Genomic DNA, 288,358 nt, shown 5'->3' with positions numbered 1-288,358 from the left:
CTGTGGGTTTGGGGTCTCTGCCCCTCTTACTGGTCTCCATGTGGCCTCTTCTTTATATCCTTAATTAGAAGGGTTCTGTTCACCTAGACTTCAGATGATTTTTGAGGTTGATTGTTCTATAATTTAGTTGTAATTTTGGTGTGATCCTGGAAGGCAGTAGGCATAGCATTTACCTAATCTGCCATCTTGGACCTTCATGGACTGCTGCAGTTATCTCTAATGTGTTTGCATAGGTCTTTTCTTTCCCCTAGGAAAAAAGCTGAATTTGTACTTATACTGCTTAACTTATGGTTCTTTCCCACCTTGTTAAAATAAAATGATGAACAAGTACTCAATAAAGTTCTCCAACACAATACATACAAACTACTTATTTTCATCCTTATTAAAGCCAAAGGTAGGTGAGACAACAACATGTAAAATTTTATTTGTTCATTTTCACTCTAATGTGAGTGCTTGAAGCCTTCAAATAATATTGATTTAATATGAAATTTTAGTTAGAGTGACTTTAGGAAGAATTTCAGTCAAAAGGAGGAGTTAGTGATAGGCTTTTTGTCTGGCATTGCTAAAGTAATTCCAAAACATCCCTATGTTATTTTGATTGTGTTGATCTAGCTTGCAAATCTTGTATGCTAAATCTGTATCTGTATGACAATGGTCTAATTGTATTGGAGCTTTTAAATGCTGAACCAAATTACCAGTGTTTGACATACAGCTTTGTGCTTCAATATCCTGCAGGGCAAGTTATGGAATTGAAATGGACCAATTGGAATTTTGAGATTCATTTTCTAGCTACTTTATTGTATGGCTCTGGAACTAAATGAAGGATTAGGGAGTATAAACACTGTTGAAAGAGGTGCAGGTGCAGCTATAAATCAGGAAACAAGCAGAAGTGAACAATATTATACAGACTAAAAAGTGAGAAAAATTAAAAGGTAGCTAGAAAGAGACTCAGTGGGAAGCCAATAAGTGCATAAAATAAAATAAAATGAAATAAAATAACAGGAAAAGGACGGCATAAAACAAATCAACCAAACATTGTAACATTGTTAATTAGGTAACTGATTATTGCCAAATAATATTTGAAGTATTTTTTTAATTAAACAATGCATATTCAGAACAAAATGTCATTTGATGTGTGATGATTATTGACGACTGATCTCATACAAGCTGTTTCTCAGAAGCAACATAATTTTGGTCTTTGAAAGACTACTAAAAAAAAAAAAAGGAAAGACTACTGCAATCTATTCTCTGTGTACTCATTTTCTTCATGAAGCTATGCTTTAATTGGTATTTTTTTTTTACTAATGACTTTTATAATGTCTACATTTTCTCTCTAAAATAAAGAGAGCTTTTCTTTTAAGTATATTTTACTTAAAAACATGTTTATGATGTCCTATATCAAGCTGTTTTACATTTTATACGTAGTGAATTAATTCATTATTAATGAAAATACTTTGCTAATTTCAGTCTTGATATGAAGCCTCTCTTTAAATAGCTAGGCTTGCTTTCATAATTTCTGTACAGTAAGCCTACTGACATTATACTGGACCAAAAATAAAGCAACTCATAATAGGAAGATACCTGGTTCAGGAAAAAAAAAAAAAAAAGATGACTTTTTTCCACAATGACTGCTACAAAGATTGAGCAATGAAGGGATTGCATTAGTGTTCATTATTACATCTGTTTTAGCCCTCTGAGTTCCTATACTCCCACCTCAGTGTAGGAAGAGACAGCACTTTGTGAGGCCCCATTTCATTTACATTTGGTTTTGCTTAGTTTTCCTTTGTTAAAAACCATCCAAAGATCCATCCAGGCCAGTTTGCCTGTGTGAGTTTATCTTTAAACCTTGAATACAAGGGGACTCCTTTCTCTTTCTGTCCCTACTAACTCCTCTCCATTAACCCTATTTCTCTCTGAATGACACGTAAACCTTTTCATCTGGGATCATGGGTATGTCCTGATTATTCAATAATTACATCACTCTTCTTTTTTTATCTTTGTTATATTTCCACAGTTCTTTTTGGATTAGTTTCTTTAATCCTTAGGTTATGCATTTAACAGAGACCGCATACTATCTCATGCCTTATTCTTAGCACTTTGCAAATATTAACTCTTGTGCCATATTTTGAAGGACCCTGACTGACTCTGCATTTCATTCTCATTCTGGTATTGACACTGCCTGGTTCCAGCAGTAGCTTCTGTGGTAGACCCCTGACTGTTTACCAAAGAAATTATCAGACACATAAGGAAGAGAGGCAGAACATGAAATAGAAAATAATAGGGTTGTTTCCTATTTGTTCAGTAGATAATTTCTACTTCTATTTTGCCTGTGGGCACTAAGGAAGACAATATTGATAATATCGATGTTCATAATTTATACAGTGCTTCACGTTTTAAGCATTTCACACGTATCATCTTTGATTCTGGCAACAAGGTCATGCAAATTAGTTATTATCTCCAGTTACAAGAGAGACAACTGAGGCTCAAAGAGGTTAAGTAACTGGATCTGGGATTTTAATCCTGTTGGCCAGTCTCCAAAGCCCTTGCTCCTTTCCATTTGTACTAGGATGCATTTCACAGATATAAAAACTAAGCTACAGAGAAAACCCAGCATTAATTGAGTGCCAACCCTAAACATTTTCTTTTCTTTTTTTTTAATTTATTGAGGTAACAATTGTTAGTAAAATTACATAGATTTCAGGTGTACAATTCTGTATTACATCATCTATAAATCCCATTGTGTGTTCACCACCAAGAGTCAGTTCTCCTTCCATCACCATATATTTGATCCCCCTTACCCTCATCTACACCCCCAACTCCTTAGCCTCTGGTAACCACTAAACTATTGTCTGTGTCTATGAGTTTTTGTTTCTCATGTGTTTGTCTTATTCTTTTATTGTTTTTGGTTTATATATCACATATCAGTGAAATTATCTCTGCTTTTTCTGTCTGACTTATTTCACTTACCATTACAATTTCAAGATCCATCCATGTTGTCAAAAATGTTCCTATATCATCTTTTCTTACCGCCGAATAGTATTCCATAGTGTATATATACCACAACTTCTTTATCCATTCATCTATCGAAGGACATTTTGGTTGTTTCCAAGTCTTGGCCACCGTAAACAAAGCTGCAATAAACATTGGAGCAACGTGTCTTTATGTATAAAAGTTTTCAGATTTTTTGGGTAGATACCCAGGAGAGGGATTGCTGGGTCATATGGTAATTCTATTCGTAATTTTTTGAGGAACATCCACACTGCCTTCCATAACCCCGGCACCAGTGTGCATTCCCACCAACAGTGTATGAGGGTTCCTTTTTCTCCACAGCCTCTCCAACACTTGTTGCTATTTGTCTTGTTGATGATAGCCATTCTGACTGGGGTGAGGTGATATCTCATTGTGGTTTTTATTTGCATTTCTCTGATGATTAGTGATGTTGAGCATTTTTTCATGTCTATTTGCCACTTGTATGTCCTCTTTGGAGAAATGTCTCTTCAGGTAGTCTGACCATTTTTCAGTTGTGTTGCTTGTTTTTTGTTCTTGAGTTTCATGAGTTCCTTGTATATTTTGGATATTAGCCCCTTATCGAACGCAGTGTTTGCAAAAACATTCTCCCATTCAGTTGGTTGCCTCTTTAAAATGTTGATGGTTTCTTTTGCTGTGCAGAAGCTTTTAAGTTTCATATAGTCCTATTCGTTTATTTTAGCTTTAACTTTCATTGCCTTTGGAGTCATTCCTAAAATGCTCTTTGAACCCAAGGTCCATAAGTTTAGTACCTATGTTTTCTTCTATGCAGCTTATTGTGTCAGGTCTTATGTTTCAGTCTTTGATCCATTTTGAATTAATTTTGGTACATGGTGACAGAGAGCAGTCCAGTTTCATTCTTTTGCACGTAGCTATCCAATTCTGCCAGCACCATTTATTGAAGAGGCTGTCTTTCCTCCATTGTATGTTTTTCGCTTTTTGTCAAAAATTATCTGTCCATATTTATGTGGTTTTATTTCTGTGTTCTCAATTCTATTCCATTGGTCTATGTGTCTGTTTTTCTGCCAACACCATGCTGTTTTGATTATTGTAGCCCTGTAGTACAAGCTAAAGTCAGGGAGTGTGATACCTCCAGTATGGTTGTTTTTTCTTAAGAGTGCTTTGGTTATTTGGGGGCTTTTGTGGTTCCAAACAAATCTGATGATTTTTTGTTCTATTTCTTTAAAAAATGCCATTGGGATTTTGAAGGGGATTGCATTAAATCTGTGTATTGCTTTGGGTAATATGGCCATTTTAATTATGTTGATTCTTCCAATCCTTGAGCATAGAATGTCTTTCCATTTCTTTGTGTCTTCTTTAATTTCCTTCAAAAATGTCTTATAGTTTTCAGCATATAGCTCCTTCCATCCTTGGTTAAGTTTATTCCTAGGAATATTGTTCTTTTTGCTGGAATTGCAAAGGGAATTTTTTTTCGTATTTCTTTTTCTGAGATTTCATTGTTAGTATATAGGAATGCAATGGACTTTTGTACATTGATTTTGTAACCAGCAACATTACTATATTTGTTGATTGTTTCTTATAGCTTTTTGGTGGAGTCTTTAGGGTTTTCTGTATATAGCATTATGTCATCTGCATAGAGTGATAATTTTACATCTTCATTCCCAATTTGGATGCCTTTTAATTCTTTCTCTTGCCTGATTGCTCTGGAAAGGACATGCAACACTATGTTGAAAAGCAGAGGCGGTAGGGGACAGCCTTGTCGTTGTCTTGAACGTAAAGCAAAGGGCTTCCGTTTTTCACCATTAATTATGAGATTAGCTCAGGCCTTGTCATCGATGGCATTTATTATGTTAAGGTATTTTCCTTCTGTACCAATTTATCAAGTGTTTTAATCATAAATGGATGTTGTATCTTGTCAAATGCTTTTTCTGCATCAATTGATATAATCATATGATTTTTGTTTTTTATTTTGTTTATGTGATGTAGCACATTGATGGATTTGTGGATGTTGAACCATCCTTGTGCCCCTGTGATAAACCCCACTTGGTCGTGATGAATAATCTTTTTAATGCATTGTTGTATTCGATTTGATAGAATTTTGTTTAGGATTTTTGCATCTGTATTCATCAGAGATATTGGTCTGTAGTTTTCTTTTTTTGTGTTGTTTTTACCAGGTTTGGTATCAGGTTAATGTTGACCTCATAAAATGAGTTAGGGAGTACTGTCTCTTCTTCAATTTTTTGGAAGAGTTTGACCAGGATTGGTATTAGATCCTCTTTGAAGGTTTGGTAGAATTCACTACTGAAGTAATCTGGTCCTGGACTTTTGCTTTTGGGAAGGTTTTTGATGACTGATTCAATTTCGTTACTGGTGATCGGTCTGTTTAGATTTTCCAGTTCTTCATGGTTCAGCCTTGGAAGTCTGTATGTTTCTAAGAACTGTCCTTTTCTTCTAGGTTATTGAATTTGGTGGCATATAGTCCTTCACAGTATTCTTGGATGATCCTTTGTATTTCTGTGTTGTCCGCGATAACTTCCCCTTTTTCATTTCTGATTTTGTTAATTAGTGTCTTCTCTCTTTTCATCTTAGTGAGTCTAGCCAAGGGTTTGTTGATTTTGTTAATCTTTTCAAAGAATCCGCTCTTTGTCACATTAATTTTTTCTATTGTCGTTTTGTTCTTTATTTCATTTAGTTCTGCTCTGATTTTTGTTATTTCCTTTCTTCTGATGACCTTGGGTTTCAACTGTTCTTCTTTTTTTCAGTTCTTTAAGGTGTACCATGAGGTTATTTATTTGGGATTTTCTTGTTTCTTGAGATAGGCCTGTAATGATGTAAATTTCCCTCTTAAAACTGTTTTCCGAAAACAGCAGCATCTCCAAAAATTTGGTAGGATGTATTTTCATTGTCATTTGTTTCTATGTATCTTTTGATCTCTCCTCTAATTTCTTCTTTGACCTTGTCGCTCTTTAAAAGTCTGTTGTTTGATATCCATGTATTTGTGTTTTTTCCTGCTTTCTTTTTGCAGTTGAAATTCAATTTCACAGACTTGTGGTCAGAGAATATGCTTGGTATGATTTCAATCTTCTTAAATTTGCTGAGGCTGATTTTATATCCCAATATGTGGTCTGTCCTTGAGAATGTTCCATGTACACTAGAAAAGAATGTATAGTCTGATGTTTTAGGATGAAGTGGCCTATATATGTAAATTATGTCCATTTCATCTAATGTGTCATTTAGAGCTGCCATTTTGTTATTTATTTTAGGTTTGGATGATCTATCCATAGCTGTCAATGATGTATTTAAGTCCCCTAGTATAACTGTGTTTTTGTCAATTTCTCCATTTAGTTCTGTTACTAGTTGCTTGGTTTGTTTTGGTGCTTCCTTTTCGGGGGCATAAATATTAATGACTGTTATATCTTCTTGTTGTATAGTCCCCTTTACCATTATGAAATGTCCATCTTTGTCTCTTGTTATCTTTTTCACCCTGAAGTCTGTTTCATCTGATATCATTATGGCTACACCTGATTTTCTCTGGGTACCATTTGCTTGGAGTGTCAATTTCCACCCTTTCACTTTGAGTCTATGCTTGTCCTTGTAGCTGGGATGTGTCTCTTGTAGACAGCATATGATTGGGTTTAGATTTTTGATCCAATCTGCTACTCTGTGCCTTTTTATTGATGAGTTCAATCCATTTACATTTAGGGTGATTATTGGTATGTGAGGATTTCCTGTCATTCTATCTTTAGTTTCTGGTAAGGCTGTGTCTCCATTGTTTCTTTGCCTTTTTGTTGTTGTGTACTATTTCTGTGTGGTGGTATTCTATGATGTTTCCCTCTGTTTCTTCTTTTATTATAGGATATTTTTCAGTTCTGGATTTTTTTTTTTTTTGAGTTATTAACCTTAAGTTTATGTTAAAGAATTTTGGATATTTAGATTATTCTGATTTTTTCAGCACGCTTACTCTCTCCATTCCCATATTCCTGTTCACGCCTTTACTCTCCCCCTTTTTATGTTTTGGTTGCCACAATTTGTCCCTGTTGATGGTGGTCAAATAGCCTCCTTTAGTGTTTCTTGTAGTGCAGGTCGTGTGTTAGAAAATTCCCTCAGCTTCTGTTTGTCAGGAAAGGTCTTTATTCCTGCTTCATATCTAAAGATTATCTTTGCTGGATATATTATTCTTGGCTCATAATTTCTCTCTTTCAATAGTTTTAATATTTGGTTCCACTCCCTCCTGGCTTGTAGAGTTTCTGCTGAAAAATCTGATGATAATCTAATAGGCTTTCCTTTGTAGGTTACCGTCTTCTTTTCCCTGGCTGCCTTGAGTATTCTTTCTTTGTCGTTGATTTTGGACAGCTTCAATACAATGTGCCTTGCAGAAAACCCGTTGGGATTAAGGTAATGAGGTGTTTTATTTGCTTCTTGGATTCGAGGATCCAGTTCTTCCCACAAGTTTGGGAAGTTCTCATCAACAATTTGTTTGAATATGTTTTCTGTTCCCTTCTGTCTTTCTTCACCTTCTGGTATGCTCATTATTCTTATATTGTTGTTTCTGATGGAGTCAGAAAGTTCTTGTAGAGTTCTTTCATTTTTTAAGTCTCAATTCTCTTTCTTCTTCCATCTGTGTTTTTTCCAGGTTTCTATCTTAGATGTCACTGATTCTTTCCTCCTTCTGGTCAACTCTACTACCTAAGCTGGTGATTTCATTCTTTATTTCTTCTACTGAGTTCTTAATCTCCAGGAATTCTATTTGGTTCTATTTAAAAATTTTAATTTCTTTGGTAAAATGCTCATGTTGTTCTTTGATTGTGTTTTTGAGTTCTTAAAACTGCCTTTCTGTGTTTTCTTGCATCTTGTTGAGTTTTTTCAGAACTGCATCTTGAATTCTCTGTCGTTTAAGTAACATATTTCCATATCTTTAAGTTCCTTTTCTGGAGACTTTTCATTTTCTTTCTGAGCTGTCTTGTTGCCTTGGTTATTCATGGCAATTACTGATTTATTATTTCTCTTCCTAGACATCTACAGGAGTGTCTTCTGCAACATTTTGATAGAAAGTTGTCTTTCTTTTGTTTTCCAGTACTTGTTGATAGAATGTTTTATTTTCTCTGAGTGCAGCCTTTTTTTTCCTCTCTCACACGGTAGTGCTGTTTTCTCTGCACTATTCCAGCTTTTCACACATTAGGGGGATTCCCCGGGAAACGGGCTTCTCCTCTGTTAATAGTTCGCTTTGGTCACAGCGCACAGTGTCCGTGTGGGTATGCGGATAGCTTTTGAAGTTCCAAAGCTCTTCCAGCAGCAGATTCAGAGCCTGTATGTTTCAGCAGTTCTGTTTACTCCTGCAGGGATCCACCCAGATAGCTGGGGCATGGGGTGAATTTTGAGAGTTGGCCCAGAGCAATGTCTGGGACCACCACCATAGCCTTTGTAGGTTACCTACAAAGGTAACCTGCTTCCACAGCTCCCCCCCTTTGCCGGAACTAGTTAATCTGCGAATTTGTGTCTGTGGTCCACAGTTCTCAGAACAGCAAATATTATGTTCTTTTGATCTGACACTGCTACTTTTCAGCTCCTAGCACGGGGCAGGTGGTGGCGTAGTGAGTTCTGGGAGGGTAGGGAGGTCCGGCCAGTCTCAGTGCCTACGGCTTCCATTCTGTGCTCAGCAGTGTGAGCTTAAACCACCATTTTCAGCCTTCTTCTCTCAATATTTTTTCCGAGGTCTCTGTGGTGAGCATTGGGTTCAGCTGTGTTATATGCTGTCCCCTCAGCCCTGTGGGCCATAAGCGGAGCCCTAGCAGCGCAAGTTCTTCCCTTTCCCACATCTGCGGTAGTTCTGTTATGCAGCGATCTCAGAGCACTGAGCTAGGTCTGCGTCCTGAACCTGCATGGCTGTCTCCAAACTCTACCTTCCCTCCTCTCCCTCTCGTGCAATTCTTCTATCTTTAGGTGAATTCAGTAGTGGGCCTCTTCGTCTTGACTGTCTGCTATGCAGGGAGTCTTTTGTGGAGTTATTGTTGTTCGATTAGTTGTAAATTCCAGGGGAGCTTTATAGAGGCTCACCTCACACGGCCATTTTGCAAGGGTCAAACATTTTCTTAACCTCTTTAACAGCTTACACGGTTACTTGCCAAGATCACATATTAGGGGCCAAAGACAGTTTTCTAAATCAGAAACTTTGTCTGATTTCAAATCTTCATAGCTTTTCAACCATATAAGTGTCTCACAAAGGATGGTGGTAATAATATGAGCTTTTATGATAAATGGAAACTTTATTTTAAAAGTTATACATTTACTTTAAAGTATATTGTAGTGTTATAGCTAGCATATCACATGTAACAATTTATTTATTAATTTTCAAATAGGGTAAGTGTGAGGTTTTATAAGTTAGTCTTTTTAAATAAAAATATTAATAAAATAATTATATGGTGTGTGAGATAAGATACAATATGTAAGAGGGCAATAAGATAGTGTAGAACTATGGCAGAAATTATGAAGATGCTATTCACATGACTGGAATCTGTAAATCACTAAAGAACATTGGGTCACATTTTATAGATGAATAAATGGAAATATGGTTAATGAGTTGCCCAAGGTTATGAAGGTGACTTACAAAGAGACTAAAAGGTTTACACCTAGGCAATTTCTGAAATGGACACAGAGAAAAGGAGCAGCATAACTATATTCACAGCTATTTTCAAAGTGTAGAAAATGGGGTCACCTCTTGCTGGAGCCTGAACTGGATGTTGTGGAGGTGAGCGAACAATCTTGCTGCAGTGACTGGCACCAAAGCAAGATTGTTTCCCTTTCAGGGGGAGGCAATGGCAGTTATGAAAGCTGTTTAAAAACAAAATTAAACTGAGTAAATTTGAAGATCTAATTGCCTTTACTCAGTGATTCATGAATTAGGCAGCATTCCATCTAGCAAAGGAGCTAGGGTTATTGAAGAAAAACCCAAGTTCGACTGCTCACCACTGGAAAGCCAATACTCAAGAGTCAAATGTTGGGTGGAAAAGAAAGGGTGCTTTATTAAGCAAGGTGGCTGCCTGGGATGATGGCAGACTAATTTCTAAAGTCTATTTCTGAAGTTCCAGACCAAGCAGAAGAGTTCTAAAGGGGAGGAAGGGGAGGGAGAGTTTCAGGGAACTAAGAGATAAGTCTGTGTTTCTTTAGTCATAGATAATGGTTTTTCACATCAGACTTTTGGGTCCCGGCAACTCCTTGGAGACATTCTTTCCATCTGCAAAACAAACTCATAAATTCTCCCGGAAACCCTGAAGTTATCTCCTCCTGCTTGACAGAGAAACAGCACATAAGCAACACAAAATTATATTGTGAGAACAAGGGCTGCTGGGATGAAGAACCAAGGTTCTGCAAAATATCTCATAATTATGTGTCAGCGACGTTATCTTTAAAGCAAAAACAGAAATTGGACATCTTGTGACTATCGCTATTGTTTAAGCTATCATTGTTTTGTGTTTACTAGCTATATTTTTCTGTTATCTCAGAGTGTAGTTTTAAACATTTCTCCTGGAACTTGCTTTAAAGATAGTTCTTCAAAACATAAGTAACGTACTTTGTTAGTCTTTGCCTATAAGCTCTGTGACAATCAAAACAACTGAAACATTTGTTAATGTAAATGTTAAGCATTAGGTTGGTGCAAAAGTAATTGTGGTTTTTGCAATTATTTTTAACCTTTTAAACCGCAATTACTTTTGCACCACCTAATAGTTAAAGCCTATAGTTATATCCTAATTAAAAATTAAATTATTTAATTCTAGCTGCCATAAAATACCAGGGGCATTAAAATCACAAGGGGCTCAGATACACTAGTAAGGAGCTCTGAAGAGTTGTAGAAATGGAAGATTTTAAGGGCAGAAGTGGGGAGGGACTAATAAAGAACAGATTGTTTCAGGCAAGGTCCCCTTCCTTTAGGGCAAGGCAGAGGGTTTCTCAGGCAGATCACCTCACTAACGCTGACCAGGAAATTTCAGATTGACTGGTTAAGAGTACATTCTTAGGAGATGCTGAAGCTGCACTAAAGCTGGATATTAAGTCTTGGTTTGGTGACGTGGGTTTAACACAAATGACTCCATTTTGGGCCTACATGTCGGCTCTTTTTAAACAAATTTCTCCCATTCCTCCTTCTCCCTTTCTTTTTCCCTTTCCTCCTTTCCCCCACAACTGGCATTGTTGTCTTCTTTAGACTGTTCTTGACATTCAGGGTGACATGATTTCATCTGTCTAAAAATGTTGGCCAAAATCATGAGAGACATGATGCACAAAGTGTCAGTTGTCTTGGGGCTATATACACCCTCTTTCTTCTTCCCTTTGGCCATCCTCAATAACGCCTTTTCAGATGATAATTTCTGTACTATGGGAGAAAGCTACTGAAGTTTTAGTGTGCTTAGGCTGAGGCAAAAACAAAGTAACCTCACTTAAAAATGACAGGTTACCTATCCAAGAAACATTTAGAATAAATGGGTTTGTGAAGAGACTTATTGCAATTTAAAAAGCAAATGCCAGTTCAGAATTAAAGCTGGAAACTGCTATGCAAGTTAAAGATGCCTCTGAGCACTGTCTTGGCAGATAACAAAATGTCTGGGTGCTTTTTGGCAAAAGAGGAAGGCTAATCTTTATGTAAGGATGAACCATTCTTTTTTTTTTTTTTTCATAAATTTATTTATTTATTAGTTTCAGGTGTACAAAACAAGGTAATACTTAGACGTTCATCATCCATATCCCTCACACTGTGAACCCCCCTCCCCCCATCCACCATCCCTCCGACCCCACACCGAACCATCACATTATATATATAAAATTATAGTTGGCATTCATTAATGTCCAGCCTCTGGTGTCCAATGCCATGATCAGGTATCCACAGCATCCCTGAGGTGGTCTCCCAAACAGGACGCATGCCCATCGGATACCCAACAAAATCTCCACAACATTATAGAATACCTTCCCCAAATTAATTTTCAAAAACAAACAAACAAAAAAAAAAAACAAAAAAAAAAACAAACAAACAAACAAAAAAAACCCCCGAGGCCATCTTGTGGTCACCAGCTGCCTCCAAATCCCTTCACCTTTCCCCTTATCCCCAACCCCCTCCCACACACCCATCTAACCACTCTCGGTTTTTTCTCCGCGTCCCCAAAACTGTCTCTGATTAGTTCATTCGCATAGTCTTTTCTTTAGATTCCATATATAAGTGAGATCATATGGTACTTGTCTTTCTCTTTCTGACTTATTTCACTTAACATAATGTTCTCTAGATCCATCCATGTTGCTGCAAATGATAAGATTTCTTTCTTCTTTATGGCTGCGTAATACTCCATTGTATAAATGTACCACAGCTTCTTAATCCAGTCATCTACCGATGGGCATTTCGGTTGTTTCCATATCTTGGCTATTGTGTAAAGTGCTGCAATAAACATAGGAGTGCATACAGATTTTTGAATTGGAGTTTTGGATTAGGATGAACCATTCTTGATAAAGTTCTCAATCAGTTTTGTTCAAACAGACTTTCCAGAAACATCAAGTATAGTTTTGCAAATCTATTTTTTCTTCTTGGGTGCATCTGGAAAAAAAAAAAAAAAACAACCTAATAAACACAACTTTTGCAAGGGCATTTTTTCATCTGAAAAAATAGCAGGATGTGTCAAGGCCAGTCAGCCCTTGGCAAAATTATGAAACAGCAATGTTTATCTTCTGAGAGGGTGACCTCCCATTAGATATCTAGGAGCCCCATTCAGCACGCTCTTTCTTAGTCCATGAAAACAAAAACTGACAAATTCAGTCACATTACAGTGTGAATCACTTAATGTGATTAATTTTATTAATTAATTAACTTAGTGTGTTAATTCTCCTTGGGGAATTTGCATTTTAATAGTAAACCTCCTACTAAAAAGAGCAGTGTTTAACACAAAAATTTGACTGTAGTCAGGATCTCAGGTGTTATAGGGAAAAGAGTGTGTGTGTGTGTGTGCATTGGAGGGGTGGTAGAGGTGATAAAGGGGTATTTTTGAGAGAGAAGTCCCTATAGTTCCCCGGCAATTGTTACCTTGGAAGTGGTTTGCTCTCCAACGGTTATTGAGGATAAACACAATGTTGAATGATTGTGGTTAATTTACAGAGTACCCACACTATTCAAGACCCATTTTAGAAATATACCAGACAGAAAAAATGTCCCAGGCTTCGTAGAATTGGTAGAGTAGGCAGAAAGATAGAAATGAGCAGGAAGAGTAGGAACTAGTTCTGGCTCAAACTGCCCTTAAGGACATCCCCAAGAACCCTTACCATTGCCCCAACTTATGGTCACCAACACCGTGCTTATCTCGATGCCCAGGACCCCAGGGACTTTGCCAACCTTGGAGCATGCATACAAACCCAGAGACCCGACCTTCAAGTGATCCCAGGTCATTATAATGCCATTATGATCTCATTTGCATTGCAGTTATGCCCCCATTAGTGGGCTTTTCAAGTGAATCATGGGAAATTGGTGGGCTTACGCTTGCACCCTGAAGAACAGGAAAGGAGGACAGGACAGGACAGCAGAAAAACGGGAGGTACTAGAAAGGGAGGACGCAATCCTATCCATGAAGATAAAAGGCCTCACACAATACAGGAAGTGGCTGCTACCCACCTTTGGGTCAGCAGCGAAGTACGATGGTACAACTGCTGCAAGTACCAGAAACCCTGATACCAACCAGGAAGTAATAGGAAGTGCCATATGGAGAGTGTAATTGGTACTGGACAGTTTTGAAGGCTAAAGAGTTTACATGAAAATAGAAGATAAAGGACATTTTCATGAAATAGATGACTTAAGCTGGTGGACTATGTGACCAGATCCCACTTCACTTTAGGTATCTTAAGTGAAAACCAGTGTGTAAGATATGATAGAGCTTGGAGAGCGGAAGAAAAGTGGAGAGACCAGTTCTGAAGCTATCAGAGTAGCACATACATGAGGTAATCAGGGACAGTGGGAATAGAAGAGGTGACAGGGTGGACAGATGCAGGAGAGGACATAAACTATCATTAGTTGGCAAGTGTCTGCCCATAGGGATTGTGGAGAAGTTGGGAGCAAAAATTAATCCTAGATTTTAAACCTGATTGACCATTACCAGAAAAATCAGGAGGAAAAGGTAATTTGGAATAGGAAAATATGAGCCCAGTCAATAGTGCAGACAAGACATATGGGGGCTGTCGAGTGGGGGTGTGTGTGGGAAGTCCATATAGAGATGAAAAGCTAGTACCCAGGGGAAAAGGTAGAGTTGGCCATAGAGATTTGGGGACGTATTCATGGGAGTGGATGGGATTTCCAAGATGAGGGCAGGGACTGGACTTAGGTGGGAGGAGAGGAAGAGTGTCAGAGGAAGAACAAGTGCAACTGTTACTGGAGAGTGGGGCCCTTCTCAATGTGGTGTCCAGGTTCTTGGTGTCTTGGGCAAAGAATTGAACGAGACACAGAGGTAAAGTGGTGAAAAAAGTTTACTAGAAGAGATAGTACACTCCAAAGAATTAGGAGCAGGCTGAGCACTAAGAAAAGTGGCTGAAGGCTCAAGGTGACATTATTAGAAGAAGTACACTCCAAAGGGTTTGGAGAGGGCCAACCAAAAGCAAGGATCAAGATACTCAAAGGTGGTATTATTATTAGGAAAGTACACTCCAAAAGGTATGGAGCGGGCTGAGCAAAAGAAGCTGCTCAAAAGGCTCAAGGCTCAATGGCTCAAGGTGGCATTATTATTCAGAGCGAAAGCACACTCCAAAGAGTTTGGAGCGGGCCCCAAGCAAAGGCAAGGCTCAAAAGAGGGGCTCAAGGCTCAGTGCTCAAGGGGCAGCGGCTCAGAGAAGCCTGGGGGTTTTATCTTTTTTTGGGGGGGATGGGCTGTTCCCCTCTGGATATGACTGTTTGATTGACACCTGTGATTGATAAGGGGCCATTATCTCACCCTCTTAGACTACACATGTCCCTTCCCAGAGTTTAGTTTGTTATAATGATATTAATGAACTACCAGGCATATGCATGCTATTATAATGATGGTATAATGAGGCTAGGGTGAGGTGAAGGTCGTGGTGACCTTCTATCGTGCAGGTGTGAGTGAACAGTCCAATTTAGTTAGATCCTTATGGTGGTTAATGGCTAGGGTACATAAGGAACAATTTGGGAGGCCTCCAGGCAGTGCTCCCTGTAGATTGTGTTGGACATGCTGGAATGCAGAGATCCAATTTCTAACTGCCTGCCTTGCTTTCCCTGAGAGATGTTGTGGGGACAGAATCCCAGAGAGCAGTTTCCAGGCTCTTGGCCTCATGTAGAAATGTGCTGGCTCAGTTATTAGATGGCCATCAGCTGTAATCAGATGGCCATCCACTGTGGCTGGGTGGCCATCAGCTGTTACCTGTTAGCCACTAGCCACTAATATAACTGCTGTGGCTACGCTGGCAGCGGGGGGTGGCTGGTTGGCAGAGAGGCAGCTGGCGGATTGCAGCTAGAAAGTGGGGTTAGCATGCATGGATGGCGGATTGCAGATCATGAGGTTACTGCTTCCTGTATCTCCAACCCAGCCACCAGCGAGAGTATAGTGGTATGACTCCCCTATCCATGGCTCCATTGGTGTTCCTTTTTGGCCTCACCATATCCTGAATTCTTGTACGGGTAGCGGGTGCTGAGACCCTGCATTACAGATGTGATCCCCATAAATATCTGTGGGGAGTTGAGGGACAGGAAGTCTCTTCTTTCATATCTGCTTCCAGCTGAGAAGGGGGTAGAGCTGTCCGTACGTAATAGGGATTTGAAAAACTCTCACCCTGTCTGACTTAAATAAAGAAGAGGGGGGTCTCATATTTGCCTTGGTCGGGGTGCACTGGGAGCCTCGCTGGGACATAACTCATGTCCTGACAGCCCCTAGATGAGGACAGACAGATGTTAGTTAGTAAATTAAAAGAGCTGGTTCCGGAAGTAGGACTTGAAGCCCAATTATCTTAACTTTACCCAGGGGTTAGGTATGTACTGGCCTGGAGGAGCGTTAAAACCCATTTGGTTTCTGGGATGGTATTTATTTATTTGAGTTCGGTCTGGAGTGGTCTGGGGGAATGTTGGGCTACAATGATTACAGTTAACAAGTTTTTAGTAGTTATCTGAAGCAGGAATGAGAAACATTCTGTAATTTAGGCTAGCAACAATCTTTAGGACTAAGAAACTGATTAGAAGAGTGATTGAGACCAGGGACTAGGGAGCTAAGAAAGTAGGGGAAAGGAGACAAAATTTCTATAGTGAGGGAGGCTTAAAACTTTTATAGTGAGGGAGCTCTTCCATATCACAACCATAACCAAACCTTGGCAAACATGATAATGCTATTTTTGATAATAAACCTAACAGGTTCCTAATGTTTTACACTTTACAAATCTATCGCATGCATGACCTTATGTACTCCCAGAACTCCCTTCTGATGCAATATTGCCTGAATTTTGCAGGTGCAGCTACTAAGGGAGTCTGTGACTCCCAAGCCTCAATTGAATCATTTCACTGCTCAACACTACCAACTAGCTGCTTTTTATATCACGACAACCTTGATATAGTGCTTCTTCTTCAATTTGACTGCAGTTTAGCATGGGAACCCATCAGTATGGCCCTTTGAATGAGGGCATTAGCCGAAGACAAAACACCTATCATGTTTCCCCGAAAATAAGACCTAGCTGGACAATCAGCTGTAATGCGTCTTTTGGAGCAACAATTGATGTAAGACCTGATATTGTATTGTATTGTATTGTATTATATTGTATTGTATTGTAATGTTACATTATGTTATATTAAAGACCCGGTCTTATAGTAAAGTAAGACCGGGTCTTATATTAATTTTTGCTCAAAAAGACACATTAGAGCTGATTGTCCGGCTAGGTCTTATTCTCAGGGAAACACAGTAGGTATTATTCCCAGCTCAGTCATACATATAACATCATTTATGTATTCAAGAATTATTTATGGAAAACAAATTAAGGGCCAAAACTTAGATTCAAAGCAAAGAGATATGGACTTTTAAATTTTGCTTTCTGGGTTTTAATGTAATGCAGAATTATAACCTCAGAGTTAAGCATTTGGAGTTAAAGGAGTCACATCTCTTCTACCCCATCAAGAGAAGTGGACCCTGTGCTTCGGTTACCTCTGCAAAGAAACAGTCACTTTGCATCTTACACAGTAGAATCAGAGTCAGCCTTTGGCACTGATGTAACATATAAGTGGCTTTGCAGCGCTCTCCTCTTTTTCAGTAGACTTCTTTTTATCCTATGTTCTTAGTGCTTGTTTGCACAGTATCCCATATTGCAGCCCTTGAAAGTGTCGCCTCATCCTGAACTATGAAGGAAATGGAGGCATGTATTTCTTTGCTGTGTAAATTAGAAACAGAATAGGATACTTGAAGGTTATCTGTTCTATGGGATTTAAAGGACATTTTGTTTAGTTTTTAGTTAAACTTGAGTTTTTGAAAGAGACCGATTATCACTTGAGGATATGTTATATCTAATAGGAAAGAGAGTTTAATTTGGTAAGCAGTTCCTAGTTGATGTGGAAGAAATGAACCAATAAAGAAGACAAAGGAAGCAAGATAAATTAGTTTGAAAATGCCAGTATCCTAATGAAAACAAAAACCATTCAGCTATCCGATATACAGTAAAATTGCCTATTTATTTGGTGATTATATTGGTCATTCTTCTAGTTACATAAATTGTCATTGATATGTGGCCTCAGTATATATTGACTGTATGATTTGTGATAGATGTTTGTATGACCAAATTTAGCCTTTTGGTAATTAATGAAATCCTAGTTGGGCTTTATATGTGAGGCATGAATTTTCTCAGAGAAACCAAAGTAACTATATGCTAGTTGAATACTGAGATTAAAGAATTCTATACTTGATATGTTTCTTAAAGTAATTTGTAAGATGATTAAAGTATCTTAAATATCATTTTAAATGTGAAACAAGAAACATAAAATATTTATTTGCTATGTTAACATAAAATGGTCTCATGCCCAGATTAGAAAGACATTTATTTGGTATGGAAAAGGGTATGTAAAATATGAATTGTGAATATAAATAGCAACATTATGGTAAGATTAAGGGTGAATTAAAAGAATAACTTTTCAATTTATGAAATGCATCTATTTTGATTTTAAATCACATTATAATTTCATTATCTTACCAGTAACATACCAAAAGTATAAATTATTTTCATTTTTCTACAATTATTCACAAACTTAATGTGAAATATTAAACACATTATGTTTGAACATTTAACATTACATAGTGGATAGGGTAAAATGGTATACTTCAGCCAAAGAATGAATTATATATAATTACTTGTGTTCATCAGCTCATGAAATTTGACTTTACCTGTTGGGAGTGGGGGTAGGAAAATGGTGACCAAAAGGAAAATCTGTTAATATATGACAGCAATGGACACTTAATTTCTATATTTCTTTCTTCTTTATGTTTTGTTTAAAAAGCATGCCACCTGGTAAGCATTCAATAAATGTTTCTTGAATGAACAAATAAATGGCAATTTATTTGTCATTTGGTTTGCAATACTTTTCCCACCCCAAATCCTGGAATGATATTGCAAACTCCCATCAGGAACCGTGAGTTGAAAAGAGATTCTCAAATTTGAAATTCTGGAACCATCTGTCTCTCAGGTTGTGGAAGAAAAAGCCCATGCTTACAGGAATTGTTGAGAGCCATGGAGGAAGGAGAGTATGTCCATATTGCCACTACTATAGAGGTGCTAAATGAAATCATCTTTATTCTTTGCATTTCCAATTAAACATACAAATGAATCCACTTTAAAAAAAAAAAAAAGAAAGAGATTCTCAAATTAGAGAGTGGGGTATGTCCTAAGAGAGGGAAGTCAGAATTTAGGTTGGGACATGGGGGGAGTTAGGCAATGTGCAATTTGAGAGGACTCCAGGGTGATTCTGATACATGGACCGACCTGGATCGAAAATCCCTGGTTTAGACAATTCTCTAGGACAAATTACAAGGAAGCTAATGTTTCCTGTGTTTTTAGAATCCGTATTCTTTTAAAATAAGGAAATAGATAGAAATCAATTATCATAATGATTTGAATTACTCTGGGATTATAATTTGATATCCATCTAGCATGGATGCTAGTAGAGGGTTGACAGCATATGCAGTGAGTTTAGATAACTTAGACAACTAATCCAATAATTCATTTAAAACCCTACTTATTCTCAATTTTTTTGATAATTCATACAAAGCATATGGAAGTTTGAGAGAGAGAGAGACAGAGAGAAACAGAGACAGAGAGACAGAGACAGAGAGAGAGAGAGAGAGAGAGAGAGAGAGAGAGAGAGAGAGAGAGAGAATTCACCTGAATTCTCTTGATATTCTCAGAAGTTTGCAAGTCAGCCTCAAAGCTGTGATCGAGGACTTAATCAGTATGCTGGGAACAATAAAAATATGAATAAGTAATCAGTTGGGAGGTGGGATCTAGGAAAAAGTGAGCAAAGAAAGCCCGGGGTCACCTCAGCACAGCAACCCAGAAGATTGACCCCTGTTTCTTTGTCAGAATTTGAGAGTCTGAGCAATCTAGGCGTGATGAAAAAGTGGTCAGAAGACGGGTGAATGATGTCCAGTTAATGAAACTTTATTAGTTGATGCTGATTATTATGGTTATAGTCTTTAATTGTTCAATAAAAATAAAAGCCTTTTTCCTTTTTGTTTTATTCATTGAATTTTCGATCCTAAGGCATTATCCAAGTAAGAATCCAAGATTGGCTTCTTCAACATTAAGAGTGGGGGCAGAAAGAAGTAAGAATGTGCTGGAAATATCCATAACCTTAATTCAAAGGCAGAAGATCGCCCCCGTCTGCCACAATTTTGAGTAAGCAGCTGTGTACTACTTGGCTACTGCTGCTCCCTGGTGCTAGGTTTATGCAATTCAATCACCTGTAAATGTTTTCTCCATTTCCCTCCAGGTTTTGTTTTGTTTTGTATGGATTTTCACAAATGACAACACCTTAAGCAAACATGGATTTTGCACATATTCATAGAGGGCCTGTTTCTATAGATCACTCTAAAGAATCAGAACATTTTAGAACTTTCTCATTAATGAGAAAATTGATCCATCTTGTTTGCAGATGGATAAATTGACCGACCATTAGATAGGAGGATGGAGGACCAAGAAGTCATACTGTTTGTCCAATTTTTGTGAGCAATAACCTCCTTGTTTGAGGGAAGAAATGACCAGTCGCCTCTGCAATGAGTCAGGAAATAGCCGAGGGGGGCAAAGATGGTTTGGACATTGCAGAAACTGTTTTCAAGCTGTTGGGGATAAGCTACCTGGTTTAGGGCATCATGACCTATGAAGAGGAGTCACGGACCATATTGCTTAATGTTGTATGAAAAAAAAGAACTGCTAAAAAATAGCTAATATTTTTGAGCACTTGTATTATTTCATTTTATCATTGCAATATAGGTTATTATCATTTCCATTTTCCAGACTAAGAAAGCGAACCTTAGAATAAGATAAAATAACTTGTTCTCATTATGGAGCTATCTAGTAACAAAGCCAGATTTTTCAATTTGAGTTTGTCCAACTCCAAATTCAGCATTATTATCCATTACACTGTAGTTATTTTTATGCACCAAAAGAAGTGAGGCCAGGGTCACCTTGACATAATAGAGATGAGTTAGCTGGCCTTCCATGGCTTTCTGATATCCATTGTTGGTTAGATGAGTCATAGGGAACAAAAGAAGGTGGTAAAGACTTTCACACCAAGAACAAAGGGCTGTACCATCAATGAGATGATTGAATCCTGAATACTGCATGAGGATCTATTTTCTAAGCTTTTGCCTTTGTCCTGAACAGCAATGACTACCAGGAAAGCTTTTGCATTTTCAGCATGTGACAGTACTGATGAATCAGTGTTGTTGATGTATTTCCAAATACCTTCTGTGATAGACTTATACATTTTTTTGTATGCAGCCAGTGTCCAATCAATCAATGAATCCATGATGAATCATGAAACACATTTGTTGACAAATAAAATCTTGTGTTCAGTGCCAATCAATCCAAATGCACCACCACTGTTCCAATCCCCAGCTATGAAATATTTCTCTGAAACATGGAATTTATTGTTGGAAAGAACCAGTATCAATCTAGTTATCCTGCTGCCTTTCAGCAGGTGCATCTTGCTATTCAGCAAGCATATCCAACTGTATTGATTCCAAGTGTATATCCATCTTCGCCTTAAAATCATTTATACTGCCTACTCTGACTGTATTATGCACTATGCCGTTCCCAATTCCAATATCTTTCTTGGAGAGGGAATCTTTTCTAAACTTAAATATAGTCTACACTTTTCCTATCATGACACCCAGACCTATTATTTCCATATTTTTTTTAAAAAAGAGAATAATCACAGAATCAGGTACTAAACCTTTGTATCGACTTCAACTTAGTAAAGGGAGGGATTTTAGCTAGAAGAATGAAAACATCACATGCTCAAAAGAAAGCTCTGAATGAAAGAGCTATTTGAACTTACAACTTTGATAGCAATGATTAAATTGAGGAAGAACTAATCACTTCCATATTTACAACTCGATCAAATGAATAGGTTTTGAAAATAGTTGATTATCTATAAAAGTATAAATATGTCCCTGTATGTGAGAAAACTCATTGTGTTTCTTTTGCCTCCTTTGTAAAATATTAGTTCAATTAACAGTTGTATCGGACAAGGATGGGTAGTAGATGAGTGGTTTATGCTCTATGACCAAGAATATTTGGGTGCAATTTCAGATGATAGGATGGTGTCACATATAACATGCATGGATTTAACTCTATAAATGGGACTATAAATGAGTTCACAGAATGTGTTAATAATTTCATCTTTTTGTAGAGGCTTCAGAAAGCGTAAGACATCTTACAGTGACTCTAGAGCATTATTCTGCACTCCAGTGACTATTGTGGCAGGTAAATAAAGAGGTTTTTTTCCCTTTAAATCGTTTTGCTTCTGCTGTGCAGTGAATGTCACTAATTTTTGCAGACACGTTGTTTACAAAACTAATCCAGCATTAGACTAATGTGAAATATTTGATAGGTTAGTTTTCTTGAGAATCACAAAGGACAGACACTAATTTTTATTAGTGTTATCTGTTATCTGTTTCTCTTAGAGCTGTAGTAGATAGGCCGTAGAGATGCATATTTGCCACATAGACTTAGCTTTTGATGATGGATATTATTTTACATTGCAAAATTTGCTTGAATGTTTTACATCTGGAGATTATTCAAATACCAGGCTTACATGAAAGATGCAAATAAGTGTTCCATTGGTATGGTACCTACAAACCATGAGTTCAATAAATAGTGAAATAATTTGGTGAATTGAAATAGCTGATTTGGCACACAAAGAGGTATGATGAGTTGTTGATACACTATTGTATTCACACAACTTCTAAATCCAGCCCTGATTGTCTGCCCATGCCTCTTTCCTGTATTTTCATTTTCAGACAGAATTTTGCCACCATTTCAAATAAAGAACAGTCTACAAGAAACCCATTATTCTCTCCCAAGCAGCACCTATTTAAAATGTGCTAGTCCTGTTGATTGCACAGATTTTTTGGTCCTCTAGGTTGAAAGTCTTGGAGCCATCATTTAACATCAAACTTTATTGCTCATTTCTATTCTCTAAAGCCATCTTCCATTCTTCAATATGTATCCTCTTCTATTCTAATTTGCCAGGTGAATCTCCAAATGTTCTTCATTGCTCAGATCAAACTTTACTTCTCTGGAGTCTTTTCTGATGTTCTCCATGTCCATCTCAGTTGGAGGTCTCTTCCTTTTTCTCTCATAGTACTTTGAGGATACCTGGATCATAGGACTGCAGTCACTGTGACATCCCAGCAGTGGATCTGGTAAAAATTGTTGCTCATAAAAGACTTGTTCAAAAAAAAAAATGCAAGGGGATTTATAGATGATGTAATACAGAATTGTACACCTGAAATCTATGTAACTTTACTAATAATTGTCACCCCAATAAACTTTAATTAGAAAAAGAAAAGAAAAAAAATGCTTGTTCAATGACGAAGTGCATTAGCTTTTTCCCTTTAACTACATTATAAGGTCAGGAAAAGCCTTATTCTCGTCAATATTTCTCATAGCACCGGGCACAAGGTAGATGCTCACTAAATATTTTATTGTTTAAAAGGCCATAATTGTAATAATGCCTTTACCTAGAATCAAGACTTCTATGTATGCAATTATATGTGTTAAAAAATGTAACCTAATGAAAAGGCTAAGCACAGTGGAAAAATAGATGTTTTGTAGCCAGTGTTTTCCTTTATTTTGTCAAGAGTATTGATTGGATAAGTGACAGTAGGAAATTGATAAAAGTGTTGAAAAAATTTTAATTATTGTTAGACAAAGGTCATATCCCCTGTATTCTGTGGAAAATAACCTTAATAATAAATGACTGGATCTACAAGAATGGTGGTGGTGAAATTTCTAACAGACAGCGCATATAATGCCAGAAAGGCAAATCATCCTGTATACTTACAGACATCTGGCATTGTGTATATGCACTGAATCACTATCAACAATACTGTGGATGAAAATCTTCACAGTTCATTATCAGTGTTATTGCTTTGGGGCAACAGATATGTATATACTTTCATCATTCAATCAAAGCCAAAGAGCATCTCAGACATTTTCAGTCTATAACAATTATGCTCGGTGTTGTCCAATACAGGATGTTTCTATGTAACATTTTGTTTCACTTGTTTGTGAAGAATGTGCCTCTTCATGCTATATTTATTGAACTGACATTGGTAGTATCCAGTCTTCTAAGCAATGAACCACTAGAAAGATAGTATTAAGTTTATTAAGGTAGTTTGAAATGGCAGTCCAGAGGCTTAATGTTGAATAAGTATCATAAACACAGGTCAGTCCAATGAGGTATGCTGTCTTCCTTTATGTGAAAAGCAACTGTTCAAGATAAAATGCTAAAGAGAACTTATATTCAGTATCTCATTGTGGAATTAGTGAACTTCATAAACAATGGATCAACAATTTGTCATGAAATGAAGTATTTTCCTACCTGTTATATCAACAGGGAAATATTCCTTTTAAACAAAAGACAAATAAAAGCAATGTAGGAATTAACTTCCCCTGGCTCCCAGTTGGGAGCAGAGGCCTAACATTTATTTTTGGTGACATGGAATTAATGTGTTATGTTTGCATATTTTTCTGATGGGCAGAATACCTCAGTAAGCTATATGTGTAAGCTATACGTGTTTTTACAGCCCCGATGCATGAGGGCCGGGTAGCCCTAATGGTTAGCGCCACTTATTAGAGCAATTACATAGTTACATTGGACACTTTTTTTTTCTAGTTTCTGATATAAATATTTCTGATATAAATATTTCTCTGTGATTTTTGCCTTTAAAGACACACACAAGTACACATGTGTTTGTGTGGACATTCACATGTATATTAACATTATATGTGTTCAAAAGGGAGAAATGCCTGGAAACAAACTTATGAAGGTCCTATGCACTGTACAGGAACTTCAATATTGTCTGTATACACACACAAACACAAATGTACTGCACAGCAAGGCATAAGATGAATATAATCGTAACCTATTTTGCCATGAAAATAGCACATATGTGGGAACCTTCAATTATGATTAAATATTCAGGACAATTGGTTCAGTGAAGAATTATGCTTTCACGTTTTCCTCCACAGTCCAAAAAATGTAGTTTCAAACACTTTCCAGGTAAATAAAACTTGACATCAGGACACCTTGTCTGGATCTCTGGAAACAAAGGTAGTCTGTAGCTTGAATATTGTCCTTGTTCTAAATTATTATAGTTTTATTCTACAGAATGATCACTAGATACCAGGCCCTGCACTAAGGGCTTAATATATGATGTCTAATTTAGTTTTTATCACGCCCTGGTATTAGGAATGATAACTTCATTTCACAGATGAATAAGCTGAGCCAAAGTCCATGCTTTTAACTATTACACTATGCTTTCCATTTTTTAGAAAATTTATTTGAATAATTTCCGTTTCTGTGTTCTGATATGTTCTTATCTTAAGTAATCACTTTTAAATTATTGAAACAAAGCATTTGGGACTTTAATTTTTTTCTTACTTTACTCTATTTCGGTCTTAGTTCTATAGACATGGTTTGTAAGGCCTGTGTTTTCATGTACTTTCATTATACGCCACTGCCACTGCCACTGTAGATAAATGAGTTGTCCTTGTTGATGTTCCTGCCTGTCACAGGGAATTGAAAGCCCAGCTGAGAGGAATTACAAGCATTATTACTACCTTGGCAGGAACTCTGAAGACTCACATTCCTGGTTTGATGCTGGATATGTGTATGCTGAATGACAGTCACAGAAACAGGACATTTCAAATCATTTTTAGAAAAGGGAGAAAGTCATGAAATTCTAAAATCCTTTGTTTTCATGAAATCTACACAGTACAAATAAAATATAGTTTTGTTTGTGCATGTGTATGTATATATGTAGTATGTGTGGGTATGTATGTGCATAATCTCCTTGTATCCCTGAATAATGCTATCCTTAAGCTCCAAGAGAATATAATAGATCCATGCATTTTAAGCCCAATATGGTAAAATTCCATTTACCCAGAATCTGCTATACCAAAATGGTGAAATAACGTGAATTAATTTATAAGCATGTAGAACAATTGGGGCTATTTATAACAATACCATTTTAGGTATTCAAATACATTCTAAAATAAAACAAACAAGTATGCCCATTCTAGTTTTAGTGATAAATATGCTTTATGATATTAAAATTCTTATATTTTTATATTTATTATTCACTAATTGTATTTAAAGAAACTCAGTTAAACACGAGAGTTAACTACAGTTGACTGTTGAATTATACAGGTTAGGATTGCACCGGTCCACTTATTATATGCAGGTTTTTCAATGAATATACAGTTGGCTCTCCTGATCCCTGGGTATTACATCTGTGGATTCAACCAACCATGAATTGAAACCATTATTTTCGATTTGAGGTTGGAATCTGTGGATGGGAAGGGCTGACTGTATGCATTTTTTTATACCATTTTATATAAGGGTTCTTGAACATCCCCAGAATTTGGTATCTACAGGGGGCCTGAAACCAATCCCCCACAGATACCGAGGGATGACTGTAGTGAAGTTTTGAGGAAGTCAAAAGTTATACATGGATTTTTGATTTTGCAATGTTGACGCTCCTAACTCTCATGTTGTTCAAGGGTCAACTGTAATTAGAATATTCCATTACTCATTATTTTCTATAAACTCCATTTGTTGATTCCAAAGTAATATATTTATTTGATTTCTTTGATACTGGCGTGTTTAATAAGCGTCCAGCACCAAAAAAGTAAATTGGGGGCAATTGTCTGGTGAATTAAAATTCTCTCATGAGTGAACACAAATAAAAATGTTAATTTAAGCAAAATGAATGTTTTATTTTTATATAAGTATAGCATAGATCACAAAGTCCAATTTATCACCAAAAACAGGACATCAGTACCTGACAGGTTAGAATTTGAGCCTGAGTGGTAAGCTCGGATCAGCAGGACAATCTGTTGGGGGTTTCAGGTAGACTGGCTAATATAAAAGTATGAATGACTTGGATCCTAATTAGGAGTGAGGACATGTTAACTCTTTCCAAAGAGATTCTTGAGCTATTTCCCAATGGGATTTTCTTATGAAGGAGCTGTACTGCATGGTCATAGCACATCTTTCAGACATGTCAATTGTGTGATCATTATGATGTGGAGGAATGCATGGTGACCTCAATAACTTTGGGAAAGGATGTAATAGGAGTGTGCACAAATTGTCATTACCTACAGTCACTTTGCATAAATCCAACTACGGAACAAAAATAATAACATGAAAGTGTTTCCTCTAGAGTCATCTTTTAATTGCTGCTTCAAGAATATTGGTATTACCCTCTGCATAGAAGATGTTCCTTGCTTTCTTTCAAATGTTAATAGACATCATATTCCTTGCCCAACTAAATCCTTCTCTTTTAAAACACCATATGTCCTTTGACAATTCCTCAATTTCTTTATTTTTAAACATCTGCTTGGACTTCCTCTGGATTTTCTTGTCATTAAATGGATGTTCAGAGTTGGACACAATTCTAATACACAATTTGACCAAACTATTGTACATTCATCACTTGATCTGTATGCTATATTTTTACCTAAATAAACTTAGGATATTTTATTAACTATCTGGCCTCTCTTGGTCTGTGGCTGGTTCAAAGGGGAAATCTTAACAGATTTTTTTAATCCCAATATTACAGTATCTTCTCCAGTCTCCATAAAAGTTCAATCTGTTTCATCACCTAACAAAAGACAGAGGAAAGATGATTCACAGGCTTGTCTCTTCCTTTAACTTTCCATAGTTTATAGCAACATCAAAGACAACAGTTCTGGGAGTTAAAGATTATTGAAAACGTACCTGTTTTCACACTGGGTCCTTATCTAAAACAACAACCAAAAAAAAAAAATAGCATGAATCTTCTTAAGCAAATATTTGCATTAAAAAAAAAAACGGGAAAGATTTTATACAGATGTCTAAGCAAATCAACTGTATTACACCTTGGAGTGAAATAGATGGATCTCTGGTTTTCAACCCCATGTACATATTAGAACCATCTGAGTGACTGTTAAAATAATGACGGTGATCTTTTAAAAATAATTAACAGCTATATTGAGGTGTATTTGACATACAATATGAGGTCAGACAATTAAGTTCATGAGCTACATACCTCATTGCTGAATATCACTATGGTCACTTTTGAACTACTCCCCTTGGAAAGCTATGCACTGACGCCAGTGCCTAGTCCACCCTTCAAAGCAATTTTGGAACTCTTTTTCTGGAATGGCCATTAGAGTTGTCATCATATTACCCTTGATGTCCTGAATGTCAAAAAAATACCTTCCTTTCAATATTTCCTTTCTCTTCGGGTAAAGAAAGAAGTCATTGGGGGCCAGGTCAGGTGAGTAGGGAGGGTGTTCCAATACAGTTATTTGTTTACTGGCTAAAAACTCCCTCATAGACAGTGCCCTGTGAGTTGGTTCATTGTCGTGATGCAAGAGCTATGAATTGTTGGTGAAAAGTTCAGGTCGTCTTACTTTTTCATGCAGCCCTTGCAGCACTTCCAAATAGTAAACTTGTTAGTTGTTTGTCCAGTTGGTACAAATTCATAATGAGTAATCCCTCTGATACAAAAAAAATGAGCAACATTGTTGCAAAAAGTTCGCGAATGTGTTAGACCTGGTAAATTGCACATGTTTAAAATATACAATTTGACAGTCTTAACAGATATTTACAATGGTGAAACTATCACCAAAATCAAAATAAATAATATATCCAACTACCCAAAAAGGTTTCCTAGTGCCCCTTTGTAGTCCTCGTCCTTCAAACTTCACAGGCAACCACTGACCTGTTTTCTGCCATTACAGAATATTTTACATTTTCTAGAGCTTTAAATAAATGGAATCGTGCATTATTTATTCTTTTTTTGACTTCTTTCACTAATCATAATTATTTTGAGATTCATTTTGTAACTTGCATTTGTAGATCATTAATTTTTATTGCTGAGCATTACCCCATTGCGTGTATTCCACAGGTTGTTTATCTACTCACTGCATATTTGAGTTCTTTCTACTTTTTGGATTACAAATAAAGCTGTATGAATATTTGTGTAAAAGTCTTCATATAAACATGTGCTCTTATTACTCTTAGATAAAAACCAAAGAGTGGACTAGCCAAACCATACAGAAAGAATACGTTTATTTTTTTATGTATGCATATATACTTGTTCCTGCACCATTTACTGAGAAAACCATTTTTCTCTACTGAATTGACAAAGCATGTCAAAATTAAGTTGTATGTGTGTGTGTGTGTGTGTGTGTGTGTGTGTGTGTGTGTTTATATCTGGACTCTATTATGTTCTATGAACCTAGTTTTATATCGCTAGAACACTGTCTTGATTACAGTAGCCTTATAAGACTTAAAATAAAGTAGTGGTAGAAATCCAACGTTGTTCTTTTTCCAAGTTGTTTGACTATTACGGATTTTTATCATTTCTGTATGAATTTCAAAATTAGTTGGTCAATTTCTACAAAAAGCCAGCTGGGATTTTAATTGGAATTACATTGACTCTATAGAACTACTTGGGGAAAATATCAACAATCTTATCATTAAGCATTGTTAATGGTATTAACAATCTTAACAGTACTGAGTCTTTCAACCCATAATCACGATGTACCTACCTCTCTGTTTATTTAGTTCTTTAATTTCTCTCAAGGATGTACTGATGTTTTCAGTATACCAGTCTATTGTTTTTCTGTTTTCCATTATATTGATTTCCATGCCGATCTTAATATATTCTTATACGTGCTTTGGCGTGAATTCAGCCTTCTTTTTCTAGTTTCTAAAGGTGTAAGAAGAGGTCCTTCAATAGAGACCTTTCTTCTTTTCTAAACTGAGCATTTAGTGCTATAAATTGTTCCCTAAGTACTGACTCAGTGGTATCCCACAAATACCAAAATGTTTGTTGTATTTTCATTTTTATTTAATTTTAATTCACAATCCTTCTTAATGTAACTTTTGAAATTAGTATTTGCCCATGGGTTATATTTAAGTGTGGTGTTTAGTTTTGATAGAGTTCAGGACACATTACCCCAAAATATGTCATCTTGGCATATTGAATATCTTAAGCTGAAGGATTCTGAGAAAAGGGCAGATGTAAAAAGTCACTCTGACCTCACTCCCACACCTTGCCCTTCTTTCCTAGAAGCAGGAGACACATCTCCCATGTGAAGGAAGGAAGACATTCCTATAATCAGAGAAAGAGAATTTAGGGCCAAAAAATTCTATATAAACAAATCTTGTTAGTTTAATACTTATCTTCTTAGTTATTTCTTCACCATTTACTACCCCTAGCCCAAACCCCTTTGTCTTGTCATTCCTCACAAATTTGCTGTTTCCTTGTCTAAAAGGTGTGAAACTTCCTATGCTGGTGTTCATTCTATTGTGAAGACTCCCATGTACATGTAAAAATTTAATAATATATATATGATTTTCTCTTGTTAATCTTTCTTTGTCAGTTTAATTTTCTGACCCAGCCAAGGGTCCTAAGTGAGTTGAGGAAAACTTTTTCCAACCCTACAGTTTATAAATACTTCAGGATTTTCTAGATAATTTTTCTGTTATTGATTTCTAATGTAATCCCATGCGGTCATAAAGCCTCTTTGATATGACTTGAATTCTTTTAAATTCATTGAGACTTGTTTTGTGGCCCAGAATATGGTCTATCTTGGCCAGCATTCATGTGTATTTGAAAAGAATATGTATTCTGCTGCTGTTGGGTGGAGAATATTATAAATGTCAATAGCGTCATTGGTTGATAGTGTTGTTCATCTGCTATATCCTTGTTAATTTCTGTCTACTTGTTCTATCAATGACCAGGAGAGGAACTGAAATATCTGACTATAATCATGGATCTATTTATCCCTCCTGTTCTATCAGTTTTTGCTTCATGTATTTGGTACCTAATATTAGGTATATAAATGTTTAGAATTTTTATGTTCTCTTTATGGATTGATGACTTTAATATTATAAAATTACCTTCTTTGTCCTTGATAATGTTCTGAAATCTAATTTGGCTGGTTTTAAGATAGCCATTTCAGTGTTTGTTTGATTAATGTTAGTATGGTGTATCTTTTTCCATATGTTATGGGTTGAATTGTGTCCTTTCCTAAAGATAGGTTGAACTCACAAACCCCAGACCACCAGAGTGTGACTTTATTTTGGAAACAGGATCTTTGCAGAGTTAAAATGAGGCCCTGACAGAGAGTCCTGTTCCAATATGACCAGTATCCCCATTAAAAAAAAAAAAGAAATTTGGATATAGGCACAGATATGTACAGAGGGAAGATGATGTGAAGACACAGACACAGGGAGAATGCCATGTTAAGACGGAAACAGAGATTGGTTGGGTGCATCAGTAAGCCAAGGAATTTTGAGGATTTCTAGCCACTGCAAGAAGCTAGGAAGAGGTAAGGAAGGATTTTTCCCAGTCTCAGAAGAAGCATAACCCTGTTAACACCTTGTTTACAGACTTCATGTCTCCAAAACTATGAGATAATACATTGCTGTTGTTTTAAGCCACCTAAATTTTGGTACTTTGTTTCAGCAACTTCAGCAACTAATATACATTCTGTTACTTTTAATGTGTGTGTATATTTATATTTACAGTGGGTTCCAATTAGGCAGCATATAGTTTCGCTTTATTTACCCAATATTTAAATCTCTGACTTTTAATTAGGGCATTTAGACCATTGCATTTCAGGAGATTATTGATTTATATGTTTAGGGTTAAATCCATCCCGTTAATGTTTGTTTTTCATTTGTCTCATGTGTTCTTTGTTCCTATTTTCCACCTTTTCTGATTTATTTTTTGGATTAATTTAATATTTTAATGATTCCACTTTTTCTTTTCTTGTCTTACTAAATGTAACTCTTTGTTTCATTATTTCAGTGGTTGTTTTAGATTATATATTAGCCTTTTATTTTTAAACATCTGCAGTACAATCTTAGACCAACTAAGCATTGTATAACTAAAGAACAGAACAGAGGTGATTTTTAGGGCAATATTATTTGTGTTAGTGAAATTAAGACTTTGGCTTAAAATTGTTATTGTTGAACGATAGTTATAGGTAAGGGATACTTATATTGTGTTTATCTAATGCCTTTATAAGTAGGCGATACTTCTATTAACCAGTTGGTTTTGGTTTAGTGATGTTGAACAGATAATGGACCAAATCCTTTTTTTTGAGTGTGCGTGTGTGTGTGTGTGTGAGTGCATGCATGCATACATGCGTGTGTGTGTGTTTTCCCATTGTCAGTTGGTGTGGCATGGACCAGGGACACAAAGGTGTTTATATTTCATGTAGAATTGTCAACTTTTCATTTTTCCTAGTAATGATATTTTTAAAATGTCATTTACTATCACAAATTTCACAAGGAAGGGATGTGTGAGTACCAAAAACATACAAAGGACATTGCTACAGAAAAAACCACATTTCTTTAAATCGAATACACTTCGCTTTATGTTGATAGTCTCTATAGTTTCCTTATTTTCTCATTTTGCTCTGTATAACTATATAAATTAAAATGTAATCATGTGAGCCTTGAAGTTGTCATTTAGAGGACAAATCATATAATTGAATTCCATCTTCCATATTTTAAGAAACATATTTATTCAGCTTGGTGGGATATCCTGGGAGCAAAAGCCTTATATTTCAGAGAGATTATTATTAATTAATTAATTAATTAATTTATTTATTTATTTATTTTTATATTGGAAAACGGTATATTTCTCCAAGGCCGATCAGGTCCAAGTCATTGTCCTTAAATCTAGTTGTGGAGGACGCAGCTCACTGGACCATGTGGGAATCTAACAGAGCTCACGCTCCAATCAACTGAGCCATCCAGCCACCCCCAGAGAGATCATTATTGTGTCCTTGAACATGTCTTTGGCAGAACCAGAAAAGTGAAATCATGTTTTTCTCTCTGGTTATTTCCAGTGTAGCTATCTTTCCATCTTCATTCAGCCCACTGCCTAGTGTGAAAGAAGGCAGTCTTGTATCTATGTGGTAAAGTTTCAAAGCCAATGGAGAGTCCTAAATACGGATAGGTGCTGGAAAGAGATATTGGACATGCATGGATGAAGAAGTATTCCAAATAGAGATGAGGTAGAATATAAATTTGACTTGATTTTAATGTTGATTAGATTGTGCTTTGCTGCCTATCCTCAAGTATGATTTAGAAACTCCTTAATATAATTGAATCAAATGCAAAGTATTTTGTGTCCTCAATATCTGCATTAATTATTTAAAACTTTTATGAGTTTCAAGGGTAAAAAACTAAACTAGTTAGCTTTTTGTTTTTTCATTTTCACAGTTGGTTGTCATTGCTAGATTCAAAGCAATATTCCAAGACATTTGAGATAGACACTCAGAGGTTTTTTTTGTTTGTTTGTTTGTTTTATGGGATAGGCTAGTAATTCTAAGAATTTGAGACACAAAATCACAAGTCTATATAAATGACTTCCAGGCTCAAATGGAGATTTTATCCTTTTTTTTCTGAAATATGGGCAACATTTACATTTAGCTTTTCACAGCAGAAGTTATTATTTTATGGCCTTTCCAAAGAGCATGGCGTTTTAAGGCTTGCTATTGTGCTAAAAATACATAACAAAGCAGTTAATGAATGTCAGGAATACAAAATGTTGCGAACTACAAAAGCAGTTAAAATAAGTTCTGAGTTTTCAGCTGTCAAAAAATACATAACGTCTGAAGCAGAATTTTGACAATCACTTGGCAGCAGTCTATTCCATGTGTAAACATTGATCTCTTTCAAAATTGAAAAATGGCATTTTCCATAGCATTTAGGCAGATCACTAGAAACATTTTATATGCACATACGTGCACACTCACTCACATATACACAAGGATCATCTTTGATCAGTTAATTTGACTTTGTGTTTGTATTTAACAGATATGTTCGCAGTCTGGAAGAATTGGTAGATAAGTAGTATATTATTTTAAACTGCATCAGGAATAAACATCAGTGACTGTTAAATTAGCCTGTGGCATTTCCATTGCTGAGACATAAAGACAAGCCCGTAGAGAACTTCAAAAATATACAAGGGCCACTGAAATTAAAGTCAGAAAAATAAATGCATCTAAAGGAAAAGATATCCAGTGGAATTTGCACTGGATATTTAGGACAAGAGTTGACAAGGGACAACAGCTTTGCACTAAACTTGAAATATTTCTTTTTGAGTAGGTCACTGCTTCGTATAATGCTATTTCTATGTATGGGCTATTGAGCCACATTCTCATATTGCTTGAGGCAAGAAGGAGTCATTTAGTGCACTGAAGTAGGGATATGTTTTTCCAATGGCCTGAAAGATTTCTGCACTGTGTAAAAACAGTTTAGTCTGCAAAACTACACCCAATATTAATACTCACAATATTAATATAACATAATGCAGTGCTAAGTGTTTTGTACATGTTGTTTTCTTTATTTCTAGCAATAACCTTTAGAAATATAGTTGATTCTCATTATTCATAGAAGTCAGTTCTATAAAGTCACTGCAAACACTGAATTAGTGAATACTGAACTACTGTTTCTAGGCAAAATATAAGGTTAGATTCCTAGTTACAAAATTTTCATCAGCTGATTAATACATAATTTTGTTTTATGTGTGTTTCTGTTTAAAGATACCATATTTAATATATATAATATATATTATACATATACATATATATAATATATATTATACTTGATTTATTAACATTGATCTTGTGGCCAATAGCACTACAACTCATGTCTGAAAAAAGCTTATCTAACACAGTATTTTCTCCCTAATTATTACATATTACAGGCTTCTTGTGCTTAAGAATAATAGGCATCACTTCAATACCACATGTGGGGGCCATTTTAAATAACAAAATCACCAACAAAAAGCACACAGATGTGAAAAGTGTGGCATTAAATAGACCACGGAAAAGACACTTGTTTACATGATGAGAGCTGAAACAAAAAAGCACATTGTCCCCTTGCTCAACTTCAGCTGGGTACATGCACATCAAGAGAGTCAAATTTTCACCACTTTTCACATGTTCACAAATGAATAGGGAAGCACAAGTCTTGATTTGGGATTACCAATAAATTTTAGTGAGTAGGTGAATTAGAAAATATAGAATTTCTGAATAATGTGGATCAGTTGTAGATACAAGTTATTTTCATGAGGAAGCAAAGGCTCAGAGAGGATTAACAACTTTCCTATGGTCAATAGCTAGTCAATGATAGGTCTGAAATAACTCCAGAGCCTGTGCTTATAAACACGTAATATAAATTATTCATATCAGTCAAAAATCAATATACCAGTAGTGTGTATAAAAGGGCTTCCAGAGATTGCTTCCTGAACTGTGTGTGGGATATAGTTAACATGCTTGCAAACTTCTTCATGGATTCCATTATTCTAGGAACTAGAGCTCATGGCATTATAAGGAGAGTATATTTGTGACTGTTATAATGTAAAATATAAGAGGGTAACAAGTAGTATGGCAGAAAACTGTACAGATAGGCAAGGGTCAGATAGAAGCATATGTCTTTGGAAACATGCATCTAGGAGTGGTTAGCAATTTTTAAGTCACATCAAGAATCACTATTTTAAAGTATTGATGTCCACGCTTTAGTCCTAGAGAATGTGGTTCAGTTGATCTGGAGTGAAAAGCTCCACAAACTTTCTGATGTATAACCCAGGATTGATTTAGAGTGGTCTAAGTCTTTGGTTGACTACAAGTCCAATTGAGAGCAATACTTGTACTGCTCAATGGTCGTCTTTGTCGTATCCTAAACCATGTTCTCTTTGATGTATGTTATTTACTTCTGGGATCATTCCCATAAAGCTTTATATCGTTTTCTGACTTTCCTGATGATTTCAGACACTTGGAGGTAGCTATTTAGAGTTCTTCATATTCACGTAGCTATTTGAACTTTTATTTCGAACTCACCAGTCCTACAGTGTGCACAGGACACCAAAGAGCAAAACAGCAAACTCACAGTGGTGCTGCCGAATATTTTAAATTTTCAAGAGAAATACAGCAAAAGTCAACACCAGTCTGACACTGTGTGAACTACCTGCTTGAAGTAGTTTACCATTTCAACTTTATATCCTACTGCATTCCTTCCTATGATATCATATCATCTGAAAGCTGAGTCTTCTGTGCTTGCTCTGATAAATAGCACGTACCACACAAAAATTAATGTGGGACAGAAAATGAAGGTGGCAGTGATCAATCCAATTTCAAGATTTGAGAAGTTGTTCTGTGCCTAACAGGAACACACATCCCATTAGTAAGTAATTGTAGTTATTTCCGAATTAAACAATATTATTTTTTTCTTTTCAAATTATGTGTATTGTTTTATCAAATGGACAATAAGCTTGTAGAATAAACATACTAACTACTTGATATACTTAATGTATTATATTATATTCTGATTTCATATTGTTTCATATTAATATATATATATATATATATATATATATATATATATATATATAAGAATTATGAGATATTTCTTTTTGACTAAAGGACTTGCCAAAATTACTGAGCTGCTGAGGGCTAAAGGAACCAAGAATGTTTGAGAACCGCTTAGAAACTACTAAAGGTTCCTTTTCTCATTTGGGCCAATTAATTTCTTAGGGAAACTATTCAATAAACACAGACCCTGTCATAAATTCCATTCTTCTCACTAATGTGTCCTATTGGGGACAAAAAGGAACAGAAGAAATTATAAATATTTTTGGTATAACTCATTGATTCTATTTGAAATTCAACTAATTGAAAATGAACTAGTGAGTTGGTACCTTGATATGTGAAGGTAAAGTCAGGAAGAGGTCATTTATTTTCACTATGTGTCACTAAAGTATCAAAATCCCTCTTTAGTAGCTACTTATTCCATCATGGTCATTTTAACTTACCTGAGATGAGGAATAAAATATTTTATGATGAAATATTTCAAATATCATAAATGTACGGAGACTAAAATACCCATAACCCACAAATAATTGTCATGTTTGTTTCAGATCACTGAAACTTTCTGGAATAATTCCTTTTAGAAATTCAATAAACAATTTTGGTTCCAGAAATTTTAATCAGGCAACTGTTAAATAGTTTATTATTTATAGAACATTGTGGCTATTTACTCTTCTCAACATTTAGTTCACTCTAAAACCAAGATTATTACCAATGTTTTCTATTAAACTACAAACTTTCATTGGAGACTGTAGCTTTATTTGTTTAGAGCAAGACATCAAGAACAACTAAGGTAGTTGTGTTGCTATTTGATTAATATTTTCTGAAATAGAAGTTAACACCATTTTTGTATCAATTTGTGGAATGCAGCTTCTTTTTTTATTTATTGGGGTGATATTTGTTACTAAAATTACATAGCTTTCAGGTGTATAATTCTGTATTACATCATCTATAAATCCCATTGTGTGTTCACCACACAAAATCAGTTCTCTTTCCATCACCAGATATTTGATCCCTCTTACCCTCTTCTTCCACCCCTCACCCCCCCCCCTTACCCTCTGGTAACCAGGAAACTATTGTCTGTGTCTGTCAGTTTTTGTTTCTCATTTGTTTGTCTTGTTCTTTTGTTGTTTTTGGTTTATATACCACATATCAGTGAAGTCATATGGTTCCCTGCTTTTTCTGTCTGACTTATTTCACTTAGCATTAAACTCTCAAGATCCATCCATGTTGCCACAAATGTTCCTATATCATCTTTTCTTACCACCAAATAGTGTTCCATTGTGTATGTATACCAAAACTTCTTTATCCATTCATCTATCGAAGGACATTTTAGTTGTTTCTAGGTCTTGGCCACCGTAAACAAAGCTGCAATGAACATTAGAGCACACGTGTCTTTATGTATAAATGTTTTCAGATTTTTTGGGCAGATACCCCGGGGAGGGATTTCTGGCTCATATGGTAATTCTATTCGTAATTTTTTGAGGAACCTCCACACTGTCTTCCATAGCGGCTGCAACAGTCTGCATTCCCACCAACAATGTATGAGGGTTCCTTTTTCTCCACAGCCTCTCCAACACTTGTTACTATTTGTCTTGTTGATGATAGTCATTCTGACTGGGGTGAGGTGATATCTCATTGTGGTTTTTATTTGCATTTCTCTGGTGATTATTGATGTTGAGCATTTTTTCATATGTCTATTTGCCATTTGTATGTCCTCTTTGGAGAAATGTCCCTTCATGTCATCTGCCCATTTTTCAATTGGGTTGTTTGTTTTTTTCTTGTTGAGTTTCATGAGTTCCTTGTATATTTTGGATATTAACCCCTGATCGGAGGCACTGTTTGCAAAAAATCTTCTCCCATTCAGTTGGTTGGCTCTTTATTTTGTCGAAGACTTCTTTTGCTGTGCTGGCTTTTAAGTTTCATATAGTCCCATTTATTTGTTTTAGCTTTTACTTCCCTTGCCTTTGGAGTCAAATTCATAAAATGCTCTTTGAACCTAAGGTCCATAAGTTTAGTACCTATGTTTTCTTCTGTGCAGTTGATTGTGTCAGGTCTTATGCTTAAGTCTTTGATCCATTTTGAATTAATTTTGGTACATGGTGACAGATAGCAGTCCAGTTTCATGAATTTGCACGTGACTAACCAATTCTCTCAGCACCATTTATTTTTATTTTATTTTATTTTTTTTTTTTTTGGATTTTTTTATTTATTTTTTTTTATTTTTTTATTTATTTATTTTTTAAATTTATTTATTAGTTTCAGGTGTACAAGACAAGGTAATACTTAGACGTTCATCATGTATACCCCTCACACTGTGAACCCCCCTCCCCCCATCCACTATCCCTCCGACCTCACACTGAGCCATCACATTATATATATAAAATTATAGTTGGCATTCATTAATGTTTAGTTTCTGGTGTACCATGCCATGATCAGGTATCCACAGTATCCCTGAGGTGGTCTCCCAAATAGGACGCGTGTCCATCGGATACCCAACAAAATCTTTACAGCATTATTGAATACTTTCCCCAAATTAATTTTCAAAAAAACCCTGAGGCCATCTTGTGGTTACCAGCTGCTTCCAAATCCCTTCACCTTTGCCCTTATCCCCAACCCCCCCCCCCACACCCATCTAACAACTCTCGGTTTTTTCTTTGTGTCCCCAAAACTGTTTCTGATTAGTTCATTCACATAGTCTTTTCTTTAGATTCCACATGTAAGTGAGATCATATGGTACTTGTCTTTCTCTTTCTGACTTATTTCACTTAACATAATGTTCTCTAGATCCATCCATGTTGCTGCAAATGATAAGATTTCTTTCTTCTTTATGGCTGCGTAATACTCCATTGTATAAATGTACCACAGCTTCTTAATCCAGTCGTCTACCGATGGGCATTTCGGTTGTTTCCATATCTTGGCTATTGTGTAAAGTGCTGCAATAAACATAGGAGTGCATACAGATTTTTGAATTGGAGTATTGGATTTTTCCGGGTAGATGCCTAGGAGTGGAATTACTGGATCAAAGGGTAGTTCCATTTTCAGATTCCTGAGATACCTCCATACTGTTTTCCATAGTGGCTGCACTAATCTGCAATCCCACCAACAGTGCACTAGCGTTCCCTTTTCTCCACATCCACGCCAGCATTTGTTGTTTGTTGATTTATTGATGATAGCCATTTTGACTGGAGTGAGGTGGTATCTCATTGTGGTTTTTATTTGCATTTCTCTGATGGTTAGTGAGGTTGAGCATTTCTTCATATGTCTTCTTGCCTTCTGTATGTCCTTTTTAGAAAAATGTCTCCTCAAGTCCTCTGCCCATTTTTTAATTGGGTTGTTTGTTTTTTTGGAGTTGAGTTGAGTAAGTTTTTTATAGATTTGTGATATTAATCCCTTATCAGATATATCATTGGCAAATATCTTTTCCCATACAGTAGGATCCCTTTTTGTTTTATTGATGGTTTCCTTTGCTGTGAAAAAACTTTTTAGTTTGATGTAATCCCACATGTTTATTTTTTCTCTTACTTCCCTCGCGCGAGGGGATATATCAGTGAAAATCTTACTCCGGGTAATGTCCATGAAGTTTCTTCCTATATTTTCTTCTAGATATTTTATGGTTTCAGATCTTACATTTAAGTCTTTAAGCCATTTTGAATTTGTTTTTGTATATGGTGTAAGGAGGTGGTCCAGCTTCATTTTTTTGCATGTGTCTGTCCAGGTTTCCCAACACCACTTATTGAAAAGACTGTCTTTACCCCATCGTACATTCTTGCTTCCATTGTCGTAGATTAGATGGACATATAGGCATGGATTTACGTCTGGACTCTCTATTCTGTTCCATTGATCTATGTGTCTATTTTTATGCCAGTACCATGCTGTTTTGATTACTGAAGCCTTGTAGTATAGTTTGAAATCAGGTGTCGTTATACCTCCCACTTTGTTTTTATTTCTCAAGATTGCTGAGGCTATCCGGGGTCTTTTATGGTCCCATATAAATTTTAGGATTATATGTTCTATTTCTGTGAAAAACGTCGTTGGTAGTTTGATAGGAATTGCGTTGAATATGTATATTGCCTTAGGCAGTATGGACATTTTAACTATATTAATTCTTCCTATCCATGAACATGGAATGTGTTTCCATCTATTTATGTCTTCTTTCATTTCTTTCTTCAGTGTTGTATAATTTTCTGAGTACAGATCTTTTACATCTTTGGTTAGATTTATTCCCAGATATTGTGTAGTCTTTGGAGCAATTGTAAATGGAATTGTTTTTTTAATTTCTCCTTCTGCTATTTTATCATTGGTATATACAAATGCAACTGATTTCCGAATATTAATTTTATATCCTGCTACTTTACTAAATTCATCTATCAGTTCTAATAGTTTCTTGGTGGAGTCTTTAGGGTTCTCTATATATAGTATCATATCATCTGCATATAATGATAATTTTACTTCCTCCTTACCAATTTGGATGCCTTTTATTTCTTTCTCTTGTCTGATTGCTGTGGCTAGAACTTCCAGCACTATGTTGAATAGAAGTGGAGAAAGTGGGCAACCTTGTCTTGTTTCTGATCTTAGGGGGAATGGTTTTAGCTTTTCCCCATTGAGTATGATGTTAGCTGTGGGTTTGTCATATATCAGCACCATTTATTGAAGAGGCTGTGTTTTCTCCATTGTATGTTTTTAGCTTCTTTGTCAAAAATTATCTGTCCATATTTATGTGGTTTTATTTCTGGGTTCTCAATTCTATTCCATTGGTCTATGTGTCTCTTTTTCTGCCAATACCATGCTGTTTTGATTATTGTAGCCCTGTAGCACAAGCTACAGTCAGGGAGTGTGATACCTAGAGTATTGTTCTTTTTTCTTAAGATTGCTTTGGCTATTCGGGGTCTTTTGTGGTTCCAAACAAATCTGATGATTTTTTGTTCTACTTTTTCTTTTAAATGCCATTGTTATTTTGATGGTGATTGCATTAAATCTGTACATTGCTTTGTGTAATATGGCCATTTTAACTATGTTGATTCTTCCAATCCATGAGCACGGAATGTCTTCCATTACTTTGTCTTCTTCAATTTCTTTCAAAAATGTCTTATAGTTTTCAGCATATAGGTCCTTCACATCCTTGGTTAAGTTCATTCCTAGGTATTTTATTCTTTTTGCTGTAATTGCAAAAGGAATTGTTTTTTTTTTCCCCTCTTTTTCTGAGATTTCATTGTTAGTATATAGGAATGCAATGGACTTTTGTATGTTGATTTTGTAGCCAGCAACTTTACTGTATTCGTTATTTGTTTCTAAAAGCTTTTTGGTGGAGTCTTCAGGGTTTTCTATATAAAGCATCGTGTCATCTGCAAAGAGTGACAATTTAACTTCTTCATTCCCAATTTGCATGCCTTTTATTTCTTTCTCTTGCCTGATTGCTTTGGCAAGGCCTTCCAACACTATGTTGAAAAGCAGAGGTGATAGGGTCAACCTTGTCGTGTTCCTGAACTTAGAGCAAAGGGCTTCAGCTTTTCACCATTAATTATGAGATTAGCTGAGGGCTTGTCGTATATGGCCTTTATTATGTTGAGGTATTTTCCTTCTATATGAATTTTATTAAGTGTTTTAATCATAAATGGATGTTGTATCTTATCAAATGCTTTTTCTGCATCAATTGATTGATAGAATCATATGATTTTTGTCCTTTATTTTGTTTATGTGATGTATCACATTGATGGATTTGCGAATGTGGAACCATCCTTGTGCCCCGGGGATGAACCCCACTTGGTCGTGATGAATAATCTTTTTAATGCATTGTTGTATTCGATTTGCTAGAATTTTGTTTAGGATTTTAGCATCTGTATTCATCAGAGATATTGGTCTGTAGTTTTCTTTTTTTGTGTTGTCCTTACCAGGTTTTGGTATCAGAGTAATGTTGGCCTCATAAAATGAGTTAGGGAGTACTGACTCTTCCTCAATTTTTTGGAAGAGTTTGAGCAGGATTGGTATTAGATCCTGTTTGAAGGTTGATAGAATTCACTAGTGAAACCATCTGGTCCAGGACTTTTGATTTTGGGAAGGTTTTGATGACTGATTCAATTTCGTTAGTGGTGAACGGCCTGTTTAGATTTTCCAGTTCTTCCTGATTCAGCCTTGGAAGGCTATATGTTTCTGAGAACTTGTCCATGTCTTCTGAGTTATTGAATTTGGTGGCATATATTCCTTAATAGTATTCTTGGATAATCCTTTGTATTTCTGTGGTGTCCGTGATAACTTTCCCTTTTTCATTCCTGATTTTGTTAATTAGTGTCTTCTCTCTTTTTATCTTAGTGAGTCTAGCCAAGGGTTTGTCAATTTTGTTAATCTTTTCAAAAAACCAGCTCTTTGTCACATTAATTTTTTCTATTGTCTTTTTGTTCTCTATTTCATTTAGTTCTGCTCTGATTTTTGTTATCTCCTTTCTTCTGCTGAACTTGGGTTTTGCTTTTTCTTCTTTTTCTGGTTCTTCAAGGTGTAACATGAGGTTATTTATTTGCGATTTTTCTTGTTTCTTGAGATAGGCCTGTAATGATATAAATTTCCCTCTTAAAACTGCTTTCGCGGCATCCCAAAAATTTTGGTAGGATGTATTTTCGATGTCGTTTGTTTCCATGTATCTTTTGATCTCTCCTCTAATTTCTTCTTTGACCCAGTCAATCTTTAAAAGTATGTTGTTTAATCTCCATGTATTTGTGTTTTTTCCTGCATTCTTTTTGCAGTTGATATTCAATTTCAAAGCCTTGTGATCAGAGAATATGCTTGGTATGATTTCAATATTCTTAAATTTGCTGCAGCTGATTTTATGTTCCAATATATGGTCTATCCTTGAGAATGTTCTTTGTACACTAGAAAAGTATGTATAGTCTGATGTTTTAGGGTGAAGTGCTCTATACATGTCAATTATGTCCATTTCATCTAATGTGTCAATTAGGGCTGCTATTTCGTTATTTATCTTCTGTTTGGATGATCTATCCATAGCTGTCAATGATGTATTTAAGTCCCGTAGTATAATTGTGTTTTGGTTAATTTTCCCTTTAGTTCTCTTAGTAGTTGCTTGGTATATTTCGGTGTCCCTGACTGGGGGCGTAAATATTGATGACTGTTATGTCTTCTTGTTGTATAGTCCCCTTTACCATTATGAAATGTCCATCTTTGTCTCTTGTTATTTTTTTCACCCTGAAGTACTGTTTCATCGGAAATCATTATGGCTACACCTGATTTTCTCTGGGTACCATTTGCTTGGAGTGTCAATTTCCACCCTTTCACTATGAGTCTATGCTTGTCCTTGTAGCTGAGATGTGTCTCTTGTAGACAGCATGTAGTTGGGTTTAGTTTTTTGATCCAATCTGCTACTCTGTGTCTCTTTATTGGTGAGTTCCTTCCATTTACATTTAGGGTCATTATTGATATGTGATTATTTCCTGTCATTCTATCTTTAGTTTTCTGGTAAGGCTGTGTCTCCCTTGTTACTTTGCCTTTTTGTTGCTGTCTATTATTTCTGTGTGGTGGTATTCTATGATGTTTCCCTCTGTTTTTTCATTTATTACAGTATATATTTCAGTTCTGGATGTTTTTTGAGTGGTTACCCTTAAGTTTATGTAAAAGAAAGTTTGATATTTAGAGTATTCCATTTTCTTCAGCATTGTTACATTCTCTATTCCCATATTCCAGTTCAGGCCTTTACTCTCCCCCTTTTTATGTTTTGGATGCCACTCGTTGTTTCTGTTGATGGTGGTCTAATAGCCTCCTTTAGTATTTTTTGTAGTGCAGGTCGTGTATTAGAAAATTCCTTCAGCTTCTGGATCTGGAAAGGTCTTTATTCTTCCTTCATATCTAAAGGAGATCTTTGCTGGATATATTATTCTTGGCTCATAATTTTTCTTTTTCAATAGTTTGAATATTTGGTTCCATTCCCTCCTAGCTTGTAGAGTTTCTGCTGAAAAATCTGATGATAATCTAATGGGCTTTCCTTTGTAAGTTACCGTCTTCTTTTCCCTGGCTGCCTTGAGGATTCTTTCTTTGTCATTGATTTTAGACAGCTTCAATACAATGTGCCTTGCAGAAGGTCTGCGGGATTGAGGTAATTAGGTGTTCTATTTGCTTCTTGGATTCGAGGATCCAGTTCTTTCCACAAGTTTGGGAAGTTCTCATCGGCGATTTTTTTGAATATATTCTCTGTTCCCTTCTCTCTTTCTTCTCCTTCTGGTATGCCCATTATTCTTATATTGCTCTTTCTTATGGAGTCAGGAATTTCTTGTGGAGTTCTTTCATTTCTTTTAAGTCTCCAGTCTCTTTCTTCTTCCATCTGTGTAAATTCCAGGTTTCTATCTTCAATGTCACTGATTCTACCTCCATCTGGTCAACTCTACTACCTAAGCTGGATATTTTATTGTTAATTTCTCCTGTTGAGTTCTTAATCTCCAGAAATTCTATTTGGTTCTTTTTTAAAATTTCAATCTCTTTAGTAAAATGCTCATGGTTTTCTTTGATTTTGTTTCTGAGTTCATTAAACTGCCTTTCTGTGTTTTCTTGCATCTCGTTCAGGTTTTTCAGAATTGCAATCTTGAATTCTCTGTCATTTAAATCCCATATTTCCATATCTCTAAATTCCTTTTCTGGAGACTTTTCACTTTCTTTCTGAGCTATCTTGTTGCCTTAGTTATTCATGGCAATCACTGATTTACTATTTCTCTTCCTAGACATCTACAGGAGTGGCTTCTGCAACAGGTTGATAGGTATGCGAAGAGCTTTTGAAGTTCCAATGCTCTTTATGCACCAGATTCAGAGCCAGTATGTTTCAGCAGTTCTGTTACTCCTGCAGGGATCCGCCCAGATAGGTGGGGCCAGGGGCGGGGTGAGTTGTGAGAGGTGGCCCAGAGCAATGGCAGCGACCACCACCACAGCCAGTCCTGCTTCCACAGCTCCCTCCCCTTTGCTGGAACTAGTTGAGCTGCAAATCTGTGTCTGCAGTCCACAGTTCTCAGAGCAGCAAATATTCTGTCCTTTGATCTGACACTGCTACTTTATCACTTCTAGTACCGGTCAGGTGGGTGCGGGGCGAGCTCTGAGAGGTTAGGTAGGGTGCGGCTCGTCTCCGTGCCTAAGCCTTCCATTCTCTGCTCGCCAGTGAGGGCTTAAACCACCGATTTCAGCCCTCTTCCCTCAGTCTGTGCTGCCATGAGCGTTGGGTTCTGCCGTGTTATATGCTGCCCCCTCAGCCCTGTGGGCCGTAAGCGGAGCCCTAGCAGTCCGAGTCCTTCCCTCTCCTGCAGCTGCGGAAGATCCGGGAGCAGCGGGCTCGGAGCACTGAGCTAGGTCTGCATCCTGTGCCCGCGGGGCTCCGTCTCCACACTTCTCCTCTCCCTCCTCCCCCGCTTGCGAGATTCACCCAACTGGAGGTGAATTCAGTAGTGGTCGCCTTCGTCTTGCCTGTCTGCTGTGCAGGGAGTCTTTTGTGGGGTTATTGTTGTCCGATTCGTTGTAAATTCCAGGGGAGCGCTACAGTGGCTCACCTCACGCCGCCATTTTTCCCCTCCTCAATTTTTAAACTTTTGAACTTTTTAAAGCGCAATTACTTTTGCACCGACATAATAGTGTATTTTAAACTCAAGTCCTTTATCAGACATGAATTGTAAATATTTTCTCTCAGTTTGTGGACTGTCTTTGCATTCTTTAACAGTGTTGTTTGAACAGTAGAAGTTCTTAGTTCTGATGAAGTCCAATAAAAAGTTTCCCTCCATTGGTTATTTTTTCGGTGCTATCTATAAGAAGTCTTTGCCTAACTCAAGGTCAAAAACTTTATAACCTGTTTTCTTTTTGAAGTTTAATAGTTTTAGATTTTGAATTTTATTTTATGATCCATTTTGTATGCAGTGCAAGGTATGGATTAAAATTATTGTGTTTGTTTTTAATATTGTTATGGGATTGTCCAAGTACCATTTAATAAAAAAGATTGTCATTTTCTCCCATGAATTCTTTTTGCACTTTGAAAAAAAAATTTTTCTACATATATAGGCATCTATTTCCGGACTTTATTTGATTCCATTGATCTAGTTGTCTATCTTTATTCTGAACACACACTGTCTTGTTTAACATATAGCTTTATTTTATATATATATATAATAAATTATATATTATATATATTATATATAAATATATATATATATATATATATATATATATATATATATATATATATATATTTAATTTGGTAGTATTTGTATTCCAACTTTATTGTTTTTCAAAATTGATTTGACTATTATATATCCTTTGCATTTCCATATAGCTTTTAAAACCATTTTGTAAATTTTTATGAGAAAAGCCTGCTGAAATTTTTGGAGGAATTGCCTTGAACTCTATAAATTGATTTGGGAAGGATTGACATCTTGAATAGTGGGTATTCCCATCCATGAAGAAGGTATATCTTTCCATTTATTTAGTTAGGTCTCCTGTAATCTCGCTTTGTATGTTTTCTAGTTTGTATAGTGTACAGATTTCTTTTTCTTTTTTTCCAACAGATTCATCCATAAGCACTTTATATTTTTGGATGCTATTTTCAAATGGTATTAATTTTAATATCAATTCCCAATTGTTTGTTGCTAGTATATAAAGGTAGAGTTGAGGTTTGTATACTGATCTTGTATTCTATTACTGTTTGTTAAACTCATTTATTAGTTGTAGTAGCTTCTCTGTAGTTTCTACCTGGTTTTCTATATACGCATTCTATCAGTTATTGAGAGAGATATTGAAATCTCTGACTATAATTTCAGATTTTATTAATTCTCTTGCAAGTTCTATAAATTTTGCTTCACATCTTTTGAAACTCTTTTATTAGGTGCATAAATGTTAGGATTATGTGCTCATGGATTATTTGACTCTTTTATCATTTCACATGACATTTTTTTTCTTATAATGCTCATTGTGTTTCTGTTTTTAAATGGAAAATAACAAGCTGATTCTAAATTACTTGGAAATGCAAATGACCTGCAAGAGCCAAAACAACTTTGAAAATTAATAACAAAGTTGAAAAGATAATACTACCTGATTTCAAAAATTTTCATATAGCTAACATTATCAAATCTGCTTTGTTTGTTGTTAATCTAGCCATTACAGTGTTTTTTTGATTACTGTTAGCATGACTTATCTATTCCCCTCCATTTATTTTAACCACTTTGTGTCTTTTAATTGAAAGTGGGTTTCTTATAGATAGCATATAGTCAGGTCTTTTAGTTTTATCTCTCACTTTCATTTGGGGTATTTTTTTTGACTGTTATTTAATGAGATTAAATCTGATTGGATTTAAATCTCCTGTCTTGCTGTTTATTTTGTACTTTCTTACTAGTTTTTTTGTTCCTCCCACACTTTTCCTATTTCTTATTCAGATCGAGTATTATAATGATTGTTTTTCTCTTATTTTGACTTATTACAGAACTTCAGATACATTATTATGCTACTTTTTGTCATATATTTTGCTTTTACCCAGTTTATAAACTCATATTACATTGCTATAATTTTGTTGAAAGAGTGTATTATCTCTTGAATAGAGTTTAATAATAAAAAAAGTCTATATAGTCACCCATGTAGTTACCATTTCCAGTGCTCTTCGCGTTCTTGTGTATGTGTACATCCATATTTTCTTGTGGTGTTTTCCTTCTACACAAAGGCCTTCCTTCTACTTATAGTGTGGAACTACTCATTATAAATTTGTTCACCTTTTTTTATGTCTGAAAAAGTAATTATTTTACCTTCGTTTTTGAAAGGTATTTTCTTTTGTCATAGCATTGTATGCTGACAGCTTTTTTTTTTTTTAGTAGTAGTTTAATGATCTTGCTAAGGAATCGGACAATTAAGTTTGTGAACACATCCTAGAAAAAGTGCTACCAAAAAAAAAAAGTGCTACATACCTCATTGCTGATTATCACTATGGTCACCTTCAAAGTTCTCCCCTTGAGAAGCTATGCACTGATGCCAATGCCTAGTCCACTCTTCAAAGCGATTTTGGAACTCTTTTTCTGGAATGCCCATATGAGCTGTCATCGTGTTATCCTTAATGTCCTGAATGTCATCAGTATGTCTTCCTTTCAATATTTCCTTTATCTTTAGGTAAAGAAAGAAGTCACTGGGCACGAGATCAGGTGAGTAGGGAGAGTATTCCAATATAGTTATTTGTTTACTGGCTAAAAACTCCCTCACAGACAGTGCCGTGTGAGTTGGTGCATTGTCGTGGTGCAAGAACCATGAATTGTTGGTGAAAAATTCTGGTTGTCTAACTTTTTTACACAGCCTTTCCAGCACTTCCAAATAGTAAACTTGGTTAACTCTTTGTCCAGTTCATGCAAATTCATAATGAATAATCCCTCTGATATCAAAAAAGGTTAGTAACATTGTTGCAACAATTTCATGAACTTAACTCTCAGACCTCACACATATAGTTTTCTTTTCATTGTTTTCAAAAATAAATTTGCCACCACCCTTCCCTTTTTCCCCTCTTTCTGTAACATTTTCCTTGTCAGTCATTGCTTTGACAATTGTCTCTTTACCACTAGTTTTCAGAAATATAATTATTTTTTTCCCTTGGTGTGGTTTTCTCGATGTCTTTTGTGCTTGTTGTTCATTGAACTTAGATCTGAGTGTTTGTAGTTGTTATGCGCTGACTTGTGTTCCCCAAAATCATATGTTGAAACCCTATCCACGGGAATGCATTTGGAAATAGGGCCTTTAAAGAGGTGGCCAAGTAAACATGAGGCTGTTAGAGTGGGCATAATCCAATCTGACTGCTGTGATTTTAAGTAGAGGAAATTTGGAGACACAAAGAGACACCAGGGATTTGTGCCCACAGGAGAAAGACCATGTGAGGACAGAATGAGAAAGTTGTCATCTGCAGGCAAAGGAGAGAGGCCTCAGGAGAAACCAAGCCTGATCTTGAGCTTCTAGCATCCATATTTGTCAGAAAATAAATTTCTGTTTTTTAAACCACCGTATCTTTGATATTTCATAATGGAAGCTTACGTTGGTTAATGTTATGTGTCCTCTTGAGTAGCCAGAGTAAACTTTATTTCTAGGTGTATCTGTGGGGGTGTTTCTGGATGAGATTAGCTTTTAAATTGTTAGAGTCAGCAGAGTACATTGCCTTGCCCAATGTGGGTGGGCATCACCAATCTATTGAGAGCCTGAATAGAATGAAAAATGGATGAGGAGAAATTCAGCCCTTTTGTCCTGCTTCACTTCATGAACTGGGCCATCTCATCTGATCTTCTACTGCCCTTGGACTGAGATTTACACCACTGATTCCCTTAATTCTCAGGCCTTCAGGTTCAGACTGAATTGTACCACAAGCTTTGTTGGATCTCCAGCTTGCAGACAGCAGATCATGGGACTTCTTGGCATCAATAATTGTGTGATATTCCCCATAATCTCTCTCTCTCTCTCTCTCTCTCTCTCTCTCTCTCTCTCTCTCTCTCTCTCTCTTTATGTATCTTATTGGTTCTGTTTCTCTAGAGAACTCTGACACTAGGAGCAGAAAATTATGGGCTGAATGTTTGTTTCCCCCTAAAATTCATATGTTGAAATCCTAACTCAAAATGTGGTGGTATTAGGAGGTGGGACTTTGGGGAGGTGATTAGATCATGAGGGTAGAGCCCTCATGAATGCGATTAATACCATTATAAAAGATACCCCAGAGAGCTGTTTCATCCCTTCCATCATGTGAGGACACAACAAAGAGAGCCATCTGTGAACAGGAAGTGAGCCTCTGTCAGACACCAAAACTGCTGGTGATTTCGTCTTGGCCTTCCAACCTCTAGAGCTATGAGAAATAAATATTTGTTGTTTAAGCCACTCAGTCTATAGTATTTTTGTTATAGCAGCCTGAACAGACTAAGTCAGCCCTAGCGAACTAACCTGAAACAACAAGAAAGTTGGACAAAATATATGAAACAACAATTTTCAAGACACTGGACATCAAGCAACAAAGAATAATGATCCTTAAGAGACCTGAAACAAATGAGATGAGATCTATAATTGTCTCAGCTTATTTCTTTGAGAGAGAATCGAGGCCATGATATAAAGAGGAGGAACCCAGATTAAGTGCAGTGGACATCCTGATTTGTGGAGATATTGAGAGCAACTAAGACCAATGTGGCAAAGGTTCATGGGACAGACCAGAGAGAAGAGACTGGTACACCGGAAAAACTCTGGAGATACTCTAGGTCCCCCTCAAGAATTCAGCAGATATGTATATAGTGGTTAGTACATATGTGTGAGGAAACTACTTATGTCCAGAGAAAGACTTATCAGAAAGGATTAGAAGTAATGATGGCTGGCACTCACATACGGCTGACAATAGTGACTATTCCTATCAGCCAAACTGGAAAATGCCTTCATTGAAGGAGCACTGGATAGAGTACCCAGAATGATATTGTCTCAATAGTGGAAAATAATTAGACTTAGCCTAAATTCTATTCTGGTCAAAAATTATGAAATGCAAGACCCAAAATAATCAAACTGTTCCCAAGTTACTTAATTGTGACCAAGAACAAACTTTTGGAAGATTTACAGGAACACAAAAATCTAGCATCCAGCAAGGTATTACAACATCTGGAATCCAATAAAAAATTACAAGGCAAGCAAATAGTAGAAAAATATAACCCAAAAAGAAGACAAAAAATATTCTGACCATAGACTGACACAGATGCTGGAATTAGGTTAAAAGTACATTTAAATAGTTATTATATCTATTCCATATGTTCAAAAGTAAAATTGAGATGAAGAAGATTTAAAAAAAAAAGACCAAAATCAAATGTGTAAGGATGAAAATTACCCTATGTGAGATGAATAATACACAGATAGGATTAATAACAGTTTAGACACTGCAGAAGAAAGTTTAGTGAATTTGCAAGCATAGCAATAAAATTATCCAAGATGAAACATAAAAAGTAAAGAGAATTTAAAAAAATAAACAGGGTATCAGTGAGCTATGGGACAACATCAAGGATTATCTGAAAGAAAGAAGAGAAATTAGGGGCAGAAAAAATACTGAAAACATAAAAATTAAAAATTCTGTAAATGTAATGGTAACTCTTATGTTAGTACTCTAGGGCTGACTTAGTCTGTTCAGGTTGCTATAACAAAAATACCATAGACTGAGTGGCTTAAACAACAAATATTTATTTCTCATAGCTCTAGAGGTTGGAAGGCCAAGACGAAATCACCAGCAGTTTTGGTGTCTGACAGAGGCTCACTTCCTGTTCACAGATGGCTCTCTTTGTTGTGTCCTCACATGATGGAAGGGATGAAACAGCTCTCTGGGGTATCTTTTATAATGGTATTAATCGCATTCATGAGGGCTCTACCCTCATGATCTAATCACCTCCCCAAAGTCCCACCTCCTAATACCACCACATTTTGAGTTAGGATTTCAACATATGAATTTTAGGGGGAAACAAACATTCAGCCCATAATTTTCTGCTCCTAGTGTCAGAGTTCTCTAGAGAAACAGAACCAATAAGATACATAAAGAGAGAGAGAGAGAGAGAGAGAGAGAGAGAGAGAGAGAGAGAGAGAGAGAGAGAGAGAGATTATGGGGAATATCACACAATTATTGATGCCAAGAAGTCCCATGATCTGCTGTCTGCAAGCTGGAGATCCAACAAAGCTTGTGGTACAATTCAGTCTGAACCTGAAGGCCTGAGAATTAAGGGAATCAGTGGTGTAAATCTCAGTCCAAGGGCAGTAGAAGATCAGATGAGATGGCCCAGTTCATGAAGTGAAGCAGGACAAAAGGGCTGAATTTCTCCTCATCCATTTTTCTTTCTATTCAGGCTCTCAATAGATTGGTGATGCCCACCCACATTGGGCAAGGCAATGTACTCTGCTGACTCTAACAATTTAAAAGCTAATCTCATCCCCAACAAATAGAAGCAGCTAATGCAGGGATGAAGAAGAGAAGTGTATGAAAACAAGAGGGCAAACTTTCTTTTGTTAAGATGACTCAGATAATAATAACAATGCTATCATGTACTATTAATGGTACTTACTAAAATACTATTTATCTAAAATCGATATTCCCCTTAGGAACTGCAGTAGCATAAATGTGTTAATCAGCTTTATGGTACACTTCAGCTATTGTGAATAAAAATAACATATTGTTACACTTTTGAAGATTTTGACACTTTCAAGTATTTACTGTGTGCCAGGCGTATTGCTATTTTAAATGACAAATCATTTACTCCTCACAATAATGATTTGTGATAAATATAATTATGCTGATGAAACTAATGCACAGAAAAGGGTCACACAAAGCTACTAAAGGAACATCCAAGATTGCAATCCAGGTAGCCTAGCTCTACAGCACACACTCTTAACCACTTAGCGAAGCCATCCTACAATTGTATCTACTAAGAAATAAAAGTTAATGATAAAAAGAAATCACTTAAAGCTTAGTCTTTGAATGTTTAAGTTGTCATCCTAAAAACCTGTTTTACTATAGTAACAACAATAATAACAGTATCAAAAATATCACCTTCCATTTATGGAGCACTTACCATGTGTCAGACACTGTTAGGTGCCCGTATAGATGTACTTCATTTAATTAACACAACTCTACAAGATGGCTATTATTAACTTTATTTTATAGATGACAATGCAGAGAGACAAAATGACTAGCTCAAGATTTTAACCATAAGTGGAGGCAGGGTTGGGCTTCAAATTTAGATCTGTGCGTAATTCATGTAGGCTAATTTTGTGTTCTCTTCATTTTGAATGATTGAGTATTGGCAATATAACAGTACGTTATTTTATTCAGAATAGTATAGCATATCATAAATCTGATTCACATACTTTTATGCTATAATTATTCCTCAAGAGAATAATGTTTTTAGGTAAGAATGTATCATTAATACTGAAAAATAGTGTTATAACCCAAGGAATGCAGATTTAATATTTGTGCTTATGTTGTTTTAAACATTTACACCAGTAATATGTGCACATAGGTTGACATTGATAATACCCTTTTAAGGTATTAGGAGACAATACAGTGAAACTAACTGCCCTAGTTGAATTAAGTTTTGATTCTACGTTTTAAAATGTGTATGATTATTTAAATGTTAAATTTACTAAAAATGTTTTGAATAATCTAATTTTATCCTTCACATTTTATAGGGAACTTGGCTAGAAATAGAGCTTTTAATAAGGGAAGCAAGAGCTTACTATTTTATCACCAATGTTATTTTTCTCTTTTAATTTTTGTGAGGAGGACAGCCTACCCAAAGAGTCCCTGAAAGTCATCCACAAATGTGGCTAACAATCTGTTTTCCTGAGTATCTACAGAGGGAGTCAAAATAAGGAATATACAGCTGTCTTTGCTATTAGCTGAGCAGAGACTCTTACTCATTGCAGGCAGGTATCAATTTCAAAGGTTGGAAAAAGGGATGTTTTTATAAGAATGGTGTTCGCTAATTAAAAAATCAGCTTTGCAGGGCTTTCCAATAGAAAATGTCCTGAAAACAGCAACTTTGCCATCACCTAACACCTTTCAGATAGTATTCTCAGTCACCTTGTTCTGAAGGGAAAAATGAAAGGAGTCTACTGTGAAAGAAGTTGAATATCCCATTATATACTATCTCTTAAGCTATTCATTTCTAACTCATGCCATTTAGAGATTTTATTTAACAAGAAGAACAAAAATCACTTAGATCTCATTTACCTTTAAGGTAGCAGCATATCTGCGTAGTAAAATTAAGTAATTGTTCACATTTCCCACAAACTAAAGTTTAAAAAGAAGTGCAGATGAGTTTGCTATTAACTCCCTGAGAGTGAACTGGTAGTATTTGCCAATTTTACAGACATTTCATGACATCACACTAGTCTGTTATTTCACTTACAAAAGCTACTATTTGCAATGATTGCTCTTTCAACTGAAAATGTTTATATACCACTAACTTTTTAACAGCTTGCCCTCTTCTGTAATGTAGGAGTACCCTACCACAATGTTATGGTAGTACCCTTTGTACTCCTGGATATGCTATTTTAGAACAGATATAGACAAAAGTTTATCTATTTTATTAAAAACTACAAGCTTCTAGTGCCTTATAAATCTTGGGAAAATAAAAATTGCACTAAAGGAAAAGGAGAATGAACCCAGCTCTTGAATGAGGGCACATAAAATTAGACACATAAACTCTCTTAAGTATAGGAAAATGAATAATTTTGTGCAGGATGAACTTTCAACCTAAATAATATTTTTATTGTGGAGAATATTGGAGCCATATTAGAGCATGACTCATCACTGAGGACTTAGTATCCAAAATTTACTTTGGTCCCTGTCTAAAGGAGTTTAATTTCAAAGGTGTGTTGATAAATATTTAACAACCAGTTCTCTCTTCAAAAAAGTAAAAGCCCTAATCTGTAATATTTGCTGATTTCCATGGTGTAAATATTTCTATTATGGTTGATTTCAAACTACCAACATACTGCCACAGAAAACAAGAGTTGGGAAGACATGTGAGCAACTGGGCTCTCACAAGATGATGTGACACCTCCCATGCACTACTGGCACAATTTTTCTTTCTTTTTTAAGTGGAAGCATCAAAAAGATCTTGCCAGAACACAGTCTTGTCAGGATACAATGGGTCCTGAGGATAGCACTGGAATGAGTCCGACTGCCAATGCTTTCATTCAAGCCTCATCATTCCTTGCTTAGACGACTGCACTAATCTTACTGAGATTGTTTCCAGTCTCTGTCCCCTAATTTATCCTCCACTCTGCTGCTGCTAGAATGATATTTCTGAAACACAGATTTGTTCATACCACGCACTTATTTAAAAATCTCTTTTAGTTCCTCAGAGCCTACAGGATTAAGTTCAAAGAATGTCTGGCAATCAAATCCCTTCATGAAAGGCAAAACGAATGTTTTCCAAATGTTGTTTTGTAGATTAGCTGCATCAGAATCCATCAACGAAGCTTTGTAAAAGGCAGATTCTAGCTACAGCCCTTCCACATATCGATTGAATTACTGCATCAGACCCGAGGGGCAGGGCTTAGAAACTAGCATTTGCATAGTCCAACAGATGAATCTGTTGCCGTAACCAGATTTGGGAATCCATCAAAAAGGGAAATGTTTTTGGATTGTTATACAAGTGTTTAAAACCTGCTTAACTTTTAGCAACATGCCGAGTGGCCTTTGGTAAGTTATCTGACCATTATATGACCAGGTTTTCTTATCTCTACAATGGTGATAATAATATTTAATTTATAATGCTGTTGGAATGACTAAATTTTATAACTCCTGGCACCTAATAGGCACTCCATACACACTAATCTACCTTTTCCCCATATGTGCTCATTTATGCACCAAGTCAGTCATGCCTTTCCAGTCTTATTTCCAATTATTCTGCTCTACCATCTTTATTAAGCCACTTTCTCCCACTAGACCAGTGGTGGGAAACTCAAATGCTTATAGAGGCCAGGAATCTAACAGGGATTAATAAATTGAAATGAATTACCCTAGCCAAATATTGCTACTTGGGAAGATGTACTCACTGTTATATTCTTCTATTTTTCAAGAGAAGTGAGGCATTAATTTTTAAATTGAAACCTATCATTAAAAATATTGTCAATGACTTCAGAAAAAAATCTCTTCTGGACCAAGAAAAACACATCTCTAAGCTGACTTGATCTCCTGGGCTTCTAGTTGGTGACATTAAGTTTAAACCCACTGTGTAGTAGCATTCCCCATATGGTGTATCTGACCATATTATTGCATCAAAAAGAATGATCTGGCTAGTAAGGTTTCTGTAAAACTCTGACTTTACCCCCCTTTATTAGGAAATTGAGCCATAGCCATTCCTAGTGAATTGCCTGACATTTTTCTTTATTTAATTCTTGCTTTCCTTTCCCTCTCTTTCCAGTCAGAATGCTGCTTGAGGTTTGACTTGGGTGTTAGTGGTTCTGCATTTCACTGTTTTTTTTTTGTTTTTTTTTCCCTGTTCAGTCAATAGATAGGCTTTTATTATTGCTAGTATTAGCACAATTAAATGAACATGCAGAGTTTCTGTCTGGGACAGCTGTCACTTCACTGATTTCATGCTTGATTGAGCTGATCAGGGTTTTTAGTCAGATGACCCTGCCTTCTCCAATGGTTTTATGAGCAGCCTTCCAAGATCCCCATATTACACCGAAAGGAACACATTTTTTAGAGGCAGAATCTGCTCTGATCAACAATGGACCTTCTGGGAATCCCTGCTTTCAAAGAAGCGCCCAGTGTCTTTTTGTTTGACCATTATTAGATTTTGAAAACATCACTTGCACCTCAAGCTAGAGGCCAAACCACATTTTCACTGTGTTTTGTTTGTTTGTTTTTGTTTTTGGTAACAGCCAAATAATTATTGCCAGAGGTTTTGTTGTTATCATTATCATGGACATTCTTTTTTTTTAAATTAAATTTATTGGGGTGACAATTGTTAGTAAATTTACATAGATTTCAGGTGTACAATTATGTATTAGATCATCTATAAATCCCATTGTGTGTTCACCACCCAGAGTCAGTTCTCCTTCCATCACCATATATTTGATCCCCCTTACCCTCATCACCCACCCCCCACCCCCCTTACCCTCTGGTAACCACTAAATTATTGTCTGTGTCTATGAGTTTTTCTTTCTCATTTGTTTGTCTTGTTCTTTTGTTGTTTTTGGTTTATATACCACATATCAGTGAAATCATAGTGTTCTCTGATTTTTCTGTCTGACTTATTTCACTTAGCATTATACTCTCAAGATCCATCCATGTTGTCACAAATGCTCCTATATCATCTTTCCTTAACACCGAATAGTATTCCATTGTGTATATATACCACAACTTCTTTATCCATTCGTCTATCGAAGGACATTTTGGTTGTTACCATGTCTTGGCCACCGTAAACAAAGCTGCAATGAACATTGGAGTACACGCCCCCAAATCTTAATATGTTGTCATGCAGCTGCCTGCCCATCTGTCCCCTCCTGCCTACCCCTTAAAAGAAAGAAGAGTCTGTGAGACTGTTCCCTTCAGGGAGTTTGCTTCACCTTTGTGCTTACACCTCATGTCTCTCTGTTTGGCCCCCAAAAGATGGCTGGTTAGCTAATGACGGGTAAGATTCCTCAAGAGAGGAATGACCTAAGACAGGCACAATCACGTGGGAACCACGAGAAGAACTCACGGGGTTGTTAGAGATGGGCACAGACCCCTACCTTCTCCCATCTAAGGAGAGCATCTGCCTCGGTGGCTGTATTCATTCCCACAACCTGCTTGGGAAGTGATTCTAGATGTGATAACATCAGTTCTTCATCTCACCAAGTTTCAGCATAAAGGCTTTGTCCCCTGGGGAGGTACAAGCAATAATTACTAATACATCATGGGACGTTCGGCAGGCAAGGGTGATTGGTTTGAACCAGTTTCCTGGTGTGGTTTATGAGACTCACAGACCCTAGAAAAAACAATGCTACTTTCTTGTATGTGCATCAATAAAATCCACAAGGGGCCCGATCCGGGGCTCCCAGTCCTTTGAGGCTGTGAGACCCTTGGCCCCTGTTTCAAAATTTTCTTGATTTCTATTTCTTTCTTAACCCTTCGCCGCCCCTTCTCGTTCTCTCACTGCCCGTGTTGCACTGGACGCAACATGAATACATTTGTCCATAAAGATATTTACACTCTTATGTTCATTGCGGTATTATTCACAGTGGCGAAGACATAGAAACAACTAAAGTTTCCTTTGATAGATGATTGGATAAAGAAGATGTGGTACATATACACAATGGAATATTACTCAGCCATAAGGAAAGATGAAATACTGCCATCTGCAATAACATGGGTGGATCTTGAGATTATCAGTCTAAGTGAAATCAGTCACACAGAAAAAGTCGAAAACCATATGACTTAACTCGTATGTGGAATATAAAACTGAAAGAAACAAAGAAAAAAATATACAAACAAGGAAATACAAACTCATAGACACAGACAATAGTTTAGTGGTTACCAGGGTGTAAGTGGTTGAAGAGGGTAAAGGGGGTCAAATATAATATATGGTAATGGAAGGAGAACTGACTCTGGGTGGTGAGCACACAATGCAATATACAGATGATGTATTATAGAAATATACACTTGAAACCTACATAATTTTACTAACCAATATCACTCCAATAAATTTAATAAATGAACAAATAAAAGGTAGAAAAAAAAGAACTTCTGTTTTTTGAAAGACAAATGTAAGAGAATGAAAATACAAGCTGTGGACTTGGAGAAAGTATTTGCAAATCCTGTAGCTAATAAAGGACTTGTATCCAGAATATATAAAGTAATCTAAAACATAATAGAAAACTACCAAAGTATTTTTAAATGGGCAAAAGATTTAAAAATATTTCATCAAAGAATTATACAGGTGATAATATGCATGTGAAAAGAAGCTCAATATCATTATTCTTTAGAGAAATGGAATTTAAATCCACAATATGATATTATTACACACATTCTAACGTGGCTAAAATTATAAGGAGTGACATGCCAAATGGTGGTGAGAATGTAGGACAACTAGAACTCTCATACTGTGATAGTTGGGATATAAAATTCTGTCACTACCTTAGAAAATATTTTGGCAGTTTCTTAAATGTTAAACATATACCTATATTATGATTCTTCCATTTCACTTTTAGATATTTATCCAAAGAAATGAGAGCATATACACTTTACAGATTTCTCTGTAATAACCTAAACTGGAAACAACCCAAATATGCATCAACAGGTGAACGGATAATCAATTATTTCACATTCATACAATGGAATAAAACTGAACAATACAAAGGGACAAACTATTGCTATGCACAACTTTGATGAATCTAAAAATAATTGGGATGAGTGGAAGTATCTAGGCCAAAAAATAAAGTATATGTTGAATGTTTTTGTTTATATAAAATTCCAGAAATAAAAATTAATCTATAGTGACAGAAAATATATAGTTGCATTCCTGGGAATGGAAGGTGAAGGGACAGGAAGAACAGATTACCGAGGGTCACTTGGAAACTTTTATGGATATGTTTACTATTTTTATTGTGGTGATGGTTTCACAGGTGTGTACATATTTAAAAACTTATCAAAGTGTATACTTTTTAAATGTGCATTATATTATAGGTAATTTATACCTCAATAAAGCTGTTAAAATAAAATAAAGAGTACTAGAAGTACATATAGGCATTTTTCTTTTTAATTTGGCTTAAGGAATGATAGCATCAGGTTCAGAAGCCATAAATAAAATATTATAAAATTGACTAATAAAAATTAAAAATTTATTTAATTGAAAAATTCCATTGAAGTGTCAAATGACAAACTGAAAAATGGTGTAGCTTCAAGTAAATTTTCCTGAATGAGAAAAGATCTCTTATAAAACAAAAAATAACAATATGAATAATACAATAGAAAAACGGGGCAAAGGATATGTTCAAAGAGTTATAGAAGACTAAATACCAACTAACAATAAATATTTGAAAATTTACTTACCATCAATCATTAATCAATAAAATCAAATTAAAACCAATGATGAGATACCATTTTAATTTCAAAGTGATAAAATAAAAAAAGCTTAATAATGCCTAAATTTGTTGAGGATGTATGAAATAAGTCACATATATTCTTTGTAGAATTACATATTGGTTCAAGCTTAAAGGGTAATTTGTCAATATATTTCAATTTAAATTAAAATATTTCCTATCATTTTCACCACTACAAAATTGCTCTGGTTTATCATTGTGAGATAAACTGACAAATGTACATCAATATACCTGTGCAAGAATGGTTCCATTGCTTGTAATAATAAAAACTGTAAATAACTTATCTGTAAATGGGTAATTGATTACATAAATCGTAGTATAGCCATAAAAATGAATGCTAATAGCCTTTGACAAGAATTAGTGTGATCTATATATACTGGTGCAGAAATATGTCTAAAATGCATTATGTGAAAAAATCAGTTTATATAATAATCTGGATGAGATAGTCCTTGTTTGTAATATAGATATAGATACAGATATAAATATGGATATAGATATAAACATATATAATAGACATATATAGGCATATATAGGTATAGATATACACATATATGTATATGCATATATAAAGTCTGTGTATCTAGCTTATAAATTTGCATGTGATATGTATATATTTATATCTATGTTTGTAATATCCATATATTATTTAACATGATACACACACAACATGATACACACACAAACTGTTTACAGTAGATCTCTCTGGGGAGAGACAGGGAAAAGAGTAGAGGTTGTTTTTTACTTTAAATTTTGTTTATTGTTTGTATTTTCTTCCATAAACATTATTATTTTTATTACAAATTTGTTAATATTTTCAGATTTATTTTAGTAAAGCTTTTTTTCCAGTTTTATTTTATTTTTTAACCACTTTATTAATGTATGGTTGACATGTAAAAGGCAATGCATATTTATTGTATACAATTAGATGAGTTTGCTCATATGTATATACCCATGAAAACATCACCATCATCAAGACTACAGACATATCCATCACCTCCCAAAGTTTCCTCCCACCATCTTTATTATTGTGTGTGTGTGAGACTATTAACATTTAACATAAAATCTACCCTCTTGCAACTTTTAAGTATACAGTACAGTATCCTTAGCTATAGGCACTACGTTTGCTGTATAGTAGATCTCCAGAACATATCTTGCATGACTGAAACTTTGTATCCTTTGACCATCACCTTTCCAATTTCCCTTCCCTCAGCCCCTGGCAAACACCATTCTACTCTCTGCTTCTATGAGTTTAACTATTTTAGATTCCACATATAACTGAGAACATACAGTACTTGTTATTCTTTGTCTGGTTTATTTCATGTAGCTTCATTCCCTCCAGGTACATCCATGTTGTTACAATTGGCAGGATGGTGTGCTGTTTCACAGTTCTGAAAAGCACGGTTGGGTGCTGAGAGCCTCTACTTATTTTAACAAATAGGGTGTTGTTCTCTTCAGGGCACTGCCCAAGTGTTTAAGGTTGTGCATATTCTCCGAATCCAACAAAGTCGACATGGCTGCTGACATTAGTGTGATGTCTGGTGGGGTCACGTGGGTTGTCAATAATGGGAGGAAAATTAGAAAATTCACAAATATGTGGAAATTAAATAGTACACCCCTGCACAACCAATGGGTCAATGAGAACTCATAAAAACAAATAAAAAATATCTTGAAACAAAGAAAAATAGGAACACATAATACAAAAATTTAAGGGATGCACCAAAGCAGTTCTAAGACGGAAGTTTATACTGATAAGCACCTTCATTAAGAAAAAATAAATCATTTTTTTCTTCTTTTCCTTTTTTAAAAATTTATTCGGGTGACAATTGTTAGTAAAATTACATAGATTTCAGGTGTACAATTCTGTATTACATCATCTATAAATCCCATTGTGTGTTCATCACCCAGAGTCAGTTCTCCCTCCATCACCATATATTTGATCCCCCTTTACTGTCATCTCCCAACCCCCACCCCCCTTACACTCTGGTAACCACTAAACTATTGTCTGTCTATGAGATTTTGTTTCTCACTTGTTTGTCTTGTTCTTTTGTTATTTCTGGTTTATATTCCAGATATCAGTGAAATCATAGGGTTCTCTGCTTTTCTTGTCTGACTTATTTCGCTTAGCATTATACTCTCAAGATCCATCCATGTTGTCACAAATCTTCCTATATCATCTTTTCTTACTGCCGAATAGTGTTCCATTGTGTATGTATACCACAACTTCTTTATCCATTCATCTATTGAAGGACAATTTGGTTGTTTCCATGTCTTGGCTACCATAAACAAAGCTGCAATGAACATTGGAGCCCACGTGTCTTTATGTATAAATGTTTTCAAATTTTTTAGGTAGATACCCAGGAGAGGGAATGCTGGGTCATATGGTAATTCTATTCGTAATTTTTTGAGGAAACTCCACAATGCCTTCCATAGTGGCTGCACCAGTCTGCATTCCCACCAACAGTGTATGAGGGTTCCATATTCTCCACAGCCTCTCCAACACTTCTTACTATTTCTCTTGTCAATCATAGCCATTCTGAATCGCTGAGGTGATATCTCATTGCGGTTTTTATTTGCATTTCTCTGATGATTAGTGATGTTGAGCATTTTTTCATATGTCTATTTGCCATTTGTATGTCCTCTTTGGAAAAATGTCTCTTCAAGTCCTCTGCCCATTTTTGAATTGGGTTGTATGCTTTTTTGTTGTTGAGTTGCATGTGTTCCTTTTATATTTTGGATATTAGCCCCTTATCGGAGGTACTGTTTGCAAAAATCTTCTCCCATTCAGTTGGTGGCCTCTTTATTTTGTCAATGGTTTCTTTTGCTGTGCAGAAGCTTTTAAGTTTCATGTAGCCCCATTCATTTATTTTAGCTTATATTTCCCTTGCCTTTGGGGTCAAATTCATAAAATGCTCTTTGAACCTAAGGTCCATAAGTTTAGTACCTATGTTTTCTTCTATGCAGTTTATTGTGTCAGGTCTTATGCTTAAGTCTTTGATCCATTTTGAATTAACTTTGGTACATGGTGAGGGATAGCAGTCCAGTTTCATTTTTTTGCACGTGGCTATCCAATTCTCCCAGCACCATTTATTGAAGAGGCTGTCTTTTCTCCATTATATGCTTTTTGCTTCTTTGTCAAAAATTATCTGTCCATATTTATGTGGTTTTATTTCTGGGTTCTCAATTCTATTCCATTGGTCCATGTGTCTGTTTTTCTGCCAATACCATGCTGTTTTGACTATTGGAGCCCTGTAGTACAAGCTAAAGTCAGGTAGTGTGATACCTCCAGTATTTTTCTTTTTTCTTAAGATTGTTTTGGCTATTCGGGGTCTTTTGTGGTTCCAAGCAAATCTGATGATATTTTGTTCTATTTCTTTAAAAAATGCCCTTGGGATTTTGATGAGGATTGCATTAAATCTATATATTGCTTTGGGTAATATGGCCATTTTAACTATGTTGATTCTTTCAATCCATGAGCATGGAATGTCTTTCCATTTCTTTTTGTCTTCTTCAATTTCTTTTAAAAATGTCTTATATTTTTCAGCATATAGGTCTTTCACATCCTTGGTTAAGTTTATTCCTAGGAATTTTATTCTTTTTGCTGCAATTGCAAAAGGAATTGTTTTTTGTATTTTTTTCTGAGATTTCATTGTTAGTATATAGGAATGCAATGGACATTTGTACATTGATTTTGTAGCTGGCAACTTTACTGTATTCGTTGATTGTTTCTAATAGCTTTTTGGTGGATTCTTTAGGTTTTCCTATATACAGCATCATGTCATCTGCAAAGAGTGACAATTTAACTTCTTCATTCCCAATTTGGATGCCTTTTATTTCTTTCTCTTGTCTGATTGCTCTGGTAAGGACTTCCAACACTACGTTGAAACACAGAGGTGATAGGGGACAGCCCTATCGTGTTCCTGAACATACAGCAAATAGCTTCAGTTTCTCACCATTAATTATGAGATTAGCAGAGGGTTTGTCATATATGGCCTTTATTATGTTAAGGTATTTTCCTTCTGTACCTATTTTATTAAGTGTTTTAATCATAAATGGATGTTGTATGTTGTCAAATGCTTTTTATGCATCAATTGATATAATCATATGATTTGTGTTCTTTATTCTGATTATGTGATGTATCACATTGATGGATTTGCGAATGTTGAACCATCCTTGTGTCCCGGGTATGAAACCCACTTGGTTGTGATGAATAATCCTTTTAACGCATTGTGATGTTTGATTTGCTATAATTTTGTTTAGGATTTTTGCATCTGTATTTATCACAGATATTTGTCTGTAGTTTTTTTGTGTGTGTGTGTTGTCCTTTCTAGGTTTTGGTATCAGGGTAATGTTGGCCTCATAAAATGAATTAGGGAGTACTGTGTCTTCTTCAATTTTTTAGAAGAGTTTGAGCAGGATTGGTATTAGATCCTCTCTGAAGGTTTGGTAGAATTCACAAGTGAAGCCCTCTGGTTCCAGACTTTTGTTTTTGGGAATGTTTTGGATGACTGATTCAATTTCGTTACTGGTGATCGATCTCTTTAGATTTTCCAGTTCTTCATGGTTCAGCCTAGGAAGCCTATATGTTTCTAAGGACTTGTCCATTTCTTCTAGGTTATTGAATTTGGTGGCATATAGTCCTTCATAGTATTCTTGGATGATCCTTTGTATTTCTGTGGCATCTGTGATAACTTCCCCTTTTTCATTTCTGATTTTATTAATTAGTGTCTTCTCTCTTTTTATTTTAGTGAGTCTAGCCAAGGGTTTGTCAATTTTGTTAATCTTTTCAAAGAACCAGCTCTTTGTCAGATTAATTTTTTCTATTGTTTTTTTGTTTTCTATTTCATTTAGTTCTGCTCTGATTTTTGTTATTTCCTTTCTTCTGCTGACCTTGGGTTTCACTTGTTCTTCTTTTTCTGGTTCTTTAAGGTGTAACATGTGGTTATTTATTTGGGATTTTTCTTGTTTCTTGAGATAGGCCTGTAATGATATAAATTTCCCTTTAAAACTGCTTTCGCTGCATCCCCAAAATTTTGGTAGGTTGTGTTTTCATTGTCGTTTGTTTCATTGTCGTATGTATCTTTTGATATCTCCTCTAATTTCTTCTTTCACCAAGTCGTTCTTTAAAAGTATGTTGTTTAATCTCCGTGTGTTTGTATTTTTTCCTGCTTTCTTTTTTCCGTTGATATCCAATATCAAAGTCTTCTCTGCACTTCTCCCTTCCTTCCTCCCCTGCTCGCGCGATTTGCCCACCTTCAGGTGAATTCAGTAGTGGGCTTCTTCGTCTTGCCTGTCTGCTGTACAGCGAGTCCTTTGTGGAGTTATAGGTGTTCGATCAGTTGTAAATTCTAGGGGATATTTACAGAGGCTCACCTTACGCCACCTTTTTGATGAGACACAAAAAAATTCTTAAATAAACAACCAAACTCAGTACCTTACAGAACTAGAAAGAGAAGAATAAACTAAGGTTAAACTTAGCTAAGGTAAGAAAATAGCAGAAATAAATGAAACAAGGGACTAGAAAGATAATAAAAAAATAAATAAAGCTGAGATATTTTTGTAAAGATGAACAAAATTGACAATCCTTAGCCAGACTAAGATAAAAGTGAGAAGATGTAAGTCAAATTATGTTGGATAACTTAGAAGAAATGGATAAATTCAATAAAATGTTAGATGTGTTACTTGAACATAATAGCAAAACTACAGAGCTTTCTCACAAATATGACAGCCAACAATTTTAATGTACACTTGTGCACTTATTTGACATTTGGAGGGATGCTTAACTTTGCTTTTTGTTTGTTTTATTTGGCTTTATGTGGTATCTATGTCTTCATGGTCTTGTGTGTCTTAGGTTTATATTTAAGTAAATAATGGACAATATCATCAGGCATAAACCAATCAATGTCTTATTGATTATAAAAAGTATTTATCTGCACTGTTCTGTTATAATGAGCTACATATCAATCCTAAATTAGTTTTCAAATGAATCAATAAAAAATACAAAATGTTAAATGTATTATGTATTCTACCCATGTGTCCAGTAGGAAAGTGTCAAAACACACACGGCACCTCAGTTACATTACTGTGATGAATATACTGGGTAAGCCTCCTAAAAAGAACTACAATTGACCGCAAAAGAACTTGATTATTATTGAACCTAACTTGGTAGAACAAGGGGATCATGGCCAGGTGAATGGATCATTTTGATGACTTATAAAATAGACTTTATTAATTGAAATGAATCAATGCATTGTTTCTGCCTAGCTGAAGAACCAGCCAGAAGAACTTGAAAGAGAACCTGAAAGTGTGGAAAGAATATAGGCAGTTATCCAGATAATATTAGAAAGATACTTAGATAGCTATCTCAGTCCTCCACTGAACCTACTTGTTTAGTAGACAGCCTGCATAAAAAACGTCATTACATCATCAGAGGCACACATCTGTTTCATGGATCATGGAAAAAGAATATGGAACAGAACCCTATGGTACAGAATGGAAACAGAATCCTTAGAGTAAAAGCAAGAAGATAATATATACACAGTTTTGACAGACTACTAGAGATGCTTTTCTGTCAACCTTAGTAATGAGTCAAAAGTTGGAAATTACATGAACCAAAATGGATGCTCCAGGGAAAAGGAAATAAATTAGTGGATTAAATATAGAGCTACTTAAATGGTGATCTTAAATTTTAATCACTGCTTCAACTGTTGATTATTGATTTTAACTCTAAAGTTCTGAGGTACTGGAAAATTTTAGATTCATTTCTGTTTATACTGTTTTTATATTAGCCTTTCAAAAACTTTAAAAACACAATGTTATTGTGTGAATGTGTTCATTTTAAAAGTGTAATCTGTGAATAATATATTAATGATCTCTATATGGTGGAAAAATGCATTGGAACACAAATATTAATTCACTATAATTTTGCAATAATAGACATGTGATTCTTCAGATAATATTTATATAGTTATATTGAAATTCTGGTTGATCTGGATAACATTTCCTTTGATTTCAATTGGAATTTTTTTCATAATAACCAACCCAAAAAAGATGGCTAAATTTTTATTCAAGTCTTTTGTAATAATTTAAGATTTAGTTATTAAAAAGGATCATTCTATAGGAAAAAAATAAAAGATGATATATTGAATATATAGTTACTTGTAATTTAATTTAGAAACAGCTTGTGGTCACCTCTCTGTTAGGTACAAAATGCTCATAACAGTCATTGGAATCTGCTATGCAACTGTTTATTTGAAAAGAATGTGAAGTTTCACAGGTAACTATCATCACACATTGTAGGATTTTATTGTACGTGTGCCATTTGTCCTAAGAAATGGAAGAGGTTAAGGAATGGAAGAGGTTATATTTAAGAGTAAAGTTTTCACTGATATGCTTCCAAATGTTATTGCCTACTCTGATAAATAACATTTGTTTTCTAGTTCTTGGTAAATAATTTCTATGAAGTATTGGGAATAATTTTTCCTTTCCTTTTTTATTTTTATTTGAGTTTTCCCCGTGGCATTACAGAGAAGGCAAAGTGTCACTGTGGCTAAAACGCATTACATGTTTATGTTGAAACTTTGTCACATCTCACCCTTTGGTCCAGTGATTCTGGGACCTGATGATAGTTGGACCCACTATTTGTCATTAATGTATTGCCAGAGGTTTTCTAAGCAGACAAGAAACAGCTATACAAAGGAGAAGTAGAAGAACACTAATTAACTTATTGAAAATTATGGTTTAATGAAAAATTAAGGCAAATATAGTTTCAGGAAAAATATGTCATATCTATGTGTGCTAGCCCTGACAATACAGGTATTGTGTTGATTCCCAAGCCCATTTCTTACAGTTTCTTTGTTTGCCTGGTCTGAGTCATTAATATGAATCCATCTTCTTATTTTCTATTTAATGGACTATATTTTTCATTTTTGATCCTGGTTTCTATTTTTATGTCACGTCCCTGAGGACTTGATTGAGATTTCTCCCGATAATACTGAGAACAGCCTTGAACATAACTTGTGAATCCAAACGAGGAAAATTTTGGATTTCTCCCCCTTCTTCTTTTGCCTCACGTCCACCTTACAAGTTGTCAAGTCTGGCAGGATTTACCTTAACAAAGTCTGTCTTAACTTTCTTGAACTTTTTATTCCACTATCAATTTTGTTTCTCAGACCCTTGTATCCTGTCTGTAATAGACCATTGCAATAGCTTTTACATGATTTCTTACTTTTTATCTACCTCAGTAATTTCTATATTGATTATAGGACTCCCTTGGTCAGCACTCTTCTGTAGCTTCCCCATTGCATATCATATGAAGCCTAGATGCCTGTCTATTCAATTGAAGCCACTGCTCAATATTGACTCATTCTACCTCTTCTGCCTTGTCTTTTCCTTCTCTCATTACTAACCAGGAATCCAAGCAAAACGTATATGACTTCCCACTTACACTATGTATATTTCACTTCTGAACTCTGCTCATTCCTCTTCTCTCTACCTAGAAATGGCCATAAACCTTTTTATTACCATCTGTCAGACTCCTCTCCATCCCTAATGGATTATATGGAATTTAAATATGAATTGCATATATTAAAAATATGAAAAACTGCTTTCTTTTAATCCTACAACTGGTCACAACTCTTTTTCCTTTGAATCCCCTAGAACACTGTACATTTTTTTGGCAGTACTCATCATATTCTACTTTGTGTTATTTTACTAATGAGCAATTATATGACAATCACTGTACTGAGAGAGCTTTGTATGGATTAATTTACTTAACTTCACCAAATTTCTCTTAGGTAGGCCTTATTATTCTCACCTTTATTACAAATGAGAAAAGTGAGGCTGAAAGATATTTTGTAATTTACCCAAGTTCAGTCACCTGGTAAGTAGCAATGTCAGGATTGCAACTAAGGCATTCTAATTCCAGAGTCCTCTCCAAAGGACTGCATTTTCCTTTTCTTTTTGTAGAGTAATGTGTTGCCTATATTAGATTCTAAGTAGATGTTTATTGAAATAAACCTGGATGATTATTTCATTTATCTGGTGTGGGGACAGAGCCAGGAGTGCAGTTTCCAAGCTCTTGCCCTCATGTGGAAAGGTGCTCACTCGGGTAGTAAATGGCCATCAACTCTGATTAGCTGGCCATCAGCTGTGGGTAGTTGGCCGTCAGCTGTAACCTGTGAGCCATTGGCCACAAATATAACTGCTGTGGCTACGCTAGCAGCAAATAGGGGTGAGAAAGAAGATGGTGGCTGAGCTAGCAAGAGCAGATTACAGTACGGCGGGTTGCAGCTAACAAGTGAGGTTGGTTGGCAGAGAGAAGTGGACGGCAGGTTGCGGATAGTGTGGCACCTGCGTCCTGTGTCTGCAACCCAGCCACCAGAGAGAATATAGTGGTATGACTCCCCTACCTATGGCTCCCTGGGTGTTCCTTTTTGGCCTCAACATTTCCTGCATTCTTATGTGGGGTGCGGGAGTTGAGACCCCACATGACACCCTGCATGACACCTGGCATATATAATAATTGATGTTAATCTATTTCCTATCATTATGATACTACTAGAATGAATAAACTGATGGAAACATTAGGTATGTTGGTAAATATATTTGTATTTTCTTACAGAGAAATTTTGAGGTGGAAATTCCCATTGTGATTGTGGGGACAGAGTCCCAGAGAGCAATTTCCAGGCTCTCAGCCTCACATGGAAAGGTGCTGGCTCAGGTAGTAGATGGCCATCAGCTGTGACTAGTTGGCCATCAGCTGTTACTGATTAGCTATTAGCCACTAATATCACTGCCGTGGCTAAACTAGCAAGCCACAGAGTGCGGATTGCGGATTGCAGCTAGGTGCATTGCTGTTAGCAAGTGAGGTGGTTTGGCAGAGACAAGTGGACGGCGGGTTGGGGATCGTGTGGCTCCTGCTTCCTGTGTCTCCAACCTAGCCGCCAGCGAGACTATAGAGGTATGACTCCCCTATCTATGGCTCCGTGGGTGTTCCTTTTTGGCCTCACCGTATCCTGGGTTCTTATGATGGGAGTGGGACCAGAGACGTCGCATGACACCCCGTGTGACAACAACCTATTCAAGTCAAAAGGAGATGAATATCTCTGAATGAAAATCAACTTAAAATCAACCCTTCAGTATGTATATTACGTTTCATTTTTAACATTTCTCTATATTCTACCTTTATTCTGTTCTTGTTACTTGATGAGGTGAAATACCTGTTATTTATAAGTGAACATCTTTTGTAATGAGGCTATATCCTGAAATTCTGATGATTATTCCACATTACAATTCAAAACAAACAGTATAAAATAATAAATTTTAAAACATTGCAACTTAAATAAGATCAAATTAAATGGGATATTTGACCCTAGGTCGTAGTGCGAAGAACAATACTCTTAATATTATAACTTTTGCACTTATTTTGTCAAACAATCTGGATGTCAACGCACTGCATTCAAACAAAATAATCATGAAAATGTATAAAAATGTATATTGTCAGTGCTAAACATGTTTTAATAGAAAGGTATCATCTTTGGTAATTTTGCCTCCCTACTGAAAAATTGACCATTAATACACATTTACAGCTAACCAAAATAAGATGTTCATGTTTTCTTAGTATTTTTCTAGGATCTGTGTTACATTTTCGACAGCATGAGAAATTTTAAGCTGTTAGAATATTAGAGTTATTGGGAAAATTGTAAAATGATGATACAGGCGTTGGAATGGAAAGATTTGGAGGCATATTTTTTCTTTCTTTATTCAGTTTGCTGAATACTTCTGAAAGCCATATTTTACAAATGGGAGAATAGGGACCTCTAGAGGTACAGTGGGAGGTCCAATGGGGGAGGGATTAGTTGGAGTGGGTGTCCTTTGAAGCAACTGTTGGAAATTTCAATTTTTCATCGTTGATAGTGAAAAGTTTCATGACCATAAATAAAGCTGACCTACTTGTTAGGTCCCTGAATGTTAGATCTCAGAGACTTTGACTTAGAGCCATGTCTGCAAGAAAACAAAATGTCTGTTGGCCTGCACCTGCCGACAGAGCCAAAGTTGGGCTAACAGAAAATGCCACAAAACAGCTATTGGCTTACAGGCAGTCAACATTTTCTGTTCAAACAATGTTACCCTGTCAGCACAGCCCCTATAAAACCCTCCTTACCCCTTCCCTCAGGGCTGCAAGTCTCCTTTAGGCACGCAGCCGAGCTGTAGCTGTCTTTGCTCAGTCCTATATACTTTTCTCTCTTACAATAAAAACTTTCTTAACTTGCCTGACCATGCACATTCCTTTACTGGCTGACCTATCACTACTGTGTCACCTAAGTCTATATTTGACTTTGTCTCTGCTTTTAAAATCATTTTGACAATTTCAATAATTTTGGAGGCTTTCATGTTTTCATAGAAATTCATAGAAATTCTCAAGGGTCTTGAATACACAAAATTCAAGAAAGACATTTCTTATATTAAATGAGTAAATTTGCTTAATTCGAATAAATGTTCCACTAGAATACATTTTTTTCTTATATTAACAAAAATAATTATTTCCATTTTCTTGGTGTTTCATCTGTGCTTTGGTTTACCAGTAAAATGGGATTAACATAATGCCTACCTCACAGGATTGTTTTGAGGATCATTACAGACAAACCTTTATTGAAGTGCTTGGTGCATAACAAAGTACTTATTATTGTGCTTTTTATAATAATAATAAAATAATAACAATAAGAAAAATTTCAGTGGATGCTTTAGTTTGTGGTTATTTGACAATTCAGTAGTATTTACTTTTTTCCCCCTTAATTGAAAATCTGCTTTCCTTTGAATCTCTCAGTCCCTTAGACCAATGTACTGTCCTTTACACTCATTCTTAAATACAGAACCTGTTCTAGGTACCATATACCTACATATTAGCTGAAAACTCCCACCACTTGGTCTCCCTGGAGTTGGTTGTTCTCCAAAAGCAACTCATTTCTCAATTGTCTCCACCTGGGATTATTTGGCTGCAGATCTGTGTAATTATCAACCCTCGGTTCTGATACTGTGATAAGGTCCAGCTGCCTGCTGCTTGAAAGTTAAAAATCGAGAGACATGGTTGGTGGCAAGTAAAGCATGTTTATTCAGAATGCCCTATCTGGAACGATGGTGGACTCTTGTCCAAAGGCCATCTCCCCATTCCTAGACTGGTGTGGGGACAGAATCCCAGAGAGCACTTTCCAGGCTCTTGGCCTCACATGGAAAGGTGCTGGCTCAGTTATTAGATGGCCATCAGCTGTAATCAGATGGCCATCCGCTGCGGCTGGGTGGCCATCAGCTGTTACCGGTTAACCATTAGCCACTAATATAACTGCCATGGCTACACTAGGGGGTTGGTTGGTTGGCAGAGAAGCAGATGGCAGATTGCAGATCGCAGATCATGTGGCTCCTGTTTCCTGTGTCTCCAACCCAGCTGCCGGCAAGAAATAGTGGTATGAATCCCCTATCCATGGCTCCATTGGTGTTCCTTTTTGGCCTCACCATATCCTGAGTTCTTGTGTGGGGAGCGGGAGCTGAGACCCAGCATGATACCAGTCAGAAGGTTTTATAGGTACACAAGAACAAAGGAAAGGTGGAGTTGGTCAGGCAGGCCTGAGGGCTGACATCCTTCCTGGGGTCTGGTCTGTTTTAGGATAATGTGATCTCTGGACTCAGGACTTAGACTGGCCACCACAGCCTGGGTCTTTATGTGTATTCTGGTGTCTGGGCCCCTGAGGGTTAAAAATATTGCCCTTTCCAGGTTACGATATTGTTACTTAAATGGATTAACGAGTTATGGGTAGTCTTGAGAAAGGGAACAAAACAGGGTTCTTTAGTTAAACAGTAGGGGGAAAAACAAAGAAAAAATAGGTGACTATCAGGGTGAATCTAGATGCAATCTAGCGAAGTTTCGAGCTTTGCGGTGAGTCAAACTGGGAACTTAGCTAAATCTAATTCCGTAATTGATTACCGAATTTCACCCTTACAGTTCAAGATGAATTTTAGTTATTTGCTGAACATCTTTCTAACTTCTCAGGATTCCTTTGAGATACTCTCTTGGATGATTGTAAACTGCTTTGATTTAAGCTCATGTGTGGATTTCATACATACTCTCCTAGCGTTTTCCAAATTTAAAATGAATTTGTTCATCAGGACTGAACATTTTACAGGGGCTGGTTAGCTCACTTGCTTTGAGTTTTTTTTAGCGAAACAGAAGTTGGGGATCCAGTCCCCAGGAGGGCTACTTAGCTTCTCTGTGCTCCTGGACAAAGTCTGACTTTCCAGCCCCTGGAGGCAGACTTAGTTATAAAATTGATCACTGACTTAGCACGAGACCTTGGTCATTGACAGAACTCTGAAATATTTAGATTGAAGCTTTCTGTTTCTTTCTTTTTAGCTACATATACTATGCTTGAGCCATCAAGAAGTGCAGGAGAAGGCCTGATATCAATTTGAAGTAGTTGAAACCATTACCACCAACTAGACTTCAGCACATACCCACCTCCCTCAATAAGGAAGAAACCAATTTTTGATACGATATTTTATTTAGTTAAAAAAAATCCCATGTTAAAACATGAATGCATGTATCAGTATCTACCTGTTAATTCCTTTACAATACATGTTTTACTTCTGTGCAGATATCACTTTAACCCTAACTGAGTATGTAAGTTATGACGTACCCTATATCAGCTTTAATAATTGGTACATGTAGTAATAATTAGGTTTTTGTCATTCTTTTAATTTTTTTAGTTCAGCTATTGCTTCAACCTTGTTCAAATTAATCTTGGACTTTTGTAGTGTTTTACTTAAATACAATGCTTGTAATGATGTAGTGTAATTACCAGAATCAGGGTAGTAGTTATAAATGTTAATGATTAATGACACATTAAAGATTTGAAGTTTTAAGCTTTTTTTGGAGAGGAGATTTATTTTTATAGTATTGCATGTATTTTTGTATCACATATTTATTTATATTTTTTTAATATTTTGGGGTGACAATTGTCAGTAAAATTATATAGATATCAGGTGTATAATTCTGTATTACATCATCTATAAATCCAATTGTGTGTTCAACACCCAGAGTCAGTTCTCCTTCCATAACCATATATTTGATACCCCTTACCCTCATCTCACCCTCCCCACCCCTCATACACTCTGGTAACCACTAAACTATTGTCTGTGTCTATGAGTTTTTGTTTCTCATTTGTTTGCCTTGTTCTTTTGTTGTTTTCGGTTTATATACCACATATCAGTGAAATCATATGGTTCTCTGCTTTTTCTGTCTGACTTATTTCGCTTAGCATTATACTCTCAAGATCCATCCATGTTGTCACAAATGTTCCTATATCATCTTTTCTTACCCCTGAATAGTATTTCATTGTGTATATATACACAACTTCTTTATCCATTCATCTATCAAAGGACATTTTGGTTGTTTCCATGTCTTGGCCACTGTAAACAAAGCTGCAATGAACATTGGAGCACACATTTCTTTATGTATAAATGTTTTCAGATTTGGTTTGGGTAGATACCCAGGAGAGGGATTGCTGAGTCACATGGTAATTCTATTCGTAATTTTTTGAGGACCCTCCACACTGCCTTCCATAATGGCTACACCAGTCTGCATTCTCAACAAAGTGTACGAGGGTTCCTTTTTCTCCACAGGCTCTCCAACACTTGATACTATTTGTCTTGTTTATGATAGGCATTCTGACTGAGTTGAGGTGATATTGTGGTTTTTATTTGCATTTCTCTGATGATTATTGATGTGGAGCATTTTTTTATATGTCTATTTGCCAATTGTATGTCCTCTTTGGAGAAATGTCTCTTCAGGTCCTCTGCCCATTTTTCAATTGGGTTGTTTGTGTTTTTGTTGTTGAGTTTCATGACTTCCTTGTATATTTTGGATATGAGCCCCATATCGGAGGCATTGTTTGCAAAAATCTTCTCCCATTCAGTTGGTTGCCTCTTAATTTTGTCAATGGTTTGTTTTGCTGTGCAGAAGCTTTTAAGTTTCATATAGTCCCATTCATTTATTTTAGCTTTTACTTCCATTGCCTTTGGAGTCAAATTCATAAAATGCTCATTGACCGAAGGTCCATAAGTTTAGTACCTATGTTTTCTTCTATGCAGTTTATTGTGTCAGGTCTTATGCTTAAGTCTTTGATCCATTATGAATTAATTTTGGTATATGGTGACAGATAGCAGTCCAGTTTCATTTTGCACGTGGCTATCCAATTCTCCCAGCACCATTTATTGAAGAGGCTGTCTTTCCTCCATTGTATGTTTTTAGCTTCAGTGTCAAAAATTATCTGTCCATATTTATGTGGTTTTATTTCTGGGTTCTCAATTCTATTCCATTGCTCTATGTGTCTGTTTATATGACAATACCATGCTGTTTTGATTATTGGAGCCCTGTAGTAGAAGCTAAAGTCAGGGAGTATGATACCGCCAGTTTTGTTCTTTTTTGTTAAGATTGCTTTGGCTATTCAGAGTCTTTTGTGGTTCCAAACAAATATGATGATTTTCTGTTCTATTTCTTGAAAAAATGCCATTGAGATTTTTATGAGGATTGCATTAAATCAGTATATTGCTTTGGGTAATATGGCCATTTTAACTATGTTGATTCTTTCAATCCATGAGCACAGAATGTCTTTCCATTTCTTTGTGTCTTCAATTTCTTTCAAAAATGTCTTATACTTTTCAGGATATAGGTCCTTCACATCCTTGGATAAGTGTATTCCAAAGTATTTTATTCTTTTTGCTGCAATTGCAGAAGGAATTGTTGTTTGTAGTTTTCTGAGATTTCATTGTTAGAGTATAGGAATGCAATGGAATTTTGTACGTTCATTTTGTAGCGAGCCAGTTTACTGTATTCCTAGATTGTTTCTAATAGCTTTTTCGTGGAGTCTTCAGGGTTTTCTATACATAGCATCATGTCATCTGCAAAGAGTGATAATTTAACTTCTTCATTCCCAATTTGGATGTTTTTTATTTCTTTCTCTTGTCTGATTGCTCTGGTAAGGACTTCCAACACTACTTTGAAAACCAGAGGTGATAGGGGACAGCCCTGTCGTGTTACTGAACTTAGATCAAAGGGCTTCAGTTTCTCACATGGCCTTTAGCATGTTAAGATGTTTTCCTTCTATACCTATTTTTTTAAGTGTTTTGATCATAAATGGATGTTGTATGTTGCCAAATGCTTTTTATGCATCAATTGATAGAATCATATAATTTTTGTCCTTTATTTTGTTTATGTGATGTATCACATTGATGGATTTGCGAATGTTGAACCATCCTTGTGCCTCGGAGATGAACCCCATTTGGTCATGATGAATACTCTTTTTAATGCATTGTTGTATTCGATTTCCTAGAATTTTGTTTAGGATTTTTGCATCTGTGTTCATCAGATATATTGGTTTGTAGTTTCCTTTTTTTGTGTTGTCTTTACCAGGTTTTGGTATCAGGGTAATGTTGGCCTCATAAAATGAGTTAGGGAGTACAGTCTCTTCTTCAATTTTTTGGAAGAGTTTGAGCAGGATTGGTATTAGATCCTCTTTAAATGTTTGGTAGAATTCACCAGTGAAGCCATCCGGTCCCGTACTTTTGCTTTTGGGTAGGTTTTGGATGACTGACTCAATTTCCTTACTGGTGATCGGTCTGTTTAGATTTTCCAGTTCTTCATGGTTCAGCCTTGGAAGGCTATATGTTTCTAAGAACGTGTCCATTTCTTCTAGGTTATTGAATTTGGTGTCATATAGTCCTTCATAGTATTCTTGGATGATCCTTTGTATTTCTGTGGTGTCCGTGATAACTTCCCCTTTTTCATTTCTGATTTTGTTAATTAGCGTCTTCTCTCTTTTTATCTTAGTGAGTCTAGCCAAGTGTTTGTCAATTTTGTTAATCTTTTCAAAGAACCAGCTCTTTGTCACATGAATATTTTTTGTTGTCTTTTTGTTTTCTATTTAATTTAGTTCTGCTCTGATTTTTTTTTTTTAATTTCCTTTTTTTTGCTGACCTTGGGTTTCACTTGTTCTTCTTTTTCTAGTTTTTTAAGGTGTAACATGCAGTTATTTATTTGGGATTTTTCTTGTTTTTTGAGATAGGCCTGTAATGATAATAATTTCCCTCTTAAAACTGCTTTTTTTGCATCACAAAATTTCAGTAGGATGTATTTTCATTGCCATTTGTTTCTATGTATCTTTTGATCTCTCCTCTAATTTCTTCTTTGACCTGGTAGTTCTTTAACAGTACGTTGCTTAATCTCCATGTATTTGCGGTTTTTCCTGCTTTGTTTTTGCACTTGATATCCAATTTCAAAGGCTTGTGATCAGAGAATGTGTTTGGTATGATTTCAATGTTCCTAAATTTGCTGAGACTGATTTTGTGTCCCAATGTATAGTCTATCCTTGAGAATGTTCCTTGTACACTAGAAAAGAATGCATAGTCTGATGTTTTAGGATAAAGTGCTCTGTATATGTCAATTATGTCCATTTCACCTAATGTGTTATTTAGGGCTGCCATTTCCTTATTTATTTTCTGTTTGGATGATCTGTCCATAGCTGTCAACAAGGTGCTTAAGTTTCCTAGTATAATAGTGTTTTGGTCAATTCCTCCCTTTAGTTCTGTTAGTAGTTGCTTGGTATATTTTGGTTCTCCCTGATTAATAGCATAAATATTGATTACTCTTATGTCTTCTTGTTGTATAGTCCCTTTACCATTATGAAATGTCCGTCTTTGTCTCTTGTTATCTTTTGCACCCTGAAGTCTGTTTCATTTGGTATCATTATGGCTACACCTGATTTTCTCTGGGTACCATTTACTTGGAGTGTCAATTTCCCCACTTTCACTTTGAGTCTATGCTTGTCCTTATAGCTGAGATGTGTCTCTTGGAGATAGCATGTGGTTGTGTTTAGTTTTTTGATCCAATCTGCTACTTTATGCCTTTTGATTGGTGAGTTCAGTTCATTTACATTTAGGGTGACTATTGATATGTGAGGATTTCCGGTCATTCTATCTTCTTTTTCTGGCAAGGTTGTTTCTCCATGGATTCTTTGCCTTTTTGTTTTTGTCATTATTTCTGTGTGGTGATATTCTATGATGTTTCCCTCTGTTTCTTCTTTTATTACAGTACATATTTCAGTTCTGGATTTTTTTTGAGTATTTACCCTTAAATTTATGTAAAAGAAAGTGTGATATTTAGAGTATTCCATTTTCTTCAGCACACTTACTTTGTCCATTCCAATATTCCGGTTCAGGCCATTAATCTCACCCTTTTTTATGTTTGGGTTGCTACAAATTGTCCCTGTTGATGGTGGTCAAATAGCCTCGTTTAGTATTTCTTGTAGTGCAGGTCATATATTAGAAAATTCCATCAGCTTCTGTATGTCTGGAGAGGTATTTATTCCTTCTTCATATCTAAAGGATATCTTTCCTGGATATGTTATTCTTGGCTCATAATTTCTCTCTTTCAATAGTTTGAATATTTGGGTCCACTCCCTCCTGGCTTGTAGAGTTTCTGGTGAAAAATATGATGATAATCTAATGGGGTTTCCTTTGTAGGTTACCGTCTTCTTTTCCTTGGCTGCCTTTAGGATTCTTTCTTTGTCGTTGATTTTAGACAGCTTTAATACAATATGCCTTGGAGAAGGCCTGTTGGGATTGAGGTAATTAGGTGTTCTATTTGCTTCATGGATTCGAGGATCCAGTTCTGTCCACAAGTTTGGGAAGTTCTCATCAACAATTTGTTTTAATATGTTCTCTTTTCCCTTCTCTCTTTCTTCTCTTTCTGTAACGCCCATTATTTTTATATTGCTCTTTCTGATGGAGTGAGAAAGTTTTTGTAGAGTTCTTTCATTTCTTTTAAGTTTCAAGTCTCTTTTTTCTTCCATTTGTGTAATTTCCAGGTTTCTATCTTCGATGTCACTGATTTGTTCCTCCATCTGGTCAAGTCTATTACCTAAGCTGGCTATTTCATTCTTAATTTCTTCTATTGAGTTCTTAATCTCTAGAAATTCCTTTGTTTCTTTTTAAAAATTTTAATGTCTTTCGTAAAATGCTCATGTTTTTCTTTCATTGCATTTCTGAGTTCATTAAGTTGCCTTTCTGTGTTTTCTTGCATCTCGTTGAGTTTTTCCAGAACTGCAATCTTGAATACTCTGTCATTTAGGTCACATGTTTGCATATCTTTAAGTGTCTTTTCTGGAGACTTTTCACTTTCTTAGCTGTCTTGTTGCCTTGGTTTTTCATGGCAATTACTGATTTATTATTTCTCTTCCTAGACATCTACAGGAGTGGCTTCTTCAACAGGTTGATAGGAAGAGGTCTTTCTTTTGTTTTCCAGTACTTGTTGGTAGAATGTTTTATTTTCTCTCCGACTGCATCCTTTTTTCTCTCTCTCTCACAGAAGTGCTATGTTTTCTCTGCCTTATTCCAGCTTCTCACACAGTGGGGGGATTCCCAGGTGATGGCCTTCTTCTCCGTTAATAGTTCACCTGGGTCACAGGGCACAGTGTCCATGTGGGTATGCGGAGAGCTTTTGAAGTTCCAAAGCTCTTGTTGCACCAGATTCGTATCTCGTATGTTCAGCAGTTCTGTTTACTCCTGCAGATATCCGCCCAGATAGGTGGGGCCAGGGATGGGGTGAATTGTTAGAGGTGGCCCAGAGCAATTGCAGATACAACCACCGCAGCTGGTCCTGCTTCCAAACTCCCACCCCTTTGCCGGAACTAGTTGGTTTGCGAATCTGTGTCCGTGGTGTCCGAACAGCAAACATTCTGTTGTTTTGATCTGATTCTTCTACTGTTCTGCTTCTAGTACTGGGCAGGTGGGGGCGGGGCGAGCTCTGGGAGTGTAGGGAGGGGACAGCTCGTCTCAGTGTCTAAGTCTTCTGTTCTCTGCTCAGCAGTGAGGGCTTAAACCACCATTTTCAGCCTTCTTCCCTCAGTCTTTTCTCTGAGGTCTCTGCTGTGAGTATTCAGTTCAGCCCTGTTATATGCTGCCCCCTCAGCCCTGTGGGCCATAGGCGGAGCCCTAGCAGTCCAAGTTCTTCTCTCTCCCACAGCTGCAGTAGTTGTGAGATGCAGCGAGCTCAGAGCACTGAGCTAGGTCTCCGTCCTGCAACTGTGTGGCTCCGTCTCCACACTTCTTTCTTCCCACCTCCCCTGCTCACTCGATTCGCCCACCTTTAAGTGAATTCAGTAGTGGGCCTCTTCGTCTTCCCTGTCTGCTCTGTAGGGATTCCTTTGTGGAGTTATTGTTGTTCGATTAGTTGTAAATTCCAGGGGAGTTTTACAGAGGCTCACCTCACGCAGCAATTTTGATTATGTCTCTATATATTTACATTTTTTGAAAGCCAGAATCTTTTTTCTAATATATGTATTTTTATTTTTTAATAATTGTTGTATTTTTCAATTACAATTGACATACAATATTATATTAGTTTCAGGTATACAACATAGTGATTAGACATTTATATAACTTATAAAGTAATCACCTAATTAATCTATTATACATCTGACACCATATATAATTATATTATTAACTGTATTTCTTATGTTATACTTTATACCCCCGTAGCTATTTCGTAGTTACCAGTTTGTGCTTCTTAACCCCTTCCCCTTTTTCACTCCCAGCTGGAGTTTTCTTTATCTATGCATTTGTTTTTGTTTTGTTTGTTTGTTTATTTGGTTCTTTAGATTCCACCTGTAAGTGAAATCTATTGCATTTGTCTTTCTCTGTCTGACTTACTCCACTAGGCAAAATGCCTTTTAGGTCCATCCATGTTGTTGCAGATGGCAAGATTTCATTCTTTTTTATGGTTGACTAATATTCCATTGTGTATATGTACTATGTCTTCTTTATCCTTGCATCCATTGTTGCATACTCAGGCTGCCTCCACATCTTGGCCATTGTAAACAATGCTGCATTGAACGTATGGATGTGCGTGTTTCTTTGAAGTAGTATTTTGTGTTTTTTTTGGATAAATACCCAGGAGTGGGATTACTGGGTCCTTCTTTGTCTCATGTTATAGCCTTGTTTTAACATATATTTTGTCTAGTATAAGTATTGCTACCCCAGTATTTTTTTTCTTCCACTTTCATGAAATATCTTTTTTCATCCCTTCATTTTCAGTCTGTGTTTGTCTTTCAATCTGAAGTGAGACTCTTGTAAGCAGGATATGTAAGGGTCTTGTTTTCTTATCCATTCACCCACACTGTCTTTTGATTGGAACATTTAATCCATTTACCTTTAAAGTAATTGTTGATAGATATGTAGTTAATCCCATGTCATTATTCATATTTTTTATCCTTTTTCTTCTTCTTCTTCTCCTCGTCCTTCTCTGCCTCTTCCTCCTTAAAGAAGTCCCTTTAATGTTACTTGAGATACTGGTTTGGTATTGAACTCCTTTAGCTTTTACTTGTCTGGGAAGCTCTTTATATGTCCTTTAATTCTAAATGTTAACTTTGTTGGGTAGAGTAATCTTGGTTGTAGGTCCTTGCTTTTCATCACTTTGAATATCTCATGCCAATCCTTTCTGGCCTGCAAAGTTTCTGTTCAGAAATCAGCTGACAGTCTTCTGGGAACTCCCTTGTAGGTAACTAACTGTTTTTTTCTTGATGCTTTTAAGATTTTATCTTTGTCTTTGTCCTTTGGCATTTTAATTATGATGGTCTTGGTGTGGGCCTCTTTGGGTTCATTTTGTTGGGACTCTTGGCACATCTTGGCCTGTTTGTCTATTTCCTTCACCAGGGTAAGAAAGTTTTCTGTTATTATTTTTCAAATAGGTTTTCAACCTCTTGCTCTCTCCCTTCTTCTAATACCCCAGTGATACAAATGTTGGCACACTTGATGTTTTCCCAGAAGCCAGAATCTTTTATAGTGTATCACAGAATCACTATGTCTGCTTATAATTTTCTTACAAAAAAAGTGATATGACATTTTGATACTTTAATAAAAAGTGGAAAAATTATTTGTGAAAACTTTAAAATAAATATCAACTTTTGGTTTATTTTTTTTCAGTATTAAAATTGAGTTTGTCCATCTAGAAGATTATATAGATTCTCCACACATGTAATGCTCTACTTTCAATACTGACCTACTAAAGTATATTGTCTCTTCAGAAGAAAATCAAAAGCAATGTATTTGCTGTGCTTTCCTTGCTATTCATGAATGGAAATGAATAGTTCTATTTCCTACCTTATAGTCCTGTTGAGCTGGTTGGAAAAACCTAGAGGAAACACTGATGTCACAACTTATTTATCTTCATGAGTTGAAAGCATAAAGAAAGTGGTGACTAAGCAACTTCCTATTTTCTCCTTGTCTGAATTGCACCCTATCTCCTCTAGGACTTCGAGTCTAAGGTATGAGATTTAAAGGCCCTTTATTTCCCAATTCCCTAAAGCAATGTCTTGTTTTTCTAGGACTCTGCTTTTATTATTCTTTCATTTTTCTGCCAAAAGTTTAAGCCTCAATCTACAACTCTCCCTGGTGCCATGGGAACCTGGTGCGAGGTAGAGTTGATGAGTGCTAGCAGTGAGGAAACATAGACGCTGTAGATTGTTTATTTTTCCACGCAAAAATCTTGTTCATTTTTCCTCTACAAAATGCAGATGACCAAAGCAGGTATCATTTTGGTGAGCATTTTCAGTAATATTTTATGGCTTAGTTAAACTTATTATTTCTTTAATTTAAATGTTTGTTTTATTTTGTTACTATATTTTTATATGTAACTTCCCCTCAGGGAAAACAGAAGCAAAAACAGGATTTCTCTAAGGAATGGGAGAATAAAATATCTTCTTGTAATAGCTTTTCATTATGATGGTCATTCAAGGCAGAAGGAGTGATTTCTTTTCTTGCCTTGCCTGGAGAGCCCCTCCTGCACATAAATGAAAGTGTATGGAATCTTAGTGTGGGGAATCTTGGATTTCTTAGATTGGGTCTATACTGATAAACACAAAATACCAACTATTTTTTTCATAACTTCCAAAGATATAAAACAAAATATACCATATCTTCTTTATCTAATCATCTATCAAAGTGCGCTTCAGTTGTTTCAATGTCTTAGCCACTGTGAATAATGCTTCAATGAACATAGGGGTACTTGTAGCTTTATGGATAAATGTTTTCAGATTTTCTGGGTAAATATCCAAAAAAGAGATTGCCGGGTCATATGGTAATTCTATTCTTAGTTTTTTGAGGTGTCTCCATACTGTTTTCCATAGTGGCTGCACTAATTTACATTCCCACCAGCCATGTATTAGGGTTTCTTTTTCTCCACAGCCTCTCCAACATTGTTATTACTTGTCTTGTTGATAATAGACATTCTAACAGGTGTGAGGTGGTATGTCTTTGTGGTTTTGATTTTTATTTCCCTAATAACTAGTGAAGTTGGACATCTTTTCATACATCTTTTGGCTGTTTGTATGTCTTCCTGGGAGATATGTCTGTTCAGGTCCTCTGCCCATTTTTTAATTGGATTGTTTGTTTGTTTTTTGTTGTTGTTGAGTTGTATGAGTACTTTATGTATTTTGGATATTAGCCCCTTATGGGAGGTGTTGTTTGCAAATATTTCCTTCCATTCGGTTGGTTGCCTCTTTGTTTTGTTGATGTTTTCTTTTGCTTGGATAAAGAAGATATGGTACATAAGTACAATGGAATATTACTTGGCCATAAGAAAACATGAAATACTGCCATTTGTCACAACATGGATGAGTCTTGAGATTTTCATGCTAAGCGAAATAAGTCAGACAGAAAAAGTCGAGAACCATATGATTTCACTCATATGTGGGCTATAAAATAGACAAGACAAACAAATGAATAAAAACTCATAGACACAGACAACAGTTTAGTGGTTACCAGAGGGTAAGTGGGGAGAAGGGGTGACAGAAGATGGTAAAAGGCATCAAATATATGGTGACAGAAGGCATGTTGACTTTGGGTGGTTAACATATAATGCAATATATAGATGATGTATGGTAGCACTGTACACTTAAAACCAATATTATTTTACTAATCAATGTAACCCCAATAAATTTAATAAAAAATGTATAAACAGTGGAAACAATAACAAAAATATGAGATTAAACAATTTAAATGCACATTGGATTTAACCATGGCCTACTCTATATTTTCCCATATTAAAAAAAAAAAAAAGATCTTTGAAGCTATGTGTATTTCTAGTTACCTTGCCTTCCCCTCAAACCAGTGAACTAAGAAGGGTAGTATACAATCTTTGGTCTGTACTTGTTTTTTGTTGTTGTTGTTTATTTTTTTTGTTTTGTTTTGTTTTTTACAGACGAAAGTGGCATTTGAATTGGACCTTAATAAGAAGAAGGAAACCTCATATGATAAAATCATCCGGCATCGCATTTCAGGCAGAAGTAACAGCAACTGCAAAGGCTGTATGGCGGAAACACACTAAAGAACATGAAGAGATACGGTTAGAGATGTGTGCACTAAGGGACAAATGGAAGAAGCTAAGATTGAAGAGGTAGGTTGAGACAAGGTCATACGATATAATGAAAAGTCATTAGAGGGGTTTCAATAGAAAGGGCATGATCTATTTTGCATTTTGAGAGACGACTCTGAGTACTAATGGAGAATGAATTGGAGAAGGATAAGGACTGGGATCAAGGAGACCAGATGGGAGATGCTACAGCAACCCAGGTGAGACATGATAACACTGTGTACTAGGCTCGTAGTGGTGGCAGTGGAGAGAAGGGGACGGAATTGGGTTACATTTTAGAAGTCAGGTTGATGGCATTGTTGGTGTATTGGATATGAGGCAAAAAGACAGGTATAAGGAAAAAAGGGAAATTAAGAGACATCTTGTAGTGTGGCTTGAATCAGGTGGATGGGGGAACAATTTACTGAGATGGAGAACACTGGGAGAGTTCTGTGTTTAGGCCTGGATTAAATACATGTATAATATTTAGTACATTGGCTCGTACAGAATGTGTGCTCAATTCTGTGCATCCTTGGCTTTCTTCTCTGAATCTTTTATTCATTATTTGAGAAATACCAATCTCTACCATGCTTTCAAATACAACTTGCATACAGTATTATAAATGTCTATTTAGATATTTTTTACCATTCTGGACTGTGAGTTACAGGACAGCAGAGGCCTTCAAAGTTATTCTCTTTTGTAGTTCTGGTACCTGTCACAGTGTCTGGGATATAGCTGGAAAAGAAGGAAAGGGAGAAGAAACAAAGGAAGTAAGATTGGGTGGAAGGAAATGAAAAACAGAGGAAGGAGAAACAAAATTTTGCCTGGACATTAAATGTTTCTAACTGTTAATAATAGTTGTGGGTACACAAAAAACACTCCAATTAGGTTAGTCATCAAAATGGTGGCGTGAGGTGAGCTTCTGTAAAGCTCCCCTGGAATTTACAACTAATCGAACAACAATAACTCCACAAAAGACTCCCTGCACAGCAGATAGACAGAAGAACAGGCCCACTACTGAATTCACCTAAAGGTGGAAAAATCACTCGAGCGGGGGAGGAGGGAAAGGAGAAGTCAGAGACGAGGCTGCGCGGGCGCAGGACACAGACCTAGCTCAGTGCTCTGAGCTCGCTGCATCCCGGAACTACCACAGCTGCGGGAGAGGGAAGGACTCGGGCTGCTAGGGCTCCACTTACGGCCCACAGGGCTGAGGGGGCAGCATATAACACAGCTGAAACCAATGCTCATGGCAGAGACCTCGGAGAAAAGACTGAGGGAAGAAGGCTGAGAACGATGGCTTAAGCACTCACTGCCCAGTAGACAACAGAAGCCTTAGGCACTGAGACTAGCCGCCCCCTCCCTACCCTCCCAGAGCTCGCCCCACCCCAACCTGCAGGGTGCTAGAAGTGGAACAGTAGCAGTGTCAGATCAAAGGACAGGATATTTGCTGTTCTGAGAACTGTAGACCGCAGACATAGATTCGCAGCCCAACTAGTTCCGGCAAAGGGGAAGGAGCTGTGGAAGCGGGAGCAGATGTGGTGGTGGTTGCCGCCATTGCTCTGGGCCACCTCTCACACTCTCACCCCACCCCTGGCCCACCTATCGGGGCGGATCCCTGCAGGAGTAAACAGAACAGCTGAAACATACAGGCTCTGAGTCTGGCGCAGAAAGAGCTTTGGAACTTCAGAAGCTCTCCGCATCCCCGCAGAGACGTGGCGCCCTATGACTCATGTGAACTCTTAACAGAGGAGAAGCCTGTTTCCCAGGGAATACCCCATTGTGTGAGAAGCTGGAATAGTGCAGAGAAAACATAGCACTACTGTGTGAGAGAGGAAAAAAAGGCTGCAGTCGGAGAGAAAATAAAACATTATACCAACAAGTATTGGCAAACAAAAGAAAGACTTCTTCCTATCAACCTGTTGCAGAAGCCACTCCTGTAGATGTCTAGGAAGAGAAATAATAAATCAGTAATTGCCATGAATAACCAAGGCAACAAGACAGCTCAGAAAGAAAGTGAAAAGTCTCCACAAAAGGAACTTAAAGATATGGAAACATGTGACTTAAATGAGAGAGAATTCAAGATTGCAGTTCTGAAAAAACTCAATGGGTTACAAGAAAACACAGAAAGGCAATTTAATGAACTCAGAAACACAATCAAAGAACAACAGGATCATTTTACAAAAGAGATTGAATTTTAAAAAAGAACCAAAGAGAATTTCTGGAGATTAAGAACTCAATAGAAGAAATTAAGAATGAAATAACCACCTTATGTCGTAGAGTTGACCAGATGGAGGAAAGAATCAGTGACAGCGAAGATAGAAACCTGGAAATTACACAGATGGAACAAGAAAGAGACGTGAGACTTAAAAGAAATGAAAGAACTCTACAAGAACTTTCTGACTCCATCAGAAAGAGCAATATAAAAATAATGGGCATACCAGAAGGAGAAGAAAGAGAATATATTAAAAAAAAATGTTGATGAGAAGTTCCCAAACTTGTGGACAGAACTGGATCCTCGAATCCAAGAAGCAAATAGAATACTTAATTACCTCAATCCCAGCAGGCCTTCTCCAAGGAACATTGTATTGAAGCTGTCTAACATCAACGACAATGAAAGGATACTCAAGGCATCCAGGGAAAAGAAGAGCGTAACCTACAAAGGAAAGCCCATTAGATTATCATCGGATTTTTCAGCAGAAACTCTACAAGCCAGGAGGGAGTGGACCCAAATATTCAAACAATTGAAAGAGAGAAATTATGAGCCAAGAATAATATATCCAGCAAAGGTATCCTTTAGATATGAAGGAGGAATAAAGACCTTTCCAGACATACAGAAGCTGAGGGAATTTTCTAATACACGACCTGCACTACAAGAAATACTAAGGGAGGCTATTCGACCACCATGAACTGCGACAATTTGTGGCAACATAAAAAGGGTGAGAGTAAAGGCCTGAACCGAAATATGGGAATGGAGAAAGTAAGCGTGCTGAAGAAAATGGAATACTCTAAATATCACACTTTCTTTTACATAAAATTAACGGTAACAACTCAAAAAAAAATCCAGAACTGTAATATATACTGTAATAAAAGAAGAAACAGAGGGAAACATCATAGAATACCACTACACAGAAATAACAAACAACAACAAAATGGCAAGGAAACAAAGGAGACACAACCATACCAGAAAACTAAAGATAGAATGACAAAAAATCCTCACATATCAATAATCACCCTAAATGTAAATGGATTGAACTCACCAATCAAAAGGCACAGAGTAACAGATTGGATCAAAAAACTAAACACAACCATATGCTGTCTCCAAGAGACACATCTCAGCTACAAGGACAAGCATAGACTCAAAGTGAAAGGGTGGAAATTGGCACTCAAGGCAAATGGTACCCAGGGAAAATCAGGTGTAGCCGTAATGATATCAGATGAAACAGACTTCAGGGTGAAAAAGATAACAAGAGACAAAGACGGACATTTCATAATGGTAAAGGGGACTATACAACAAGAAGACATAACAGTCATCAATATATATACCCCCAATCAGGGAGCACCAAAATTTACCAAGCAACTACTAACAGAACTAAAGGGAGAAATGGACCAAAACACTATTATACTAGGGGACTTAAACACCTCTTTTACAGCTATGGACAGATCATCCAAACAGAAAATAAATAAGGAAATGGCAGCCCTAAATAGCACATTAGATGAAATGGATATAATTGACATATATAGAACACTTCATCCTAAATCATCAGGCTTTACATTCTTTTCGAGTGTACATGGAACATTCTCAAGGATAGGCCATATATTGGGACATAAAATCAGCCTCAGAAAATTTAAGAAGATTGAAATCATACCAAGCATAGGCTCTGATCACAAGGCTTTGAAATTGGATATCAACTGCAAAAAGAAAGCAGGAAAAAACACAAATACATGGAGATTAAACAACATACTTTTAAAGAACGACTGGGTCAAAGAAGAAATGAGAGGAGAGATAAAAAGATACATAGAAACAAATGTCAATGAAAATACATCCTACCAAAATTTTGGGATGCAGCGAAAGCAGGTTTAAGAAGGAAATTTATATCATTACAGGCCTATCTCAAAAAACAAGAAAAATCCCAAATAAATAATCGCATGTTGCAACTAAAAGAACTAGAAAAAGACGAACAAGTGAAACCCAAGGTCAGCAGAACAAAGGAAATAACAAAACTCAGAGCAGAACTAAATGAAATAGAGAACAAAAAGACAATAGAAAAAATTAATGTGACAAAGAGCTGGTTCTTTGAAAAGATTAACCAAATCGACAAACCCTTGGCTAGACTCACTATGATAAAAAGGGAGAAGACACTAATTAACAGATTCAGAAATGAAAACAGGGAAGTTATCATGGACACGACAGAAATACAAAGGATCATCCAAAAATACTATGAAGGACTATATGCCACCAAATTCAATAACCTATAAGAAATAGACAACTTCTTAGAAACATATAGCCTTCCAAGGCTGAACCATGAAGAACTGGAAAATCTAAACGGAACGTTCACCAATAACGAAATTGAATCAGTCATCCAAAACCTTCCCAAAAGCAAAAGTCTGGGACCAAATGACTTCAATAGTGAATTCTACCAAACCTTCGAAAGGATCTAATACCAATATTGCTCAAACTCTTCCAAAAAAGTAAAGAAGAGACAGTGATCCCTAACTCATTTTATGAGACCAACATTACCCTGATACCAAAATCTGGTAAGGACAACACACAAAAAACAGAAAACTACAGACCAGTATCTATGATGAATACAGATGCAAAAATCCTAAACAAAATTCAAGCAAATCGAATACACCAATGCATTAAAAATATTATTCATCACTACCAAGCGGGTTTCATCCCCTAAGCACAAGGATGGTTCAACATCCGCAAATCCATGAATGTGCTACATCACATAAACAAAATAAAGCACAAAAATCATGTGAGTATGTCAATTGATGCAGAAAAAGCATGTGACAAGATAGAAAAAATCCATTTATGATTTAAACACTTAATAAAATAGGTATAGAAGGAAAATACAATAGGTATAGAAGGAAAATACCTTAACATAATAAAGGCCATATATGACAAGCCCTCATAATTAATGGTGAAAAACTGAAGCCCTTTGCTCTATGTTCCGGAACACGACAGGGCTGTCCCCTATCACCTTTTCTTTTGCAACTGCAGCATAAAGAATAAAATACCTAGGATTAAACTTAACCAAGGATGTAAAAAATTTATATGCTGAAAACTATAAGACATTTTTGAAAGAAATTGAAGAAGACACAAAGAAATGGAAAGACATTCCGTGCTCATGGATTGGAAGAATCAACATGGTTAAAATGGCCATATTTCTCAAAGCAATATACAGATTTAATGCAATCCTCATCAAAATCCCAATGGCATTTTTTAAAGAAATAGAACAAAAAATCATCAGATTTGTTTGAAACCACAAAAGACCCCGAATAGCCAAAGCAATCTTTAGAAAAAAGAACAATACTGGAGGTATCACACTTCCTGACTTTAGCTTGTACTACAGGGCTACAATAATCAAAACAGCATGGTATTGTCATAAAAACAGACACATAGAGCAATGGAATAGAATTGAGAACCCAGAAATAAAACCTCATAAATATGGACAGATAATTTTTAACAAGGAAGCTAAAAACATACAATGGAGGAAAGACAGCTTCTTCAATAAATGATGCTGGGAGAACTGGATAGCCATGTGCAAAAGAATGAAACTGGACTGCTATCTGTCACCATGTACCAAAATTAATTCAAAATGGATCAAAGACTTAAGCATAAGACCTGACACAATAAACTGTGTTGAAGAAAATATAGGTACTAAACTGATGGACCTTGGGTTCAAAGAGCATTTTATGAATTTGACTCCAAAGGCAATGGAAGTAAAAGCTAAAATAAACGAATGGGACTATATGAAACTTAAAAGGTTCTGCACAGCAAAAGAAACCATGGACAAAATAAAGAGGCAACCAACAGAATGGGATAAGATTTTAGCAAACAGTGCCTCCGTTATGGGGCTAATATCCAAAATATACAAGGAGCTCATGCAACTCAACAGCAAAAACACAAACAACCCAATTGAAAAATGGACAGAGGACCTGAAGAGACATTTCTTCAAAGAGGATATACAAATGGCAAATAGACGTATGAAAAAATGCTCCACATCGCTTATCATCAGAGAAATGAAAATGAAAACCACAATGAGATATCACCTCACCCCAGTCAGAATGGCTATCATCAACAAGACAAATAGTATCAAGTGTTGGAGAGGCTGTGGAGAAAAAGGAACACTCATGCACTGTTGGTGGGAATGCAGACTGGTGCAGCAGTTATGGAAAGCAGTGTGGAGATTTCTGAAAAAATTACGAATAGAATTACCATATGACCCAGCAATCTCTCTCCTGTGTGTCTACCCAAAAAATCTGAAAACATTTATCCATAAAGACACGTGTGCTCCAATGTTCATTGCAGCTTTGTTTACAGTGACCAAGACATGGAAACAACCAAAATGTCCTTTGATAGATGAATGGATAAAGAAGTTGTGGTATATATACACAATGGAATACTATTCGGCGGTAAGAAAAGGTGATATAGGAACATTTGTGACAACATGGATGGATCTTGAGAGTATGATGCTAAGCGAAATAAGTCAGACAGAAAAAGCAGAGAACCATATGATTTCCCTGATATGTGGTATAAAAACCAAAAACAAGAAAAGAACATGACAAACATGAGAAACAAGAACTCACAAACACAAACAACAGTTTAGTGGTTATCAGAGGGTAAGGGGTGTGAGAGTGGGAAATGAGGGTAAGGGATATCAAATATATGGTGGTGGAAGGAGAACTGAATCTGGGTGTTGAACACACAATGGGATTTATAGATGATGTAATACAGAATTGTACACCTGAAATCTATGTAATTTCACTAACAATTGTCACCCCAGTAAATTTTAAAAAAATAAATAAAGAAAGAAAAACAGAAAGAAATTCTAAAATAAAACAAAAGCACTCCAATTTAAACCTGTAGAATAAAAGCAGACTGCACTGAGAGAAAGGGCATTCATTCAAAAGATTATAAAGTTCCCATAAACATTTTTGTTCCTTTTTAAAATAACCATTTAAAATTATAGAAACATTACATGAACATTGTAGAAAATGACACACAAATAAAAACCTTAAGATGAAAATAAAAATAACTTAGAATCCCAACTTCCATGTAAAACCAATATTAACATTTTGATACAGGTTTATACAATCTTTAGCCTAGGCATATATAATTTTGATTACAAAATTGGGCTAGAATTATGTAGATTATAACCTACCTTTTATAATAAAATATGTTATGTTTTTCTATTTTTAAACATATTTCTAATTTGTTATTCTAAGCAAGAAAAATATGTGTAAATATGCATCTGTATAAAGCTATGTAGAACTCTGATTATTTTGAAGATTTATCTTAAAGAAATATGCAACACCTAAAATCTATGTAACTTTACTAACAATTGTCACCGCAATAATCTTTAAAAAAATAAAAATAAAAATAAAAGAAATATCCAATATTGGAATTACTAAGTAAAATTTCATGCCCATTTTTTTTTAATTGAGACAGATATTGCCAAAATGAATTATTGTAAGTTGTACTAATTTACACTCTATCAGTAGTATAGGAACATATCTATTTCCTTACACCTCACTAACCTTAGATATTTAAATTAAAAACTACATTTCTTTTATAAAATTCAAAGAGATTTGATTAAAATAGCCTCATGGCTGTTGTAATAAGCATTATAAGCATTTTCATAATCCTAGTGAGGGTTAAATATATTATATACTTAGTTATCATTTTTGCTTTTTCTTCAATGAGTTGCCTGTTCATGCCCTTTTCTAATTAAAAAAATGGATAATTATAATTTTAGTGATATATAAAAGCTTTTTATCTACTAAATGTATTTACCTCTTTGTCTATTACACACAAATCCTCCTAATCTGTTAATTGGGTTTTAACTCTTATTGTGTTAATTTTTGATATACACTTTTTTAAATCTAATGTAGTCATAGGCACATGCATATAACTTTATGCATTCTTCAGTGTTTTAACAGGGTACATTCTCATTATGAGATAAAATTCAAATATCAAGGTATATTTCCATTAAGTTATTTTTATGGGTTAATGCTCTTTATATATACATTGTTAATCTTTGTGTACGCTAGTTCATCTCTCTGCCTTCAGGAAAGTTCTATGTTCAAACCGTGTGAAGCAAAATAAAGCACTTCAGGAAGGTTTTCATCTTTTCTTTCCAACATTTGATGCTTATTTTTCCTGACAAACCTATTCTCTCTCTGTAGTATAACATAATATAACATAGTATATAATATATAATATCTGGGAATGCATCACATTCACACACAGACCAATCAATTTTTGTCCAATGCAACCATACTAAATGTGAACAAGTATTTAAAGAACTGATAAAGACTAATTTAATACTGTCCATTTTTATGGCACTTTAAGACTCACAAAGCAGTTTTAACACTATTATCTCAGTTATGAAATAGACAGGGCAAGCATTATCATCCTTGTTTTAGAGATGAGAAATCTGAGGTTCAGAAAGGCTAAGTGACTTCCCCAATATTCCACAACTAATTGGTGGTCAAACTGAAATTGGAGCCAAGGGCCATTTAGTTTCTAATCCTAGGGTTTTGTTTTTTTTTTATTTACAAAACCACATAATTTATTAATCATTACTCCTTATTTAATTCAAAACATTTGCAATTTGATTTTTCCGATGATTTTAGGGCTTAGGTTTTTTTGTCATTTATGCCAGAAATTTACAGTTCACCCTTTCACCTCCTTGAAGTTATTAAAAACTTTCCTTCTACTTCAATTCTAACTTTATTTCTTACAGTAAGGTGATTTCATGGTTTAAGGGGAACTTAAATAGCAGGTAGACTATTCTTTTATTTTGGGGGAAAGGACACCCAAGCTAGTGCGTGCCCCCAAAACATACAGCTTGATAATGTTATTTGAGTAAGACTTCCTTAATTTTTATTCAGGTATTCTCTCTACTCTACCGTACCTTTTTAAAAAAACTGATAGACAATTTTTTAGATTAGTTTTAGGTTTACAGAAAAATTGGGAAGCACAGAGAGTTCCCACATGCCCCTCCCCCAGGTTTCCCTATTATTTATATCTTGTATTAGTGTGGTAAATCATTACCAATTTGATATCATTATTGATCCAACCGAATAATGATGCATTATTATTAACTAAAATCCGTAGTTTACATTAGGGCTCACTCTTTGTGTGGCACATTCTATGTGATTTGACAAATATACAATGACATGTGTCTCCCATAACTCTGTCATACAGAATAGTTTCACTGACCTAAATATCCCCTGTGCTCCTCCTATTCATCCCTCCCTCCCCTGCAACTTTGGCCACCACTGATCTTTTTACTGTCTCCATAGTTTTGTTTTTTTCCAGAATGTCATATAGTTGGAATCATACAGTATGTTGCCTTTTCATAATAGCTCCTTTCACCTAGCAATATGCTTTGACTGTTTCTCCTGGTCTTTTTGTGGCTTGATAGCTCATTTCTTTTTGTTTTTATCAAAACAATATTTAATTATATGCACGTACTGATAAACACCTCGTTTATCCATTCAAAGATTTAAGGACATCTTGGTTGCTTCCAAGTTTTGGCAATTATGAAGAAAGCTTTTATAAACATCTGTGTGCAGGTGTGTTTTTTTTCTGGACAGAACTTTTCAACTCATTTGGGGAAATACCAACTCATTTGAGATTGTGGATCATATGGTTAAGAGTATGTTTAGTTTTGTAAGAAACTGCTCAACTATCTTCTGAGATAGTTGTACCATTTTGCCTTCCCACCAGCAATACATGCGTGTGTTCCTGTTTTACATTCTCACCGGTATTTATCCGTTCTTTGAATTTTAGCCACTCTAGTGGAGAGTGACAGCACACCGTTGTTTTAATTTTCAGTTCTCTAATTCCATGTGATATGGAACATCTTTTCAGGTTCTCATTTGACACCTGTATATCTTTTCTGGTGAGATTTCCAGATCTTTTGTCCATTTATTTATTGGGTTCATTGTTTTCTTATTGTTGAATTTTAAGAGTTCTTTGTATATTTTGATATGAGTTCTATGTGGTTTTGATATACATTCCCCTAATGACTAAATTAGGTTTTGAATTTTAGGCATATGCACTTCCTTTTTATGTCCACACCTTCTATATATTCTCACAAAAGAGAAGTGGGAGTCAGTTGCCAAAGCAAGCATTGTTAAATATCACCATCCTTAACAATCAACACCAAGAAAACAATCATTTTATTAGTCATAACTCAGAATCTGTAGTGATGGTTCTTATTGTTCCTCTAGTATTTAATCTAGTCTTTTTTTAAAAAAAAAGCATTTTTTATTAGTTTCAGGTGCACAAAACAATGTAATCGTTAGACATTTATCATTTATATCCCTCACACAGTGACAACCCTCTTCCTCCATCTACTACCCCTCTGACATCACACAGAGCCATTATATTTCCACTGTCTCTATTCCTAATGCTGTATTCCTCTTCTTGTAACTGTGTGTGTGTGTATATATATACATATATGTATATATATACATATATATGTATGTATATATATACATATATGTATATATATATATATATATATATATATATATATATATATATATATAATTGTAGTTGGCATTCATTATTCTTTAGCTTCAGCTTCAGGTATATAGGGCACTGATCAGGCATCTACATCAGCCTTGACTATTTAAGTTTTACATGTGTGAGGTGTCTTTATTAATAAATGTCAATTTAAAATGCTTGGAGTAAAGGTCACAATGTCAGATGTTTATGGTATTTTTACTGGTGAAAATCATTGAAATTGAATCATGTAGTACTGTATTTTTAAAGACTATGACCGTGGTCTCAAGGATGCTACCATGAAATAATTATAATAAAAAGATTTTGACCACCAAGTAGCATTTAAGAACTAGTTACATTGTTGTGGATTTGGAATGATGGATCTAAAAAATTATATTTAAAAGTGTTCTGAGTGAGAGAACACAAAACCACTGACATTTGCAAACCTGCTATTTCATGCTTTTTATTCTTCAGAGACTAAAGATGAATTGAAAATGTATGGTTATCACCATAGCAATTTTAATGTTCATAACAATGGACTTACCAAGGACTTCACAGTGACTACATTATGTCTGATGACAAAAGCTCCAGTTTTCTATGGTGATCCGTTACATTGGTATTCAAAAAAACAAATCCAAAACAACAAAAGGCACTTCTTCAGGATAACATTATGTTGGGTGGATCCTCTTTATTTCTGTGCACTCAACTACCCAAGATTATACCAATAGAACCGACCTGCATGACCGATGAACACAGCTTCAAAAGTATGAGGAGCCCCAGAAAAAGATAACAGAAAACATGTTTTAGAACACATTGTTTTTGGATGGCTAGCTCTCAAAATTTGTTTTTCATTGGACTCTTTAAATCAGATGTTATTGAGCAAAAATCAGTTCATATTTCTATATTCAATGTGGGCCAGAGAAAGACATATAATAAACATTGAAATTCAAGAGTACTCACACACATAGATATGATGATTTACTTAGGATTTGAGTCATGGGATTATTATTCACTTGGTTTTAAGTTGACTTTCCTTTACTGAGGAAATTGTAGAACTATCCCACATAGTTTCTGAAAGATACTACATTAAAAAGGTAATTCAGGGGGCCGGCCTGGTGGCTCAGGTGGTTAGAGCTCCATGCTCCTAACTTCAAAGGCTGCTGGTTCGATTCCCACATGGGCCAGTGGGCTGTCAATCACAAGGTTGCCAGTTCAACTCCTCGAGTCCCACAAGGGATGGTGGGCTCTGCCCCCTGCAACTAAGATTGAACGCAACACCTTGAGCTGAGCTGCTGCTGAGCTCCTGGATGGCTCAGTTGGTTGGAGCGCATCCTCTCAACCACAAGGCTGCTGGTTCGACTCCCACAAGGGATGGTGGGCTGCAACCCCTGCAACTAGCAATGGCAATTGGCCTGGAGCTGAGCTGCACCCTCCACAACTAAGATTGAAAGGACAACAACTTGACTTGGAAAAAAGTACTGGAAGTACACATTGTTTCCCAATAAAGTCCTGTTTCCCTTCCCCAATAAAATTTAAAAAAAAAGATAATTCAGGATAATTCATTATGCTTTTTAATCCTGAAAACTGTAAAGCCATTAAAATATCTTAGGATAGTACTTTATTATAAGAAAGGACAAACAAAGAATGTTGGCATTTGTACCAAAATTTGAAGAAGTATGTATAAATAAGATAAATAGCACACATTTTAGAAAATTATGAATTTAAAATACCTCAGTAAATTAAACTATTTTTCTTCTTCTAGCTTCTCTTTCCTGACTTAGATGATCTTATTATATATATATATATATTTTATAATATGATTTCAGTACTGGATATTACATTGCAGTTTTTATTGGGTTATAACATCTTTTATTCTTGCCTGTTATATTCAGTGTTCTGAGGGAACACATTTCAAACTATTTTCTTCAGTAATGTATGCCCTGCTAGATTTGGAAAAGTTTAGAGGGTACCTTTCTATCTTTATTTTACCATCTGACATACTGCTATGAAAAATTTGGCATCCCAATGCCTGGCTCATGATAAGTGATCATAGATTTTTTTGATCATAGATCTTTTGGAATGCATAAATAAATAACTGAATGGATTCATGAATAAATCACTACAGGTTAGGTCATAAAAGAAACTGAAGGGCTATTTTTGGAAATGATTCTTTGGGAAACCATTTAAGCATATGAGATAGTCTTGAAATGAGGCAAAGGCAATATTTATATTTCAATATGAGTATGAAGTATACCAGTATAAAGTTAATGTTTTCATGAGTCACACAGATATGAGAAATTTTTTCTTGATCATATTTGAGTGAAACAGCCACTTGAAGCAGTGCTGTTTATTTCTTTCACATCTTCTGAAAGTATTCTTTCTTCCTTTAAGTGACCTTGACCACTAGTTAAAGTGTGCAAGCTTTGGAGACAAAGAGGCCTGACTTAAAATCCCAGCTTTTTTCTAGTTGTGTGATCTTGCTATAGAACTTTTAGGAAGTTCTGTTTCACCATTTCTTAATTAAGGATAAGATTAACAACCACATAGGATTGTTGTAAGGAACAAAATGCAATAATGTATGCATACATGATAAGCACTTAATGCATATTAGCTGCTCTTATTTTTGGGGTGCTTATTTATTTTCCTATAATTTCCCCCCCTTTTCCTTCTTACTCACAAGACTATTCTATTCTATACCCCAGTCTGTCTCCATGTGTTTGATGTTTTCCTATGAATCACTAGTTAGCCCTTGACCCCTTTCTCATCTGAGGATCAAGTCCTAAATCTTTCATATATTATTCCCATGTAATTCCATGGAAACTTTGAAGACGTGATCTGTTTGCGTATATCTGATTTTTTAGCTTCTTGTATTAGGTTACTTCCTGGGCTGAAGTGGAAGCACTGTTGGTGCAGATATGAATGTTTCCTAGGTAATTATGATTTTGAAATGACCTATTCCAACTGTTCTCAACTAGTGGTGCTGAGAAGGCTGTACCAAGATCAATTGAAGCTTGTTATAAATAAATTATTGGGCTGCACCTTCAGATATTTTAATTCAGTAGATCTACAGCACGGGTAGGAAATCCTGATTTAAAAGAAAGAGAAAGAAAAATACCACTCCAGGTGATTTTGATGCATAGCAAGGTTTGGAAACTAAGTGTCTATTCTGCTCATGCAGCACAGATATATGCATCCAATAAATATCCTGCATTGTAGGTGCTCCCTGCTCCTCACAATACTTCTGAACAACTGGATTAATGTTTTTGGTGCCATTACAGTTTTTTTGCATTATAAAGGTAGCACGGTAGAGTGAAAAACACATGTGGGCTTTGGCATCAGACAGACCAGGATTCAAATCCTAGCATGAAGTGAATATACGACGTCAGACAATTACATTCGCAAAGTCATCCTAGGAAAAGTGCTACATACCTCATTGTTGAATATCACTTCGGTCAACTTTAAAGCTCTCCCCTTGGCAAGATACGCACTGACACCAGGGCCCAGTCCACCCTTCAAAGCAATTTGGGAATTCTTTTTCTGGAATGGCCATCAGAGCTGTCGTCGTATTACCCTTCATGTCCTGAATGTCATCAACATGTCTTCCTTTCAATATTTCCTTTCTCTTTGGGTAAAGGAAGAAGTCATTGGGGGCCAGATCAGGTGAGTAGGGAGGGTGTTCCAATACAGCTATTTGTTTACTGGATAAAAACTCCCTCACAGACAGTGCCGTGTGAGCTGGTGCATTGTCGTGATGCAAGAGCCATGAGTTGTTGGCGAAAAGTTCAGGTCGTTTTCATCTTATTCATGCAGCCTTTTCAATAGTAAACTTGTTAACTGTCCAGTTGGTACAAATTAATAATGAATCTCTCCAATATCAAACAAAACCGAGAGTTGTTAGATGGGCGGGGGCGGGGGGGAGTGGTTGGGGATAAGGGGAAAGGTGAAGGGATTGGGAGGCGGCTGGTGGCCGCAAGATGGCCTCAGGGTTTTCTGGAAATTAATTTGGGGAACTTAATCAATAATGTTGTAGGGGTTTTGTTGGGTATCCGATGGGCATGCGTCCTATTTGGGAGACCACCTCAGGGATGGTGTGGATGCCTGATCGTGGCGTTGTGCACCAGAGGCTAAACATTAATGAATGCCAACTATAATTTTATGTGTGTGATGTGATTGCTGGGTGTGAGGTCGAAGGGATGGTGGGTGGGGGGAGGGGGGTTCACGGTGTGAGGGATGTAGATGGTGGGCGTCTAAGTATTACCTTGTCTTGTACACCTGAAACTAATAAAAAATAAATAAATAAAACAAGGTTGCTGGTTCGGTCCCCACATAGGCCACTGTGAGCTGCACCCTCCACAACTAGATTGAAACAACTACTTGACTTGGAGCTGATGGGTCCTGGAAAAACACACTTAACTAAAATCAAAGTTAAAAGAAAAAAAAATAAGCAACATCATTGCAACAATTCACAAACCTAATTGTCAGACCTCCTACTATTGTCTACCTTGCATGATTCTTGCATGAGTTAAATTAGATCATTTGTGTAATGTATTTGATACGTCAGATATTCTAGAACTGGTTGCTATTATGTATTATTCTTTGTTTGTAACCCACCTTTTAACTTGCGAGATATGGGATGCTGTGATATATTGACTTGTTGGAGTAAGTTTTTCACCTGTCCCTGCATCTACATATTGGCCATCACTTTATTTTGCTTTCAATGTGTTTCCCTGCCTCTTGACTTTGGGCTTGGCCTTGTGATTTGCTTTGATGTTCGGATGCATGATGTGAGCAAGAGTTTGTATTGTGTTTATATGAACCAGTATATATTCATGTGCCTTCTCAACACCATGAAGATGATATGCCCCACTGACCTACTGATCCAAGGAAGACTAGGGACACATGGGTCAGAGTTACACAATGGATCTGGTGAAGTGCAGCTTAAATAAGGGCCGTCTGGCTGAGCTCAAGCAATACCAGGCTAAACCAACTAACTCCCAGCTGACCCACAGACATGGAGAGCCTGGGTGACATCAGCAATGCTGTCTCAGCCTGAAACAAAAGCCACCTAAGATGACTTGCAAATTTATGAGAACAAAATATTTTTTTTTTTTAAATAATGAGTTTGGGGATTGTTTGTTAAGCAGACTACTTAGGGTAAATAGCTAGCCTCTCTATGAGAGGCTGCTCGTGAAAACAGTATACAAGAAGCAGTGCATAGGGTCAAGAGGATATTATCCAGGATTGGTTGCAAGAAATTAGCAGCAAAAGAAAAATAAAAACATAATTATTAATTGTCCATTAATAATTCAGTTGTTGCTAACTCTTTGTAATTACAAGCAGTGCTATGATGAATATCCTCACTGATGCCTCTCTCTACAAACCTTTATGTAAGACTTTCTCATGGATATATGCCCAGGAATGCTTAACTTCCCTAAATACATAAAGATTGCTCCCTTGAATGACTGAATGAGTTTATACCCTCACCATCAGTGCATAAAGATGACTGTTCCCCACATTTTCACCAATAATTGATAGTGCCCAAATGTTCTACTGTTCTATGAAGAGTATAGAGTGTTCTCTTGTTATTTTAAGTTGCATTTCTTCATTTGTGAAATTTAGTGAATACTCTTCTTTATCAGCTATTTAGGTTTCTCCTTTAGGGAATTGCCTATTCAGAGTGCTTGCCCATTTTTATTGGGGTTCTGCTTTTGTTCTTGCTGATTTTTTCCTTGTGTGTTTTAAAGGTTATGTTTTCGTTTGTCAAAGTTTTTTTTTTTTTAATTAAAGTCTATTGGGGTGACAAAAGTTAGTAAAGTTACATAGATTTCAGGTGTACAATTCTGTATTACTTCATCTATAAATCCCATTGTGTGCTGACCACCCAGAGTCAGTTCTCCTTCCATCACCACCTATTTGATCCCCTTTACCTTCATCTACTAGTCCGATCCCCCCTTACCCTCTGGTAACTACTGAACTATTGTCTGAGTCTATGAGTTTTTGTTTCTCACTTGTCTTCTAGTTTTGTTGTTTCTGGTTTATATACCACATATCAGTGAAATCATATGGTTCTCTGCTTTTTCTGTCTGACTTATTTCGCTTAGCATTATACTCTCAAGATCCTTCCATGTTGTCACAAATGTTCCTATATCATCTTTTCTTACCGCTGAATAGTATTCCATTGTGTATATATACCACAACTTCTTTATCCATTCATCTATCAAAGGACATTTTGGTTGTTTCTGTGTCTTGGCCACTGTAAACAAAGCTGCAATGAACATTGGAGCACACGGGTCTTTATGGATAAATGTTTTCAGAGTTTTGGGGTAGATACACAGGAGAGGGATTGCTGAGTCATATGGTAATTCTATTCGTAATTTTTTTCAGGAACCTCCACACTGCCTTCCATAATGGCTGCACCAGTCTGCATTCCCACCAACAGTGTATGAGGGTTCCTTTTTCTCCACAGCCTCTCCAACACTTGTTACTATTTGTCTTGTTGATGATAGCCATTCTGACTGGGATGAGGTGATATCTCATTGTGGTTTTTATTTGCATTTCTCTGATGATTAGTGATGTTGAGCATTTTTTCATATGTTTATTTGCCATTTGTAAGTCCTCTTTGGAGAAATGTCTCTTCAGGTCCTCTGCACATTTTTCAATTGGGTTGTTTGTTTTTTTGTTATTGAGTTGTATGAGTTCCTTGTATATTTTGGATATTAGCCGCTTATCGGAGGCACTGTTTGCAAAAATCTCCCATTCACTACGTAGCCTCCTTATTTTGTTGATGGTTAGTTTTGTGGTGCAGAAGCTTTTAAGTTTGATATAGTCCCATTATTAATTTTGGCTTTTACTTCCCTTGCTTTGGAGTCAAATTCATAAAATGCTCTTTAAACCCAAGGTCCATAAATTTCGTACCTATGTATTCTTCTATGAAGTTTATTGTTTCAGACTAAAGTCTTTGATCCCTTTTGCATTAATTTTGGTACATGGTGACAGATAGCACTCCAGTTTCATTCTTTTGCACGTGACTTTCCAATTCTCCAGGCACCATTTATCGAAGAGGCTGTCTTTTCCAAATGTATGCTTTTGATTCTTTGTCAAAAATTATCTGTCCATGTTTATGTGGCTTTATTTCTGAGTTCTTGATTCTATTCTATTGGTCTACGTGTCTGTTTTTCTGCCAAAACCATGCTGTTTTGATTATTGTAGCACTGTAATACAAGCTAAAGTCAGGCAGTGTGATACCTCCAGCATTGTTCATTTTCTTAAGATTGCTTTGGCTATTCGGGGTCTTTTGTGGTTCCAAACAAATCTGATGATTTTTTTGTTCCATTTCTTTAAAAAATGCCATTGGAATTTTGATGGGGATTGCATTAAATCTGTATATTGCTTTAGGTAATAGGCCATTTTAACTATGTTGATTCTTCCAATCCATGAGCATGGAATATTTTTCCATTTCTCTGTGTCTTCTTCAATTTCTCTTTAAAAGGTGTTGTAGTTTTCAGCGTATAGGTCCTTCACATCCTTGGTTAAATTTATTCCTAGGTATCTTATTCTTTTTGCTGCAATTACAAAAAAGAATTGTTCTTTTTTTATTTCTTTTTCTGCGATTTCATTGTAAGTATATAGGAATGCAATGGACTTTTTTACGTTGGTTTTGTAGCCAGCCACATTACTGTATTTGTTAATTGTTTCCAATAGCTTTTTGGTGGAGTCTGTAAGGTTTTCTATATATAGCATCATGTCATCTGCAAAGAGTGACAATTTAACTTCTTCATTCCCAATTTGGATGCCTTTATTTCTTTCTTTTGCCTGATTGCTCTGGGGAGGATTTCCAACACTATGCTGAAAAGCAGAGGTGATAAGGGACAATCCTGTCGTGTTCCTGAACATAGAGCAAAGGGCTTCAGTTTTTCATCATTAATTATGAGACTAGCTGAGGGTTTGTCATATATGGCCTGTATTATGTTAAGGTATTTTCCTTCTATACCCATTTTATTAAGTGTTTTAATCATTAATGGATGTTGTATCTTGTCAAATGTATTTTCTGCATCAATTGATATAATCATATGTTTTTGTCCTTTATTTTGTTTATGTGATGTATCACGTTAATGGATTTGTGGATGTTGAACCATGCTTGTGCCCCTGGGATGAACCCTACTTGGTCTTGATGAATACTCTTTTTAGTGCATTGTTGTATTCGATTTGCTAGAATTTTGTTGAGTATTTTTGCATCTGTATTCATCAGAGTTATTGGTCAGTAGTTTTCTTGTTTTGTGTTGTCCTTACCAGGTATTGTTATCAGGGTAATATTGGCCTCATAAAATGAGTTAGGGAGTACTGTCCCTTCTTCAATTTTTGTAAGAATTTGAGCAGGATTGGTATTAGATTCTCTTTGAAGGTTTGATAGAATTAACTAATGAAGCCATCTGGTCCCAGACTTTCGATTTTGGCAAGGTTTTGAATGACTGATTCAGTTTTCTTACTGGTGATCAGTCTGTTTAGATTTTGCAGTTCTTCATGGTTCAGCCTTGGAAGGCTATATGTTTCTAAGAAGTTGTCCATTTCTTCTAGGTTATTGAATTTGGTGGCATATAGTCCTTCATAGTATTCTTGAATGATCTTTTGTATTTCTGTGGTGTCCGTGATAACTTCCCCTCTTTCATTTTTGATTTTGTTAATTAGTGTCTTTTCTCTTTTTATTTTAGTAAGCCTAGTCAAGGGTTTGTCAATTTTGTCACTTAACATTATGTTCACTAGGTCCATCCAGGTTGTTGCAAATGGTAACATTTCTTTCTTCTTTATGGCTGCGTAATACTCCATTGTATAAATGTACCACAGTTTCTTAATCCAGTCATCTACAAATGGGTTTAGTTTTTTGATCCAATCTGCTACGCTGTGCCTTTTTATTGGTGAGTTCAGTCCATTTACATTTAGAATGATTATTGATATATGAGGATTTCCTATCATTCTGTCTTTAGTTTTGTTGTAAAACTGTGTCTCCATTGTTTCTTTGCCTTTTTGTTGTTGTCTATTATTTCTGTGTGGTGGTATTCTATGATGTTTCCCTCTGTTTCTTCTTTTATTACAGTATATATTTCAGTTCTCAATTTTTTTTTATTATGATTAAGATTATATAAAGAGAAAGTTTGATATTTAGAGTATTCCATTTTCATCAGCATGCTTACTTTCTCCATTCCCATATTCTGGTTCAGGCCATTACTCTCCCCCTTTTTCTGTTTTGGTTGCCACAAATTGTCCCTGTTGATGGTGGTCGAATAGCCTCTTCTAGTGTTTCTTTTAGTGCAGGTCGTGTATTACAAAATTTCCTCAGCTTCTATATGTCTGGAATCGTCTTTGTTCCTCCGTCATATCTAAAGGATATCTTTGCTGGGTATATTATTCTTGGCTCATAATTTCTCTCTTTCAATAGTTTGAATATTTTGTTCCACTCTCTCCTGGCTTGTACAGTTTCTGCTGAGAAATCTGATTATAATCTAATGGGCTTTCATTTGTAGGTTACCATCTTCTTTTCCATGGCTGCCCTGAGGATTCTTTTTTGTTGTTGATTTTAGACAGCTTCAATACTATGTGCCTTGGAGAAGGCCTGTTGGGGTTGAGGTAATTAGGTGTTCTGTTTTCTTCTTGGATTTGTGGATCCAGTTCTTTCCACAAGTTTGGGAAGTTCTCATCGACTATTTGTTTGAATATACTCTCTGTTTACTTCTGTCTTTCTTCACTTCTGGAATGCTGATAATTCTTTTATATTCTCTTTCTGATGGAGTCAGAAAGTTCTTGTAGAGTTCTTTCATTTCTTTTAAGTCTCAAGTATCTTTCTTTTTCCATCCGTGTCATTTCCAGGTTTCTATCTTCGATGTCACTGAATCTTTCCTCCATCTGGTCAATTCTACTTCCTAAACTGGCTATCTAATTCTTATTTTCCTCTATTGAGTTCCTAATCTCCAGAAAGTCTATTTAGTTCTCTTTTCAAATTTCAATTTCTTTGGTAAAATGTTTATGTTGTTCTTTGATGTGTTTCTGAGTTCATTGTACTGCCTTTCTGTGTTTTCTTGCATCTCGTTGAGATTTTTTCAGAACTGCAATCTTGACTTCTCTGTCATGTAACTCACATATTTCCATATCTTTAAGTTCCTTTTCTGGAGACTTCACTTTCTTTCTGAGCTGTCTTGTTGCCTTTGTTATTCATGGCAATTACTGATTTATTATTTCTCTTCCTAGACATCTACAGGAGTGGCTTCTGCAACAGGTTGATAGGAAGAGGTCTTCCTTTTGTTTTCCAGTATGTGTTGGTAGAACGTTTTATTTTCTTTCTGAATGCAGCCCTTTTTCTCTCACACACTGTAGTGTTATGTTTTCTCTGCACTATTCTAGCTTCTCACACAATGGGGGGATTCCCTGGAAGGTGGGCTTCTCCTCTTTTAACAGTTCACCTGGGTCTTAGGTGCCGCATCCCTTTAGGTGAATTTATTAGTTAGCCTCTTCGTCTTGATTTTCTGCTATGCAGGGAGTTGTTTGGGGTGTTATAGTTGTTTTGTTGTAAATTCTAGGGGAGATTTCCATAGGTTCACCTCATGTCGCTGTTTTGATCACGACTCTAAAGATTTTAACAGTGTATTTTTTCACTCTTTTTTATATCCTATTAAGCTTAATTTATGGTGTTTGGCATTGAGCAAAAATATTTTATTTTGAAAAGGTTAAAGCAGTCAAGTCTCCCCTTGAAGGTCTGCACTTTGTACATCTCATTTACGAAATGATTTTCAATGCCAATGTTACAAATAAATCATCTATTCTATTTTAATAATTTCAGTGTTGCCTTTCATAGGGTACTCCTTTCTCCATCTGGATTTTATTTTGTATATGATAAAAGGTATGTATCTTAGTTTGTTTTTCTCTGTTGTAAGGCAGTTATACTGACAGCATGTATTACTTAATTTCCCCACTGATGTAAACCAATATGCTAATTTCTCATTTATCATAAGGGTGTATTTCTGTATTCCCAAATCAGATTCATTCAGTTTCTGTGTCAGTACCACAGTCTTTCATTTAAAAAAAAAATATTTTTGAGGATCTAATACCCTGTTTTATTCAGGAAACATAAAATGACTCAACATCCCTATCCTAGACGATCTTACTTTTTTTTGACATTCAATATTATTTTATGATAATTTTAGGTGTACAGCATAGTGGTTAGACATTTGTATAATTTAGGAAGCGATCCCCCTGAGTAGTGTAGTACCCACCTGGCAGTTATTATCATATTATTGACAATGTTCCCTATGCTTTACTTTTCATCCCCATGACTATTTTTCACTACCTATTTGTACTTCTTAATCCCTTCACCTTTTTTGTTTGTTTGTTTATTTATTTTTCCAAAATTAGTTTCAGGTGTACAAAGCAATGTAATATTTAGGTATTTATACACCTCAAAAAGTTATTACCCCCAGTCTACTACCCCTCTGACATCACATACAGCTGTTACATTTCCATTGTCTCTATTTCAAATGCTTTACTCCACTTCTTGTCTCTCTATATATTAAATTATAGTTAGCATTCATTATTATTCAGCTTTAGGTGTACAATGCACCTGATCAAGCATACAAAGCAATGATCAAGCATCTACACCCTCCCTGAAGTGGTCTTCCTAATAAGACAAGTATCCGTTACATGCCCTACAAAATCTTGACAACATTGTTGATTATATTCCCCAAATTGACTCGTATCCCCGTGTCTATCTTGTGGTTACCGATTGTGCTTTCTAATCCCCTCACCTTCTGCCTCATCCTCACCCCCCTTTCCCATCTAGCAAACCTCAGTTTTCCCTCTATATCTCCAAGACTGTTTCTGATTTTTCTGTTCATTTATTCTATTCTTTAGATTCCACATATAAGTGAGATCATATGGTATTTGTCTTTCTCCATCTGACTTATTTCACTTAGCATAATGTTCTCTAGGTCCATCCATATCGTTGCAAATGGTAATATTTCATTCTTCTTTATGGCTGAGCAATACTCCATTGTATAAATGTACCACAGTTTCTTGATCCAGTCATCTACAGATGGGCATTTCAGTTTTTTCCATGTCTCAGCTATTGTGAATAGTGCTGCAATCAACATACAGGTGCATATTTTTTTTCAAATTACTGTTTTGGATTTCTCTGGATAGATACCTAGGAGTGGAATTGCTGGGTCATAAGGTAATTCCATTTCCAGTTTTTTGACATACCTCCATACTGATTTTCATAGTGGCTGCACCAATCTGCAATTCCACCAGCAGTGCAAGAGGGATCCCTTTTCTCCACATCCTTGCCAGCATTTATTGTTTGTTGATTTATTGATGATACCATTTTGACTGGGGTTAGGTGGGATCTTATTGTGGTTTTTATTTGCATTTCTCTGATGATTAGTGAGGTTGAGCATTTTTCATGTCTATTTGCCTTCTGTATGTCCTCTTTAGAAAAATGTTCAAGTCATCTGCCCATTTTTTAATTGGATTGTTTATTTTGGGGGTGTTGAGTTGAATGAGTTTTTTATAAATTTTGGATATTACCCATTATCAGATATATCATTTACAAATATATTCTCCCATTTAGTAGGATGCCTTTTTGTTTTATTGATGGTTTCCTTTGCTGTGAAAAACACTTTTTAGTTTGATGTAATCTCATATGTTTATTTTTTTCTTTTCATCCCGTGCCAGAGGGGCTATATCAGTAAAAATATTACTCAGGGTAATGTCTGCAAACTTTCTTCCTATATTTTCTTCTAGGAGTTTTATGTTTTCAGCTTTTGAATTTAAGTCTTTAATCCATTTTGAATTTATTCTTGTATGTGGTATAAGGAGGTGGTCCAGCTTAATATTTTTGCATGTGTCTGTCTAGGTTTTCCAGCACCATTTATTCCATAGGCTGTCTTTACCCCAACTTAAATTCTTGCTTCCATTGTTGTAGATTAAATGATCTTATAGGCATGGATTTATTACTGGGCTCTCAATTCTGTTCCATTTATCGATGAGTCTGTTTTTATGTCAATATTATCCTGTTTTGATTACTATACCCTTGTAGTATAATTTGATGTCAAGTATTGTGATACCTCCCACTTTGTTCTTGTTTCTCAAGATTGCCGAGGCTATCCAGTGTGTTTTATGGTACCATATAAATTTTAGGATTATATGTTCTATTTTTGTGAAAAATGTCCTTGGTTGTTTGATAGGAATTGGGTTGAATATGTATATTGCCTTAGGCAATATGGGCATTTTAACTATATTAATTCTTCCTATCCATGAGCATGGTGTGTGTTTCCATCTATTTGTATCTTCTTTACTTTCCCTCTTTAGTGTCATAATTTTCTGAGTACAGGTCTTTTACTTCTTTAATTAAATTTATTTCTAGGTATTTTATAGTCTTTGAAGCAATTATCAATGGGACTATTTTCTTAATTTCTCCTTCTGATAGTTTATTATTGGTACATACAGATGCAACTGATTTCTGAATATTAATTTTGTATCCTGTTACTTTCCTAAGTTCCTTTATCAGTTCTAATAGTTTTTTGGTGGAGTCTTTGGGGTTCTCTAGATACAGTATCATGTCATCTGCATGTAATAAGAATATTACTTTCTCCTTACCAGTTTGGATGCCTTTTATTTCTTTGTCTTGTCTGATTGCTGTGGCGAGAATTTCCAGCATTATGTAGAAGTGGAGAAAGTGGGCAACTTTGCCTTGCTCCTGATCTTAAGGGGAATGGTTATAGCTTTTCCTCATTGAGTATGGTGTTAGCTGTGGGTTTATCATATATGGCCTTTATTATGTTGAGATATGGTCCCTCTATCTCTACTTTCTTTCTTTTTTAATTTATTGGGGTAACAATTGTGAGTGAAATTAAATAGATTTCAGGTGTACAATTCTGTATTACATTATCTATAAATCCCATTGTGTGTTCACCATCCAGAGTCAGTTCTTCCATCAACATATATTTGATCCCTCTTACCCTCATATCCCTCCCCGAACCCCCATACCTTCTGGTAACCACTAAACTGTTGTCTGTGTCTATGAGTTTTTTGTTTCCCATTTGTTTGTCTTGTTCTTTTGTTGTTTTTGGTTTATATACCACATATCAGTGAAATCATAGGGTTCTCTGCTTTTTCTGTCTGACTTATTTCGCTTAGCATCATACCCCCAAGATCCATCCATGTTGTCACTAATGTTCCTATATCATCTTTTCTTACCACCAAATAGTATTGCATTGTGTATATATACCCCAACTTCTTTATCCATTCATCTATTGAAGGACATTTTGGTTGTTTCCATGTCTTGGCCACTGTAAACAAAGCTGCAATGAATATTGGAGCACATGTGTCTTTATGTACTAATGTTTTACAATTTTTTGGGTAGATACCCAGGAGAGGGATTGTTGGGTCATATGGTAATTGTATTTGTAATTTTTTGAGGAACATCCACACTGCCTTCCATAGCGGCTGACCAGTCTGCATTCCCATCAACAGTGTATGAGGGTTCCTTTTTCTCCACAGCCTCTCCAACACTTGTTACTGTTTGTCTTGTTGATGATAGCCATTCTGACTGGGGTGAGGTGATATCTCATTGTGCTTTTTATTTGCTTTTCTCTGATGATTAGCGATGTGGAGCATTTTTTCATATGTCTATTTGCCATTTGTATGTCCTTTTGGAGAAATGTCTCTTCAGGTCCTCTGCCCATTTTTCAATTGGGTTGTCTGTTTTTTTGTTGTTGAATTTCATGTGTTCCTTGTATATTTTGGATATTAGCCCCTTATCGGAGGCACTGTTTGCAAAAATCTTCTCCCATTCACTTGGTTGCCTCTTTATTTTGTCAATGTTTTCTTTTGCTGTGCAGAAGCTTTTAAGTTTCATATAGTCCCATTCATTTATTTTAGCTTTAACTTCCATTACCTTTGAAGTCAAATTTATAAAATGCTCTTTGAACCCAAGGTCCATAAGTTTAGTACCGATGTTTTCTTCTTTGCAATTTATTGTGTCAGGTCTTATGCTTATGTTTTTGATCCATTTTGAATTAATTTTGGTAAATGGTGAAAGATGGCAGTCCAGTTTCATTCTTTTGCACGTGGCTATCCAGTTCTCCTAGCACCATTTACTGAAGAGGCTGTCTTTCCTCCATTATATGTTTTTAGTTTCTTTGTCAAAAATTATCTGTCCATATTTATGTGGTTTTATTTCTGCGTTCTCAATTCTATTCCATTGGTCTGTGTGTCTGTTTTCAGCAAATACCATGCTGTTTTGATTATTGTAGCCCTGTAGTACAAGCTAAAGTCAGGGAGTGCGATACCTCCAGTATTGTTCTTTTTTCTTAAGATTGCTTTGGCTCTTCGGGGTCTTTTGTGGTTCCAAACAAATCTGATGATTTTTTGTTCTATTTCTTTAAAAAATGCTATTGGGATTTTGATGGGGATTGCATTAAATCTGTATATTGCTTTGGGTAATAGGACATTTTAACTACGTTGATTCTTCCAATCCACGAGCACAGAATGTCTTTCCATTTGTTTGTGTCTTCTTCAATTTCTTTCAAAAATGTCTTATAGTTTTCAGCATATAGGTCCTTCACATCCTTGGATAAGTTTATTCCTAGGTATTTTATTATTTTTGCTGCAATTGCATAAGGAAATGTTTTTTATATTTCTCTTTCTGAGATTTCATTGTTAGTGTGTAGGAATGCAGTGGACTTTTGTACATTGATTTTGTAGCCAGGAACTTTACTGTATTCGTTGATTATTTCTAACAGTTTTTTGGTGGAGTCTTTAGGGTTTTCTATATGTAACATCATGTCATCTGCAAAGAGTGATAGTTTAACTTCTTCATTCCCAATTTGGAAGCCTTTTATTTCTTTCTCTTGCCTGATGGCTCTGGCAAGGACTTCCAACACTATGTTGAAAAGCAGAGGTGATACGGGGCAACCCTGTCGTGTTCCTGACCGTAGAGCAAAGGGCTTCAGCTTTTCACCATTAATTATGAGATTAGCTGAGGGCTTGTCATATATGGCCTTTATTATGTTGAGGTACGGTCCCTCTATTTCTACTTTCTTACGTGTTTTTTTTTTTTATCATAAATGGCTGCTGGATTTTGTCAAATTCTTTTTTTTGCATCTGTTAATATGATCGTATGATTTTTGTTTTTTATTTTGTTAATGTGGTGTATCACATTAATTGATTTGTGAATGTTCAACCTTGTCGAGGATTTTTGCACCTATGATCATTAGGGATATTGGCCTGTATTTTCTATTTTTGTAATGTCTTTGTCTGATTTTGGGATCAGAGTGATAGTGGCCCATAAAAAGAGTGTGGGATACTTCTGTCCTTCTGAATTTTTTTGGAATAGTTTGAGGAGAATAGGTGATAGTTCTTTTTTGAGTGTTTTGTAAAATTCACCTGTAAAGCCATCTGGTCCAGGGCTTTTGTTTGTTAGTAGCTTGTTGATTACTGATTCAATTTCCCTGGTAGTAATCAGTCTATTCCAGTTTTCCATTTCTTCTTGAGGTAGCCTTGGAAGCTTGTATGCTTCTAGAAAATTATCCGTTTCTTCCAGATTGTCTACTTTTTTGGCATATAGTTGCTCATAGTAATTTCTTACTATTTTTTGGTATTTCTGTAGTGTCTGTTGTCACTTCTCTTTCATTTCTGATTTTATTAATTTGGGTTGTCTCTCTCTCTCTCTCTCTCTCTCTCTCTCTCTCTCTCTCTCTCTCTCTCTGTTTCTCTCTCTTTTTTAATGAGTCTGGCTGAAGCTTTGTTGATTTTGTTTATCTTCTCAAAAAAACAACTCTTGGTTTCATTGATCTTTTGTATTGTTTCTTTTGGTCTCTATTTAATTTATTCCCGCTCTGATCTTTATTAACTCCTTCCGTGTATTCCCTTTGGGCTTAGTTTTCTGTTCTTTTTTCAGATCCCTTAAGTGTAACGATAAACTGTTGTGTGATTTTTCCTGTGTCTTTAGGTATTCCTGCGTTGCTATGAATTTCCTTCTTATGACTGCTTTCGCTACATTCCATAAATTTTGGGTGATTGTGTTTTCATTTTCGTTTGTCTGGAGATATCTTTTGATTTCTTCCTCGATTTCATTGTTGACCCATTCATTATTTAGTAACCTGCTATTCAGCTTCCATGTATTTGTGTGTCTTCCAGTTTTTTTTCTTATAATTGATTTCTAATTTTATAACACTGTAGTTGGAGAATGCACTTGATATGATTTCAATTATTTTTTGATTTATTCAGATTTGTTTTGTGGCCTAACATGTGGTCTGTCAAGGAAAATGTTCCATGTGTGCTTGAGAAGAATGTGTATTCTGCAGCATTGTGGTGAAATAATCTGAAAATATAGTTTAAATCGAACTGGTCCAATGTGTCATTTAAGGCTGCTGTTTCCATATTGATTTTCCGTGTGGAGACCTGTCCCTTGTTGTCACTGGTGTTTTGAAGTCCCCTACTATGATAGTGCTACTGTTGATCTCTGCCTTTATGTGAATCAATACCTATCTTATATATTTTGGTGCTCCTATGTTGGGTGCATAAATGTTTACTAGGAATATGTCCTCTTGTTTGACTGATCCCTTTACTCTTCTGTAGTGTCCCTTTGTCTTTTAATATATTCTTCATTTTAAAATCTATTTTGTCAGATACAAGTATTGCAACTCCATATTTTTCTTTATTTCCATTTGCATGAAATATCTTACTCCAACCCTTCTGTTTCAGCCTGTGTGTCCTTTGATTTGAGGTGAGTCTCTTGTATACAGCATATGCAAGGGTCTTGTTTTCTTATGCACTCTGCCACCATATGTCTTTTGATTGGAACATTTAATCCATTTACATTGAAAGTGATTATTGATAGGTACATAGTTATTGCCATTTTGTTTTTTGTATTTCTGGTCTTCATTAGTTTGATTGTTTTCATCTGTCTTCTGTTTACAGACGCCCTTTTAACATTTCCTGCATTGCTCGTTCAGTGGTATTGAATTCATTTAGCTTACTCTTTTCTGAAAAGCTCTTTATCTCTCCTTCAATTTTAAATGGTAGCCTTGCTGGATAAAGCAATCTAGGTTGTAGGCCTTTGTTTTTCATCACTTTGAATACTTCCTGCCACTGCTTTCAGGCCTTCAAAGTTTCTGTAGAAAAGTCATTTGATAGTCTTATAGGAGTTCCCTTGTATGTAACCCACTGTCTTTCTCTTGCTGCTTTTTTTTTTTTAATTAATTTTATTGGGGTGACAATTGTTAGTAAATTTACATAGATTTCAGGTGTACAATCTCTTGCTGCTTTTAGGATTCTCTCTTTGCCTTTAACCTTTGCCATTTTGACTATAATGTGTCTTTCTGTGGGCCTATTTGGGTTCATTTTGCTTGTAACTCTCTGCACTTTCTGGGCTTATATGACAATTTCCTTTACCAGGTTAGGGAAGTTTTCAGTCATTATTACTTTAAATATGTTCTGGATCTCTTGCTCAGTCTCTTCTCCTTGTGGTATTCCTATGATGCGAATGTTGTGCTTGATGTTATCCCACAGGTCTCTTAAACCAATTTCATTGTTTTTTACTCATTTTTCTTTTTATTGTTCCACTCGGGTGATCTCTGCTAACTTGTTTTCTAAGTCTCTGATTCTATCCTCTGCCTCATCTAAGCTGCTGGTAATTCCTTCAAGTGTGTTCTTTATTTCAGTTATTCTATTCTTTAGTTCTAACTGGTTGTTCTTTATGATTTCTCTATCCTTCTTTATGTCGTCTCTAATCTCCTTAAACATTCTTATCATCAGTGTTATGAACTCTGTCTCTGATAGGTTGCTTACCTCTATTTCATTTGGTTCCTATTCTGGAGGTTTCTTCTGTTCTTTTATTTGAGACATGTTTCTTTGTTTCCCAATTCTGGCTGACTTTCTGTGTGTGCTTTGATGTGTTAGGTAGATCCCCTAGAGTTCTTAGTTCTTGCTGGGTTACCTTATGTAGTATGTGTCCTTTATATTTGACTTGCACTGCTTCCTTATTCTCCTGTGCGTGTGCTCCAGAGGTGACCCTTGTGTTGTGTGTATTCTCCTGTTAAAGTTGAGCTTTAATTGCTTTTGGCTTGTACTCAACACAGACAAAAATATCAAAAATACAAAAAAACTAAAACAAAACAAAAAATAACAACACCAAAAAGAAAAAAGAAAAATCAATACAGGAAAATGGAAAGAAGGAGGAAAAGTAGGGCAAGGGAAATAAAATAGATAAGAAGAGAGACAGAAAGGGGAAAATGTGTGTGTGTGTGTGTGTATATATATATATATATATATATATATATATATACACACACACATATGTGCTAAAACTGGTAGTAACACTAAAAAAAAAAAAAAAGAAAGAAAAGAAAAAGCAGCGCCAGTCTTGGCTTAAGCCCACCAAGTTACCTCCAGGTTGTCCAATGATGTACAAAGACTCCATCTGCATCTTGTGTATGCAGAGCCGGCCATTTGGAGCCCAGTGTGACCCTGGCACTACAGTTCTAGATGAGTAGGGCTATGGGGTATGAGTGGTAGTTTTTTACAAATTCAGTGCAGTTTCTGCTCTTACTTGCACATATGAGTGCTGAGAGCACCACAGCCAGCCACCGGGAGGTGGGCTTATTCCCTGTGCCCAGGTTGTTCCATTGGGGTGTGTGGAGGGCGGGAAATTTCTGAACTGCTGAAAACCCAGAGCTGCCTTTGCTGCCTGCTGTTGTCCCTTGTGTGTGTCTCTGCACCTGTAATTACTCTGCCATAAGCAACCCAGAAAAGGTGGGGGCTGGGAAGGGAGGTGCCTTCTCTCTCCCTGCCTGGTCTCTTCTCTAGTTCACAGCTACAAACCAATTTTTTCCACATCCTGAGCACTACAGCTCCTCTGCAATCTGACACTAGTCCTCAGTTCAGGGACCCGCTTGAGACTCTGGAAGGGCGCGTGTAGGATTGCTATGGGAGAGTAGGGGCCCGGGTATAGAATTTGCTTTTTGTCTGACCTAGGGCCCAGCTGGAGGTCTCAGCTGAGGTTACTGCCTCAAAAGCTGGATACGCTGACCTCTTGGCAGGAGAGATCAGTTGTGGGATGAAGGGAAAGAGGGTTGGCAACTGTTTTTTTTTTTTTTATTGTCTTAAGTTGAAAAATTGAAATAAAGCTGTTAATGAGTAACATTCGCAGTGCTTATGACGTAAAGGCTGCTTTATGATTTATCATAATGCATATGAGATGTGGGAGCATATGTTATGTGTTCAGGTTGTCCATAGGGCTATAATAAGCCACCTGAAACTTAATACTCAAACTGTTTACTTTATCAGTCAGAATTGAAACTGCTAAGAAAATATTTGTTCAGCTATATTTATGTACAACATCCAGATGTAGGTTATCAAAATCATAGTTATATATTCTCTTTAGAGACTTAAGGTCCTATATTCAACTAAATCAGATAGCAGGTGATAATCAGAATTCAGATCAGATAGCATCTGCTCAACAAGTTTCTTAAAATTCTATTTATCCAGTCCAATTTTGATCCTTCTTGTTGTCACCAGCCTAATATTCCTGCACAGTTAGGATAGTGCCGACAGTATGGTGAGTGCAAATCCTTGAAATCTTGTCCTCTTTATGTTAACATTGAAAGTTCAAATACAAATAGCTCTATGGTTTGAATACTGTAGTCAGTGAATCTGTGACTATCAAGGCTGGCTGCACATTCTCCAACCGTCTCTCCTGCCCATGAAAGCTTATGACAAACTGCTGGATTTGGGGAAGAGACATACAATACTGCCACTAATGAACAGGGTGCAGTGCTGCAGCCACAGCCCCTGTCTGTGTGTATCTACACACACACACAAACACATTTTTAGTCTCATAAAAGAATATAAATACCCCAAAATATTAAAGTTTAATAAATATCCTTATTGACCAGCAGTTATTCAATCTGTTGAATAATAAAATAAATTGCATACACTTAATCAACTATTAATTAATCAACTATTACCATACTTCCTAAAACTGATTTATATGTTAATGTAGTGCTTTATCTCCATTTGTGCTCACTCCAAAAAAAATAAAAAGGTAATACTAAATCATTGTGGAGCCTATCAAAATCAATGACATGGTAGAATTCAGGAAATACGGTATAAGTAGAGGGTGTCCTGCATTTAGGGCACCTAGAAATATAAGCAAAAAAAAAAAAAAGTATAAGACATGTTTTTGTCCTCAAGGAACTTTAAATCTAGATGAACAGACAAATAATGAACATAAGAAAAAAATAAATGGCTAAATTGTGTCATAAATTGCTGATGTTTAATTACCAACAAAATGATAAGGTCAGTGTTTTATTTATTTGTTTGTTTCTTTGTTTATTTAATTATTTATGATCAATATATATTCTGGTCCTAAAAACTAGTAACCAGTTTGCAATATCCTAATTTATTTCTTCAAAATATGTTGGGACTACCAATTTGTACTTCTTAATGCCTTCACCATTTTCTCTTAGCCTCCTAGTCCCCCTCCAACCTGGCAACCATCAAAATGGTCTCTGTACCTATGAGTTTGTTTCTGTTTTGTGTGTTCATTCACTCTGTTCTTTAGATTCCACATATAAGTGAGATCATATGGTATTTGTCTCTCTCTGTCTGACTTATTTCACTTAGCATAATACCCTCGAGGTCCATCCATATTGTTGTCAATAATAATGTAATAACTATGTATGGTGCCGGGTGGGTTCCAGACTTATAGGGGAAAGTCACTGAATAAATTATATAAATGTCTAATCACTATGTGGTACACCTGAAACTAATATAAACTAAACTTTAAATAAAAAGATAACAATTATATGGAATGTCAAGTATAATTGGAAAAAAAAGAAACTAGGTGCTCAGTGGCATTCATCATCCATTGAATCACCCCACCCATGTATCTAAAGTACTTCTGGATTTTCCATGAATATGAACCAATAAATCCTCTTTATTATTTAACAAATAGATTTTGGGGTACATACTCTGTGCTAGGTACTATTGAGGGTAATGGGGTTATAACAGTAAACATAACAAATAAAAACCCTGCCTTCATTGAACCTATTTCTGGAGGAGAGGAAGCAATAAATAATTGCATGATACAATGTCAGATAGCAACAAGTGCTATGAAGGAAAATAAAGTTGGGTAAGGGATAGAGAGGGAGAGGAGTGCCCTTCTAGATAGAATAGTCACGGAAGACCTCTCTGAGCAGCCAGTATTTGAGCAGAGACCTAAATGAGTTAAGGGAGCTAACCAAGGGTCTCTCTGGCCAGAGTTTTCCAAACACAGAGATAAGCAAGTACAAAGGCCCTGAGGCAGGATCTTGCTTGCAGGTTCCAAACAGCAAAGAAGGCTAGTATGGCCGAACCAGTGAGCAGTAGGGAAGAGTGGAGAGAAGTGAGTTCAGAGAGGTAGGTACCCAGGAACTTGTTGGTTATGACAAGGATCTGGGGTGTTATTCTAAAGGTGATAATAAATATTTGGAGATTTTAAAGCAGGAGGTGGCATGATAAAACTGAGGCTGTAGCTTCTGTGTCTACTTTAGCTACTGTGAAGAAACCAGATTATAGGAGACAAAAGTAGAAGAAGATATATTGCCTAAATATAGGCAAGAGCTGATAGTAATAGTGAACATGGTGAGAAGTGATCAGATTCAGGATACACTTTAAATTCAGAGCTAACAGGAATTGTTGATGAGTATGGGGTGAGAGAGAATTAAATCAAGGATATTATTTAAGGTTTCAAGCCTGAGCAACTGAGTTAATTATGGTGGCATTTACTAACATGGGGCAAGACTAGAAGAGTAGCAGATTTTGGAGGGGAGCAAGCAAAGGGCAGAAAATAAAAGTTTAACTTTGGAGATTATGTTTTAGGAAGCTATTGGAGATCCAAGTGGCCATATTGATTAAGCAGTTGGTTATATAAATCTGGAGTTCAGAAATTAAATATGGGCCAAAACATACATCTGTGAGTCACTCGCATATACATGGTATTTAGAGCCACAGGTTTGGATGAGGTCTTCTGGAATGGAATACAGTTAGAGAAGAGAAGAGGCCCAGGACTGAGCATTGAGGTACTTCATTATTTTTACTTTGGGAAGAGGAGAAACCATCACAGTTGCCTGATTAGTAGTCGCTAGTGCAATAGTTATTAGTGAAGTACTATAAGGATAGTGTCTTGTAAGCCATGTAAAGAAAATGTTCTAAGAAAGAAGAAATGAGGAATGGGAAAAAGCTGCTGAGAGGTCAATTAGAATAGGACAGAAAGCTGACCATCACATTTAACAGTTGTAGTGCTTTGACTTTTTATTTCGTTGTTAATTTCCCTAGCCATGCTTCTTGATTCATACATACATATATATATATATATATATATACATATGTGTATATATATATATATATATATATATATATATATATTTATATATATCTCCATTACTGTATTCTCTGACTTCACCTGGTGAGCTATTTCAAGTCTTTACTAAAATGAAGGAGAGCGTAAATAAATGCACTTTGGTGATCAAAGTGCTTGCTCTTAGAACTTGCAAATTCATTCAACAGTCATTTGCTGACTTATGTGCCCCACATTTTATAGGGATTCCAAAAAAATTATATGCTTCACACAGAACTGATTAAAGGCATGTAACTACATGCCAATCATACTCTGGATCTCCATATAACCTATGGAAATAATTTCACATTATCTTGACAGACAACCTTCCATATTGTCTCCTTATGTTCTAGGGAATTATTGTTCCTGTATACAGAAAATAGAACTTCCACTAACCCTTTAACCTCTCTTCTCCAACAGAGCTCTCCTTATTCCCCCGAGGTGACAGTGGCTTAACCTAAAGGAAGGAAACCTGTTTTCCCAAATTATAAAATAATTACCAGGAAGAATTCAAAAGTTATGATATACCTAAGATAGAAATCCAGTTTAAGCAGACTAGTCAGCTGTTTATTAAATAAACCAATCTATAACCAATCAACCATTTTGAACTTTGCACCCAGCAAAGGAGGTAAATCTCAAATGTAGACTTATGGGCTGAAAAAATTGTGAAATGGTGTTGGCTTGAATTGCATGGCACATCATAACACATTTCCAATTTTACTGGATTTAATCAGTATATGAATATAAAATATATATACACGTGTATATGTATATAGTACATATATACATGTGTATTATATAGTACATACATATATACACATATATATTTAATCAGTATACACACACATGTATGTATTTTAAAAAGCTTTATTGAGACATACCATACAATTTACATACCATACAATTCAGCTATTTAAAGTATATAATTCAATGGCTTTTCATTTATTCACAGATTTGTACCACCATGATCACAATCAATTTTAGAATATTTCCCTCACCTCAAAAGGAAATTGAGGGCTCCTTGGCCATCAACCCTTGAACTTCTTACACCCTGCAGGCTCTAGACAATTACTAATATACTTTCTGTCTCTATATATTTCATATAAATGGAAATATACAATACGTTGCCCTTTGTGTCTGGCTTTTTTCATTCAGCATAGTGCTTACATGATTCATCCATGTTGTAAGTATATATGTGTTTAATTCATTTTTATTGACTCATAATATCATATTGTATGGATATATTTTGTGTATCTGCTCATCAGTTGATCAACTTTTGGGTCGTTTCCAAAATTGTCTATTATGCATAATGATGCTATGAATATTCACATACAAGTTTTTGTGTTCAGACATAAGTATCATTTTTCTTGCATATAAATCTAATGCATGTGTGTATTTATATGTTTTTTTCCCTGAGAAAGTGAGAGAGAGACACGCAGAAAAAATACAATTTTAAAGGATTTGAGAAAAGTATATAACCAAAACAGCATTGATTCCAGAGGCAATGGTGCACTGGGTGGTTGTAGTAATGTGCATTATGGATGGGAGAGTGGTCAAAATGAATGGTGGCGGTTAAGAAGCTAAAAAAGTAATGAGCTGGTAATTGCTATCTCTGTTATGAAAGCCTTTGTTTACACAATGCCATCCTTTCAAACCCAGCTAAAAACATTGAAAAAAATTGTATTCTCAAACCTCGGGTCAAGTCATTTAAGTTACATGGGCCGGGATGCAGGCTAGGTTTTTAAATTTTCCATACTTCACTCTTCCCAGCTCCCCATTTGTTACCAAAAATTTTAAAAGAATTACTAGCCTGTTATTCCAAAACAGCCAGCTCAGACTATAACTGAAAAAAAAGTGTTTTTTAATCTAATAGAATATTAAAATTATTCCATATCAATAGATTTTACTTATTTATTTTTTATTTTTAATACTTTTTGTTTGGTCTGTATATAGGTGGCCAATCATATCTCTTTTAAATGACACAGTTGAAATTTAAACAGTCTATGTGACTTTTCACCTTTTTATTTTTCATTTGTTTATTTTTAAATTTTTGTTAAATATATTGGGGTGACATTGGTTAGTAAAATTATATAGGTTTCAAGAGTACATTTCTGTAATACATCATCTATATATTGCATTGTGTGTTCAATACCCAGAGTCAGTTCTCCTTCCCTTACCATCTATTTGACTCCTTTTACCCTCTTCTAATATATCCCCACTCTGCTTATTCTTTGGTAACTGCTAATGTGTTATGTCTATATGAGTTTTTGTTTGTTTGTTCGTCTTATTTGTTTGTTGCTTTCACTTTTATATCACACATATTAGTGAAGTCATATGGTTCTTGACTTTTTCTATCTGACTGATTTCACTTAGCATGATAATCTCAATATCCATCCATGTCATCACAAATGGCAGTATTTCATTTTTTTTCTTATGGCCAGGTAATATTCCAATGAGTATCTGTACCACATCTTTTTTATCTAATCACCTATTGAAGGACACTTTAGTTGCTTCCGTGTGTTGGCGACCGTGAATAGTGCTGCAATGAAAATAGAAGTACCTATATCTTTACAGATGTTTTCTGATTTTTTGCAGATGAGAAGAAGAATTTTTGGGTCATATGGTAATCCTAGTCTTAATTTTTTGAAGAACCTCTGTATTGCTTTTCTTAGTGGTTGTATCAATTTACATTCCCACCAGCAGTGTTTGTGGGTTCCTTTTTCTCCACAGCCTCTTCAGCACTTACTGTGTTTCCCTGAAAATACGACTGGGTCTTATATTAAGTTTTGCTCCAAAAGATGCATCAGTGCTTATGTTCAGGGATGTCATCCTGAAAAACCATGCTAGGGTTTATTTTCCAGTTAGGTCTTATTTTCGGGGAAACACGGTATTATCACTTGTCATGTTGGTAATAGTCATTCTAACAGGTGTGAGGTGATATCTCTTTATAGTTTTGATTTGCATTTCCCTAAGAGCTAGTGAAGTTGAGCATTTTTTTATATGTTGGCTGTTTGTATATCTTCTTGGGAGAAGTGTCTGTTCAGGTCTTCTATCCATTTTTTAATTGGATTGTTTTTTGGTTGTTGAGTTGTACAAGTTCTTTATGTATTTTGGATATTAGCCTCTTATGGGAGGTGTTGTTTGGAAATATCTTCTCCCATTCTGTTAGCTGCCTCTTTATTTTGTTGATGGTTTCTTTTGCTCTGCATGAACTTAGTTTGATATAGTCCCATTCATTTATTTTTGCTTTTACTCCCATTGCCTCATAGGTCAAATTCATAAAATCCTCCCCAAACCCAAAGTCCACAAGTTTAGTACCTATGCTTTCTTCTATGCACTTTATTGTTTCAGGTCTTAGGCTTAGGTCTTTGATCCATTTTGAGTTAATTTTGTTATTAATTATGGTGACAACATTCTAGTTTCATTATTTTGCACCTGGCTTTCCAATTCTCCCAGCACCATTTATTGAAGAGGCTTTCTTTTCTTCATTGTATGTTTTTGGCTCCTTTGTTTGAGCCATATATACGTAGGTTTATTTCTGAGTTTTCAGTTCTCTTCCATTGGTCTGTGTGTCTGTTTTTCTGCCAATACCATGCTGTTTTGATTTCAATAGCTTTTTTTTTAACTTTCCTTAAATACCCAAGATGTACTGTCACATTATATTGTTGTTGTTTGGTATAATAGTTTTAACTTAAAAAAATGCCAAAATTCATAAATAACACAAGAAATCATTATTAACTAAGGTTCTTATTTACGACATGGAAATGTCTTTTCTTCGAGCATACTTGTCGAAACTATATTACAAAAGTAATGGATGTGTTTTCTTGTTCCTTACCTGTTTGACTTAATTTACATACTGACTAGGCATGTTAACCCTAAGAGAGGGGCATTTTACTTTAAAAGAGAAAGACAAAATTTACTTATGAGATTAAATTCATAAACTTGGTGTTGGAGAATGGGTTTGGCAGGGGTCAGATGTTGCATAATTTATTAATTTCAAGGGAGAGCCCAATGTTTGAACAGATGATGTATATTCTGTATTCTTATTTTTATTTGTAGATGGTATGATAAAGTATGAATATTTTATTCTTGTAGTGCCCTAAAATATACATAAAAAAGAGAGGTTTTATACAGAGGGTGCCAAAAAATGCATACACATTTTAAGAAAGAAAAAAAAACTTTAAAAATTGTAATACTCAGTATATATTGATAACAAAAGATGAATACAAGTCACGTTTGACTTCTGCAGTTACAAGAGGTGCTCAAAGTAGATACCTTGAGCATATTTTGGCTACATATACATATATATATATACATACATATATATATATACATATGGTATATATATATACATACATATATATATATACATATATATATGTATGTATATATATATACCATCAGCTCTACCAGACCATCAGCTCTAATGCGTCTTTTGGAGCAAAAATTAATATAAGACCCGGTCTTATATTGTGTAAGACCAGGTCTTACATTAAAATGAGACTGGATCTTATATTAATTTTTGCTCCAAAAGACGCATTATAGCTGATGGTCCGGCTAGGTCTTATTTTCGGGGAAACACAGAATATATATGTATATATATATATATATATATATATATATATATATATATATATATATATATATGATGGGGACTGTAATCACCCAACACATATTTCACCAACAAAGGCTATTTTTACAGAACCCAGAGGGTTAAAAATAGTCACTTAGAAAAATGAGATGGATAGTTAGTAATCCACATTTATCTCTAATCATATAGGAAGATAAACAGTTCCTTTATTCCTGCTCAAAAATCTGTCTTCTCTGTTCTCACCAACCCTGCCAATTCCATTTAAAATGTAGCAATTCCTTGAAATTAACACATTTCTGACTCATCCCCTTAAATGTGGTTGCTTTTACATAATCAACATCTGCTCCCAATGCCTTTAGTTGAATTAGAAAAAAAAAAGGAGGGGGAGGGGGAGGAGGAGGAGGAGGAAGATGAAGAGGAGGACGAGGAGGAGGGGAAGGAGAAGGAGAAGAAGAAGAAAGAGGAAAAAAGACAGAGAAGGACAAAGATGCAAATCACCAGTTAGAGTAGTTTACTTTCCCAGGACCTTCCTCACCTCTTGGCCCCTTCCAGCTCTTCCACTTTAATCATAATAGGTTTTACTTTATAATCTGTTGCCAAAAAAGTCAAAGGTTTGCCCTCATTTTTATTGAACTTCTTTCATTATCATCCTCTGTCCATCTTCTCAGAAGCAGTTTAAGAATTTCTGAATTAAAGTTTTACCCAGTTGCACTACCAATTATTCTGATTCAACAAACAGGCTAATTTCTGTTGAAAGAAAAAGAGTGCAGAGGACTTCAAACATAAAGTGCATCCAAATCACCTGGAAAGCTTGTTAAATTCAGATTCTCAGTCTTCACCCAAAGAGATTTCCTACCTGTAATGGAGACAAGGAATCTGATTTATGATGCAAATTGTTCTTGGACCGCATTTTGTAATACACTGATATAAAGCATGTAGGGCTGGAAAGAAGTTGGCAGGTTTTCTCTGGGAAAATATGAGAATTGGAACAGAAGAAACTACACAGGTAGACCTATTGTGACCTTGTTCCAATAGTCTAGACAACAGATAACTAATTTAAGATTGTCTGATGACTCTGGAGTTTCAGGGAAGAGAATGTATACAAGAGCTATTATATAGGTAGAATAGGAGAGATGATGGTTTAGTCAACATGCAGAGCAAGTAGGGTAAGGCGTCACGGATTACTCTAGGTAACATGGAAAATGAGGGTTCTATGAACAAGAAAGAGGAGGAGGTAAGGAAGAGTAGCTTCTGAAAATAATAAAGAAGAAACAGAAATTAAAAAGGGAGAAAGTAAGTAACTCTGATTAGCTTTCCAGTTTCTGGTTGTTTGGGTTTTGTTTTTTAAACCGTATACAAGGAATACACAATTTTAGACTGAAAGAGCAAGAACATTGTGTCAGTGCTCTGAATTTTCATCTTGATGGTAAAATGAAAAGACATTGGCTTGCAGAAGATATGTAAGGAAGGTTTGCGTTTCTTGAAGTGGGGATCTTGGTGTTTTAGTACTTGGATTCTACAAATCTTAATGGGTTTTCCTCACTGCCATAAAGGAATCAGTTGGTAATTTATTTGGTGCTTTCGTGGCAAAGGATTTGATAAGTGAATAAGCATTCTTAAACTAAAGCAAAATCAAATAGGGAAAACTAAAGAAGATATATGATATTCAGAAATAATAAAACCCCACTTGAAATATAAAAAAAAAAAAAGGGAGAAAAAACTAGTGTCTTAGAGGCCAAGTGAAGGAGGAATAGTTAAACTTGTCAAATGCTGTAATAAAGGCAAAGAGAATAAAGACTGAGACAGACCCAATGGGAAAATTTAGAGATACCAAAATCAAGATTACTTAGACTCAAAAATATCCATTTCCAAAGCATGTATTCTGTAGCATAAGCCTATGAGATATATACATTTCATCTTATAAAAAAGGTGGTTTATCTATTTTTTTTTCTTCAGATTGCTTCTCCAAGTTACTGTACACATGTAGACTGAGTTCTGGTTTGTGAGATTTTTAAAAGTGACAGCCTATGTCTTTTCTGCAGCTATAGAAATAAAGATCTCACTCTTTATTTCTCTTCATTGGGAAATGAAAACTGAATACACAGCTTCTCTTGTCTTTGTAGAGGACATTGCTGATCTACAAGCTCCAATAGTCCAAGTTGGAGACTTTGTACATTTAGCACCAATCTGTTGCTTATGTTGCTTCTGTGTAGCATATAAGAAGCAAATACAGATTTAATTTCCTAAAAGATATCTGATCTATTAGCTTTGTCCCACTTGGTTAAAACATAAAACTAAAATAATTAGTTTGTAACAACAGAACACTAAGTTGTTTGATTCTCAATCTTGGCTGTTCAATATGGTAGCCATTAGACTTGTGTGGCTATTTAAATTAAAATTGCATTAATTAAAATTTCAATATTTTGTTCCTTAGTCATATTAGCCACATTTCAAGTGCTCATAAGAGACATGTGTCTAGTGGTTACCTGGTTGAACAGCACAGATATAAAACATTTACATCAAGGCAAGAATTTCTATTGGACAATGTGCTCCAAATGTTTGTTTCTGTCTTTATTATTATTTGTTTAGAAGGATGATGATAAACACTGTACTTAGTGCACAGGAGCCTAGCAAATTCAGAATGTATGGGCATCTCTGACATGGGAGTTATTTAATCATTTTTGAACGATATCCAAGGATTACAAAGTGTTAGATTTTTTTTTTTTTTTACTAAAGGCTGAACCAAAACTTAATCATTAGAATGTTCTCTTTCTGTTGTAAATACTACTAAAAAACTTTATATAGGCTTTCATGAGTTACAGGAGTTTGCATTAAGATCTGTTTATTAGCTGATCCAACTCATTTTTATTAATTTTTGAATAATTTTTTAGAAGTTTATGGTAGCTAAAATGCACTTAGTTATTGTGAAATTTTGATGATGGTAATGTCCAATTTATCCATTATTTATTTCCAAGCAAATTAAAAATGTCCCACAAATACTTCTAGGTGGAGAATGAGATCATTTTAAATATCCAAGTGGAATGTAAAAAATTTTAATGACCGAGGATTGCCAGGAACAGACAATTTGACAAGATCAACAATTCTCAAGTGTCTTTAATCTCTGAGACAAACACTTCACAGCAGCTCTAGTTATAGTTGTGTGCGTGTGTGTGTGAGATCACGTGCATATGTCAGACTTATGCAGCTTTATTCTTTTCTCCTAAAGATATTCTAATACTGTTCTTTGTGTCAGTATTTTGAGTATTTTATCGAATAGATTATTTTGGAGATGTTTTAGAGAGACTAATCAAGTAATCAGTTGAGTTTAGCAGGGATTTCGGCCTTGGATATAACCTTCCTAATTTCAAACCTCAGAATTTGTATTTCTCATTGAAGAAATCAGTACCCATCGATATATCTAAAATGAGAGTTATTTTATATATTTACAAAACAAATCTTAAGATTGCCCATTGAGTCATTTACCAGTAATGACTTGCTGGACAGCAAATCTGTTATTTCAAGTGATCATGTGTATTGCAAATCTCCAAATTAGATTGGGCTAGAAGCATCTCACAGGATTAATGTGCCACAGAATACCGTTGGAGAAATTTTAGTGCCTGGCCTGAAATGATGACAAAAGAAAGAGATAAGCATACTCATGTGCATTCATTGTGTCTAACTTTGATGTTATATTTTGAAATCGAAATTTTTTAAAAACAACAAAAATATGTGAGAAATTAGTAGCAACCTCAAAAAGATGGATGGAAATAAAGATGGAAGGAAGGAAGGAAGGAAGGAAGGAAGGAAGGAAGGAAGGAAGGAAAGAAAGAAGAAGCTAACTACATACTACCACACCAGATTATTTTCTGCTAATAGCAAACTAAGAAAAAAAGAATGATAATTTATTCTTTATCTTGCAGTACTTCCATGTCAATAGCTTTATTAATGGCTCCCAATAGTCTAAATAAGAGAAGCTACTATACAAGACATAACAATAATTAGAGGCCAAGGAGCCCAGAGCCAAAAAGAAATCAGGGCAGGCCTAGTGAAATTGGAAGCAGGTCTAGAATAAACTGTAATATTTACGTTTTCATTTAATTTTCCAAATACATTGTGCTAATCTTCCCTCCAGGTATCTAATGTTATCTATTGTTTCATCTGTGGATTATAGTTATAAATTCTCTGTGAATCATCAGAACACTTTCTGGAAATACCACTAGTAGAAAGAAACTCCCTTTGTTTAGTAAAAATAAATAAAATAAAATAAAACTGTCATATTTTAAACCAAAATGAAGGGATTGTTTGAAAAGATATGTCAAATAGATGCAGTCAAGCTACATTTACTGTAGACAGGGACTTGACTCATTAGCCAAGTACCGTGTTTCCCAAAGTATGTCCCGTAGAAGTTAATTCTAAGGACCACCGATTTTATTTTTTAAAGAAAGAGGTGGTACTGAAGAATAAAGTTTGGGAACTACTGTTTAAACAGTGTCAAACATGTTTCATTGCTGCATGACATCTGAGAACCTTTAAAATGCAGTGGTTAATAATCACCTAGTGATCTGGAGAATGATTTAATCTGACAAAGGTGATTTGTGGGTAGTCTTGTCAATGTGGGGACAAAACTAGTCCTTCATATTATTTGCAAAATAGAGTATATTAATTTCTCATATATTCAATAAAATACACACATTTAAAAATAATTGAATGTGAGAAACGAAGGCTCTTTTGGAAAATATGCTTTCTTTCAGTCCAACATATCTTATCATTGAGAATGTGATGACCTTGTGAGTGAATTCCAGGAGGATATGTTGGTACTTTCTCTACTTCAGTATTATCATATCCCCCTCTTTTAAATAATAGCAGTTAAATTTGTTTTCTCCAGAGAGAACTTATGTTGAACCTGAAAGTCTTTTTTTTTTTTTGCTCGTGTGTTTACTTTCCCAAAATCTCAGTGTGATATCTGTGTATTATATGATATTTGGAAAAGACAGCAAAGTATGAATCAGAAAAAAAAGAACATGTTTTTCTTTCCTATGACTGATAACATTACTATGAACATCTTTTGTCCTACATGTTTTAGATAATCTCTCATTACTTCTTCAAATTTACCACAAGAAAGTGTATTGGATTAGCGGGTATAAATATTTTTAAGACAATATATTTTGATAAATTGCTTTTGTGGACCCTGAGAAAGAGGATACCTACTAAGAAGGGATCCTGGTGATCCTGGTGGCTAACTAGGCTAAAAATATATACATACATAAATAAATAAAATAACAGACCCTACAGCCATTTCTACAAGGGGTCTCTCACGCAAACCACACTTCAGGGAGAAGCCTGCACTAAGCTGCCTGCCTCACACACTGAAATGCCTGCCTGCACTGTGTTCTTGCCATCTGAGCCAGTCCTCATAAAGGAGTTCTTGGAACAATATTTCAACTAATAGGACTGAAGCGTTCCCTGTCCAATCCGAGCAGTGCAGCTACATTCCCATCAGGGTATTCATCAACCAATCAGAGCAGTTCCATTCTGTCCAGCCAGGACATTGTCTTTTGGACCAATCAAACTGTAAGGATTTGGAGTCCTCATTTGCATGAGGATAGAACAATCATGGACCAGAAGCAGAGACTTCTGTTTATATGAGTTAGTTCTTCTCTGGTTTAAAGAGGGTATTTTCCTTTTCCATAGAAGACTGAAGCCTGCATTTCCCTGGCTGGAGCTGAAACATCAAAGATGTCTCCCTGGAGCCCAACAGAGAAGACTGGCACAGGACAGTGTGTACTAGACCATAGCAGGTGGAGCAGACCATAGCAGAACAGAGTTGTCTAGCCAGAGAGGGGCCTGGCCCCAGGGCTGCCTGTCGCCAGGGCCATCTCACGGCCATGCTGCTCCATACTTGATCTATAACACTATTGAGCTGTTCCACTGCCGAGCTGTTCTCACAGCCATGCTGTACCACAATTGAGCTGTTTTCACTGAATAATTTCCCTCTTCACTGCACCCCAAATTGGGGATTCCTGTTAGGATTGAGTTGGTACAAAAAACGATTAGTTGACATTTTCAAGAAAGGTTGTCTAATTTTCCATTCTTACCAGCGATAAATTGGAGTGACTGCCTCTTCACATACTTATCAGCACTAGGTTGTTTTTATTTTAAAAGCATGTTACTTTGACAGATGTGGTATCTATTTTTAGTTCAGTAGACATTTCTTTGATTACGTGTAAAAGTGCACATTTTTCTTATTATTTAAAAAATAATGATTTCTGAATTAGAAGAACATTACTACCATGGAAGTGGATAATTTAAGGGTCAAGCTTTGGCTTTCTGCATCACTTCTAACCATCTCAGGGACACTAAAGCTATACCAAGCAGTAAAAACCAGTCAATCAGCCACCTACTATTTGAGGACTCTTTTCAGAGTTAGCAGATGAATATAGAAACCAAATAATGTTAAAACCTGGGTATAGTTAAAACTCATGCCCAAATGGAAAATGATTTCAATTTTATATTTATTAAAAAATAAATACTTTATAAAGGATATCTACTGAATCTTCACTTAGGAGATTAGAACGCTTGGACTCTTGGCGAGAAACAACACTAAGACCATAACCCAAGGTCTGAATTATTTACTGCTTCCCTCACTTTGAGGGCTCATTTAATACTTACCTTTTGACATCTCACAAAACTAGTGTAAGCCTATATTGGACAACCAATCATTCATAGACAATGATGCAGAATTTTGAATTCCTTGGGAGCCTAAAGAAGACAACCAGATATCATTATTAGTGACTTAACATCGATGGTACATTTTACTCCATCTGATGTGCCTAATTCTACTTCTAATTTCCCAAATCATTAACCTCTTTTTTCATGTGTTATCATCAAATGCTGAAATTATTCCATCCTGTGAAAATAATGCTGCTCCTAACCATTGCTGAAGCGTAATTAAAGAGAGCCAGTTATTATTGACAATTTGCATCCAGGTTTTTTTCAATGACATTGAAAACATGAATTGTTAGTATAGAGTATAAAACTGCTTATTTAATGCAATAACTTCTACTAAACATTTGCACAATATTAGGTTGGTGCAAAAGTTATTGCGGTTTTTGCAATTTTTTTTTAACCCTTTAAACTGCAATAACTTTTGTACCAACCTAATATTTATTGAACAAAAGTGATTGATTGCCTGAGTGGAAGAAAATAATACTTACGGTGTTCAGTTTGATGGTTTTAGAATGTGGCAAAACTGAAGCAACATTGACATTGTCAATTAATTTCCATTCATTAATGCAGTGTATTTGTCCCCAGAGGCCCACAGGGATTTCTAAGAGAGGACTCAGCCTGGAGCAGCAATGACCAGGTCCTTGTCTCTACACAAGAAAGAATTCAAGAGCGAGACAGATGCAGGAAATTGAAAGTGATTTACTGAAAATGAAAGGATACACATCAAAGGAAAGTGGGGGCCCAACTCAGAGAATGAGTGGCACCAAGGAAATCTGGAGTAGATATATTTATCTCACCTAGGGCGGGAATTGGTGGTGTCCCATAGACGTGGTTCATTCATTTCCTCCCCCTGGGCAGAACCCTCCGTTTTCTGCTTTTTCTTCCTTATTTGGTTCCTCTAGAACTGTCATGGTCTCAGATGCAGGATGGGAGTAATAGTAACTGCAATGCATATGACATTATAATGACATTAAAATTAGCTAAAGGTCTGGTTCCCGGTTATAGGGATTAACCTTGCTAGATGAAACTTGTTCTTCTTGATCTCCAGCTGCAGGTGCTAGATACAGTCACTTGTTACATGTGTAACCAGTGAGGTACTTCCCGTTTGACCCTGGAGGCCTTTGTCAATTTCCCAGGCTATCTATCCTGCCTCATATTTAGGTTTAATTTTCCAAGGTTAGTAAATAATGTAGGATGATACTTTAAAAGCAGCTGTGCTTTTTCTGTACATTTCAACTGGTTAAAACTCATGCCAAAAGCTGGATCTGGGAATTAGATTTTGTTTGAGATGCTGAAAAACAACTAATCATAAAAAAACAACTGTTAGTTTCTTTCTACTTTTCTCTTCAAAGTGAGTAGAACAAGTATTAGCAAAAGAATTTTGATCCACATAGCCTCTGAAATTAAGTGGCATCTTACTGAACAAATTTTGTTTTAAGGAATATATTAACAAAGCCCCTTTAATTTCAGCTGTTGTAAGTTACTTTAGTCATATATTAGATTATTTCTTTTCATGTATTTTTGTAATATATTGCTACAGAAAACCTTAATATTGAACAACTGCATCTATGATTTGAAAATACTTTTTTGAAAAAATTAGTATTTGCTGTAATTAAAGGATATTCATTGAAAAGTTTCTCACCCCTAATGCCCAGTTATCTAGGTCCTTCCCCTAGAAGCAAGTGCAGTCATGGTTTCTTCCAAACATGATCTGCAAATAGATTTATGTTTGTTTGTTTGTTTTTCATGTGTCAATAGTTTATTTCTTTTTATTGCTGAGTAGTATTTCATGGTATGAATACCTAACCACTGAAGGACATCTAGGTTGTTTCCAGTATTGGGCTATAGCAAATAAAGTTGCTATGAACATTTGTGTATAGGTTTTTGTGTGTATGCCTAAGTCTTCATTTCCCTGAAGGTCCAGTTGCTGGGTCCTACCATAGTTACAGGTTTAAGAACCTCCAAATTATTTTCCAGAGTGACTGTATCATTTTACATTTCCACCAGCAATGAGTGAGTGATCCAGCTTCTCTTCATTTGGTGTTGTCACTAGCTTTTTTGTTTGTTTGTTTTTGTTTTGTTGTTGTTGTTTTGTTTTGTTTTGTTTAATTTATTAGTTTCAGGTGTACAAGACAAGGTAATACTTAGACATTCATCATTTATATCCCTCACACTGTGCACCCCCCTTCCCCAATCCACTATCCCTCCGACATCGCACCGAGCCATCACATTATATATATAAAATTATAGTTGGCATTCATTATTGTTCAGCTTCAGGTGTACAGTACATTGATCAAGCATCTACAGTATCCCTGAGGTGGTCTCCCCAATGGGACACGTATCCATCAGAAACCCTACAAAATCTTTACAACATTATTGATTACGTTCCCCAAATTAATTTTCAAAAACCCCATGGTCATCTTGTGGTTACCGACTGTTTTCTAATCCCATCACCTTCCCCCTTATCCCCACCCCCCCACCCATCTAACAACTCTCAGTTTTTCCTTTTTGTCCCCCAATCTGTTTCTGATTAGTTCATTCACTTATGCTTTTCTTTAGATTCCGCATATAAGTGAGATCATATGGTCCTTGTCTTTCTCTTTCTGACTTATTTCACTTAACATGATTTGTGTTTGTTTTCAAAGGAGAATCAGAATTATGCTGTAACTATATGTTGCACATATGCAATATAATTATTTGCTTACTTCTCTGTCTCTTTAGTTATTTCCTAGCTCCTTGAGAGCAAGAACTATATTTATATTTTCAACAAATCTATATTGAGTGACTCCTGTGTCCCATGTACTATTGTAGGTACTAGAGATATATGAGGGGACAAAACAAACCGAAAGTTCTACCGCCATGGAACTTGTATTTTTATTTAGCATCACTACATCCCAAGTGTATAGCACAGTATCTGGAACATAGTTACATTCAGAAAAGTTTTGTTTTTTAAATCAAATTATATTAAGATCCTCTATTAGTCAGGGTTCTCTCTCTGTCTCTAATTAATATATTATATAAAAATTAATATTAATGTTATATTGATTAAAATATAAACATTATACATAATATATATTAATATATTATAGATGAGTCTATATATATGCAGACATACACACACAAACTACACACACACACACACACACACACATATATATATACATATATATATGTATATATATATATATATATATATATATATATAGAGAGAGAGAGAGAGAGAGAGAGAGAGAGAGAGAGAGAGAGAGAGATTTTAAGGAATTGCTTAAAGTAAATGCAGGGGCTGGCATGTTTGAAGGCTGCAGGGTAAGCCAACAGGCTGGAAATTCAGGTAGAAGCTGATATGATAATCTTGAGTTAAAAGGCTGAAAACTCAGGCAGAATTTCTATGTTGCAATCTGGAGGCTGAGTTTCTTCTTAAGGAAACCTTTGCTTTTAAGTCTGTCAATTGATTGGATGAGGCCCACTCACATTATGGATGATCATCTACTTAAAGTCAATTGATTATAAATATTAATTACATCTAAAACATACATTTGCAGCAACATTTAGACTAGTGTTTGACCAAACAACTGCTCACAAAAGGCTAGCCAAGTTGACAAATAAAATTAACCATTACAGATGTCTCCCTGTTACAATAATATTCCACATTGGCTGGATAATATGGCTAATTCAGTAAAGGCTCTATTTCAAAATAGATTCATTCCAAAACATTAACTGCACTGCTCACAGATATGCTCTCTAAATAAACATGATAATTTGCCTCTACCTCTATTTTCATTGTCTCCATGCATACAGTAAGTTACTTAGGTGTTATGTTCAAATTTTCAGCAGTATAAAAAAACTACAAATTACATTTTTCTTGTTTAAGATGTTAAGTGGCTTATCAATCTCCATCATATGGTTTGCTTTGCCCAGATTACATCATTAAAATTTTGTTACTGTTTTGCTTTCATCTGCTCATTCTGGTTTGAACCAGATAATACTTTTTACCAGTTTATAATTCTTTACTGCCATACAGTTGAATTCAGTGCAATTTGGAAGAAAATGATAAAATGCAAACTAGATAAAACCACATAAATAGATTATTTAATTATCCTAATTATTTGCAAATGATAATTTGCAAGTAATTGGACTCATAAAATATGTTTTTCTTTTAATTAGCCCTTTGTGTTTCCAGATTAACTTTATAACATGATATCAGTGCCACATATGCCTTCTCCATGCTCCACTAAAATACTGAAGTAAATATGCAAAAAGACCAAAACATGAAACATTTCATGTAAATAATGATAGGAAAAAAGTATGGGGAGGGGGTTAACATGGTAAATGGGGTTGAATTGGAACAAAAAACAAAAGGCTTCTCCACATTTGGAAGCAGAATAACCTATTAAGGCAAAAAAAAAAAAGAAAAAGAAAATAGGCTTTGCCTTTCTCCCATTGTTGATATAGACCCATGGCTGCTCCATTGGCCAGAAAACTAGGCAAACACTTCTCAGTGACACAATGACCATTTCTGAAATGGACAGACTCTTACTTATCATTCCTTCCTCCCTAGTGTCATTCAGGTTCCTGTCTTTCTACATCCATTGGAACAATGGTTCCCATACCTACCTAATGTGGGAATAAATATCCAAAAATTTACTAAGCACTTACTATAGCTAGGTAATATTCTAGGTGTTGAGGATATAGCATTGAAAAAATTCCTTCATGGTGCTTACATACTAGTAGGAGGAGATAGATAATAATAATAAAAAAGAATAAACTACATGGTATGTGTCTTAGCCAGCTTGGGTTGCTATAACAAAAATATCATAGATAGAGGGCTTAAATGATAGAAATTGATTTGATTTCTCACAGTCCTGGGGGCTGTAAGTCTGAGATCAGGGTGCCAGTAAGGTCAGGTTCTTGGTGAGGGCACCTCTGCTTGTTTACAGATATTTGTCTTCTCATTGTATTCTCACATGGCAGAGAAAGAGAGAGACACGAACATCCCAGCCATAGCAGTATGTTAGAAAGTGATAAGTTCTATGTTAAAAATGAAAAGAAGAAAGATGCAAGAGCAATGTAGATGTGACATCTATCAACTTATTAATATTTAGGGTTGATTTAGCTAATCTGGCTGGCTAGGTGGGTGTGCTCTTCCTCATCAACCCTGTGCACCCTTCCCAAAGCTGCATGCTGGGTTGAAGAGGACCACCTTCCCCAATAGAAGAGGGCTGTTCTTCCTGCAAGGGTATGCAAGTAGCTAAGCTCCCCTGCTGGAACCTCCAAACAAGTTCTCAAGGTTCATTTGTAAGAGTACATAGGGTAGTGAAACTTCCAAGACTCCAGACACATCCAAATGAGCTGCTGAATGTGGCAGTCTGCCTTTATTAAGAAATAAAATAAAGAAGAAGAAGAAAGGAAAAGCAAAGGACAAGATGGGTTGAGAGTGGGGGGGATGAGCAATAAATATAGTCGTGGTAGGACTTTCAAGTCAACAGATCATGCATGAGCTGTGATAAAAAATACGTGAATATTTAAATTTAAAAAACGTATTACTGTAAGACACATTGCCATTAATCCCCCTCAGAATACTCCCCCTCGCTTACAACACACTTATCCCATTGTTCTTGCCACTTTCTGAAACAGTTCTGGAAGTCCTTTTTCCTGAGTGTCTTTAGTTGTGCTGTTGTGGCTGCCTCCATGTCATGAAATGATTCAAAATGTTTTCCTTTCATGGTCATTTTGACTTTGGGGAAGAACCAGAAGTCACATGGTGCCAGATCTGGTGAATAAGGTGGATGAGGACACACCGTAATGTTTTTATTTGACAGAAATTGCCATCCCAGAAGCAATGTGCGACATGGAGCCTTGTCATGATGGAGGATGAAGTAAAGACACAAAAGAGGACTTCCAGAACTGCTTCAGAGAGTGGCAAGAGTGATGGCATAAGTGTGTTCGAAGAGAGGGGGAGTATTTTGAGGGGAAGTTATGGCAATGTGTCTTTTACTGTAATAATTTTTTTAAACATTCACTGTGTCTTTTAGTCACACCTCGTATATGAATTGTGTGGACCTCTCTTCAGAATTTCAAATATAGTATATCTGAGTGAGGCTAGGAATCTGTACCTCTGTCCATTGATTTACTCATTCTGGCTTATAAATTTATGTATGTATCCAATCTTAAAATAACAATCAAACAAAAATTAAATAAATCATAATCCTTGTAATATCCATATCCCCATCCCTAAAACCCTATGTCTTTTTCCTTTCCTTGCTAGAGTTCTAGAAATAATAGTCTATACTTAAGATCTCCATTAAGCATGATTTTTATTTATCAAACACACACATAGTACTTATTAAATGTGAGGGATTTTTCTAAATACAAGGTAGGTACAATTATTGTAATCCTTATTTTACCTCTACACTCTACTGCCTCAGCCATTTGAGTCATCCAGCTCTTCCCCTTTCCCTTATCTGCTAGGCTGATTTAATACGGAGACAGTTTGCCTGGCAGAACCTGAGGATATTTTGTTGGCATTGGGCCAATCATAAGCCATGGTAATCCAGCAATATTCTGGTTCATGTCAGCCAGAGAAAAAGAAACTTTCATAACCATTATACAAAGCTCTCTGTATATAATAACTTCCTAAATTTTCTCCTATTTCCTCCCATTCACACAGTACTACATTTTAACCACCTGAAGAGGAGGCAGTAAGGGGACATTTAGGAAGAGAGATAAGATAAAGGAGCTTGTTGCTCCAACCTACACCCTTTATCCTGGGAGGTTCCAGGTCCTACATCTTCTTAGTCTTAACTCATTCTTGGATTTTTCAGATTGTTCATCACCAGACTTTGGTGTCTTGGCCAAATCTCAAAATTCTTATATACTCTGTGCTCGTGTGTGTGTGTGTGTGTGTGTGTGCGTGTGTTGGGGGATATGGATGGGGGTTATAATGGATCCTAAGCAAATGTTTCCCCTTTCTCCAGAACTGAACACAAGTAACTTTTTTTACTGTACAAGAAAGGAATAATGGACATCTATTATACAGATGTCAGCTATTCAAAGCCATTCTGCCATAAATGAGTAGGGTTTCGGATAAATTGGCGGCCTTCTCAAAAATGTATATAATTATTATGAAGCCTCTACATATTGGTAATATCTTTACTTCAACCTCTTCAATTCTCACATTGCCTGTGTTTCCTCATGTAAGATGCTCTTCTTTTCCTCTCCTTTAATAACAGGTGGTCTTTACATTGAAATCCACCGACATTCCTCTGCTAGTTATCCTCCATCCCTACTTGATGCTTCAGTGAGGAGAACCCCATCATTGAAATTTATTTCCTTCCCCTACGTATTTTTTCCTGATTTTCATTGTTAATTTCACGGCAATTCCTGTGCTGTACCTCGCTTGTTACAGGGAATCCAATTTACAATTCCACAGATACTCCTGTCTCCATGCTTTTATAATTCATTCTCAGTCAACTTTGGTTTAGTTCCAGTTTTTCTGAATAAAAGTAACACTGGAAATTCAAACAGTTGCAGTTATTTCAGTTTCAGTTCAAATATCTGAACTTTGATGGATTAACAAATATGCCAAAGATTGACACTTTGCTACCTTTATTGATTTTAACCCTATCATCTAAAAATACCAGTAATTAAAATAACCTCAATACAAGTTTCTTCCTGTTCTAATTAAGATTGTCAGGTTAATGAAAAGCAAAAACAAATTAAAAAAATCTCCCAGGACTGAAAAATATTAAATGTCTCATTATACTACATATTCATCTTCACTTTTTCTATGAGGTGACAAATCAGAAATTTAACTCAGAGCTTCCAAAATGTCAGCCAAATCTTTTCAGCACTTTAATTTTCACTTAAAATCTAAACACTGCTCTTCTTGTCCTGATCTTCAGGCAGCGTGTGTGTGTGTGTGTGTGTGTGTGTGTGTGTGTGAGTGTGTGTGTGTGAGAGTGTGTGTGTGTGTGAGTGTGTGTGTGTGTGTGAGTGTGTGTGTGTGTGTGTGTGTGTGTGTGTTTCCATCCCTTTTAATCAATAGGTTATGAACTGACAGCTGGAGTGGTAAATATGGTCATTTAGTTTGGACTTCAGATTGTTTTACCAATTAAATTAATAACCAAGGTTTAAAAATTGGGCAATGACACATGCAAAAAATATCCATATTTGGTATTAGGCTCTCCACTCCTCTATAGTGCCCCTTAGATCAGCTGCATTTATTTTCCCATTTTATTGAGATAGAATTGACATATAACATTTTATTACTTTAAGGTGTACAATATAATGATTTATATTGTATATATTGTGAAGTGATTACCATTAATTTAGTGAACATTCATCACCTCACATACATTTTTCTTCTGATGAGAACTTTGAAGATCTGCTCTCTTATCAAATTTCCAACATACAATACAGCATGGTTAACTGTAGTCACCATATTGTACACTACATCTCAGAATCATTAATCTTATAACTGCCAGTTTGTACATTTCAACCACCTTTACCACCAATCTGTTCTGTTTCTATTACTTTGTTTTTATTTCAGATTCCACATATAAGTGACACCATATAGTATCTGTTTTTCTCTTATTTCACTTAGCAAAATGCCCTCAAGGTCCATTATTATCGTTGCAAGTGGCAGGATTTTATTCTTTTTATGGGTAAGAAATATTCCATTTTATATACAGAGGGTGCCAAAACTGTATACACATTTAAAGAAAGAAAAAAAACTGTATTAAATTGTAATACTCAATATATATCAAAAACAAAAGATGAATACAAGTCACATTTGACTTCTGCAATTACAAGAAGTACTCAAAGTGGTTATGAGCAGCATAATTTTAATACAGTTTTTTCCTTTCTTAAAATGTGTATACTTTTTTTGCACCCTCTGCATATATTATTTTATATATATAAAATATATTACCCATCCATCCTCCAATGGACACTTAGGTCGCTTCCATGTCTTGGCTAGTGTAAATAACGCTGCAGTGAACATGGGGGTGCTGATATCTTTTGAAAATAGTGATTTTTTTTCCTTTGGCTATATACCCGGAAGTGGTATTGCTGAAATATACAGTATTTCTGTTTTTAATTTATTGATGATTTGCCAGTGTTTTTCATAACAGCTGCACATTTTTAGATTATCTCCAACAGTGTGTAAGGATTCCAGTTTCTCCACATCCTCACCACTTATCTTTTGTTTCTTTGATAACAGCCATCCTAACAGGTGTGAAGTGATATCTCATTGTAGTTTTGATTAGCATTTCCCTGATTAGTGATGTATAGCATCTTTTCACATTCTGTTGGCCATTTCTATTTCTTCAGAGAAATGTAGCTTCTGCAGAGTAAAGGAAACAATCAACAGAGTAAAAAAGAAACCTACAGAATGGGAGAAAATACTTACAAACCATATATCTGATAAAAGGTTATCCAAAATATATAAAGACTCTTACAACTCAATCACAACAAATACATACATACATACATACATACATACATACATACATGACAATGGACTTGCATAAAATGAATTTTAAAAGTGACAATATTCCTATAAAAATAATTTAATGCAAACCTGTACATGATTCAACATCACCCATTCAAGTCTTGAGTCCCTTTTACTCACCTGTATGACATTAAAAATTGTAGTAATAACCTTTCATCTTAATAAGGACCTACTTCACAGTATTCAAATGGCACATATTATAACCAACTCAAATTACAAAACTAGCTACTGATGAAAGAATATTTTATAATCATTTTCACCTTTGAAGTGTACATTTCCACATTTTTCTTAAGATTTACAAAAGTAAAGCAGCTTTTTCCAATTCGAAGATATAATTATTTAAGGCAAGGGTTAATTCTACAAATAAGCCATTTTAAATGCCCAAGGATTGAATATAGCTTTACCTTTCAACCAAATACAAATTTTCAAATTTAGCCTACCCTCTTCTCCACATACACACAACTCTTGGGAAGATTTTTCTAGGTTCCTCTATAACTCATCCAGGAAACAAGTTTGACACATGTATGCAGACTCAGTTGAGCCCAATTCACAATGCCCTGACCCAGGGCATTATTTCTACTCTCAAGTGATCCCAGAAGTTTTTTTTTTTTTTCTTTTAAATCAGACCCATTAATAATACTCACCTTAGTGTTCTTTCCTCTGAAACAACTTGCCAGCCTTTCAACTAAACTGAAGTTCCCCAAAAACCCAAAGCCACTGTCTCTTTAACTAATTCATGCATGTGTAAACACAGAATCTGTTTCCTTTTATTCCTAAGGGTTAGAGACTGCCATAGTCACTTATTTCTGGTGAGAACACAGTTGGTGAAATTGTCTCACAAACTATTCTGTCCACCTATTGTGCTTGGCGTGGATCCCCTCCTCCACACTAGAATTAAAAGACAATTCATAAGATGTCCTGAACACCAGTTCTCCAACACAAACACTTTCACACATTCACAGGTGCTATCACACACACACACACACACACACACACACACTTCTACACCTCTAGGCCGGCCCTGACTTACTTAAAGGCTTTTGGGCTATGAGCATTTGGAGTTCAGAGTCACACTCCCTCAAATCCTTCCTATCCATCCTGGGAAACCTGGCAGGATCCTTCCCCTAGCAACTGAAATCACTTTTCAGTAAGTGATTTCAAAGAGAAAATTAGCAGGTCCCATCTGTGGAAGCTCAAGGCATATCACTGACCCTACAGATTCAGCCAGCTTCCCAGCCCATTCTCTAGTACTGGGGCGGTACTGCCTACCCACTCACCTATGTCTTATTTTGACAGCTCCTAGGATTCATTCCCATTTCTACACATGATTCCTAGAGGCCTGAAGTAATGTATATTAAAGAAGATACTATTTGGCAGGTAGAATTTTATATTTTATTGCACATATGGCATAGCCATATGCTGTAGAAGTCAGGGAATGTACTGGCCCAGACCTGACTCAGAGAGAAGGTTTTTTTTTTTATATATAGATTATATATGCTCCAATAACTTTAGAAAATCTCTTTCCAAATATCACCCCTCTACACTACCTCTTAGATCACCAATGAGGAGAAAGAGACAGAGGGAGAAAGCTTTTAGACAGACAATAAATTGGGTCCTTGCTGCAAACAATCTCTGCCTTTAGTCTTGAGGGATCTCTGCCTTACCTCATCCGTTGGCAACACAAGTAGGCTGTAACCAGATTCCTTAGTGTCCCAGGCCAAAACAAACCGTCACCACCACCACCACGATATTATGTACCAGACAGGTGAAACTTCTTTTCTTTTTTAAATTTTCTGTTTTTTTTTGTAATTAAAGTTTATTGGGGTGACAATGGTTAGTAAAGATACATAGGTTTCAGGTGTACAATTCTGTAATACATCATATGTATATCGCATTGTATGTTCACCATCCAGAGTCAGTTTTCAATCTGTCACCATATATTTGATCCCATTTACCCTCATCTACCACCGCCCTCCCCCCTTACCCTCTGGTAACCATTAAACTATTGTCTATGTCTATGAGTTTTTGTTTCTTTATTTGTTTGTCTTGTTCCTTTGTTGTTTTCAATTTTATATCCCACATATCAGGGAAATCATATGGTTCTTGACTTTTCCTGTCTGACTTATTTCGCTTAGTATAATAATCACAAAATCCACTGATATTGTCACAAATTGCATTATTTCATATTTTCTTATGGTAGAGTAGTATTCCATTGTGTATATATACCACATCTTCATCCAATCATCTATCAAAGGGCATTTTGGTTGTTTTCATGTCTTGGTCACTGTAAATAAAGCTGCAATGAATATCCGAAGCACATATATCTTTATGGATAAATGTTTTCAGATTTTTTGAGTAGATTCCCAGGAGAGGAATTGCTGGGTCATATGGTAATTTTATTCTTAATTTTTTGAGGAACCTCCACACTGCCTTCCATAGTTGCACTATACTTTCAGAGATCATTTCTATAATCTGTTACTAGGTGAAAATTCTTATTCTTCACTTTCTCCAATTAGTGTGTGTGTGTGTGTGTGTGTTGTGTTGGTGCAGTTGTAGGTGCTATAACTTGCTCTAAGCAAATGTTTTTCCAGCCCCTACTGTAGACATGTTACCTTAATTGATATGAGCAAAAGAAAAACATGAATCCGTTATGAAACTATCAAGCAGTTAAAATGTCAAATAGTAGGGAGTGGGAGAAAATTTATCAAAGTTCCCAGTACCCCTAATTTCCTATCAGATCCCTATAGAGTGATTAATATTAGGACTCACCTGTCTCCACTTCTTCTAGTCCTTTCAAAACAGTACAATGCAGCTTCTATCTTTCTCACTCCACTAAAACTACTCTTACTACAGTTACATATGATTCCTGGATTCTGAACCCAAAACAAGCACTTTTTAACTCCTTAATTTGCCTGAATTGCTTTTGACCTGCATGACTATTCCCTGCTCCTTGAAACTCTCTCTTAATCAGTTGATTTTCATGACTTTGCTCTCTTCTGGTTCTTCTTCTGCCTCTCCACATGCCCCCTTTTAGGCTCTTCTACCCTACCTGTAAATGTTGGCATTCCCTAGGCAACCACCAAATACAGAGAAATTTCTTCTGGTTCAATTGTGAACAAACAATAACTAGTCATCTTCTACTTACTGATTTGTGTTTATTGGAATAAACCAGAATAGACGCATTAAATTATGTCAAATTAGGTTAAACCAGCCATATCCGATCAAACTAAATCAAATAATTACTACAATATTACAAGATTATAAGCAGTCATCCACCTAGAAACTTGAGGATTATCCCTAAATCCTTTCTCTTCCTCTTTGCCACATCCATTGGGATATGACATCCTTTTAAATCTACCTTCCAAATATTTCTCAAATTCATTTCCTGCTCTCCATTCCCACTACTAATATTTTAGATGTGGCCTTCTACATCTCTTTCCTGTACTATTATGAGGCATCTTAATTAATTTATCAGCCATTAATCTTTTTTCTCTTTAATGTGTCTTCTCTACTGTTCATCTTTGTAAAAAAAAGTCTAAGCATGTCTCTGACCTAGTTGATATTCTTTACTCACTCTCTACTACTTCTGGAAGAAAAAGTCCAACTCTTGAGCAACTCTTGGATTGATTGCTAGACTAAATCTTTAGCCCTATTACCACTGCTTCTCTATACTGTATACTTTAGCTCTTGATATTTCTTTATATCTGCTTGTTCTGCAATGTCCTTACTCACTAGTTCATCAGAAAAGTTCTATTCATCCAATGGTCTACAAGAGTTGGATTGTTCTGGCTCACCAGAGGCGGGTATGTGTGTCTCCTCTCAGTGACTTCACAGTGGTAGTTTGAAATCAGCCACGGTGGTAGTATTTATACAACAGAAATTAGCAAATGATACAAGTCATATTTGTTTGGTTTTGTTTTGTCCCTAGGCAACATCTAATCATTCAGACCACCAGTATTTTTTGAGAACCTACTATGTGCCAGGCATTGTTTTGGAGTCATTTCCATATATTTGCTATTACAAATAGTGCTATAATAAACAACCTTCACATGGAAACTCAATTTCAGGGATTTCTGTAATCAACAACAACAACAACAAAAAACCAGCCAGCTAATCAACCAATGAATAATAACAAAGAATTTTTGCATGTGTATTTGACCAAATGATACTCAGACATTTTGGCAAATATTTATCAATTGCTTAACACAACTAAAATAATTATTTTACTAAGTAGTTAATTTGGTTATCCTATGCCTAAATTGAAAGGCTGGAAGATCTTTCTAAACCTGAACTAATGTGGAATGAGTATTTCTTTAAAATGTTTACATGAAAAGAATTTTCTTAAAATACCTAAATATAGGGTTCTTTACCCAAGACACCACATTTTCATACAAACACATTGAATGGGAGAAATCTAAAAGAAGTTAAAACAAGCTTTAGCTATATAAACCAAAGAAAATGAGCTACTTGATTACCTAAAGATCTGGAAAAATGTTCAGCTTAACAGAAATATAGCAGTCCCACCAGGAAAATGAGTCAATAGGCATATTTCCAGTTGTAGGGAAAAAAATTGTAAGAGTATATCAGTAAAAAAGACCTAAGAAATGCTAATATTTGGCCCAAGTAGCTATAAAATTTCTCCATACTAATTGGCCTATGTATTTGACGGGGTGTCCTCTTCTGACAGGATAGCTCCTGTCTCAGTATTACAAATGTTCTGAGTGTTGTAAGATTAGGGCAGAAGAGGTTAAGCCAAAAACGGAGCAGTAATAAATGTATTTGAGAGCTAAGGAATTAAAAAGAAAAGCTTTCTTTGAAAAAGCTGGGAAGGGAGAAGTAACAAGTGATCTAGTATGTTTAGATTTACTTGATAAATCTTGGTAAATCACTAAATTTATAGCTAAATATTTGCCTTAGTGGGAATAATTGTTATCACTCTAATATTCTAGTTTATTACTGTTTCTGAACTTTTAGCTATTTTACTGCTTATCAGCCCTTCCACTGAAAACCTTAGTTTGTCTTTTTTTTTTTTTTCTTAATATTACCCCGTACAATGCTTCATGGGGAAGAAAAAAAATCGCTGAAAGAATGTTTTTGAATTATCATACTTTTTGATAACAGCCAGGAAAGGAAAGGAGAGCTTAGCAGGGGTGTCCAAACTGCGGCCCACGGGTCAACTGCGGCCTGCAATCCATTTTTAATTGGCCCTCAGCAAATTCCATAAATATATTTGGTTTACTTAAATAAACCAGGTGAGGCAATACGTACTTCACCTCGAGTGAGTGGCCCGGCTGTTTGTGTATTTTACCGCATATGGCCCTTGGTAAAAAATGTTGAAAACAGTTTGGACACTCCTGGCTCAGAGGAATCAAGAGTAGCAAAAGAAAAGTGAAGAAATAAGAGGAAGTTCAAAGGTAATTATGACATAAAATTGAATTATAGGCTATGCGCTATTTAACGACAGGGATATTTTCTGAGAAATGCATCTTTTTTCTTTTTCCTTTTTTTTTTTAATTGACGACTAAAGATACAACAAGGCAATTTACTACTCACACAGACAACGAAAGAAGACTGGTCAAAGGTTCGAGCTCCCTTTGACCCTGTTCCCACAACAAAAAGGGCAACACCGATACAATAGGGACTGATGACGGCAACACGCATTTTGAGGTACCCCATTGCTGAGTAGTCAGTGCAAGACTGTAGCTAAGTGTTGTTGTTTTTTAATGGCTAGAAATGTTTTATTTGATTTTATATGTGTGCATTTGATAAATTTGCATTTTTTGAGACCATGTTCCTCAAGCACCTCATGTATTTTTTTACATTTATTGGGGTGACATTGGTTAATACAATTATATAGGTTTCAGGTGTACAATTCTATAATACATCACCTATATATTGTATTATGTGTTCACCACCCAGAGTCAGTTCTCCTTATGTCACCATATATTTGACCCCCTTTGCCCTCTTCTACCACCCCCCTCCCCACTTGCCCTCTGGTAACCACTAAACTGTTGTCTGGGCCTATGAGTTTTTTCTTTGTTTGTTTGTTTTATTAATTCGTTGCTTTCAGTTTTATATCCCAGATATGAGTAACATCATATGGTTCTCAACTTTTCTGTCCATGTAGTCACAAATAGCAGTATTTCATCTTTTTAATTATTAAATTTTTTCATTTGTTGCTTTCTGTTCCATATCCCGTATATAAGTGAAATTATATGGTTCTTGTCCTTTTTCCACCTTATTTTACTTAGCATGATACCTGAGAAATCCATCTTTAGGTGATTCTGTCACTGTGCTAACATCACGGAGTGCACTTACACAAACCTAGATAGTATCGCCTACCACACACCTCAGCTATATAGTATGGCCTATTGCTCCTAGGCTATAAACCTGTGCAGCGTGTTACTGTACTGAATACTGCAGGCAATTGTAACACAATGTTCATTATTTGTGTATCTAAACATAGAAAGGTACAGTAAAAATATGGTATAAAAATAAAAAATAGTACAACTGTACAGGGCACTTATCATGAATGGAGGTTGCAGGATTAGAAGTTGCTCTAGGTGAGTCAGTGAGTGAGTGGTGAGTACATGTGAAGGCCTGGGGCCTGACTGAACACTACTGTACATTTTATAAACACTATACTTACGCTACACTAAATTTATAAAACAAAAGGGTTTAAATCAAACATAAGAGAAAATGCAATCAAGAGATGCAGTAAAGATATATGAGGCTGCTGGTGGTGTAACAAGGCATACTGTTACACAGCAAACTTTTTTTTTATATAAGTAGAAAGAATACTCTCTAAAATAATGATAAAAAATATAGTGTAGTAAAAACATAAACCCATAATGTATGTATTATCCTTATCAAGTATGATGTACTATATGTACTTCTATGTGCTATACGTTTATGACTGGCAGTGCAGTAGGCTTGTACATACTAGCACCACCACAAACATGTGGGTCATGTGTTGCACTATGATATTATAGTGGCTACACGTCACTAGGTGCTAGGAATTTTTCAGCTCCATTATAATCTCTGGGACCACCATTGTATATGTGGTCTGTTGTAAACTGAAACGTCATTATTTGGTTCATGACTGTAGTCAAACTGTCAGACTAGGACAAAAAGTGCTATGTGGACCTTTGTTAAACACTGAACACTTAAAAATAATGTTGATGTTGTTCAATGTCTCTTTCCTCCACCAACGAGCATGAAGATGTTTGTGGCTTTCATTAAAAATACAGCAGTTCCGCTATGGTGACCTATTAGAAAGCTTACTTCTTCCGAATCAGGTGCTCAGTAAAAGGAATGTTATTTATAGCCTCTTTGCATTAAATGTGGCGTTGCTTTAATGCTCTTTCAATAATGGGATGTGTGAATATTATCTAAGTAATGTGAAGACTACATCTGGGGGAAAAATCCACACCTAGTTGACAATAAGATTGATAAAAAAGGCTCAGTATTCAGCTATCCATAAAACTACTCTTCACTCTCTACCACAGCTACACCGACCTTGCTTTTTGTCCAATATGCCAAGTTCCTTCCTTCCCAAAGGCCTTTTGCATTCCTCTTCATACTGGATGGACACCCTATCCCAAGGTCACCCATGGGTTGCTCAAATATCCACCACATCGAAGATCCCTTTCCTGACTACTCTTTCTTTTTTCCCCCACTTTTCCCCTCCGCCCCCTCCAGTACAAGCCATTTGTCATGCACGGTCTCTGGTCCTGCTCCCCGCACAAGAATTCAGGACATGTTGAGGCCAAAAAGGAACACCCACGGAGCCATAGATAGGGGAGTCATACCACTATATTCTCACTGGTCGCTGGGTTGGAGACACAGGAAGCAGGAGCCACAAGATCCTCAATCTGCCATCCGCTTCTCTGCCAACAAACCAACCTCCTTGCCAGCGTAGCCACGGCAGTTATATTAGTGGCTAATGGCTCACTGGTTACAGCTGACGGCCACCCAGCCACAGCAGATGGCCATCTGATTATAGCTGATGGCCATCTAATAACTGAGCCAGCACCTTTCCACGTGATGTTGAGAGCCTGGAAACTGCTCTCTGGGACTCTGTCCCACACTATTGTATCTCAGTCTAGTTGTGTAGGACACAGCTCTCTGGCCCATTCTGGTATTATGAGCCTTGTGCTCCCTCGGACTGAGGCAGTTGGGCTGAGGCAGTCGGTCGTAGGTCGGCTGATCACAGCAGCTCACAGCAGCAGCTCTCGCGGGCTGTCAGCCCTCATGCTGGCTGCCAGCTGCTCATGCTGTCTGCCAGCCGCTCATGCTGGCTGCCAGCCAGTCACACTGGCCACAGGCCGCTCCTGGCAGCACACAGCAGCCCCCAGCAGCCCAGCTCCAGGGAGAGCCACTGTTCACAATCTTAGCTGTAGAGGGTGCAGCACACTGGCCCATGAGGGAATTGAACTCACAACCTTGGCATTAGGAGCACCGCGCTCCAACCGCCTGAGCCACTCGGCCAGCCCTACTCTTTCTAAAAATGAGACTTCTACCACTTTCTATCCCCTATCCTGGTCTCTTTTCCTTCATAGCACATAACACTGCCTGTTATTTTATATTTTATTTCTTCATATTATAGTCTTTCCTCACTGTACTGTAATGTTCACTAGGCAGGAATTATATCTTTTTGTTGTTGTTCACTGCTGTATTTCTTTTCCTCCAGACAGTGCTTGGCACATAGGAAAATAAAATTTATCGTTTACAGAGTGCTTACATAGGATCAGGTAATTTTTGTAAACCTTTCATTCATTAACTCATTTAATTCCCACAACTATTATTATTCCTACTTTAGAGATAAGGAAAAATGAGGCAAAATTAGTTAACGTGTCCAAACTCAAAACTTGTAATTAAAGAATCCAAGATTCAAAAATAGACCACTATACTATATTATCTCTCACTGGTAGTAGATGTTCAATAATTGTCAAATGAAAACCTGTTGGCTTAAGTAATATACTGATATTAATATTTCAAATAGTTTCTTAACTGCCAAAGGACCACGATGTAATTCATAATTTTGTATTTGCATTCAGAGCACTGAATGAAATATAATAAAAAGTATCTGTAAGGCAGTAAGTCTTCTGCCATGCTAAAGTGAGTTCCTACTTGTTGGCAGGCATTTTCCATATATAATCTGATTTAATCCTCACAATAATCCCACAAGGTTAGATAGTACCTGCTCTGTTTTACAAATGATGCAACTGAGGTCAAGTTCAGTGTCACATAGGGTCACACAGCAAGGGTCAGTTTTTCATCGATTCTAAGATACACAAATGTTTGAACATCTCTGAAATTGCTATACTTTAAAATCTTTGGCTTTCAACAAAAATAATTGCTCATTTTATTCCTTTCTTTCTTAGTGGTACATAAAATGATGCATCTTGAAATGGATGGTATCTTAGGTATGGTATATTATAAGGGGTAAAGATCATACTCAAACTCATGCAAATGTGATATTCAAATCTAAACTCTTAACCATTATACTATACGGTGACAGTTGTCTTGCTTGATTTCTAATTTTTTTTTTATCAGTTACATTTTCTTTATAGAATTAACTGCAGTAGAGCTTCAGTTGTAGAGAAATGCAGAAATACTTAACCTCTCTGCCTACCTCCTCGGGACTGCCATTGAACATCTCTGGTCTCAGTGACCTAATTGGATCACACTTTGGTCCCAGAGAAGTCTTAGCTATACATAGAGACATTGTTAGAGATAACAGAAGGAAATTGTCGTGCGGGGCGGCCTGCGGGGCCTCTGGTCCCGCTCCCCACACAAGAACACAGGATATGTTGAGGCCAAAAAAGAACACCCACGGAGCCATAGGTAGGGGAGTCATACCGCTATAGTCTCACTGGAGGCTGGATTCACACAACGTGTGACCTGCTGTCCGCTTTTTGCCAACCAAGGGACTCCTCAACTTCCCTCCCTAATGCAGCTGCGGCAGTTATATTAGTGTCTAAAGGCTCAAGGGCCACAGCTGATGGCCAACTAGCCACAACTAACGGCCATCTACTACCCGAGCCAGCACCTTTCCACGTGAGGCTGAGAACCTGGAAACTGATCTCTGGGGCTCTGTCCCCACAGAAATCCACAAAATCAAGTAGATTTGCTATGTTGCCACTAAGATTGTTAGAAGTTGTTGATATGTACATAGTTGTTTATCACATGTTTTAAGGATGGTATACACCAGTGGGTCAGGGCATTGTTCCATGTTTTATGGGTGGTGGTGAGGGTTAAAATTATTCAGTTTAGAAGTTATGTAGCACCTTAATTCTTTCCATATAAATTTTGAAATTCATTTAAAAATAAGATTTTTTTAATTCACTTTTAATCTTGAGCAATGAAAAATTAGGCCGTTGAAGATAATCCTTTTTGTTTCACATTCTACTGGCATAATGGAAGTGATTACACAACTACTCTTTCCATCTTGAAGTGCTAAGTTAAATTGGAAAAGGCAAAATATTTTCAGCACAAAAATGGACTATCTGATCAAGTGACTGCTCTGCAACCAGTTTTAAAAAAATATGTCTGATTCTTAACAAAGTCGGTTTAAATAATGATGCCTTGGTATTTCATATATGTGTTCTGGGACTTGGAAATTAATATCTGCCTGAGAGAAAAAGGAGCTAATATGGCAAATCTGGAAAGAAAGTTATGATTCTCTATTCTTCCCTCAACCGAGATAATTGAAGCTTTACTTTCTTGAGTAACATTGGCATTATATTGCAGCTGTCCTTTCCTTTATGGAGAAAATTAATTTATTATGTGTGACTAAAATATACAGTAAATGTCTAAATAAAAAAATATATTACAGTGAAAGACACATGCCATTAATCTCCCTCAAAATACTCCCCTTCACTTAGAACACACTTATCCCGTCATTCTTGCCACTTTCTGAAGCAGTTCTGGAAGTTCTCGTTTGTAAGTGTCTTTAGTTGTGCTGCTATGGCTGTCTCGATGTCCTGAATCGATTCAAAACATTTATCTTTCATGGTCATTTTGACTTTGGGGAAGAGCCAGAAGTTGCACAGTCCCAGATCCAGTGAATCAGGTGGATGAGGACACACCATAATGTTACTTTTTGACAGAAATGGCTGTACCAGAAGTCATGTGTGACATGGAGCCTTTCTGTTGTGATCACAAAATAGGGTGAATGCTCCTGCTGCGAGCCATCCAATGGAAAGGCAGGGATCTTCAACATGGGAAGCAGCGTGTGGATCCTTAGTGATAATGTGTGACAAGTTTCAACTTGTTTGGTACAGTCAGTCAGGTGATTGCTGAATATCACTATGGTCACCTTCGAAGTACTCCCCTTGGGAAGCTATGACCCATGCCAGCAACTAGTCCACCCTTCAAAGCAATTTTGGAACTCTTTTTCTGGAATGGCCATCAGAGCTGTTGTCGTATTATTCTTGATGTCCTGAATGTCATCAAAATGTCTTTTTCCATATTTCCTTTATCTTTGGGTAAAGAAAGAAGTCACTGGGGGGCCAGATTGGGTGAGTAGGGAGGGTGTCCCAATACAGTTATTGTTTTACTGGCTAAAAACTCCCTCACAGACAGTGCCGTGTGAGCTGGTGCTTTGTGGTGATGCAAGAGCCATGAATTGTTGGCGAAAAGTTCAGGTTGTCTAACTTTTTCATGTAGCCTTTTCAGCACTTCCAAATAGTAAACTTGGTTAACTGTTTGTCCATGTGGTACAAATTCATAATGAATAATCTCTCTGATATCAAAAAGGTTAGCAACATTGTTGCAGCAAGTTGGCAAACTTAATTGTGAGACCTCGTATGACAATTTCTGTCAAAAACATTATAGTGTGTCCTCATCCACTGTGCGACCTCTGGCTATTCCCCAAAGTCAAAATGATTCAGGACATCAGGGTAGCCATGACAGTGCAACTAAAGACACTCACGAAAGGGGACTTCCAAAACTGCTTCAGAAAATGGCAAGAATTACAGGATAAGTGTATTCAAAGTAAGGGGGAGTATTCTGAGGGGGATTGATGGCAATGTGTCTTTTACTGTAATGAATTATTTTAATTTAAATATTCACCGTGTTGTTTGATCACACCTCCTAGCTATATCAAAGGCTCATTTGTATCTTGAATCTGTCAATTTTGAGCTCTTAAAGAATAACTAATCTTTTTTTCTTAATTAAAATATCTTTACTTTTTCAAGACTGTGATCATGTCAGCTAATGACATGGATTAATACCATTAGCCTTTGGCTAATAAAGTGCAGAACATTTTTAGTAGCCTTATTTTGCAAAAAGTGGTCAATTATAGGCTCTGTTAGGATCTATGGTATAATTGGAGGTTGGCATTGTCAAAGGGAATACATTGATATTTTCTATGTAAATATAAAGCAAGACTAAAATATATTATTCTAAAAATGCTGATAAATAATATTTAAAGTTAGGCATATAAAATATTTGTTCATAGGATTAAGTAGATGGTAGATGACATTACAACATCACTAGTGTTCTGTATCCCAATCAATGGTGTGCTGGCAAATGATTGACAATTACCTCCTGGGTGGGGGGCAAGGTAACATCCTGATTGTAGTGTTTACTGATTTCTGTCATGTAAGTACTCTTGACACAGACAATTTCAGGATAGTAATGTGACATCAAATGGTTTGCAATATACCTGAAAATTAAAGTCACCTCCAACCAGTACCAGTTGGCTCTAGAACACTACTTACTGTTCCTAACTCAGGCACGACTTGGCCATCTGAGTCATCTGGGTTTAATTATCCGTTTTAATACTAGTGCTATCAAACAGTAGTCTATAGTAAAGATTGTTTTCCATTGTTTGCACTTTGATTTATAATTTGAAAATATCTGTATATAGAATGGACAATTAATTTTAAATAACTCGCTCGTCAGCTAATATTCTTTGTTGTTGGGCCCACCCTGCGCATTACAAGTATTGATCAGCAGCCCTGGCCTCTATCACTTGAAGCCAATAACAGTAAAATGTCTCCAAACATTGCCAAATGTCCCCTGGGAGGGGTTAACTTTCTTTCTCTCTCTCTCTGTCTCTGTTTCTCTTTCTCTGATGTTTGTGAATTATAGGGAACATCAGTACTTAAAGAAGGCTTGAAGACTATATGATGCAAAGCAGTTGCAAGGAAGCTAAAGAATATAGTTAATTATCTGGATGCTTCCAAATATCTAGATGTGTATCATCAAAGAAGCAAAACATATGAGAGTCAGACTGAATTTTTCCAGCTTTCATCCGGAAGTTTACCAATCTGTAAATGCAAGCTTCATATCTCGTCGGTCTAAGGACTATGTCTATATGATGAATAACACTGGTTCGGAAATCTGTTGGTCCAGTGGCTTGGGCTAACTATCTGATTTGGATTATAGCCCAGCTGCTCTGACTCGGTGTGTAATCTGAGATGACGCACAAGGGAAAAAAAAGAATTTATCGAATACCCACGTTTTGATGCTTGAGCTCACAATCACTATTTTCCCCCATTCTATATCTTTCATTATTTTGCATAGGTGGAGCTTTACGTATAGGACACAGTGCATTCATTTAGTGATAGAAGTCTAAAAGTTGTAAATCTTAGACACAATACTATTTTTTCACTAGTATTATTATTATTATTATTATTATTATTATTATTACAATTTTTGTGTAGTAAGTTTACCTTATCCCTTGTCGCTGGGTGACACACGTTGTCAAAGCAGAAACTTCCTTCATTAGACATTTTCATTTTGGATATCTTCACCAAAGCTTATGCTTAAATTGGGGAAATGAAAATTACATATGCCTTCCCATAAGAGCTGCATTTTCAAAGTGTCCTACTGGAGGCCCTTTCCAACACCTTTGAGTGTGTATCTACATGGAGACAATCTTCCAAATCTAGGAAATAATAAATAAGCACGTAACACCTACCTTAACCACAATGGAAGAATCAACCTCTACTTACCTTTCTTTTATCTGTAGTGGTGGTGGTAGTTATGGCAGTCGCTGCTATTTTAAGGGAAAGGAGTGGAAATAAACCTACAATTATTATTATTGTATTTTACTCTTACCTCATGTGAAAAAACATTTTCTTTGCCAGAGTAAAGTTCAATTCAGAATTAAGCTTATTTTCCTCACAGGATTGTCAAGTGACTTGACATTATTTCAATCTATGACATTTAAGGACATCAACAATAAATTATGATCTGGAAAAATGTGCTTTCTAACATATTCAATTATTAAGCATATTTACTTTGTTGATAATGATACTAGCACAACAGAATGAACTTGGATTTTGAGGGGAAATTCCTATATAAATATAAGAAGAATACGGAATATTCTTAAATATGATAATAAATATAATATGTATTTATTAAATTATATATATTATATATTAAAGAAACAAATAAGTATTACATTTTAAATATACAGAACAGCTTTCTTAATGTAAATATTAGATTTAATTACAATAGTATATCTTTCATTCCAAGTTATTTTTTATTCCACAAAGAGAACAAGAGTTAATGACAGAAAGATAGAATCCCAGCTTTTGCACAACAGGTGTGCTGCCAGAACGCAGGTGTAGTGAAACCCAGCCGTAAACCACCAGCAAGCCAAAATGGGACAGGAAAAGACTTATATCAACATCATTGCCGTGGGACACATAGATTCCGGCAAGTCTACCACTACTGGTCATCTGATCTACAAATGTGGTGGCATCAACAAAAGAAGCATTGAAACATTCGAGAAGGAGGCTGCTGAGATGAGAGAGGGCTCCTTCAAGTCTGCCTTGATCTTGCATAAACTGAAGCTGAACGCCAGCGTGGGCTCACCACTGACATCTCCCTGTGGAAATTCTAGACCAGCAGTATTATGTGACCATCATTGATGCCCCAAGACACAGAGACTTTATCAAAAACATGATTACAGTCACCTCTCAGGCTGACTCTGCTGTCCTGATTGTTGTTGGTGGTGTTGGTGAATGTGAAGCAGGTGTCTCCAAGAATGGGCAGATCCATGAGCATACCCTTCTGGCTTACACACTGGGTGTGAAACAACTAATTGTTGATGTGAACAAAATAGATTCCACCAAGCAGCCTTACAGCCAAAGAAATATGAGAAAATCATTAAGAAGTCAGCGCCTACATTAAGAAAATTGGCTGCAGTCCTGTAATACAGTAGCATTTGTGTCAATTTCTGGTTGGATTGGTGACAACGTGCTGGAGCCAAGTGCTAACATGCCTGGGTTTAACGGATAGAAAGTCACCTGTAAAAATGGCAATGCCAGTGGAACCACGCTGCTTGAAGCTCTGGATTGCATCCTGCCACCAACTGGTCCAACTGACGAGCCTTGATATCTGCCCCTCCAGGAGGTCTACAAAATTGGTGGTATTGGTACTGTCCCTGTGGGCCGAGTGGAGACTCGTGTTATCAAACCCAGCATGCTGGTCACCCTTGCTCGTCAGTATTACAACTGAAGTAAAGTCTGTTGAAATGCACCATGAAGCTTTGAGTGAAGCTCTTCCTGGGGACAATGTGGGCTTCAATGTCAAGAATGTGTCTGTCAAAGATGTTCATCATGGCAATGTGGCTGGTGAGAGCCATAATGACCCACCAATGGAAGCAGCTGGCTACACGGCTCAGGTGAACCATCCAGGCCAAATCAGTGCCAGATATGCACCTGTGCTGGGTTGTCACACAGATCACATTGCTTGCAAATTTGCTGAGCTGAAGGAAAAGATTGATCGTTATTCTGGGAAACAGCTGGTAGATGGCCTAAAGTTTTTGAAATCTGGTGATGCTTCCATCATTGACATGGTTCCTGGCAAGCCCATGTGTGTTGAGAGCTTCTCTGACTACCCTCCTTTGGGTCGTTTTTGCTGTTCATGACATGAGACAGACAATTGCTGTGGGTGTCATCAAAGCAATGGACAAGAAGGCAGCTGGAGCTGGCAAGGTCCCCAAGTCTGCTCAGAAATTTCAGAAGGCTAAATGAATACTATCCCCAATAGCTGCCACCCCAGTCTTAAACAGTAGTGGGAGAACAGTCTGGGAACTATTTGTCTCAATTGGCCATTTAAGTTTAATAGTAAAAGAGAGGTTAATTATTACAGTGCACTGTGAAACCTTCAGAAGGAAAGGAGAAAGTTTTGTGGACCACTTTGTGTGTGTGTGTGTGTGGGGGCAATATTTAAGTCACTACTTTTTAATGGAAACAACTTGACCAAAAATCTATCACAGAATTTTGAGACCCTTTAAAACAAAGTTTAATGAGAAACATGTATGTTCTTTTGGGGAACACTGTAACTTCCTAGAAACTTGAGAATTTGATAATTTTCAGTTAGTGTTTTTCATTTTTTTTTTTTTTTGTGTGGGAACGTTGCATTTTTTAACCTTGTCTTAAGGGAAGGAATCATCTGTTCACATAGTAAAAAGCTATGGGAGTGGGTCTGTTGGTGCAACACTTCATAGGTTAGGACAGATAAGCAAAAAGTAACTTTGTTGATGTGTAAGCTAGTTTACAAAGGACAAATTCTGTAATATGAAAGTCCACGTGTTGCATATAAAATTTTGTGTAGATACATCAGTATTGAGTAAATTTGTTGGTGTGTCAAATTTTAGTTCTCCAGTTACTGGAACGTGAATTATCACATTTACAAATACTGAGCTAGTTGAAAGAGCCTAAAATGAGGCTTGAATAGTATTGAGCACTGTCTTGCTTCAGTGAATTTTATCCAAATTCTAGGAAAAATAAATGATACTGCAAGTTGAAAAAAGAAAGAAAAAGAAAGATAGAATCACAATTTGCAACTCTAACTCACACATTGTTTTCTTTTGAAATTAAATTAAGATACCTAACGTATCTTTCAGAATAAAGCCCAGTCTATTATATGCTTATCTTTACTTAGGGATTTTTGATATTTCCCTATCAGTTCTTTCACTGAACTTGGCAGAACACCAAATTAATTACAATCTGTATTGTGGGCTCTATTCTCCTTGTCTATTTTTGGGCCATCCTATTTTATTCTTTTCCATGGAAGATTGAATTTTCTTCACTTCACAAGGCTATTACAGACTTTATATTTTGTTTGATACTTCACAATGACTCACTGTATACAGCATTTGAAATGCATGGCCAAAAATTTAATGAGTAAAGGCCAGAAATGTCAAGCTTAATTCTAAATGTTGATGTCTGGCAGATTTTCAGCAAACTTTGCAAGATTTTTATGGTTCACTGGGTTGTAGGGAACAGATAAATTTATGATTTAATCTCTTTTGCATTTTAGATGCTACTACAATAAACTTGGCAGACAAGTAATTGCTACCTACTGACAATGGATATAATGCACATTTGAGTTGCAGTTAACGAATAACACATACATAAAATAAAATCACTGACTATATAATGTATCACTGTGTTTGAAGTGAGATGTGATCACACAACATGGCAAATGTTTAAATTAAAACTATTTATTACAGTAAAAGACACAATGCCATTAATCCCCCTCAGAATATCCCCCCTTGCTTTGAACACACTTATCCCATCGTTCTTGCCACTTTCCGAAGCAGTTCTGGAAGTCCTCTTTTATGAGTGTCTTTAGTTGCACTGTCATAGCTACCTCGATGCTATTATAAATGAGATTGTTTTCTTAATTTCTCTTTCTGATAGTTTGTTATTGGTGTATAAAAATGCAACCAATTTCTAAAAAGTAGAGGATTAATGGCAATGTGTCTTTTACTGTAATTTTTTTAATTTAAACATTCATCATATTGTTTTATCACACCTTGTAGACATACAAAAAACTGCTCAATGTCACTAATCATCAGAGAAATGCAAATAAAAAGCACAATGAGATACCACCTCACTCCTATCAGAATGGCTATCATCAATAAATCAACAAACAACAAGTATGGCAAGAATGTGGACAAAAGGGAACTCTGTGCACACTGTTAGTGGGACAGCAAATTAGTGCAGCCACTATGGAAAACAGTATGGAGAATGCTCAGAAAATTAAAAGTAGAACTACTTTACGACCCATGAATTCCCCTCCTGGGTATTTATCCAGAGAAACCCAAAACACTAATTCAAAAAAATATATGCACCCTATGCTTACAGCAGTGCTATTCACAATAGCCAAGATATGGTAACAACCAAAATACCCATCAATATATGATTGGATAAAGAAATGGTGGTACATTTATACAATGGAGTATTACTCTGTATTAAAAAGAATGGAATCTTACCATTTACAACAACATGGATGGACCTAGAGGGTATTATGCTAAGTGAAATAAATCAGACTCCATTACAGGAAGAGTTTATTTCCCTATCCCGTAAATACCGGCTACTCTTGGACTATCTTTGATCAATAGAATGTGGCTGAACTGATGTTGTACCTGTTCCTAGCCTAGGTCTTGAGAGTCCTTCCCCACTTCTGTTCTCTCTCAGAATCCTGTCCAGGTACCAGGTGAACAGCTTGGAATAGTTTTCTCAATGGTGACAGGCATTTGGCCTAGTGGCCAATGTTTCCTTCACTTGCAGCGAGCTAAATCTAAGAAGGATAATTACTTAGCTGACCTGCAGCTGACTAAAATGCATTAGTTAGCCCAGCCAGGACCATCACTGTCTAGTTTGAGTTCAGACACGACTTGATAAAAAAAAATTATGAGATAGATAAATAAGTGTTGTTTTATTTTTTGTAAAACTGAAATTAATTTTAATACAGAAAATGAAGACAGTATTTTGCAAATGTATTGCTCAAAGGGATATCTCTATTCGGGGAAACCAGCATCTTTGATAGATGAAATGTTATAGCTTGTACACCTACTACTACAGGGGGCTAGATCGTTTATCAATTCACTTTGCTATTTACTTGGAGTAGTATTAAAAGCCTTTAAAAATGTTTCCTCTCTTTCATTGGAAGACTCTAAAGTAAGGTCATGACATGAGCTGGTTTCAGTTTTGGCAAGGTTGTTCAGATTGCTGTGCTGAGGAGAGATGGAAAGAAGAACAAGATGGAAGCACGCAGATCAGTTAGGATGCTATAGCAATAATAAAGGACCAGACTACAGGCAGTGGAAGTGATGAAAGATGGTGTCATGCAAGGCGTCAGGCGGGGTCTCTAGTCCCGCTCCCCACATAAGAAAGCAGGATATGGTGAGGCACACCCACGGAGCCATAGATAGGGGAGTCATACCACTATATTCTCGCTGGCGGCTGGGTTGGAGACACAAGGAGGCAGGAGCCACACGATCTGCAACCCGCCGTCCACTTGTCTTTGCCAACCAACCTCACTTGCTAGCTGCAATCCGCTGTGCTAACTGCAATCCGCCCTTGCTAGCTCAGCCACCATCTTCTTGCCAGCCCCCGATTTTCTGCTAGCATTGCCACAGCCGTTATATTAGTGGACGATGGCTCACTGGTTACAGCTGATGGCCATCCAGTCATAGTTGATGGCCATTTACTACCTGAGCCAGCACCTTTCCATGCAAGGCCGAGAGCCTGGAAACTGCTCTCTGGGGCTCTGTCCCCACAGATGGTAAGATTCTGGATATAGCATATTTTGAAGGTAAAGCACAGAGGATTTACTAGCTTATGGATTTGGATTTGGTGTGTGAAAGAAACACGGTAAATGATGACTCTAAGGATTTGGCCTAAGAAACTGGAAGAATGACCTAGCCACTAACTGAAATGAGGAAGAGTTCTGAAATAGCAGATATAAGGGAGTTTATCAGGACATCAGTTTTGAACACGTTGAGTTTGAGATTGTCTATTAAATATCCAGGAGAGGCATGGAATACACAGCTGACTATATTAGCCTGAATTTCAGAGGAGAGGCCTGAGCTGGAGATACTCAACTGGGATTTATTCAATATATGGAATGTGTTTAGAAACATGAGTTTAGATAGGAGGAGAAAACCAAGTATTGAGTCCTTTGTCGCTTCAGTGTTTTAAGATCTGGGTGATGAGGAGGGACAAGCAAAAGATATGGAGAATCAGTGGGCAGTAAGGTAGGAAGAAAATTAAAAGTGTATGGCATCCTGAAAACAAATTGAAAAACAGAATTTAGAGGAGGATGGACTACCAACTATCAAATGCTGCTGAAAGGTCAATTAAGATGAGCGCTGAGTACTGCTCACTGGATTTAGCAATATGGTAAATTTAGCAAATTGGTAACCTTGACACAGCGAATTTAATGAACAAATCATGACAAATCCTACCTGAAGTGGGTTCAAAATAAAATGGAAAGAAACTGGAAACAGCTGGTATAGCCTACCCTTTTGAGGAGTTGCTATAAAAGTAAAAAGAAAAAGTAGGTATTGTTGGAATAGGAAGTAGAGTCAAGATCTCTCTCTCTCTCTCTCTCTCTCTCTCTCTCTCTCTCTCTCTCTCTCATTCTCTCTCTCTCTCTCTGTCACAAGTTTAAATATTGGTGAGAAAGATCCAGTAGAGAGAGAAAAATTGATGATAGAAGAACATGACACTCATGTCTCTGCTCTGTAATAAGAATGCAAAAACAAATGGGCTTCTATATTCTACCACAAATTTTATTTCCTTCATTCAGGATTGAACAGCCAAGAAGTGAAGTGGGAATGAAGTGATGATTATAGCATAGTAATAGGTGAAACTCTTTTGTGGATAGGTCACAATGACCCACAGCAACTTTCTTTGTGTTTCAACTATCCTCATGCATAAAGAAAGAGAAAAGTTAAAAAAAAAAGTGGGCAGAGGAGAAGGAAATGAACGAACATTGTGCAACTGTTTTCCTTGCCTCTCGCACACTGGTCTTTCATTCTACATGGCAGTTACAACATACATGCTGTGACTGTGTGCTGCCTTTAGAGCTTGTATGTTCAAAGAAAGTATAAATGGCATAGCAGGTGATTATATGAATAGGCATCTACATGACTTTATTCCCACTTTTGCTAGTTTTTAGGATTACTAATATTTAATTATAGTCAGCAAATACATTGAGGCAGTAGGGGCTCACCCGAGCGGCAACAATGCAGAATAATATCACCTTATCCAAGCTGCCTCACCAGTGCCAAAGGACATAAGCTGAATCTGTAAGCCTGGGCAGTAGGACCGCCAGCCTGTTAATTAGGAAACCAGGACTTGTTTCTGACTCAGCTGCTGATTCACTGTACCCTGAGCAAGTCATTCACCCTTGGCATTATCATTATTACAAAAGAGATAATTATTCTCGCTTCCTTGGATTTATTGACGTTTAATACATATTCAAAAGCTCCAAAACAAACGGGAGGAAATGCCTTAAAATTCAAGGTATAACAAAGACAGTGTTTCTGTTGAAGTAATGACAGTTTGTTTTCAATTTTGGGTAAAATCCTATATTTTCCAGAAGAGCATAAAACATCAAAATATAAAACTCTCAAGTACTATTAGGTTGGTGCAAAATAATTGCTGTTTAAAAGAAAAATAATTGCAAAAACCGCAATTACTTTTGCACCAACCTAATAATTTCAAAGTTTTCTCTTTTAGTGGACGGGTACATACTAAGTTTGAGGGGAACTGTGGGGACAGAGTCCCAAAGAGCAGTTTCCAGACTCTGCCTCATGTGGAAAGGTGCTAGCTCGGGTAGTAGATGGCTATCAGCTGTGACTAGTTGGCCATCAGCTGTAACCAGTAAGCCATTAGCCACTGATATAACTGCTGGGGCTAAGCTAGCAAGTGCGGCTTGCAGTTAGCAAGTGAGGTTGGTTGGCAGAGAAGCCAACAGCAGTTTGCGGATTGTGTGGCTCCTGCTTTCTGTGTCTCCAACCCAGCTGCCAGCGAGAATATAGCGGTGTGACTCCCCTTTCTATGGCTCCGTGGGTGCTCGTTTTTGGCCTCACTATGTTCTGCATTCTTATGCGGGGAGTGGGACCAGAGACCCCGCATGACACCCTGCATGACAAGAACATTGGCCTACAAAGCTTTTCTTCTTTTTATCTTGTCAAGGAAATGTCAGCCAGCTACATGGAAAATGATTTACAACACAAGAAAGAACTTTGGGGTGTTATGTTTCTGATGAGAGGAGTTAATTGTTAATCAGCTCTAAATATCACTACAAACAATGAGCTTTATTTTAATCAAATTGATTTTTCCACAGGACTGTTGCCAGAGAGCAGGCCCTTCCCAGAGTGGTGTCCAGGTTCTTGGCGTCTCGAACAAAGAATTGAATGAGACACAGGTAAAGTGGTGAAAGAGCAGTTTATTAGAAGAGATAGTACACTCCAAAGAAATAGGAGCAGGCCCAAGCAGTAGAGAGTGTCTCAAGGGTCCCGGCTAACGAGGCCTTGGTTGTTTTTATCCTTTTTTCTCTAGAATGGGCTGTTTCTTTTCGTGGGACCACTTGATTGACTCTTGTGATTGACATCTTTTTAGACTGTACACATTCTTTCCCAGAATTCAGTCTGTTATAATGATATTAATGAACTTCCAGGCATATGTATGATATTATAGTCATTGGTATAATGAGTCCCAGGTGAAATGAAGGTCGTTGTGTCCTTTACTGGGCAGGTGCAAGTGACTGGTGTAATCTAGTTGGGTATTTTGTACCCATTTGTTTCCTCAGAGGGGTAGATAATTACAATAAAAAGGGGAAGTTTTGGGTGGAGAGAGATCTTTTGGGCGGTCGCATTCTGTGGGTTGTGTTGGACGTGCAGGAATGCAGAGACCCAATGCCTATCTTTAACTGCCTGCCTTGTTTTCCCCTTGAGAGATGTGATCCACATAAAATCGCTATGGGAAGTTGAGGGACAAAGGGTCTTTTCTTCTGTATCTGCTTCATGCTGGGCAGGGACTTAGAGCTGTCCTTACCTATTGGGGGATTCACAGAACTGTCGCCCTATCTGATCTTAGATGAGAGGAAAATGTCTCGAGATCCGCCTGGAAGACCTTGTTGGCTTCTTTGGTTGGGACTGGTAATCTTGCTGGGGTATCATCTGTATCCCCAGGGCCCCTAAATGGGTAAAAATAGATTTTAATTAATAAATTTAAAAGTGTTGGCTTAAAGAGCAGAGCTCAAAGCTATTGATGCTACGTGATGGAAAATCCGTGCGCTCTATGGAGCCTGTGGCCACTTAACTGGTTATTCAGGTGACGTTAATTGTCCAGGAGCTTGCCCCAGAATGGGTTGGAAAGAACATGAGGCTTTAATGATTACAATCAACAAGTATAAATCACAAGTTTTAGGGTAATTATCTAAAGCTGGGGGTAGGAGGTTTCTGATTCAGGTTAAAAATAATCTAATATGATTAAGAAACTGATTTGAAAAATGATTATAACCAGGGGTTATAGAGTCAAAACACCACCAGAGAAAAGAAAACTTAGAGTTTCTATAGTGAGAAACCCTTTCACTTGGCCTGCATTACTGTGTTTCCTCGAAAATAAGACTGGTTCTTATATTACGTTTTGCTCCAAAAGACTCATTAGGGCTTATGTTCCAGGGATGTCCTCTTGAAAAATCATGCTAGGGCTTATTTTCTGGTTAGGTCTGATTTTTGGGGAAACACAGTAGTACCACAGAATACAGTCATGTCAGTTCAGAGTAAAAACAAACTGCCATCAAGTAGACCCAGGTCATTAAATCTGTTTCTGAGCCCTACTTTAGCTTAATGGAGCCTTTCATCAAACAAAAAGGAAGTATGCTATTAATTAAGACTATTTCAGCTTATCCCTTCATTCGTTAATTAAACAATATTTTTGACCAGCTACGAGAGAGAGAGAGAGAGAGAGAGAGAGAGAGAGAGAGAGAGAGAGAGAGAGAGAGAGAAAGTTAATTCAAGCAAAATCACAAATTCCTCCTCTAGGTTTATTACTGTTTTTTACCAAGACGATGCAAACAAGATTTCACTGGTCTTGTTTGTGTTTTTATAAAAAGGCAATACATTCATAAATAAGTTAAAAAACCAAAGCCATACAGAAGGGTGTGTACAGCGAGAATTCTTACTTTCATTCATGTACTTATCCATTCCCCCTACTCTGTAGGTCAGGAGTTGGCAAACTTTTTCTGTAAAGGGCCAAGTCATAAATATTTCAGGCTTGTAGGCCATGTGGTCTCTATTGTTATTGCTGAATTCTGCCATTTTAGTGCAAAGGCAGCCATAGACAACACAGAAACAAATGTTATGGTTATGTTCTAGTAAAACTTTATTTATAAAAATAAGCAGCAAGTCTGCTGGCCATAATTTTCTATCTCTGCTATAGATATTCATTTTTAATTTATTTTGTTTCTTTATGCAAATACAAGCCAATGTGAATATATATTTTCATGTCCTCCTTTTTTATAGAAAATTAACCTAAGATATACCATTGTTCCATATCTTGAAGCTGTGTTTTTATTGTATATTTTGGATGTCTTTCTATATAAATACATCAAGAACATACTCTTTTTTTTTCTGTCTGCATTATAGTTCATTGTAATAGATGTAACAGTTAATCAGTCTCCACTTGATAGACTTTTGTATTTTTCTAATCCTTTGCAATCACAAACAATGCCTTGTGAAAAACTGTAAATACATCATTTCATATGTGTGAAAGTATATCTGAAGGATATATTTCTAGACTTGGGATTGCTTGACCAAGGAATAAATGCATCTGCAATTTTGAAGATAATGCTGGATTCACCATTATAGGATTCTACCATTTTCACTTTCAGCATAACATATGAAAGTACCTGTTTCAAATTATGAAATGCTTTATGAATTGGTGTGTCAACCTTATGCAGAGGCCATGTTAATCTTCTCAGAATTATTCTAATTATAGTATATATGCTACTGAAGTTAGCACCATGAGGTCACTTTTTAAATTAAATTTATTGGGGTGACAATGGTTAGTAAAATTACATAGGTTTCAAGTGTACAATTCTGTAATACATCATCTATGTATCACATTGTGTGCTCACCACCCTGAGTCAGTTCTCCTTCCATCACTAAATAATTGACCCCCTTTACTCTCTTCTACCACTTTTAATTCCATAATGGATGAATGCTTTGGGGTAGCATGCAGCCAAAGACAGGGCAAAGACTCTTTCCATTGAGCATGGAGTCCAGAGAGAGAAAATATTTTTCTAGACAGAATCAGGTGTTTTATCTTTTATCTCAGTGCCGATTGGAGGGGAGCAAATCACCTTAGGTTCCAATAATACATGAATCTACACATTAGCTAATGGGGATGTACGTGGCCAGAGTGGTAGAAAGAGCTAATGAAAACCCTGACATTAGAGTGTTTATACACAAAGACAGAGTTCTTTGCTGATTGTAATGAACATGCACTATACTAGGATTCAGCAAAGGACAAGAAATTATGTGGAGCTGGTTGACAGACAAGGGGATCTGGATGTGATCAAGTAATAAATAATTTAAAAGTAGTAAAGAGTCAACATTTATTAAGCAGAGTTTTATGGGCCAGACACTTTGTCAAATTACATATATATAATTTATTGTCATAACTCTATGAAGTATAGAGTTTTAAACTAACTTGCCCAATGTCATATGCCTGGTAAGTGTGAAACTGGAGGCCAAACGAGTCTGGGGCTCATGCTGCCTGTCCCACTCAGCCAATAGACCCGCACAGGAGTTGGGTCATAAGATAAGCATTTATTATCAGAGCACCGGTGTTCTGAGAAGGCAGCGGGTGAACACCTCCAAAATCCGCCTTCACATTCTCAGAGCAGCCTTGGGTATTTAAGGGAAAATCCAGACATTCCTCCAGAGGCCAGGGCATGGTTCCTCCCTCTGGTGATGTGGCTCTCCAATGTGGTCATCAACTCAGGAACAGTGATGACAGTAACCTGGAAAGAATGCTAGGCCGTAGAGATTGTGATCAGTAAGCAAGGAGTATTGCAATCAGTAAGAAAGAGGTATTGTGATCATAAGCAAGCACAAGTTTCAGGGTAATTATCTAAAACAAGAAACTGGACAGGGGACATTTCAAGCTCAAACTGCAAGGAGAGGGTTTTTCAATTGTTAACCTCTAGGGCAGGGAGAAGCGAGGCCAGGGACATTGTAAGGCCTCTTTTCTGTGGGTCTCAATGAGGCCCTGTCTTAATCCCTCTGTCTTATGTTCATTTTATTTCTTATAAAATCAGTAAGGTTAGATTAGAGAGGAAACAAATAACTATATTAATTAAGACAATGTTTAAATCCAGGGATATGGGCGATGACCGCTCTTGCTATTTCCTGCTGAGAGTAGGCATAGTTCCTGCCTATGGGCACCAGAGTTCTTTGCTATTCTGTTACAGTGGGGAGGGGGCCATTGAGGAACTGCAAGAAAAAAAGCCGGTCCTCTTGGTTAAGAGGCTGCTGGCCTGGTTTGTCATCGTCAGGAGGGATGAACTGGAACCCTGGCGGATGACAATCTGGAGATGAAAACTGCTGTTTCCGATGACACAAACTTGTCCGTTTGAAGAGGAACTAAGGTCTTCAATTGGCTTACAGGAACAGGAGTGACAGTCTTCCTTCTGGGGGAGTCCTGTGGAGACTTAAATGAAATAAGTGTGATTCGAGGGAAGTGGACTCAGCCACTGACTCTCTGAAGCCCAACACAAGTTGGGGTGCTTGGAAAAGTTGCAAAGGGTCCCTTCTATTTTAGGAGCCATCTGGTTTGTTAGAGACCCCTCCCCCTGTAGGCTTCTAATAGTACTTATTCCCCTGGCTTTCCAGGGCCACAATATGCAGAGGGGTCAGCCCGGGGGAGGTGCCAGTCCTCCATATTTCCTAAGTGCCTGCTGAACTTCTCCCAATTTAACAACATAGGACATAACAGAATTGAGGTTAGAATTCAAAGCAATGAGCAGCAGTTCCAGGCCTTAGAAGTCTCCTGACAAAACTTTCCCAGAGTCTTTTTTTTAAGTCTGATTTGCTCGTTTTGTTTTACATTTCTTCCAAGGAATAGACCAATGGTAAGAACAGGCTGAGTAAAATGAGCCCAAATCTAGGGGCTCTCTTTATCTTTATAACTGAGCAGATTTTAGAGGAAGAAATAGGTCTAGAGTGAGCAGTCAAGACAGAGTAAATGGCTCCCATATCAATCAGGGAATTATAGGCTTACCTGCAAAGGTCATGCGTAGTTTCTCCCTGGTGATAAGCATGGCCTCTTTCTTCTGAGGAGACACTGGGCACTTTAGGTCCATCAGTCAATTACAGCCATTTGCAGGGAAGGAGTTGGTTCCCGCTCCTTTCAGAACAGGGGAAGATCTCTCCTCCAGTGCCCTTTAGTTTGCACAGGGGGCACAGCTGCTTTGCCGGATTAGGACACTCCTTAGTCCAGTGGTCTGGGCTTCCACATCTAAAGCAGGCTCCGTTTCCTCTTCTGGGGCTACTGGGGTGGCCCTGAGGTGGTCCTGACCCTGGCCTACCTATTAACTGCAGCCAAAATTCTGGCCTCATCCACAGTCTCGTTGTTCCTTTCTTTCCTCGTTTTTCCTCTCTCGGTTGTTAAAGACATTTAAACAAATCCCCTGGCCATTTTTAGGATCTGAGCCTCTTCATCAGGGAAGTAATAGTGGACCAGAACCATTATAATATCTTGTTAGGTTAGGAAAACAAGCTTCCTTATATTGGCCTATATCTGACACCAAGGAGGATACATGAACTCTAGCAGTCCTAACATATAGAAGTTTAATTTTCTTTAGTAGCTAGTGACCTAATTAAGACAATATAAAACATAGAAATTATTCTGATGACACATATAATGTTTGCTTTTCAGGCGGAAAACTTTTCCATAATATCAGTAGCAGACCAATAGTCTAATGAACTTTATATTAGTAGAGAGGACAAACTTAACTCTTATTTTACATTAGCTTACTTTTGAGATTTAAATTTAGTTAATCACATTTAGCTTAACCATGTATAAAATTTTCTCAAGATTTTCCTTCACAAACCTTTTACAACTTGCCCAGTCCCTCTTAGTTTGTCTCCTCCCACTCATTCAGAAATAAACATCCTTAAGACAAACTACTTTCTTTTAGCTCCTTCAAAAATGTATTTCCATACCTTATGCCTTCCTTGAAAACACACATCATTTCCTTTCACATTAATTAGAATCCATAACCTTCAGAACCTTAATTTTTACTGACAATTAAAGCACCTATCCAATATTTCCATTAGCAAATCCATAAACGCATTTTGCAACCTTTAGAAGTACAGGTTTTTGTTAGCAATATATCTACAAATTTTTTAAATTACATTTTCAAAAAAATACAAAACACATTTACTGACAGATCTTACATTATTTTTTAGATTTTCTGTGACAAAAAAAAAGTAGGGAACTCAAACTCATCCAATAATTAGTATTTCAGCATTTTGTTATTTTGAAATACCTAGATATTCAAGTTTTTTTTATCATTTAACACAACTTAGTAAAACTGAAATCTTAAGTTACCAGCAGATGCTGAAAAAACTCATCCAAACATCCACAATATATTATTACTGAAAAGTTGCATCTGTTAATATTTTATTAGTTCTTTATGAGATTTTAAAGGTAATTATTACTCAAGCTATTTTCTTGACAAATTTTGTAACAGAGGTAACATAAATTTATTTTTGTAAACCCAGGTAAAACAAAAGATAACATATTTGATGTTATTAACCTTAAAGAAAACATATCTATTTAACTGAAAGTTAAACTAGCCTCAGTATAAAATATTTTTAGATCACGTGATCCTTAAAACTACTTGAGTTAGTCTTTATTCAAATTTTATATAAGTGCTTAATCTTTTTTCTTTAAGCCAATCAAATATAGTCTGGTAATAGTTTCCAGAGGCAAAAACACTACATTATATATAAAACACAGACAAGCACAGATATCAGAGACCATATACATATAAACAGAATTATTAACAATTGCGGAGAGGTCCTAATATCTTACAATTACCCCTACAATTTCAAAGAGGCTGAAACAAGAGGTGGGAGGTCCAGCTTGAGAATTAGCAGCTTGCTTTTAAAAGTGTCTCTTTTTTTTTTTCTTCAGTTACCTCAGCCTCAGGCATTCCTGGTTATAAATAGATTAGGAGATGAGTGGAGTCTCTTCTCTCTGAACTATCAGTTTAGTTCCCTTCTTTTCTCAGTCTACCATAAAGGCTTATACATAAGAAACTTCATTCTATTTCCCAGACCTCTAACAGAACAATTCCAGTTGCAAAATAGTATAATAATTTAATGAACTACTGAGTGACCAGCACCTTCAAGGATCTAAAATATACATTGCCCAAGCAGTACTGTAATAGAACATTATTTTTATTTATTTTTTTTGGTCAACGGCTTATAGCTGTAGTTTTGCCTATGGCCTAATATTTTGTCCAATGAGCTCCTAACTGGGATTGAAACCTTAGATCCAATTTTGGAGCTTGAACAAATACAGCTGCACTTGATATACATTCACACACACATAGAGACAGATCCAAGTATTCCCTGAATCAGACAGACAAAAACCAGAAAACCTAACTTCGGATCCAAATACCAAAACCAAAACCTGTCCAGGCACCAAATTGGGATGCAGCGTCGTCTTACTCCATATACATGGTCCATCGACCGCAAGACAATCGGCCAGCAGGAGAATACCAAAAACCAAATGTGGTCCTAAGACCACCCAGTGCCCAAAGGCTGAAACCAAGTGTGGTGGCTTTTACAGCACCAACCACATGCATGCTTCCAAGACCAAAGCAAGCTTGCAACCAAGGCCCCTTACTGGTGGGGGCATTACATCTCACTGGAAATGGCAATCTCACCTATTGGCATCAATGGGTCGGTATGACCCCCAAATGGCTCTCAAAGAGGAGCCCCAGATGGTGAGTGCAAAATCTTTTGGCTGTGCACACTGGAGCCACCCCACTTTTCGAACCAGTATTTAGAGGCAGAAAACAGCAAATGCTTATTCTATACCGACTTAGCAGAAAAGGTGTCGGTGACGGGCAGGCCCTGGCACAAACCCCACCTCTGCGAGCAAAATCACTCGGCAGCTACTTCTAGACATTGGTCCTGCACCAAGGAATCTGCCCAGTCCAGGCAGCTCCCCAGACCTTCTGCAAGCCAGAAGAGTTACTGGAGGAACCCTGAGGCTGTTCCATCTGAGTCACCAGAAACTGAAACCAGAGGTCAAATGAGTCCGGGGCTCGTGCTGCCCTGCCCGGCTCAGCCAATAGACCCACACAGGAGTTGGGTCATAGAATAAGCATTTATTATCAGAGCATTGGTGGTCTGAGAAGGCAGGGGGTGAACATCTCCAAAAACTGCCTTGACATTTTCAGACCTGCTGGAGGTATTTAAGGGAAAATCTGGACATGCCTCCAGAGGCTACATGATGGTTCAGGGGTCTGCATGGAGCACCCCCACTGGTGATGTGGCTCTCCAACGTGGTCATCAACCCAGGAGCAGTGATGACAGTAACCTGGAAAGAATGCTAGGCCATACATATTGTAATCAGCAGCAAGCACAAGTTTCAGGGTAATTATCTAAAGCAGGGAACTGGGACAGAGGACATTTCAAGCTCAAACTACAAGGAAGGGGTTTTTCAATTGTTAAGCTCTAGGGCAGGGATCGACGAGGCCAGGGACAATGCAAGGCCTCTTTTCTGGGGGTCCCAACCGGGCCCTGTTTCAAGGGCAGAGTTGGGATCTAATCCCTGCACCATGGGATCTTTTCTACTGGGCTATATTGACTTGCTGTCTGGGTGGAAGGATAATTTTAGAATTAGTTGAGAAAAGAAAAGCAGAATCTTGACAGGATGTAGACTCCGGAAAATATAATTATTCTTTTCTCTATGAAGAAGTTGATAAGATATTAAGTAAGAGGTTTCTAAAACGATCATTGCAGTTAACATTCTGATGCCCGAAGTGGTCAGAGTAAAGATTTAACACTCCATGAATGATGGGTTCCTGTCAGCTGCATGTACCTCTGATTGTGGCTGCCCTTAGAATTCTGGAGGAAATTCTTAGGCGTCTTTTCAAGGAAAAACTTCTCAGAGTTCAGAGCTTTTTGCTGACCTGGCTTAGAGATTTACATCTTGGATTCTTACGCAGAAAAAAAAATTCAAGTTCTTTGATTTGCTATGTTGGTTCAATCACGGATGGCTGCTGAGCAGTTTTGTAGACAGCGGCTGGGCATCTGCTTCACCTTAGCTGAGGATGACCCAAGCCCGAGGTCCTGCCCTCTGCCATTCAGCAGCTGCTTTACCAGCTGGTCAGGAAAAGTTACTTGTAACTGTGGTAAGCCCAAGTGAAGTAGCTTCAACTGTAGTTATACCCACTCTATATGTTCAAAGTCAACCAAGGAGAAATGCATCTTTTAATCTTACAAGGTCATTTTATATACTGTGCTATATAATCCACTAAAAATAATGCTAAATGTTTCTCTTCATAGAGAAAATAATGATCCCTGAATGCAGTTTGAGGGTGGGGAAACTCCCCTCCGTCCTATCATTCATTCCCTACTTCAATTAACTATGTAACCACTGGGACTGAAGGCAAATACAAGTGTTGGCCAAAATGTGGAATCACTGGGCCCCTTCATAGCAAATCTAGAACAAGACAATTTCTCTGCTTTTTCCCACCCCAAATTGCAAAAGGTTGCCATTTTGCAATTCTGGTTTCAATGTTCTATATCATGATTAGGGAGTTAGGCGAAAACAACAAGAAATTGTTGTTTCTAAGAAACTGTAAAACTACTTTTTATTGAGTGTTTATTATGTGTCTGTCTGCATTAAGTACATTTTACATGTATTATCTCACTGAATTGTCCTGATACTCCTATGGGGAAGATCCAATTCTTACCTTACTTTTCAGATGAGGACACTGACTAAAATTTATTCAAGGATTTGAACTTGTCAGATTCCAACATTTGTAACAATAGTGGCTAAGCTATAGTGTAGTCTCTGTAAATATTGCAGTTTGTACAATAAATTTGATGAACCCATTCATTTTCTAGATTGATGCAGAGGTCATGGCAAATATCTTTGAAATTCACACAGTTAAGGCTTGCTACTATTCCCCCCAAAACATGTCTGAATAATAGATCTTTTTGAATAATATTCAACTGAATACCCTTTTTTTCATCTTCTCCCCTGGTAAGATGGCCATATAGATAAGTGACATAATAAAAATGAAGTGTAAAATTCTGGCATGTAATTCTGTCAGACTTTAGAAGAAAATATGTAGATGTATTAGGGTTGTAACTGGAGCCAATTGCTGATGTCAGTTCATGTCTCCTTTACAGCATTTACAATGTGGATAGCAGAGGGGAAGGATATTTGTCTTGGTGTGTCAAAAAAAGCGATGTCGGAGGGATAGTGGAAGGGGGGATGGGGGAGGGGGGTTTACAGTGTGAGGGATATAAATGATGAACGTCTAAGTATTACCTTGTCTTGTGCACCTGAAACTAATAATAATAATAATAATAATAATAATAATAAAAGCAACATCATTGATGGACCTAGAGGGCACTCTGCAGAGTGGAGAAAGCCAGACAGAGCAAGACAAATTGCATATGATTTCACTTATATGTAGAATCTAAAGAACAAAATAAATAAACAAAACAGAAACAAACTCATAGATACAGAAATCATTTTGATGGTTGTCAGCTGGAAGGGGTTTTGAGGTGGGTGAAAAAGGAGAAGAGATTAAGAAGTACAAATTGGTAGTTACAAGACAGTCATGGGGATGTAAAGTATAGCATTAGGAATACAGTCAATATATTGTAATAACTATGTATGGTGTCACATGGGTACTAGATTTATCAGGATGAACACTTCGTAAAATATACAAATGTCTAATCACTATGGTGAACATCTGAGAGTAATAAAACATTATATGTCAATTGTAATTATTAAAAAATAAAATAATTTTTAAAATTAAAAAAAAAGTAGTTCATGATACAGGTATGGAGGAATTTCTTTTATAGTAAGTTGAACATGTGAAATTGTCATTTTACTCAATCAAAGATGCTTGGATATCAGCAATTTCATATGTTTCAATATACAAGAAGAGGATCTCCTGCAAGTAATCAGAGATCAATACAGTGGAAGAGACAAGGTGAAAAGCCTAAGCAGGTGATCCATGTCATAATCCAGAGAGAGCTATACTAGAGCTGAACTCACATGGTCTGAATATTCAACAGAATGGTGGTGATACCTCTATTGATTACAGGACAAAATCTGAATTCTCTACCCTATTGGAAACACACTTTTTGACTGGTATGTATGCTCTGCTCTCTAGACTCTAAGAAAGGTCATGAAAAGTTTGATTGATTTTAGCATACATTAAACACGGCTTGAAACAAATTTGAATATGCCATGTAGTTGAATCCTTGACTCCTGTCTACTTGGTGGGGGGTGGGGCGTGGAGAGTTAAGGCCTGTATATAAATTAGTATGGATCTAGGTCCTTCTGTTAACCCCTCTCAACTTCTTCTTTATTTCACCAAGTTCTTATTACATGTTACAGTTATTTTATTTGTCTGTTTTCTATTTAATTTACTTTCTATACAGATAGTAGCTATATGATGATAAATATATAGTCAGTCTTGTAAACTAATCTAACTCCAGTAACTAGTAATACGCCTGCCATTCAATAAATATTTGATGAATGGATAATTGAATGAATAAATTGTTTTTAATGGCTACATAGTATCACAATGCAGGGATGTATCATAATTTATGTAACTAATCCCAATGGATAGATATTAAGTCATTTTACTTTATATACTATTATAAACAGTGCTAGAATAAACTGTGTGTGTGTGTGTGTGTGTGTGTGTGTATGATTATTTGTCTATGAGATTCTTGAAAGATTTTTAAATCAAAAATATGCATTTTAAGGCTTTTGATTCACATTGTCAAAATACCTTTGCATGTTTTACTGTTTTAATACTCCCACCAACCACCTATGTATGACAGGGCCCATTTTCCCCATACAATCATCAACACTAGGTATTAATAATTCTTTTCAGTCTTTATTAATCTGCTTCAGGAAAAATAGTGTTTTGTTTAAATTTGCATGATTTTGTCACTATTGGAGGTATGACATTTTACCCATATATTTTTAGCCATTTGTACTTCTTCTTTGAAGTGCTTATTAATGTCCTTTGTCCATTTTATTTTTTATTATGGAGTTTAGGTATGTTCTATTAATTTTTGAGCACTTTTATATATTTAGGTCATTAACCACTTCTCATCTGTGTTGCCAGTATTTTCCTCACTTATACTTGTTTTAATTTTTTTTGATGTGATGTTTTGTTTTCAATTAGTTTATTGGGGCGGCAATTGTTAGTAAAGATACATAGATTTCAGGTGAACAATTCTGTATTACATCATCTATAAATCCCATTGTGTGTTCACCACCCAGAGTCAGTTCTCCTTCCATCACCATATATTTGATCCTCTTTATCCTCATCTACCACTACCCTCCCCACTTACCTTCTGGTAAACACTAAACTGTCTGTGTCTATGAGTTTTTTGTTTCTCATTTGTTTGTCTTGTTCTTTTGTTGTTTTTGGTTTATATACCACATATCAGTGAAATCGTATGGTTCTCTGCTTTTTCTGTCTGACTTATTTTGCTTAGCATTATTCTTTTAAGATCCATCCATGTTGTCAAAAATGGTCCTATCTCATCTTTTCTTACCACTGAATAGTATTCCATTGTATACATATACCACAATTTCTTTATCCATTCATCTATCAAAGGACATTTTGGTTGTTTCCATGTCTTGGCCACCATAAACAAAGCTGCAATGAACATTGGAGCACACTTATCTTTATGTATAAATGTTTACAGATATTTTGGGGTAGATACCCAGAAGAGGGATTGCTGAGTCATATGATAATTCTATTCGTAATTTTTTGAGGAACCTCCACATTGCCTTCCATAGCAGCTGACCAGTCTGCATTCCCACCAACAATGTATGAGGGTTCCTTTTTCTCCACAGCCTCTCTAACACTTGTTACTATTTGTCTTGCTGATGACAGCCATTCTAACTGGGGTGAGGTGATATCTCATTGTGGTTTTTATTTGCATTTCTTTGATGATTAGTGATGTTGAGCATTTTTCATATGTCTATTTGCCATTTGTATGTCCTCATTGGAGAAATGTCTCTTCAGGTTGTCTGCCCATATTCAATTGGGTTGTTCATGTTTTCTGTTGTTGAGTTGCATGAGTTCCTTGTATATTTTGGATATTTGCCCCTTATCAGAGGCACTGTTTGCAAAAATCTTCTCCCATTCAGTTGGTTGCCTCTTTATTTTGTCAATGGTTTCTTTTGCTCTGCAGAAGCTTTTAAGTTTGATTTAGTCCCATTCATTTATTTTATCTTTTACTTCCCTTGCCTTTGGAGTCAAATTCATGAAATGCTCTTTGAACCCAAGGTCCATAAGTTAAGTACCTATGTTTACTTCCATGCAGTTTGTTGTTTCAGGTCTTATGCTTAAGTCTTTGATCCATTTTGAATTAATTTTGGTACATGGTGACAGATAGCAGTCCAGTTTCATTCTTTTGCATGTGGCTTTCCAATTCTGCCAGCACCATTTATTGAAGAGGCTGTTTTTTCTCCATTGTATGTTTTTTGCTACTTTGTCAAAAATATTCTGTCCATATTTATGGGCTTTTATTTCTGGGTTCTCAGTTCTATTCCATTGGTCTATGTGTCTGTTGTTCTGCCAATGTCATGCTGTTTTGATTATTGTTGCCCTGTACTAGAAGCTAAAATCAGGGAATGTGATACTTCCAGCATTGTTCTTTTTTCTTAAGATTTCTTTGGCTATTCAGGGTCTTTGTGGTTCCAAATAAATCTGATGATTTTTCATTCTATTGTTTTTTAAAAATTCCATTGAGATTTTGATAGGGATTGCATTAAATCTGTATATTGCTTTGGGTAATATGGCCATTTTAACTATGTTGATTCTTCCAATCCATGAGCACGGAATGTCTTTCCATTTCTTTGTGACTTCTTCAATTTTGTTGTTATGTTTTCAGTTGTAGATCAGTTATTTTTAATGCAATCATATTTATTCATCTTTATTCATGGCTTCTAGATTTTGTCATTTTTAGAATGTCCATTTTTACTCCAAGAATATATGTGTATTCATTTATATTTTTATCCAAAATTTACACTTAAACTAATTATTCATTTAAATTTTATTCTAGTGTGAAGGGTAAATTTTGCTCTATTTTATTTTTTTTGTCCATACTCCACCAGTTGTTCCAAAATGTTTTCCCCAGTCAATTATATGGCCACATTCATCATATAAGAATGAGAAATGTTAAAATACGGTCTTTAGAATCTGAGCTGAATTTAAATCACAACCCCATAAATTACCTGTTGTGTTTTACTTGATTTGAGTGAATTCTGTAAGTGCCAATCTTCAGTTCTAGCTTACCAGCTGTCCCAGTTTGCCAGGCATTGAAGAGTATCCAGGGATCCTGGATTTTAAGTGCTAAAATTGGAACAGTCGTGAGGAAATCAGTATAGGTGGACATGCTTGGTTTTTCTTTTGTGAAAATTTAAATATGGCATTATCTGCCTGAAATATTTGTAAGGATTAAAAGAGATAATGAATGTAAAGGAGTTAGTAGAATATACTGTTTGTAGCAAGTACTTAAAGTATCAAGTGCTATTAATGCATTATTGTAGGTTCTCATTGTTTTCCTACAGCTGCATTCCACTGCATCAATAATTGTAGCTTTTTAATAGGATGTAACATCTATCTGGTGAGGCAAGTTCCTCTTCATTAACAGTTTCTTCCAAGATTTTCTCGGTAGGCAAACTTAATAATCATTCTTGGAGACAAAGTTTAGAGATATTTAGTTTAGTTCCAAAATTGTGTTGAGGTTGTAATTGGGATTGCATTACATTTATATAAGAGTTTGAATAACATGTTATGTTTCTTCATTGATGCGAGATTTAAAAAAATTCAGTAGAGCACACAGATTTCTTTATAAAGTTTAAATAATTTCTACATATATTTTATTAAGTTTATTGTTAGTTATTTCATATTTTGAATTGCTATTATTAATGTAATGACTTTAAATTTTCCTGATTAATGGTATAGAGGAAAGATACTGATTTTTAAATTTTTAATTTTGTTTTGTGAATTCAGTTTTTTAAAAAAATTAAAATATTGCACGTTCCAGAAATATAACAAGTAAACAGAATATTATTAATGATACTGATCATAATACGAATGCCCATGTGCCTATTGCACTGCTCTGGTAGTAGAACTATATCAATATCTTTGGCACTATTGCTGCCTCCTCAGGATTGGAACTCACTTCCAGAAACAGAGGAAATCTTTATCCTTAGAAATGAGCCAGTTATTTCCTTACTTTTCGTATAAATTTGTCATATGCAGGTTTATCCCTGAACAACATATAATTTGTTTTGATCTTTGTGTAAGTGGACAAACTGTAGGTATTTGGACTTGCTTTTCCTGCTCAACATTTTATTTTGGATGTCAAAATACTATAATAGGAAATATGACAGGCTTCCAAACCCCTTTCCCAAAAAATAGTTGATATGAAAAACAAGAAGGGTCTTTGAGTCATCAAAATGGCTGCGTAAGGTGAGCCTCTGGAAATCTCCCCTGGAATTTATAACAAATTGAAAAACTATAACTCCAAAAAGGATTTCCTGCACAGCAGACTGGCAAGATGAAGACGCTCACTACTGAGTTCACCTAAAGGTGGGCAATTGCTGAGTATGGGAGGAGGGAAGAGAGAAGTGCGGAGATGGAGCTGCATAGGGGGAGAACACAGACCTAGCTCAGTGTTCCAAGCTGGCTGCATCCCGGAACTACCGCAGCTGCTGGAGAGGGAAGGACTAGGAGATTGGTAGGGCTCTGTTTATGGCCCACAGGGCTGAGGGGACAGCACATAACTCGGCTGAACACAACGCTCATGGCAGAGACCTCAGAGCAAAGACTGAGGGGAGAAGGCTAAAAACGATGGTTTAAGCACTGACTGCCACAGAGAACGGAAGCCTTAGGCATTGAGACTAGCTGGCCCCTCCCTACCTTCCCAGAGCTTGCCCTGCCCCCACCTACCTAGTGCTAGAAGCAGAACAGTAGTAGTGTCAGATCAAAAGAACAGAATATTTGCTGCTCTGAGAACTGTGGTCCACAGACACAGATTTGCAGCCGAACTAATTCTGGCAAAGGGGAGGGAGCTGTGGAAGCAGGACTGGACTTGGTGGTGTTCCTGGACATTGCACTGGGCCACCTCTCACAAATCATCTGCCCCTTTCACCACCTATCTTGGAAGATGCCTGGAGGAGTAAACAGAACTGCTAAACTCACGGGCTCTGAATCTGGTGCAGGAAGAGCTTTGGAACTTCAAAAGCTCTCTGCATCCTGACAGGAACATGGTGCCCTATGATGCAAGCAAACTGTTAACAGAGGAGAAGTGCACCTTCCAGGGAATCCCCCCATTGTGTGAGAAGCTGAAATATCGCAGAGAAAACACAACACTACAGTGTGAGAGAAAAAAAAAGGCTGTAGTAAGAGAAAAAAAGAAAACATTCTACCAACACATACTGGAAAACAAATGTAAGACCTCTTTCTGTCAGCCAGTTGCAGAACCCACTCGTGTGGATGTCTAGCCAAAGAAATAAAAAAATCAGTAATTGCCATGAATAACCAAGGCAACAAGACAGCTTAGAAAGAAAGTGAGAAGTCTCCAGAAAAGGAAGTTAAAGATATGGAAATAAGTGACTTAAATGACAGAGAATTCAAGATTGCAGTTCTGAAAAAACTCAACCTGATTGAAGAAAACACAGAGCGGCAGTTTAATGAACTCAGAAACACAATCAAAGAACAACGTGAACATTTAACCAAAGAGATTGAAATTTTAAAACAGAACCAAATAAAATTTCTGGAGATTAAGAACTCAGTAGAAGAAATTAAGAATGAAATAACCAGTTTAGAGAGTAGAGTTGACCAGATGGAGGAAAGAATCAGTGACATCAAAGGTAGAAACCTAGAAATGACACGGATAGAAAAAGAAAGAGACTTGAGACTTAAAAGACATGAAAGAACTCTACAAGAACTTTCGGACTCCATCAGAAAGAGCAATATAAGAATAATGGGCATACCAGAAGGAGAAGAAAGAGAGAAGGGAACAGAGAATATATTCAAACAAATTGTCGATGAGAACTTCCCAAACTTGTGGAAAGAACTGGATCCTCGAATCCAAGAGGCAAATAGAACACCTAATTACCTCCACCCCAACAGGCCTTCTCCAAAGCACATTGTATTGAAGCTGTCTAAAATCAACGACAAAGAAAGAATCCTCAAGGCAGCCAGGGAAAAGAAGACGGTAACCTACAAAGGAAAGCCCATTAGATTATCATCAGATTTTTCAGCAGAAACTCTACAAGCCAGGAGGGAGTGGAACCAAATATTCAAACTATTGAAAGAGAGAAATTATGAGCCAAGAATAACATATCCAGCAAAGATAACCTTTAGATAGGAAGGAGGAATAAAGACCTTTCCAAACATACAGAAGCTGAGGGGATTTTCTAATACACGACCTGCACTACAAGAAACACTAAAAGAGGCTATTCGACCACCATCAACAGGGACAATTTGTGGCAACATAAAAAGGGGGAGAGTAAAGGCCTGAACCTGAATATGGGAATGGGGAATGTAAGCTTGCTGAAGAAAATGGAATACTCTACGTATGAAACGTTCTTTTACATAAACTTAAGGGTAAACACACAAATAAAAAATCCAGAACTAAAATATAAACTGTAATAAAGAAAAAACAGAGGAAAACATCATAGAATATCACCACACAGAAATAATAGACAATAACAAAAAGGCAAAGAAACAATGGAGACACAGCCTTACCAGAAAACTAAAGATAGAATGACAGAAAATCCTCATGTATTAATAATCACCGTAAATGTAAATGGACTGAACTCACCAATAAAGAGACACAGAGTAGCAGACTGGATCAAAAAACTAAACCCAACTATATGCTGTCTCCAAGAGGCACATCTCAGCTACAAAGACAAGCACAGTCTCAAAGTGAAAGAGTGGAAATTAACACTCCAAGCAAATGGTACCCAGAGAAAATCAGGTGTAGCCATAATGATATCAGATGAAATAGACTTCAGGATGAAAAGGATAACAAGAGACAAAGATGGACAAATGGTAAAGGGGACTATACAACAAGAAGACATAACAGTCATCAATATTTATGTCCCCAATCAGGGAGCATCAAGATATACCAAACAACTACTAACAGAACTAAAGGGAGAAATTGACCAAAACACAATTATACTACGGGACTTAAATACATCATTGACAGCTATGGATAGATCATCCAAACAGAAAATAAATAAGGAAATAGCAGCCCTAAATGACACATTAGATGAAATGGACATAATTGATACATATAGAGCACTTCATCTTAAAACATCAGACTATACATTCTTTCCAAGTGTACATGGAACATTCTCAAAGACAGACCATATATTGGGACATAAAATCAGCTTCAGCAAATTTAAGAAGATTGAAATCATACCAAGCATATTCTCTGATCACAAGGCTTTGTAATTGGATATCAACTGCGAAAAGAAAGCAGGGAAAAACACAAATACATGGAGATTAAACAACATACTTTTAAAGAACGACTGGGTCAAAGAAGAAATTAGAGGAGAGATCAAAATATACATAGAAATAAATGACAATGAAAATACATCCTTCCAAAATATGTGGGATGCAGCGAAAACGGTTTTAAGAGGGAAATTTATGTCATTACAAGCCTATCTCAAGAAACAAGAAAAATCCTAAATAAATAACCTCATGTTACACCTTAAAGAACTACAAAAAGAAGAACAAGTAAAATCCAAGGTCAGCAGAAGAAAGGAAATAGCAAAAATCAGAGCAGAACTAAATGAAATAGAGAACAAAAGGACAATAGAAAAAATTAATGTGACAAAGAGCTGGTTCTTCGAAAAAATTAACAAAATCGACACACCCTTGGTTAGACTCACTAAGATAAAAAGAGAGAAGACACTAATTAAGAAAATCAGAAAGGAAAAAGGGGAAGTTATCATGGACACCACAGAAGTACAAAGGATTATTCAAGAATACTATGAAGGACTATATGCCACCAAATTCAATAGCCTAGAAGAAATGGAAAAGTTCGTAGAAACATATAGCCTTCCAAGGCTCAACCATGAAGAACTGGAAAATCTAAACAGACCAATCACCAGTAACGAAACTGAATCTGTCATCAAAAACCTTCCCAAAATCAAAAGTCCTAGACCAGATGGCTTCACTAGTGAATTCTACCAAACCTTTAAGAGGATCTAATACCAATCATGCTCAAACTCTTCCAAAAATTGAAGAAGAGTCAGTACTCCCTAACTCATTTTATGAAGCCAACATTACCCTGATACCAAAACCTGGTAAGGAGAACACAAAAAAAAGAAAACTACAGACCTATATCCCTGATGAATACTGATGCAAAAATCGTAAACAAAATTTTAACAATTCGAATACCACAATGCATTAAAACGATTATTCATCATGACCAAGTGGGGTTCATCCCCGGGGTACAAGGATGCTTCAACATCCGCAAATCCATCAATGTGATACATCACATAAAAAAAATAAAGGACAAAATTCATATGATTATATCAATTGATGCAGAAAGAGCATTTGACAAGATACAACATACATTTATGATTAAAACACTTAAAAAATAGAGATAGAAGGAAAATACCTCAACGTAATAAAGGGCATCTATGACAAGCCCTCAGCTAATCTCATAATTAATGGTGAAAAACTGAAGGCCTTTGCTCTATGTTTAGGAACATGACAGGGCTGTCCCCTATCACCTCTGCTTTTCAACATAGTGTTGGAAGTTTTGCCAGAGCTATCAGGCAAGAGAAAGAAATCAAAGGCATGCAAATTCTGAATGAAGAAGTTAAATTATCACTCTTTGCAGATGACAGGATGCTATATATAGAAAACCCTAAAGACTCCACCAAAAAGCTTTTAGAAAAAAATAACGAATGCAGTAAAGTTGCTGGCTACAAAATCAACGTACAAAACTCCATTGCTTTCCTATATACTAAGAATGAAATCTCAGAAAAAAAAATACAAAAAACAATTCCCTTTGTCATTGCAGCAAAAAGAATAAAATACCGAGGAATAATCTTAACCAAGAATGTGAAGGATTTGTATGCTGAAAACTATAAGACATTTTTGAAAGAAATTAAAGAAGACACAAAGAAATGGAAAGACATTCCATGCTCATGGATTGGAAGAATCAACATTGTTAAAATGGTCATATTACTCAAAGCAATATACAGATTTAATGCAATCCCCATCAAAATCCCAATGGCATTCTTTAAAGAAGTAGAACAAAAAATCATCAGATTTGTTGGAACCACAAAAGACCCCAAATAACCAAAGCAATCTTAAGAAAAAAGAACAATACTGGAGGTATCACACTGCCTGACTTTAGCTTGAACTACAGGGCTACAATAATCAAAACAGCATAGTATTGGCAGAAAAACAGACACAGAGATCAATGGAATAGAATTGAGAACCCAGAAATAAAACCACATTAATATGGACAGATAATTTTTGACAAAGAAGCTAAAAACATACAATGGAAGAAAGACAGCCTCTTCAATAAATGGTGCTGGGAGAATTGGATAGCCATGTGCAAAAGAATGAAACTGGACTGCTACCTGTCACCATGTACGAAAATTAATTCAAAATGGATCAAAGACTTAAGCATAAGACCTGACAGAATAAACTGCATAGAAGAAAACATAGGTACTAAACTTATGGACCTTGGGTTCAGAGAGCATTTTATAAACTTTACTCCAAAAGCAAAGGAAGTAAAAGCTAAAATAAATGAATGGGACTATATCAAACTAAAAAGCTTCTGCACGGCAAAAGTAACCATCGACAAAATAAAGAGGCAGACAACTTAATGGGAGAAGGTTTTTGCAAACATTGCCTGCGATAAGGAGCAAATATCCAAAATATACAAGGAACTCATGCAACTCAACAACAAGAAAACAAACAATTGAATTGAAAAATGGGCAGACAACCTGAAGAGACATTTCTCCAAAGAGGACATACAAATGGCAAATAGACATATGAAAAATGCTCAACATCACTAATCATCAAAGAAATGCAAATAAAAACCACAATGAGATATCACCTCACCCCAGTCAGAATGGCTGCCATCAACAAGACGAATAGTAACAAGTGTTGGAGAGGCTGTGGAGAAAAAGGATCCCTTATACATTGTGGGAATGCAGAATGGTGTAGCCGCTATGGAAGGCACTGTGGAGGTTCCTCAAAAAATTACGAATAGAATTACTGTATGCCCCATCAATCCCTCTCCTGGGTATCTACCCAAGAAATCTGAAAACATTTATCCATAAAGACTCATGTGCTCCAATGTTCATTGCAGCTTTATTTAAGGTGTCCACGACATGGAAACATCTAAAGTGTCCTTCGATAGATGAACGGATAAAGAAGTTGTGGTATATATACACAGTGGAATACTATTCGGTCATAAGAAGAGATGAAACAGAGCCATTTGTGACAACATGGATGGATCTTGAGATTATAATGCTAAGCAAAATAAGTCAGACAGAAAAAGCAGAGAACCGTATGATTTCACTGATATGTGGTATATAAACCAAAAACAACAAAAGAACAAGACAAATGAGAAACAAAAATTCATAGATATAGACAATAGTTTAGTGTTTACCAGAGGGTAAGGGGGAAGGGTAGTGGTACATGAGGGTAAAGGGAATCAAATATATGGTGATGACGGAGAACTGACTCTGGGTGGTGAACACACAATGGGATTTATAGATGATGTATTACAGAATTGTGCACCTGAAAACTATGTAACTTTACTAACAATCGTCACCCCAATAAACTTTTATTACAAAAAAAGAAAGTAAAACACGATAATTTATTCTGAGTTTTCCTGAAAAATTAAGCTGTGTGAATAATGAGGAAAAAAATCTGAAAAATCAAAGGTAATGAAGAGGGGTTTCTGTTCAACATGTTAAAATGTTAACATTACAATAATTAAATGATATAGTTCTGGTGCTGGAAAAATTTACTGGACAAGAAAAACCAGAGAAATAACTGAAAGCTGTAAGTATTTATACATGGTAGAGATGGCATTTCAAACAACTAAGAGAGCAGGAATTATTTTATAAGTAGTGACTGGATGATTGGATGATTTGGGGAAAATAAATGGATCCCTCTGTCATATCATGTAACAAAACAAATACCAGATGGATTAATTAGTTAGGTGTAATAAATTAAATTATATATAAATAGATGGAAATGAAGAAGATATTTATCTGATTGCTAGTGAAAGGAGTTTCTTCTGAAAAGAAAAACAATAAAAAAAAATGAAAGTACTAATAGATCTAACATGATGAAAATTTAAAGCTTCTATAAAATTTTTAAAGAAAAGAAAAGTGGTAAAAAAATTGCCAGACATATATGTGACAAATAGTGAATTTATTAATATATTTTAATAAAGAGCTTTTATAAATCAGTCACAATATGAAAACATTGATACATGAAAAATTGGTATAAAAGTAGAAAAATCAAAAACACACAAAAAAAATGAAAATCACTAATGCTGATATAAATGGTAATTAAATAACATCCCAATACCGTTTACATATATTAAAATAGCAATAAATTTTAACTAGTATTGAAGTGATGTAGAAAATGGGAACACTGACATACTGCTTGTGAAAGTGTAGACTGGTTAACCTTACCGGAAAGTAATTTGACAATATGTATCTAAAATCCTTCTTATTGTCCTATCCTCTAAATTGTACTTCTAGGAAATTAGCCTAAATAATAAGAGCTGTACACATAGATGTGTATGAATATTCATCTATGTTGTTTATGCTAGCAGAAATTTGGAAACAACGTACTTGTCTAACACAGGGAATGGCTAAATAGCCTATAATACATCCATATTGCAAAATCCTATGCAGCCATTTAAATAAGTGTTTTAAGAGAATATTTAATAACAAGGAAAATGTTTACAATATGTAAATAATTTAAAAAGAAAATTGTAAAAATTATGTACAGTATGATCCCAATTTTGTATAATACATATATATATTGCACATGTATAATACATGTATAGTAAATTTTATACAATACATATATATGTATATGCATATATATGTGTATATATTTATATACATTGCATGATTGGAAGTATATGAACACAAAATGTCAACATTGATAGTCTCTGGGTTGTGTTATTACAGGTGATGTTTCTTCATTGTCTTTATTTAAAAAAATAATATTGTAATCAGATTATAGTATTTAAAACGCCTGAAAGCCCATGTTCTTCCTTTTTCTTTTCCTTAGAAAAAAATCAGAATTTTCAGATTGTGTGCTCCCTTAGTCTATTTACTCTCTTCTCTCTTTTCTCCTCTCTTCTCTCTCTCTCTCTCCCTCCTCCATCTTCATTTTCTTCTAATAAGCCTGTGTATGTGCCTATCTGCGATGACAATTACAACCACAGTCCAAAAATAAAATCTCCCCTAATTTTAACTTCTCTTATTAGCTGGTAGCCCATTTCTCTTATTGAACATACACATTCCTTGAAAAAGTGGACTGTGCTCATTACTCTACTTCCCCCCCCATTTGCTCCTCATTTTATTGTATTGTGTTTTCTGCTATTATCACTCCATCCAAAATACTCTTTAATAGAGACATGTGTTTAATAATTATTTATAATGTGCCAGGCACCATTTGGGTACTAATGAAAGAGCCATGAATAAGACTAAGTCCCTGTTTTCATCAATTTTACATTCTGGCAGAGAGACAAACAATAAACAAATAAACAAATAAATGCATGATGCTTTACTTGTGTATCACAGTCAAATGCAATGAGGAAAAAACATAACACAAGATGTGGCACAGAATGACTAAGAGAGGTCTACTTAGATTGAATGATCCAATAAGCCTCTTTGAGAAGATGTCATTTGAGTTGAACCCTGAATGATGAAAAGGAAGTAGTCATGTGAAAATCTGGGAGAAGAATATTCTGAAATGAGGAACAGCCAAGAGACATACCAGTATAACATGCCAGTATAACTAGGGCAAGAGTGGTTGGAAATGATGTTGGAAATGTAGGTAAAGATCAGAACAAGTGGGTCCTGAGCGTCTGGTAAATACTTTGGATGGTTCTAAGTATGATGAGAAACTATTGGAGAATTGAGAGCAGGGTAATTACATGATCTGGCTTACCTGTGTGAAAAAGATCACTCTGGCCGTTAATGAATAATTGACCATAGGGGAGCAAGGATAGAAAGAAGCAAGAGAGCAATTAGTAGGGTGTTGCAGTGGTATGGTGCAGAGGTGGTGGTATACCAGGTATCTTCTCACTTCTGTGACTTTGCTCATGCAGTTCTGTGTAGTGAACTACAATTCATAATTCAAAATTCAATTCAACATGAACTCTTTGGAAAGCCTCCTCTAGCCCCAACCACTGTCCGCCTGACAGACTTAAATGCTTCTTTATCAGGGTTCACATCATTGTTTAGGACATTTATAGTGCATGCCTAGCAGAGTGATTACACATACAAATTTTGAATCTAGATGGTTTGAAATGAAATCCTGCCTTTACCCCTACTGTGAGCTGAATTGTGTCACCTCAAAATTCATATGTTGAAATTCCAACTGCCAGTAACACAGTTTGTGATGTTATCTGATAATACTGCCATTGCAGAAATAATTACTTAGGATAAAGTCATATTACAATAAGGTGGGTTCCCAATGTCATTAATTTCCTTATATAAAAAAAGGCAATTTTGACAAGGACAGGCTCACAAGGAGAATACCATATGAAGATGAAGACAGAGATTGTGGTGATGTTTCTATAGACCAAGGAATGCCAAAGACTTCCAGCAAACCACCAGAAGCTAGGAGAGCAGCATGGAACAGATTTCTCCCTCACAGCCACCATAAAGAACCAACACCTTGATCTCAGACTTCTAGCCTCCAATAAATTCTATTTTTCTAAATGACCACTTGGTGGTCCTTGTTACTGCAGCCCTAGAAAACTGATAGATTTTGGTACTGGAGTAGTGTTGCTCTAACAAATATCTAGAAATGTGGAAGTGGCTTTGGAGCTGGGTAACAGGTAGAGAAGAGTTTTGAGGTACTTGCCAGAAAAAATGCCTAGATTGCCTTGAAGAGTGTGTTGATAGACATATGGATGTTAAAGGAGATTCTGGTGAGAACCAAAATAGGAAAGAAATTTGTAGAGAAAATTACTATTGTCTTGGAGAATACATACGAGATCTGACAGGTTTGCGCACTCATCCTAGAAAAAGTGCTACATACCTCATTGTTGAATATGACTATGGTCACCTTCGAAGTACTCCCCTTGGGAAGCTATACACTGATGCCAGTGCCTAGTCCACCCTTTAAAGCAATTTTGGAACTCTTTCTGGAATGGCTACCTGAACTATTGTTCTATTACCCCTGATGTCCTGAATGTCATCCTTTCAATATTTCCTTTATCTTTGGGTAAAGAAAGAAGTCATTGGGGGCCAGATCTGGTGAATAGGGAAGGTGTTCCAATACAGTTATTTATTTACTGGCTAAAAACTCCCTCACAGACAGTGCCATGTGAGCTGGTGCATTGTCATGATGTAAGAGCCAAGAATTTTTGGTGAAAAGTTCAGGCCGTCTAACTTTTCCACGCAGCCTTTTCAGCACAATCCAAGGACAGGGATGGGGATAAGGAGCCTTTGATTGCCTGGGTCTAGCTGACATGTCAACCGGCAGTCATGTCCTCTCGATGACCTCCTTCAAGAAGAGGGGTCCACTGCACTTCCTTAAGACCTCACCTTAACTAACTCCATCTGCAATGACTTTATCACCTAATAATGTCCCACCCTTAGGGACCAGGAGTCAAGACTTCAGCATGTAAATTTGAGGGGCACAATTTAACTTATAACAATGTACCCTCTAGCCCTCAAACACTCATTCCCTTTTCACATGCAAAATACTTTCACCACATTTCTGCATCCTCAAGTCTTAACCCATTCTGGTATCAACTAGAGATTGAAAAACTCATCCAAATATCATCTAAATAGGTATGGGTGAAATTTGGGGTATGATTCATCCTGGAGTAGAAATCCTCTCCCTCTATCAACCTGTAAAACCAGATAACAAGTTGTCTATTCTCAAAATGCATTGGTGGGACAGGCCTGGATAGACCTTCCCATTCCAAAGAGGATAAGCCAGAGGGCAAAAGGAGTCACAGGTCCCCAGCAAGTACGAAAAGTACCAGGGTAAATTCCATTAGATTTTAAGTCTTAGGAATAATCCTTTTTGGCTTGATCCTCTGTCCTCTGGGCCCACTAGGGTTGCAGCCCTGCATCCTTGGTGCTGAACACAGACCTTGTTTACTCAGTCCTGGGTGGCAGTTCTACCCCCTGGGACCAAGGAGGAGCTAGCTCCTGAGCCACCTTTAGGGTCTTTCTTTTGTTGAAAGGTAACTTTTGTTGAAAGGTAATACAGTTTTCAGCTGAATTTTTCTTTAGACCCATTTCCTTCCTATAGAATCCCAGAAGTCCAACAAACTTATTTGCTCCCATCTCTGTGCCCTTCGATCCAAGCTGACAACATTTCTCCTGAGATGAATATCACTACGAATATCACTAGGAATATTACTGACTATCACTATGGTCACCTACTCACCTGATCTTGCGCCCAATGACTTTTTTCTTTACCCAAAGATAAAGGAAATATTGAAAGGAAGACATTTTGATGACATTCAGGACATCGGGGGTAATATGACAACATTTTCTAGTCAAAACAACTGAAACTGCACTTAGGGTGAAGTCAGGATATAGTTGAGTTCACTAATATTGATTTGAAAAATAACAGGGAAATTAAAACAGTGATTTTCAAGTTCTAGTTTGCATTAGAAATACTGCAGACCTTCTTTAAATTGTGGCTTTCTACCCATTCACTGCCAGATTCTGATTCAACAAGTCTGGGGGAAGGGGTGGTTGTGAAGTTGCATTTTTATTAAGCGTCTCCAGTGATTCCTGTGTAGGTGGTCTTTCAACCATACACTGAGAAACACTGCTGTAATCAATGTACTTGTGGGCTTTCTATACTGGGCATACAATTATTAAAAAAAAAACTATATTAAATCTTAAATTAGCAAAAGTAAATATTTGAATTTATTATAGAATATAATCATTATTATAGAATATCAAAATACTGAATTTTTAAAGAAAACACAGGAGTCGGTTTAATTTGGAAAGCTAAAAAGTCATTAAATAACGATTTATTCCCAATAATAATCTTATTATTCAGACTTTGATTGGCATGGATCACATAGCTATTTTAAATTTTATTTTACTTTTTTGATCTGTTAAACCTTTTGGAAGAAGAATGAGGCTTTCTCGAACCCTCTCTACCTGTACCTTGACATGTTAATTTATGAAACTATGATTTGTGCCAAGTGAAATTTAAGTAAAATTCAGGTATTAGATTTACTGTAGTAATAAACAACCCCCAAATGCAGGGGCTTACAATAGTAAACATTTATTTCTTGTTCATGTTATATGTTGGCTGTGGGTCAACTGTGGCTCTGCTTCACTCTGCTGCATACGTTTCTAATTCTCACACCTTAAGCTAAAAGAGCAGTTCCTGTCTTATGCATACTATTCTCATGGCAAGGGCATTGGCAAGAGGCAGAGTCAATTATATAATCACATTGAGAACCTCTTCTAGGACATGGCATATATCATACTTACTCACATCCCATTGCCTAAAAGAAGTCATATGGCCAACCCTGATAACTGGGTGGGAAAGTGTACTTCACCTCCAAGTAGGCCTTGCAAGCTCCATGGTGAGCATGGGAATGTACAACTCTGTTACAGTGGAAGAAATGAATTGTTCTGAACAATTTGATTACCCAACAGCTTGGTCCAATTAACACTTTTGATTTCAACTACTGTTGCTTTTTAAAAGAATCATCCATTTACATAGAATACAGCTCAAACAAAATCTAATTAGATAATATAATCAAGTTTTAAAATTAAAAAAATTAAAGGCCAAGGTATAATAGTTTTTCATATACATATATCCAATGCTTTGAATTTGGCATGTTGCCATTGACTCCTCTTTCTTTTAACTTTGACTATAAGCTCCAGTAAATTTTCTGTCATATCCTCAGTGCCCAGCACAGTGCCTGACCACACAAATGAAGCTCAATAGATTATTACTGAGTAAATCAATGAATGCTAAAGGTGACTTGGATTAATGGTACAAATTAAAGAATGTACCATTGGTGTGGTTTGGATGTATATTTCTAAATATCTCTGAAACTTCATTGGCTTTTTCCTTTACTGTTTACTTATATAATCAGATTTTTCTTGAAGTGCCTAGTAGTTAGGAAACTAGAAGAAAAGTTTAAGGGATTCAATAGCTTATGACTATCTCCTTTCAATTTATCTTAGGGAAAGTCATGTTAGGTCTGTTTCAAGGGATAAATTCAGCACTTTGTAAGATGCCTGGTACACAGTAGGTGCTCAAAAGATCCATGTTAATTTGAAGTTTTTTTTTTTTTTAAATATTATTCAACAATAATGATCATTTTTTTCTAATCGTTCTTTAAAATCCATCTCCTCTTCCCCTAGTATCTGACAAGCCCCTGTGAACTGGAGAACACAGGTTCTTTCTTAAATGCTCCCAAATCATACTTCTCCACTCTCCAAACACCATTGTTCTTGGATGAAGAATTGTATGCTTTTATATTCTCTCCCTTTGTTCCTTGTTCTTGTGAAGAGGACAAGATGTGTGGGGGAGGCAAGAGAGAGATTTTATTTCCTAAGAGTTTATGGATGAGAGTTTTAAAGGACTGACGTTTTGCTTCACTTTGTGCAGGCATTTTCCTTTCCATGAGGCTCGTGCTCAGTCCCTCCTGCAAAGCAGGAATTGTGGCAGGTTGACTCTCCAGCTAGAAATACCCAACATGTGTCTGAATTTGCAGTGAACACATGATTTAGAATTCTCGCCGGGACATCCAGTACAAAGTCAACATACCAATTTTCAAGACACAGGATTTCTGGGAAAGTTAAAAAAATTCCTCACTTTCTCTCTCATCCCAATTTATTAATTTTTATTTTAAAAGGATCCTTGCAGAGTTAGACATAGTAACTTTGCATTGACTTAAAAGGCTTATTAGCTACTCGTATTTCTTCCAAACTAGCTTTTCTTATTTATTTAGTTAAGAGGCTCAGGACTGGTTAGAATTGCTATTTGTTTCAAATGCAGTCCTATAGAGGAAGGGTTGTTTTACTGGTAAACCTACTTTTTATCTGTAAGGGATGGCATCTGCGTAAAAATGTTATGAAAGAAATGAGGTCTCTGTACTTGGAATTATACAATTTTTAAATGCTGTTTTAATTTCTTTCAGAAGAAACAATGCTGTTTCTCAGGAGGCCTCTGATTTCTCCTCCCAACTGAAAAATCTGGAAAATACTTGCTTTTAATCTCCAATCTCAAAAGATAAACCATATTCAATCATTATGTATATCTTATATGTACATATTAACAGTATTAGTTTCCTAGGGCTGCCATAATTAAATGCCACAGACTTGATGGCTCAAGCAAAACAAATTCCTCACACTTATGGAGGCTGGAAGTCCAAATCAAGGTACCAGCAGGTTTGGTTTCCTCTGAGGCCTCTTTCTTTGACTTACATATGGTACCCCTCTTTCTTCCTCTCCACACGGTAGTTCCTCTGCGCACACACACACACATACACACACCATGTATCTCTGTTTTATAAAAACAACAGACATAGTATATTAAGGTCTCACTCTAATGGCCTCATTTTAACTGAATCTCCTCTTTAAAGACTATTTTTAAAAACAGTCACATTCTTTTATTTATTCATTTTTTATTAGTTTCAGGTGCACAAGACAAGTTAATACTTAGACGTTCATCATTTATATCCCTCACACTGTGGACCCCCCTCTCCCCATCCACCCATCCACTATCCCTCTGACATCGCACCGAGCCATCACATTATATATACATATATATATATGTAAAATTATAGTTGGCATTCATTATTGTTCAGCTTCAGGTGTACAGTACATCGGTAGATGACTAGATTAAGAAACTGTGGTACATTTATACAATGGAGTGTTACGCAGCCATAAAGAAAAAAAATCTTACCATTTGCAACAACATGGATGGATCTAGAGAACATTATGTTAAGTGAAATAAGTCAGAAAGAGAAAGATCTCACTTATATGCGGAATCTAAAGTAAAGAATAAGTGAATGAACTAATCAGAAACAGTTTTGGGGACAAAGAGGAAAAACTGAGGGTTATTAACAGTCACATTCTAAGGTACTGGTATTCAGGGTTTTGACATAATGAATTTCGAGGGAACACAGTTCAGCCCATAACACTACCAAAGGTTATAAGGCAGGCAGGCATATAGTATTTTATTTTTCTTCAAAACATACTGGTGAGGTATGAGGGATGATTGTATGATTTCACATGTAAAATCTGAACTGCCTATTGTTACCTCAAAGATTCTAGATTACTAATCTTACATGTTTAACAATAGTTAAAAATAGTATAATTTTAATAATAATAAAAGAAAAAGAGATCATTGCAAAGTATAAAGAGTTGACATTATAGCAATTCAAAAATAGTCTTTGTTGCATTATTTTCCCTATGTCCTTTCCATTCTTTCCAGTGAATACTTCCTTTTTTTAAAATATAAAATCGGGATCATATTATACTTAATGTCTTGAAAATCTCCTGTCTATTTCACAATAAATCACAAACATTTTTCCATGGTGAGCATGGTGGTATATGACATCAACTATTTTTCTAAAACAGAAATATTTGATATTTGCATGGGATTGTATTGAATAGGTGCTTGATAATTTTACAAATCTCACTTCAAGAAATAAAAACAATATTATTGGTCTTTTAGTTTTCATTCATAATTTATTTAATCAATAGTTTGAATACTTTTCATATATTTATTGGCTTTTTATATTTCTTTTTCTGTGAATTGCTAATCAATGCCCTTCTCAGGAGGCCTCTACTTTCTCCTCCCAAGGGAAGGATCTGGAAGACACTTGCTTTTAATTTCCAGTCTCAAAAGATGAATCATTATGTATAGCCCATTGTTCTATCTGGGTATTCATACTTTTCTTCTTGAATTTTAATAGTTCTTGGTAAAGTAGAGATATTAACACACATTGTCTGTAATATATGTCATAAATATTTTTCCAGTTGGTTCTTTGCTCTGTAATTTTATTATGGAAGGAATTTATTAATATTTCACTTTGTTTTGCATATAGAATCCCAGAAAATGTCTACCATAGTGAAACAATTAGTGTTCTTTTGCAACTCACCCTACCTTGTGATGATCTTGCATGAAGTTATATTAAGAAATGTAGTTAAAGTAATATATTACCATATCATGTCTGTAGCTAGTGTTTGAAGTTGGCAAGATCTCTTCACTAGCCTGCCTGATTCCTGGTCTTTTATATGCTCCCCATCTCCCTTACAATGGTTAAAATAAGAGGTATCATTCCATTGGGACTGCATTACCTCTGGAGTGTGGACTTTTAACAATCTACCATTTGTCTCTTCATCTTCATGGGTTATCTACTTCTTGCTCTTCTGAGACTGCTGATATAAGTAGGTTATTTAAAGTCCTCCCTTAATTATCCTGAAACTCAGAGATCAAATATAGAACACCCAGAGACTTTTATTTTTCTGAAGAGAAAAAGGATGCCTTAACTACTTTATCTCAAGGTTGCCATCTTTTCTTTCTCCTCCAAATGCAATCTCTGCCATACCACATAGCTTAAGTTTTTGTTGGAAAGATCACTTTTGAGGCTTTCAACTTCTCATGAATCTATAGACTCCTTTCTCTACCTCACATTACATACTTATGTTGTCTAATAGATTGTTGTATCATAGTAATTTATTATAATGTAGCAGAGGCAAACATTTTTTTTTTGACTGTATTTATGTGGGTTATTTTTTAATCGTAAAAAAAAAAAAAAACACAAAACTATGTCCTACAGTTAACATGACTGACCAAAGAAGAATGTTAAAAATACAAATACTGACCATTTATTTGTGGTTTGTGCTCCTCTGTGCTGTACTTAAGTATCACAATAGTCAATTACTGGATATTCAGCTATAGTATTTCTTTTTTTTTATTATTAATTTCAGGTGTACAAGACAAGGTAATACTTAGACATTCATCATTCACATCCCTCACACTGTGAACCCCCCTCCCCCCACCCACCACCCCCCCGACCCCACATCGAGCCACCTCACCACATATATAAAAATATAGTTGGCATTCATCAATGCCCAGCCTCTGGTGTACAATGCCATGATCAGGCATCCACAGTATCTCTGAGGTGGTCTCCCAAATAGGACGCATGTCCATCGGATACCTAACAAAATCTTTACAACGTTATTGAATAAGTTCCCCAAATTAATTTTCAAAAAACCCTGAGGCCATCTTGTGGTTACCAGCTACTTCCTAATCCCTTCACCTTTCCCCTTATTCCCAACCCCCCCTCCCGCCCATCTAACAACTCTTGTTTTTTTTCTTTGTGTCCCCAAAACTGTTTCTGATTAGTTCATTCACATATTTTTTTCTTTAGATACTGCATATAAGTGAGATCATATGGTACTTGTCTTTCTCTTTCTGACTTATTTCACTTAACATAATGTTCTCTAGATCCATCCATGTTGTTGCAAATGGTAAGATTTCTTTCTTCTTTATGGCTGCGTAATACTCCATTGTATAAATGTACCACAGCTTCTTAATCCAGTCATCTACAGATGGGCATTTCGGTTGTTTCCATATCTTGGCTATTGTGTAAAGTGCTGCAATAAACATAGGAGTGCATACTTATTTTTGAATTGGAGTTTTGGATTTCTCCGGGTAGATGCCTAGGAGTGGAATTACTGGATCATAGGGGAGTTCCATTTTCAGATTTTTGAGATACCTCCATACTGTTTTCCATAGTGGCTGCACTAATCTGCAATCCCACCAACAGTGCACTAGCGTTCCCTTTTCTCCACATCCACGCCAGCATTTGTTGTTTGTTGATTTATTGATGATAGCCATTTTGACTGGGGTGAGGTGGTATCTCATTGTTGTTTTGATTTGCATTTTCCTAATAGCTATTGAAGTTGAGCATTTTTTCTTTTCTATTTTCTTATTTTTCAGAGTCCCTATGGAACAATTTGGATTAAGGCATGTACCATTCTATGTCAATAGAATGTCACTTACTTTGTAATGAATCAGAAGAGAAACATTTAGGTCATTCTACTTTAATGATACTATTTAGTAGCCACCTGGGTACTCTAGTTTAAGAAAATTGGGACTGTACTGTTCACTCAAATTTATGTTGATTATTTCAATAAAAAAGATTAATAGATGAATGAGCATGTTAGATTTGGAATCCTTGGGTGGGGAAAAGAGGTCCTTTTTCCTGGGTTGGATATGTCATATACATATATAGGAATTTTTTTTATAGTACTTGTTTTGAAAATATTAATTACTTCCAATACAATGTGTTCCTACAAATCACTGCAGATTTGTAGTGCACTATACATATCATGCACTAAAAACTACAAGTCTCATGGGAAAAATAAAAATAGCTACACAACACTTAAAAATTTCATCCTAACCCAATTATTCCCATGAGCCCTGCAGTTTCCATTGCACAATTTTTGTAGTGCAGTAATTTTTGGAACACATACACTGTGTTATAGCATTGTAGCTGAACTTATTATATATACAAATGACATTATGTATAATATTTGTATGTAATGCAATGCTTATATTAGTTTAAGGAATATCCAAGTTTTAAGTCAGCAAAACAAACCTGGATAAAAAGAACAGCAAAATTATAGCAATAGAAAAAGTGACAGTTGGCTGTTTTCATTTTATCCCTGTTCTTTTATCAAAGGTAGATTGGGGTAGAAGAGACTTTGGCTAATACCCTCCTTTCAAGCTATCCTTTGGGGTTGCCTTTGAAAATATGTATAGCCATTATTTTCCAACATGTTGAGTGTCAATAAAAGTACCTTTAGAAATCTTTGCTGTTTGTATTGATCTTTTTTGACATTCACTATTATATTAGTTTCAGGTATACAGCATACTGGTTAGATATTTACATAATTTATGAAATGATCCCCCTGATTAGTCTAGCACTCATCTGGCACTATACATAGTTATTACAATATTATTGACTATACGCCATATGCTGTATTGATCTTTAATATACAGTTAGGTAGCAGCAGTCAACATTGAACATGTACTATCAGTAAAAGAGAGTGTTTACTATGCAAAATCAGCTCTAAGAAAATTTCCCACAATGCCTTTAATCCAATAATTCTTGTATCCCTGAATCTTTACTGATTTGTTTCTTAGTTTACAAGCAATACACAATTGATTTGGCTGATAGAGTGAGGTGAGTGGTTATGTATTTACATTTTTAGGTTTTATTTTCTCAGTTCCTTATCTTTTTATAGTATTTGAATAGCTTGTTTTTATCACAAAAAGCAAAAAGCAACTCATATGTCCCTGGTTTGTTTCTTTCCTTCCTTCCTCCCTTCCATCCTCCCTTCCATCCTTCTTTCATTTTAAAATTCACAACTTGCATTTTTCTATTTAATATTCTATAAGATATTCTGCTACCTTGATTGCAACTGCCAAATTCTGTCAGTATCCAATAAATAGGCAGTTGTAATCAATTTGAGAATACTAGCAATACAACTTGAAATTATCTCTACCATTTTTTGGAGGATCACAATTCACATAATCTTGTTCCCTGCAGGGGACAGTTTATTGTTAAATGCATAATGAGTAGATAGTGTTTACAATTTTAAATATGTTTCCATCATGGTTCCTTCCCTGCTGTTTTTCTGGCAGCCTCAGTTGTTGGTTCTGTCTTTCCTGTGCTGAAAATAAACTCTGCATGGTGAGAAGTCTCTGTGGCTTTGGCAGCCCACTGAGGAGAAGGAATTACTTTAGCTGTAACCCCAGATTCTTACAGTAAAAGAAATATTTCTCAAAATTTGCAGGCTACACCAAAGTTACAAATCAGTTGTAGCCTGTGATTGGAAACATCCATTTCAGAAAATTTGGCCTGTATTTTGCTAAAATCTATCCGTTTACAAGATTTATTGTTTAGGATTAAATCTTCTATGTAATAACTTTATATGCCCTAGTTTTTTTAAATCAAAGTATGATATATTGTTATGTCATTCTACAGTCAGATGGAGGAATTTGCAGCAACTCCCTATACCAATGATGATAATGACAGCCATTAACTTGAAAGTCCTTCTATATGGATAAAAGTTTTACTTCTAGACATAAGTATATGTTCTTTCATATTTTACCAAAGACTCAAATACCCTTATGAATCATGTAGATTATAATAAGCAGACTGTGTTCTGCAGGAAGTAGATAGCGGTGATGATTAATATCTAATCCCTTTCAAAATCACTAATGAGATCTGCTGGGCATTGTTGCTGGACATGTTTATCTTACCAGATGTGTAAGTGAATAGTCTGAAATGGTTCACTGACTACCTTCAGGCTTCTGGAACAATCTCTACTTCTCGAACTCTTCTCTCCTGCTCTCTGTCCTAGAAACAGACAAAATAAATACAATCTCTCTCTCTCTCTCTCTCTCATTATCTACCATTTATACTTGGATATATCTTAATTGAAATTAATGCCAGGAGTATAAATCAAACCCCTGTTGATAGTTGAAATAATTTATGTGCTATACTTGAGTAGTTATTAAATAGATCTCATTTGGGTTTCGGAGATTTAATTTTTTTTCTGTTTAAATTTGTATTTTACCTTGGTCCACCGTTCACGTCTTGACATTACTTTTGCTTCTATGACATTAACCTGTTATTTATATTTTAAATGAAATGGAAAAGAGCACAGCCAGTGATTTCATTATTATTCTACTATTTACTATGGTACATGACTTTGTACAAGTTATTTGACCTCTAGGGCCTCAGTTTTGACCTCTGTAGAATGGGAATAAAATTTAAATATGCAAAATATCTATCTAGCACAATGTTTACCTTCTTGAATGTACATAAATAAATAGCCAGTAATATTATTATGACTTTAATTGAATCTCAAAAGTAAGAGATTTCCAGGGACCTTTCTTATTTCTGTAAATTTTTGTTCAGTATTCCTAGGTTTAACCAGTAGTAGGAAAATGGTCATCAGTGAGAAAAAAGCAAATGAAAAATCAAGCTCTGTAGGTGTTCCTCTAATATTTGTAGGCAGCTTGTTTTGACCCTGCCCTCCATCTTACATGGGCCTTCACAATCCAAGAAGAACACTGAGCTTAGACATGTTAAGAAGAAGACACCTTGTGAAGAAGTTGGTAGATGAGGGTAAAGGGGATCAAATTTATGGTGATGGAAAGAGAACTGACTCTGGGTGGTGAACACACAATGTGATATATAGATGAATGTATTACACAATTGTATACCTGAAATCTACGTAAATTTGCTAACAATTGTCACCCCAGTAAACTTTAATTTAAAAAAAGTCTGCTCTGAACATATCATATTTCTGCACGTCTGCTATGCAGATTACATTTTCTTTGTGTTTTTGACAGTGAGATTAAAAAATATTTTTTACTTTTCTATATCAAAAGCAACACTGTGTGAACATTGAAACTATAACTGAACATTCCTGAAATCTACTTTTAGGTCAAATACTATGAATGAAATTGCCATGTCAAAAGGCATGGACATTTAAAGTCTTCTTGAACATATTGCTGAGTCCAGAAGGGTTTGGATTCTAGTCAGCATTTGGTATTTTCATACCTGTCAGGCTTTGTAAACTTGGTGGATAATCTCATTTTAACTAGCATTTCTTTGGTACTAGTCCTTGAGTTTAATCAGAATGCAAAGATTAATTAGACATGGTGTCTCTTTGTGAGGCGCTTACCCAGATAACTCAGGTGCAAGTTAGTAAATATTACGATAAATTTATAATTTCAATGTAATATAATTTATACTAATTTACACTGCTGCTCTTCTTGCTTCTGGATGAGAAAGGGTCACAAGGATACTATAAGACAGACCCCTCCCAATCTGACAGTGAAATGTTAATTGAAAATCTATTTGCTAAAGAATTCCAAGAGACGTGCAAATGCTAAACATGACCCCATTAACATTTCAACATGAGTTTTTTTCACTGCTTTTTTTTTTTAAGTCCCCTGGTTGTAGTTTCCCTGATGCATCCTGATTAAGCCCCGGTGAAGGGTGGTTTGTGGGGGGATTGTGAGTAGCAGCCAAGTGGGAAACAGCAGATAGTGACTGGTAAGGCTGTTATCAGGCATTAACCACTTGGATTTACCTAGGGAGCAAGCGGTGGACAGCACAGTGGCAGTTGCAGCAGCTGTAGACAATCTCAGACTTTGAAATGTCAGTTATTGGAACAGTCTCTAATGCCAGCTGACTTGTGTTGAGCAATCTATCGTGGCATTTTCTCTACATCCGCTGCCCCATTTCATTCACACAACTCTGTGATGTAGTGATCATTCCCATTATTAGGCATGAGAAAACAACAGCTCAGAAAGGTTAAGTATTTTCCCTATGCTGCTTAGTACGTGCTTTATAAAATTAAGATTTTTAAAGGACATTTGTTTGACTACAAAGCCCCTTTTCGCCATGTTGTATGTATAGTATGATAATAGATAACTTAGGTAAACCAGACTGTCATCTTAGCCCAAACTATAGGAATAGAAATTTAGTATGCCTCTCCTTTTCCTAGCTGTCAAAGTACTCCTTTTCCTAGCTGTCAAAGTATGTATTTTGGATTTTGTTTTTAATGAATTTGAAGACAAATCTTTGATTTTTCACAAAGACTTTTGACTCACTATGAGTTCCAAAGTGTTTTATTTTTGTGGTGCCCATGAAGTTAAAATTGAAGTGATGAGATCTGAGTTAATCAGAGCAGGATCCCCTCACCCCTTTATTAATTCAATCATTGTTCATAAGAGGATCTGCATTTCTACTTCTTACATGAAAGTCATGTCTGTGGCATTGAACTGAAGTGACAATTTGTAACGCGTACTCTGCTACAGGTTGCTTGGCAATAATTCGTTAGCGATAATATAAAAACGGTATTGCCCCCTTTAAAAAGTATTCAAGTTTCCAGATGAGAATAAGCATAATTAAATGTAAACTGGTTTTAAAGTACATTGATATTGGCCCCACCCTGAGACATTCTCCGGGCACCGTTACTTGCTTTTCAAAACATCCCAGATGGCATTAATGCAGTCAGGGGTGAGAACCTCTGCAATAATGCACGTAAAGCGTTATGTAAGTTTTGGACGTCAGTGGATGCTGCCTAATTTTGGGCTGTAAGGCCGCGCAGACTCACTTGCAATGCGGAAAAATCTGAGCTGTTGCCTGAAAAAACCTTGCCGGTCTGAGGCTTTGAATAGGAAAGAAGCCTCCCCAAGGACTGGAGATACCGCCCCATCGCGTGGTAGCCTTTAAAATAACAACAGAAAGTGGTGCCTCTAGTCTAGTCTAACCGTTTTTTGGAGAAGCATGTTGAGTTTTAAAAGGCTAACTTTTAAGTCCTAATAGGATTTTCTAGTTAGCATTGTTATTTCAGCTTCGTTTTAATTTCAGCATGATTGTATCACAAACTCGGATCAATTGTTTAAAGTATGTAATTCCTCTCATTAAAACAACTGATGGTTCTCTCCTCCTTCCTCATCAAGAGACAAACCAATCAAACTTTTGTTGTAATCAGTCTGAAGCAATTCACCTTTGTCTTTGTCTTGAATCACATGATATCATTTTGGGGGAGTGAACTGAACTTGATGTTATATTTTTCTCCTTGGTATTTTCCCCCACTTTTTTGTTTCCTTTTTATTTTGGCTTTGGAATATACTCCCATGTGACACTATTTAAAAATGAATTTCAAAATTGGGTCAAGTGAGTTCATTTATTAAAGTAGCAGTCATTTCTTGTTCTAATTACTTTTGTCACACAGTCCCAGCCAATATCCCAATTTCCTCATAGAAACAGATACATAGAAGTGCAGATTTCTGGTCCATTATATTTTCTGCAGATTCAAGATACTGAAGCACAATTAGAAACATTCTTGTTTAATTGTGGTATTACTGCTTTGAACATAATCTGAGTACATAATCCAAGTGGGCATTTCGGTTTCTTTGAAATGACTTTTCTGGTGGGTGAACATCTGGCAAAATTCTCCTGTTATTCATGCTCCTATGGTCCAGACTGTGAAGACAGAATATGCATAGGGGTCCAAAAGTTACATCATAATCTGTCATTTTGATGGTATATTCTGCCTGCCTTGACTTTCCCATTACTTCAGCTGAAATCTTTACACATTTCATATTCATTTCTTTTAATCTTAAATTTATGATATTGATGGACCCTGTTAATTAGCTGCTGTATTCTGCATTCAAGATGGGTCTGTTTAAAAGCAGGTATAAACAATAGATTCAACACAAAAAGGTAGCTACAAGAATATGCAGGGTAAAAAAGAAAAAAGAAAAAGAATATTCAGGGTGATGGAAACTGGTAACAGGGATTTCCCAGACAACTGCTCTACAGTGGGTTTAGGGAACAGTCAGACTTCCTGGAGGAGATCAAAAGGCTCTGGGAGAGAAGTCTTTGGAACAGTGAAAATAATGAAATACAAAATGTGTCTGAATGTATTGAGAGAATATTTATATAATCAAGGAGGGGTGATGGTTGAGGTGAAGAAAAGTATAACATATAGAAATCAAGACAATAACTCAAACGAAACCAAAACTCCCTGATCAGGGAAGGAAACGTAATCAAAAGCTAGACTATAAGGTTGGGTGAGACCAGGTTTTAGCATAGTCAAAATAATAAATATTGAACTGATTTACGATATGATAGTGATAGAATATAACTAATCTCAGGGGATCAGGGGAAATATGCTTATATGGAGGGGATGTGGTGCAGGGCTGGTGAAATAAAGTTGAATCCTCATCATCCAAAAGAGATAATTAGGTAATGCTGTCATTAGACAGGGTCCAATTAGGAGAGAGAAACACCGTTTATTTGAACACAGAATTATTTGAAATACTTGTAAAAAAACTAAGTATAAAGTTGTTAACCAATTAACTGACTGAAAGAGTTGAAAGAGAATTCTAAGATATCATGGAAGTAACAAATAAAGGAAGTACTGTGTTTCCCCAAAAATTAGACCTAATTGGAAAATAAACCCTATCATGATGTTTCAGGATGACATCCCCTGAACATAAGCCCTAATGCATCTTTTGGAGCAAAAAATTAATATAAGACCCGATCTTATTTTCGAGGAAACACGGTAGTTCTTACCTCTAGGGCAGGTGGAACAGAAGGAAAAGAGGCTGAATGATTAAAACTTCAAAGCTTAGAGGAAGATTTCCCCATCCCCACAACTGAAACTGAAACCTCTGAGGATGAGGCACTTCTCTGCCCATATTGGTGTCTCTGAACTCAAAGTTGCAGCCTTTGTGGGTGCTGTGTAAGTGAGCCGATCAAGTCTTCCTTCAAGAGAGTATCTGCTATGGGGACACAGTTAGCTGACAGGCTCCAGCTTGGGATGTCTTCAGTTAGAAAGCCACCTCAGACTGGGGTGCAGCTTTGAGAAAGTTCTTGGCCAGCCCTATGGGGAGCTCTAGTGCAAAGGGTGTTTACAGAAGGGTCTTGCACTGGTCAGCTGGTCAGAAATGATGAAATTTTGTACCACTGTCATGTTCAGTCATTGGCTGGGAACTGCATAGGAAGCTCATATTCTGTAGCACTACACAATAATTCCTTCTCAGATAGAGTAGGTAGATAGATATAGGAGTCTGGTGTTCATAGAGGATGTTTCAAGTGGAGATATAAATTTGGGAGTTGTTAGGATACTCATAATACTTAGCATCATCAGAGTAGAGGTAGATATATAGAGAGAGTATTGAGCTCTGAGACAGCACAACCTTTGAAATAGGAGAGAAATCAGGACAGTGTCATGTCAGGAAGCCAGGGAAGAATGCAGTGGCCTACTCTGTCAAGTGCTGATAAAAAGTGGAATAATTCAAGGAGGAAAAAAAGAACGATCACTGAATAAATCGAGAAGAGATTGGAAGAAAATATAGACCACTCTTTGAAGAAGCTTTGCTGTAAAGATAATTGGGTCGTATCAAGAGAGGAACATTGAGGCCCAAAGTGTTTCTATTTTAAGTATTTTAATTTTTTTAGTTTAAGAGACATCCTAGAACATAAGAACAAGTTTGTTGATGGGAGTGATCCAGTAAGAGGGAGAAATGTGTCATACAGGAAAGAAACGGATAACTGTAGGGCCAGAGACCTTGAGAAAATAGCAGGAGCTCAGGATCCAGAGCACAAATGGAGTGGTTGATCTTATTTTGAACTGTGTCCTTCACTATAATAGGAAAGAAGCCGCAGTACATGAGCACAGATGCAGGCAGATGAGGGATGTTGTGTTGAAAAGTTGGGGATGTTTTCTTGTGATTCTTGTTTTCTTAGTGAAATAGGAAGTAAAAAAGAGGTGTGAGAGATTTGAGTAGAGAGGAAAGGGGATAATGAATCGTCTGGGGAAACCTAGAATATTACAGAGCTGTTCTAGTGCACCTATTTTATGCTCAAATAGTTCATTGTCTTTGGAGAATCATTTTACAGAGGTGAAATCAAAGCTTGGAAGGTCAAATGCCTTATCCAGGATTGAACATCTAAGTAGTAACTGCATTTGAACTCAGGTTCAGGTCCCTTGACTCTTATTCCAGTACTCTTTCTGATCAAACATTCTGTGTATTTCACTTGTGTGTTCAAAATGGTATTTCCTTTCCAGTTGCTCAAACTTCTGCTTAGAATGCACCTTTGAGTGTAGAGAAGGCTTTCTCCCAGTGTACAGCTCTGAAGCATAGGCAGTCTTGCAAAAAACAATTCTTTCTCTGAGGAGTGGTTCCGTGAGCAGAAACTCTACAATAACTTGCCTCTCAAATGTATTACAAACACAAAGTAGGTAATAGACATCAGAATTGGACTGCATCCTGAAACAGATGAGTGGACTGAAATATTTCAGGGAGGGTGAGTTTGACAGTTATTGACTAGTATTAAATCATAAATGAAGACAACAGGATGTAAGACAAAAACATTGAAATAAATAAGGGGAGATAAACATTCACTACCTCAGAGTTATTCTGTGTTTGGGAAGGACGTGTTTTAAAAATGCCAACTAGCATATGCAATATAGTTTATACTGGGCTTGCAATGATTAAAAGTAATAGAGGAAGTGAAAGTATTCTAGGGTGACAAGAGACTTAAAGATCCCAGCATACCGCATTCTTATTTAACAGATGTAAGAATGTTCACAAAGGTCACAAAAACGAATTAGGGGAAGAACTAAAGCTATTCGGTCGGTGCAAAAGTAATTGCGGTTTTTGCAATTATTTTTAACCTTTTAAACCGCAATTACTTTTGCACCAACCTAATAGAAACCCGAGTCCAGAACTCTTATTTCAGGGTTCTTTCCACTACAGTCTGTGCTATTTAGGGAAAAAAAATGAAATGCGTGTTTAGCAACCTGTGTGCATGCATGTGTAAGTAGTTCAGGGGCTAGGACAACCAGGGTGTGGTCCTGAATCTAGGTCAAAGACAACATTCTTTGAATCTCTGTTTCACTGCTTGTTAGCAGTACCGTCGTGAGTGGATTCCTATTCCTCTTTGAGTATTGATTTCCTCACCCATAAATTGGGGTTGCTCATATCGAATTTGTAGCCTTGTTAGAAAAATCAGATGAGATTATACAAAAGATTCTAGCCTATATTTTGACAACTTTTGGGGGTGCTCAGTAAATGTTAGCTCCTTTTACCATTTTCTTTTCCTATTTTATGTTGAAGGGGTGGACTAAGATAGGCAAGAGATTTCACATGTATACTGAAGTAGACCTATTTCTTTTGCCAAGAGTATGTCTGTGGGAGGAGAATTTTTTTTTCTTCAGAATAAACGTTCTCCCAAAGAAGAGGAGAATGCAGAGTTCCTACTTGTTGAACTCTTCCCTTAGTAGGTATCCAGACAGAAACATCAGAGGGAGCTGACATTCCACAAGTTTAGCAAAGGACATGAACGGCCTCTTTATACCAACAAGAAGTGAATCCCAATCCTGACTGACCATAAAAATAATGTGGAAAATGTAAAAGATGAGATTACTGACATCTAATTCCGAATGTATCAGCTTGATACCTCTGAGGGGCCAAAGAAAGTTTTGCTGTTTTACACAACTCCAGGTTAACGCATCATCTAAGGGGATGCTCTTATTCAAACTAATAGGTATTTGTGAGCACCATTTGATAATTACCTTTTGTACTTCAAATCACTCTGTGTGTGTGTGTGTGTGTGTGTGTCTGTGTGTGTGTGTGTGTGTGTGTGTAGAGCAATTGGGTCAGACAGAGATTGAGGCAGCAAGAAATTGAGCTGGAGATAAGGAGACATAGATGAAGATAGAGTTTGAGACAATCACTGTGTTAGAGAGAGACATAGAGAATGCTCCTAGTCTATTTCTAAGGGAAATACAATTAAGTGGCTACTTGTGAATATAAAGAAGATTTTCTCAATAAAGAAATGAATTTGGCTCCTTCATAATATAAAAACCAGCCAGTTCTTAGGAGATGAATTTTGTGACTGCCAAACTAATTTTCTGTTGTGCATGCAAGATGGAGACTCGTATATTGGATGTGAAGTCACCAGGGACCTTTCCTTATCCTCATTGTAATGTCTTGGCCATGCCGAGCTGCTCAGAGATGACACGGCTGGTAGTTAGCAGAGAGACTCTCGTGGGGCATTTACTGGAAGTTATATTTCCTTACATTTCTGGAAGTACACTGTGGAAATACAGTACATGATTTTCAGTAATTCTGGAGAAAGTCTGTTTCTTATCCAGTGAATAAACATGCAAATATGCTTATTGACAGCCAACTGTGACTGGATAGGGACTGTTGAACTCAGTTTATTTCAGAAGTCGTAGGGTTTTCAGAAGTTTATGGAGAGTAATTTATAAATCCTTTGTCTTCTTTCTCATGTTCAGACCAAAGCATTTCATCAAATTGCACACTGTGCTATTTTTCTCTATTTTCATAAAGCATAAATAATATGTTCTTTTCAAGGCAAGCTAGGACTAATTAATATGTTCCCTGAAAATTGCATTTAAATGAATGACATTTTCCTCATTATATGCTAACTTGAATACATTTAGCATGTCATTAATTCTTAAAGTGTAATGCATCTTATAAAAATATATCTATTTCTTTTAAGAATTCTTGTTACAGTGTTCAGACACATACATTACATTAACCACTTGTTTGCAATCAAAGTGATAGTTAATAAATAATGAACAGTTTAGATTTAGAAGAAAGGTTTTGTTTGTTTGTTTGTTTGGTTGGTTGGTTGTTTCTTTTCCAGCATTTATCTTCATGGCATATCTTGAAAAAAGCAGTCTACCTGAAACACAATATGAAGGCATATGTTTATGACTCAAGTCCCTTAATCCCCCTGCCCCAATTTTAGTCTATTCTATCAGCTAATTCATGGCTTTATTTACATCACTTGCCTATATGGACCCCATGTTAGATTGCTTTATAAACACTCTCTGGAACTCCTTTAATTATCTGGCCCTTTCTCCTGTTCTCCTGATTGAATAAATTTAACTACTTATTCACAACTCTGATTCAAGATCTCTAGGTGTTTGTTTGTTTGTTTTTAATCACATACCCTTGAATCACTGGGCAATTGCACCCTCAAACTCAATGATTTATAACATTGACCTTTTATGTAGTTCATGATTCTAAGTGTTGGCAATTTAATCTAGGCTCAGCTGAGAGCTTCTTCTGTCCTTGACTGGGCTCTCTCGTGCATCTGAAGTCAGCTTCAGGTCAGTGTGATACCCCTGCTTCTGGGGACTGGCTGGCTCTCAACTGGAGTAATGGAGGGTGAAGGGCAACTAGACCCCAGGTCTCTCATTGCTTATCAGAATAGCCTGGGCTTTTTCACTTGGCAGGGTTCCAGGAGTGTGAGTGGAATTCTACAAGATCTCTTCAAGTGGAGAAATAGACTCCACCTTTTGATGGGAGGAGTTGCACTGTCATATTACCAGAGGATTTAAATAGGAATGGAGTTTTGGAGCCGTTTTCGCAGTTTGACACAGTACTAAAAATTGAAGTAGCTACAAATAAGTAATCTCTAAACTCAGATTGTTTAGATTGTTTTTTTCTGCTGCTTAGTGATCCTTTTGCTTATTCCTAGACAGCTCCTGATCACACTTCTCACGGAAGCTTGTTCAAAACTTTACTGTTCTCTTTTAACCTCTGTCTATGTCTCTGACTTACCGTATATGGCGGTGCACTCCTTATATCACAGAGAAAACAATAGTGCTCAGTTGGGAACCCCATCAACCTATCTCTACTTTTAAATTTAATTATAATATAGTCACACCAATTATAATGTAGTCATTTCTCTCTGGCCTCAGAGGAAAAAGATTGTATCCTATTATCTGAAACTAAGTCAGCTTGTGGTCTACATCCCAAAGCTTCCTGCATTCTCCATCAATAATCTCCTTATTCCTGTGTATTCAATTGGATCCACTGCTTCTTTTTCCCTAATTTACCAATGTGCTTAAATCTCCTTCATCTTAAACTTACCCACGAGCCTACATTTCTTTAACTACTACCCTTTCTGTATCAGCACCAGTACAAACGAGCTTGAAAAAGCAGTCTACCTGAAACACAATATGGTGAAATGGGAAGAGCACAATTTTTGAAGACAGAAAGAGAGATTTGAAGAGAAAAAGTATGAGTTTATTCCTCATACTTCTATGCAAAGGATAGAAATAGATTGATATTTGTGAATACCAGCAAGCCTTTTTTAATAAAGAAATTGGATTGTGCCCATGGCTCCCTAACTGAATGACCTTGTGTGCATTTTTTAAAGATTTTTATTAAAATATAACTACCATACAATATTATATTAACTTCAGATACACACAATAGTTCAACATTTTTATGCCTAAAGAAGTGATCACCATGATAAGTCCAGCAACCATCTGACACTGTACCATGCTATCACAATATTGTTGATTATATTCCCCATGCTGTAACTTACGTCCCCATGACTTATTTGTTTTATACCTGGAAATTTGAACCTTTTATTCCCCTTCACCTTTTCCCTCCTTTTTTAATTTTCCCATTACACTTGACATTCACATTAATTGACATTTTATATTAATTTCAGGTGTACAGCATAGTGGTTAGACATTTATATAATTCAAGTAGTGATCCTGACTAGTTTAGTACTCACCTTAGCACTATGCATAGTTGTAAGCTTATTATTGACTATATTCCATATACTTTACTTTACATCCCCATGACTACTTTGTAACTGCCAATTTGTATTTCTTAATACCTTCATCTTTTTCACCCTACTCCTTAAGTCTCCTTCCATCTATCACCCCAATAAATCTATTACCCATCTGACACCATACATAGTTTTTACAATACTATTGACTATATTCCTTATGCTATATACCACATCCCCATGACTACTGTGTAATACCCAGTTTGTACTTCCTAATCCCTTCCCCATTTTTACCTACTCCCAATTCGACTCCCATCTGGCAACCATCAAAATGTGCTCTGTGTATCTGTGAGTTTGTTTCTGTTTCATTTGTTTGTGTATTTTGTTCTTTAGGTCCCTCTTATAAGTGAAATCATGTGACACTTTTCTCTCTCTGACTTACTACACACAGCACAGTAAATGCTAGGTCTATCCATGTTGTTGCAGATGGCAAGATTTCCTTCTTTTCTATCTATGTCTGAGTAATATTCCATTGTATATGTGTACCACCTCTACTTTATTCGTCCATTCAGGGACACCCAGGCTGCCTCCACATCTTGGCCACTGTAAACAGTGCTGCAATGAACATGTGGATGCACACGTCCGCTCGAAGTAGCATCATGCATTTCTTCGGATAAACATCCAGAAGTGGGATTATGGGGTCCTTCTTTGTCTCTTGTTATAGCCTTTGTTTCAAAGTCTATTTTGTCTGCTATAAATATTGCTACCCTACCTTTTTTTTTAATTTCCATTTTCATGAAAGATTTTTTTCCATCCCTTTACTTTCAGTCTGTGTATGCCCTTTAGTCTGAAGTGAGTCTCTTGTAGTCAGTATGTGCCTGCAAAAAACAAGGCTCTTGTTTTCTTCTTCAATCACACTGTCTTTTGATTAGAGCATTTGATTCATTTACATTAAAAGTAATTGTTGATAGATACATAGTTATTGCCATTTTAATATTCATATTTTTTATCTTTTTTAAATTTTTTTCTTGTTCTTAAAGAAGACCCTCACAGATTCCTTGGAATATTGTTTTGGTGGTGATGAACGCCTTTAACTTTTTCTTGTCTGGGAAGCTCTTTGTCTGTCCTTTAATCATAAATGGTAGCTTTGCTGGGTAGAATAATCTTGGTTGTAGGTCCTTGATTATCCTCACTTTAAGTATTTCGCGACATCTTCTGACATGCAAAGTTTTTGTTGAAAAATTGCTGACAGTCTTTTTTTTTTTTTTAATTAAAGTTTATCAGGGTGACAGTTGTTAGTAAAGTTATATAAGTTTCAAGTATACAATTCTGTAATTCATCATCTGTATATCACGTTGTGTGTTCACCACCCAGAGTCACCCAGAGTCAGTTCTCCTTCCATGGGAGCTCCCTTGTATAAAACTAACTGCTTATCTCTTGCAACCTTTAAAATTCTTTGTCTTTAACCTTTGGGTTTTTAATTATGATGTTTCTTTCTGTGGGCCCCCTTTGGGTTCTTCTTACTTGGGACTCTGTGCACTTCCTGGGCTTTTATGTCTATTTTCTTTGCAGGTTAGAGAAGTTTTCTGTCATTATTTCTTCAAATAGGTTTCCTTTTTTAAAAAAAAATAAAATTTACTGGGTGACAATGGTTAGTAAAATTATGTAGGTTTCAAGTGTACAATTCTGCAATACGTCGTCTATATATCACATTGTGTGTTCAACACTCAGAATCAGTTCTCCTTCCATCACCATATATTTGATGCCTTGTACCCTCATCTACCACCCTCCTCCCCCCTTGCTTTCTAGTAACCAGTAAACTATTACCATAAGAAAAGATGAAATAATGCCATTTGGAACAAAATGGATGGATCTTGAGATGATTATGCTAAGCAAAATAAGTTCACACAGAAAAAGTAGAGAACCATATGATTTCACTGATATGTGGGATATAAAACTGAAAGCAACAAAGGAACAAGTTAAACAAATAAAGAAAAACTCATAGACAAAGACAAATAGGTTTTCAATCCCTTGCTGTCTCTCTTCTCCTTCTGTTAGGCCTATGATATGAATGTTGGTATGCTTGCTGTTGTCCCAGAGGCCCCTTAAATTGTTCTCATTGTTTTTGGATTTGTTTTTTCTTTTTCCTGTTCTGATTGGGTGTTTTCTGCTACCTTATCTTCTAAATCATTGCTTCATCTAATCTACTGCTGTTTCCCTCTTATGTATTCTTCATTGCGATTATTGTATTCTTTATTTTTAACTGGTTCTTTTTTTGCGTTTTCTACCTCCAGTTTTATGTTTCCTATCTCTTTGTTGAAGTTCTCCTGAAGATCACTGAGCATCCTTATAAGCGGTGTTTTGAACTCTGTGTCTGGTAGATTTCTTCGCTCCATTTTGTTTAGTTCATTATATGGATCTTCTTTCTGTTCTTTTATTTGGGACATGTTTCTTTGTCTCCCCATTTTGGCTGCCTCCCTGTGATTGTTTCTATGTATTGAGTAAGTCTTCTATTCCTCCCAGTCTTAGTAGAGTGGCCTTATGTAGCAGATGTCCTGTGGGGCCCCGTGGTGCAGTCTCCCTGGTCACCTGAGCTGGGTGCTCCAGGTGTGTCCCTCCTGTTGTAGTTGTGTGTGTAATACCCAGTTTGTACTTCCTAATCCCTTCCCCATTTTTACCTACTCCCAATTCGACTCCCATCTGGCAACCATCAAAATGTGCTCTGTGTATCTGTGAGTTTGTTTCTGTTTCATTTGTTTGTTTAAAATATAGAATATTTGTGATGTATAGTGATGACCAGAACAATCAATTGGCAATTCGTACTGAAAAAAAAAAAGTTTAAACATAAATTTAAATCAGTGGGAGAAAGGAATGGCAACATTGAAATGGTTAGAGTGGAAACAATACAGTTATAATTATATTTCATACTGCATGTTATCAAAATGCATTACACATAGATTGAAGGTTTAAATCTTAGAAAATGAGACCATAAAATAGCAATAATATGTAGGTGAATATTATCTTGAGATAGAGTTGTATTTTATGAGCATAAAGCCAATGCAAAATATTGCTAGAATTGTAATGTAAACATTTGATGCTATAATTGGTGAGACTCAAAAAAGGAACATTAAATGGTATTAAAAGTGAAAATACATGCTATTTATAAGACAGATATATTGTTGATATACCAATCTATAACTAAAAGATGAGTACATTATTAGAAAACATGGTATGAAGATCAGGAAGAAAACAAGCAATCTAAGGAACAAAAAGAAAAAAATACTTATTTCATTAATTATGGAAGATATCGCTAGCTACTTACCAAAGTCTATTTCTTTTTTTTTTTTTTTTTTTTGAGTACAAATCTAGGCAAAGCTGAATTACATTCCCAGCATTATCTAAACTTAAGCATGTACATGTGGTGAAGTTCTGTGCAATATGAGCAAAAATAATGTTTGACTCTCTAAATCTAAACCTACAGGGATAGACAATTAAATTTGTGAACTATCCACCCCATGTAAGCATATGGCGGAAAGTTCGCTATCATAATTGTCTGACCTCAGTGTGAGGGATAGTAGCAGTTTTATATCAGAGTCAACATCCAGTTTATTTGCACATATTTTGTTTTGCTTAAAGGATGCTTAGCTCATGAACAATTTTTGTTCCATAATCTTTTCCCCTTTTGGCTGATTGAAATAGCGGCACCAAGGGTAATCTTGGAAGCTGTGTCTGAAGCATGGCAGAACCACAAGACAGTAGGAGCCTGTGTTCCCGAATCCATACATAAAGATGTATCCACTGACAAGTAACACCTACTATGTGTGTTTTTGAGAATACAAAGTAAACTTATTTTATCTTTGAAATTTCAGACATCTTGAGTTCTAAGTTTTATTCCTTAAGTCTAAATGATAGAATTATATGTAATGAGTGAACATTATGTTTGTTGAGGAATATAAGGATATTGATGAACAAAATGCTATAAAAATCTTAAGTTCCACAAAATTCTAGAAAATTGAATGCAACAATGCATTAAAAAGATTATTCATCATAACAAAGTGACGTTCATCCCAGGGGCACATAGATGGTTCAACATACGCAAATCCATCAATGTGATACATCACATAAAGAAAACAAAGGACAACATATGATTTTATCAATTGATGCAAAAAAAGCATTTGACAAGATACAACATCCATTTATAATTAAAACACTTATTAGAATAGGTATAGAAGGACGATACCTTAACATAATAAAGACGATATATGACAAACCCTCAGCTAATCTCATAATTAACGATGAAAAACTGAAGCCCTTTGCTCTACGTTCAGGAACATAACAGGGCTGTCCCCTATCATGTTTCCTTTTTAAAATAGTGTTGGAAGTCCTCGCCAGAGCAATCAGGCAAGATAAAGAAATAAAAGGCATCCAAATTGGGAATGAAGAAGTTAAATTGTAACTCTTTGCAGATGACATGAAGCTATATATAAAAAACCTTAAAGACTCCACCAAAAAAACTATTAGAAACAATCAACGAATACAGTAAGGTTGCGGGCTACAAAATTAACGTACAAAAGTCCATTGTATATGTTCTATATACTAACAATGAAATCTCAGGAAAAAAATACAAAAAACAATTCCTTTTGCAATTGCAGCAAAAAGAATAAAATACCTAGGAATAAACTTAACCAAGGATGTGAAGGACCTAAATGTTGAAAAGTATACAAAATTTTTTAAAGAAATTGAGACACAAAGAAATGGAAAGACATTCCGTGCTCATGGATTGGAAGAATCAACATAGTTAAAATGGCCAAATTACCCAAAGCAATATACAGATTTAATATAATCCTCATAAAAATCCCAATGGCATTTTTTAAAGAAATAGAACAAAAAAAATCATCAGATTTGTTTGGAACCACAAAAGACCCCAAATAGTCAAAGCAATCTTAACAAAAAAGAACAATAGTGGAAGTATCACACTCCCTGACTTTAGCATGTACTACAGGGCAACAATAATCAAAACAGCATGATATTGGCAAAAAACCAGACACATGGAACAATGGAGTAGAATTGGGAACCCAGAAATAAAACCACATCAATATGGACAGACAATTTTGACAAGGAAGCTAAAAAGATACAATGGAGGAAAGACAGCCTCTTCAATAAATGGTGCTGGGAGAATTAGATAGCTACGTGCAAAAGAATGAAACTGGACTGCTATCTGTCACCATGTACCAAAATTAATTCAAAATGGATCAAAGACTTAAGCATAAGACCTGACACAATAAACTGCATAGAAGAAAACATAGGTACTAAACTTATGGACCTTGGGTTCAAAGAGTATTTCAAGAATTCAACTCCAAAGGTAAGGGAAGTAAAAGTTAAAATAAATGAATGGGATTATATCAAACTTAAAAGCTTCTGCACAGCAAAATAAAGCATTGACAAAATAAAGAAAAAAACAAGTGAATGGGAGAAGCTTTTCACAAACAGTGCCTCTGATAAGGGGCTAATATCCAAAATATACAAGGAACGCATGCAACTCAACAACACAAAAACAAACAACCCAATTGTAAAATGGGCAGAGGATCTGAAGAGACATGTATACAAAGAAGACATACAAATAGCAAAGACATATGAAAAAATGTTCAACATCACTAATCATCAGAGAAAAGCAAATCAAAACTACAATGAGATATCACCTCACCCCCGTTAGAATGGTTAACATCAACAAGACAAATAGTAACAAGTGTTGGAGAGGCTGTGGAGAAAAAGGAACCCTCATACACTGTTGGTGGGAATGCAGACTGGTGCAGCTGCTATGGAAGGCAGTGTGGAGGTTCCTCAAATTATTACGAATAGAGTTACCATATGACCCAGGAATCCTTCTCCTGGTATATACCAAAAAATCTAAAAACATTTATCCATAAAGACAAGTGTGCTCCAATGTTCATTGCAGCTTTATTTATGGAGGCCAAGACATGGAAACAACGAAAAGGTCCTTTGATAGATGAATGGATAAAGAAGTTGTGGTATGGGACGTCATCAAATTGGCGGCATGAGGTGTTCCTCTGTAAAGCTCCCCTGGAATTTAAAATTAATCGAACAACAGTAACTCCACAAAAGACTCCATGCACAGCAGACAGGCAAGAAGAAGAGGCCCACTACTGAATTCATCTAAAGGTGGGAGAATCGCGTGAGCGGGGGAGGAGGGAAGGGAGAAGTGAAGAGACAGAACCTCGAGGGTGCAGGACGCAGACCTAGCTCAGTGCTCCAAGCGCTCTGCATCCCAGAACTACCGCAGCTGCGGGAGAGGGAATAATTCGAATGCTAGGGCTCTGCTTATGGCCCACAGGGCTGAGGGGGCAGCATATAACACGGCTGAACCCAACGCTCACGGCAGAGACCTCGGAGAAAAGACTGAGGGGAAAAGTATGAAAATGGTAGTTTAAGCCCTCACTGCTGAGCAGAGAACAAAAGCCTTAGGCACTGACACTAGCTGGCCCCTCTCTACCCTCCCAGAGCTCACCCTACTCCCAACTTCCCGGTACTAGAAGAGGAACAGTAGCAGTCTCCAATCAAAAGAACAGAATATTTGCTGTTCTGAGAACTGTGGACCGTAGACACAGATTCCCAGCCCAACCAGTTCTAGCAAAGGGGAGGGACCTGTGGAAGCAAAACCGGCTATGGTCGGGGTCCCAGCCATTGCTCCGGCCCACCTCTCACAGCTCACCCTGCCCCTGGCCGCACCTATCTGGGAGGGTCCCTGCAGGAGTAAACAGAACTGCTGAAACATACGGGATCTGAATCTGGTGCAGGAAGGGCTTTGAAACTTCAAAAGCTCTCTGAATACCCACACGGACACTGTGCCTAGTGACCCAGGTGAGCAATTAACAGAGGAGAAGCCCATCTCCCAGGGAATCCCCCCATTGTGGGAGAAGCTGGAATAGTGCAGAGAAAACAGCACTACCATGTGAGAGAGAAAAAAAAGGCTGCAGTTGGAGAGAAAATAAAATATTCTACCAACAAATACTGGAAAACATCATAGAATACCATTACACAGAAATAGTAGACAACAACAAAACGGCAAAGAAACAATGGAGACACAGTCTTACCAGAAAACTAAAGATAGAATGACAGGAAATCCTCACGTATCAATAATCACCCTAAATGTAAATGGACTGAACTCACCAATAAAAAGCACAGAGTAGCAGATTGGATAAAAAAACTAAACCCAAACATATGCTATCTCCAAGAGACACATCTCAGCTACAAGGACAAGCATAGATTCAAAGTGAAAGTGTGGAAATTGACACTCCAAGCAAATGGTAACCAGAGAAAAATCAGGTGTAGCCATGATGATATCAGATGAAACAGACTTAAGGGTGAAAAAGATAATAATAGACAAAGATAATAATATCCATCTGATACCATACATAGTTATTACAATATTATTGACTATATTCCTTATGCTGTACTTTCCATCCCAATGACTTTTTTATAACTGGCAATTTGTTGTTCTTAATCCCTTCACCATTTTCATTCATCCTAAGGTTTTTGACTTTTATTCTACTTTGTAATGGTTTCCGATAGTTAAAAATTGTATAAATATGATTTAGAAAATATTTGTAAGAGTGAGGACCCAAATCAAACGATTAATATTTAAATGGTAAGTGCCAACTAAAGATTAGCTGAGAGAAAGGAAATTTAGAATTAATCAATAATGTAAACACCATTAAAGATAATGGTGTCATAATGTTGAAGGGGCCTATACAACAAGAAGACATAACAGTCATCAATATTTATGCCCCCAATCAGGAAGCACCAAAATATACCAAGCAACTACTAACAGAACTAAAGGGAGAAATTGACCAAAACACAATTATACTAGGGGACTTAAACACATCATTGACAGCTATGGATAGATCATCCAAATAGAAAATAAATAACGAAATAGCAGCCCTAAATGACACATTAGATGAAATGGACACAATTGGCATATATAGAGCACTTCATCCTAAAACATCAGACTATGCATTCTTTTCTAGTGTACATGGAGCATTCTCAAGGATAGACCATATATTGGGACATAAAATCAGCCTCAGCAAATTTAAGATGATTGGAATCATGCCAAGCATATTCTCTGATCACAAGGCTTTGAAATTGGATATCAACTGCGAAAAGAAAGCAGGAAAAAACACAAATACGTGGAGATTAAGCAACATCCTTTTAAAGAATGACCGGGTCAAAGAAGAAATTAGAGGAGAGATCAAAAGATACATAGAAACAAATGACAATAAAAATACATCCTACCAAAATTTTGGGGATGCAGCGAAAGAAGTATTAAGAGGGAAATTTATATCATTACAGGCCTATCTCAAGAAACAAGAAAAATCCCAAATAAATAACCTCATGTTACACCTTAAAGAACTAGAAAAAGAAGAACAAGTGAAACCCAAGGTCAGAGGAAGAAAGGAAATAACAAAAATCAGAGCAGAAGTAAATGAAATACAGAACGAAAAAAACAAGAGAAAAAATTAATGTGACAAAGAGCTGGTTCTTTGAAAAGATTAACAAAATTGACAAACCCTTGGCTAGACTCACTAAGATAAAAAGAGAGAAGACACTAATTAACAAAATCAGAAATGAAAAAGGGGAAGTTATCACAGATGCCACAAAAATACAAAGGATCATCCAAGAATACCATGAAGGACTATATGCCACCAAATTCAATAACCTAGAAGAAATGGAAAAGTTCTTAGAAACATATAGCCTTCCAAGGCTGAACCATGAAGAACTAGAAAATCTAAACAGACTGCTCACCAGTAACGGAAATGAATCAGTCATCCAAAACCTTCCCAAAAGCTAAAGTCCAGGTCCCGATGGCTTCAGTAGTGAATTCTACCAAACCTTCAAAGAGGATCTAATACCAATCCTGCTCAAACTCTTCCAAAAAATTGAAGAAGAGACAATACTCCCTAACTCATTTTATGAGGCTAACATAACCCTGATTCCAAAACCTGGTAAGGACAACAGAAAAAAAGAAAACTACATACCAATATCTCAGATGAATACAGATGCAAAAATCCTAAACAAAATTCTAGCAAATCGAATACAACAATGCATTTAAAAGGTTATTCATCACGACCAAGTGGGGTTCTTCCCCGGGGCACAAGGATGGTTCAACATCCACAAATCCATCAATGTGATACATCACATAAACAATGTAAAAGACAAAAATCATATGATTTTATCAATAGATATAAGTCATGGAAACAACCAAAATGTCTTTTGATAGATGAATGGATAAAGAAGTTGTGGTATATGTACACAATGGAATCCTATTCAGCGGTAAGAAAAGATGATATTCCATTTGTGACAACATGGATGGATGTTGAGAGTATGATGCTAAGCAAAATAAGTCAGACAGAAAAAGCAGAGAATCATATGTTTTCACTGATATGTGATATATAAATCAAAAATAACAAAAGAACAAGACAAACAAATGAGAAACAAAAAGTCATAGACACAGACAATAGTTTAGTGGTTACCAGAGGGTTTGTGGGTGGAGGATGGGAGATGAGGGTAAGGGGGATCAAATATATGGTGATGGAAGGAGAACTGACTCTGGGTGGTGAACACACAATAGGTTTTATAAATGATGTAATACAGAATTGTACACCTGAAATCTATGTAATTTTACTAACAATTGTCACCTCAATAAATTAAAAAAAATACCAACAAAATACAAAAAAAAAAGTTGTGGTATATATATATATACATACACAATGGAATACTATTTGGTGGTAGGAAAAGATGAAATAGGACCCTTTATGACAACATGGATGGATCTTGAGAGAATAATGCTAAGTGAAATAAGTCAGACAGGATAAGCAGAGAACCATATGATTTCACTGATATGTGGTATATGAACCAAAAACAACAAAAGAACAAGACAAACAAATGAGAAACAAAAACTCATAAACACCGACAATAGTTTAGTGGTTTCCAGAGGGTAAGGGGGTGGGGGGTGGTAGATGAGGGTAAAGGGGACCAAATATATGGTGATGGAAGGAGAGCTGACTCTGGGTGGTGAACACCTAAAGGGATTTATAGATGATGTAATACAGAATTGTACACCTGAAATCTATGTAACTTTACTAACAATGGTCACCCCAGTAAACTTTTTTAAAAAAGTCTTAAGTTCTAAAGCTGTATGCAGAAGTCAAAAATGACTCCTCACCTATAGGAATAAAGATTAGAAGAAATACCAAAATAGAAGAAATGCTTATCTTTGAGTGGTGGGATTGGGCAATCTTTTAATTTTATTCTTTACTCTTTATATATATATATATATATATATATATATATTTTTTTTTTTTTTTTTTTTTTTTTTTTTAAGTAGTGAGCAGCTCAACTCTGGCTGATTAGGGTATCCAACCGGCAACCTTGGTGTTATTAGCCCCATGCTCTAACCAACTGAGCTAACCAGCCATCCCTCTTTTTTTATTATTAGCTTAAGGTGTAACAACCAAAACAACAATTACACTTTTGTGTACCACTCAAAGTGATAACCCCAATAACTCTATTAGCCATCTGACACTGTACATAAATATTACAATATTATTGACTCTATTACCTATGCTGTACTTTACACACTGTGACAATTTTTAAAAATTATTGTTGACTCTCAATACTATTTTATGTTAATTTCAGGGGTACAGCATAGTGGTTAGACATTTACATAATTTATGAAGTGATGCCCCCAATAAGTCTAGTACTCATCTAACACCATACATAGATTTTATAATATTTGTGACTATATTCTCTGTACAGTATTGTACATACCCATGACTATTTTGTAACTACCAATTTGTACTTCTTAATCCCTTTGCCTTTCTCACATAGCCCCTGAACCCCCCTCCCATATAATAACCATCAGTTTGTTCTCTGTATTTATTAATCTATTTCTGTTTTGATTGTTTGTTTATTCTGTTCTTTAGATTCCACATATAAGTGAGATCATATGGTATTTGTCTCTCTCAGTCTAACTTATTTCACTTAGCATAATAGCCTCTAGGTCCATCCATGTTGTTGCAAATGGTAAGATTCCATTCTTTTTATGGCAGAGTAGTACTCCGTTGTATAAATGTACCACAATTTCTTTATCCAGTCATCTATTGATGGGCATTTCAGTTGTTTCCATATCTTGGTAGTTGTGAGTACCGCTGCAGTAAACATAGGGGTGCATATTTCTTTTGAAATTAGTGTTTTGGATTTCTTGGATAAAAACCAAGGAGTGGTTTTGCTAGGTCATATGGTAGTTCTAGTTTCAATTATTTGATGAACGTCCGTACTGTTTTCCATAGTGACTTCAACAATTTGCAATACCACCAACAGTATAGAGCATTCCGTTTTCTCTATATCCTCTCCAACACTTGTTTGTTGATTTACTGATGATAGACATTCTGACAGGAGTCAGGTAGTAATCCGCTGTGCTTTTTAATTTCATTTGTCTGATAATTAGTAACATTAAACATATTTTTGTAGGTCTATTGGGATCTGTATGTCCTCTTTGGAAAAATGTTTGTTCAGGTCCTCTGCCCATTCTCTCTCTCTCTCTCTCTCTCTCTCTCTCTCTCTCTCTCTCTCTCTCTCTCTCTCTCTCTCTTTGTAAAGGAAGATAGTTTATTAGAGGCAGGAGAAGAGGTTGCAGCTCCCAAGTGGGAGGGGGTACCCGAAACTAGGAAGCCCAGTGACTAAGGCAAAAGTTCTTACTTTTATACCTTCCCTTGCCTGCTTGGGGTAGGGGGCTGGAGCCTTCTAATCCATTCATCTGTTAGGTTTGTCCTCTTTGCCCATACTGAAGGGATTAAGGAAATAACCCATTCTGTCAATCAGATCTGCTCCTTTGTCTGGACAAAAGGGATTTGAGATAATTTATTAACCTCAAGGCATGTTCTCACATCTCTGTCCTGGAGTGAGGGAAATATTCCAGAACCTGGAGTTTCAGGATATGGCTACTTTTTTGTTTATTCCACCAGGGACCTCCCTGTCTACCTAGCAACATACTAACTAACCTGTGTCAATACCTCCTCTGAAGACATAACCCTAAATGCGGTTAGGGGATAGGGGAGATGACCTTTCAGGCTACTTCAGGCTGAGGAGGGTTAGACTAGCAGCTAGGGTTTGTCTGGAAATCTATCTAAGTGTCCCTGGTAGATGAGTAGATCCAGAGGATGGTTTTGTTGCTTTGGAGGCCGTTGTAGCCAGCTAGTGAGTGGTCCACAAGTAGAGATGCAGTGTAGGAAACAGCAAAATGTAATCTCTATAAAAATGAATAAGAGAAATGTGAGAAAGGCTTCTTTAAGTCCTGTTAAGCTAGGAAGCCAGGACGTAAGAAAGGATAAATCTAAGCCAAAGAATTCTGTCTGTTGTTTAATATTGGAAACTATGTTATGGGTTTGTTGTATCTTATCTTCTATTAAATGATAATTATCAGAAAGATTGAAGCAGCATAATCCTTTAAAATTTTGACATCCTTGATTGTGTTTGAGGAGTAGGTAGTTTATAGCAGCTCGGTTTTGGAGAACTGTTTCTCTGACCTGTCGTAACTCTTGTCCCATGGTGTGGATAGCACGTGAGGTAGTGTTGAGGGCCTTTGTTATTGAGCAAGCTATTTGACTAATCTTTACATTTAAAGCAATGGTTATAGCAGGTACTACAAAAAGAGATAAGGATATATACCTAGCAGGGCTGAATAAATGTATATCGATGTTACAGCTGGAGTCCAGAGTAAGTTTATTTTTATGTTTAACCTGATGAGGCTTTTAGCGTAAGAAGGCAGTTAATCTCCTGAGACAGCAGGGTCCCCTAGTGCTGTAAGCTGGGAGGTTGTCTTCCCACAAATGAGAAACCATCTAGCCGGCAATTTGACATGTGCGTTAGAACTCATGGAGGTGGTAGAGCTACAGTTTAAACTGTTACCGCCTGAAATATTAAAGCATTGGTTGGAGCAGCTAGTGAAATTAACACATTGATTAGCCAGAGTTATGGCTCATTTTCCTTTACTCAGTTCTACTGTTTGGGTGAGAGCTATTAGCTCAGCCAGTTGTGTGGTGGCCCCAGAGGGAAGGCTTGTATTTTCTAAGATACTATGTAGAGTCACTACAGCATATCCATCCTTTTGTATGTCATTTTCTATAAAAGAGCTCTCATCAATGAAGAGCATCCAATCTGGGTTGTCTAGGGGTGTTTCTTGTAAATCTGCTCTAGTAGTATATGTTTGCATTAAAACTTATTGGCAATTAATTATTCCTCCATCTCTGGGAGGAATGAGGCAGGATTTGGATTACAGGACTTTCTAAATAAGAGGGCCTGATACGGCAGGAGATGGCTATCAGTGAGTCAGTGACTATTATTAGCATTTAAAAGCCCTCAAATACATAGTTAAACTAAATGTAATTAACTAAGTAAATTTAAGTCTCAAAAGTAAGCTGGTATAAAATAAGAGTTAAGTTTTCTCCCTCTCCTAAGATAGTTAGACTATTGGTCTACTACTGATAAGTTTTATGCTAAAAAAACCCCAAAGATTATGTTTTATAGTCTCTCAATCAAGCCCTTGGTTACTCAAAAATTAAGTCTAAAAACTAAGTTTTGCTAATAGTTAAGTAAACAACTATTAGAACTGCTAGAGCTCATATGCCTTCCTCAGTATCAGCTATAGGTCAATATAAGAAAACTTAGCCTCATGTTTTCCCCTAATTGGCAGGGCATTCTAATGGTTCTGCCCAACTGTTACATCCCTGATTAAGAGGCTCAGATCCTAGAGAAGGAATTTGTTTAAATGTCTTTAACAGCCAAGACAGAAAAACGAGGAATAAAGGAACAGTGAGACCAGAGGATGAGACCAGAGACAGGCCAGCCTTTTGGCCACAGTTATAGAAAACCCAAGGCTGAAGCCACCTCAAGACCCCAAAAGCCCCAAAAGAGGAAACACCAGATAAAAGGAGCCTACTCTGGATGTCCAAGCCCAGATCACTGGAGTCCTAATCCTCCAACACAGCCATACCCCCTATACAGACTAAAGGGCACTAGAGGAGGGAGTACCCCTTGTTCTGAAGGGAGCAGGGATCAACTCCTTCCCGCAAAATGGCTGCAATCACTATTGGGCCTGAAGTTCCCAAGCTATTTTCATCACAGGGAGTAAAATTGTGGGTGACCCTGACATGGCACGTAAGCCTATTAATTTCCTAATTGATATAGAAGTCATTTATTCTGCCTCAACTACTCACTCTGGACCTTTTATTTCCCTCTGAAAATGGCTTGGTTGTAAAGATGAAGACAGTCCCCAGATTTGGGCTCATTTTACTCAGCCTGTTCCTTATCAATGGTCTATACCTTAAAGATAATGTAAAACAAACAAATTAAACTTAAAAAGGACTCTAGAAAAGTTTTATCAAAAGATCTCAAAGCCCTGGCTTTAACTGCTGCCCATTGCTTTAGATTCTAATCTCAATTCTGTTATTTCCTATGTTAATTTTAAGAAATTCAACATTCACTTCAAAAACATAAGGAACCTTCTCCAATCAACATGTTACTGTCCATGACGGACAAGCCAATTACTGCATATGGGTCGAACTAATGTTCTCCCATTCATTCTTAATTATGTCAGAAAGCCCTACTCCACCATTAGGAACAGATATTACGACAGCAATCGGAACTATTGTTCTCCTAGCCACTCCAGTCCATATTCATCAAGGACCCCACTTTATTTCCTTGTCAGAAACAATACCCTCTAAAATCATTTCATTTATGTATATGACAGAAAAGGGAATGGGTTTGGGAGTCCTAACGCAATCCAGGGGACCCTCACAACAACCAGTAAGCTATGTAAGTAAGGAACTAGACCTGGTAGTATGCAGCTGGCTAGCTTGCCTCCAGGCCATAGCTGTACCTGCTCTCCTGGTTCCTGAGGCCACCAAGCTCATGATGGGACAAGACTGAACCATCTTTGACCTCCATTTTCTAATTGGATTGTTGTTTTGGTTTTGTGTGTGTGTGGTGTTTTTTTTTTTGGTGTTGTATGAGTTTTTTATAAATTTTAGATATGAACCCCTTATCAGATGTATCATTGGGAAATATCTTCTCCCATTCAGTAGGATGTCTCTTCGTGTTGTTGATGATTTCCTTCACTGTGAAGAAACTTTTTAGTTCGATGTAGTGCCATTTGTTTGTGTGGTGTGTTTTTTTTCTTTTTTTTCCTGAGGAGCTATATCAGTAAAAATATTACCAAGGGTAATATCTGAGAGTTTATTTCTTATATTTTCTTGTAGAAATTTTATGGTTTCGGGTCTTACATTAAAGTCTTTAATCCATTTTGAGTTTATTGTTGTATATGGCATAAGAAAGTGGTCTAGTTTCATTTTTTTTTCCATGTATCTGTCCAGTTTTCCCAGCGCCATTTATTGAATAGACTGCCTTAGACCAATGTAAATTCTTGCTTTCTTTTTTATTGACTAAATGACCACGTAGGCATGGATTTATTTCTGAGCTCTCCATTCTGGTCCATTGATCTTTGTGTCTGTTTTTATGCCAATACCATTCTGTTTTGATTACTATGGCCTTGTAGTATAATTTGATATCAGGTAACATGATAACTCCAGCTTTATTCTTCTTTCTCAGGATTGTCATGGCTATCAGTTTTTGTTTTGTTTTGTTTTGTTTTGTTTTTTATGCTTCCATATATATTTTAGGATTATTTATTCTAGTTCTGTGAAAAATGTCATTGGTATTTTGATAAGGATTGCGTTGAATCTATAGATTGCTTCGGGTAGTACGGACACTTTAACTATATTAATTTTTCTTATGCATGAACACTTATTTATTTGAATCTTCTTTAATTTTTCTCTTTAATGTCTTATAATTTTCTGAGTAGAAGTCTTTTACTTCCTTGCTTGAATTTTTTCCTAGGTATTTTTTGATGCAATTATAAATGGGATTGTTTTCTTAATTCCTCTTTCTGGTTGTGCATTATTTGTATATAAAAATGCAACCGATTTCTGAATAGTAATTTTGAATCCTGCTATATTAGTTAATTTGTTTATCAGTTCCAATAGTTTTTTTGTGGAATCTTTCAGGTTCTCTCTATATAGTATCATGTCATCTGCACATAAAGACAGTTTTTCTTCTCTCTTTCCAATTTGGATGTCTTTTCTTTCTTTTTCTTGTCTGAATGCTCTGGCTAGGACTCCCAGTACTATGTTGAATAAAAATGGTGAAAGTGGATATTCTTGTCTTGTCCCTGATCTTAAGAATACTTTTAGGTTTTCCCCATTTAGTATATTAGCCATGGATTTGTCATATATGTCCTTTATTATGTCATGATATGATCCCTCTATTCCCACTTAGTTGAGAGTTTTTATCATAAATGGATGCTGGATTTTTTTTTAATGCTTTTTTTTGCACCTATTGATATGACCATATGATTTTTATTTTTCATTTTGTTTATGTGGTATATCACATTATTTAATTTGTGAATGTTGAACCTGCCTTTCATGCCAGGAATGAAACCCACCTGATAGAGGTATATGATCTTTTTTATTTGTTGCTGAATTTGGTTTGCTAATACTATGTTGAGTATTTTTGAATCTAAGTTAATTAGAAATACCAGCCTATAATTTTCATTTTTTGTAATATCTTGTCTGGTTTTGGAATCAGGATAATGGTGGCCTCATAAAATGAGCTTGGGAGCCCTCCCTCTTCTTGAAATTTTTGGAATTGGTTGAGAAGAATAGGTGTTAATTCTTTTTTGAATGTTTGGTGAAATTGACCTGTCAAGCCATCTAGTCCATAACTTTTGTTTGTTGATTATTGATTCAATTTCATTGGTAGTAATCAGTCTATTCAGATTTCTGTTTCTTCTTGATTCAATCTTGGAAAATTCTGTGCTTCTAGGAATTTGCCCATTTCTTCCAGATTGTGCAGTTGGTTGATGCATAATTGATTGCTCTTAGCATTTTTTAGTTTTTTTTTTTGTTTGTTTTTGGGGTTTTTTTGTATTTCTGTGGTGTTCATTTTCACTTCTCTTTCATTTATGGTTTTATTTATTTGGATGTCTTCTCCCTTTATTCATAATGAGTCTGGTTAAAGGTTTATCAGTTTTGTTTATCTTTTCAAAAAAACAGCCCTTGGTTTCATTGAGCTTTTGTATAATTTTTTTTAGACTGTATTTCATTTATTTCCACTCTTACATTTATTATTTCCTTTCTTATACTCACTTTGGGCGTTGTTTGCTGTTGTTTTTCCAGTTCCCTAAAATGTAAAGTTAGTCTGTTTATTTGAATTGTTTCTTGTTTCTTGAGGTAGGCCTGCATTGCTATGAATTTCCCTCTTAGGACTGCTTTCGCTGTGTCCCATAGATTTTGGGTTGCTATGTTTTCATTTTCGTTTGTCTCAAGGTATCTTTTGACTTCTTCCTTGATCTCATTGTTGACCCATTCATTATTTAGTAGCACGTTATTTACTCTCCTTGTTGTTGTATGTTTTTCAGTGTGTTTTTTTTCTTGTAACTGATTTCTAGTTTCATACCATTGTGGTCAGAGACAATGCTTGCTTGATATGATTTCAATCTTCTCAAATTTAGTGAGACTTGTTCAGTGGTCTAACTATCGGTCTATATTGGAAAATATTCCTTGTGCACTTGAAAAGAATGTGTATTCTGCTTCTTTGAGGTAAAATGCTGTAAAAATATCAATTAAATCCATCTGCTCTAGTGTGTTATTTAAGGCCACTGTTTGTTTGTTGATCTTTTGTCTGGAATGTCTGTCCATTGGTACTAGTGGTGTGTTAAAATTCCCTACTATGATTTCATTACTGTTGATCTACCTTTTTGTTGGTCAATATTTGTTTTATATATTTAGGTGCTCCTTGTTGAGTGCATCAATGTTTGCTAGGTTTATATCCTCTTGTTGGATTGATCCTTTTATCATTTTGTAATGTCCTCTTTTGTCTCTTATTATAGTCTGTTTTCTCTGATATAATTATTGCTACTCCAAATTTTTTCTCATTTCTATTTGTGTGAAATATCTTTTTCCATCCCTTTACTTTCAGTCTGTGGGTGTCTCTCGATCTGAGGTGGGTCTCTTTTAGACAGCATATGCATGGGCCTTGGTTTCTTATCCATTCAGCTACCCTATGTCTTTTGATTGGAGCATTTCATCCATTTACATTTAAAGTGACTATCAATTGCCATTTTATTATTTATATATATATATATATGAATAATATATATATATGTTTTTAATCTTCATTTGTTTTCTCCTTTATTCTGCTTAAAGAAGTCCTTTTAACATTTCTTGTAACACTGGTTTGGCTGTGATGAACTCCTTTAGTTTTTTCTTGTCTGGAAATCTCTTAGTCTCTCCTTCAGTTTTAAAAGATAGCTTTTCTGGGTAGAGTAGTCTTGATTTTAGGCCCTCATTTTTCATTGCTTTGAATATTTCCTTCCACTCTCTTCTGGCCTGCAAAGTTTCTGATGAGAAATCAGCTGATTGTCATATGGGAGCTCCCTTGTAAGTAACTAGTTGTCTTTCTCTTGTTGCTTTTAGAATTCTCTGTCTTTAACATTTACTATTGTAATTATACTGTGTCTTTGTGTAGACCTGTTTGAGTTCATCTTGTTTGGGACTCTGTACTTCCTGGGCTTGTATGTCTGTTTCCTTCACCAGGTGAGGGAAGTTTTCGGTCATTATTTCTTCAAGTAGGTTCTCGATTTCTTGCTTCCCCTCTTCTCCTTCTAGTACTCTTATGATGGGAATGTTGTTATGCTTGATGTTGTCCCAAAGTTCACTAAACTATCTTCATTTTCTTGTTATTGTGTTTCCAATTGTGTTTTTCTGTTATGTTGTCTTCTAAATTGCTGATTCGATCTTCTGCTTCATCCTATTTACTGTTGATTCCTACTAGTGTATTCTTCATTTCAGTTATTGAATTCTTTATTTCTCACTGGTTCCTTTTTATGGTTTCTTTGTCCTTCCTTATGCTTACTATATTTTTGTTGAAGTGCTCACTAAGTTCCTTAAGCATTCTTATAACCAGTGTTTAAACTCTTTGTTAGGCTGCCTGCCTCCATTTCATTTAGTTCTTTTTCTTGAGTTTTCTCCTTTTCTTTTATTTGGTACATATTTTCTTGTTTCCTCATTCTGGCTTCTATGTTTACTTTCACATATTAGGCTCCTAAGTCTCTTGATCTTTGCAGGTGGCCTTACGTAGTATGTGTCCTGTATGTGCCAGTGGCACAGTCTCCCTGGTCATCTGTGTATTTGGTCCAGGATTGTCCCTTTTATGTGTTGTGTATATCTTCCTGTGGTTGTGGAGCCTTGACTGCTTTTGGCGCGTCCGTGAATGGGACTGAGACTCAGGCTGACTGGATGTGAGGATTGGCTATTTACAGTTATGAACTGCTGTGTGGGGACTGAACCCTCAGTGGGGGATTTGCCTTAGTGGGTTCGTATGCCTGTTGAGACCACCCTTTGGGCGTGCTGCTTGTGGGGTTAATCACATAGTGCTCTGGTGCGGTCTGAAGCTGGACTCTGGGTTTGTTGTTTCTGGTGTCTCTTGTGAGGGTGTCACGCAGGGTGGCCTGTGGGGTCTCTAGTCCCGCTCCCCACATAAGAACACAGGACATGATGAGGCCAAAGAGAAACACCCATGGAGCCATAGATAGGGGAGTCATACCACTATCGTCTCACTGGAGGCTGGGTTGGAGACACAGGAGACAGGAGCCACATGATCCGCAACCCGCCCTCCACTTGTCTCTGCCAACCAACCTCACTTGCTAGGTGCAATCCGCCTCTCTGCAATCCGCAATCCACACTCCACCGTGCCACACTACTACACCACACTCTGCTAGCTTAGCCGCGGTGGTTATATCAGTGGCCAATGGCTAACTGGTAACAGCCAATGGCCAACTAGTCACAGCTGATAACCATCTACTACCTGAGCCAGCACCTTTCCATGTGAGGCCGAAAGCCTAGAAACTGCTCCCTGGGGCTCTGTCCCCACAGAGATGCTCCCAAGAATACCAGTTTCAGCCTTGCCTTTGATTGGCCCAGAGCTGGAACTACAGAGCTTTGTTGGAACTACAAAGCTCTATGTGGTTGGCTGCTGCCTATGCTGGACCTGATTGTATGTGTAGGTGGCCTTGTTCTGAACTGAGGCTGACTGCCACCAGTATTGAGCCTTGGGCAGCTTATCAAAAAATCCAGTGCCCTCCTAGTTCTTTTGCCACCTGCTGGCTGCCTCTAAGACTCAGCCACTGAAAAAGCCTCCTTCAGTGCATGGGGCAGGCCGGTTGACTGGGTGTTGAGACTGCCTTCAGTGATGTATCCCTCGCTGGGTGGGACTAGGGAATCACGGGTTGTAGATGGTAGTTTTCATAAAATGAATGCAAATTCGGTTCTTGTGCCAGTGCCAAGCCTGGGATTATTCTGCAAAATGCCCTGAGAACACCGAAGCAAGCCACTGCTTGCCTCGAGCCCACAGATCCTGGAGGGATGCCCAACGGAGACTGCAAAGCCAGCTATGGATAATCCTCTGGCACTTAGAATTCCCTACACTGCTGTGGGTCATCTGTTGCTGTAAAAGGCTCCAGCAGTTTGTGAGGTGGGGCCAGCCACCCAAGAGCCAAGAGTTCCCCCTGATGATTCAGCTCTAGCTGGGCAGGATCAGGACCCAGGTTGTCACCCAGTTGATGTGCATGCGTGGATTTTACCGGGCTAATGCAGTTTCAGAATTGTCCCTTTGGGGGAGGGTTCAACACAGGAAAGATGGTGCCTTCCTGTAGGCTACACATGAGGTGGGCTCCACACAGGGAGGGACAATGGAGAATGTCCCTCCAGCCCTTATCCTGAGGCCACACAACTCAGTCTTTCCCCGTATGTCCCTGGCACCTCTCAAGTTGCCACCTCTCCACTGGAGCCCAGTTGAGTGTTTGCAAGTGAGTGAGTCTGTGCACAGGCCCTTTAAGAAAAGGTCTAGGTTTCCAGCTGCCTTCCATCTTACCAGTTTGGACAGAATTTTCACTTTTTATCACTGCCAGATGTTATGGGTACTCCTTTTCCCAGCACAGGACCCTTGGTCTAGGGAACCCAGTGTCGGGCTGGGACCCCTCCCTCTTCAGGGGGAACATCTTCAGGGGGACACTACCAGCGTGTCCTTCCCACTGTTCAACCACTACCTGTGGGTTTGATGTCAGCCCATTTACCGTTTATGACCTTCCTACCAGTTTCAATGTGTCCTCTTCTTTATATCGTTAGGTATAGGGGTTCTGTCCCACTAGTCTTTCTTTAGATGGTTCTTTAGTTTGGTTGTCCTATAACTTAGTTGTCATTTTAATGTGATTCTGGGAAGCAGCAGGCATAATGTTTACCTATTCTGCCATCTTGGACTTTCTTTCTTTTACTCTTGTACATTTTATAAATGGTTTACAATAAGCATGTCATTATACTAAAGGTAATGCAAGTATTTTAAATCATGCACATTAATTCATTGAAATTTATAAACAGATAGCATATTATGAAATATAGGTGCATAATTAACTTTTGTAAACATAGCATTCTATATTTCCTCACTCATGGGGAAATTTTTAAAAAACAAATAAAGTAGAAAGCCAAAAATATTGATTCAATTTTTGGTATTTGCAGAAATAAATACCAATTGTTTATATTGTATTTGTGCAAACATTTCATCATTTGTGCTGCTGCTCAAACATCTCCCAGTGTTTTGTTTATAGACATACTAGGATATTTATTAATGTCTTTCATTGGTAAACTAAATGTCTAATAAATTTTGACTTCATGGGATTCAAAATGAGAGAAAGTGTTTTTGAAAATGAAAGTGCAGGAAGGAAAAATGGAAGCATAGTATAAAAGCCACCTAACTAAATTATAATGACAAAATACAGCATTAGTTAAAAACTATTGGCATGCTGTCCTCCTGGAAATTATGGGTCCTGGGCATGTGTCAAAATAATGTCTTTCAGCACACTCCATCTAAAATTAGAGTGTGCAATGAAGTTATCAATATTTTTGAAGGCTCAGTTCTGTTCAGCACCACGAAGCGTTGTTCTGAAATATACAATGGCTTATGAGAGTAACCCAACCAGAGACACGACGTCATTATAGTAAAGGCACAAAAATTTCTGTTTTCAGTCACATGACTTCTATTATAGATAGAGGTCACTTTGCTATCAAGGGAAACAAAATATAAGGAAAACACCAGAAAGGTCATGGCGTATCCCCCCTGTATCAGACATAGAAGATTATGTCCGTGTCTGATCTACAGATTCAAAGATGTGATACTCTGATTCTTCAAGAGACCATCTTGTCAAATGATGAGATTCAAATTGCATTAGAATGACATCCAGAAACTCCTGTATATACTCGTTACTTGTCATCAAGTGATCTTTATTTTTAATCCATCAGTGTAAACCAGAACTCGTGTCATTCATTCTTGCACTCAACACAGTTATTTTGGTTGTGCTCTGTGCATCCACTGTGTCAAGTAGTGAACATGCAAAAAAAAAACATACAAAAAACCAGTACTTTAAAACTAAAATACCTTTCTTTTTAAAGTAAAATATTAAACCAATACAAGAAAATGACAAAGTAGAATTTCAATTTGGTACACTTTTAAAGTTTAAATTGACAACACATTAAAAGAGATCCATAAAACATTGATGCTATCATCATACACACCAAAATTTTAAATCCAAACCTGTAAGTGTTGTTACCAGTCTTTTAACAGTGTCAACATCCAGTTTATCTGTGTATATTTACTTTTTCTTAAAAGTTATTTAGACAGATCTCATGTACACATAAATTGTAACAATTGTTAACACACTAATCTGGAAACTTAAAGGTCTCAAAGTTGACTATTTAAAGATAGAATGTCATAGTTGTTAAGAGCATAGACATTTCAGCAGAGTGATTGAGTGGATTTAAATCCAACCAGACTGTTATGCCATCTCTACAATCAAGGGCAACTTAATTTATATATATATATATATATATATATATATATATATATATATATAATATATATATATGGGGGACTTGCACTCTATATATACTCTGTATATATAACTCTATATATACATATATATATATGGGGGACTTGAACTCCGGGACCTAGGCACAGACAATATATATTGATATTCCATATGTATTACACTTGGCAATGCTATCCTAGTCTGTATTACTCACTATAATAATCAGTGAGGATCCAAAAAATAATTGTTTCCTTCATTTTTAACAAACGTGGGCATGAATGATTTATTATAACACAATTGATGATGAAGTACAGGTATATTTCATTCTGACTTTTTAAAAAAGTAATTATTAGCTTTCCATAATGAATAATCACAGAATAGCACAAAATACATTATAACAATGTCTTATAGCTATTTAAAACATCAAATTTTACTAATGCCCTAAAAATATTTCTATTCAATTGAAAAATATTGCTGGTTAAAAAAATATCATGTGTAAAAGTTAAAGTCATCGCTTAATCTGATAACTCAACTAGATAACATTAAAATGCATCAAAGAATGACACTTAGTAAAGAATCTAGATATTCTCCGGATAATTATGGGACAAATTGTTCATTATTTTTGGATACTATAAAAACTAAGACTGGATTGATTTCTCAGTGAAAAATTGCCACTGACAATTAACTCATAATAAAGATTCAACTTGCTGAGGCTGCTGAGATCAATTTAGCATTTTGAAATATTATTGATTCATTTGACTAAAAATAGATTATAATTTCAAGGAAAATGGCATATGAGGAGACAGTGATGCAGTCTTTATGTTAGGTAAATAGTACTTGTTTTATTTTCATTTATTTCATCAAAAATATGAAAAACTTATGGAAACAAAACTTTCGATGTATGTTTTAATATAATTAGTCACTTACCTCATCTGAGTTTAAAATCGGTAGATTAACATTTCTGATTTAGTTTGAATTTAATAGAAACATTTTGTATTTTTTAGTCACAACAAAAAATATAGATTGAATCCAGTTATTCAATAAGCATAAGGAAGTTTTCCACACCATATGAAAGAAAAATATACTATATAAGATCCTCAGATTTCTGGTCGAGATGGCAGAGTAGGTAAACATTGTTCTTTCCTTCTCTCATGACCACATCAAAATTACAACTGAACTACAGAACAACCATCATTGAGAATCACCTAAAGTCTAGCTGAACAGAAGTCCTACAACTGAGGACATACAGAAGCTACCTCCAGACTGGTAGGATGGATGGAGAAGTGGAACAAGTTGGTCCCACACCCAATTATCTTGACTGCATAGGTCCCTCCGGAGGAGTGAGGGGCCCCAGACCCACACTAGGCTCCCAGCCCAGGGTTTCAGTGCTGGGAAGAGAACTCCTGACAACTTTTGGCTGTGAAAACCAGTGGAGATAGTGGTTGAGTGAGATGAAGGTTGGCTGGAGTGCCAGGTATTCCTCTTAAAGGGCCCACACATGGACTTACTAGCTGATGGACTCACTTGTTCTGAGCTCCAGCACTTGGGGCAGCAGCTCAAAAGATGCCAGGGACATATAGGATGTAACTAAATTGTCTGGCTGCAATATGAGGGCTTGAGGGACAGTTTTCTCCCAGACCGAAGTGCTGGCAGAATCCATTATTTCTTTGTTGAGCCTAGTCCCTTCTCAGAGGGCAGATGCAGGTGGCCACCATATCTGAGTCTCTGTCAACCTATTACCCTTTACTCCACCCTGGTGATTCCCTGAAACCCCACCCCATAACTTGTGGGCCCACCTAAGCTGCTTCCAGTGGTTTTTCCATGCAAACAGCTTGCATTTGCTCATGCTATAGACTTTTATAAAATCTCTGAAAGGTTCACAAAACCCAAACAAGCAGCATCTGGCCCCAGCATGCTGCATATCTCTTGCTGAGCAGCCCCAAGCCTGGCACTAGTGGCAGCCAGCCTCAGTTTGTAGCTTGGCCTCTTCCCAGACACGTCCAAGCCCAGCCTTGGTGGCTGCCACCTGTGGATTGCTTTGGGGCTCATGTGAGGTGGTCCTGGGCAGGGTAAGGTCGCAGCTGAACTTGGACTGCATCAGAGTCCTCCCAAGGAGGTCCAGGATCAACAGTGGTGGCTCATTTCAGTGCTGGAGTATCACTCAACTTACTCTGTGGGTGACACACCCAGAAGGCAGACTCGTCAGACACCAGAGCCCTGCTAAAGTGAATCCTTCTCCATAGGGTTAGCCCCTGCACAACAGCTCCTGCACTGTAGTGATGACCAGTCCTCATAACAAATCAGCCTCAGGGTCAATCTATCTCACTGATGTGAAAACAGCAACCAGCGTTCAACTACAACATGAGGGCCCACACAACCCACACAAGGAACACACCTGGAGCATGCAGTTCAGGTGAACAGGGATACTGCACAAGTGAGCCCTACAGTAAACCTACTACATAAGACTACTCTACTAAGCGTGGGAGACATAGCAGCCCCACCTAATACACAGAAACAAATACAGGGAGGCAGCCAAAACGGGGAGAAAAGAAACACGTTCCAAATGAAAGAACAGAACAAAGCTCTGGGAAAAGAACTAAACAAAGTGGGAACACATAACCTACCAGATGCAGAGTTCAAAGCACTGGTTAAAAGGATGCCCAATAGACTTCAGAGAAGTATAGGTGAACTCAGTGAGAACTTTAACAAAGAGATAGGAAACACAAAAATTGATAAAAAGAATATTAAAAAGAACAAGTCAGAAATGAAGAATACAATAACTGAAATAAAAAATGCATTACAGGGAATCAACAGTAGATTAGATAAAGCAGAGGATCTAATCAGCAATTTAGAAGTTAAGGTAGCAGAAAATACCCAATCACAACAGTAAAAAAAAAAAAAAAAAAAAAAAAAAAAAGATTCCAAAAAAAAAAATAGGACAATTTAAGGGGCCTCTGGGACAACATCAAGCATACAAACATTCACATCATTGGGATACCAGAAAGAGAAGAGAGGGAGCAAGGAATTGAAAACCTATTAGAAGAAATAATGACAGAAAATTTTCCTAACCTGGCAAAGGAAAGAGAAATAAAAGCCCAGGAAGTGCAGAGAGTCCCAAACAAGATGAACCCAAAGAGACCCACACCAAGACACATCATAATTAAAATACCAAAGGTTAAAAACAAAGAGAGAATTTTAAAGGTAGAAATAGAAAAGCAGTTAGATAAAGAGCTTCCTAGACAACAAAAAGCTAAAGGAGTTCATCATCACCAAACCAGTATTACAAAAAATGTTAGAGGGATTTCTTTAAGAACAAGAAAAAGGGGGCAGGGGGAAGGATAAAAATGTGAATAATAAAATGGCAATAGCTACATTTCTATCAACAATTACTTCAAATGTAAATGGATTAAATGTTCCAATCAAAAATAGGGTGGCTGAATGGAAAAGAAAACAAGACCATTACATATGCTGCTTACAAGAGACTCATTTCATTGTGATAGACACACACAGTCTGAAAGTAAAAGGATGGAAAAATGTATTTCATGAAAATGTAAACAAAACAAAACAAAAGATCTGAGGTAGCAAAACAAAAGAGCTAGTGTACCAGGCAAAATAGACTGTACACCAAAGGGTATCACAAAAGACAATGAAGGACACAGTAATCCCACTTCTGTATTTATCTGAAGAAATCCAAAACACTACTTTGAAGGGACACGTGAATCCACATTATTTACAATAGTCAAGATATACAGGCAACCTCTATCAGTGGATGAATAAAAAAGAGGTGGTACATATGTACGATGAATTATTAGTCAGCCATAAAAAGAATGAAATCTTGTCATCTGCAATAACATGGATGGACCTAGAGGGTATTGTGCTGAGTGTAGTAATTCAGACAGACAGACAAATGCCATATGATTTCACTTATATGAAAAACCTAAGGAAAAAAAATAAATGAACAAACAAAACAGAAACAAACTCATAGATACAGAGAACATTTTGATGATTGCCAGCTGGAGAGGGGGTTTGGGAGTTGGGTGAGAAAGGAGAAATTATTAAGAAATACAAATTGGTAATTACAAAATAGTCATGGGGATGTAAAGCATAGCATATGGAATATAGTCAATAATATCATAATAACTATGTGTGGTGTCAGATGAGTACTAGATTTATTAATGTGATTACTTCATAAGTTATGTAAGTATCTAATTACTATGTTGTATGCTTGAAACTAATATAATATTGTATGTCATCTTTTTTTATGTTTCCCAATTTCCTCTTTTACTTTTTTTGATATTTTAACATCACTAGAAACCTTCAACCACGACTTATTATTTTTGTTTAGTTTTTATTTGTTTATTATATTAGTTTCAGGTGTAAAAAACAACATAATGATTAGACATTTATACCCCTCACAAAGTGATAGCCTGCCCCCAAGTCTACTACCCCTCTGACATTGTATTTAGCTGTTACAATACCACTGACTATATTCCCTATGCTGTACTTTACATTCCGTGACCATATATATATATATATGGTCATATATATAATTAAAAAATAAAAATAATTATTTTAAAAGGTGTTCATATTAGCCTGCTTGTTGCAAACTATGTTCAATGCCACAAAATCACAATATGATTTAAAGGTTTGAATAGTCTGAGTTATTTTTATATGGATTTGACCTGTGCATAGGAAAGAAAATAGTATTTATTTAATAATTTTAATAAATATCTGATTCATAATCGAATTTCTACCAGTTTGTTTTAGAACCCTAAAGAAACAAACTTTCTTTTCACACATCTATGACTATTCTCAAACTGAGTTTTACATACCAGATTTAACAAGTATTCTGTGATACAGCTGGTTTTATCTCATTCTTTCTTTTATTTCACTCTCCCTGTACTAAAATCCTGAAATGTACTGAAATTTTACTTCCATTGATTTAAGACTGAGGGATCTTGGATATCATGATGTTTCTGTAAAAATACACATTTCTAGACAATTTTGTGGTGAAGATTAAATGTGAAGATGTATGTAATCAACGACTTAGCATGATGCCTTGCAAATAGTAAGTAGCCATTAAACGTTAGCCAAATAATCAAACCAAAACACCTAAAGCCCAAACCAAAACTAAGAAACAAATAAAAAACAATATAGTTCATTTGTCATTTTTTTTCCTTTTTCTGTTCTATTTTTCTTCAAATAAAAGAAAAATCAGGGCAGTAGAGGAGCATGTATTCTTTTATACACTAAAGTGGTTACCAGTCAATTCTATAGAAGTATAGTGTCAGTGAAAGCGGGAGAAAGTCTTGTAAGATTAATACGTGTGTGTATTTGCTGTCTTGAACTTGGCATGTTTTAAGAGATAGTGCTTTTTAAAGTATGGTTTCTCAAAGATTTTCCCTTGTATTAATTGCTTCCTTATATTAAAATCAGTTTGGAGCTGCCTATTACAATGCAGATTTCTGGGACTGAGCCTAAATTTGAGTCAAAATTCTTGGAGATTGGTATCAGAAATCTGCATTTTAACAAGACTTCCAGATAGTTTACATATACACTAAAACATGAGACCACTACTTTAATAATTTAAGTTTATGTGTTCATGAGGATCTTGTCTACAATTCATAAATTAGAAGAAATGAATAAAAGAAAAAATACTTAATTGTTTACCAGCTGTCAGATTTGCCCAGTAGCCAAAAATCTGAATGTAAAATAATCCTCAAAAATATGTTGGTTCTGTCAAAAACAAAGGAAAAATGAGTGAAATCCAGTAAGAAGTTTTAGGTAATAGAAGATCAAAAAGCAAAGCATAGGAAAGTAGTTAGAAAATGTATTAAAAGAAACATTGCAGGAAAAAAAAGTGTAGGGAAAAGACTTGAGATGTTTGGATAGAAAGAATATTAAATGATACATTTCTGTCTTCATGTACACATTTTAACAAAACCATCTTAATGGCAGGGATCTCTAACACTGAACAAACTTAAGCTTGTAAATGAGGTTATCAGATCCCTCACATGAGAAATGTTTACAGTAAGATGGGTGTACATGCATGTGAGAGGACTGGAGAAGATCCATTTAGGTTGAGTTGGGCTGGAAAGTTATAGTCTTTTGAATTGAATTCAGGAGGCTATAACAGTACACTAGTACCTAGTTGTGATGCCTCTATTGTGTGCCTAGCATGTTTCTTAAGATGCTTCTTACAGACTGGAAAAGAGACATACATAAATTAATCAAGTAGAGAACAATACAATTTGGTGAATAATCAGTTCTTGGGTTGTGTGGTTCAGGATCTATAAGATATAGGAATTCAGAGAGTTGTTTTAGATTTATTTATTTCAAAGTGGATCTATTTCCTGTTGATCAGTTACAGTATTGATATAATCACATTATATAGTTTGAAATGTATTATATCCATATTCCTCTTAACTTACAGTAATAATAACTAACATTGAGTAAGCAACATATTTTGGCAGGTGCTATGCTTTGTATGTCCTATTACATACATTGCCCCATTAATCTTTACAATCAACTTTGGAGGTAGGTCCTATTACTTATATAATTGATAAATTTAAAAAAAAATCTCAGGTATATTTTATAGATAAGTAACTGCCAAAGGCCACGTAATTAGGAGGTGGGGGAGCCTGGACTAAAACTCAAATGTTTTGACTCCAAATCCCATGCTCCTAACCACTACCCTACAATTTTTCATGGAGTTGTGCATTGTATTGAGGTTTCTATTCAGATTTTTCTTTACCGAATTTACACATGCACTCCAAACTTCGAACATCTTGTTGTGTTCCTTTCTGGTGTTTATCCCTGGCACCGTCTCAATAAATACAATTTGGGATGACAGGATACCCTTTTATCTTCAGAGACCTATTAAACTAAGGTATGTCCCTCAATATAATGAATATTATTGACTGTTGTTCTGAGGGTAATAGAATGAAATATAACATGAAGAAGAGGAAACTGTTCATCTGTGTTATATGTGTAACCCCATTGAGAAAGCAAGAGAGTAAGGACTCAATTAAAAACAATTACTCCCTTCTTTTCATAATTACTGCTTTCTATTTGTAATTAGGCAAAACAGTATGATCCAATCATGGCATAACTGAAAGAATAATCAACTCTCTGTCATAAACCAGAGAAACCAAGGCTGGCTTAAGGATCAGAACTCTTCTATAGTGAAGTGAATTTAAAATTTCAGCTTTCCTGTTAAAAATCTATAGTACCCAATTGAAGTAGTTAAGGTATGTGTAATCCTGCCTTGCTTTTGCTGATTAGTGGTAACTGAATGTTCCACAAATAGAAGAAAAGGTTTATACTCTGGAAAGTAGCCCATGCTGAAGGGTATAAAGTTATTACAAAATGCGTAAGAGATACTAATGCATATCATCTAACCTAATCATGCCTACACAGGCTTAGAATGAGAATAAAAATAGATGAAAGCACTGGTCATAAGTTACCACTACACCAACACCAAAAATAAAATTCTATATGCTATAGGTCATGTTTTAGTCATAGTACTGTCCAATAGAAATGTAACACAAAGCATAAATGTAATTTTACATTTTTAGTAGATACTTTAAAAGATAAAATGAAACTGGTGAAATTAACTTTAAGAATATACTTTATTTAATCCAATATATCCAAAATATTATTATTTCAACAGTGGCACTAGCCACATTTCAAATGCTCAGTAGCCAAATATTCCTAATGGCTACAGTATTGGATAGCACAATTTTAGTGCCTTAAAGGAAAACAAATATTTGGGGAAAGTTTCCAAGGTTTTCTCTCAGTAAAATTGATTGAATTTATACAAACAGGTACAACTGTGTCTATATTTCCTTTATTCATTCTCACACAGTTAATTATAGGGCTGTGAATCGAGTGAGTACTCAATACATGGTTTTGTCTGTGTGATAGATACTGCTTCTGCCCTCAAAGGTGTCAGACCCACAAACTTACTGAAACTCTTTTGTGTAAAAAGAACCCCACTGGGGACAATCAGAGCATATTAAAAATGAAAAACATGCTCTGACTTGTCTTTTTATTTCAACATTAATGTTATCCTATCTTGGTGAAGTAGTTGGAAGTGGTTGTCACTTTAGATTATAACAGACCTTATCAGACATGATTTGAAAAAGGTGGGTATCATTAGACTTTCTTCTTGATTCAGAGGTCATATGGGCAGGAGTTCATGATACATGTTCATTCTGGTAATCAAATTGTATGATTCTGGGCATGTTATTAAAGTTCTCTATGCTTCAGTTTCTTTATCTGTAAAATGACATTGATAATTGGACTAACCTCATTGAGTTTTGTTGTATTAAGTGACATAAAGTATGTGTCTTAGTCAGTTCAGACTGCTATAACAGAATCACCATAATCTGAGTGGCTTAAACAACAAACATTCATTTCTCATAGTTCTGGAAGCTGACAAGTCCAAGATCAAGGCACCAGGAGATCCTGCGTCTGGTGAAAGCTCTCTTCCTGGTTGTCTGTCTCCTTTTTGTGTTCTCACATAGTGGAGAGCAGAGAGAGAGGAGGCAATCTCTCTTCTGTCTCTTTATAAGGACACTAATCCCATCATGAGGGTTCTACTCACATGATCTAATTACCTCCCAAAGCTCCCATCTCCATCACATTGGCGATTAGGATTTCAATATATGAATTTTAGGGGAACACAAACATTCTGTATATAGGAGTATGTGAAAGGCTTACCATCGTGCTTGGCAAATAAGCAGTTATTAAATGGTAGTGCTTTGTTTATTTTCTACTCCAATTGACAACACCCTTTCTAGATATATTTAGGAAAATTATATGGTTGGAGTGTTTGAGGGTAAATAATGTGATGATGTTACAAGGCATTTACTTTCTATATGAATCATCTAGTAAGACATGTGTTAACTTAAGGCTGTATAAGATGTATAAAAGTAAAAATACGTAAGATTTGTTCATCACATACTATGTTTCACATACTATAGTCAGAATTATGTATTTATATATGTTTTACATTTTAATAAGCAAAATGAGCAATGTGATGAGGAGTCTTTAAATAAACATTGGGTATAACCTATAGGAGACATAAGTTGATAGTGGCCTATGTGCCAAGACAGGGTGGTTAGTGAAACAAAAATTTCAAAGTTTTGTTCTGATCTGAATCTTTCAAAGTCTCTCTTTAATGATACATGAATATTTAAGCACTAACCCAATTTTCTAATGTAATCTTATCACACATCTGTAGTTAAAAGGGGAAAGGTAACTAAATCCAAATACCTATTGGAGAGAGCAGAGATGACAAAATGGAAGCCATTAAATCAATGAAACATCAAGATTTTTTCACTACTACACTTTATATTTTTGATAAAACAGCAAATATCAAATAAGGAGAAAATGAGTATCAACTTATTTTTAAGTGGATACATCGCATAGAAACTGTGTCAAAATCAGACCTATTTAGACAATAGTATCAGTCCTTTGTTCTGTCTTTTGTAAAAGGCCCTAATCTGAGGTTAACTGGTAACTGGCCACTTGATGTCGAAGTAAGTTGGCAGGCAGTGCCATTTGACAGTTACAGATTTATTTCCTACAATGGAGACTATCTCATAAATTTAAGGCCCTTAGCTTTAAACCTACCTCTGAGCTACCACCAATGATTACAGAAAAGATTTGGTTCAGTGAAGACTTGTTCCAGAAAGATCAGAAGTTGATCACTCACATGGCCTTAACAAACCTACTAATATCTCTTGAAGGCCACTTTGACAGAACGGATGACACCATAGTCATACTGTATGGCCAAAGTATGAACAACTTGCTGCTAACATAATTGTTCAAAGATAGTAATATTGAATTACATAAAGTCACAATCTCCTGAAGTAGTGGTTGTTGAAGTGCTTTTATTTCTGTTTGAAAATGCCTTAGATATTCATTGACTCTGACTGTGTGATAAACACTAGCTTAGGTCATATGTCCAACAGCAATTACATTAGATAATGAAGTGTGCATGTTTTCTTCCTACATGTTCCTAACCACTGGATTCAGTGTATGCACACAGAGGCAAATGCTATAAAAGTATCTATCAATACTAGCATTTATGCCTTGTTGAATATTCTCTATTACCAAAAAAAAAAAACTAGCCTCCAAATGCTCTATATGTGAAAGTAAATCATGTCATAAACCTTTATGAACAATATGTCTCTTTACTAATCTGAGTGAATTAAGAAGTTTGTGATGATGCTTGCCAAATAAACTTTTGATACTAATGTCATAGCTATGATTTTCTTTATGTCTCTGCTGATGACAAGTTTATTTTGATCTGAGTTTATGATAGTACCTGTTTGTTTTTTTCAGACAACCATTTTTATTTCATAACTCAAAATAGCTTACAAAAGAACCCATGAAAACTCTTTTTAGTGATTGTTTCTTATGGTATTCAAGATCAAACAGTCATCCTTAAAAGTTTGAATTGTCCTTTCAGACAGAAAAATTGTTAAATAGTAAGAACTGTCACTTCATCCATTTTGTAGTGATTCTTTGAGTAATAGGACAAATTAACATCTAAGAACTTTTCTCACTCCTGGACCTGGACAATTTATTTTTAGTCTGGTAATTTTTGTACTGAGATAACTCAATAACTTACAAATAATGACCATCCTGAGGCATCTGGTGTTGGATTATCTAATGTGTAAATTTCTGGAAATTGCATATAGACCTGGAACATGGTAGAAGTATAGTCATTTTACATCACAGACACTTCTTTGCCTCTCTGATATTTTTATTATGATTACAGATGTCAGTCAGTAACAGATGACTTTTTCCCTTAGTGAAAACATCTTTGCAATATTTTCAGGTCCACAGAGACAAATATAACAGGAAGAGATTTTGAAGGGATTATTTCCAGAAATATAAAGCAGCCCAGAGGGATTTTTCAGGTTGTATCAACCTCCCTAATGTGATGAAGTTAGACAAGCCCATATGAGAAATATAGAGAAAAAAAATTATATCAGCAGAAGCAAATTTTAGAACAAAATAGAGGACCAAGTTCAAAAGTTGAGGACAGTTTCTAACTACAACGTGATGTAGAGACTGGACCTGCACTATTCATTCATTGGGACTTAATGAGTAAGTTACAGTGTGCACCTCCTTGTAAGAAACACTTGATTGGATTTATAACCAAGGAGTTAATCAGATCAACGATGAAACATTGGTGTTTGACTATAATATCAAAACAGCTAATTAAGCCTGAGCTTGCTGAATACAGAATACCTTTCTCTTATACTCATTGGTAAATGCTAAATCTTCTAATATTTCACTTTTCCGTGAATATTGTGGTAGGCAGAACAATGTCCCATCCAAAGATGTCCATGCCCCAATCCCCTGAACCTATGAATATGTGACATTTCATGGCAAAGGGAAATTATCTGAGTGGCCCCAATGTAAAAAGAGTGGAAAAGGAAGGCAGAGTGATTTTACCGTGTTTCCACGAAAATAAGACTTAGCCAGACGATCAGCTCTAATGCATGTTTATATAATATAATATAAGACTGGATCTTATATTAATTTTTGCTCCATAACATGCATTAGAGCTGATTGTCCAGCTAGATCTTATTTTGGGGAAAACAGGGTATGTGAAAAGGGCTTGCCGTTGCTGGCATGAGAGATGGAGGAAGAGGGCCATGAGCCAAGGGATGAGGGTGGTCTCTAGAACCTGAAAAGGCAAAGATAGATTTCCCCCCAGAGCATTCAGGAAGGAATACACAGCTCTGCTAAAACCTTGCTTTTAGCACAGTGAGATTGGGTCAGACTTCTGACCTGCAGAACTGTAAGAAATAAATTTGTGCTGTTTTAAGCCACAAAGATTGTGGTAAACCAATACAGGTAAATTATAGAAACAACCAAAATCAGCTGATTTTCTTTTCATTTTAGTTCTTCATTTGTTTATCATGCTTCCCAACTTCTGCCAGGGGGTTAAACATTTTTATCTAACAGTTTTACTAGTGGTGATTTTCATTTGCCTTTTATTTTTTTTATTTTTATTTTTTTAATTTATTGGGGTGACAATTGTTAGTAAATTTACATAGATTTCAGGTGTATAATTCTTTATTACATCATCTATAAATCCCATTGTGTGTTCACCACCCAGAGTCAGTTCTCCTTCCATCACCATATATTTGATCCCCTTCACCCTCATCTCCCACCCCCTACAACCCTTACCCTCTGGTAACCACTAAACTATTGTCTGTCTATGAGTTTTTGTATCTCATTTGTTTGTATTGTTCTTTTGTTGTTTTGGGTTTATATACCCCATATCAGTGAAATCATGTGTTTCTCTGCTTTTTCTGTCTGACTTATTTCGCTTAGCATAATACTCTCAAGATCCATGCATGTTGTCACAAATGTTCCTATATCATCTTTTCTTACCGCCGAATACTATTCCATTGTGTATGTATACCACAACTTCTTTATCCATTCATCTATCGAAAGACATTTTGGTTGGTTCCATGTCTTGGCCACTGTAAACAAAGCTGCAATAAACATTGGAGCCCTAGTGTCTTTATGGATAAATGTTTTCAGATTTTTTTCGGTAGATACACAGGAGAGGGATTCCTGGGTCATATGGTAATTCTATTCGTAATTTTTTAAGGAACCTCCACACTGCCTTCCAAAACGGCTGCACCAGTCTGCATTCCCACCAACAGTGTATGAGAGTTTCGTTTTCACCACAGCCTCTCCAACACTTGTTATCATTTGTCTTGCTGATGATAGCCATTCTGACTGGGGTGAGGTGATATCTCACTGTAGTTTTTATTTGCATTTCTCTGATGGTTAGTGATGTTGAGCATTTTTTCATGTGTCTATTTGCCATTTGTATGTAATCTTTGGAGAAATGACTCTTCAGATCCTCTGTCCATTTTTCAATTGGGTTGTTTTTTTTTTGTTGTTGTTGTGGAGTGTCATGAGTTCCTTGTGTATTTTGGATATTAGCCCCTTATCAGAGGCACTGTTCGCAAAAAGCTTCTCCCATTCAGTTGGTTGCCTCTTTATTCTGTCGATGGTTTCGTTTGCTGTGCAGCAGCTTTTAAGTTTTATATAGTCGAATTGGTTTATTTTAGCTTTTACTTTCATTGCCTTTGGAGTCAAATTCATAACATGCTCTTTGAACCCAAGGTCCATAATTTTAGTACCTATGTTTTCTTCTAGGCAGTTTATTGTGTCAGGTCTTAAGCTTAAGTCTTTGATCCATTTTGAATCAATTTTGGTACATGGTGAGAGATAGCAGTCCAGTTTTATTCTTTTCCTCGTGGCTATCGAATTCTCCCAGCACCACTTATTGAAGAGGCTGTCTTTCCTCCATTGTATGTTTTTAGCTTCCTTGTCAAAAATTATCTATCCATATTTATGTGGTTTTGTTTCTGGGTTCTCAATTCTATTCCATTGCTCTATGTGTCTGTTTTTCTGCCAACACCATGCTGTTTTGATTATTGCAGCCCTGTAGTACAAGCTAAAGTTAGGGAGTATGATACCTACAGTATTGTTCTTTTTTCTTAAGATTGCTTTGGCTACTCGGGGTCTTTTGTGGTTCCAAACAAATCTGATGATTTTTTGTTCTATTTCTTTAAAAAATGCCATTGGGATTTTGATGGGTTTGCATTACATCTGTATATTGCTTTGGGTAATATGGCCATTTTAACTATGTTGATTCTTCCAATCCATGAGCATGAAATGTCTTTCCATTTCTTTGTGTCTTCTTCAATTTCTTTCAAAAATGACTTTTAGTTTTCAGCATATAGGTCCTTCACATCCTTCCTAGGTATTTCATTCTTTTTGCTCCAGTTGCAAAAGGAATTGTTTTTTGTATTTCTTTTTCTGAGATTTCATTGTTAGTATATAGGAATGCAATGGACGTTTGTATGTTCATTTTGTAGCCAGGAACTTTATTGTACTCGTTGATTGTTTCTAATAGCTTTTTGATGGAGTCTTTAGGGTTTTCTATATATAGCATCATGTCATCTGCCAAGAGTGATAATTTAACTTCTTCATTCCCAATTTGGATTCCTTTTATTTATTTCTCTTGCCTAATTTCTCTGGCAAGGACTTCCGACACTATGTTGAAAAGCAGAGGTGATAGGGGACAGCCCTGTCGTGTTCCTGAAAGTAGAGCAAAGGGCTTCAGTTTTTCACTGTTAATTATGAGATTAGCTGAGGGCTTGTCATATAAGGCCTTTATTATGTTAAGGTATTTTCCTTCTATACCTATTTCATTAAGTGTTTTAATCATAAATGGATGTTGTATCTTGTCAAATGCTTTTTCTGCATCAATTGATATAATTGAATAATTTTTGTCCTTTATTTTATTTATGTGATGTATTACATTGATGGATTTGCTTATGTTGAACCATCCTTGTGCCCCGGGGATGAACCCCACTTGGTCATGATGAATAATCTTTATAATGCATTGTTTTATTCAATTTCCTAGAATTTTGTTTAGGATTTTTGCATCGGTATTCATAATACATGTAGTTTTCAGAGATGAATATCTGTAGTTTTCTTTTTTTGTGTTGTTTTTACCAGGTTTTGGTATCAGGGTAATGGCCGCATAAAATGAGTTGGGTAGTACCGTCTCTTTTGCAAATTTTTGGAAGACTTTGAGAAACATTGGTATTAGATCCTCTTTGAAGGATTGGTAAAATTCACTAGTGAAGCCATCTGGTCCTGGACGTTTGCTTTTGGGAAGGTTTTGGATGACTGATTCAGTTTTGTTACTGGTGATCGGTCTGTTTAGATTTTCCAGTTTTTCATGGGTCAGCCTTGGAAGGCTATATGTTTCTAAGAACTTGTCCATTTCTTCTAGGTTATTGAATCTGGTGGCATACAATCCTTCATAGTATTGTTGGATGACCCTTTGTAATTCTGCGGTGTCCATGATACCTCCACCTTTTTCTTTTCTGATTTTGTTAATTAGCGTCTTCTCTCTTTTTATCTTAGTGAGTCTAGCCAAGGGTTTGTCAATTTTGTTAATCTTTTCAAAGAACCAGCTCTTTGTCACATTAACTTTTCCTGTTGTCTTTTTGTTCTCTATTTCATTTAGTTCTACTCTGATTTTTGTTATTTCCTTTCTTCTGCTGACCTTGGGTTTCAATTGTTCTTCTTTTTCTAGTTCTTTAAGGTGTAACATGAGGTTATTTATTTGGGATTTTTCTGGTTTCTTGAGATAGGCCTGTAATGATATAAATTTCCCTCTTAAAACTGCTTTCGCTGCATCTCAAAACTTTTGGTAGGAGGTATTTTCATTGTCATTTGTTTCTATGTGTCTTTTGATCTCTCCTCTAATTTCTTCTTTGACCCAGTCGTTCTTTAGAAGTATGTTGTTTAATCTCCATGTGTTTGTGTTTTTTTCTACTTTCTTTTAGCAGATGATATCCAATTTCAAAGGCTTGTGATTACAAAACATGCTTGGTATGATTTCAATCTTACTAAATTTGCTGAGGCTGATTTTATGTCCCAATATATGGTCTATCCTTGAGAATGTTCCATGTACACTAGAAAAGAATGTATAATCTAATATTTTAGGATGAAGTGCTCTATATATGTCAATTATGTCCATTTCATCTAATGTGTCATTTACGGCTGGTATTTCATTATTTGTTTTCTGTTTGGATGATCTATCCATAGCTGTCAATGATGTGTTTAAGTCCCCTAGTATAATTGTGTTTGGTCAATTTCTCCCTTTAGTTCTGTTAGTAGTTCCTTGGTATATTTTGGTGCTCCCTGATTGGGGGCATAAATATTGATGACTGTTATGTCTTCTTGTTGTGTAGTTTCCTTTACCATTATGAAATGTCCATCTTTGTCTCGTTATCTTTTTCACCCTGAAGTCTGTTTCATCTGATATCATTATGGCTACACCTGATTTTCTCTGGGTTCTATTTACTTGGAGTGTCAATTTCCACCCTCTCACTTTGAGTCAATGCTTGTCCTTGTAGCTGTGATGTGTCTTTTGGAAACAGCATATGGATGGGTTTAGTTTTTTGATTCTATCTGCTACTCTGTGCCTTTTTATTGGTGAGTTCAGTCCATTTACATTTAGGGTGATTATTGATATGTGAGGATTTCCTGTCATTCTATCTTTAGTTTTCTACTAAGGCTATGTCTCCATTGTTTCTTTGCCTTTTTGTTGTTGTGCATTATTTCTGTGTGGTGGTATTCTATGATGTTTCCCTCTGTTTCTTCTTTTATTACAGTATATATTTCAGTTCTGGACTCTTTTTTTTTGAGTGGTTACCTTTAAGTTTATGTAAAAGATAGTTTGATATTTAGAGTTTCCATTTTCTTCGGCACGCTTACTTTCTCCATTCCCATATTCCGGTTCAGGCCTTTACTCTCCCCATTTTTATGTTTTGGTTGCCACAAATTGTCCCTGTTGATGGTGGTCGAATAGCCTCCTTTTGTATTTCTTGTAGTGTAGCGCATGTATTAGAAAATTCCCTCAGCTTCTGTATGTCTGGAAAAGTCTTTATTCCTTCTTCCTATCTAAAGGATATCTTTGCTGGATATATTATTCTTAGCTCATAATTTCTCTCTTTCAATAGTTTGAATATTTGGTTGCACTCCCTACTGGCTTGTAGAGTTTCTGCTGAAATGTCTGATGATAATCTAATGGGCTTTCCTTTGTAGGTTACTGTCTTCTTCTCCCTGGCTGCCTTGAGGATTCTTTCTTTGTCGTTGCTTTTGGACAGCTTCAATACAATGTGCCTTGGAGAAGGCCTGTTGGGGTTGAGGTAATTAGGTGTTCTATTTGCTTGTTGTTATTGAGAATCCAATTCTGTCCAGAAGCTTGGGAAGTTCTCATCAACAATTTGTTTGAATATATTCTCTGTTCGCTTCTCTCTTTCTTCTCCTTCAGGTATGCCCATTATTCTTATATTGCTCTTTGTGATGGAATCAGAAAGTTCTTGTAGAGTTCTTTCATTTCTTTTAAGTGTCAAGTCTCTTTATTCTGTGTAATTTCTTTCTGTGTATTTTCCAGGTTTCTATCTTCAATGTCACTGATTCTTTCCTCCATCTGGCCATCTCTACTCCCTAAGCTGGTTATTTTATTCTTAATTTCTTCTATTGAGTTCTTAATCTCCATAATTCTATTTGGTTCTTTTTTAAAATTTCAATCTCTTTGCTAAAATGCTCATGTTGTTCTTTGATTGTGTTTCTGAGTTCATTAAAGTACCTTTCTGTGTTTTCTTGAATCTCGTTGATTTTTTTTAGAACTGCAATCTTGAATTCTCTGTCATTTAAGTCACATATTTCCATATCTTTAAGTTCGTTTTCTGGAGACTTTTCACTTTCTTTCTGAGCTGTCTTGTTGCTGTGTTTATTCATGGCTATTACTGATTTATTATTTCTCTTCCTAGACATCTACCAGAGTGGCTTCTCCAATAGGTTGATAGGAAGAGGTCTTTCTTTTGTTTTCCAATACTTGTTGGTAGAATGTTTTATTTTCTTTCTGACTGAAGCCTTTTTTTTCTCTCTCACACAGTAGCACTATGTTTTCTCTGCACTATTCCAGCTTCTCACACAATGGGAGGATTCTCTGGGAGATGGGCTTCTCCTCTGTTAATAGTTCCCCTGGGTCACAGGGCGCAGTGTCCTGCAGGGTATTCGAAGAGCTTTTGAAGTTTCAAAGCTCTTCCTGCACCCCATTCAGAGCCTGTATGTTACAGCAGTTCTGTTTACTCCTGCTGTGATCCGCCCAGATAGGTGGGGTCAGGGGCGGGGTGAGTTATGAGAGGTGGCCCAGAGCAATTGCAGGGACCACCACCATAGCCGGTCCCGCTTCCACAGCTCCCTCTTCTTTGCCGGAACTGGTTGGCCTGCGAATCTGTGCCTGTGGTCCACAGTTCTCAGAACAGCAAATATTATGTTCTTTTGATCTGATAGTGCTACCGTTTTGCTTCTAGCATTGGGCAGGTGGTGTGGGGTGAGCTCTGGGTGGGTAGGTAGGGGGCGGCTAGTCTCAGTGCATACGGCTTCCATTCTCTGCTCAGCAATAAGGGCTTAAACCACCATTTTTCGCCTTCTTCTCTCAGTCTTTTCTCCGAGGTATCTACCGTGAGCGTTGGTGGTCAGCCATGTTACATGCTGCCCCCTCAGCCCTGTGGGCCATAAGCGGAGCCCTAGCAGTCTGAGTTCTTCCCTCTCCCGCAGCTGAGGTCGTTCTGGGATGCAGCGATCTCGGAGCACTGAGCTAGGTCTGCGTCCTGTACCTTCACGGCTCTGTCTCCGCACTTTTTTGTTCCGTCCTCCCCGGCTCCCGTGGTTCGCCTACCTTTCAGTAGTGGGCTTCTTTGTCTTGCCTGTCTGCTGTGCAGGGAGTCCTTTGTGGAGTTATTGTTGTCTGATTAGTTGTAAATTCCAGGGGAGCTTTACAGAATCTCACCTCACACAGCCATTTTGATGACATAATTTTTTTTTTTTTTGCCTTTTTAATCTACAGAATACTTGTCAGTTAAATTACTGTAGCTCAATTGAGAATAAGCTTTGCTTTTGGACTCGCTTTCAAAAACAACTTAAATAATGTATTTAGACTCTTTAATTCAGGGTTTCTCAACCCAGGGACTGTTGACATTTTGGGCCAGATAATTATTTGTTGTGGGGGGTTGTCTTGTATCTTGTAGGATATTCAGCATCCTCATCCTCTACCTACTAGATGTTAGTAGTACTCCTTCCCCAGCTATGACAATGAAAACATATCTCCAGGTACTGACAAATGTTTCCAGATAGCAAAATGCCCTTCTGCACTGAGGACCACTCCTTAAGGTGAAATGGCTACCTTAAGAAAAAAATTACAGAGCTTCTATAAATTGGTAATGACTTCTAGTCATTCAGAACGATTTTAAAACATTCATTAAAATGTCAGTAATTTATGTCAATTATACTGTAATTGTGATTTTTAAATCTAGAAGTTTTGCAGTGTCGCTCATAATTTTGCTGTCCTTTTTGGATAGCATCAGCCAATTCTGAGTGTGAAATGTGTCTTTTTTCCATGGACATATAAAAGGTTTCATGTGTTAGATGGGAATGGCACTAAGTCGTCCCAACTGAAGATTAGTGGTGAAGATGGCTGAAATTTGTTTTCCAGCTTACCTCTGGCTGTCAGAGGAATACAAAGATGTCATTAGTCTCACTGTCTCTCCCTCTACCATCCTAAAACCGTATAATACGCCTTCTTCTTTAAACTAAGAGATGCACCATGTTTTACCGATAGTGCATTGGTTTCTAAGAAATCAATAGTACATGATCTTTACTGGAAATCCAGAGTACACTCTTTGAATAATTGTAAGGTAACAGGGCCTGAGGCTGAATGGGAAATTACATATAGGAATACTTATAACATTATCCTTCATTAAGATTTTTAAAAATCCACAATTCGAATATTTAAATGTTACTTGAGACTATTTTAACAGCATCCATTACCCTGATTAATGAAGTACTGAAATCTGGATTAGCCTATGGACTTCACCTCATAACCACAGTGTAACCTTGGACTCATCTTCTCTCCTCCTAGTCATGAAAAAGAACATATATTCATGGCCATTTGTTTTTGGATGAGGACATTGATTTATATCACTTTTAAAGGGGTATCTCACCTCAAGGTGTGTGTTAGTTATTTATCGAATGCATAACAGATGAGTCCTAAATTTAGCAGCTTAAAATAATGAAAATATTTATTGTTGCACAGTTTCTAGGGGTCAGGAATTTGAGAGTGGTTTAGGTGGGTATTTCTGGCTCAGGATCTCTCATGAAGCAGCAGTCAAGATGTTGGCTGGAGATGCAGTCAACTGAAGTCTTGACTAGGAGCGGAACATACTCGTCCAAGACGGCTTGCTCACGTGGCTGGCAAATCAAGGCTAGCTGTGGAGAAGAGTTTAGTTCTTCCCCACATGGATCTCTTTTTACATTGCTAGGCTATCCTCATGATACGGAAACTGGATTCTTCAGAATGAATGAGCCAATAGAGTGCAAGGTTGAAGGAAGCCACAATGCCAATTTTGACCTAGTTTCAGATGTCATGCTCCATCATTTCTGCAACATTCTATTGGTTGTACAGTGTGATACTCCTGGTCCTCCAAGAAATTGACAACAAAATGGAATCAGTCATGCAACAAATTCATTAGGGGAAACACGTCTTAACAGAAAGAGAAGGGAGCTGGTAGAGAGCGGAGAGAACTGACAGTCCATAGGAGCACCAACAGACTATGCAAGATTGACTCTGAGTGAACGAAAGAGGGAAGGAGATCAGATGGAAGCATCTCCAACTATAGTGCAGTTCTAAAGAAAGTTTGGCAACATTATCAAGAAATCCTGAGGTCAAAGCAGCCTATTAGAAGAGGCCTATATCTCCCAGGAACACGCTTGCTTTATTTCAGCTGCACTCAGTCATTAGCTAGGAGCAGCCTGTGGGAAGTGTGGCTTTGGCATAAACCTGTGATGAATTTCAGGGCACAGCAGATAGTAGATGGAGTTCTCAATCAATAATGCACCCTGTAGTAGGTGGTCTACAATGTCTTCTCAAGGCTACTGCAGTCACCCCTTATCCCATTCAGCTTTACTTCTCCGCACAATATTGGGAAGTAGCTCATCTATGGTTCCTATGGGCCTTTCTTTTTTCATTTTTTTTAAGGGAAACAGAATAAGGAAGTTAGTGGGATGAACTACAGCAGCCAACTCTGCATTTGATCTTGGGGCCACAACTGGGACTCATTGTCTCCCTTCTCTGTCTCTTATTCTAAATTCCCTTCACCCTCAGCTATAACTGGCAGGTCTTAGTGGTGGAATGCAAAACTTCATTCTCAAGAAGTCTGAACCCTTGATGATCATGCTTTCCTCAGCCTTCAGTTTCTGTATTTGTCTGTTTACAGTTACAATGGGTCCATGATGTGAAAGGAGGCACAGAGTGTATTACCTACCTGTAGTCTCTTTTGTACAGTTCATGAGCTAAGAATGATTTTTAGATTTTTTAAATGGTTGAAAAAATAAAACAAAAAATATTTAGTGACAGATGTGAAATTATATGACATTTAAATTTAAGTATCTATAAATAAAGTTTTATTGAAGCATTGCCCCTCTTATTCATTAGCATATTGTCTATGGCAGCTTTCGTGCTACATTGGCAGAGTAAAGTAGTGACACAGACTATATGGCACAAGCCTAACTTATTTACTATCTGGCCCTTTACAGAAAAAAAAAAATACTGATCACTGGACTAGATATTCTTTTACTGGGTCACTTGGCTCCAACAAAAGTGTCTATTTCTCTAACATTCTTGCCTCAGGACCCTGGGCCTGGCCACCTCTTCTACTTGGAATATTCTTTCTCCAGGTATCAGAATGGTTCCCTCCCTCACCTTCTATATGCCTTTGCTCAAATGCCACCTTCTCATTGAGACCTACCCTGACCATTTACTTAAAATGGAAATGTACTCACCCTACATTCACTGTCAATCCCCCTCACTCTGCTCTATTTTTTTCCATACCACTTAATAATTTCTAAAATATTAGTAATTAATTTATTATTATGTTTGCTTTCATTGCCCATCTCTCCTCACTAGCACGTAAGCACCATGAGGTAAGAATCTTTGTTTTGTTCACTGATACGTCCCCAGCTTCTCGAAGAATGTCTGCTATACAGTACATGCTCAATGAAATTTGAGGAATGAATGGAGAATAAGGGTCTGGCAAAGTGAGTCAGACTCAGCAATAAGGCCTGAGATTTAGAAAGAAGTAGTGGTACTGGTACAACAGGGATCCCCCGTTTTAAGATGAGACGACCAAGGCAGAGGAAGTTCTCAGAAATCAGGACCCTGTCAACTTTAGTCTGAAAAAACTAATTTTATACTAATTTTCATCTTAGGTTTACTTTAAAGTATTTAGGTGACTTAGATTTGAGGAGATTATCCTGAACTAAGTTGCCTTCCTCCTTACTTTTTCAGTACAGTCAGTTAATTTGAGTCGAGGCATTCTAGAAAGCCTTGTAATAAACAATGCACATACCAGGCACACCTCTGGGATTCCAACACTCACAATTCATTCGTTTGGTTGAAGACATACTGAGTGCTTCTTTCAAAGTATAACTATTTCAGGGAATAATAATATTAAACATTTATTAGTCATTATAAAACTTATTGTGGATTAGTTTTTCTTCCTAGTACCATTCTCAGATCTAGGTACTGACAAAAAGAAATTTTGATGGTTAGGATGGGATGAGTGGAAGGGGGAGATAGTCCAGGCAAATAAATTTATGGAATCTGAACCATTTATCATAGAAGCTTGAGAGATGTACTTTGCTTGGCTCTGGACAATCAGGATACCTGAATAATTAAGGACAATGGGTACTTTGAAGTAAAAACACTGGGATAGGAAAATGACTAGAAAGGACACTGAAATAAACTTCAATTTTGGCCACAAGTCTGACATGTCTTTGGTTTTTTTTAAATTTTTGACCAATTGCTATGAGTGATAATCTTTCAATAACCTATTTTGATGCAGAAAAGGATAAACTATTTCCAGTAATCTCTATCCGAATTGGGTGAGGATTTGCTCAGGTGTGAATACATAAAAGTGTGGTAGTCAGACAAAGGTGGTTTCAAATTCCTCTTTTGTTCTTATCTATATGGCCTTGAAGCAGATGACACTCTTGAGTGTCTCTGAGCCTCAGTGTTATCTATAAAATTGGATTATAAATACCTAACTTGCAGGGTTGTTCTGAGTATTAGATGAGATCATAAATGCTTATAAAACACCAAACACATAGCACATTCTATTTTAGTGGTTGAGTGTTGAAAGATTGCTTGGGTTCAAATTCTGTGTCTTCCACTTAGAAGCTGTATGACCTTGGGGAGGTTTCCTAACTTTTCAGCCAGTTTTCTCATCTGTAGAATGGAGATAGAAATACTACCTATTTTTATTATTTGTTTTAAGGATTAACTTAAATAATACATTAGAAACTTTAATATAATGTCTGACACATAGTACTTGCTTGATAAATGTTAGCAGTTATTTGGTGCTTTAAAGAAAGAGCTGTTATTAGTTTCCTCAACACCATTATACGATCCTTCTAGGCTATTCCTTGTAGCCAATAAACTGTCAAGATTGTCAAATAAGAATGAACTTGTGAAGTTCAGAATCTAAGAGGGAGAATGACATTAATTACGATAAGAGGAGCCTTAGGAAACTTTTCTTTAAGAAATAACTTCCTAAATTTATATTGCAGCTATCAGCTTTCATATAATCTTAAGATGGTGTCACTTTAATAGGGCACAGAGTGCCCTATCTACATAGACACTACATAGCTGTTAAGTAAGAAACATACTTTAGCTGTTTTAAAATGGTATTGAACTGTCAGAAACCATGGTGCTGGCTCTAGCTCTGTTATGTATTAGTTGCACAATCTTTTATAAGTAATGTAACATGTGAGCTTGTTTCCTAGTTTAGAAAAGAGAAAACAATTATCCTTTCCTTACCTAAGATCATATGAAATATTTATGAAAACACTTCGAGAATATAAGATAATGTTTGAAGTATTATTAATCAGTGCATAATGTTGAGAAAAACACACAATAAGAAAGAAAAAAAAATAAGATGATTTTGTATGTCAAAGCAATAGAGCAAACTCTAAATGCATTTGGAATTCAAATCTTCCAGGTACTAAAGTGCTGAAATCTGAGAATTTTGTTTGTCACTATTTATAAAACTCAGTCCTGACTTCTGAATTCCACTGAGAAAGAGGTTGTTGCAACAATAAAATGGCTTCTCTGGCCTCTCTCTTCTGTGGTCACATCTAAATACCAGAGACAGAAGGAAATAAAAAATAAATAAATAAATAAAAATTAAAATTAAAAAAACACACACTCGCAGCATTTTCTGTGGAACTAATGTGTGTGAAAAACAGCTTTTACATTTGATGTGTGGAAAATATGAATTTGGAAAGTCGAAAAAAGAATCAGGATTGGGTGCCGCTGGCTGTTTGCCCTCTTCCCATGGTGACGGCACCAAGCAAGTTTTATTCTCCATCACCTTGACACCTTTGAGCTGAAACTGGTCTACTATGAGCTTGTGGCCCACACAAAGTACCTCTAGGCAATTTCCTTATGCAACACATTGTATGTTTTTCTCTCCCTTGATCATAAAAATGATTTCCCAAGTGACACTATTCAAACATATAGCCCCCCTTTCAAGCATATAGAAATCACGTTTTTTTCCAGGAACCAAAACTTGTATGAAGTTAAAATATGTTATATAAGAGGATCAGTTGTGTATTAAAACAGCACAGCAACACGTTTTTCTTGAATTCAAGTAACATTTGATTCCTGCTGTCAATTTCCTGGATTCTGCGTATCATTGTCTGACGGTTTACAGTTCAAAATCAAGTGCAAATGAAATTCATCTTTATTCTGCCATTGGCACACAATGACAGGTGTCTTTCTGACAGGTGTCATCTGCCCTTCTTATATCATGATATTTCTTATTCCTTCTGGGCATTTTGCCTCTGGCATGTTTTGCCAGTAGCTTCTCCTTTCCTTTTACGGTCAATTGTTTGAAGACTTTATTATTTCTGATCAGCTTCTTTCTCTCAGGGCAAAGTAGGGGAAGAGTGACCTGTAAGAACATTATTTGTATAAGGACATGCCATCTGTAGGTCAACGATAGACTATAGAGGATGGTATCTCTGCCTGGACTTGAGGAGAGAGGCACTGATGGGAATAAGGAAGAGAAACATGCCCCTACCCCTTTAGAAGTAGTTCCTCTTCAATATGGAAGTAGCAGCCAGGTTTTCTGACTGGTATGACTTTCTAGGATTGGACTGCCTGGGATTTGCATCCGGTGGAGCAGGCTAAGACCTCCCCCTGACATTTCTAATATTACTATGTCGTTCTGGGACAGAAGGTAGGATATGTTGAGGCAACCAATGTTGTTTTTTAATCCAGGTTCATCGGTACTGCTCTAAATAGGAATTCTTCTGTGAGTCCAGTGGCAGTATTATAATCTTGCTTAGTATTTATTTTTTTCTGCATCTACACAGGTATTTGAATGGGAAAATCAGAGAGGACATATCAGTCATTATCTCGTTTTAAAAACAATCCTCTTTATTCAAACATAAACTACATTTACAGCATGCAGTCATTGTATCTTGCCATCTTAACCTGGCATTAACAATTACTTAAGTGTCAGTTTCCTCCTTTTTCCCTCCTTACTTTTTAGAAATTCTGATGCATATAAATACCTAGTATTCTGTATTTCCCCTGGGGTAATATGTTTCACTCCTGTTCAGAAATGATCCTGTCATATGAGCAGCTGCTTATTAGTGTATAGCCACTCTCGGCCACTTTTACTTACCGGGGAGAATTTCATCACCACTTGCTGAAGAACAAGGACAGAAGTTATGAGAATTTAGGTTCAGTAATTTGGACTCCCAGTTGTAAGATCTGTGAGAATGAGCACCCTGTATTTCTGCTCATCGCTGTTTTGCCAACATTAGCATAATGGCTGATACATAATAGTCACTACTTAATAACTGTATTGAATGAATTCCTTATGTATCTGAAAAATATGTCTCAAGCCCAAATATTATAGTGAAGCTCTATAACCAGTGTGTATTTCTGGGGGAAAAAAAAAGAGGTTTTTATTAAGTTGGTACAAAAGTAATTGCAGATTTTGCAATTAGTTTTAGCCTTTTAAACCGCAGTTACTTTTGCCCCAACTTAATTGAATGCAGGTATGTATATATACCTATCTTTCATCTATTTATCTAGCTATTGATCTATCATGTATATCTATCCATCTATCTATAATCTATTTATTTGTCATCTATCACCTACCATCTATCTATCTATCTATCTATCTATCTATCTATCTATCTATCTGTCTATCTATCTATCTATTTATCTATCATCATCTACCTGTCTACCCGTCTATCTTCCTTTCTAAAGAATTTATTTCTTTAGAAGCTTCAGGTCTGAATTTGAGAAGCAGGACCACACAATTTGACAGTTTAGCTTCAGCTTACTGTTTCACTTTCTTCAAAAGTCTGTTGCTGTGATTTGAGACCTGCCTTAGCCTACACTGCCTCCAAAACCAAAGCCTGTGTGCCATGGACTTTTGTCCAGATAGTTTATTTTTGGAAGTGAGTCTAAGAAAGAAGAGTAGGGGATTGAAACAAGTGGAGTAGGGCATCTTATTTCAAAGAAAAGCAAGATGGACAGAGAACAAAATATGTAGAGTACCATTGGCTTATTAAATTTTGTGTTTGTATATGTAGTGGTGGTGGAGTAAATACAACATACTTGGATATTCTGAGTGACCAAAGTAAAGAAGATGCAACTCATAGAAGTTTGTTTTGCTATTGGTAAACATCATTGATTATGGAGAAAGAGGTTAAAACGTAGACTAAAATTATTTGTGATTTAATTTTCTTGGTAGAACTTATTCCCCAGCCATTTCACCCTTTACTTCATCTCTCCTTCTCCACACCATTTTTCTCCTAAAAGACACACACACACACACACACACACACACACACACACTTTTACAGGTGTTCATGAAAATTAAATTAAAAATCAGATCCGTTTCTCATTAAGATGTCGTTACTTGATCTCCCTTGTGTCAGCCTGAGTTTTTTTCCATGTCAGGATTTGGGGCATTATCTTTCCTGTTGTTGGTTAAATTAGCCCTCAAATTTTAAGACAAATATTTCTGCTTTGTTCTGTACTCTAAGTCATTAAGGTATGGGTACATTTTCAAATCTTGCCCAATCTTTAGAGACCCTCTTATTATAGTGAGCAGAGACCTTTGAATGACACTTAAAATTTCTGTAATTCAGTCAACAAACATTTAATAAGAGCCTATTATGATTTTTGTACTAACCTGGGGGAAAATGATAAATAAAGCATGGTCTCTGTTCTTTAGGGAACTCAGAGAAGCTAATTACCATACACCAGTGAATGGTTTGTGAGGCCAGGAAAGCAAACAAGGCTGGTGTTGAGGTTTCTAATTTGGGTTACTATGTGGATGGAGATCACATTAAGATATAGAGTTGTCTCAGTCTGTTTGGGCCACTATAACGAAATACCAGAGACACGGTAACTAATAAACAACACAAATTACTTTCTCACAGTCTTGGAGGCTGGAAGTCTAAGATCAAGTCATCTACGAAATCAGTGTCTGGTGAGGACCCATTTTCTGGTTCATAGATTGTCTTCTAGCTGAAATATCACACGATAGAAGGAAGAGGGCAGCTCTCTCTGTGATCTCTTCTATAAGGGCTCTAATACCATTCATGAGGGTTCTGCCTTTGTGACGTAATCACCTTCCTCCAAGTCTCCACCTCCTAATACCATCACCTTGGAGGTTAGGATTCCAAAATATAAATTTTAGGGGAGCACAAACATTTGGTCGATAGAAGGAGTAAAATGGAGAAGATTTATGAACAGAAGAGAACGTGTTGGTTTGGGGCTTACTCTGGGGTGCCTGCAAGACAGCAGAGATGTCTGTCTCTCTGATATTTGTAGATGTGGGGCCAGTCTTGAGTTCCACAGAGAAATGTGATGGTTAGAAATGTAATTGGTACACGCATATAGATGACAGTTCTAGTTATAGACATGGGTGAGAGGTCCCAGAGAGATTTATGGAATCAAGAGAAAAGAGGTCTGAGGACGGACGCTTGGGGAACTGCAGTCCTTGGGGGGCAGTAAAAGAAAGAACAATAAATAAAGGAGACCAAGGAACCTATTACAAAGCTATGAGGGAAAATCACAACCTAGTAGTCTAATGGAAACCGAGGAAAGAAAGCGTTACTCAAGGAACATAGTCAACAGGATCAAATGCCAGTGAGGCGGTGCAATTATGAGCAGGGGGAGGGGTGGAAGAAGGAGGAAAGACATATGCCAGAATGGGGCTAATGAATTTGTTTAGCAATATCTAATCAATTTATTTAGCAATACGTAATAGCAAAAGACAAAGGCAATTAATAGTATATGTTAATGTCAGAAAATAAAGGTGGTTAAGACTAAACTATATACATTGATAACAATGTCATGTCAAAGGAGTACACATATATATAAGCTTAAGAGATCTCAACATATGTTTACTATTGATCAAAAAATCACTTGGCTAAATACACAAATAACATCAGTAAGGAGTATCCAAAAGAAGTAATCAGCTCTATGGGATAGTAACTATTACAGTAGATGCCAAAAGCTCACCAAACTGGCAGAGAACAGCACTGGAAAAGTCATAAATCAAAGCCTTGTCAGGTTTGTAGCTGAGAGAAACTCAGGTGTCTCCACGCCACTGTTTGTTAGTTCCCAAGAATGTTGATGTTGTTTTCTTTGTTGTTGTTGTTGCTAGAAGTCAAGGCGTCTTCTGATGTTATAAGCTACAAGCTTCACATAAGTTTTTTAGATGCTAACAAGTTCTCAAGAAGGCTAACCATGGGGAACAACACTGGAGAGGTCGGGAACCTGCCAGACCTCACCAGGTTCACGACTGGAAGTCAGGGCATCCCCTGGTGTTGTAAGTTGTATGTTGCTGGAAGTCTTCAAAATGTTAGAATGATGAAAAATCACCAATGACAAATGACCAAATGATGAAATAATAATAATTACACTGCCAACTGAGGTCTACCTTATATATTTTTCTTAGATGTACCTTGGAGCCAAGTTTCTTGTATCTGCCTCCCCCTCTAGGAATGGCCAGTTCGGGGAGGGTCCGGCAGTTACTGTTATGAATGCTGCCCCTCGACTGAAGGGTCAATTCATCCAGATAAGAACAAGGCCTGGCATTGTGCTTATCACGTAGTCCTCTTATAACTTAGCTACTTTTTTACTTCATCTGCTGATGTGGATGAAACAGACAGAACAGAGAAGGAATTCTCTCAACCCCTGATCAAGAATTTCTTTAACGCTAAGCAAACCATCACCTCACAACACAGAATGACAAACATCATCTCATATCTCCCCTACTTGGGAGAATGTGACCAAACAGAAAAACAACCTCATTTCATGTTCTACCCTGCTCGGGAGAATGAGACCAAAGGGGGAATTTACTCAACCCCTCATCACAGCACAGAAATCACCTCACATACAGGAACAGATAAAAGCTAATAGACAAAAGCTCACATCAACCAATGAAGGCAAATTTTCCTTAACATCTACCCTACAGGGGGATAAAGTAGGGAGAGAACTAAAAAGAGACCATTTAATTTGGATACCACATCAATGGTTTCAGTAGAGCTGTGAAGGTGTCAGTCAGATTCCTGTGGTTTGACAAGTAAGTGAGAGGTAGGCTTCTCTTTCAAAAAAGCTTGGTGTTTTCATTAAGGTGATATGTTTGACAAGGAAAAGAGTTATAGAAAAATTTTGTTGTTGATGTTGTTTTTGTTTATAGATTTGTTTTGTTTTATGATAAAAATACTTGATCATGTTACAATACAGAGGGAAAAAGGATGGAAAAGTGGAAGAGAAAATAAATTTTGTAGTGTGTAGGAGAAAATATGCAATATGATGGAGGAGTTTGTCTTGGTAAGGCACGGGGACATTGTCCAGACAGGAAAGGAGGTGAGGTTTTTAATGAATTTAATAATCATAAGAGGTACAGAGAAAAAAAGTTGTCACAGCACATACATAATTTCTTTCTCTCTCTTTGTACTAGTAGGGAGGCATGAGCTAATAACTTAGGCTAGTAAACAGGTTTTTCAACTTTTTAAAATTTTCTTCTAAAATTCACTGAAAAAATTTATAATTAAATTTTATTAAGAAAACATAGAAACTGTGGATTTCTATATGATAGACTGTTTCACATTTCAGTAACTTTTAATTTGTCTTTATTTCTGAAGAATTTTTTGAAAGTACAGATTTTCTCAATATTTTCATATAATGCTGCTGTATCTTAAAACGACTAAATAAAACTGGACTTAAAGTCTACTATATTTAAATTTTTCATATGCCTATCAAAAATGATACTGGTTACATAAAATTTGCCATAACAAAAAAGAAATTAAAACATACTGTTGACACTCCATATGTTATTCTCTTCATTCAAAAGCAGTGTTCTAAAATTTACATGGGGAGTATATGGTAAAGAAGGATTTAAATGATTCAAGAAAATCAATATGAGATTTAAAGTAATATTTTGCAGCCAAATCAATTTATTTTGAGTGGATTGACCCCATCAGAACCCCAATGACAGAATTTCACTAATCTTCCTTCTCAGGTATCTGATACTTTCTTCTTAAGACTTATTTGAACAGCTGTTTTAATAACTTTCTTGTCACCCATTACGTATGTACCCATAATGTTTCTCAGACTACTCAAGAAACTTTCAAAATGTCTTTTTCCCTAACATCTGTTCTTGACAATATGAGTCCAACTAGTAAATGATTTCAAACACACTTGGACTTTCACAAAAATGAAATGTCAGGTGAGGCCTCTGGCTTTTAACAGGAAAAAATATATGGAAAGTTTGGATAGAAATACTATGCATTTTCAGGAAAGAACATTCGTATATCAAAGTGGTTGTCTTTTTATACACGGATTTAACTATTTCCTTCTCCAAGTTACTTTTGTGCTTGTTTATTTTGCAGCAACTTATTATAGTACATGTTTTTTGATTGCAACATTCACCGCACAGATAAAAATTGATGATCCATGAGTAGAACCAATCAATTGTATTTATTGGAAAGATGTTTGTAAAAATTGTAAACATTCCAATTTAGAAATAGCAACAAAATGCAGCTTTTTTGAAAATTTTGGTATTGGAAAATATCCTACTATGGCAGAAACTGCTTATTTTAAGTAATATATGTTGTTATCATGAAAATCCATGGCACACAGGCTTTGGTTTTGGAGGCAGTGGAGGTTATCATGAAATCTACCTGAAAACATATGTGTAAAGTGAATTAATCACATTTTGGGTTAATATATTGAGTACTGACAACCCAGGCCTTCTTTCACAAAACTTTATTGTAATAATTATTCCAGAGGAAAAATAAATAAATAAATAAAATAATCCTGTTGGGAATTTGGTTTACAAAGATTCTCTTTTATTTATTTTCATTTACTTTTTTATTGAGTACTGTGTTAATTTGGTATTTTGTATTTAGTACTTAGTACTGTGCTAACATAGTAATTACATTTACCAATCACAGTTCTGAGGACTCTACAAATATTCATTATTTAATTTTCACAGCAATCTTAATGAGGTAGGTAATGTTATCAGCCCAATTTTATAGATGAGGAAAATGATGCTCAATGAGGCTGATCAATTTGCTCAAGCTTACATAGCTACTAAGTAGTAGAGCTGAGTTGTGGACTCAAGCAATCTGGCTTCAGAGTCTGTGTTCCCAACCACTCTGTTATAATGTCTTTAAATTGAAGAGCATCGCAAAAATGTAGTTAAGAAAACTACATTTTTGTATGTTATAAAAGATACTTGACTGACTTGCTTTTAATCCCCAAATTCATTGCTACATGAAAGTATGCAGGCAAGTTTTAATAAGCTCAGCAGGACTCATATTCATAACTTTCTAATGCTGATGTTATTAACACAAAAAAAGTTTAGACTGTAATAAAGAATAAAAAAAGTGTATTTGAGCAAAGGAGACATTGCAATCCGGGGCACAGATTCAGGTAGCAACCTAAATTGTGTTCCAAAGGGAATAAAGAAAGGCATTGTTTACAAAGAGAGAAACTATAAACTGTTCTCATTAAGGTCCTCCATGTAAATGAATGATGTAGGCCAGGTCGGGTGGGATTGGTTAGGTCCATTATGTAAATGGGGGATGCTGGTTGTCAAAATGGATTTGTTCCTTTCAAGGTAAAGAAAGCAGATGGTCTGGCCACCATGATAAGGAGGAAGTAAAGTCCATACATGTTCATATAGCAATCATTGATCCAGGATGTTTGTTATTCATCCTTGAGCTGAATTTAGCAACAGGTCAGCAATTTAACAATAGTGCCAAGAATAGCCCCCATTTCCTCAATAGCATCCCCACGCCATTTCAAGTGACTCTCTTATCAGTGCTTTTTCTATTTTATTTTCTCCATTATCAACATTCTGTACTGTTCCTTTTCTCTCTTCTTACACTTCCCGTCAATCACCTCCATGTCTTTGGCTTCATCTACCATTTTTTCACTGATGAATGTCTTCTCTCTAGCTTTGTCTCCTCAGCTCCAAATTCATGTGTCTGTCCCACTGTTACCACCATTGTCACATGCTCAAGCTTCAGACTAGGAGGGTAGGTTATTTGCACACTCACTAGAACAACAAAGAATGGGGGAGGAACCATTTCCCTCGCACAAGAAGTGCTTTTGCAGAAGGAAGAAAGTGAGTGTCAAAACAAAAGAAAGAAGGAAAAAGATACTCATTATACATTTCAAGATTGTGGACAAAAGAAGGGCTCTATGGAAAGTAACCTTACACGGTAATCTGATCACAAATTCCTAACAGGGCAGGTCATTGGGAGTGGTCATGCCCCAGCCATATAACTTTCTAGTTTACCTTTGCCTTAAGCGAGCCCTGTCCATTGTTTCTGTGTTTCTAGGTTAACACACCTTTGAAATAAACCATAAGCACCCTCAAGAGAGCACATAATCTTGTTAACTATCCTGTAATCCAGTCCCCACCTTGCTTTTCCGTTTCTCCATGTAAACTTCCTTATATTCTCTCCTTAATTTCAAATGCATAAAAGAAGCTGCAAACTGTTATTCTCCTGAGAATTTCAGATCTTACTCCCTGGCATGTGTGGTCAATTTAGCTCAAATAAGCTTTTAAAAAATTCTCTACAGGTTTGGATGTTTCTTACATCCAAAGATCAACATTTCAACTACAGTATATGGTGAACATAATTTAATGAATTAATCAATAAAGTAATTCATGTTTATTGATTACCTAGAGGAGATGCCATTTTAAAGCAGGGCTTAATATATTTCTTCCTTTTACACTCAATATGTCCTTTCATTGGAAAGACAAGCTGTAGCTTATTCCATATTTCCAGGTCTAAAAAAAAAATTTTTCCTTTAAAAATACCTTTTAGGATTTCCTTAGTTTTGTACAAAATACACAGCAGCATTTTGAATAACTTCAGCTTTCTTCCAGCAAATGAGTCTTGATTTTCCTATTTGTGGGAAAGATGTTAGGAAAATTTGCCTTCGTTGGTTGATGTGAGCTTTTGTCTGTTAGCTTTTTGTTCCTTTGTGCCCCCATATGAGAGACTGCATGTGGGTTTCCCTCTTGTGAGAGACTGCATGTAAGGACCTGGTTAGCTTTTGATTAGCTTTTTGTTCTTTTGTTCCCCCACATGAGAGACTGCATGTGAGGTATTGGTTAGTTTTTTGTCCTCTCACATGAGAGACTGTGTGTGAGGTAATAGTTAGCTTTTGTCTGTCAGCTTTTTGTTCCCCCACATGAGAGACTGCATGTGGGGTTCCCTCCCTTGAGAGACTGCACTGAGGTATTGGTTAGCTTAGGGTTAAGAAAATGTCTCCCTCATCTCTTTCCCTCTCTTTCCCAGCAGGAGAGATATGGGATGATGTTGCTTTCTGTCTGTTTTGCCTGCATCGGCAGATGAGGTAGAAAAAGTAACTAAGTTATATCAGAAAGACATAACAGACATGTTGCCAAGTTTTGGAAGGCTTTGGGCTGATGGCCCCAAGCGAAAACAGTAAGTATTGTTTGTCCAAATAAACTGGCCCTTCAACCGGGTAACAATATTTTTATCACAGTAAGTGCCAGACCCTCCCGGAATTGGCCATTCCCTTAGGGGGAGGCAGGAACCAGGAGCTTGGCTCTAAGGTACATCTGAAAAAATATATAAGACAGACCTCAGTTGGCAGTGTAATGTCATCACTTTGTCATTTGTCATTGGTGATTCTTTATCATTCTAACATTTTGGAAACTCGTATACAACATGCAGCTTACAACACCAGGAGATGCCCTGACTTCCAGCCTAGGACCTGGTAAGGGCTGGCTGGTTCCCGACCTCTCCAGTGTTGTTCCCCATGGTTAGCCTTCTTAAGAACTGGTTAGCATTTTGAAAACTTGTATGCAGCTTGCAGCTTACAGCATCAGAAGATGTCCTAACTTCCAACAACAACCACAGCAACAGCAACGACAACAGCATCAAAGTTCTTGGGAAATAGCAAGGAGCAGTGGGAGACACCTAGCTTTCCCAGCTGCAGACCTGGCAAGGTTTTGATGCGTGACCTTTCCACTACTGTTTGGTGAGCTTTTGGCATCTACTGTAATAGTTGCTATCCTATGGAGTTTATTACTGCTTTTGGATTCTCCTTACTGATGGTATTTGTGTATTTAGCCAAGTGATTTTTGATCAATAGTAAACGTATGTTGAGATTTCTTAAACACACACATATTTTATATATATATATATATATATATATATATATATATATATATATATATATCTACTTCTTTGACATGACATTGTTATCAGTGTATATTGTTTAGTCTTAACCACCTTTACTTTCTGTCATTAGCACATTCTTTCCAGTGCCTTTGTTTTTTGCTGTTGCATATTGCTAAATAAATTGATTAGATATTGCTAAATAAATTAATTCCACTCTAGTGTGCTCCTCCTCTTTTCCCTGCTCATCATAACACTATTGAAGGCCCTCACTTTGACAATTTCACTAATATACAATGACAAATTTACTTTAATTTTCTAAAGGACACATGCTCAGTTGCATCAACAAAATTCTATTTTTTTTCTGCATTATGAATCTCCACACCTTGTTTTGGATTTTTGTTTTTTAATATATGAGAGTTCCACTCAAACTCAATGAAGAGGAGGTCTATTAAGTGTAGATAATACTGTAGTGGTTATCTCATATTGATAGACTAAGTAGTATTCAGTTCAAGATAAAGACATGTCTGGACCCCTCAGAACCAATGTGGTGATCACTAGGGATTTATTTGAATGAAGTTTGGGGAGGGATATTTCCTAAGAAAGAATTTAACCTCCCTCAAAACAAAGATTTGACCACATTTTGTGTAAGGGAAGAAGTAGGTGTTAATTTTTAAGACTAATCTGATACCAGCACATCAAAAAATTCAACTTTATGTCTTTTGTCCTAAAAACTGTGTTTTCAATTTATTTCTGTCAAATATCACAGACTGTCAAAATAACGTCTGCATAAGTTAAAAACAAAAACGAAAAACAAAGCTTTGACAACTTTACCATGTGTTCAAGGAGAATTGCTCATTTGTGAAAGGGGAAAAAGATTTTGAGCGAAGAATAACGTCTGCACTCAAATTATCTATAGCCCAGTTCCCACAAATTCATGTTCCATTCTCATAGAGAAGGCCTGCTGTACAAAGACAGTCAATTATAAAGGACTTTCTTTGCTAACATGTTTGTAGGAAATGAGCACACAAATCTGAATAGGGATTTGGACTAGAGAAGAGGTAGGATAGGCCATTGCACTGTAGTGTCTGTGGTTGTAGCACTGGCGGTTGGCAGCCACGGAAGAGAGAAAAAAAGTGGGGAGTGACAATTGGTAGATACAGATTTGTTTTATAAATGCATATGAGATGCCCTGAGAGCTCAAATTTAGCTGGGAAGAACTTGGAAAACTTAGCGCTTTCACAAAAATGGGGATGTGGGCCAAATAGACATTGTTATTCTTATTGAGTCTTGCAAAAAACTAAAGATAATTACTTTTGTTGGTTCCTTTTCTATATCTTACAAAAGTTTTGTTATAAGTCATGTATATATTTGATAATTTTTATAGACTAAACTTTTATTCTGAATAAACATTAATAGAAAACATTAAGACTCATTTTAACCACAAACTTAAATTTCTACAAATGCAAAACAAAAAATACACACACACAAATAAATGTGGGCACTCGAACAGCCTTGGTGTTGTCTGTAAGTGAAAACTTAACAGTATCTGAAGAAGCTAGGTGGAGTTGTTATCCTCTTTTTGTGCAATAGCCTACTGTTTTTTGAATGAATATGTGCAAGCCGACATCCAGTTTTTCTTATTTCAGTTAGAATTCTTATAGCTGGTTATATTAAGGAGAAGAAAAAAAACATAATTTCCCATTTTTTAACTTTCCTTTAAAACAAAAAGCCTCCCCCCCCCACCACTTTTTGCTTTAGTTGTAAAGAAAGGCATACATAATGAGTAACTGGTTTTATTTTTCTTTCATTGCACACCACTTCAGAACATCTAATTGTTTTTAGTTGTCTAAATAAAAATGTTTTAAAACAAAGCAAAAGAGGAAAATAAGCAAACAAAATATCCCCAGAAACTGAAAGAGTACCAATTAATTAATTAATTAATTAAATTAAATTAAATTAAATAATAAAACCATGAGTTCCCTGCTATGTGGCTATCTTCTTTTCACAAATCACCAGAAGCTGCTCTAAATCCACTAGGGATCATATCCTAGCAGTTGGGCTTTTTTCACCTTTCTTTTCAGTTAGTTTCAGTCCTTCTGGATCTCTCTGTTACTATGCCTTTTTTAAAAAATTAGTTTCAAGTGTACAAAATAGCATAGTTATTAGCCATTTATATACCTCACAAAGTGATAACCCCAATAAGTCTATTGCCCATCTGACACTGTACATAGTTATTACAATATTATTGATTATATTCCCTATATATCCTTGTGGCTATTTTTTTTTTTAGTTATAGTTGACATTCAAGAATGTTTTATATCAGTTTCAGGTGTACAGCATAGTGGTTAAACATTTACATCCACACCTTTTTAAGAAGTTCTTGCCATCATTTGCTTCTAAGATACCGTTTCTTTTCCTCTGTTTCTCAGTCTGGTGCATTCTTGATGTCTGCTAGCCTCTTTTCCACTTCTGCCCTTTAATTCTTGAGGTTCTTTGTGGGGACAGAGCCAGGAGTGCAGTTTCCAGGCTCTCAGCCTCACGTGGAAAGGTGCTGGCTCAGGTAGTAAATGGCCATCAACTGTGATTGGATGGCCATCAGCTGTGGCTAGTTGGCCGTCAGCTGTAACCAGTCAGCCATTGGCCACTAATATAACTGAGTGGCTACGCTAGCAGAAAATGGGAGCTAGCAAGCAGATGGTGGCTGAGCTAGCAAGAGTGGATTGCAGTTAGCATGGCGGATTGCAGCTAGCAAGTGAGGTTGGTTGGCAGAGAAAAGTTGACCGCTGGCTGTGGATCGTGTGGCTCCTGCTTGCTGTGTCTCGGACCCAGCCCCCAGCGAGACTATAGGGGTATGACTCCCCTACCTATGGCTCTGTGGGTGTTCCTTTTTGGCTTCACCATATCCTGCTGTGGGGATAGAGTCCCAGAGAGCAGTTTCCAGGCTCTCGGCCTCACGTGGAAAGGTGCTGGCTCGGGCAGTAGATGCCATCAGCTGTGGCTAATTGACCATCAGCTGTAACCAGTTAGCCATTAGCCACTGATATAACTGCCGCGAATGTGCTGGTTGGTCAGTCGGTTAGGTGGCAGGCAGAGAAGTGGACAGCAGGTTGCAGGTCGTGTGGATGCAGCCTCCAGTGAGACTATAGTCGTATGACTCCCCTATCTATGGCTCCGTGGGTGTTCCTTTTTGGCCTAGCCATATCCTGCGTTCTTATGTGGGGAGCGGGACTAGAGATCCCGCTTGACGCCCTGCATGACACTGGGTTAAAAATGACAGTTCTACCTTTAGACATTTAATTGCTGCTTGGGGTAATTGTGAAAATAAAATTTCTGTGCCAGTCTGCAAGTCTTTGCTGCCATCTGTTGGCAATCTGAGAAATCTGTAAACTGCCTTCTAATGATAAAGGTAAAATGAAGCTTCAATAGAACTGAATAGAATTTTAAGGTTCATCCAGTGTAACACCTGGCCTCCCCTTCCCAATCACTTACACTTATAAATTACTTAAAAAAAACAAACCAGAAGCACAGTTGTTTGTGTGTAGAGAATTTCTGCATTTTTAGAATGTTGTTGATGGTCTTGGCATCCATTTTAAAGCAAGATAGAAGAAGGAAAAGGGTATCAAATATATAGTGATGGAAGAAGAATTGACTCTGGGTGTTGAACACACAATGCAATATATAGATGTTGTATTGTAGAAATGTACATTTGACTCCTGTCTAATTTTACTAACCATTGTCACCTCCAATAAGTTTTTTTAAAAAGTTTCGGCAAATAATCAATAGAAGAAATCAGAATGCATTATTTTTTTCAAAATTGAAATTCCCTAGAATACATGGAAATTATCCCTGAACATATGTATAACAACCAACTGCTCATATTTAAAAAAAAAAAAAAAGCCATCTATCGTTGCTGATGGATGGAGGGTAAAACAAAGGAAATCAAGGGTCCTTTTGTGAGACTTGGCATGTATTAAGTGAAGTGCAGAATTGCTCCCTTCACAAACTGGTCTTTCTCCACCTCTTCTTATACCCTGTTTGCTTGTATTTTTACCAGGAACAAAATAAAGAAATCTGCTTTATGCATTATAGGGATGCCAAGTAGGCTGGGGAGAAATTAAGAGGTCAAAGAGCCTGCAGCAAGAAATTTTCTCAAGGCCTCATGGTTCCCTGGTTGTGTTTAGAGCACAGACAATCTTCCCCTCCCCCACTTTCGTCACCCTTCCCCCACTCACCTCTTTTGAACACTGTGATTTATAATTAAAGCCATGCTTTAGGTTTTCTTAGTCCCTTGCCTTTTCTGAAAGATTCCTTTCAACAAGTAAATTCCTCAAGTAAAAGTTTTTCCTATAAACATGTTTTCTGAGATATAAAAAATACTTTGGAAATCCTATACAAATTGAAAAATCTGAACTACCTCCAATAAATGTGTAAATGTAACTAGAAAAATTCATGATCTTCTACAATCATTATCCCTGTTTTAGAGCCTCTGAGCAAAATGAAACAATCTGCAGGCAAATGGCTTTCAGACCAGACATACTGTCCCTCCTACTGTACTGTTATATGGATTTTTCACATAATAGCTTAGAAATATTATAGCAATTCAGAGCAGTAAACTCTTGCACTGTTTACACCATGACCGTACTAGAAAAAGGAGACGATAAAATATTCACATGCAGATAAAAATTGGTATGCCAAAATTTTGCTCAGAATTGGACTGTCATGTTTGATTTCTACTCCTATTTTAACCTTGAAGAAAAGAAATAGAAAAAAAAATAGTGATGCTCTGTATGTTGAATGACAATGACTGTTTCTATACTGTAAGATGTATTAGTTAAATAATTTGATTCCATAAAAGCAATGTTTGCTTTATTTATATAGTTAATCTATTGAGTTTAAATATGCCTTCATTTTTGTGTATAGTGGTTTCTACAGATAAGCAGAAGTGAGATACATGAAAGAAGAAAAAGCTGAATAGCTGGGAGAGCCCAAAAGCGGCAGCAATTTTATAGTACAAGAAGGGAACTCAAAGATATCAAAACAGATAATTAGAAGCCTTGAATAAGAGTGGGTTGAAATCATGGTGTTTTAAAACTATGAATTTTAGAAATATGTTTAGATAAGTTTCTGAGGCAGAAACTAGGAGAAAAAAATGAAATCTTACCTGCCATTAGAATATTTTTGTTTTAATTAGTGCCCAGTGATATAACCACTGAGAATAGATAAGAGCAAAGAATGCTACTGGCCTAATGACAAAATGTGTTAGGCAAATGATTCAACCTAATCTTATTAATATTACACCGTTTACTACATCCACAAGTTAAAAGAGAATGGAGAATTCCAAAGTCATTTGTTCATAAGATTTATAACTATGTAAGACAGTGGGAACATAGAATATCTATGACTAAAAACTAATTTTCATGTGCTACTTTGCTTAAAGGAGTAATAGATACTGGAAATTCAGAAACAAAATAAGTATATAAACATATCTTCTTCAGTACCTCTTGTGTTCCATTGAAAATTCAAGGAAATACCTCCTAAACACAAGAGATAATTTTCTTTTTCATCATCTGATGGAATATTCAGGTATTTCAGGTTATACTATTTGGGAAAACAAAATAATGGATTGTCTGTTTTAACTCATTAAATAAGAACAACAATTCTGAAGATTTTACTATTTCCTTGGTTCTATCCCTGAGCATTTCTTTTATGTATTTATCCATATTTTCATAAGTTTATGGAGCTTAGGCTATAAGTAAAAGATGCATGTATGTAAACAAATATAAAGCTATACCCATGTGGACATACACTCCCTTAGAGACCAAGGGAAAAACACATAAAAAGGCATCATTTATAGGAATATTTACAAATAATTTCTGTCAGTTAAATAATTTTGGTTACATAAATAATACATGATTCTTTCAAGAGAAAATAATGGTTTAATTGAGTTTGGCTATCTCTATGAATACTGTATAGTCTTCCTTTATCTACACCAAAACTATATATGTGTTGTTTTCAAGACAAAAGAATTGTTAAATTGAATTTGACTCTCCCTATGCATAGTATATAGTTCTTCACACTAAGTACGTTTTAGAGATGTCTTAGCCATGTGATGAATGCAATAATTTATAGTCTGGTTGTGTCTAGGTTCTTCTTTTTCTAGGAACTGACGATTTTTACTGAACTGCATGCAATTCTTGTCATACTGGGATTATGTCCTTATATCGAGGTCTTTAATCTCAGTTTCTACTTATGAATTTGCATAAAGCTTTCTTTAAATCAAATCTTTATCCAACCCCTTCTACCTGAGGCTCTGCTTCCATCAAGTATGCTGTGCCCAATACTAACTTTCACTCTAGTCATTCACCTAGGAATGGCAATTCTGCTGTAGCTCTGTTTACTTGAGCACTTTCTGTTGTGTCTATGTTCTGTATGTCATCAGTAGTTTGGTACTGTGCTGACAGGAGAAGTATTTCAAACACTTTTGGATTGAAAGACAGAGGGGACTTCTACTGACTGGGGTCTGAGTAGTGCCACAGCACATTTTGTGTAATACCATTAACAAACCTCTACATGTAACCATCTGCCACCTCATCCTTATCCCCATGTGCGCCACCATCTCACAGCCATGACCCCAAATTAGGGAGTACAATGTATTCAGATAATAGTCACTCAAATATTTGTTTAATGAATGAATAAATGGATGAATCCTACTGACAGGTTATTCCATAATGAAGTTTGTTAAAAAGCTGGTCTGTCATTTTGTCATTTCACTTTGGTGCATTTGGAGTGATTTGATACAAATCAAAAGTGCTCCCTCAAATCTTAGTATACCAAAAATCTGTCACAGAACCTTACTTCTTTTCCATAGGGATCCAATACTGGATTCCATTGTAGGCCGTTAAGACACCATTTAGAGCACTCCTGCCATTCCTGTGCATTGTGCTTTTGATATGTCCTTAGTGCTTTGTTGTCAGAGAATGAATTGTTGGTATTTTAACACAGTGGTCATAATCATTATTATTAGGTATTTAGCACCATTAATCACTTTCAACGTTCTGTTACCCATTTAAAATATGTGAGAATTGTATTCTGTAGAAAATATCAACAACTAAAACATTGACCTTTTCAATGTTCTGTTATAACACATCCATTCCAGTTTTTCCTGAGTGCCTACTCTCCATAACCTATAGGGAGCAGGTGAAATAGCCAGTCATTCTAAATGCAAAATATTTGAAAGGTCAACTATAAAAATATCCAATTAATGATGGACCATAAATTGTGATAAGCAGAGAGCACTAGTTATCAAGAAAGAATTCATGCTCAGTCACTTTAATGGGAACAGAAAATGGCAGGGATGTAACCTCTTCTGATTTTATGTAGTGCCTACAGATTTGTGGATTGCCTCAGGTTGAATTGGAGCTATGAATGTTGTCTGCTGCAAATGAATAATGATGCTTTAGATTCTAGATCTGTGAGTAGCATTTCTATTTTCTTTCTTTTCTATTATATCACTCTTTGATTAAAGCCATAGCATCATTTTGGTAAGAATGCTTAGAGTCCCCATGGATGTGGATGTAAGAGAATGTTGAATAATATCTTTACATTTGTCAAGTTTTCATGGATGCAATTAAATACAAAAAATGTGAAATCAGAAAATCAGAGGACTTCTGTAAATGTAGACCCTTTTAAAAGCTGTTTCCTACACTTGAAATGCCCTTATTCATCTTTGAAGTCCAGTGTGGGGATCCCCTCTTCCATGTTGCTAGTGGCTAGTCGTGGCCAAATTAGAGAATTTTAAAGAAAACATTCATATTATTTACCAATTATCCATGATTTGAAATAAACAACATGATAATCAGAAAACTATATTGAGAAGTGGGTGGTTCCTCTCCTTTAATTGTCCCCACTGTTAGATATGTTAAAAGTAACTTAGAGAAGATATACAAATCCTCAAATTCTAATGTTTACATCCATGGTTACTGCTTAATTCACCAAGTTGTTCAGAATATTATATACCAAGAATAGCACAGGCCAATGGTTAGGGCTCCAAATCTCAAACTTTTCTTCTCTCCTTTGATGAGCTCTCACTTATCTGTTTAGCACTTGACCTAATTTGTGCTCTGCCTCCCTTTTTTCCATGATATCTCTTTGAGTCTTACTTAATTTTCCAGAGGTAGGATTTAAAAAGCAAGTAAGAGAGACATTTCTTCCCTAATATCTAGGATAAGCTACTCATTTCATGCTTCCTTTCACTGGATTTCACTTTGGTCTGCTAATTTATTCAAGGTGGGGCCAATCTCATCTCCTAATGAGTATGTGACTACATGACTCATATGGGAATGAAGATGGAAGAGGAAGAAATTTATAAAAAAGAGAAGAGATAATAAATAGAGGAACACTTCCCCTATCCATTCTGTTGACAATACATGTTGTTGTTTTTCCCCAGTAAAAATTATATTCTATTCTTTGATGGATGAATATGTGTTTTTGGAGGTCTAGACTATTTCTTTTTCTTTGACCTTTCTGGACAATGCTAATTGCCTACCTATATTGATTCTCCTTTCTTCCTTATGAACAGAGCCCTAATTGTGGGGGAAGTGGTAAAGTGTCTTTTTCATTTTCATGAGATAAAGCTACATTTTCCAGACCCATTTGCCACTAAGTATGACATGTAACTTTGTTTTGGCCAGTGAGATATCAGTAGAATTTTACTGTGAGACTTCCATGACAGCTATTGTTTTTCTGATATGGGGAGAGAGAGAAAGAAAGAGAGAGGAGGGAGAGGGAAGGAGAGAGAGGGAGACGGAGGGAGAAACAGAGCTGCAGTGAATATTTTGCCCTTCCCCTTTTGTTCTGCCTGTAGCTAACAAAGCAGAAAAAAAAAAAAAAAAAAAAAAGAGCTTGGCATAGTGGAGCCACTTTATGAGCCTTGGGCTGCCTACTAATGGATATCTTTTTTATGTAAGAAAAATAAATTCTTACATATTTAAGACATTATTTGTCAGATTTTCTTTTAGTATTTCTTGAAAGTAATCCTTACTGATATAACCTATAAGAAAACTTCTTGGGGAGAAAGAAAGAGACAGGTGAGGAGGGAGGGTGGAAAGGAGGGAGGGAAGTAGGAAAGATAGAGAGAGAAAGTTGTATGTATGCAAAGGTAAGGGGAAACCTTTGATTCTCCCTAGGAAATTAGAAATTATGATTAAAAACTATTTTATAATACTATCACAAGTGGGTGATATTTCATACAAGCAATAGAATTATAATAGTTGAGATGCTTATCATATATTTGGACAACTCCCTTCCTAATGAGTATGTGGTTGTTGTTTAAAGGGTTAGACAAAGAGAAAATTAAGAGGAACAACAGGCTGGAGAAAGAATGAAGAAATATAGATGGAATGAAAAAGGAGAAAATTGTAAATGTGACAATTGCGTAAACTTCTAAGTGTCATAAAAGTCCAGACTGATTCAAAATTGTTGCAAATGAATGAAACAGTGCAAGGAGGAGTGAATACAATTTTTAAAAGGAAATACTCCCAAGTTATCATTTATGCCAATATAACATTCATCCCCAAGAGAGAAAGTTTTTGAGAATATGTGGCTTAGACTAAAGGAAATAAGCGTCAGTCATACTGGTGAAATTTGAATCTTGACATGCATGTGTCATTTGCTCCCTATTATTTTTTATTCTGTGGATAAAAAAAGAAGCAGTATCTGTACTGCAGCTTGGAAAAACTTTTGTGATATTTCTTTGCATACACCATTAGGATAATGTTCAAAATTAGGCTTTTCTGGTATGTGGCTTATAGTTTGCTTATTTCTGCTAAATGAACCAGGTAACCTTAGACAAGACTTTGCCATTTTTATATATAGGGATATTTTATAGGAATTCATGAAGCAAATTTATCTTGTCACTGGGAGCAGATGTTTTTGCATTAAGTTTTGGGCCTATTAGTTAGGGTTTGAATGAAGATAGAAATTTAAAACTGCCATGTTTAGACTGCCTATATTGAGCTCCAAAGACCATGGGCTGGAAACCTGACCGACTAAAGATAGTTTAAATTGTAATTTCTACTTCTCTGGGGCCTGATGACAAGGATTAAGCACTGTCCTCCAGGAATTGTAAAAGCATGATTCTGCCTCAAGGCAGCTAAAAGAGCTAAATTATCTCTTCTAAGTTCACATGATTTTGTGATTAGGAGAGAGATGATTTTATCATATGGTTCATTCCTCATAAAATAGGGAAATAAAAATTTTACCAAAAGAAACCTATTTATGCTAGAGAAGGAACAGAAGTTAAAAAAGAATGCTGTATATTTGTTAAGGTGTTTTTAGTGGCATGTGACAACTCAAACTAGACTAAACAGAAAGGAGAATACATTTGTTCATAACTGAGAATTTCAAGGGGTTGACGTCAGGCATGTTAGGATCCAGGGTTTCAACCAATGTCATCAGAAATCTGTTTTTTATTTTCTTCATATGCCAGCTTTATTCTCAGCCAGGCCCTAGCTATGATGTAAGCATAGATATTAACATTCCTTATGTCATCTATACTTGAAATTCAAGTATAAGAAAATTCCTCTTCACCAATAATTCCAACAGCAATCCCAGTGAGGGCTTGTATTGGCCCAATTTGGTTCATGGGCCTATCACTGAACCAACCACTGTGCCTAATTGTATGTGCTACCCTAACTTTTCAGGCCTTGGCCATATCCTACACCCATCAGTTTAGGTTTGACCGAAACACAAAACTATGGAATGAATGGTGTCAAAAAACTCAATCTATATTCTGATAGTTAACAGAAGGGTGTTTCTTCAAAGGAAAATCAGATGCTATTACTAAAAGAAGAAAGAATGAATGCTGAGCAAGCAAATTCCACAAGTATTCATGATATGCTACAATGCAACACAGTAAATGTAAGTAAAAAGACAAATCATTATAGGTGACAAACACGGAACTATATATACCAGGCCTAACAATTAACTTCGCGAAATTGTTGCAACGATGTCGCTAACCTTTTCTGATATCAGAGGGATTATTCATTATGAATGTGTACCAGCTGGATAGTTAACCAAGTCTACTATTTGAAAGTGCTGAAAAGGCTGTGTGAAAAAGTCAGAAGACGTGAACTTTTCACCACCAATTCATGGCTCTTGCATCACGACAATGCTCCAGCTCACACGACACTGTCTGTGAGGGAGTTTTTAGCCAGTAAACAAATATCTGTATTGGAACACTCTCCCAATCTGGCCCCCGATGACTTCTTTCTTTATCTAAAGATAAAGAAAATGTTGAAAGGAAAACATTTTGATGACATTTAGTACATCAACGGTAATACGAAGACAGCTCTGATGGCCATTCCAGAAACGACTTCCAAAATTGCTTTGAAGGGTGGACTAGGCACTGGCATCGGTGCATAGCTTCCCAAGGGGAGTACTTAGAAGGTGACCATGGTGATATTCAGCAATGAGGTATGTAGCACTTTTTCTAGGATGAGTTGACAAATTTGTCTTACCTTGTATGCATTCTTGTCCAACTGGGATCAGAGAATTTGCACATCATAATAAATTAAGTTTATTTCTCGTGTGTGTGTGTGTGTGTGTGTGTGTACATGTGTGTGCATCCCAGATATCTTATAATATAACAGATTCATACTTCAGACTTACTTTAATTAATGATATATTTCAAAGTCTTCATAGATCTAGCACTAAAACATTTTATAGATGGGCAGGGAACAAAATACAATCTCAGTGTCGATCATGTAGCATTCTTTTATATTGTGTTAAATGTGTTGTATCTCAATTTTACTTGGTGCTTCTTTTGTAAATTTTGGAATCAAACTTTTAGAATGGATTGAAAATTGAAGCTTAGGGACAAATTAGGATGAAGTTTCACTGAAAAAGCAAGGCATTGTACACCCATTGAGTCCAACTCATAAGCCTCAGTAAAACTAGATATTTATCCTTTACAAGCCATACTATGTAAAAGTTAAAACCATACCTGTTAGACATCATAGGAATGGCAGCAGTGGGGCACACTTTTTGAGCTCTCCTCCGGATCTTATCACAAACGGGACATCTATAACCCATCAAAGGACTCTCTACTCATCACGCAGAACAGCTAAGAGACTCGTGCAAGGATTACTTAAAGGTGGGCAAATTGGGGGAGCAGGGGAAGAGGGAAGAAAGTGGAGTGGGGACATGGCCTGCATCTGTGGAGGTGGAAACACAGCCCGCATCTGTGGCTGTGGAAATGTGGCCCGCATCTGCGGCGGTGGAAACACCACTGGTATCCACAGCTGCAGAGAAGCAGGGGATCCCAGGACGGAACAGAAAACACAAAAGCCAGGAGGTGGGCTCTTTCCCTGCATCCCACAGCTGATCTCTCCCGCCGAGGGAGTAGCCAGTTGGGCCCTAGGTCAGACAAAGGACACAAACTCCATATCTGGGCACCTACCTCCACTCTCCCAATCCTACCCCCACCCTTCCAGAGATTTAAACTGGCCCCTGAACTGAGGAGTAGTGTCAGATTACAGAGGAACCTTAGTGCTCAGGTTCTGGGAAGACTGGCAGGCAGCTCTGACCCAGGGAAGAAGCTGGGAAGGGTGTGATTTTTGCTGGGCTAGGAGAGAAGAGACTCCTCCACCGCCAGCCACCACCTTTTCTGGCCTGCAGGAAGAGTGTGACATGGCTGGACTGGTAGAGAGAAGACCACTCCATTCCCAGGCCCCACTCTTTCTGGCCTGCCTAGGGCAGGGCAATTACAACCGCAGAGGCACTCCCAGGGATCACCAGTAGGCGGCAGATGCAGCTCTGAGCTTTCAGCAGCTCAGAAATCTTCCGCCTGCCACACACACACACACACACACACACACACACACACACACACACACAGAAGTGCCCTAAGACTCAGGAGAACTGCACACAGGGCTGGTGGTGCTACTCTCAGTGTGCACATGTGCAGACAAGGACAGAAACTGCACTGACTTTGTAGAAACTACCATCCAGACCCCTCAGCCCCATGCATCTAAATCTACAGTCCCAATGTCACTCTGAGCACCAGGTGACCAGCTCTGCCTGCACAATACACAGAGGACTCTTTGGTACAGCACAGGACAACCTGGAGATTATTTGGTGGGCTTAAGCAAAGACTGGCGTTACTTTTTGTTGTTGTTGTTGTTGTTGTTGTTGTTGTTGTTTTGTTTTGTCTTTATATCTTTGATATCTTTGCCTGTGTTGAGTGTGGGTTCTCGGTTGTTTTTACATGTGAATGTATTTGACTTTTTCTTTGTTGTTGTTGTGCTTGGTGATTTGTTTGTTCTGAAATTGCCCTACCAGAGCCCAGCTTGAGAGGCACAAGATTCAACATATCCAGAGGCCAACTCCGGACCAAACCAGAGTACTACCGGGTTTGACCTTCAAGTCACACACCCAGAGAGAATTCTCTACAGGCACAAGAGCCCATAGAGGCCAAACCACATTTAAGTGGTCAAACATCACACAGCAAAACACCCTGCAGTGGGCAGAGCCAAGTCTCACAACTAGTCAGCCTAGAAGTTAACGCCACCTACTCACAAGTGAAAAACAATTAAAAATCTTCTTTAACAGGACAATATACACAACACAAGAGTCACCTTTGGAGCACACGCAGAGGAGAAGAATGAAGTAGTGCAAGTCAAATATAAAGGACACATACTACAGAAGATAACCCAGCAAACTAAGAACTCTAGGGGCTCTACCTAATACATCAAAGGAAACACAGAGAGTCAGCCAGAATGGGGAAACAAAGAAACATGTCTTAAATAAAAGAACAGAAGAAACCTCCAGAAGTGGAACCAAATGAAACAGAGATAACCAACCTATCAGAGACAGAGTTCAGAACACTGGTGATAAGAATGTTTAAGGAGCTCAGAGACGACATAAAGAAGGATGTAGAAATCATAATGAACAACCAGTTAGAACTAAAGAACACAATTACCGAAATAAAGAACTCACTTGAAGGAATTAACAGCAGGTTACATGAAGCAGAGGATCGAATCAGTGACTTAGAATACAAGTTAGTAGAGATCACCCAAACAGAACAACAGAAAGAAAAAAGAATAAAAAACGATGAAAATGGTTTAAGAGACCTCTGGGATAACATCAAGCCCAAAAACATGCGCATCATAGGAATACCAGAAGGTGAAGAGAGGAAGCAAGGGATTGAGAACATATTTGAAGTAATAATGTCCGAAAACTTCCCTAACCTGATGAAGGAAACCAACATATAAGGAGACGAAGTGAGGAGAGTTCCAACAAGGATAAAGCCAAACAGGTCCACACCAAGATACATTATAGTTAAAATGGCAAAGCTTAAAGACATAGAGAGAATCTAAAAGCAGAAAGAGAAAGACAGGGTTACTTACAAGGAAACTCCCATAAGACTATAAAATGACTTTTCTACAGAAACATTGAAGGCCAGGAGGGAGTGGCAGGAGATACTCAAAGTGATGGAACACAAAGGCCTACAACCTAGATTGCTTTATCCAGCAAGGCTATCATTTAAAGTTGATGGAGAGATAAAGAGCTTCCTGGAAAAGCAAAAGCTAAAGGAATTTATTACCACCAAGCCGGTATTGCAAGAAATACTAAAAGGACTTCTGTAAACAGAAGAAAGATGAAAACAATCTAACCACAAATTTAAAAATTGCAATAACTATGTACCTATCAATAATCACTTTAAATGTAAATGAATTAAATGCTCCAATCAAGAGACATAGTGTGGCTGAGTGGATAAAAAAGCAAGACCCTTGTATATGCTGTATACAAAAGTCTCACCTCACAAAAAAGACACACACAGGCTGAAAGTGAAGGGTTGGAGTAAGATATTTCATGCAGATGGAAATAAGAAAAAAGCTGGAGTTGCAATATTTATATCTGACAAAATAGACTTTAAAATGAAGAACATATTAAAAGATAAAGATGGGCACTATATAAAAATATAGAGATCGATCCGACAAGAGGACATAACCCTAGTAAACATCTATGCACCCCACATAGGAGGACCTAAATATATAAAACAGATATTGACTGACATAAAGACAGAGATCAACAGTAACACTATCATAGTAGGGGACTTCAACACACCTTTGACAACAAGGGACAAGTATTCCAGATAGAAAATCAATATGGAAGAACAGCCTTAAATGACACATTGGACCACTTGGATTTAATCGATATTTTCAGAGCATTTCACCCCAAAGCTGCAGAATAAACGTTCTTCTCAAGCGCACATGGAACATTTTCCAAGATAGACCACAAAACAAGTTAGGCCACAAGCAAGTCTTGATAAATTTAAGAAAATTGATATCATAGCAATTGTGTTCTCTGACCACAGTGCTATGAAATTAGAAATGAACTACAGGAAAAAAACTATAAGACACACCAATTCATGGAGGCTGAATGACATGTTACTAAATAATGAACGGGTCAACCAGGAGGTCGAGGAAAAAATCAAATGTTATCTAGAGACAGACGAAAATGAAAACACCACCACCCAAAATCTATGGATGCCGCAAAAGCAGACCTAAAAGGGAAATTCATAGCATTGCAGGCCTACCTAAAGAAACAAGAAAAACACTAATCAACAGTTTATCTTCACACTTAAGGGATCTGGAAAAAGAACAGCAAAATAAGCCCAAAGGGAGCACAAGGAAGGAGATAATAAAGGTCAGAGTGGAAATAAATGAAATAAAAACCAGAAAAACAATACAAATGATCAATGAATCCAATAGTTGGTTCTTAGAGAAGATAAACAAAATCAACAAACCTTTAGCCAGACTCATTAAAAAAAAAAAGAGAAAGAGGACACAAATTAATAAGATAAGAAATGAAAGAGGAGAAGTGACAACAGACACTGCAGGAATACAAAAAAATTTAAGAAATTACGATGAGCAACTATATGCCAATAAATTTGACAATCTGGAAGAAATGGACAATTTTCTAGAGGCGTACAATCTTCCAAGGCTAACTCAAGAAGAAACAGATAACCTGAATAGACTGATTACCACCAGGGAAATTGAATCAGTAATCAACAATCTCCCAACAAACAAAAGCCCTGGACCAGATGGCTTTACAGGTGAATTTTTCAAAACGTTCAAAAAAGAATTATCACCTATTCTCCTCAAGCTCTTCCAAAAAATCCAGAAGGAGGGAAGACTCCCAAACACTTTTTACGAAGCCACTATCACCCTGATCCCCAAATCAGAAAAAGACACCACAAAAAAAGAAAACTACAGGTCAATATCTCTAATGAACATAGATGCAAAAATCCTCAAGAAAATATTAGCGAACAGAATTCAGCAATACATTAAAAAGGTCATACACCATGATCAAGTGGGATTCATCCCTGGTATGCAAGGGTGGTTCAACATCCGCATATCAATTCATGTGATACACCACATTAACAAAATAAAAAATAAAAATTACATGATCATATCAATATATGAAGAAAAAGCATTTGATAAAATTCACCAGCGATTATGATAAAAACCCTTAAGAAAGTGTGAATAGAGGGTTCATATCTCAACATAATAAAGGCCATATATGATAAACCCACAGCTAACATCATACTCAATGGGCAAAAGCTAAAACCATTCTCCTTAAGATTAGAAACAAGGCAAGATTGTCCACTTTCTCCACTTCTATTCAACATAGTGCTGGAAGTTTTAGCCACAGCAATCAGACAAGAAAAAGAAACAAAAGGCATCCACATCGGTAAGGAGGAATTAAAATTGTCATTATATGCAGTTGACATGATGCTATATGTAGAGAACCCTAAAGACTCCACCAGGAAACTGTTAGAGCTGATAGATGAATTTAGTAAAGTAGCAGGATACAAAACTAGTATTCAGAAATCAGTTGCATTTGTATACACCAATAATAAAACATCAGAAGGAGAAATTAAAAAAAAAAAACATTTACAATTGCTTCAAAGACTATAAAATACCTGGGAATTAATTTAACCAAAGAGGTAAAAGATCTGTTCAGAAAATTATAAGACACTGAAGAAAGAAACAAAAGAAGATACAAATAGATGGAAAAACATACCATGTTCATTGATAGGAAGAATTAATGTAGTTAAAATGTCCATACTGCCTAAGGCAATATACATATTCAATGCAATTCCTATTAAACTACCAACGACGTTTTTCATAGAAATAGAACATATAATCCTAAAATTTATATGGGACCATAAAAAACCCCGGATAGCCTCAGCAATCTTGAGAAATAAGAACAAAGTGGGAGGTATAACAATACCGGACATCAAATTATACTACAAGAATACAGTAATCAAAACATCATGGTACTGGCATAAAAACACACATAGATCAATGGAACAGAATAGAGTCCAGAAATAAATCCATGCCTATATGGCCATTTAATCTACAACAATGGAAGCAAGAATGTATGGTGGGGTAAAGATAGTCTATTCAATAAATGGTGCTGGGAAACCTGGACAGACACATGCAAAAACATGAAGGTAGACCACCTCCTTACACCATATACAAAAATAAATTCAAAATGGCTTATAGACTTAAATGTAAGATCCGAAACCATAAAATTCCTAGAAGAAAATATAGGAAGAAACTTCACAGATATTACCCGGAGTGAGATTTTTACTGATATATCCCCTCGCACAGGAAAGTAAGAGAAAAAATAAACATGTGGGATTACATCAAACTAAAAAGTTTTTCACAGGAAAGGAAACCATCAATAAAACAAAAAGGGACCCTACTGAATGGGAAAAAAATATTTGCCAATGATATATCTGATAAGGGGTTAATATCACAAATTTATAAAAAAAACTCACTCAACTTAACTCCAAAAAAACAAACAACAGAAGTAAAAAAAGGGGCAGAGGACATGGGGAGACATTTTTCTATAAAGGACATATAGATGGCAAACAAACATATGAAGAAATGCTCAAACTCACTAATCATTAGAGAAATGCAAATAAAAACCACAATGAGATACCACCTCACCCCAGTCAAAATGGCTATCATCAATAAATTAACAAACAACAAGTATTGGCGCGGTGTGGAGAAAAGAGAACGCTTGTGCACTGTTGGTGGGATTGCAGATTGATGCAGCCACTATGGAAAACAGTACGGAGGTATCTCAAAATTCTGACGATGGAGCTACCTTATGATCCAGCAATTCCACTCATAGATATCTATCCGGAGAAATCCAAAACTCTAATTCAAAAACTTTATGCACTCCTATGTTTAGTGCAGCACTATACAAAATAGCCAAGACATGGAAACAACTGAAATGCCCATCGGTAGATGACTGGATTAAGAAACTGTGGTACATTTATACAATGAAGTATTACACAGCCATAAAGAAGAAAGAAATCTTACCATTTGCAACAACATGGATGGACCTAGAGAACATTATGTTAAGTGAAATAAGTCAGACAGAGAAAGACAAATACCATGTGATCTCACTTATATGCAGAATCTAAAGAAAAGAATAAGTGAATGAACTAATCAGAAACAGTTTTGGAGACATAGAGGAAAAACTGAGAGTTGCTAGATGGGAGAGGGGGGATAAAGGGGAAGGTGAGGGGATTAGAAAACAGTCAATAACCACAAGATAGCCACGGGGTTTTGAAAATTAATTTGGGGAATGTAATCAATAATGTTGTAAAGATTTTGTAGGGTATCCAATGGATACTTGTCTCATTAGAGAGAACACGTCAGGGATGATGTAGATGCCTGATCACTGCACTGTACACCTGAAGCTGAAGCTGAACAATAATGAATGTCAACTACAATTATATATATGTATATATATAGTAGTTTATATATAACCACATTTATATATATATATATATATATATATATATATATATATATATATATACACTCTGCTTCTTGTAACCATATATATATATATATATATGGTTACAAGAAGCAGAGTACAGAATTAGGAATAGAGACAGTGGAAATGTAATGGCTCTGTGCAATGTCAGAGGGATAGTGATTGGGGGAGAGGGTTTCACACAGTGTGAGGGATATAAAAGATAAACGTCTAAGTTTTACTTTGTCTTGTGCACCTGAAATTAGTAAAAAAAATTGAGAAAAGAAAGCCATACCTGTTAACACATGGGTGTTTTCTGAAAGCACCAAAATATAGTGGGAGACTCATGGTGTTGTTTTTTTGTTCCCCACACAAGCTAAATGCTCTGAGCAGTGTTCAGATTCAGAATGCTAGATTACACTGGCAGAGTGATTGTAATTTACCAAAAAACTTCTTAGTGATCTGAACGTTTTAACAATAATTGCAAATAACATCACATCTACTAATATTACTCATCCATGGGATCCTATCTAATATATTTTTCTATATCATTGCAGAAAATATTCATGAGAATTTTGACAGAAATTTTTATTGTTTTTGAGTCTTTTATTAATACTTTGATCTTAATCACTTTTTCATTTACAAAGCAAGAATTACCTTTATCTGACTTAGAAGGCTTTCTGAATCTTTTTTTTAAATTAAAGTTTATTGGGGTGATAATTGTTAGTAAAGTTACATAGATTTCAGGTGTATGTGCTCCTATGTTCATTGCAGCTTTATTTATGGTGGCCAAGACATGGAAACAACCAAAATGTCCTTCGATAGATGAATGGATAAAGAAGGTGTGTTATATATACACAATGGAATACTATTTGGCTGTAAGAAAAGATGAAATAGGCTTTCTGAATCTTGGTCAGTTGGTCTATCCTTGATTTTTAAAAAATTTTTGATAAAGACCATTGGAGACTCTGGGTGGGGAATTATTATCAAAGATAATTATTATGGCAGAAATTTGTAAAGTATCTTAGTTTCCACATTATTTAGAAGATAGGCAAATGGTATTGCATTTATATCAATGTTTTAAAGCATTATTATACACACACACACACACACACACATATATATATATGTATATAATTTTTAAAGTCATCATGTTGTATTCATTAGGTGTACACAGCATCCCGGAATCATCTGGGCTTATGACAATTCTGTGTGTTTAGTATCCAAGTTTTCTTAGGAGAATTTGGATAGAAATGATTTTATATCAACAAATGCAAAATTTTTACTTGGTAACTTGGTTCATGGCAGGGTGAAAACAAGATATATTTAGTAAAAATGTGTAAATATGCAAATCAACAAACTAGCTCTATTCCTCAAAGTATATAAAACAACGAGGTAATAGGTTTTTATATTTACAAACTTCATTTTACCAATAATTAGAGATATTTAAGGACAAAAAGTCAATGTTGATGTTAGGGTGGCAATATAGCCTTAAAGGTAAAAGCATGATCTTGGGAGTTAGATAAACCTGTGTTCAAATATAGACTTTACCACTAAGAATTGTGTTGCTTTGAGTACATTATTGTAAAATGAAGATAACTGCAGGTTGTGTGAAGATCAAATAACACAATGTTTATAAAGCTTTAGCAAAATGTGCTAAATATACATTAGCTAAAAGATGTAGAGTTTGAATAATAAAAAGGTAGCCAGAATGTAGAAAGGGACGCATTTTTTCTCTAACCTGTAGAGTATCCTTGCATGAATTAGAAAAACATTTTATCTCTGGGTGCATACAACCTCAAGAGTACAGGCTTGGGAACTGGATGGAACCTTGTGCAAAGCCAAAGAAATCTCTCCAGATTGTGGCAGACTTGCACTGGAATGCAGAAATTGGCAAACCAAGTGTAGACTGAATTCCAGCCTTCATTTGTTCCATCTCTCAGATGTTCTTATAGTTAACAACTTATGTAACATAAAACTCTGTCTCAACTTGTCTACCGAATATGTTTGTCAATTAATTTCTTCTTCTAGACAAATAAAGCCCTTTCCCTAATGTGAGTTCCGTTGACTACATTTTTCTTTATCTCATTACAAAAGTTTAGTTGAAGAAAACTTGTCCTAAGAGAAAAGAATTCCCGACAATTCTCTATTTTGTCAATACTTGGCCAGGTGTCCTACTATAATGTCCTAATGGATCAAAGAAATGTAGTCCAACGTTCTGGTGTTACTTCTAGCAGAAGGACTTCCAAAACATGCCCATTAAAGGGTTAGACTGGTTCTTCTAAGCTGTGATCACAATCCTCTCTGCAAATGTAATTTAAGAGTGCTTTGAGATATCAAGAGATGGAATCGTTCTTCAACTGGTCAGAACCCAGACAAGGAAGTAGTGGAGTATACTGGTTAGGGGTGTGGGTTTGGGATCAAATAGAGTTGTATTTCATCCTGCTATTTCGTACTACTTATTTGGCCTTCATCAAGTTCCTTGATCTCTCTGAGCCTTAGGGTTTTCACATGTAAAGGAAGATAATACTACATTTGTAAAGTAGTTGTGAGGATTACCTAAGAACCTATATAGAAAACTGACATATTGTAGTCACTCAATAAATGGCAGTTATTTTCACTGACTACTGATGCATGTTCTGAAATGCCCAGTGTTATGTTCTGCAATGCCCAGCATGAGTTAGATTAGGTCAACCTAGGGATGAATAACCTCATTTGTATTGTATCTGGACACTGGAAGAATATTCAGACCATTTCTGCACATGATTGTGTGAGGCTCTTTCATGATCTTGAAAGAGATAATGACAGAAGGCAAATGTCACTTTCCTTGAAGGTAAATGATCTAATCTAGGCAGTATGAAATCAATTTGACTGTTTGCCATTAGAAGGGTAAGACATGTAATTTTATATCGAATTTCAAATATGATGCTCTCATGTGGGCACTGAGAGTCTATGAAAATACAGCTAAAATTTAAAAAGTATGTTTCTGAGTCTTCTGTAGCTGTTTGAGCTGTGGCTGACTCTCATTTTATGGCAGGAGGGTGGCCATGGAGCACCTGGGGCCCAACGAAGTGACAGGCTCAGATGTACTGGGACTGGACTCGCAGCTGGCGGTCACCATGGGCTTCACGGGGTTTGGACAAAATGCTCCCACATTTGATTTGGAAGCAGTGTTTGAACAAACTCGAAGAACAGCTCTGGAAAGAAGTCAGAAAACACTGGCAAAACCATTATTTGGAAGGCTGGGTGACAGGTGGCTCTCAGAGCTGTGTACACCACTGACTATTGACCCAGACAGTATAGAAAATTGAGACATATAATGAAAGTGGCTGTTGCTATTGTATCCCTGCACTAATAAATTGTATCAGACATTTAATGAAGGTCTTAATTTCATGTTGTCTCATTTGATACCAGGTGGTTGGAAATTCTAGGTACTACCTCAGGGTCTTCAAAGGAGACTGACTCCTCCACTGCTTTCTTTGGATTTGTTACAGATCATTCTTACACCAGAAAAGGGATATGTGCAACTTAATACAGCAGAAGGGGCTAGAAATCAGACAGGACTCCTGGAAAAATTTTAAGTAAATGTTGTTCTGGTACTTGCATTATTAGTTTTAAAATTATAAATATATAGCAGTAATATCTAATATTTGGGAAGTGAGCTTCACAGGAAATAATTTTGGTCTCTGGAAGAATAACAGTTATTTGTTTGTGAAAAGGTAGATCTCTACATGTATTATTTATTATGTGAAATTTCAAACTCATACAAAAAGAGCAATAATGAACTCCGATGTACCTATCACAAATTTAACTACTATAACAATTCATGGCTAGTGTTATTTCTATTCACTCCCCTTCAGATTATTTTGACACAAAATTTTGATACATTGTTTCACTCATAAATATTTTAGTTTGTGTCTTTAAGAATTAAGGATTTTTTATTTCATTTTTTTCAATATTATATTAGTTTCAGGTGTACGACATAGTGAGTAGACATTTATACAACTTATGAAATGATCACCCCGATAAGGCTAGTAGAGATAAAGATTAAAAAAAAAAAAACTTAACCAAAATACAATTACCACACCCAAAAATATTAAATAATTTATTATCATCAAATAAGATGCAAGGACATGCTATCTAAGGCATATTTACAAATGCTTTAAACCCTTAATTTTTAAACATTTTAGTGAAAGAATTGTATACTATACTACTGTAGTGTAGCTTTTTTGTATTTGCCTCTTTTATTATGTGATATAAAATATTTTGAACAAGGATTGTCTTATTCACCTAAGGAAGTTTTATAGTCCTCAGTACCATGCCTTGCAAGATAGGTTCTCAATATATATTTGAGATGATTTAATTGAATATAGAACTGTGTCCCAGACATCAGAAACATAGCAGCGTGAGCGATCCTACTTGATC

At 36.4% G+C, this 288,358-nt stretch overlaps 1 protein-coding gene across 1 annotated transcript; it reads left to right on the top strand.

Moving 5' to 3' along the window:
• Nucleotides 1–286,980: 286,980 nt before the first annotated feature.
• On the top strand, nt 286,981–287,244 carry LOC308495033 (WD repeat-containing protein 70-like; the record flags this gene model as incomplete). The annotated part of the gene is made up of 1 exon (XM_081043023.1): nt 286,981–287,244. One exon carries the CDS (start codon nt 286,981–286,983, stop codon nt 287,242–287,244), a length of 264 nt encoding a protein of 87 aa, XP_080899149.1.
• Nucleotides 287,245–288,358: the final 1,114 nt, after the last annotated feature.

The sequence above is a fragment of the Rhinolophus hipposideros genome (genome assembly GCF_964194185.1).
Source record: "Rhinolophus hipposideros genome assembly, chromosome: X".
Classification (NCBI taxonomy): Eukaryota; Metazoa; Chordata; class Mammalia; order Chiroptera; family Rhinolophidae; genus Rhinolophus; species Rhinolophus hipposideros.
Note: the sequence above shows the minus strand (reverse complement) of the source record. Positions and strands in the feature narration are given on the sequence as shown.